This window comes from Mustela erminea, chromosome X (assembly GCF_009829155.1).
Source record: "Mustela erminea isolate mMusErm1 chromosome X, mMusErm1.Pri, whole genome shotgun sequence".
Taxonomy (NCBI): domain Eukaryota; kingdom Metazoa; phylum Chordata; class Mammalia; order Carnivora; family Mustelidae; genus Mustela; species Mustela erminea.
In genome coordinates, this window is record NC_045635.1 from 38,119,005 (window position 1) to 38,369,963 (window position 250,959).

Consider the following 250,959-nt stretch of genomic DNA (forward strand, 5'->3'; position numbering starts at 1 on the left):
ACAGTGGAAGCTCTAATAGGTTTTTTAAAGAGAACACAAAAGAGCCAAGATACCTCCTAAAGTTTACATATCCAAAGAAGGAACCACTCAGCCAGGATACAGGCTTCCCCAATGCTACATTTTCTGTCCCAGTGTTATACACTCGACTGGTACCAGGAATCTGAGTTTTAAAGCATAGCTACAGAAAGGAACAAGAGGTGACAGATGACAGAGGATCCTGAAATGTTTGAGATTCAAATTTTCTTTAGCTTTCTCAATGTTGGAAATCTCTAAAGGACAAACCTACATTTGCTCATCTGGTTTTCAGCTGGGATCTCACCACTTACTTTCTGAGGGATCTTGTTGTCCCCCCTCTGAACACATTTCCTCACAGGTAAAGAGTTAATGGTTTCAGGTGGCATGTTCATCAAGTGGTTTAAGAATAAAATGAAATAATATGTAAATATATACATAGATGTATAGATTAGACACAGATTAGATATTTTAGAAGAGCCAGTTTAATTAGTTATTTAATTTATTCTGCAAATATTTATTAAGCACTTGTTACATACCAATATAGTGCTAGGGAAACTAAAATGAAGAAAATTTGTCTCCCACAAACGAGAAGAAGTTTCAGGGTACCTTGGTGGCTCACTCAGTTAAGTGTCTGCCTTTGGTTCAGGTCATGATCCCAGGGTCTGGGACTGAGCCCCGAATCAGGCTCCCTGCTCAACAGGTAGCCTGCTTCTCCCTCTCCCTCTGCCCGTCACTCCCCCTGCTTGTGTGCATGTTCTGTCTGTCTCTCTGTCAAATAAAAAAATTCTTAAAAAAGAGAGAGAGAAGTTGTTTCAAGTCTAGCAAAAGAAATAGATGTGTGAGCAAAGAAACAAAAATGCAGTGCTCTATGGGTCCAAAGGACAGGCTGAATAGCTGTAAGGAATGTCCAGGCAGATATTTCAGAAAATCTGAACTTTGAAATGGCCTTGAATTTTGTTGTCACCATGCTGAGGGGAGGAAAGAATTCAAGGCTGAGACAGCACAACATGTCAAATTACGTTGGCATGAGGAGAACATGAGTGATGACAAAATGAAGGGAATTATTGTAGCAATGTAGAAGGCAGGACTGATGGGTACCCTAGGCTGGGTTCCCTGAAAGGAAATCCTAGGAGGAGAATTGGTACTCGAGAAATTTATTAAGTACGTTTTCCAGGAAAAGGCAGCAATGCAGAGGTGGAACAAAGGCAGAGAAAGCAAATCAGGCAAGCAGCAGCTTGAGTTCAGCCAAGGTGTCACACAGGATGGCTTCAGTCTGGCTCTGCAGGGGAGTTCTAGAAAATGAGTCATCCCTCGGAACTGTGTGATACAAAGGAAGAGACACAGACTTCCACACTTCTGTACATACCAATCCATTAACTCAAGATAACACCAGGGTGTGTAAAATCTCCGATTTGTCTAGCTATTTCTGCAGGACAAGCAGCTTCACGAGCCTGAGAGAGCAGAGTTAAGGGAGCAAGCTTTTAGACACACACACACACACAAAAAAAAAAAAACACCAAAGGTGGAAGAGTGCCAAGAAATGGTACAAGGCCCCAAAGAAGATAAAGGCTGATGCTGTGGGTCTCTGCTATCACTGGAGTTGATAAAAAAAATAATCCAAGATATGGGTGGCTCAGTCAGTTAAATATCCGCCTTCTGCTAAAGTCATGGGTCATGGAATCAAGCCCCACATCAGGCTCCCTGCTTAGCGCAGAGTCTGCTTCTCCCTCATCCTCTTTCCCAGCTAGTGCGTTCTTTCTCTCTCTCTCTCAAATAAATGAATAAAATCTTAAAAAAAAATCCAAATTAGATTACAGATAAACCTATAAACCAAGCCACTTCAAAATGTTTTTCATCCGGTGCCTGCCTAAGTGGTTTTTTATAATAACAAGAGTACTTCATCAGACACTTTCACTTGACACTGTTTTTGAATTGAGATGATACCTAAAATAGGCAATCATTACTCTAATACCAAGCCAGACAAAGACATTATAGAAAAGGGAAAATGTATACCAGTATCTCTCATGAATGATGAATGTAAAAATAGTCACCAAAAAGAAAAACCAAATCAGGGCCTCTGGCTGGCTCGGTCAGAGGACCATGTGACTCTTGCTCTCAAAGTCATGGGCTCAAGTCCCACAACTGGTGTAGAGATTACTTAAAAAAATAAAAACTGAAAAAAAACAATAATACCAAACCAAACTCAGCAACATACAAAATGGATACATCACAACCAATTGTGGTTCATATAGGAATGAAAAGCTGTTTTAGTATTTGAAACTCAATCAGTGTAATTCACCACATTAACAGGCTAAATAAGAAAAGACATCCGATTATATAAATACACGTAGAAAATGCATTCAGTAAAATACAACATCAATTCACGATAGTACTCTAGCAAACAAGGGGGAAAAAGGGAACGTCCTTAATCTAATACTGAATCTACAACAAAACAAAGCAACCAAACAAAAAAACTACCCCCAACTTCGTACTTTATATTGAAAGACTAATGCAATCCCCTTAAAATCAGAAGCAAGGCAAGCACGTTCTCTCTCACTACCCATATTCAACAAAATACTGGAAGTCCTAGCTGATGCAAAAAGACAGAAAAGGAAAACAAAAGGCATATAGATTGAAAAGGAGAAACTAAAATTACCTTTATTTCAGACAGCATAATTGACAATACAGTAAATCCTAAAGAATCTACAGGACAAACCCTCCTATAACTCAGTGAATTTAACAAAGTCGCAGGATACAGGTTCCATATATCCACAAATAAAATGTTGGAATTACCCCTTTTAGGAAGATGGTGCCAAAAGGTAAGAAGGAAGCCCCCACCCCGCCCAAAGCCCAAGCCAAAGCAAAGGCTTTGAAGGGCAAGAAAGAGGTGCCGAAAGGCGTCCACAGTCACAAAAAAAAAAAAAAAGAAGATCCGCACATCACCTACGTTCTGATGACCCAAGACTCTGCATCTCCAAAGGTATCCCAAATACCCTCGAAAGAGCAACCCCAGGAGAAACGAGCTTGATAACCATGCCATCAACATGTCATCAAGCTCCCCCTGACTACTGAGTCAGCCATGAAGAAAATAGAAGACAACAACACACTTGTGCTCATTGTCTATGTCAAGACCAACAAGCACCAGATCAAACAGGCTGTGAAGAAGCCCTATGACATTGATGTGGCCAAGGTCAACTCCTTCATCAGGCCTGATGAAGAGAAGAAAGCGTATGTTTGACTGGCCCCTGACTATGATGCTTTGGATGTTGCCAACAAAATTGGGATCATCTAAACTGAGTCCAACTAGCTAAATCTAAATACAGTTTTTTTCATCATTTTAAAAAATGTTGGAATTAAAATTATACACCATTTGTAATATTTTAAAATGAAATGCTTAAGGTCTGTAATAGATTTTCCAATGTGTCAATTTGCTTAGGCTACAGTTCCCAGAGTTTCCATCTATTTGTTGCTAGGAAACCATTTTAAAGGTTTAAAGTCCACAGTCAGTGTATTTTAGGTAAGGGAGATTATCTGGGATAATCTGGATGGCACTGATTTAATTGGTAGAAAAAGCATTATGAGCCAGGCTAAGGCTTTGGAGAGAGACAGAGGAAGAGGAAGAAGGAGAAGAAAGAAATTCTACTTATGAACAACAGTTTCCACACATGTATGTGGAATTTCATACTGCTGGTGATCTTCTCTTCCTGAGCAGCCCTCACAACCATAAGAACCATCTCACTATAATAAATCTCAGTAGATAGATAGATGGATCCCTCCTGCTAATCCTGTTTCATGGTTAAACACTGACTAATACAGGTATAAACCTAGCAAAATATATTCTACAGAATCTGTATGTTGAAAACTAAAAAAAAAAAAAACTGAGACAAATCAAGGAAAATCTAAATAAATGGAGAAATACACAGATCATGAATTGGAAGACCCAATATTGTAAAGATATCAATTCTCCCTAATTTGATCTATAAGTCCAACACAATCTTTATCAAAATACAGAAAGCATTTTTTAGACACCAAAAAGTTGATTCTAACATTTATATTAAAAGAAAAGGAGGGGCGCCTGGGTGGCTCAGTGGGTTAAGCCGCTGCCTTCGGCTCAGGTCATGATCTCAGGGTTCTGGGATCGAGTCCCACATTGGGCTCTCTGCTCAGCAGGGAGCCTGCTTCCTCCTCTCTCTCTCTGCCTGCCTCTCTGCCTACTTGTGATCTCTCTCTGTCAAATAAATAAATAAAATCTTAAAAAAAAAAAGAAAAGGAACTAGAATAGTCCCCCCAAAACTGAAAAATAACAAAGTGAGAGGATACCCATTACCAGATTTATTTTTTTTCCATTACCAGATTTTAAGACTTACTATAAAGCTACAGTAATCTTGAAAGTGTGGTACTGGCAAAAAAAGATAAACACAGAGATCAGTGGAACACCCCAGAAATAAGCCCACATAAATATAGGATTTGACCAAGATTCAAAAGCAATTCAGTCGGGCACCTGGGTGGCTCAGTGGGTTAAAGCCTCTGCCTTCGGCTGAGGTTGTGATCCCAGGGTCCTGGGATCCAGCCCTGCATGGGGCTCTCTGCTCAGCAGGGAGCCTGCTCCCTACCTGTTCTCTCTTCTCTGTCTGCCTCTCTGCCTACTTGTGATCTCTGTCAAATAAATAAATAAAATCTTAAAAAAAAAAACAATTCAATCAAGAAAGAATGGACTTTTCAACAAATGGTGCTGGAACAACTGGATGTCCATATCCAAAAATATAACCCACAAAACATACCTCACACTATATGCCAAATTTTCGTCAAAATGGACCACAGAACTAAATGTAAAACTATAAAATTTTTAGAAAAAAACAGAAAACCTGTGTGACCTTGGGTTTAGCAATAAATTCTTAGATACAAGATCAAAAGCCACTATGTATGAAAGAAAAAAAATAATAAATGAAACTTCAACTAATTAAAATTGTACTTTTTGAAAGACACCATCAAGAAAATAAGAAAATGAAGCAAGATACACAGACTGGGAGAAAAAACTTGGAAATCATCTATCTGATAAAGGACCTATCCCGGACACAAAAAGAATTCTTAAAATTTAACCATAAGAAAACAAACCACCTTGTTAAATGAGAACAAAGATTTGAAAAGATACTTCTCAAAGAAGATTTAAGTATGACAAGTAAACCTATTTGTCTTTTGTTATTACAGAAATAACCATTAAAATAATGCCATTATTTTACAACTATTAGAATGGCTGGAAAAACCTGACCATAAAAGTGCTGGCAAGGATGGAAAGCAACAAGCCCTCATATTCATTGCTGGTGGGAAATCAAATAGTACAATCACTTCAGAAGACAGATTATCACTTGCTTATAAAGTCATACACAGATCTGCAGTATGATCCTGCAACTGCACTCCTAGATATTGCCAAATGAATTCAAAATTTATGTTCAAACAAAACCCCACATATAACATATACAGAAGCTTTCATAATCTCTAAAACCTGCAAGCTACTTAAGACAATGGACACGCAAACTGCAGTACATCCATCCATACAATGGAACACCAGTCATTGATGAAAAGGAAGGAACTGACGCACACAACGACATGGATGTCATAAATACAATTTGCTAAGTGAAAGAAGCCAGACCCAAAAGAATACATACTGTATAATTACATTTATAGGACATTCTGGAGAAAGTAAAACTATATAAATGAAAAACAGATTGGGGCGCCTGGGTAGCTCAGTTGGTTAAGTGTCCCACCTCTTGGTTTTGGTTCAGGTCATGATCTCAGGGTCTTGAGATAGAGCCCTGCATTGGACTCCATGCTCACTGGGGAGTCTGATTGTTTCCCTCTCCCTCTGTTCTCCCCCACCCCACTCATGCTCTCTCTGTAAAATAAGTAATGCTTTAAAAAACGAAAAACAGAACAACAGTCACAAGAAAATGGGGAATATTTAACTACAAAGGAGGTGCACAGAATTTTCAGTGTGATGAAACCATTGTGTATGGTACTACTAGGCTGGTAGATATATGTGACTCTGTTCATGTTTCAAAACCCTAAGTAAATCACCAAGACTGAATTTTTAAGTATGCAAATTACAGAAATCAACCAGAATGCTAATGGAAGTCCAGATGGAATTCAGATTATGACAAATTATTCTACCTGCACCATACATTTATTATACCATCTCAGCGAAAAGCATAGGGAAAAGAAGACCTGAGTAACATTAGAAAACGGTGTTTCAACTGGAAAAACCCCAGGACTAAAGATAAAAAGACTGTATATATACAGTGTGATCTTCCAGGTAAATTTGTTTCTCAAAGGTATGGGTTAAGAAGAATGAGATTTTAATGTATATACTATGATTGAATTATAGAAGTCAATAAATTATAGACAATAGAGTCATATTACTCACGAAACAGAGAAAAAAGTTAAAAATAAGCTAAGGAAAGGGGCACCTGAGTGGCTCAGTTGTTAAGCATCCACTTTTGACTCAGGTCATGATCCCAGGGTCCTGGAATCGAGCCCCACATCAGGCTTCCTGCTCTGAGGGGAGCCTGCTTCTCCCTCTTCCACTCCCCCTGCTTGTGTTCCCTCTCTCACTGTCTCTCTCTGTCAAATACATAAACAAAGTATTAAAAAAAAAAAGCTAAGGAAAGACTAGAACAAATCCGTTGGTACTGTGGTAGAGTTCAAGACATGAATATGAATTCAGATATATCTATATATATATACACACACATACACACAAGTGGACAGAGAAATAATTTTATGTGTGTGTATACACTGGTTAATACACATACATATATTTGCTAGTTCATTCTCCTGAGAGAGCCTAGAAGTAGTGATAACCCCATAGCAATGAGGCACAGTCGGTAAGTGCCCAGATCTTGATTTTTTTAAATACTATTCCTTAATAAAAGAAACCAGGACTCCTTAGAGAAATATCCTGAGCCTGGGGCAGGAAATAGGCTGAGCCGAAAGCATTTTGTATTGATAGAAAGAAAGGAAGTTCTCAAAGGAACGTAAGAATGGGGTGTGTTTCCGGGCAACAAGACCCAAGCTGAAAGAGTTCCCAAAGGCCAAAGCTGGAACAGCTCAACCAATAAAATCAATAAAATAATACTGTATTCTAAGCCAATTATAAAATAAATATTGTGGAAATAAATGGAAATCAACCAACTAAGAACAATCAAAGGCAGCTGATTCAGAGCTTGCCTGTACCAAGGGAGGCCAAAGTCACTTGGACTTCTGTTTGTGCACTAGTGTTTGGGCTTATACTCAAAGGCAGGCAGAGAGGTGGGAAAGCTTTATATGGAAAAAGAGAAAGGCTTCAGGTGTATTCTGATTGGAGGTGGGCTAACAAGAAGTGGGTCATCTTTTGTGATTGGCTAGAAATTCATGTTTGGATTTCTCTGGTTGGTTCTAAGTTAGAAGTAGGGACACAAAATAGGGAAGCTCTCAGTTAGTAATCAAGTTCTGGCCATTTGGGGCTGATTGTTGAAGATGTTGTTATTCAGCTTCCTGAATTCTTGTGGGAAATAACAATCCGACTTCCTACAAGCCTGACTTACAGACAGCAGGCTGGCTTTCTGGGCTGGTTATTATACATAATGGGTTAGTCTCCCAGACTAACTGCTATAGGTTTTGGGTTGGAGTTTGTTTTTATTTTTTATTCATATATAAAGTCATTAAGCCTCTCAATATACATGAGTCCAAAATATAAAAATAAATGATTGAATAAGCATGAGGCTGACCCCCACAAAGTGGACATAATCCCTCCATCCTTGAGTATAGACTGGATTCAGTGACTTCCTTCTAACAAATATGTATTCAGAAATGGAACACAGTGACATCATGGTGGACAAACTTGGCAAGCACTACTCTGTCCACATGATTGAGGACTAAGCAGTAAGTTATGTTGATTCCCTGTACCGTTGATATGATGTTCACAGAAGGGTACTTTACTTCTGTGGTCTTCTTCTCCAAAACCCATAATCCCAATCTAATCGTAAGAAACACCCAAATTGATGGACATTCTACAAAATACTTGACTGATACTCTTCAAAACTATCAAGATCATTAAAGCAAAAAAACAAAACAAAACGTAAAAAATGACGAAGGACTTATCATAGATCAGAGCAGATTAAGTAGATACACTGACTAAATGTAACATAGTAACATAGATGAGATCCTGGAAAGGAAAAAAGACATTAGAACTTTTTTAAAAAGATTTTATTTATTTATTTGACAGAGAGATAAAGAGAAACAGAGAGCACAAGAGGGGGAAATGACAGAGGGAGAGGGAGGAGCAGGATCCCCGCTGAGCTGGGAACCCATATGCAGCTCAATTTCAGGCCCCTGGGATCATGACCTGAGCCAAAGGCAGACGGTTAACCCACTGAGCCACCCAGGCACCCAAACACATTAGATCTTTAAAAGGAGAAAGAAAGAGGAGAACCTGGGTGGCTCAGTCAGTTAAACACCGGACTCTTGATTTTAGCTCAGGTCATGATCTCAGGGTCACATGATTGAGCCCCACATCAGGTTCTGTGTTGGGCATGGAGCCCGCATGAGATTCTCTCTCTTCGTCTCCCTCTGCCCCACCCCACTTCCCCCACCCCACCACCTGCTCAGGGACACCTGCATGCTTTCTCTAACAAGAAAGAAGAGGAAGAGGAAAAAGCAGAAGAGGTAGAAAGAGAAGGAGAAGAAAGAAGAGGAAGACAAGAAAAAGACTAAGATAGTCTGAATAAAGTATAGAATTTAGTCATTATTTCTGTTAATGTTAAATTTTTAGTTTTGACAAATGTATCATGGTTACGTAAATGTTAACATTTGCAGAAACTAGGTGAAGGGCAAAAAGAAACTGTGCTATCTTTGCATTTTTTCTGTAAATCTGAAAGTACTTTAGAATAAAAAGTTTATTTAAGAAAAATAATATGTGTCTCTTTGGGTACATTTTCAGTTGACATTTAAACTTTTCCATCAAAAGTTTAAATATTTGCCAAAGATATAATTTTCAACATATCGTAAATATTGTGACGTTAAATTAAAACTAGCATATCACTCTTTTCCATGTATTCAGAGGACTGTAAATACCAAGCAATTTGAACCATGATCTTCAATTTAAAAAATACATGAACAAGCTCTTCCCCTGTCAGAAATATTAAATTACTCTTTATTCTCCTTGAACTCTTATTTCCAAATTACTTCTTCTTAATTTAATCCTACTGAGATACATTTTGATGCTTTTAAGTCTCATTGATTACCCTAACATCCCTCTCTGCAATAACGATGTGTATATAAATTAAAACTTTAATATTTAAAATTACCCATGACCTTAAGGCATAAGTGTTAATTATAATTAGACTTTGATGCAGAAGACATTTTTTATGAGTAGTATGTGTTGGGTCGGTGGCTCCAGGAATGCAGGAGGAACAATAAAATGACCACCAGGGCCCACCATCTTCCAGCCTCCTCCCTGCCCCTTTCCTTAACCCTGACTCTCCTGCCAAAAGGGTGTATGCCCAGGTCAAGTCTCCATAGGTAACCCAATACCTATGCAGGAAACAGAAGTATCAGGACCCCCCACCCCATACCCTCCAATCACCAAATACCCTACCATATATGGATGTGAGCCCATGCCCTACCTTGGCCCTATAAAAGACCCCTGCCAACTCCCTCCCAGTGCGACTTACCCCTCTCCCCTTTCCAAATTGAGGAACCTCCCCCAAGGGTACCCACCTCCTCCCTGGGCGACTTTCCTGGCTCCCTTTCTCCTGAGCCCTGAAACTTCACCAGAGAGTGTCTTTAATAAATCTTGCCTTGTGCTCACCTTGCCTGGTGTTGTGTTTACCTCACCTGAAAAACTTTACAGTATGTGTTTGATCAAAATAGACTATATTACATGCATCTGAAAATTATAAAACCTAAAAAAGCAGTTATTTATTGAAAAGATGTAACTCAATGAAAACTAGAGAAGTTGATTTTTGCTTTACGAGAACTTGACTCCAACATTTGGACTTACGTTAACCAGGAAGGTTAACACCCATGGAAAAGATTCATAACAGGATTCTAACTGAATGAGAAGTATGCCTCTCTTTTGTAATATAGAAGAAAGGAGATTGTGGAATAAAAGGAGAGTGTGGAAACTGAATGTGATCCAAATGCACAGAAAAAAGAGTAAATATGGACTTTGGGGGGGTGGTGCTTGGGTGGCTCAGTCAGCTGAGCACCTGATTCTTCATTTTGGCTCAGGTCATGATCTCAGGGACCTAGGATCAAGCCCAGAGATGGGCTCTGCACTCAGTAGAGAGTCTGCTTAAAGATTCTCTCCCTCTGCTCCTTCTGCCCCTGTGTCTTCTCTCCCTCTCTCTGTCTCTCTCATAAAAATAAATAAATATTTTTTAAAATATGGGGGGCGCCTGGGTGGCTCGGTGGGTTAAAGCCTCTGCCTTTGGCTCAGGTCATGATCCCAGGGTCCTGGGATCGAGCCCCGCATCGGGCTCTCTGCTCAGCAGGGAGCCTGCTTCCTCCTCTCTCTGACTCTCTGCCTACTTGTGATCTCTGTCTGTCAGATAAATTAAAAAAAAAATTTTCAAAAATAAAAAAATAAAAATAAAATAAAATATGGAAGTTTAGGATTTATTAAGTGATCCCCTTAAGACCCCTTAAAGCCTGTGTGCCCCTTGGAAAGACCACACCTCTCCCTCGGGGTACAAATTCCCCAGTTTGAAAGCAACTCTCATGAAAAAACTCAAAGGCATGAAGTTTATGCTATGGCTAGAGGAGAATAATTCGTGCTATTGAGCACAAAGGATTTTGTGCTTTAGAGACAGAAGCCAGGCCATTATTACCTGGATGCATGAAAAAAAAAGGAACTGGAGGATAGCTGAGTTGGTATCCTACGGAAATCTTACAAGAGTCCCTAAGGGTGAGCACAAGGCCTCTTCCAAGACACATTCTAACTACCAGACAATGAGACCCATTAAGTGGTCATCATCTCCCCAAAGAGCCATGTCCCCTGGAATTTCAGTTCTCTACACATCAGGTAATTGTCTTTCCAACAAGTTGAACCTATTCCAACTGAACAGAGCATATTCTAGAGCCACAGTCCCTGTGACTACAAGCAGGGCATGCTGAGTTCAAAGCCCCTTTTTTGTCTCTATGAATCAGGATGGACACATTTTTCCTTAGTACTTTCCACACACTAGTTGAGTCCCGATTTAAAGAAACCCTCTGCAGATCGAATTCTGCTTACATGAATGCAAGAACAAAACTGAGGTCCCTGCAGAGGGGGACCCTTTGCATCCCAGCACACAGTCTGGATCAGTATCCTATTGCTGCCATGAGAAAGCCCGTATTGTCACAGATTCTCCCATCTGTGAAATTTTCTCATTTAGCAGAAAGCTGATTACGTAACTGGGTATCTTTTGGAAGGACTATTTATGTAGTGGTCAAATTTAGATACCTAGAAAATAACTATTTAAAATAAACCGTTCCTGGGGCACCTGGGTGTCTTAGTTGGTTAAGCATCTGCCTTTGGTTCAGGTCCTGATCCTAGAAGCCGGAGATCCAGCTCAAAGATAGGTTCCCTGATCAGCAGGAAATCTGCTTGTCCCTCTGCCCTGCCCCCATCCCCACTCTTGTTTTAGTGCACTCATGTGCTCACTCCCTCAAATAAGTAAAACCATAAAAAATAAAATACACCATTCCTTTCAAAATGTTGTTCTGATTGTGGATAGGGAAGAACGCATTTTCTCTTGGTAATACCAAAAACGTGTTTCTGAATGTCTGACTGCCCTCCTTAAAGGAAAATAATGTGGCAGGGGTAAAAGGATTATCTTGATTAGTACTATACAATCCAAACCCTGGAAGGCCTTCTAAGTGCTGACAATGAATCACTCCTTGACCAAACTTGAGTCAGGCTCCTTCAAGTGCTCTTTCTACACTAGCCCTCATCTTTGGCCTGAAATCAGTATGCTAGAAGGGGATTATGTCTTATTACATCAAAATACGCCACTTCAGCATAAGGATTCTTTTTAGCTGAAGGTAACTTAAAAATACCAGATGCAGGAAAAGCTTTCCACCCTCCCTTTCTGCTTAAAGGCAAAGCATAAATTTCCCTCTGTGAAGCTGTCCCCCTCTCCCAACCCCATACCAGGAAGTGGAGAACCACTAGTCATCACCAAAGACAGGCTTATCAACTCAGAGGCTACATGAGATTGAGTCTGCCTAATGAACCTTGTGAAAATAACCCTTATCTTCCATTGGTTTGCCCAATTTATTTCCCTTCCTGCATACAACACACCTAGGAGCCCAAACCCCTTTTCCTTTGTTCTCCAAATTTTATTGCTCTTTGTTAAAATGGTATATAACCCCTGGGTCTAACCACTTATTTAGGTCTTCACTTCTTTTTTACAAAGGTCTTCATATGCATACATAATAAAACTTTTCTTGTGGTAATCTGTCTTTTCCAAGACCCCAGTAAGAAAACTGACAAGGCAGAGGAAAGGATTTCTTCTCCTCCCCTACAGCCTACTGTCCTTGATCTGACAAACCCAGTTCAGAAAGAACCCCACCCAACTGGATGACCAAAGATCCACCACCCCTTCTGATCCGTAATCAAGTTCCTCTTAGTAATTCTATTTTTTCTCTCTGTCAAATAAATAAATATTTTTTTAAAAAAAGAATTTGGGGAACTAACACCCTGAAAGATAAAACAGGGGGAGGAAGATTGTGCAAGGATGATGACTGAGACCTGACAAAGTGCTGGTCAACCCAGCAGAAAGCCCATTAGAAAAGCCTCATATTGGACAGAAATGACCAGGTCCTAGTAAGCCCAGTCATGTTCTGTCTTGGGCTGGGGGCTGTGCAGAAAATGTGAAACCTCTGCTCCAAGGCTGAGGTAGATTCTGAGTGTGCTGCAGGCAAACAGCAAGTTCATTTTTGAAGCAAGACTGGAGTCGCGCAGCTCTGTGACTGCCAAATAGAATGTGGAATGATCAGGAACATTTGCTAAGTGGAAAACTGCCCTGAAGCACAGGCTTCCTTCCATCTGGGTACTGGGTATGAGAATGGGCAAAAAGATCACCACAACTTTTTTAGCCCTTAAAGAAATTAACACACTGGTGCACCTGGATGGCTCAGTCAGTTAAATGTCTGAGTCCTGATTTCAGCTCAAGTCATGATCTCCGGGTTGTGAGATTGAGCCTTGAGTGGGGCTCCATGAGGGGTCTGCCTGAGATTCTCTCTCTCCCTCTGCCTCTCCCCCACTCATGTTCTCTCTCTCTCTCTCTCTTTAAATAAATAGATATATATATATTTTTTAAATCTTTAAAAAAAGGAATGAACACATAGAAAATTGCACAAAATAAAAATGTACAACTCAAGAATTTATCACAAAATGAATATCCATGTAACCACAATCAAGAAAAATCCCAAAAGCCTTCCATGTGGCCCTCACCCAAATACTAGCCACCTTTCCCCCACAAAGGTAAACACTATTCTGATTATATCATTCTGATTCCCTAGGTAGCACTTTGATTGCTCAAGGAAAAGGGCTAAACCAAGCTTCTGTCCAAACTCAGGAAAAATGAATTTAGGTGCTCATTAATACTGGTAATGATGTCTTCAAATATAGGGCTCCCTTTCAGCCTCAAGGTCTTACTAATGGATCACAAAGAAGCTGAAGAGTAGAGAGTAAAGATAAAGCATTAGATACCTAAGCAATTCTGAAATCCACCCAAAACTGAAATAACAGATGTAGACCCAGATGTTATGTAAACAAAGAGTCTGAGAGTAGATGATTGATTTCTGATTCACCATGAGGTTTTCAGAAACACTTTTGGCACAGAAGCGCCTGGGTGGCTCAGTTGGTTAAGCATCTACCTTCAGCTCAAGTCATGATCTCAGGGTCCTGGGATCAAGTCCTGCATTGGGCTCCCTGCTCCATGGGGAGTCTGCTTCTACCCCTGCCCTTACTCTGCCCCTCCGTGTTTGTGCACTCACTCTCACTTAAATAAATAAAATCTTTAAAAAAAAAAAAAAGACTTTTGGCACAGATTACGGTAAACTTATTACCTAGACGATCATCAAGGCCAGGTTGCACCAAGAGAATATAGGCGTACTTTCCCAAAGTGGCAGAGCTCTCCTCCCTCTATTCAGACAATTCTGAAAGTAGCTGGTTCTGAATTCAGAACCAGGACTCAACTCCTAAGTGCTCTATTAATCTTTCTTTTCAAAGGATTTTAAAACAATATAATCCTATAAAATTAAAAATTACACAGAGGTGAAAAAGTAAGTTCTTCCCTTAATTTGGATTCCCCAAAGGCAGATCTTGAATTAAGCATGTGGACTCAAGTTCTATTATTTGGAAGGTCAAGGAACATAGCGAGGGAGCCAAGAAATGATGCAGTGAGGTGAAGGAAAATAAAGAAGTGATGTGTTGATGAGCCCATTCTCACTAGGTACATCTGGGCCAATTCCCCTGTGAATCTCTAGTAGATGAGGTAATCAGAAATTGTCTCCCTACAGCCCATGAGTCAAAACTGGCCCCACTGTCTATTTTGATAAAGTTTTAATGGAATACTGACACACCCTATTTCGTTTACATCTTTTCCTATGAGTTAAATAATTATGACTAAGAGTGTCACCCTCTTATCCTAAAGTTTTTGCTATCTAGTCCCAAAGAAAAAGTGTGCCACTCAGTGGTGCGGAACAGGCCCCAGAGTTGTCCCGCTGAGGGAGAGGAAGCCTAAGTATTGATTTCCCACCACTCACTCTTCACTGGCTGAGGGTTGCCCTGGGGGTGCTAATGCCTCAGACCTTCCAGCTGATTCTGTGGGCAGACCAAGAACACTCCTGTATCCCAAGGAAACCATCCTGTGGAGAGCTGCATATGTGCCTGCAGGAAGAAACAGTAGACGTGGATGGGAACAACTGAGGGCCCAGGAGATAAGAGCTGGACAACAGCAGCATCTGTTACGATTCCCAGCACCCACAGCCATCAATTCCAATCCCCACCAGTAACCATGTTCACAGCATGGTGAGGATCTTTCCAGATGTTTTTCTAGGTACACAGAATATGTTATACACATTTGGGTGCTTTAATATATTTGGGGGTTGATGCCAGGACAGGCGTGAAAGAGTAGAGAGAGAAGGAAGGAGAAAACTCTAATACAGGTTTATGTTACCAAACTGGTCACGGCTGCAGAGGCCCTCTGAAGGCTTAGAATTGTCCCCTTGTTGCTGGCTGAATGTTAGGGTGTTTAACGTCCACTTACCATGAAGCTGCCTCCAAGAAGACAGAATCAACTTCACTGACTATGGGAGAAAGCTCAGAGGCCAAAGAGCTAGAGCAAGAAAGCCAGCATTTGAGGTACGATGTTCACAATACACAGGGAAACTGTCCAACAGAGCTGCTGGGGTAAGTCGTGGTCTTGTGAATAGGAAAGCAATATTGTTGACTACAAGCCTAAATCACACTCGCATCATTACTTGGGTGACTCTGATATACCTAGCTGGATAGAAAACAGTCAGCTGCAGGAGCAATGAGTCATAAGATACTCTGAAATAGCAACTTATCCTTTTATCTGCCTGTGAGGAGGAACGCCCTGCGATGATCTCAGCTGACCTGAATAGACAAGGAAGACTATTAACTTCTTGGTTCAGCCGTCTGTTAGCCATTAGGTTTTAAAAGCCATCACGCTTTCCTCAGCCAGGACTCAAAACATCATAACATTTATGGTCCTAACGTGAAAGGAAGTAATAGCTATATTATTCATCCTTTTGTCAAATAAGAAAATGTGCGTGTTTGTCATAAGTGGCTCTTAAGGAAGTATATATGTGATCGCCTTTTACAATGACAGAGATAAAAGGAGGTGTATTCGACTTGGGTGATTTTGCCTTCCTTGAAGATAAATTTCAGGAGGATTTTTCACCCATGTCATACTGCCTTCTTGGGCCTTAAACCTTTAGAGGGGCCTTGGGCTATGGCATACTCTTTGCCCAACACCATGACTTGGGCTTAGCAGTCATTCAACATCCACTGCTGAAACCAGAGGTCAATTCTTTCATTGGTATTTTATAGTGTCCAACTGCGACCTGACCAAGCACCATCCTGTACTTGGTGAGTTTTGTATCCCTGATGATTCCAGGCAACGAAGGAACACAAGGGGCTGAAAAAGAAATCCTGCCAGGCAAACTGGTTGCTGTTGCACAAAACAGCACTGCAAAAATGACAAAAACTTCATTCACTTTGCTTGATTTGTGATGTGTGGCACTCAAAAGGCAGAACGTGTTCATATTGATTTTGCCCATCTAACTGTCAGTACAGATTAGAGGCATGGCTACATACACGGAGTGGCAGACCATCAGACCCTCCATCCAGTTCACATGCCTGGAACCTCACACAACAGCCCAGGACAAGAACAGAAGGGCTAGGAAATCAGCAGAGGCTGGGTCTAGGAGGATCTTAAATGGGCCAGGGATCAGACAGGAACCCAGTGAGACCAGCAGCGTGGAGGTCTGGTGATGGAGAATCATGCTGCACATAAACAAGGCAGAACATCAAACTATTCTGCAGTTCGTCTTGTCTAGTGAGAGGAGCGATCCCCAGTGTGGAAATCGGGAAGAACTAGCCATTAACTACAGCCCTTTGCAGAGAGATGACTGTTAAGGTTCAATTTGGAGGGGAGAAAGGCCTTTCAGAAGGGAGTGGTGGACGTCAAGGGACTTCTTATAATTAGGGCAAACTTAAATAAAGCCTTTTCAATAGAAGATTTAAATGGGTATAGTCCTTGAAGGTGGAAAAACTTACTTTAAAGGAGTCCTAGCAATGAAGTCTAAGGCTGTGACAAAAGTGAAAATGATACAACACTTGAGCTCCATGGGAGATTTGAAAATGATTTTTAGCCCAGCCGCCTTTAGCTTCCACAGATTTGTAGAAGCAAACACGGGTTTTCGGATTGTTGGGGAGAAATCACAGAAAAGTGCTCCCCTTTTTTGTGGCAAGTAAGAGGAGGAATTGTACTACTCCACTAGTCAACCCCAACCACATGCTAAATGGAAGAGCCATCTCTAGATGGATTGATCCCCAAGTCCAGGTGGGTGTGGTGTTAGACGAAAGTTTTCTGACAGAAAAACATTTCTGGAGGATGGTGAAAGCTGAGAATTGCATCGCCGGAGCAGCCTTGAGGGAATGAACTTTTATTCCCCACCTCCACTACGAAAGCTTCGGGTTGTTTTTAGCATAGATAAGTTTAAACTACAATTAAGAGGCATTTGTAACACTCGTTTACACTGGAATCCCTTGGAATTGACAAGTTGTCTCCCTGACGTCATCAAGGTTGCCATGGGAACAAAGAAACCGGTAGCTTAGAGCATCTAACTCTCTTCACATAATCATCATAAAGACAGAAAAAGATGTAAAAATCTGAGAGTAGAGAAGTCACTAGGATGGGGTGGGGGTGGCGTAAGTTCAGACAACTCAGGAAGATGAGGGTTTCTGCAGGGAAGAGACTCAGGGGAAAAAGAGAGTAATAACACTGCAAGCAAGAAATCAATACTTGGCACACAAAAGTATTAAAAGATCATATTATTACACCTGACCTCTTTGATACAAACCAAAAGAATATCTGTTAGCTCTCAATCTGATCATTAAAAACAAGAAAAGAAGTGATGTCGAATAAAGGCAGAAACAAAGAAACAATTAGGAGGGGAATTGTCTAGTGGTCTCAATTAGCAGCAAGGTGACCTAAGAGAGGTTCAGAAAAGAAATACATAATGACTCTTTTTAAAATAAGCCAAGCATACTATTTTAAATGAACCATTGGAAATAAGAAAAAAAAATGGACAGTGTAAGTGAAAATTGAACTGCATGATGGAGTTCCAGGACAAATTACCATTTGTTTATTTTCCAGTCTCTTTTACAGGAAGGTCAGAGAATTCAATACTGTATCAAAATGCAATTTTTATGCCTGTGAGCCTACTTTCACTGCTTATAGAATAATCTGCTTGGAAAAGACAGATCAGCCTGGCTATGGACTTCAGAACAGTCAATCAATCAATTTTTGTCTCACAAAAGTCCCTAGGCTTCCCGAGGATTCTCTGACCACTCTCGGTGCCTTTGCCTGAGTGTGTGTGGGTGTGTGTGTGTGTGTGTATCATACTAGTTAAGGAAAAGCCGATTCCCTAAAAGAATTAAAACTGACCAAAAGATGTTTTCTTTGCCATTAATTCTGGTGATCGTATGTTAGAATTTACAGCTCTGTGTTGGGGTGTAAGGGAGAAAAGGGAAAAGTAGGGGAGAAGGAAGGCAGATGCTATTTTCTTCTCATTTAAGAATACGGTTAGTGGGAAGATTGACATTTTAATAGTTAGTTTCAACTGGTTGCTTTTTTGGATTAAACAAGTGCCTTTAACTGCCACCTGAGTTTTAAATGAGAGAGGGTGTGGGTTCTAGTTTATTTTCAACCCTGCTTATTTATTTCTAGGTAATAGAAAGATGAATTGTAGCTAGCTGTTAAAATGTGTAGGAAAATCAAATCAATACAACTCATTATCACAGTGAAGAAAGGAAGAGTATACACGTAGAGTGAGAAGCTTGTAACGGAAATATTTTTCAATTCAAGGGTATATGAAAGTGTCAATCAAAAACTGCTCCATGGAAAGCATAACTAAGAAAGGATTCAGAAAACGTGTTTGTCGCTAGGGAGGGTCTCTGCCTCTATGAGTCTTCTACTGCCAAAATAATTCCCTGTAATATAGCCACCTTCAAACTCAGTGGATTAAAACTACAATCTTTTTTTTTTTTTTCACTTACACATCTGTCATGGAGTTCTGTGCCTGGCTGGGTAGCTCTGCTTTCATCTGCGACGCCAGCCTGGATTATTTCCTTGCTCGAGGGGCACACGTGTGATCTACATGTGCTCTTGCTATAGAACCCAGCTGAAGAAACAGAAGACAGCCAGGACAATGACATAGGTCCCAGGAGACAAGCTCATTTATAGGCGTGAGGTTCATGCTTCTGCTTTCATCAAGATTCTATCACATCATTTGCTGACGCAAGTCACATGGCCGAGCTAACCTCTGAGGGGCAACAAAATACACTTTTCCACTCTGAGGCCAAAGCAAATCCCACAGACCATGTTTCAGGAAAATAGATTTCCCCCGTAAGTACAAACGGAAACAAGTAAATATTTTTTTAACAATAAACCGCTACAGTTCTAACTAGCTGTATGATTTGTGGCATATCATGCAATCTCTCGTCTAAAAATTCTTCAATAGAAAAAGTGAAAAAGATAGAGAGGTAATATGATATCATGGGAAAACATGAACTTTAGAGTTGTATAGACACTGTTAAATCTCAGGTTTGTCAAGGACTAGCTATGGCTCTTGAGTGAATCACTAAATCTGATTCTCAGAGTCTTCCTTGTATTTCCCTCCAGGGGAAATAGGTCTGTTTTTTATTGTAGCAAACAATCCCAAAACTCAAGTGCCTTAATAGCAAAAAATTTATTTCTCATTTTTTACTTGACCTAGTACAGTTTGGACAGTTTTCCTCTAAGTCAGGAGTTAACAAATCCTGTTGTGTTTTTTTTTTTAAGATTTTTTTTATTTATTTGAGAGAAAGAATGAGCACAAGCAGGGGATAGGGGCAGAGGGAGAGGGACAAGCAGGCTCGCCACTGAGAAGGGAGCCCTATGAGGGGCTCTATCCCAGGACCCTGATATCAAGACCTGAGCTGAAGGCAGACGTTTAATGGACTGAGCCACCGAGGCACCCCACAGGGTTACCAAATTCTAATCCATAGGCCAAATCTGGCCAGCCTCTGTTTTTATAAATAAAGTTTTACTGGAACACTTCCATACCTATTCACTGATGTATTATTTCCTATGGCTACAGTAACAGAGTTGAGTTTTTACAACAGACACACTATGGCCCATAGCAAAACACTTTTTAAAAATAATATTTATTATCAGACTCCTTATCGAAAACATTTGCAGGGGTACCTAGCTCACCCAGTTAAATATATGACTCTTTATTTCAGCTCAGGTCATCTCAGGGTTGTGAGATCAAGCAAGCCCTGTGGCTCTACGCTGGGCATGGAACCTTCGTAAAATTCTCTTTCCCTCTCCTTCTGCCTCTGCTCCTCCCCCACTCAGTGTTCACATTGCCTCTCTCTCTCTCTCTCTCTATCTCATATATATATATATATAATTTTTTTTTAAAGAGTCAGATGCTTAACTGACTGAGCCACCCAGGCACCCCTGGAATGTAGTTTTTAAAAAAAAGTTTTGACTTCAAACTGGGTAAATGAATCAAGTACACAAAAAATAAATTTATACAAAAAAGTAAGTGAAGATTAAAACTGAGCATGGGTATCAACAGATAAACCTAATTTCATATAAAATTGGCAATAATCACAAGGAAAGGAGTTGTTTCAAGTGATTTTTTTAGAGATATCTGTAAATCCCTACATGTTTACAAAGCACATACAGACAGATCTGTTTGTTAAATACTTAAGACAAATAGAACAGCAAAAACATTTTAAACTTTGATCAGTCGTTAAAATAGTGGGAAAATTGCTATTGCAATTTTGCTATTGTATATTGTAGAATAAGCAAGGAGATAGTTAATCTTTTTAGAGACCAAAATTGTAAGTGTTAGAGAAAAGAAAAACACATCAAAATCAAATAAGAATAAACCCTGCAGAATTAAATTTGAATTGGAAATATATTTTAAACAATTTAGTTCATATTAATATATGCTAGCTCTATCCCTCAAAGGTATTAGAAGCAATGACATCCCAGTGGTATTATAAGATAGCTAGCACTCAGATCTTTATGTAGAAGAACCATTTCCCACTAGAAGAAATCTACATGGGGGGCATCTGGGTGGCTCAGTCAATTAATGGACTGCTTCCTGCTCAGGACATGAGCTCAGGGTCCTGAGATTGGCCCCCACATCAGCCTGTTTCTCCCTCTCCTGTGCCTATTCTCTCTCTCTGTCAAATAAATAAGTAAAGTCTTAAAAAAAGAAGAAGAAGAAGAAGAAATAGAGGCACTTGCGTGGCTTAGTCGGTTAAGTATCTGCCTTCGGCTCAAGTCATGATTCTGGGATCCTGGGATCAAGCCCCGCATCAGGCTCCTACTTCAGCAGGGAGACTGTTTATCCTTCTGCCTGCCATTCCCCCTACTTGAGCACACTCTTTTTCTGTCAAATAAATAAATAAAATCTTCCAAAAAAGAAGAAGGAATCTACATGGAGAATTAGCTGGAGCCATGTCTGTCATAAGGAAAATAAAAGGGACCCTGAATGATTTGACACTAGAAATCAAGGAAAGGCTAGAATAATGGGGACATGGCAAAAGGCACAGGAGGCAGCAGGGAAGGGCCCATACTGGCCAAACTGGGGACAATGGGAGCACAAAAAGAACAGGGACTCCTATCTGATTATAAAACACAGAAAAACTGTAAATACATGAACCCACAGTGGTACAGTAATTTTTTAGACTGCTCTTTTTGAAGGACCTACAGTTGATTCCTAGTTAATAACGGAAACTCTTTGTTGTCAATGAAATCCAACTAATAAAATGACAGGATAGAAAAAAATCACCATTCTGCAACATCTGGCAAAATATTTGATTCCCCAAATATCACAGCACAGTGACAATAGCTCTAGTTGGCAAGAGGAGATGTGAGCATTTTGGGTGAGCTTAGAGAACCCCAGCGTCTCGAGGAAGAAGTTGAGGGTCATGTGCTATTAAAAAAGGCGCCGGCAAAAGAAGGCAGGTGGTCAGGGCTCCAGTTGAGGAGTTGGTATTCTAGGGACTGAATTCTGAGAAGGTAACAGAGTACTCTAAGTCAGGAATGAATAGCAGTGGCCTGGGCCTTACAAGCCCAGTTAGTGAGCAAAGCTACAGCTCAGCTGAGCATGTGTTATGTCCAATTACACCTCACTCAGGAAATTCCACTGTCACAAACTGGGAGGGCCTGCTATTGGGGACTTTAGTGCCCATGAGGACTCATAATGAATCAGGATTCCCGTGAGCAGGACATTCTAGGAGGATCAGGTCAGGCTCCCTGTTACAGTCCCAAAATGCCCTGGGTACTCACCACATACTAACGTGTGTCCCTTCTTTTGTGAATAAAAAAAAAAAAAAAGATGATGCAGCATTTTGGTATCAAAATTTAACCCAGGGCCCAGCAGGATTAGCATCCCTTAGGAGCTTATTAAAAATACCCACCCCAGGCTCCTCCCCAGACCTACAGCATCAGTCTCTTCATGTCAACAATATCCCCAGGTGATTCTTAGGCACAAAACATGACTCTTTGGCATACAGATTATTTTTAGCCTGCTTATTTTCAAGAAAGAGAAGGCTCAGGGAGGCCCTTTGCTCTAAAAGAATTTAGATGGAGGACCTGCTCCAGGAAGAGAACAATGACCATAGATAACGACAGTATCATATGAACTAGGTGTGGTAGACAGGGAGAAGTCTAGCAAAATCTGTTCGTTAGAATTCCTCTATGTCCCATTGCTTACGGCGGCCAAGCAAATGGCAGTTTACCAAATACTCTTTTTCATCTTCCTATGAAATGTCCTCCTTCACACTGAAGCCCCAGAGCCCCATCCCCTCCCTTCTCCTTAGCTCAGGATGACATATAAGCCTCAACTGACTGACTGCCTGTGGGCCTCATATTCTTATGGAGTCCCTGTACACACATGACTACATTTTTCTCCTGCTAATCTGTCTCATGTCAATTTAATTCTTACAGCAGCAAAAAGAACCCTGAAGGGTAGAGGGAAATTCTCCTCCCCATTAAAAATGAAGGGCGAGAAGCCTTGATATGGCTTGCACTTGAGAGTCAAGAGGATGTCACAGAGCCCCAGGGGATGATTCCTGGCACTTCTCATAACCAGTGTCAAGTGTACCCCTTACCCTCCTTCCATTCCTTCCCCAAATCTGTATCACTGGCTTGCCGACAATGCCTCCCACTTGTGAGGATGTGAGAGGAGTCAGAATGGAGTTTGCCAGGGGACGGGAAAAGGACAATGTGTCAAGGGAAGCGCAGGTGCCTTGATGACAGACAAGGAAAGGGGCTGGCATATATGGCAGGAAAAGGGACAAATCATTTTCATTAAAGTTTCCATTTTCACCCTGGCTTCTCATTCACCAAAGCCCCAATCTAAAGGATTGGCTCTGACACCCGCCTTGCAAGACTTGAGGAGATCCGCTAGGATGACCTTCAGTAGGCTCTATAAACCCTCTGTGCACCTCAGGTTCTTCAACTGTGAAATGGAGTAATACTAGTACCTACCTCAAAGAGCTCTGGGGAAGATGCAGTGAGTCAAGTTGCTGCCCAACATCACAGGTCTATTTAGTAACAGCCTGCTGTGGTTTGAAGCCAGCCCACCAGCTCCCAAATCCGACAATGGTTCTAAACCACCATGCTGCATAGCCACTCTGAAAAATGAGAAGAGAAGTTAGAGAAGAATTGGGAAGCACTACCTCTCTTCAGTCACAGCACTAAAGGACAGTCACTTCCACATCTTCTCTTCTTGCGAAAACTCTTAAGTCATGGAAGAGCCCACGGGTTACTTGGACTGTCGAGAAAAGCTTGACCTGTATTTCTCACTTCACCCCATCACTGTGGCTACCCTCTCAGCACAGCGGCGACTTGGGTCTGCTAACTCAGTTCATCAGAGTACCTGAGCCTAAGGTACAAAAGAGCTTTCTTAGTAGCCACATCAGGTGACTTAGATGTTTTATCAAAGGTTAGCCATCAAGTGGATCCAGAGGGTATAAGGCTAAGAGAAGTAAGTCAGACAGACACAGACAAATACCAAACGATCTCATTCGATCTCATTCGTATGTGGAATCCAAAAAAAAAAAAAAAAAAAAGGCAAATGAATAAACAAAAGACAGAAACAGACGTTATAAACACAGTGGTTGCCAGAGGGGAGGAGGGTGGGGGATAGGCAAAACAGGGTGAAGGGGAGTGGGAGGTACAGGCTTCTGGTTAAAGAATAAAGAAACCACAGGAATAAAAGGCACAGAATAAGGAATACAGCCAATGGTATTGTAATAGTGTTGCCTGGTGACAGATGGCAGCCCCACTTATAGTGAGTATAGCATAACGTATACACTTAGAGTCACTTATGTTTTACACCTGAAACTAACATAACACTGGGTCAACTAAACACCAACAAAAATGAGTAATTAAAAAAAAAAAAAAGGTTAACCATCATTTCGTTCACTGACACCGCAAGGAAAGTCTCTGGGCTTATTTTTCTGAACTTAAAGTCAACCACCCTCTTTTAACTTTGACATTTATGCCTATTGCTGAAAACCATCATCAAAGCAACACAAAGCAAGGGGAAGAAAAAAAATCAATCCATTGTATGTGAAGTAAGGGCAATTCTGACACAAAAACAGGAAGAATAGCCGTGCAGTGTGGTAAACAAACCGATAAGCTTCAAAACAGGCCTAAGTGATGGAGCTGTGTGACCCGGTAAAGAAATTTCATCACTCTGAGCCTCAGTCTTTCCGTCTTTGAAGTGGGAATCATGCCATCCACTTCACAGAGATATTGTGAGTGCTCCAAGAGACAGGCCATGGAAAGCACCTGCCCAGAGGCCTACACACAGGAACCCCTTGATCAATGATAGCTTGAATCTTTTCAACCATGGAAACCAATAATATCAGTCACTAAAGGAGTATCCATGTATAAGGAATCCGTGAAGTTCTGTACGCCCAGCACCATGGTATAGAGACCGCCCATACACCCAGTGCTTTTATTTAGTGAAAAATACACTTACTAATAGTGATATTAAGGCACACCTGCATGGCTCTGTCAGTTAGTGTGTGCCTTTGGCTCAGGTCATGATTGCAGGGTCCCGGAATCAAGCCCCACATCGGGCTCCCTGCTTGGTGGGGATTCAGCTTCTCCCTCTGCCTGCCGCTCCCCCTGCTTGTGGGGTGTCTCTCTCTCTCTCTCTGTCAAATAAATAAATAAAATCTTTCAAAAATAAAAAAATAAAAGTAATATTTAGAAATGCACATTGCTTGTGCTAGCTGCTCCTTATTTATAGAACAAGTGAAAGTGAACATGAAGTCTCCACCTGAAGAGCTTCTAGTCAGGTAAGACAGAACAGTTATAAACCTCAGAGAAAAATTAACCTATGTGCATAACCAAACACAAAAGAAAGCCCTTCACAAATAGGCTTGAGGTCAAGGATGGAAAGGTTAACATCAGCCTGAACTGCGAGCTTTACATTATAGACAGCCACGCTGCCATTCTTTTGTAATTTCAGATAATCCTGATGATTGAAACTGAGAATAAGGTCTAGAGTGTGGTAAAGACCACGAAAATGCTATATATATGTTATATATATATATATGAGCAAGAGCCCGCACAAGCGTAGTGGGGCAAAGGAGCAGAGGATGAGGAAGAGAGAGAGAATCTCAAGTAGGCTCCATGCCCAGCACGGAACCCAAAGTGGAGCTTAAACTCATGACCCTGAGATAAGGACCTGGGCTGAAATCATGGGTCAGGTGTTTAACTGACTGAGCTACCAGGCATCCCTGGAAGTGCTGCTTTATTATTTAGTACTAGAACAACCATGAAAGCAGTCACTTTGTTATCTCCATCTTACAGATGAAGATACGGAGGCACAGAGAGGTGCCATAATTTACCCAGGGCCACACAGCTACTCAGAAGTAAAGCTGGGATTCAACACAATACAGTACTCTCCAGAGTCCAGGTCTTGGGCTAAGGCCACACCATATTAGAAGTTGAATCCATTTCCCATCACATGGATAAGACTAACTGCTTGGGTACATAAATGAAGACAAAGGCAAAACTAAGAAAGATAAAGGTTAAAGGTTTGGGGATTTTTTCCCCCTGTAAAATATAAAGCAATATAACCAACATGGGAATGGTGCTAGGAAGACAGTGGTTCAAAATTCACTTCATTGAATATGTATTTTATTGCTGTCAGGGTTGCAGTCTCAGTTTTCATGTGGCAAATGATAACTCAAAGCTTGGACGGATATGCTATTCTGTCCTGCCCCTCAGGCCTGGAATAGAAGCTTGCAGGCTCGTCAAGCCTGCCGCAAAGTGTAGCTAATCAGTTACAGCAGCCAGAAATAGTATATATTCATGAGTACAGCAGTGGCCTTTAACCCACGGAGCAGGACCATTCCAGAGGATGGAAAACCAAACCTTGCAGTAAAACCTCAACTTTCACCCTGATTTCCTGTCCTGGGCAGGCCCAGAGAAGTCATTTTCGGCTTAGCCTTGCTGATAGTCATCTGCGTCACAAAACTATTACCCACCGGGCGCCTTCCTACTTAACTCAATGTGTTCTGAGCCTGATAACCGAGACTGCTGGGGAGCCGGCTCAGGACTGGAGTTAATACAGAGACTCAATTGCATTTCACCCCAGAGGGGGCTGCTTACAGGTCAGTGCCGAGATAATCAGCCAAGCAGCTTATGCTCCAGACATCCGCCGGTTGTATTATAAACTGGGAAAATTCAAAAACATCTATTGACAAATAAAAGTGACAAGTGAAATGCTGGGAGAACCGCCTCCTTATTTTCTTAATCGAGATTGGATACGGCAAGTGACATTTCCCCAGGCGCGGTTTTGTTTTTCCTTCCCATCCCTCCTCCCAAATATTTTATGTTAAATCTTGGTCTTGGAGACTGAGAAACAATGGGAATTCAGTAACAGCTTTCCCAGCCGAGATAGCCATGGCTTGATATATGACAAAATACCAGTGACAGAATGGCCTCACTGATTCAGAGGAAGTCATGGCTGTATACATTTTTGAGGTTTAAAATTTCTTTATCTCTCGCTAAGCCAAGATGCATTTTTGTAGAGGTATTAAATAAAAAGTTTTGTTCCAGGTACTGTGGTTTACACAGAATGTATCTCTATCAAATATACGCCAAACAGGTTATAAATTAAGGATTCCATTCAATAAGGCACGATCTTAACGTCACCAGGTTTGACCATCACCTACATACGTCATGCCCTGACCTTCAGTGCACTTTGGACCACAGACTATGCACAAAAGGGCTACTCCTATTCCACGGGTTGGATCTCTCAAAGACCAAGAAGTGAGATCTCAAAGTGTCCTTTGTCCAGTGGAAGGAGAATCAAAAAGATGAAATGCTTTTCATTCTAACAGAGGGCCTTCAGCATCAGAAAAAAGAGTTTAGATATAGTATGGCATTAAAGATTTTTTAAGAAAAGAGGTGGCTTGATTTCCTAGGGAAGTGTTTCTAAAAATTTAATCTGGAAAACATGCAGCATTGGTAAGAGGTAAATATTGGAAGCAGGAAGACAAGTTAAAAAAAAAAAGTATGGATATGGAATGAATAAGCCATGGGGACAAAAGGTCCTACACTGGGAATATTGTCAATGACACTATAATAGCGCTGTACGGTGACAGATGGTAGCCACACTTGCCATAAGCACAGCATAATGAACAGACTTGTCAAATCACATGCTGTACACCTCAAACAAGTGTAACATCGTGTCAACTATACTTCGATAAAATAATTAAATTAAAAATCTACTATGAAATTTAGGCAGGGAATAGTTGTTCAAAGTAGAATAATAGAGACTCTATTACCACCCCAACCTGAAACAATTAAGAGAGCAAACAAAATACTCTAAGGGTTTTCAGACATCGGATATCAGGCATAGGACAATGATTCCTATACAAGGGTAAACAGATAAGGGAAGCCCCATGATTGCCTCAGCTTACTGTCAAGACAAAGTTTCCAGGCCACCACACAGACAGAGGGAACTCAGGCAGAATCCAACAGTGTCCCTGAGTTAAGAAGATGGTATGGGGGAGGGGGCTGTCCAGGGAGGTCATGGTGGCTTAAGTTTACAGGGCAGGGTAACAGAGGTGACACCATAGAGAAGGAGCTCCATAGAGCTGTTGAAGTCCGAACACCTAGTACTTTAGAATGTAGCCTTATTTGAACACAGGGTCACTACAGATAGAATTAGTTAAGATGAGGTCACACTGGGGGTGCCTAGGTGGCTCAGTGGGTTAAGCGTCTGCCTCCAGCTCAGGTCATGACCCCAGGGTCCTGGGATCAAGCCCCGCACTGGGCTCCCCACTCAGCGGGGAGTCTGCTTACTGCTTTCGCTCATGCTCACACTCTCTCTCTCTCAAATAAATAAATAAAATCTTGGGAAAAAAAAGACGACGTCATGCTGGAGTAGGGTACGCCCCTAATCCAGTATGACTGGTGTCCTTGTAGAAAGGGGAAATTTGGACACAGACACACACAGAAAGAATGCCACGTGAACATTAAGGCCAAGATACTTCTACCAACAAGGAATGTCATAGATTACCATTAAACCATCTGGAGCTGGGTGAGAGGCAGAGAAGAAGTTATTCCTCACAGCACTCAAAAGGAACCAACCCTACTGACACCTTGATCTCAGACATCCAGTCTCCAGAACTGTGAGACAGTACATTTTTAAGCCCTCAGTCTGTGGTACCTTAGGATGGCAGCCCTAGCTAACTAACACAATGGACATAAAATAATATGTCTTATTGTTAAATCTTGTATTAGTCAGGTTTCTCTAGAGAAAAAGATTTTTTTAATAAGGAATTGGTTGACACATTTATGGAGACTGAGAAGTCCCAAGATCGGCAATCGGCAAGCTAGAGACCCAAGAAGAGTCAAGGCTGCAGCTCAAGTCCAAACGCAGAAAATACAGCAGCTCAAGTCATCAGGCGGGAGGGGGTCCCTCTTACTCAGCCTTTACATTCTGTTCAGGTCTTTGATTGCATGAGGTCGACCCTCACTGAAGAGGACAATCTGCTTTCCTCAGTGGTCTATGAATTCTAAGGTTAATCTCATGTAAAAAACACCCCAACAAACATACCCAGAGTAATGTTTGGCCAAATGGCTGGGCACTCTGTGGCCTACTCAAGTTGACAAATAAAATTAATCACCAAGGGTGTGCATCATAGCATCAACAAAACTGTGCACTTCTGGTATGTTTAGTGTGGTTTTTGTTTTTTGCATTTGTTTTTGTTTCTTTTGGAAATTGCTTGCTCCTATCCTTGGCCCCATTTTCACCTAAACGCTCTGTGTGCATATAAATAAACAAACAAACAAACTCGGTGTTTGCTTAATTAAAAGGCCATAGAACAATTAAGAAGCATGCTGAGAGCAGATACAAGCATCCATAATTCAAAACTATTTTTATTTTCAAATGTTCCCTTGCAGTTATTTTTCATTCTGAAAGCTTATTCTTGCATGATAGGAGACATAATATATAATTTTGTATTATGGTGTCTTGATTTATTTGACATCAAATCTTAAAATACCATTCGATATCCTATCCTAAACTCCAAGTGGGGAGGAGGAGGCAGTTTAAAAAGGAAGTATTTGTTGAAATAGAACCAGAGGTGAAAAGGGGTGCTATATTTCGTTCCCCTCCTTACTCCTTTCCCCCTCCTTACTTCTCATGTACCGGCTTTTGTCTCTCTTACAATTTTGCTATACACTCTAGAAATGGCTCTGCACTGCCTTCCATGATTAAAGAACTTTGTGTCAACTCTGACCATCTGGGGCAGGTTCTCCTCTCAGATCTAACCTGGCAAGGCCTGCTCACTACAAATTGGTGATATAAACTAATTTAAATGGAATGAGGCCCAGAGCAGAAGGTTCTGGAAACAGTGGTTTTTGTTTGTTTTTGTTTTTTCAAGTCACATCCAATCAGGTCTGAAAATCACATACGTAGCAAAGGACCTTTCAGATATGCTGAGCCAAGCATGTCTGAAAGGCTGTGTTTCTCCAAGGGGTTCAGGTTACTTCCCTTGTACCCTAAGCAGTTATTTCTTGAAAGACACAGCTGGAGACCAGCTTGAGGCAATTTTTCTCCAGCAAAGCAGCCTAGGGCATTGGAGACACACAAACACACACACACACACACACACACACACACACACACAGCAGCCTAGGGCATTGGAAACTCTCTCTCTCTCTCTCTCTCTCTCTCTCATTTAGAATTAGGAGGCCCAGAAAGATGGGGAAAGAGAGTGACTTCAATTTACACCTGGAATGAGTACTGGGACAAAGATTCTAATCTGTTTCCTCATGTGTTAAAAGGAGTTATTGGCTCGAATACCCTTTCAATTTAAGGTTAACCTCTATTCTACAACCCTAAATCTTTTGGTTGATAGACTGAGTTCAAATCGTGGCTTTGCCTCTTATTAGCTATATAATTTTGTTCAAGTATTTATCTGTAGTTTTTACAGATAAAGAACCACCTCACTGATCAGTTATATGGAAAATATGAAGTTCAATGCTTAGCATAGAGCCACCAATTAATAGCAGTAACAGATCATAAAAATTAATTCCCTTTTCACTAATACACAGAAACCTTTTCCATTTTAAAGAATGATTAAAATGTTTAAAATCTAGGATTCTAAAGAACAGTAATTGAGGGATGCCTGGGTGGCTTAGTAGGTTAAGCCACTGCCTTTGGCTCAGGTCATGATCCCAGGGTCCTGGGATCGAGCCCCACATCAGACTCCCTGCTTGGCGGGAAGCATGCTTCTCCCTCTCCCACAAACCCTGCTTGTGCTTCCTCTCGCTGTGTCTCTCTCTGTCAAATAAATAAATAAAATCCTTTAAAAAAAGAAAAAGAACAGTAATTGAATTTGCTAACCTTATCCATGAAAAATCTGAACATGAGACCTGATCAAATCACCCAGCTAGTTAGTTGTAGAACCAAAACTAGAAGCTTGGAGCACTGGCCCTCAGCTCTGCCTGCTATATCCCTCTCCAGGCCCACTTCCAGTCTGCCTTATTCCCAGATTAGAAACTCTCAGCAGTCTGGGTATCCTGGTATCAATGCCTCTACTTTCCCTCCACCTTCTAAAGGTTCCTCCAAGGGGAGGATAAAGCCCCCTTGGGTCTTACTCCTGATCATGCCAATTCCTAGAAAGGTAAGGCTTGCCCAACCTGAATTCAACTCTGTTACTTATCTAGGCCATTCAGTCAACTAAGTGGAGCAGCTCCCTGCTCTAGTTCTTTCTTTTCCCACCACCTGTGCCCTTGGATAATCCATGGGTCTGGTCACAGGATTGCTCTTCCTCACTTTGATTTCAAATAACTTATTTTCCCAAAGGGAGTAGCCAGTGCCCTATGGAGGAAAAAAGAACACCTCTCTCTCTGCTTGATAATGTATTTCCCCTCCTCCCTATTGGTGAAACCTAATCAGAGGACTTTTCCAACAACTTGCTTCTCCATTTAGTTCCCAACATGGAATATCCCAACTTGGGATATTCTGGGTATATGAGAAGGGAGAGAACAATTATTAAGGTTCAGAAGAGGTCACAGATCCTCCTCTCCAGAAATCATAAAAGAGAAACTGAGGCCAAGAGGGGTTCAGTGATAGCTTCTTTGATTCAAGAGCTACGTGGTGGAGTTTATTGGATCAGACATGAGGAGAATTGGTAAACAAACCTTAGAAGTTTGGGGTTTCAGAACCATCTGCAATATTTTTCTTTTTTTTTTCCTTTTCTGGATGTAAGGGAGGAGATGGGAGGAGACAGAACAGGCTAGCAGTGGAAAAGGAAAGATATGGTGGCAACCATGGAAGAGATGAACAGAGATTGTTTTACCCTATCTTCATCAGAGTTTTCAATATACTGTGGGAAGGGGAAACAAAGGCAGCACATACCAAAGAGGAAGGGTCTGGATCACAGGTTGTAAAAGGGACCACAAGCTGTAAATGCTGAGCTTTCCAGGGAAACTAGAATACGTGTGCCTGAATAAGTGTCAGCTTGTAGGGAGACCCGGGTGGCTCAGTCAGTTGAGGGTCTGACTCTTGGCTTTGGCTCATGTCATGATCTCAGCATCCTGGGATTGAGCCCCATGAGGCTGCCTTATTTATGACCACTGAAATTCATGTCAATGAACAGAGTAAGAATTGAGAGCACAACCTATACCAGACTCCAAAAAAAGTCATATATACGTATACACATACATATATACACACATATATATTTACCAATGCCTTTTCCTTCCTGGTTATTGTTAATCTGTGTGTTTTCACTCTTACAGGTCAATTTTATTAGAGGCACAATTTATTTAAGAAGTCATTCTGGGGCATGGACTTAAGTATTTTGTATGACATATTCATGCAGAGAAACACCAGAAAACAGTTCATATTTCATTAAACTAGTCACATGGGAGACTTTCAAGAGGAAACATTCAAAAATGTTCTAACCAGATATGGGACTAGGGACATGGCAGGACTGAAGCCCCGGTTCAAAGCCATGGATGGCTCAAGACACAAAATTTATTTCATTCCTTTTTTACCTAGCTATTCTTCTGACATTACATTACAGAACTTTGCTTTGTTGAATACTGTCTATGTAAAGGTTGAAAAAGAAAACTTCTATGCTAAGTACATTTAATCAAGATCATAACAGAAGTATATAAGAGTAGGTAAAGATAATAGATTGAACAATTTCACTTCAATAACTTAAAGGCATAAAACCATAAGGATTTGGTAAACAGGAGGACACACAAAAAGTTAACAACATTTTAGAAACTGGAAAGCTGATGGGCAAGCAAGAGTAAAGGATTTTAGGAGAAATGAACACTTGATCTTAAGCCAGCAGCAAGGAAACAACTCGAAGTACATCAATTCACACAAGAAAATCCTCAAAGGCAGCAGTAGGTACCTCTAGAAGGGAGGAAAGCCAGGAAAAAGAAAGATTTAAAATAACAAAGATGAGCTAAAATCTATTTAGGCAGCAGTTAGGTCCCCAGATCCTTTCCTCCACTCCTTGAAACTTCTTCCGCTCACCCCAGAACATTATCGAAGATTTATTCTCTAGAAGGAGAAAAGTAGAGTCTTTGTGTCTGGTATCCTCCAGCTCAGTCAAGATACAAACAGACTGAGTATATCAATACTGGATGGTGAAGTCTCCCCAGACCTCTGCCCTACTCTGCACCCAAAAATACTGGTCATTATGCCTTTACCCTCTACTGAAAAAGACCTTGCTCAGGAATACAACCAGTGAAAGAGGTAAACCTAATCAAAGTCCCCCCCTCCCAAAAATGGCCCAGCCAGATAACCCTACAGGGATATTCACAGATGACAACTCCCACTGGTGTGACAAGCTTCCTATCAGCTTTTTAGTGTCCCTCTTATAAATGGAAATGGACAGCCAAGGATCACCAGATATGCAGGAAAAAAGCAATGAGAGGAAACAGATCATCTGTCTGATATTTCTTCTCCGTGAACAATTCTCTATCAACACCTCACTGAGCTGAGAAAATACAGCAATCATGAAAAAAAAAAAAGAACAGGACAAAGAGAAACAGAGATTTAAGCAGACTCTTGAAAAATCAAAAATGTTAGTACATGTATATGTTACATGACAAGTAGACCCACAAATGCATATACTCAATCATCTCAAATACATACCAGGTTTTCCTCTATCTTGTCCTTGTGAACAAGGACACACACATTCATGGCTGAAAGGTTCTTTTAAACACTTCAGGAACTAAGCCTGTGTACACAAAATCCGAAGACATACCCCATGTACACAAAATTAGAGTCCAATAGAACAGTTTTCTTATACCCATTACAATAATTTACACCATTTACTGAATGGCTACTATGTAGTAATAATTAAGCTGGGTGACTTTTCTACATTTTCTCATTAATCCTCATTACTCATTAATCCTCAATAAGTATGAGTATTAATCCTCAATACTGCCCTTCAGTACTACTAGAGAGGTGAAGGAACTGGCTAGCACTCAGATGGTAAATGAGGGAGATGTGGGATATGCCCAAATCTCCCCAAGCCCAAACCCGTTCAAGTACAACATGGGTAGTATGAAATCCACTCAATGGCTGGCCTCATTACCAATAGATTTAAGGTCTTTGCATGGGGACAGCCTAGCTGGTCTATCCTTGCAATGTTCTGTTATTCATTCTCCTCCTCCATGTTGAATCATCCATGCACAAACCATTCTTCTGAACATTCCAGACTATGACAATACACTGCTTGGCTAAGATAATGCTATCATTTTATACCCAGAGACACATACAAACACACATAAATTTTACATGTCTCTTCCTTAGTTTATTACTGCTTTTCTCCCCCAGGAATATTTCTTCCCCAACTGTGTCTGGGCACTAGGGCTGACGAACTCTGGCAGGATTTTAAGAGCACAGAGCTGTCACCTTTCCTGCCGAGCTGGTAAGTACTTACCATTCTGGTAAGTAACTGTTTGGTTTTATGGCCAAAAGTCAGTCTCAGAACCTGCCCTCCTTTCAGCCAAGTAGCAGACACAGAACATCCAGATTACAAAATCTGTTCTGCCAAATTAAAGGCTACTGTAAATTGGTGGTTTATTCAAATGAAGCTTTAAGAAGGGGATAGGGTTCTCGGTGGCACAAGTCTTGTTTATATGGGATACAGCAGGGAACTATCACATTCTAACCTCCTGTAGGCTATCAGCCTGCTGGCCTTCCCGCCTCTTGACCACCTCCAGAGTGCCAAAGGACCCTGCTTAATGAAGGGGTGGCAACATATGACACACAGATTTACAGGGCCCCGAACTAAATTTTCTCAGTGCACCAAGTTAATGAGGCTTTGAGAATTGAGTCACATTGAACCATCACCCAGATATCGTCTGAGGTCAGACATTACTAGCCAGAGTATCTGGGTACTTGCTGACTTTGGTTACAGAGGGTGGTTTGTTTCTCATTCTGAGATTTACTATGGTTTTGGACCTTCGCTCATATAGCCCCTAACTTCAGATCTCTCGTATTTTTCTAGGATTAAGGTAAAAGGGTGGTGTGAGGAATGCACTACCAAACAAATATATTGTCTGATTTTAACCCATTTTTTTTTTTTTGCACAGAATTTTGGAGAATTTCTCCAAGACCGGTTCATGGATCACTTACAACAGGAATACCCAGGAAGCATGGATCTTAAGCTCTGCTTACATGGCACTTGACCTAAGACAAAGGTCTTCATACAAGTAGTTTATCTTGGGAGTGAAGACGGGGAGCAGGAGTAAGGACAAAACAACACAAGAATGCAACCAACAAGTTGGCCACTGCCTCTGGAGACTAGTAGCTGATTTTGGCAAGATCCTTAAAGACCATAGTGCAAAGGGTTTCAGACCTATTCACATAAGGATGAGAGAAGGAAGCTTTTATTCACTGGATTTCATCTCCCATTGGTCAAGTGTGGCCCATGGGGTATTAATTACCCCCATATTTCTGAGTCATTCACATGTCACTACTGAGTGAGCTGCAGCAGGCATTCCATGAGATCGTACTGGAGAAACCTGAGCAAAAAGGAAGACTTACTGTCTGCGAGGGAGGGGAGAGGTATATCCAGATGCCCTCGTATGAAATGGACCAAAATATGCTTAGAACTGGTTGGCATCAGGTCACTGGAGTCCAAGATGGAGCCAGAATTAGTAACAGCAGAACAAGGAGTTGCCAATACAGTATGTAAAAATGCCACTTCTGAGGGGCACCTGGGTGGCACAGTCCAATGAGCATCCAACTCTTAGTTTCAGGTCGGGTCATGATCCCGGTATCATGGGATCAGCCCCACACTGGGCTCAGCGATCGGTGTGGAGTTCGCTTGGCGCACTCTCCCTGTATCTTTTCCCCTCCTGCTCATGCTTGCTTGCTCGCTCTCTCTCTTGCTCTCTCTCTCCCTCTCTCTAAAATAAATAAATAAATCTTTTTTTTTTTTTAATGTTACTTCCTAGTAACCCATCCACTATTACGGATCTGCCTCGCTCAAAATTCAAATGTTGAAGTTCTAACTCCCAGTACACCTCAGAATGTGACCTTACTTGGAACTAGGATTATCTCAGAACTGTTTAGTTACATAATTCTTCAGTTAGAGGACAGTAGGCCCCAAATCCAATTTGATTGGTATACTTAGAAAAAGGAGAAACTTGAAGAATGCCTGGTGGCTCAGTCAGTTAAGCATGTGCCTTGGGCTCAGGTCATGATCTCGGGGTCCCGGGATCAGCAGGGAGCCTGCTTCTCCCTCTCCCTCTCCCTCTCCCTCTCTCTCTGCAGTTTCCCCTGCTTGTGCTCTCTTTCTCTTTGTGTGTGTATCAAGTAAGTAAACAAACAAATAAATCTTTAAAAAAAAAAGGCAGGGGTGGAACTTGGACACAGACACTCACCAATGGAGAACACCATGCATAGACTGTAGTTATCCTGCCACAAACCAAGAAAGTACCAGAGGGGGCGCCTGGGTGGCTCAGTGGGTTAAGCCGCTGCCTTCGGCTCAGGTCATGATCTCAGGGTCCTGGGATCGAGTCCCGCATCAGGCTCTCTGCTTGGCAGGGAGCCTGCTTCCTTCTCTCTCTCTCTCTGCCTGCCTCTCCATCTACTTGTGATTTCTCTCTGTCAAATAAATAAATAAAATCTTTAAAAAAAAAAAAAAGTACCAGAGGTTAGGAGAGAGGTCTGGAACAGATCCTTTGCCAATGCCCTCTGAGGGAGCATGGCCCTAGTGACACATCGACCTCTGATTTCTAGCCCCTAGAACAATGAGACAATGAATTTCTGTTGTTTAAGCCACGCAGTTTGTGATACTTTGTTAAGACATTCTTAGAAAATGAATAAATCCGGGGCACCTGGGTGGCTCAGTGGGTTAAAGCCTCTGACTTCGGCTCAGGTCATGATCCCAGGGTCCTGGGATCAAGCCCCCACATCGGGCTATCTGCTTAGCAGGGAGCCTGCTTCCCCTTCTCTCTGCCTGCCTCTCTGCCTACTTGTAATCTCTGTCTGTGAAATAAATAAATAAATAAAATCTTTGAAAAAAAATAAATCCATGCTGCATTGGACCACTGTCTGAAGAGGTATCATTTACATGTCTGCCTTTCTAACAATGTCAACAGGAAGTTCTATGCACACTGCAAATGTATGAAACCTAATCTAGACTGAAATATCAGAGTCCCTGTGCCCATGCACCCCAAGGAAAGTCAGTCCAAAGGGCATGCTTTCACCCACACGCTCCTCTAGGACAACACACTGCATGCCAAAGCATATCAAATGTAGGGAATTCTCTTTTCAAATGTCAACTCAATGAGCAAGTTTAAGCCAGGGCTGGTACTCAAAACCATAATAGAGAGAAATGATGAAGGAACAGAGTACAACTCTAAGCCCCCACACACACCCAAAACCAAAGAACAGAGTGGATTAGTGAAGGCACAGAGTGCCCCTATCCTTCCTGTCTCTAGCAAAACATGTGTGCATACATGCAGATAGAGAGCTACATACATGTATGTATATAGAATCAGTTATAGCTTGTGAAATAAGTAATAAAACAATGCTTGGAAAAGACAGCACATTAATCTGTTATTTCACAATAGAACAGAAGTGTTCCGTATATGTAAATGTTAAGAAAATGCAGAGCAGGGTGCCTGGGTGGCTTATTCAGCCTTCAGCCCAGGCTCCTGGGATCAAAGAGATTCTGCTTCTCCCTCCTCCTCTACCCCTCCCCCCTGCTCATGCTCTCTCTTGCTCTCTCACGTGCTCTCTCTCTCTCTCTCAAATAAATAAATGAAATCTTTAAAAAAAAAAGAAAGAAAGAAAAGAAAATGCAGAGCAAATGGAAGAGATGAAGTGGAAACCCAAAATGGGAGGGGGGCACTGAAACCATCAACAAGTGCCTATTCTACCCTTGTAAATAAGTAATACCACTTGAGGGCAGGAAGCAGTTCTATCCCCCTCAGTAAGAGTCGCCACTCATTAAGTGTTCACTGAGTGCAGGACAATCTGAGATGCAGTTTTGGCCCTTGTAGGATATAGATTCCTGTTCCAGATTAAAAGTCTCCCCACCAATTTTCAACCACTCTGCAGACTGGCTGGTCTGTGCTCCCACCTCTTGGGCACAGTGCTTCAAACGGAGATAAGATAGGACTCTGAACTCTGGGTTTGGTCTGTTCCTCTTGCTAGCTACTTCTTCCAATAGACTTCAGTCCATCATATGCCCCAACTACTCCAGTCCCAATAACCTACGGGAGTGACCGAAATGGGCGCCATTGCAGGGGGACCTTTTTTTGACCACTGATGTAAAAAGGTACTCAATATTCTAATGAAATTTTAGAGAATGAACAAATGGTTGAATGGATAGGGCATGAAGATCATCTGTCACATGAACAACCATTTTTAGGGTGAAGGTAATGTATACTGGAAGAAGATGACCACCTTTTCACAGAGTACTTTCATATAAATTATAGGAGGGGGGCCTGGGTAGGGCTCAGTCAGTTAAACATCTGACTCTGGATTTTGGCTCAGGTCATGTCAGGTTGTGGGATGGAGGCCCACAACAGGCTCCACGCTCAGTGGGGAGTCTGCTTGAGATGCACTCTCTCTCCCTCAATCTCTCCCACTCAAATAATAAATAAATAATTGAATAAATCTTTTTAAAAAATTATAGGAAACTATAGATACAAAGGTACATGTAAATCGAAAATATGGGTAAGTAGAAAGTAAGAGCCTTAAAATGAAGCCCACTTGAAATAGACTAGAGAAGAGATTTTTTTCCTCCCTGATAGACAAGAGGTATGGGGAGAGAGACAGAGATATTGAGAGAAAGTGAAGAGAAAGAAGAGAGGTATAATACAGAACTCAAAGAGTAATTGCCTGACAGATTTATAATTGAGAGGGATTTCTTATAAGCAATCGCTTTTAAATTTCTGACTTGATAGACCTTCTCTTGCAACTCAACAACACCTAACAGAAATGGCCGCCAATAAGATATAGGCTCAATACTCATAGGAATTTTTGTCCATTTTATTCATGCCATCTAGAGCCTCATGCTAAACAGCGCGCTCAGTAGAGGCATACCTAAATCTACAAAGTTGGAGGTATGGCTTAAGCAAATAGATGACTTTGCAATCTCCTTGAGCTACACCCTACATTGAAGGGTTTCTAACTAATACGGAAGGTGCATCAGGATATCTTCTTTTCTTTTTTAAAGATTTTATTTATTTGACAGAGAGAGAGCAGGAGAGAAAGGGAGATCACAAGTAGTCAGAGGCAGGCAGAGATGGGGGGAAGCAGGCTGCCCGCTGAGCAGAGATTTCCAAAGTGGGGCTCGATCCCGGGACCCTGAGATCATGACCGGAGCTGAAGGCAGAGGCTCAATCCACTGAGCCATCCAGGCGCCCCCCAGGATATCTTCTATCCGTCCCTCCAAATCTCTTCTCCATCCTGCTCTCCACTTTGAGAGCCTGATCTGTATGAACTCTATCAATGTCTTCCTTGTCCTTCACTGTCCAATGGGTTTGGCTCATGAAGACCCTTGCCAAAAGATCGGAGAGAAAATTAAATGAGGCCAGGGTATGTATTTCCGTATGTCCCTCCCTGCCAATTTGCCTCCAGATAAATGGCTTTCTCACTCAAAAGCAACCATCTCTAAAAAACGCTCACTTTTGGGGTCCCAGTAAGTATTTTCTCATCTCCCTTAAGGCCAAGCAATAATAACATCCTTACAGGTATCAGCACTAAAGTCTTTGGTTCCTGAAGTACCTTTTATGGTTTCCCTATATCATGCCCACATCTTTATAAATAGTGCCCTTATTAAGTTCTCCTTAAATCATCCAGTTCAAAAGCATCATCTGTTTCCTGTCAGGGACCTGACTAATTCAAATTAGCTCTTTTCAAAAATAGTCCCCTCCAATGTGCATCTTGACCTCAAAAACTTAAAGAGTTCACTGAAAATGGATTTTCACTAGAAATCATCTAAGGAACAAAGGAGACAAATATTCATATGAGAAGAGAATTACATTTTATCTACAGAATTCTGTAGGTGTTTCTAATGGCTACAGCAAAGACAACCCAGTGACCTATTTTTGCAGACACATCCTTTTGCATGCATGATCAATCTGCCTGTAACACACTAGTCTGAAAAAGACCACAGAATTACAGACCTGGAAAGATGTAAAAATCTTTAATAACCCGTTTGGTCTCTGCCTGGAGCTATTGGTGAAATTTTTTTTTTCCTGGGTTTGTACTGAATGTATGGTGCCAGGGAAAGAAGTGGAACACCCCGAGAAATAATTCCCCTAGAACTGCTTTGTTTTCTATAGACTGAAATTAGTCTGATTATTTCATAATCTTACTTAGATGTATTTTAAGTGAAGAGAACCTTAATCTCGGGTTATATATCCCAAGGAACTCAGATTCTTTGACAAAACATTAAGAGGATTTGCAAGCACATGAGCAATACCATTTCCTGAAAAATCTAACAGAGCATTGGATTTGCCCTCTGCACATAGCAGAGGCCACACGATCTAGGCCAAAGTTAGGTTGACCAGGACTTGATCTATTATCTAGATCCTGAAGCAAGGATAACATTGATCTTGTTCATCAGTATGGTCAGTGCCACAGAGAAGACAATACATATTTGTTGGAAGAATTAATGATGAGTCACCAAAAGATCACAGTAAGGGGACATGGAAGAGAGAAAACATGAAAAGCATGGGGCTTCCTTTCCTTAGTTCTATGCAGACCAGAATAGATCTTTGGCTATACCCAAGGGACTGGATTGCTGGATTCAAGCTTCACTTTGCATGTAATTATCTAATACTAGCGTGTCCAGCGCTAAATCATAAAAGAAACCAAAAGCAGGGCCTCTGCCTTCACAGAGAGTACAGGATTGTTGTAGCTCTTCATCTTGCTTTTCACTTTTGTTTTCTTTGATGACCCCAAGGTACTTTGAAGAACTATGTGAAAAGCGTTAACAGCCAGGGTTTCCAGAGGTTCTATTTGTACCTCAAGCTACCCATTCTTCCAAAATGGGACCCAGAAGAGTTGTCAAACTTATCTAACGCCTTCCTTGGTTCTCATGGTAGCTTCTTTACTTTTGGGGCTCCATTTAAATAGTGAATGTATGGGGGCTTTTGGGTGGCTCAGTCAGTAAGACATCCGACTCTTGATTTCAGCCCAGGTCATGATCTCAGGGTCATGATATCAAGCCCCACGTCAGAGTCTGCTTCTCTCTCTCTCATTCTGCCCCCACGCGCCTCTCTTTCTCTCTCTCTCTCTCTAATAAATAAATAAATAAATCTTTTAAAATAAGTAAAAATAAAAAGGGAATGTATGGGGTGCCTGGCTCGCTCAATCAGTGGAGTGTGTAACTCCTGATCTCAGGGTTTTAAGTTCAAGCCCCACACTGGGTGTAAAGACTACTTGAAAATAAAATCTTAAAAAAAAATAGTGACTGTGTGATGAACACACCTAAAATACGGAGCAAATAGGAGGCACTAGGAAATGTGAATGTTCTCCCAGCAGGGAAGGGGAGATGAATTTGTGTCAATAGCAACAAGGGGAGATGAAGCCTAGCACAGCAGCACTGTGATTGGGTACCAGAGGGGCTTTGCTTCTGCTAAGGGTCTTGGGAGAATTCTCAGCCAAAGTGCATTTCAAAAATAATTTCAGAACCTTTCTGAAAGGCTGGAGCAGTGGCAGACTACTAGGAACAGTTGAAAGTTGGCTTTCACCTTGGAATTGAGACAAAATTTCATATTCTGTTTCTATCTCAACCTCTGAAAGGCTGAACAAACACCCACATCAACGTCACTTCTGGCATCCCTGAATAACACCCATAATATTAAAAAGGCATGTTGTTTGTTCAGGTTTATCATTAACACCTCAGTATTTGTTTATAAATAAATAAATAATCTATAACCTGAAAGGAAAGTCTAGTTTATGAGATTTCTAATATTGAAATTCTATCAGTCCACTGAAGTAAAAATATGTGATTATTATTAGAGTAAAATGTAATATAATTTTTAAAAGATGTAATCACTGCATTACACCTAATATTTCAGCATCCATAAACTGAGCAACCCCCAAAATGGGATATTTCATACAATCATTAGTTTTTGCCCATTTGCTGTTTTTTTCATTAAAGTCTCGAAAACACAGGAGGAATCATGGGTACCTGAAGAGGGTACCATGTGTGGATCTGGGGGAAGGACAGATTTCCACAAGTAAGTGCTAAAGAAGTGCCATCACCTGGTCCAAGCCCACTTAGATCAAACTTTCCAACTTGAGGTGGCACCTGACTGGCTTACGCAGTAGAGCAGGTGACTCTTAATCTAGGGATTGTGAGTTCAAGCTCCACGTCGAGTGTACAGCTTACTTAAGAAAAATAAAAATAAGACCATGTTTATAAACATACCTGGTATGGGCACCTGGGTGGCTCAGTAGGTTAAGCATCTGCCTTTGGCTCAGATCATGATCCCAGAATCCTGGGACTGAGTTCCACATCGGGCTCCCTGCTCAGTGGGGAGTCTGCTTCTCCCTCTGCTGCTCTCTCTTTCTGTCAAATAAATCAATAAAATCTTTAAATAAATAAATAAATAAGTAAACCTGGTGCTAAATAAAGATTCATTACAAAAAAGATTTCCAACTTGAGGAAGAAGAGGCCAAGAGTGCATGGGGTGACAGTCTTGCAGGGTTTTGGGGGGATTTGGGGAGGTTGTTTGTTTTTTTTGGTGACCTAAGTTAGTCTCTCTCTCCTTGGGAATGGTCTGATCTGGAATTTTAATGTTCTTTCCCAGGGATCGAGGAGTATCACAACCTCCTCCTTTCACAGGTGACAGATGCTGGCAAATTATGTGACATTTATTGTCACTCAGCTAAACTAAGTCTATCAGTATTGAAGAAATAAAAATGAGATTGAATCAAGAAAACTAAACTCTGATATGCAAATCTCTTTAATTATATGTTTGGGGTGCCTGGGTGGCTCATTCACTTGAGTGTCCAACTCTAGATCTCAGCTCAGGTCTTTGATCTCAAGGTTGGGAGTTCAAGTCCCACATTGGGCTTCCAGTCAGTAGAGCATGCATTTCTTGATCTTAGGGTCATGAGTTTGAGCCCACGTTGGGGGTAGAGCTTATTTTACATATGTATATTAAATAAATGCACATTACATATGCATATTAAATAAATGCACATGTTTATATATTAAATACATATTTTATATATTATAAATTTATATATATTCAAATATATATTAATATATATAAATACATATGTTAAATAAAGAAAGATAAAAATGTGTCCTGCTGGTACATTTAGGTTGGCACACTAAACAGGCATGATATTAATTAGCGAGCCAATCCTTCCTACTAACACCTCACAACCTTCAGGAGTAATCAGAATGCCACACCCTTTGAAAATAAACCCACATCCTCAATTTAAGATAGTGATTCTCTAACTGTTCAACTCAGAGCCCTCTCAGAACCACAACATGGGGAAAATGGGACTCTGGGAAATGGACTTCCTCTGCTTCAACCAGAATATCCCTTTATCCTCACTTCCATTTATTTCATATATTGAGGAAGAGATGAAATTACATTATATGTGTGTATATATACATATAATTACATATGTTTACATATGTAATTTGAATAATTTACATGTAATTACATTATATGTATATATACATACACACAGGCGTATGTGTGTGTATATGTGTACACACACAGAGATAAACACAGATGGACACAAAATTTTTTCTTACTCTAAGATAAGTAAGTACAGGTAGGTTGTATCTACATCACATGCCTCCTGACATGAGAAGAATGTAGTTTTTACTTCCTTAGCACTCCTGACAGAAATGCATAACCTGCTCTACTCGTGAGAAAACAAGTACCAAACCCAAGCTGAGGGACATTCAGGGATGTGCTGGCTCATGCATACAGCGCATATGAGAGCTGACCGTGCACAGTTCTTTCCAGTGGCACATTCAGCAACATCATGTCGGTAGCTTGACGTCAGCCACAATAGGAGTATTGACACCATGGAAATCGGCAAATGCTACACAGCATGACTTTTCCAGACAGACATCTGTTAAACTTTTACCTAATCACTGCTGGATATTCTGAAGAATAATTGCCCTGTACTTTGAAAATGCCAGTGTCATGAAAGACAAGTAATGCTGAGAAATGTTCCAAAAGAAATATAACGCTAAGAGCATTGAGAACCATGGATGGGTTCCTGGGCAGAAAAGAAATTTTATTCTCCAAGTTATTACTGAAATAATTTGTAAAACTGGAATATGAATTGGAGATTAGGTAAAACTTAAATGTATTTCCTAAGAATAAGAACTTTTTTGCATAACGATGGTGTAATTATCAAAATCGGGAAATATAATACAATATTGTTAATGGGGAAAGGAGTACAATGTATTCAGCATGCTCTCAAATGGTTCAGGAATAATTACACTTAGAAACAGAGTCAGAGAGGGGTGCCTGGGTGGCCAAGTTGGTTAAGGGTCTGCCTTCAGCTCAGGTCATGATCCCAGAGTCCTGGGATGGAGCCCTGCACGGGGCTCCCTGCTCAGTGGGAAGCCTGCGTCTCCCTCTGCCTCCACCCTCCCCCTCTCCGGCTAGTACTCCGTCTCTCTCTCTCAAACAAATAAATTCAGAAAAAGAAAGAAGGAAGGAAAGAAAGAAAGAAAGAAAGAAAGAAAGAAAGGAGGTGGGGGAGGGAGGAAGGAAGGAAGAGAAAATGATAAAAAACAAAGTGGTAAGAGGTTTCCAGCTGGGGCATGAGGATAAAGGTATACAGAAATCTTGGTACTCTCCCTAGAACGAATCATAAATTTGTTCAACATATTGTTTTCACTTTTTATTTTGAGAAAAGTTCAAACTTGGTGGAGGGGAACCCATTCAACCTTGCCAATCCTCTAAGAAATACATGGTAAACAGTAAAGTCACACTTTATACCATGAAAATAATAGAACCACTTAAAATGTTGACACCCAAGGCTGGCAAGTGAGGTGTAAATGTTTAGTGCATTTTAAACTGCTGTAAACATTTTGGAAAGCAATCTAGCAATATCTCAAAAGCTGTCTAAACATTCACAACCCTCTGAACAGTAGCAGTCGTCCTCAAATTTGAGACTGCTCTGTAGTGCAAGAATTACAAACCAGCAAACTGTCCTACAGAAATACAATTGAGTATGGGTGCCTGGGTGGCTCAGGCAGTTCAGCATATGACTCTTGATTTCAGCTCAGCTCAATATCTCAGGGTCATGGGATCAAGCCCTGTCTGTATCCAGCTCCACACTCAGCAGCGAGTCTTGCTTGTCCCTCTCCCTCTTGCTCCTTTCCCTGCTTGTGCTCACTCTCTAGGCACAGCAGCAGGCAGAGAGAGAAGGGGAAGCAGGCTCTCTGCTCAATCCCAGGACCCTGAGATCATGACCTGAGTTGAAGGCAGAAGTTTAACCCACTAAGCCACCCAGGTGCCCCAACAAATAAAATCTTAAAAAAAAAGAATACAACTGAGTAAAACTTGCCACAGAAATCCGTAACACTTATATTTATTAAGACTATGTAATAATATGTAAAAATTATCTTTATGTGAAAAAATCAGAATATAAAATAATCTATATCTACAAAATTTTTTAAAAGGTACATGAGAACAAATATTGGAAGGGACCCGGAACAATGAAAGCTGTTGCCCCATGAGTGTGGCACAATTGAGGGAAAGATATTTTCTACTTGAAATATCTTTTAACTCATGATTTATAGTTAAATGGTTATAACTTTTTTTTGAAGATTTTATTTATTTATTTCTTTGACAGACAGAGATCACAAGTAGGCAGAGAGGCAGGCAGAGAGAGGAAGCAGGCTCCCCGCTGAGCAGAGAGCCCCATGCGGGGCTCGATCCCAGGACCCTGGGATCATGACCCAAGCTGAATGCAGAGGCTTTAATCCACTGAGCCACCCAGGCACCCCAATATTATAACTTTTAACTTCTTCTTTACGGTTATCAATACTGCCACAATTGTACAAGTTAAGTTCAGGCTGGGATTTGAATTCAGGGCACTGACTCCATCACACCATCTTCCCATGGCCTGAAGGTGCATTGCAAAACAGCAAATGCGGATCTTTCGGGACCATTGATGGGCTTTTCCTCTCTTTTCCCCACCTTTCCTCTAACTGTCCATCATCTCAGGTGCGTGCCCCACGCTCTCAAAGAGCTAAGGAAGGAATATATCACATGTGGGTACTCCCCAGGAAACATGAGTTGTCACGTTTCCACTCGTGAGAGGATTCACATTTTCCAAATAATCAGAAAGTGTTAACAGAATACAGCCAAACATGCAGGCTCATGCCAGATGCTGTAGGCTTCAAAACACAATTATAAGAAAAACAATGCACAACAAAGTCATTTCTAAGAGAAAATTTCAAAGGTACCTGGCAGGGCGGCAGAGAGAGAGGGTGGGAGGGACTTTCCTACGAGAGCCCCTGGAATAATGTCCCAGGGGCAGCTGGCTTCAACCCGCACTCCTGTTCTGAGGAACTGTGTCTCACACAGACTCCACACATGTGCTATTTTTCTTCCTCCATTCCCCTGCCAGCTCGGGCACCAGCAAATGTGATACCATTCTTCACTCTGAGTTTTTCTTTCTACCAGTCACTTGTTCGTAAATTTCCCTCACTGCATCATTGAAATCTGTCTCAACGTTCCTGATAAATTCCCCACGCCCTTACCTCCCATCATCCATAATATTATCTCCTTCTTTTCGAGGAATCTGCTTGACATTCAGCTGCAAAGTCACCAACTAGTGTTTTCTTACTGTTCATCTTCTTACACGTGCGGGGGGAGAAAAATTCGGCTCTCCAACTAATTGGATCATCTCCATGCATTTTTAAGAAAGGGTGCAAAATGGTCAAGCTTGCTTTCATGAAGTCTTCCAGGCATCTCTTCAGCGGTTTTTCTGAACTCCATTTCGCTGCTCGTTCTCTCTCTCTCATTAGCTCTCATTTCTTCCCAGACAAAGCTAAGGAGTGAGGGTCGGGGAGAGAGAATGTGGGACAGGCTGTTTTGACAAGTGCAATTGCAAAGGAGACGTTCGTTGTAGCCATAATCTAGCTGTTTTGGAAGCTTTCCCTCTGAAATAGTTCCCATAACATAGAGAACACTTAATGCAATCATACAGCTTACAGTAAATGTCTAACAAGTGTGGGCATAAATGCTGCTCTTTTTATTGTCTGGCTAAGCATAATATGAGCTTGCACAGAAGACAAATACAGAGACTGACCACTGGAGTGAAGAAATACCCTTTCTACCATGGGACTGGCCAGTGCGGAAGCTGTCCAAGTCTCTTCCAGCCAGCCAAGAGTAGCTGACCATACAATGGAGCATCACATCACCATCTGTGCTGTCTCCTTCATCCTAACACCTTCCTTCCTTCCACTGCTCACTTCTAATGCAGGTTGTGATTTGGGTATAATCCACATCCCACCTGAAAACCAAAGGACATCCCCAGTTACTGAGACTATGGATGGTAGATCAGCCCTCTGCTTTCAGATCCCATCTGGGGATTGCTTCAGCTAAAAAAAGACCCCTATCCAAGATCCTCCCGCTACCCATCCAGCTCAATACAGGAGTATACGATGTACTTGTACACTCACAGCACACCTTGGGACAATTCTGAAGGAACACCCCAGCTTCAGAGCTCCATGTGACGTTGACTGGAAAGTCAGTCAAGATTGCATTGCAACCCAACTTCTCCCTCTGCCCAAGCCTGCTTTGAACCTCTCCCTGCATACAATAAATACCCTGGGTGCTCATCTGCCTTTTATCTTGATTCCCAGGGAATTCAACCTGCAACGCTACAGAAGGTGATTCAAGAAGAGAGATTTCATACGGAATTAAGCTATTGAAGTGCTGGATGGTGTGAGGAGTAAAGAGGAGAAGTGGAGTTTATTCCCCAGAGGTCAGGAAGAAGCTTCTCCTGCCCAGGTAGATTCCAAGCACTATGTTGACTAGTGCAGGGAAGAGATCACATACGCAGCAATCAATGAAAACAGTCAACACCCCATCAACTGTGTGATTCTCTACAACACTTCTCCAAGACTCACATGGCCTCTGCCTAAGGCAGTCAAATTAAGATAAGGATGTGACTGGAATCATCCTTCCCACCATCTTTAAAAATTTTCATGGTGACACCAGTATTTGCAGTTGCCTTGGGAAAGTAAATACTGCTTTGGGTTTATTCTCCTGGTGTGGATGCTGGGGGGAGTCACAGGGGTTTTCACTGTGCCTACTACAATGGTAGTCAACTCTATGAATACAGGAGTCAAAGTAGGGATTCTGCCAGATCCTGAGTATGTCTTTCCCAGCCATTATTCTAGAACTTGGTAAATAACCATAGTCTCAGCCTAAAACTCCATTCGTCATCTAACTTCCGGCTAAGTAAGCTTAGTTTACTTACTTACTTAGCTTAATAAACTACAGCAACATCTGACAATTCCAGGATTAGGTGAGCCTCTAACTGGCAATCCCTAATGAGGCTCTCTTTCCTGTTCCCCAGTCCATGAACACTCTGATAAATGGATCCCCATCCCCCTGGAAGAAGGTTTTGAGGCAAATTTGTAGCACATGCTTAGGACAATGTCACAAGGATCCTCTTTCCAGGGGACCCAATACCTGTTTATTCAAGGGGCTGTTTCTGTAACCTGACTCGGGTCCAAGGAGGCAATGATTCTCATTATGATAACACAAGTCAGATCTCTTTACTCGACCTAGATATCGCACCCCCAAAATTTTACAGCTCCTACACTACTTCAGTAAGCATTGTGGGTACCCTAGGGTACCCCTCAAAAACTCACCCCCTCTTTTTAAGACCAAAGCACTCATTCCCCCTCGTTGTTGAGGGTTGACAGCCAACAGTTCTCAACTGAGTCCCTCTTTGAAGCCTTGCCTGGGCCTGAAGAAAGAACATCCTTGCCAAAGATCATGTTCCCTTTGAAGAGCAGCCCATATCAAATAACTGATCACTGCAGATGCATAAAGGCCCGGCAACATTGCTCCAGATCAGAATCACGTCCACAGAATGAGCTTCAGAGCTTACTGCAGGATTAGCCGTAGCCTCTGTTGTGACCATGTCACAATTCAGCCTTTCCCTCTGCCTAATCCTGCTTCCCACTCTCCCATGGGTGTTAATCCCCAACAGCAGTCTGAAATTTCACAATGCACATCTTGCCTTAGAATTTGGTCCTGGGGAAGCTGAACTGTGACAATGAACTGGTAACTTTTTTCATTGAGGGATGCAGAAATCAATGAGCCATCCTCAGAGCTCCCTACACAACAAAACGGCCTAATTGCCACTCTGGTTCTGCTGCCCTTAACAGTAATTGGACCCATTCTGTCTCTAGCAGTTACATGTCTCCCCTTGACCTTTACCATTCTGAGATTCCATCCTTCCCAGTGAAATGAGGAAGCCCAGTTTGACTTGACCCTCTCCCACCATCATTGCGAACCTCAAGAAGGCGACTCCAACAGAGTATTCAAGTACCCATCGCCATGTACTTCTCAGTGCCTTGAGAAGGGAGTAGGTCATTATCATATTATTGGCAAATATGGTGCAAAGAGAAGTAGGGAAATGGGCCCACCCAATAAAATCACTCCAAAGTTCTAATTTTTCTGATTTCTTGAGTTCCTTCAGGCTACTTCTGGCATTTCAACCTTAGAGGCAACTCTTATGTTAGGTCTCGGTCAACCATCCCAGCCACTTCAGGTATCAAATCTGTCTGGACTGTCTAGACTGTAGAGTTTCTGTATGAAGCAAAAACTATCTATTAATAGGTAGATGTAGCCAATGTTACCTTTCACCATCTCTGGTCTAGAAATTTGAGAATTCATTCTCGTATAGACTTCCCAGACTGTCGCAGATACAAGTTAGCAGGAAGCTTGCTGTTTTACCAATGTTTAAGCTGTATCCTCCCCACTCTGTCTCTGAACTTGTCCCTTACTAAGCATACTATGGCAGGACTCCAGTTATGGGTCTGATTGAATGGAAGGTGGTGGCCATGGGTTTTGATGGAACTTGGTGACCTCTGGTAAGGTAACTTCCCCCAACGAGGTTAATACAAGGTCTTCACACAAGAGAAGAGCCACAACCACCTTGAGACAAGTGCCTGGGTATTTCTGCCCAGGTCCATATTCACAGCTTAGTGGTTCTCCTTCTGAATGCAAAATTGGGTCTCACATTTCTTCTCTCCCCACTGCCCAGGGGAATACTCACATATACAGACACAGTACATTTTTACTTTTGTGGAATTTCACCTTAATCTTGCCATTAGGTACCATCCTTTTTTCATCTCTCATTGCCATCAAGACTCACTCAAGGTAAAAATCACGAGAGAGATAACCCTGGATTCTACAGCACGTGGGTTCGTCCTGCCATGAAGCAGTTCAAGTTTGAGTGCCCAGAGACCAGGGACAGATGCCAGGTTTCCCACACTGACCTTGGGCTGCTTTATTCATCCATGTAATTAGGGTTTAATTATTGGCATACATATCTCAATTTCCTAAGTCCTGGTATGTGCACAACTGTGTTACAAAAACAAAAAAAAAGCAAGAATTCTTCTAGGACTTACAGAGCTGATATATGAGGGGTGAGTAAGAACATTACATCTTTTGTAAATGGTAATACAGCTGCAAATCCAAGCTCTAAATCCTAGTAACTTGCCTGAGGTCACACATTCAAAAGAGCTGAATTCTATTCTCAGATTTGCCTCCACCTAACTCCCACTGTGGTCTCTTGCCTGGACAGAGGAGGTACGTCATGCTTACATTCAAAACAAAGGTAGAGGAAAACAAATCCCAAAACACAATAATAATAATAATCAAGGTAGAAATCCCCATATAGTTTCTGTTTAAAAAGGAAGATTCAGGGGCACCTGACTGGCTCAGTCAGTGGAGCATGCAACTCCTGATCTCAGGTTTGAGTTCGAACCCCACGGTGGGTATAGAGATTACTTAAAAATAAAATGTTTAGGGGTGCCTTGGGTGGCTCAGTTGTTTAAGTGGCCAGCTCCGGAACTGGGTTCAAGTAGAAATCTCGGGGTCCTGGGACCGAGCCCCACATCAGGCTTCATGCTTAGTGGGGAGTCTGCTTAAGGTTTCTCTCTCCCCTTCTCCCTCTGCCCCTTCCTCGCTCATGCTCTCACTTACTCTATCTCTCTCTTTCTCTCAAATGAGTAAACAAATCTATAAAATAAAATTTAAAAAAATAAAATAAAAAGCATAAAAAGAATCATCACTTGGGAGAAGCATGAAGTAGAAAGTTAGAGATGACTATTCATTCTCCAAGAGGCACTTAATCAAATCACACAGGTCAGCATCCCAAGACCTGATCATTTCATCCACCAGGACCTGGCTCCTCATCTGAATGTAAAACCCAATCGCTCTGGAACCTGAGCATATTTACACACAAAGCATCATGCTTTGGGAATTCAGCATACATTTGCCATGAATACCATCTATTCTTCTACTCAATCAACTTCATTAGATTCCACCAATATGATTTAGAAAGAGGAAGATCTTCAATAAAGCATACATTTCATTATTGCAACTTGTCCATGCCATTGCTTAAAGTTGGGAATTCTTTCTTAGTTTGTAATAGGAAAAAAAAATCCCTTAGCCCAATGCAAAACAAAAACATGTAAAAGAAGACAGAGTTCTTGCCTCCGCTAACTCATCTGCAATTCTAATGTTCACTCATATTTTAGGCATTGATGTATGATGAAGTTGCTTACTTTCCGGAGTCAAATGTGGCATGATTATTTTTTTCCCTCCTCTCTTCTTCAGCCTCTCAGGGGCACTTAAAATCAGTCTAGCTCACCATCAACTTAACTAACATTTTCTTTGCAATGATTGCAAAATTTTCTCAAAATTAAAATTTAATCTAACAGCAAGTCACTTCTCACTGTTTTTTTTTCTGGTTTTAATAGTGTTAAGACACTAACAAGTGCAATGAATACAATGGTTTAATTTCTGTCTCATTTGTCTTAAGTATAACAAAAGAGATAAGTTAAGGATAAGTAAAGTCTTGGAAAATCCCAACTCCCAACTTGGATAAGTGGAATTTAGTTATTACGGATAATAGGTTTAAAGACTGCTTCCCTAGAGGGTGCCTGGGTGGCTCAGTGGGTTAAGCTGCTGCCTTCAGCTCAGGTCATGATCTCAGGGTCCTGGGATCGAGTCCCGCATCGGGCTCTCTGCTCAGCAGGGAGCCTGCTTCCTCCTCTCTCTCTCTGCCTGCCTCTCTGCCTACTTGTGATCTCCCTCTGTCAAATAAATAAATAAAATCTTAAAAAAAAAAAAAAGACTGCTTTCCTAGAAAATGTATAATTGAAGAAGCTTAGAATATCAGACACTCAAAATCTATCAAGGAAATATATGCATTACTAAATTTTTATTGGTGCCTTAGAGATCCCTAGTGATATAGCAAATACTATCTGTGTATTGTGTATGTATTGAAAGCATCTTGCCAAGTAATTTTGAAGTGATGGAGCTAATGTTCTTTCTTCTGAAGAATGTTACACAAGGACTCTCTAACACTTCTTTTCGAAAATTAGTGCCCAGAAGCCCCGTGCCCAAGAGGTAGGAGAAAGACAACCCAAGTCATGCCTTCTTGTCTAACTGGTAAGGAAAAGAAAAACAAAACACAACAAAAATGTATAGCACAGGGGTGGCTCTTTACTGCAACCTCCAAAGAGTATGCCAGACCTATACACAAAATGAGCCATACATGAGATGAACTAAATAATGTACTTAGGAACCTAAAAATTTATAGTCACTTTGTATTGTTTAAATGGAAACACCTTGTTCACCTAGTTAAGTAAATGAACACAAATAGATTTATTCTAGCCAAGTCACTCCAATCCAAGTTATATGCTGAAAGTCCAACAGTGCTTATATCATCAGAAAACACTTTTAGGGGCACCTGGGTGGCTCAGTCAGTTTAGCATCGGCCTTTGGTTCAAATCATGAGTCCCGGGTCCTGAGATTGAGCCCCACATGGAGCCCCACACATGGGCTCCCTGCTCAGCTAGGAGTCTGCTTCTCCTTCTTTCTCTGCCCCTCCCCCACTGGTACACTCACTTGCTCGCCCTCTCTCTCAAATAAACAAAATCTTTAAAAAAGGAAAGTATTTTTAATGACATAGCAGTCGACAACTTAATTAGGTCCTCCTTCAAGTATCTTGAAAAGGAGGAGCTTGAAAGCATGTGATATTTTTTTTTAAAGTGATCTCTACATCCGATGTGGGGCTTGAACCTACAACCCTGAGATCGACAGTCATATACTCTACCAACTGAGCCAGCCAGGTGCACTTAATTTGCACAAGGATTTATTATACAGTCACTTCAGTCATTCACCTTCTCATTTTCTGGGAAGCATGTACAAAAGGCTTTCCTAGGGGTGCCTGGCTGGCTCTGTGAGAAGAGCATGCATCTCTTGGTCTTGGAGTCATGAGTATAAGCCCCATGCTGGATACAGAGATCACTTAATAAATCGTTAAAAAAAATTTTTTAAGCCTTTACTAAATTCCATAGATAACAATTCATTACTCCTGTTTTATTTTTACTTAGAGGCACCTTGTCTAATATCATATACATAGAAAGGACTGGGAAAATTGCAATATTATTAAGTTTTTATATACTGCTTTTATCTTATCATGTAAATTACTGTTTTCACCAAAACCCTGGAGTGAAAACAGACACCAAGACACTGGAAAATGAAATGTCTCATTTTGTATCTTGTTACTGAGCATATAAAATACAGAAGAAATGAGCTTTGTAAAAGATTGATGTTTCCCATCTTAATTCCTTTTTTATTTGTTTCTTTTTGTTGGTTTCCCATAATTCTGTAAACATTTTTGTGAATATTCATATTCTTAGAGAGACATTTCAGACTTCTGACCTCCAGAGCCCTAAGATAATAAATCTGTGTTGCTTTAAACCCTTAAGTTTATGTTAATTTGATACACCCAGTAAGAGGAAACTCTACAAAAGGTCTCAGCCAATTCCATGAGGAGCCCTGAATCTGGGATGGTCTTTCAGAGTTGTGCCAAGTTGGGCTGATGAGCTGGGCCCTTTGTACCCCCAAAGAGACCATCCACTGGATGTATTAAACTCCCCACCAAAAGTGACCTTGAGAAAGGCACTTTAAGTAAACTCTTTGCAAATGCAGGGCTTGAACTCACCTCCTGAAGATCAAGAGTCTCACGCTCTACTGACTGAACCAGCCAGGCGCCCCAGCCAGGTGGTATTTTCAACCAAGAGCAATTCCCAGAGAGGGCTGACAGCACTCCCAGAAGTGGAAGGAATAAACGCTTAAGTCCTGGAAGGCCTAGAAGATAGCTCTGGACAGTATACCATGGAACCCACTGTCCTCCAAAAATATATGTATTGTCCCCATCCTCACCTCCAGCTCTTACAGTACTGATATGTAGTCCCAGGAGGGAAAGTAAATTTGGTTAGACGTGCTATTACCAAGCGAATTATTTTATCCTGTTCTCACTCCAGCATTCTTGAGCTTATTGGCTTTACTGGGAGGGGCGAACCTCCATTCCCCTGGGTCTCTGAAGTTAAGAAAAGCTTCAGAGTGCAGATTTTCCCCGAAACTACTCAAGGAGCCAGATCAATACAATTATTCTGAAACATGCTAAAAGTAAGAGAGAGACTGTTTAGCTGAGGACTCTAGAGGAAAAATTAGGAATTCGTTTTCAGAAACACATTTCTAAAGATTGAGTTCTCCAAAGACCTTATCAAAGGATGCAATACTAATCGCACACATGTTGTCAATGTCACTGGTTGGAATATTAGAAGAAACTGTTCATTTAATATTTTAAGGGGGAGTAAAGAGTGGGTTTGTTTTTAACACAGCGAGAGTTACTTTGTCAGCCAGTCTGCATTTTATAACTATTACCTGTTACTGCTTGAACCTTAGAACATAAAAATACCACTATAGCCAAATCCTGCCTAGGGTGTGAAATATTCCCATTTCCATATGTTCCAACCTTCATTACACTTTGAGTTAATTCAGGAGTCTCCTCCACTTGTCCTACTAGTCACCATTCCAATCCATTCTGCATACTGTCGCCAGATTAATCCTTCTGAACTACATCTTCCATTATGCCATGCTTTTATTCAAACCCTTGGACCATCTCCTCAATGTCAGACTAGTTTCAAAGTCTTCTCCCTAGCAATCGAGGCCCTCCATACAAGGTCTCCAGAATACATTTCCAACTTTTTCACTGGGCCCTCTATGCTGGGATCATGCCAAATCATAATGCTTCTTAAACATTTCACTGGTCAGCTTTTCATTTCACTGGTCTGCTTTTCTTACTCCTCTTCCTTCAACCAGAAACAATTTACCCATTCTTGGTAGTATATCTAAGCCATCCATGAAAGTAAATGTCACCAACAGCCACATAAAGCCTTTGTTGATTCAATGAACTAGATGTGATCTCTCCCACTTGAGTGTTCTCAAGAAGGGTCCTGGTCAGACATTATTTTGATTGCAGGTAAGAGAAACCTGTTCAAGTGGTTGAAAGAAAAGGATGGCTCATCTGAAAGGTAAGGGGGTATCATAAAATCCAAAGTCCCAAATGGCAGTCCCAGCTCATGAGATTCAAGAGAAAAACGAACTCAGAAAAGCAAAACTGAGTGCTATGAAAAAGATGAAAGCAGCTCTCAGAAATTGAAAACGTGATTTATGGCAATACGAATATATGGGCTGAGTAGCAGAATGGACAGAGTTGAAGAAATGAAGAAAATACCCAAGAGAATCACAGTGTTCCATCTTCCAGGCCAACAATTAATTCGGCAAAAAGATGTGGAGAGAGTAAAGGCAGAAAATGAAAGGTGGGGGGGTTACAGATTGAAATTTTAAAGGTTGATAGGAAAACATTAATTCATAACCAAAAAAAACACCACATTTCAACTTAATAGCAAACACTAGCATGGACAGAAGATGAACAGCTTCCAAAGTGCTAGTGGTAGGTTGGGACAAAACCCAGTTGTGGGGACGGTGCTGGTTAAGAATAAAGGAATCTTGTTTGCTCATTTGCCATTATTGCCAAAACAACAGATGGCAAGGGATCTTAATTTTAATTTGCACTTTCGTATTGCTGGTAAGGTTACTTATCTTTTCATATGTTAATTGGGTTATTCATATTTCTTCTATAAATTGCCCATACATATATACTTTGTCCATATGTCTATTGGGTGCTTTGTCTTTTTTCTTGATTTATAGTACTCTTTGTATGTTATGAATATTAAAACTTGGTCTGATATACTGGGAGGAAATGAAGTATATATTTCTTGTCTTTAAGCTTTATTTTATTTTTTTGCCATAACACATTTTTCATTATTTAAAAGAAACATGCTAGAGGAAAACATAGGTGAAGGCTATCATGATATTATGGTTGGAAAGTCTTTCTGTTTTTCTTCCTCTGTGATTTCTTTCCTTAAAGAAAAAAATAAATAGGAAAATATGAACAGATCTAAACACATAGGAATATTAAAGTTCTAGGTGGAAAACAAGTAAGAGGAGATGAAAAATAGTCATATGATGCTTACTACCTGCCAGCCATAAGCTTCAATTCTTCATCTAGATTAAGTTGTTCATTCAAGCATGACTACTTGTGATCAGATTATTATCGTTGTCTTCTTCATCTGACAATGAGAAAACAGGCACAGAGAGGTTAAGTGCTTGCCCAAGGCAGTAAGAGCAGGTGAATGGTAAAGGTTAAGATTTGAACCGAGGCAGTCTGGTTCCTGGGCCTATGCTCTGGACTGGGGCACCTGGGTTGCTCAGTTAGTTAAGCATCTGCCTTCGGCTCAGGTCATGATCCCAGGTTACTGGGATCGAGTCCCGCATCTGGCTCCCTGCTTAGCAAGGAGCCTGCTTCTCCTTCTGCCTCTCCTCCCTGCTCATGTGCTAGATCTCTCTCTCTCAGAAATAAATAAAATCGTTAAAAAAAAAAAAAAAGGCTCTGGGCTCTAAGTCTACATCTCACAGAAACTGCAGAAAAAGAACTTTCCAGAGCATGTGGGCATATTTTCCTTTGCCATTTGAGTACTGAGCCTGCTTTCTTACCTCTGATGATATTATCCTGGGGGTGCTGAACTTGGCTCAAGAACCAAGAGAGGCCAGTATCTGTGAAAACTGCAGTAATCCAAAATGCACAGATTCCAGGTGCCTGTTCTTGCAGAGTAGCTATGTCAGGCATAGTACAAACGGTGTATAGCATAGCAACAAATGAGCTGTTTTGTCATTTCCATACCCTAATCAGGCACTCAGCTGCCTCTGATAATCTTCGAGCAAGTCCAAAGCAAGACATGCTACTTCTGTTCCTTTTCTGTGCAGTACCTCACTTCTGTTAAGTTCTGAATCCTCAATATATACATTGGGCATTATAAAGGGAGAGAGAGAGAGAGAGAAAGAGAAAGAGAGAGAGAGAGAGTGTATGTGTGTGTGTGTGTGTGTGTGTAAATCCAACAGACCAGAATTTATGTTAAAAAAAAAAAACAGTAACAATAACAAAGAGTCCTGCTGTGAATCATAAACCTGCATTTAACAGAATAAATAATAAATGTAATATCCTGTGTCAGTCATGGTCCCAGCAGGAAACAGATGGCACACTCAAATTAGGAAAATTTAAAGAGGGATTGTTATAGGTAATATCCCCCGGGAGGCAGACTGAGACAGGAGATTCTCAAACGGGAAGATTATCGTGAACGGCTCTGACAGACACACTCGGGGAAGAAAGAAAAGCAGAACTCGGAGGAGAGAAAAGGTGAGCCATCCAAGCCAGTGTCTCAGGAGAGTGTCATGGAAGCCCTGGAGCCAGAAGGGTCCTTCAGAGTTGTCACAAGTCGGGCTGCCCTGTGCAACAATTCCCAGACAGGAGAGTCTGGACCCCCAAGGGGAATCTAGTGGAGGCAGTCCTTCCCCTCCTTAAGAGGGATCTCGGCAACACAGCAGAGCCGCCACTATGGGGTCTCTTAAAGAAAACTACTTCCCCAAGCGCATGCAGAGTATCTGGAAATTATCCGACAACTTCATTCACACCAAGAGATATAAAACGTCAGACCTCGCCACTAAGAGACTGAATGGAAAACGGACACTGGCTGGACAGTACACAAACACTGAATGCTCACCCACAATGCACAGCGACCAGGACAAGAAACCAACACATGATGTGCAGTGACTGGCCCAGAAAGCCAGCCTACGGGCTAGAAGTCAGACTTGGAAGTGTCAGATTGCTGTCTCCAGCGATAATCCAAGATGCCTAACAGTAGCTCCTGTAATAACTGGCCCAAGAAGACCCAGACTTGACTAAATCACTGGCAGTTTCCCTAGTTGTTGGCCCCGTTTCCAAGTTAGGACCAATGGGAGAGAGCCGAACACGTACCCCTCACCAATCTGCTTTGTCCTGAGGTATTCAGACCCAAACCTGGAGCTTCAGAAAGCCAGCCAAGAACGTTCTTGTCTTTACAGAGAACATATTCAGCATCGTAACTACACCAACTTGCTTTTAAGACACATTTTGGTGGATGGCAGGAGCGGGGGTAAAAAAGAACAGATCCGAGGCTCAGGACACAAATAATTAAAGGAAGAGCTTCCAAGATACAGAAGTAGAAAACAGACTTCAATGGTGGCACACCAGTTGACAAGCTACGCTCCTAGTGATTTCAAATATTTCAAGGAGCACATGCCCTGGGGTGAAGTACTTTGCCAATGTTCCAGATCTGATGAGGGGATTCCTTTGAGAGGAATGAGATTCTGGGGGAAAGAAGTTCATTTCTAAGTACAAAGGGGACACTTCCTATATTCTCTTTTTCCCACCCTGAGTCCCATGCCCATGGAAAGCAAACTGAGCAGTAGCTTCTGCCGGAAACGAGGGGCTTCTCAGATCTCTTTGTCGTTCTAGTACATCCCCACTTAAGAACAGAATTTTCAAGCCACGTGCTCGCTTACTTGCCCAAAGAAATGACTCAAGCTGGACATTTTCCAAATTATAACAGGCCAGTGGGAAGGGGGAGGAAAGAGGAGAAGGGACAGACTGTGCCATCAAATAATTTGGTAGCAGTTAACTGTATCACATCAAACCGGGCCTGGGTGAGACAAACTCATTAACCCTCATTAACACCTCAGCAGCAGGCCTTAGTTTACCCGATTAGCCGGATTTAGAGCTGAGCCCCTAGAGAAGGAACTAGATTCGGCACAGGAAGGGAGTTCTAGGAGGCTTGGGTTACCGTGAGAGTACTGACAAATGGCACATGGAATACGCATTCGGGGGTGGGTAGAGAAAACATTGACTGGAGAGTCAAGTAGAGGAGTAGGAGGAAAACCAGCTTGCTCTACATCTGACTGTGACCCTTAACTTGCATATAGCTCAAGAGCCAGCACTGAGAGTAGGAGGAGTGGCCATGAGAGATGACTTAGTCAGCCATCATTCCTAACATTCTGCCCAGCCCAACACAAGCCCTCCTGAAACCACTGGCCAGGCCCTCCAGCCCCCAGCCCACTCTAAACCCTATGGGTAAAGGAAAGGTCTTCGGTCTTCAGTAAGCCCAGGCCTCGATTCCCGTGGCTATTGGATCGCCCATGTTAGTTTCTGTGGGGAGCTGCTTCGGGAAGGCACCCCCATGCCCCGACAGTCCCCCAAGAGCATGCATGTGCTTCCTGAACCATGTAGTTTATTTAAGACCTGCTCCCCTTCACACCAAGAGGGAAAAGTAGCATTTACAAAAGGCTCACTAGAGTTAATCCTCAGCAACAACCCTCAGAATTTCTTACCCTTTACACAGAAAGGATCAGCCTATGCCACACCAAAACAAGCCACTTGGCATAAAGATTGTTTTGAACTAAAAGCAATTAAATAGCAGACTTAAGAACCCTCTGCCCTCCCCCTTTCTGCCTAAAAGCAGGGCATAAGCTTTTTACGAAGGTACCCCCCACCTGTCTCCCAAGCCAGCAAGAGGAGGACTTAAAGATGGCGCCAATTTCAGTCTGCATAACAAATCTTACTAAATAACCCTTATCTGTTTTTAGTAGCCACCAACTACTTACAGTTCTATGAGCTGCAGCTCCTAGAAGCCCACACCTCTTCCTTTGTCCAGTCCTTCTTCACAATATATTGTCCTTTGATAAAATGGCATATAAACGCTCAAGCCTCACCATTTCTAAGCTGGGTGTTTTTTTTAATTAATTTTTTTAGAAGATTTTATTTACTTGACAGAGAGAGAAAGAGATCACAAGTAGGCAGGCGGAGGGGAAGCAGGCTCCCTGCTGAGCAGAGAGCCCAATGCGGGGCTCGATCCCAGGACCCCCAAGACCAGGACCCGAGTTGAAGGCAGAGGCTTAACCCACTGAGCCGCCCAGGTGCCCCTCTAGGCTGGGGATTTTACTTCTTTCCTGTAAAGCATAGTAAGTCTTTTCTCCTCTTAATCTGTCTTTTGTCAGTTTAATTCACAGGCCCCCAAACTCAACTTAAAAGGGAGAAAAAAAGACTTTTCCTCCCCTAGACACACTAACCCCACTTTAAGGATGGGAAATTGAGTCACAGAGAGACTGAGGACAAAACAGCTAGTAGCTAGTGCCAGGGTGTGGAAGCAGGCAGTCTGATTGCAGTCCCCACACTCTTCATTTTAATCCCGCTCTTGCTTCAATACTCCACTGCAACTCCCATTTGAAAAAAAAAAAAAAGAAAGAAAGAAAGAAAAAAGAAAAGAAAAAAACAGAACTCTCCCATGCAGCCCAGTTTCACACAGGGATCACCATGTATTCAAAATACACACTGAGGGGCACCAGGTGGCGGCGGGGCGGGGGGGGGGGGGATACTCAGTCAGTTAAGTGTCTACCTTCAGCTCAGGTCATGATCCTGGAGTCTGGATGGAGCCCTGCTTAGGGCTCCCTGCTCAGTGGGGAGTGTGCTTCTCCCTCTCCCTCTACCCCCGCCTTGTTCTCTTTCTCTCTCTCTCTAAAATAAATAAATACGAATTTTTAAAAAATACACACTGAGTCTTTAAATACTAGAATCATACTCAGTGAGGCAAAGAGTTGCAATGGGCAGGAGGTGGAAACATGCAATCTGCTATCCCCTTAGGAAGTCTCAATCTGGAGCACACGCCCATCAAGTGAAAGATGGGCCAGAGTCTCTTGAGGTATTTAAATCCCTCCTCCATGCATCTCCCTTTGCTGCACACATACAGGAGAATTCATATATGTTGAATGTGCACCAAAGGCTAGGCCACTGTGTATAAACAAGGCACGGTGTAAAGATTTCCAAAAAGACTCAAAAATATAATGACTAAGAGAATCGATGGATAAGGACTTGCCCATGTTTTCCTTCTACTCAGGCCGTGATTAGTTCTGCAGGCAGCACTGAAACCTCATGCAATCAGAAAAGTGCTGGGCAGTGCTTCTAGCAAGCTCAGGGGGAGAAATCACAGCCAGGAGGATGAGAGAAGGAGGGCAAACCTCTGGAAGGAGTCCTCCTGGCAAGACCACTGTGGGAAGGAAAGGCACTGGGTGTTCTGATTGCTCTCCAGTTTCTTTCTTCCCAGTAGTATTGCTAAAATAGCACCGCATGGGGGCGCCCGTGTGGCTCCGTCCTTTGAGCCTCTGCCTTTGGCTCAGGTCTTGATCCTGGAGTCCCAGGATCCAGTCCAGCATGAGGCTCCCTGCTCAGTGGGGAGTCTGCTTCTCCCTTTGCCCTTCACCTCTCTCTCTCTCTCTCTCTCAAATAAATAAATAAAATCTTTTTAAAATAAATAAATAAAATAAAATAAAATATCACCACTTGGCCTCAGAACCCCAGACCGGGTAAAGCGCTTGAATGGGCTGTGGCAACATCACACCCAGGCAGCTCTTGGAGACTCTGGGCATTTGCCCGTCAAGGAAGCTGCAGCCCATACTTTCACCATATCAGTAAGACTTTCCAGGCGGTGGGTGTGAGGCTGATGTCCGTCCACACCCCTGACTTGGACAGAGCCGCCGGGCCCCACATCGCAGGATTCCAGCCAGAGACAGAAATGACAGATGCTCCAAGCGCCACCTCATGACATCATCCCTTCAAAAGAAAAGAGATATGCACCCTGCTACCTTCACCGTGTCAGGTTTGGCCCATGTTAATTGCAACTCTATGCTCCAGTTGCAAGGACTGAATTTCAGGTTATCCCTTAATAACGATTCATTAACTTAAAACAGACACTTGGGGCACTCATTTTTAGGGTGGCTCCAACATGGGGAGCCTGAAGTTGGTGGGGCTCAGCATCAGGAAAATCCACAATGACAGACGTGGGAGGCACTCATCGACCTCATTAGCACAGACTTTTCTAACATCTGCACATTCCAGCAGCGGCAGTTGGGGGTGGGAGAGACAAAGGGAGAAGAGCGGAGAGAGAGGGACTAACCAGAGAGGATATGAGGAAGAGAAGAGGGAGGAAAGGAGGAGGGAAAAAGAGGGAGAAAGGAAGGGGTAAGAGGAGAGGGAAGTTGCGAGGGGGAAGGAAGAGGAGGTAGAGAAAGGAAAAGAAGAAAGAAGAGGGGCGCCTGGGTGGCTCAGTCGGTTAAGCATCTGCCTTCAGCTAAGGTCACGATCTGGGGGTCTTGGGATGGAGTCCTGTGTCAGGCTCCCTGTTGAGCAGGGAGTCTGCTGGTCCTTCACCCACTCCCCCAGCCCCTGCTCATGTCTCTCTCTCTCTCTCTCTCTCTCTAATAAATAAATAAATAAAATCTTTTTAAAAAGAAAAGAGAAAAAAAGAAGTAGTGCAATTCTAGGGGAAGAAAAACAATAACATAAAGGGGTTTGGGGGGAGTTTTGTTGCTGTTGTTTTGCATTTTAGTGTACTGCTTCTTTTTTTTTTTTTTTTAAGATTTTATTTATTTATTTATTTGACAGACAGCGATCACAAGTAGGCAGAGAGGCAGGCAGAGAGAGAAGGAAGGGAAGCAGGTTCCCTGATGAGCAGAGAGCCCAACGTGGGGCTCAATTCCAGGACACTGAGATCATGACCTGAGCCGAAGGCAGAGGCTTTAACCCACTGAGCCACCCAGGCGCCCCTAATGTATTGCTTCTTAATGCAGAGAGGATCTTGGTTGTCTCCATTGTGGCTAGCTGGGCTCCACAGTGACAGAGCATCTTTTTTTTAGATAAAAACTAAGTATAATGACTTAAGCATGCCTAGGAAGAGAAGAAACACATACAGGAAAAGGAAGGTCAAAGAAGAGAAGATGAGGAGGCTTTAATGTATTATTATTGCTATAAGGCAAGGGAACCCTAGGGAGAACAGGTTCCAAAGTATTTGTTGGCCTGATTTTAGTGACATTTCTAAACCTGCCTAGGAGCACTCTGTAATTGTCAGCAGGTAGATTTTATTTAATAGAGAGAGCAGGGAAAAGACATCAGTCATCAAATGCCGTTTACCATTTTGTCTCCCACGTTGCACTGAACCAAAGGTAGAAAACAGTGTGAAAGAACAAACACAAATAAAGCTGGGAAGGCTTTGGAGGTTTCTCCTGGCGCGACAGCGCATGTCTGACAGAGACAGGGGCCACGGGAGCAGTGGCTGAGCACTGCGCAAAAGATAGCTTCGGATTCTGCAGTTAATTGTCCTGCAGCATCTTTTGCCAGGTATCACTCTGTTTCGCATTTTTTTCTTCGTAAAATGGTATATATTTTCTTTTTGCTAAACATATTTTGGTGAGGAGTCACAACACTGAGGCAGATAATCAAGTTGAGAGGCTGGGTATTAAAACGGAGGCCCTGGGACCAGTAGCACCAGCATCATCTGGGAGCTGGTTAGAAATGCAGAATTAGGACCCAGCCCCAAGGCCCACTGAAACCGAATCTGCATAGTAATGAAATCTCAGGGGCATTCCCAGGCAGATGCAAGTTTGAGTAGCTGCTGGCCAAGAGAAATAAAAGTGATATGCTAACATCTCAAGTATTTATTTGTCTGTAGTCTTTGCCTCTGCTTCTGTGCCTAGCTGAGCATGCTTTCGTACCTGACACATGCAACCTCCTTCCCCTTCCTGCACAGCCCAGGCAGACAGTCCTTAATTGATTAATCAATAGTGGACACCTGGAACACTGTCCTGAATTGTGAAATGAAATCTAACTCGACATTAAGAGGAGAGGGGGGGAAAAAAAAAAAAGGTGATCAGAGTTGGCTCTGGTGTGTGTGAACATGTGCATGCACGTGGGTGTGTCTCTATCCGTGGTTCTCAAGCTTTAGCCAGGGTCAACATCATCCCGAGAACTTGCTAAAGCAAACTGCTGAGTTTCTGAGTCAGTAGGTCTGGCACGGAGCCTGAGACTTGGCATGTCTACTCCATTCTAAATGCTAATGCTGCTAGTCCAGGGCTCACACGTGGGGAGCCACTTGTCCCTATTCCCCCCCACCCCTCCCTCTTTCCTTCCTATAAAGACTCTGTTCTCTATCCCTTCCCTTCAGAGCCTTGTTCTCTGCAAACAGAGGTGTAGTAGCTTAATGTGATAGCAGATATCAGTTGCTTACCTTGTTATACTTAAGAGATCAGGAGTTTGGGGTGCCTGGGTGGCTCAGTGAGTTAAGCCTCTGCCTTCGGCTCAGGTCATGCTCTCAGGGTCCTGGGATAGAGCCCCACACTGGGCTCTCTGCTCAGCAGGGAACCTACTTCTCCCTCTCTCTCTCTGCCTGCCTCTCTGCCTACTTGTGATCTCTATGTCAATAAAATCTTAAAAAAAGATATCAAGAGTTTTATAAATATTCTCAAGGGGACACTTAAGAATACGGTCTTGTGTGTGTGGGGGGGGTGCCTGAATGGCTCAGTGGGTTAAAGCCTCTGCCTTCGGCTCAGGTCATGATCCCGGGGTCCTGCGATCGAGCCCTGCATTGGGCTCTCTGCTCGGCAGGGAGCCTGCTTCCTCCTCTCTCTGTGCCTGCCTCTCTGTCTACTTGTGAACTCTGTCTGTCAAATAAATAAATAAAATCTTTTAAAAAAAAAAAAAGAATATGGTCTTGAGCAAACAATCTAAAGAGGATAGTTTATGAGAACCATGTGTTAGAGACCGAGGATGGGTGTTTGGGGACAGACAGAGCTACACCGCATCCCCTATGTAATCACCTTGATAGCTTACTCCCTACCAACAGAACCATGGGCCAGCTCCTGGGAATCTTGCCAGCAAGATTCAGCCAGGGATGCCCTTTTCTTTACCCTAAAAGAGAAGGGAAGAAATCCTATAAAGAAGAAGGAAACACTGTCTTGCAGCATCTTTGGGAGAGAAGTAGAGTCTTTCCCTTATTTTAACACGTGAAGGCTTCTTTATTTCGGGGAACATGGTCTTCAGATCCAAACACACAATTACAGGACATTGTGAATACTGTATTACAGGTAAGAATTGGAATCAGATGCAATAAAAAGAGAAGAAGGGAGGCTCATCTAGCCTCCCTTAAAGGTTAGGGATAGGGTCTCACAGAATAGAGGATGGCTAACCTAATTACCAAATAAAGATCACGACTTACCCTAGGCAGGAGAATAATGTAATAGATGCACTCATTTCAATGGGACAGAATAGAGAACCCAAAAATGGACCCTCAACTCCATGGTCAGCTAATCTTCAACAAAGCAGGAAAGAATGTCCATTGGAAAAAAAAATAGTCTCTTCAATAAATGGTGCCGGGAAAATTAGACAGCCACATGCAGAAGAATGAAACTGGACCATTTCCTTACACCATACACAAAAATAGACTCGAAATGGATGAAAGACCTAAATTTGAGACAGGAATCCATCAAAATCCTAGAGGAGAACACAGGCAGCAACCTCTCTGACCTCGGCCGTGGCAACTTCTTGCTAGACATGTCTCCAAAGGCAAGGGAAACAAAGGCAAAAATAAACTATTGAAACTTCAACAAGATAAAAAAAAACTTCTGCACAGCAAAGGAAAGCATTGACAAAACTAAAAAATAACCAATAGAAAGAAGATATTTGCAAATGACATATTAGATAAAGGGCTAGTATCCAAAATCTATATATATATATAAAAAAAAAAAAACTTACCAAACTCAATACCCAAAGAACAAATAATCCAATCAAGAAATGAGGAGAGGACATGAAGAGACATTTCTCCAAAGACATACAAATGACCAACAGACACATGAAAAAATGCTCCACGTCACTCAGCATCAGGAAAACACAAATCAAGACCACAGTGAAATATACCACCTCACACTAGTCAGAATGGCTGAAATTAATCACCGAGGAAACAGCAGATATTGGTGGGGATGTAGAGAAAGGGGAACCCTCCTACACTGTTGGTGGGAATGCAAGCTGGTTCAGCCACTCTGAAAAACAGTATGGAGGTTCCTCAAAAAGTTAAAAATAGAGCTACCGTATGACCCAGCAATTACACTACTAGGGATTTATCCCAATGATACAACTGCAATGATCTGAAGGGGCACATGTGCCCCAATGTTTACAACAGCAGCGTCCACAACAGCCAAACTATGGAGAGCCCAGATGTCCATCAACAGATGAATGGATGAAGAAGATGTGGTATACATATACACAATGGAATACTATGCAACCATCAAAACAATGAACTCTTGCCATTTGCAACAACGTGAATGAAACTAGAGGGTATTATGCTAAGGGAAATAAGTCAATCAGAGAAAGAATTATATGATCTCATTCACATGGGGAATTTAAGAAACAAAACAGAGGATCATAGAAGAAGGGAGAGAAAAATAAAACAAGATGAAAATCAGAGAGGGAAACAAACCATAAGAGACTCAAAATCATAAGAAACAAACTGAGGATTGCTGGAAGAGAGGGAGGCGGGAGGGAAGGGGTGGCTGGGTGATGGACATTGGGGAGGGCATGTGATGTAATGAGTATTGAGTATTATATAAGACTGATGAGGGACACCTTGGTGGCTCTCCCAGTTAAGTCTAAGTCTGCCTTAGACTCAGGTTATGATCTCAGGATCCTGAGATTGAGCCCTGCATTGGGCTCCCTGCTCAGTGGGGAGCCTGTGTCTCCCTCTCCCTCTATCACTCCCTCTGCTTGTGCTCTCTCGTGTTTTTCTCTGTCAAAAAAAAAAAAATCTCTGAAAAGAAAAAAAGACTGATAAATCACCGAACTCCACCTCTAAAACTAATAATACACTATATGTTAATTAGTGGAATTTAAATTTAAAAAAATAAACAAACAAAAAAATAGTTCTGGCCTCCCATCAGTTTCTTTACACTTCTTAGGAGGCCCAGATGGAATGAAGACCCTCTCCCTCATAGCAATGGTCTCAATTATGTAACCTTTTATTACACTTTCCACCTTCCTCATCTCTTGCTCTCTCGCATCTCACTTCTCCACTTCTCCACGCTTGCCTCATGAAATCAACTCCCAAATAAACCACATGCACTGAAGTCTTCATCTCAGTTTTGTCTCCCCCAGGTGGGGCCTAAGATAGTCCTATAGTATGTTTCACACTTTCATCTAAAATTACTCTCCAGGGGGCACCTGGGTGGCTCAGTCGGTTAAGGGGGTTAATAAGCACCTGCCATCGGCTCAGGTCATGACCCCAGAGGCCTGGAATCGAGCCCACATCAGGCTCCCTGCACAGTGGGGGCTGTTGGGTGGCTGCCTGCTGTTGGGGTGCCTGGGTGGCTCAGTGGGTTAAAGCCTCTGCCTTCAGCTCAGGTCCTGATCCCAGGGATCGAGCCCTGCGTCAGGCTCTCTGCTCAGCAGGGAGCCTGCTTCCCCCCTCTCTCTGCCTGCCTCTCTGCCTACTTGTGATCTCTGTCTGTCAAATAAATAAATAAAATCTTTTAAAAAAAGAAAAGAAACAAATGAACAAAGAAAAAAAAAAAGAAACAAATCACAAGAAACAGACGCCACTAGAGAGAACAAGCTAAGGGTTACCAGAGAGGAGATGGGGGGATGGGTGACATAGGTGATGGGATTAAGAGGATTAAGAGTACACTTATCTTGATGAGCACTGAGTAATGTATGGAAGTGTTGAATCACTATACTCTACACCTGAAACTAATAGAACACTGAATGTTAATTATACATGAATTAAAATTTACAAAAATGAAGTTTTATTGGAGCGTACACACACACAAATACTTAGTTTGTTAGTTTCTAGTCCATCTCCGTCTTAGTTCATTTCCCTTACCTGTGACCACTGGGATCATCTTCCAAATAAAGTACTTCTACTCAAATCCTTGTCTCAGGGTCTGTTTCTCTGCCAACCCAATCGAAGACACCACCAGATAACTGAACCTCATCCTTTCTATTAAAACAGGATAAAATTATGGGAGAAAACAATGTTTCTCAACGAGGGGTGCCTGGCTGCCTCGGTCAGAATAGCATGCGACGCTTGATCTCAGGGTTATGAGTTCAAGCCCCATATGGGGAACAGAGATTACTTAAACAAAACACATTACATTAAAACAAAGAAATTAAGGAAAAGGTTCTTTTTTTAAGACAAAAGGATCATTCTTGGGGCATCTGGGCTGCTCAGTTTGTTAAGCGTTCAACTCTTTTTTTTTTTTTTTTCATTTTATTTTATTTTTTTATTTTATTTTTTTATTTCCAGCATAACAGTATTCATTATTTTTGCACCACACCCCGTGCTCCATGCAATCCGTGCCCTCTATAATACCCACCACCTGGTACCCCAACCTCCCACCCCCCGTCCCTTCAAAACCCTGAGATTGTTTTCCAGAGTCCATAGTCTCTCATGGTTCACCTCCCCTTCCAATTTCCCCCAACTCCCTTCTCCACTCTAAGTCCCCATGTCCTCCATGCTATTTGTTATGCTCCACAAATAAGTGAAACCATATGATAATTGACTCTCTCTGCTTGACTTATTTCACTCAGCATAATCTCTTCCAGTCCCGTCCATGTTGCTACAAAAGTTGGGTATTCATCCTTTCTGATGGAGGCATAATACTCTATCCCCAGGGGTACAGGTCTGTGAATCACCAGGTTTACACACTTCACAGCACTCACCAAAGCACATACCCTCCCCAATGTCCATAATCCCACCCCCTTCTCCCAAACCCCCTCCCCCCAGCAACCCTCAGTTTGTTTTGTGAGATTAAAAGTCACTTATGGTTTGTCTCCCTCCCAATCCCATCTTGTTTCATTTATTCTTCTCCTACCCACTTAAGCCCCCATGTTGCATCACCACTTCCTCATATCAGGGAGATCATATGATAGTTGTCTTTCTCTGCTTGACTTATTTCGCTAAGCATGATACGTTCTAGTTCCATCCATGTTGTCGCAAATGGCAAAATCAAGAAATGGGCAGAGGACATGAACAGACATTTCTGCAAAGAAGACATCCAGATGGCCAACAGACACATGAAAAAGTGCTCCATATCACTCGGCATCAGGGAAATACAAATCAAAACCACAATGAGATATCACCTCACACCAGTCAGAATGGCTAAAATCAACAAGTCAGGAAATGACAGATGCTGACGAGGATGCGGAGAAAGGGGAACCCTCCTACACTGTTGGTGGGAATGCAAGCTGGTGCAAGCACTCTGGAAAACAGCATGGAGGTTCCTCAAAATGTTGAAAATAGAACTGCCCTATGACCCAGCAATTGCACTATTGGGTATTTACCCTAAGGATACAAACGTAGTGATCCAAAGGGGCACATGCACCCGAATGTTTATAGCAGCAATGTCCACAATAGCCAAACTATGGAAAGCGTTCAACTCTTGATTTCAGCTCAGGTCATGATCTGGGGGTCTTGAGATCAAGCCCGCATTAGGTCCTCATTCAGCTTGAGATTCTCCCTCTCCCTCAGTCCCTCCCCCACTCATTTTTTTTCTCTCTCTCTAATAAATAAAATATTTTTAAAAATAAATCTTTTTTTAAAAAGACAAAAGAAGGGGTGCCTGGGTGGCTCAGTGGGTTAACCCACTGAGGGTTAACTCAGGGTTAAATTTAACCCTCTGCCTTCGGCTCAAGTCATGATCCCAGGGTTCTGGGATCGAGCCCCGCATCGGACTCTTTGCTCCACAGGGAGCCTGCTTCCTCCCCTCTCTCTCTGCCTGCCTCTCTGCCTACTTGTGATCTTTGCCTGTCAAATAAATAAATAAAATATTTTTAAAAAAGACAAAAGAACCATTCTTAACCCCACAGTCCAACTGTACCCCCACCACCATAAATTCTACAGCTCACTACTAAAGGTTGGAAGGGAAAAAGAAAGAGTTGGCAACACAGAGGCAAAGTCTGCTTCATCTCCAAACCGGTATACTGGCTATCTCTAGTTCAGGGGTACTGACCTTGAAGGAAGTGGGTTTAGGTAAACCACATTTTAATCAACTGCTCGACCCCCCCCCCCGACTCTATCTGATTTGGGTGGAGATTGCCCTTATCAAGATCTTTTTTCTTTTTTAAAAAAGATTTTATTTATTTATTTATTTGACAGAGAGAGCACAAGCAAGGGGGAATAGGAGAGGGAGAACCAGGCTCCCGCTGAGCAGAGAGCCCCATGTAGGGCTTGATCCTGGGACCTTGGGATCATGACCTGAGCCAGTGGCAGGTGCTTACCCAACTGAGCCACCCAGATGCCCCAAGATCTTTTTTTTCTTTTTAAAAAATAATCTCGGGGTGCCTGGGTGGCTCAGTTGGTTGGATGACTGCCTTCAGCTCAGGTCATGATCCTGGAGTCCCAAGATCGAGTCCCACATCGGGCTCCCAGCTCCATGGGGAGTCTGCTTCTCCCTCTGACCTTCTCCTCACTCACACTCTCTTTCACTGTCTCTCTCTCAAATAAATAAATAAAATCTTTTAAAAAAATAAAATAAAAAGTAATCTCTATGCTCAACATGGGCCTCGAACTCACAACCCTGAGATCAAGAATCTCACGCTCCACTGATTGAGCCTGCCAGGCACCCCAGCAAGACCTTCTGAATTAGAACAGACAGAAAATTCACTACCAGTAGCATGATTCACATAAATATGCCTTCCCAGCTTCACCACCAGAGAAACAGGAGACCTGATTTGTTGCCTTGGGGAAAATGAGAGCCTGAGAGAACCAAGCTCAAAAAAAGAAGCCAAGGAGGAAGGTAAAGAGTAGGGTCCTGTGGCATTTCCACCCCTGGTTCGATGGATTTCCGAATCCATCATTATCTCTGGCCTTCTTACAGATCACTTACATAAGCCAGTCAATTCCTCTTTTGCCTTATCTCATTTTTGGGTGCGAGTGAAAGAAACCCAACATGCGAATACTGATTAAAATATCTTATTTTAATAATTCTGAAATAATCAGGCATTTCTCTTCTTGAACCTCCCAGCTCCCAAACTGGTCTTAATCAGGCTAATTGAGCTTAATTTAAAGGTCAGCTTTCTCCTAACAGAGAAATATGCACTAAAAAATTGTGTTGGGTGCTTTACAAGGCGAATTTTTTCAACTGGAATTTAACCCTGACAATCATCAATCCACATAAACAGTCCCATTTCATATATCAGGAAACCAAGGCTCAGAGAGGTTAAGAAAAGACTTGCCAAAGGTTACCCACCTCTGCCCGAGGTAGAGTCACAGAGGATCCCAAAGCACCAGTCTTTCCCCAAGTGTCATTTATCTCAATCCCTGACCATTAGGACACTGAGGTCCTACTTACCACCTGTCGTTATCTTTGCATTGATGGAACCCCAAAATGAATCCATGGTCCACTTACAAAAAGATGATACCACATGGAGATGTACCAGTCTGCTTTGCCTTCAAGAAGATACTCATCATGGAGCTGTGGGAACTGCAGTTGGCGGATGGCTCCCCTCCTTTGAGCCAAGGCTATGCTTCCCGGGAAGCTCCAGCTTCTGACTGAGCACAGGAGGGGCCCTAGAACCCAACCATTTCGGTCCAATGGGACAGTGGGACTCCTCTAACAAGTCGCCTTCGTTCTGCGTCTCCCCTCGTAGTTGTCCAAGACCTGCTCATACAGACATCCAGGTCGAAGCAATCCTACCCCGTCCTGCGTCTCGGGGCCCCTTCCTTGGGAATCGGCTCGGCATCACTGTCTCAAGGCTCTGCCTGGGCAATCCTGCTTCCTCTGGCTTATTTCCCACGGACACATGTCCCCTCAACAAAACGACTTCCATTTTTAACTCCGCCGCAGCCTCCGCTTCTTGCAAGACCCACTGGAATGCTAACCAGTGAGTGAACGAGCCAGAGAAGTAGGATGCAAGGGAAAATCATCCTTTCCAAGACCCCTTTTCCTCCAGATAAGTCAGCTGTGCCCCAGCAATGGAATGCTAGTCCGTAAAGCAGATTGTGCTGACTATGCCACATGGCTTCTCTTAGCTGGAGGGAGCGCCTCCTCGAGACCTGTCAGGCTCTAATATTTATGGGACCATTTCTGTCTCAGTGATCCAGTCCCTCTTTATGGAGATGATTGCTTCACAGCCCTGCCATAGGTATTTACCATCAGGGCTATTACAGCCCACTGAGTCATCCTGGAGAGAAATCCAACTTGATAATTAACATCCTGAGCAAGGTAATTGTGGAACACTTAAGCACGGGGCCATAACTTCTGGTTCAGAGTCAGTAAGGACAACCTGTAGGGCATATCATACTTAATGAGTCAGTAGCTGCCGAAGATGATTATAAAAACCCAAAGCATATTATTTTTATCACCATGTGCAGGAGCTGCAGATTATGTCCTTTTGACCTATTTTGTGTTCTCCTTCCCTGCCAAATAACAACCATCCAGGAATGGAGGAAACAAATGATTCTTCTCATAATTAAGGAATGTTAGATGCCCACAGTATGTTTCTCTAAACAGGAAAACTTGCAGGGTAGGAGCTTTTCTCCTTTATCCTCATGAGTTAATTTTCTGTTAAAAAATTATTTAACTATGAAAAGGATTCTCTTGACTTCAGGTTGGGGGTGACGTATGGACCTCCACATGTTCTGGTCCATGGATGTAACTAACATCCATTGGTAAGTGAAGGGACAGAGAGGTTGGGTTTGACCTTGGAAACAAAAGCTGGAGGAGAATCCTTCAGGTAACAGTGGGAGGGGTTGGCACGTTCAAGGACAGAGCAACTATCTAACCAACATTTCTAGCTTTCATAAGGGCTCTGCTAGTTTCAGGCAGTGATGTTATTTAAAGGTAGCTATATGCTAACCCTAAGGATATTGGTTCATCCCTGCTCATTTCTCCTATTTTCCTTTCCTTTGCATTTTCTGTGCTACAGTACATATACCTTGCTCACTCTGGACACAAAACTGACAGCTTTTACCACAGCAGAATGGTATCCCTTTGGGTCCTCTGATAAGCAGACACCAGAGTATAAGATGTGTGTTGCAAAGAAATGTGAACGATAAATGGGGACAAGGCAGGATTCAGCACAGAAAGACTTCAGACCCCCCAGACTCTAGGGAAAGAAAAGGAGGAAGGGAGACTTCCACAGGCAGAGCCTCAGGATGCAGTGGTGTGATGAGTCTAACCTACACAAGGGAGAGAAATGAAGTAAAGATTGTCTGCATTGGGCAGAAAGAGCCAGGCCCTAATATATCCCCCCACAGAGCTCTGTCCTTGTCTAGGGGCTATTCCAGAAGAACATGGCCTTGGCTTAAAGGCTGCAATGGATCCCAAAGGCCCTTCAGCTGAAGACCAGCAGCTAGTCACAATCTTGGCCTCACAGGTGACTGGCAAGTTCCGTATTGAAGACCAATCCAAGCAACCCTCCATCATGGTTGTTACTAGAACCCACTCTGTAGGGAGTATGAAACAAACAGCAAAGATTCATGTCTTGATCACATCTTTTTTTTTCTTTAAAGGTTTCTTTATTTATTTGAGAGAGAGAGAGTTCAGGGGAGAAGGGGCAGAGGGAGAGGGAGAAAGAAACCCAAGTAGACTTTGTGCTCATCGCAGAGCCTGAGGCAGGGTTCCATCTCCCAACCCTGCGATCACGACCTGAGCCAAAACCAAGAGTCAGATGTCTAACCAACTGTGCCACTCAGGCAACCCAAACACATGTTCTTTATGGGTTGGTTGTGGTTTTATTCTACCTGTCCTCAAGTTCAGGACCCAAGCCAAGAGAACAGCCATTCTTGGGAGCACTGCCAGAACCTGGGGTAGAAGGATAGCTCTGGAGGGCTTCACACTAGTAAGAGCTCATAATTCCTTGGCCAAAATGGGTCACACTTTGATCCTAAAACCTTCCTACAAGTGGTGGGACCAGGATGGTGGCTCCTATGCCCTCATCTCCAATGCTGAAGGGGAATATGGTTATGGGTTTGTGAAAAAGCCAACTGAGGCATCTGCCCTAAAATCTCCTCCTGCTCACAAAATCTGACCCAGCGAAGTACCTGTGGGGGAATGGGCTAAAGTAACAAAGCCCTTGTAGATTAAGACTGTAACATGGAGAGTCCAGAGAAGTCTGAGACAGTCTATAACTGTGGGTAACTTCGGAAGTACTACCACAAGATCAAACACCTCCAATCACCAAAGGTCACGAGATAGAGGCAGACTGGAAATGCATGGCAAGACAAATGGTATCCCTTGGAGTTCCGAGCAGGTTCTTTGCTTTTCTCTTCTTCAAGGCACAGCCATCAGGAGAGACCCTTAGGGCTAAGTAAACCATTATTCTTGGCTTATTACAAAAACAGGAATCCAGAGAGAAAGGCCGAGCTCTCTGTTCATATAACTGCAGGAAGACAAAAGAAACCCAGGGCGTTGTATCTGGGGACATTATCTTTCCCTGCATCTAATGGGATTCGGAAACATTAATATAAAAAGCTATGTTTTCACATCCTGATAAGAACACCCAAGGGCAAATTTCTCTTAATTTGCTTTTAAATGGCCTGTCCTGATTCCTGGGGATCCTATGTGAAGATGAAATTGTGTAAGTCACAGTCATCAGTGATATTTCTCTGAATTTGTTTCCCACCCCTGCTCCAGCAGGATCTTCGGGTGTAGGTAGAGGAAAGAAGGGAGGCACTCTATTTCTGGGCATCTCCAGGGACATCTCGCCTGAGCTCACAAGTCTATTTCTCTTTGCCATCCCGTGGCATCAGCCATTTCTCTCTCCTGCTGCTATACTCCCTTGGAGCTGAGCTGTCACAGTGCTCGGGCCCACGAGGGGCACCACCCTTCAATTTATAAAAACCTGACATCCTGGGTGAGGGCCCTGCCGTCATGATGGAACTTAGTAGTTTATATAGAGCTTCTGCCCCAGCACAAGTGGGAGATATTTTCCTCAGAGGTGAAGACAATTACTCTCCCCTTACCTTTTCATTTTCAATGATACCATTATTTCCTGAGTCTCAGACATCTGAGTGTGGCCATTCTACCCACTTTTGCCCGCAGCCTCTCACCCTGAGATTCAGGCACTGGTCTGTAGGATCTATTTCAGAGGCCTACCACAGGAGTAGTAGGCCGCGAGTATACTCTGAATTGCCCCCAACCATTCAAGCCAGCCGTGCTGGTCCTCAGAAGGATTAGTTTGTTCTGAGGAGCTATTTCTTTTTTTTTTTTTTAAAGGTTTTATTTATTTATTTCATATATATAGAGAGAGAGACAGCAAGAGAGTAACACAAGCTGTGGGAGTGGGAGAGGGAGAAGCATGCTTCCCGCCGAGCAGGGAGCCCAAGCAGGGCCCATTCCCAGGACCCTGGGATCATGACCTGAGCCGAAGGCCGACACTGAGCCACCCAGGCATCCCCTGAGGAGTTATTTCTCCAGAGACTTCTAGGTCCCCCACGAAAGATGAAACTTGGTGACCCTGAGCCCTACTGAGTGATGGCATGAAGCTCACGGAGAGATCGTTCCTACACATGCAGAGATCACATAGTCCTATATTTAGTGAAATGCAGTGGCGGAACAACAGGGTGGTGAAAATGGAGTGAAAAGTGTTCCAATACTTGACAGCCAGGGTCAGATGTCAATACTTCTCCTAACCATCCAGACCACACCCTTTCATACCTGTTGTCTGCATGGCACTAACCTGCTGTGAGGAGGCAGAGAGACAGGGTGATACCTTCCTCTCAGACAAGGGGGAGATTGTACATATAAGAACCAAGATGGGAAGGTGGCCAATATGCTGAAGGAACAGCAGGTTGGTCAGGTTAAAAGACATAAGCCAAGTGTGGAAGAATGTGCCTTAGAAATGTGGCTTGTGGGGCGCTTGGGTGGCTCAGTGGCTTGAAGCCTCTGCCTTCGGCTCAGGTCATGATCCCAGGGTTCTGGGATCGAGCCCTGCATCAGGCTCTTTGCTCAGCAGAGAGCCTGCTTCCCCCTCTCTCTCTGCCTGCCTCTCTGCCTACCTGTGATCTCTGTCTGTCAAATAAATAAATAAATAAAATCTTTAAAAAAAAAAAAAAGAAAAGAAATGTGGCTTGTGGGGCGCCTGGGTGCCTCAGTGGGTTAAAGCCTCTACCTTCGGCTCAGGTCATGATCCCAGGGTCCTGGGATTGAGCCATGCATCGGGCTCTCTGCTCAGCGGGGAGCCTGCTTCCCCCTCTTTCTCTGCCTGCCTCTCTGCCTACTTATGATCTCTGTGAAATATATAAATAAAATCTTAAAAAAAAAAAAAAAAAGAAATGTGGCTTGTGGCCAAAGTGTGGCTATCAGACTTCAATTTGATAATTTCTAAATTATGTACAGGATTCCTAACCCAATAGTCTTGTTTGTAGCTAGTGTCCTGGAACCATATCTAGTACCTAGAGTAACTATTAGATGCCAAGTGTTTTTCAATGCCAATTTTGATGAACGCTAGTTTCTATGATTTTCTAGCATAACTGTGACAGAAGGATGACCCACCATACACTGTGATCTCGAAGAGCTTTGTCTCTCATGCCTTTTTATGTTAGACCAAATTACAAAACAATGTGAGCCATGCTACCAAAGAGGCAAGCAGGGCATTCTTCGGGCACAGAGCTGAACCTCGTTATCACTACTCCGCCCGGTGGAGTCCAGTAAAGCAACACAGATGAAGTGATGTCAAGACTAAATACCAAAGAGTAGGTAGCTTTCACCAGGCACAATAAGAGGACATCCTCAGAAGAAAGTACACACTTGGGGCGCCTGGGTGGCTTAGAGGGTTAAGCCTCTGCCTTCAGCTCAGGTCATGATCTCGGGGCCCTGGGATTGAGCCCCACATTGGGTTCTCTGCTCAGTGGGGAGCCTGCTTCCCCCTCCCCCTCTGCCTGCCTCTCTGCCTACTTGTGTTCTCTCTCTCTCAATCTCTCTCTCTCTCTCTGTGTCAAATAAATAAATAAATAAATAAATAAATAAAAAGAAGAAGGAAAAAAAAAGAAAAAGAATAAAGAAAAAGAAAAAGGAAGTACACACACCAAAGCAGACCAGGCATGAGAGAGGAGGCACAACTGCTTGATTAGAAAAGTAACTAGTCTGACCTTAATGCCAGGGGTTTGTTTCCTCAGCTCTGCTTTGGAGGGACCTAGGCTAAGGTTTGTGAGTAGGTAATAAGGAAGTGAAAACCAGGGGCACCTAGCCGGTTTAGTCAGTAGTAGAGCCTGTGATTCTTGATCTTGAGGTCAAAAGTTCAAGCCCCATATTGGACACAGAGATTATTTTTTAAAAAAAATTTTTTTAAGTGTAAACCACACTGCTTAGGGCTTGGCCATGACATTCCTATCAGCACATAAACAATGCCCTAAGAATTATTAACAACATCCAGACAACTAGTGTGCAACAGTGTTTGGAACATGACAGGGACAGGGTCACTCTACAACCACATGCGCATACATGCACACCGGCCATAAATAAAGATTCCCTTTACCGACTACTATGAATGACACTTCTTAGCAACACAACCCTAGCCTCTCTTTGATCGTCCCAAGTCCTGAATAAAAATTACGAAAAATAACCAGGGTGCCTGGGTGGCTCAGTCGGTTAAGCCATTGCCTTCAGCTCAGGACATGGTCCTGGAGTCCCAGGATCAAGTCCCACATCAGGCTCCCTGCTCAGCAGCGAGTCTGCTTCTCTCTCTGCCCCTCTTCCCACTCATGCTCTCTTGCTTTCACTCACTCTTTCTCTCAAATAAATAAATAAAATCTTAAAAAAAAAAAAAAGAAAACTAATAACCAAATTGCCCCTGCTGCCTAGCGTCACCCACATCAGAATTGACCCCCACTTTGTTAAATCCTCCTCAGGATCAACCAATACAACCCCAAGCCCTGTAAGAAGCCCCTCTCTATTCCCCACTACTGAGATGCCCCTGGAAGATGTTCTTCCTTGCTCCAACAAGCAAACCAAATAGACCTATCTTGTATCATTATTATTATTATTATTATTATTATTATTATTATTACAGGTGTATTCCTAGTGGTAGTGGGTTCTAACAGCAGCTTATTTGGAGGTGCTGTCCAGGAAGCAGGAGTATGGGACACGAAGTGGGTACAGAAGGAGGGAAACTGAACATAAGGACATGTTGTCAAGTTGGCCACTACTAAGGGTACTGATGGCACCTGACTTCTGGACCTTCTTTCGAAATTTATGAAATGGTTCTGAGAATTATCTGTCGAGGAAGAAAAGGAAGCACTTGCTCATTATTTCCCGTTCTCCTTGGAACAAGGAACATCCTACTCATATTAATTCCCTTGTCGGATATGAATGGGAGTCAGGAAAGTCCCAGGGCAGAAAGCAAGGCAGATCCAGTGTAGGCCCACCCCTACAAAATGGCTAGTCACCACAATAATCATTAGAACAAGAGGAAGAGCCAAGAATGTTCAGAGAGCTGTCCAAGAGGTTTCTTTTCTTTTCTTTTTAAAGATTTTATTTATTTATTTATTTATTTATTTATTTATTTATTTGAGAAAGAAAGAGAGAGAGTGCGTGCACAAGCAGGCTGAGGGGCAGAGGGAAAAGCAGACTCCCTGCCAAGCAGGGAAACCGACTCGGGACTCCATCTCAGGACATGGGAATTGTGACCTGAGCTGAAGGCAAACACTTAACCGACTGAGCCACCCAGGTGCCCCAAGCAGTTTCTTTTCTGCCAAACCTCAGTTCTACTGTGAGAAGCAGTGTTGCCAAACTGTCAATGATACAGCTGAAGGGTTGTAAATACACCACCCCAAAATAAGTCTCTTCGGTATAAGGATTATTTTGAGAAATAGCAGACACAGGAAAAACCATAAAAACAGATTAAAAAGTTACCACTTCCTAAGAAACGTTTACCTTTATAAGGGCAATCTCCATTTGCATGGATGTCTCCCTTTCTGTACAAGAGGAGGATGAGGCTAACTCTCTAGAAACTCTTTTCAATGGAGAAGGCAAACTTCTATCTTCCTGACAACCCTCCTTTGTTTACTGTGCTTTTTCTGGTAACTTCCCATAACTGGCGTCCCCGTCCCCCCAACAGACACACGTTTCTTTTCTCTCCTCTTTAGGTGAAGATGGTACTTAAGTCTGAATTCTATGCTGCCTCTTAGAGCTACTCATTTTCCCCTGGCTAATTCCCATGTGTACATATCAAGAAATTTTTTGTTTCCCTCTTGATAATTTCTTTTTATCACAGTGGTCTCAGCCAAGAACTCAGAAAGGTAGGGGAAAATTGACATTTTCTTCCCTTCACAGCAACACAAAGTTTCTAAAGGACACCCCATCATTAATGAAAATTAGCAAATGAGTTTATAAACTGAGCACCAAGCTTGAGTGAGAGAACAGAAATGAAAACCTGGGAGTCTCTGGGGGCAGGGGGACAGAGTTGCCAAAAACATAGAACATTAGCAAACAAGGGTCTTCTTCCTGGACACCATAAAATTCAGATAAAGTTTGCAAAGTGTCAGGGTGAGAGAAAATTTGGGTTATTCTTAGAAAGTGATTTAGAAAGGAGGTAGTTTTTTTTTTCTTCCAAAAAAAGAAAAAAAACCTTGTTACTAGAAGATGCAGCTGACCTCAGAAACAAGCAGATGTGTTTCCACCACCGGGAGACAGTTTTAGAAAGGATTCCCCCTTGTTAGCTCAAGTTTATTCTTATTCCTAAGAACAAACTGCCTGGGAGATTTGGACATGGGTTGATTGCAGAATTGCATATGTTGAGAACCAGAGTAGCATAATAGTGGGGAATACAAACTTTGGAACTGGTCTGCCTGTTTGGAAAGACCATGCTTGTGACATTTAACTAGCTGTGTGCTAGTGAGCAATTTATTTAACCCCTCTAACCCAGTTATCCCTATCTGATGGATGAAGTAAGAAGGCCAACCCCACACAGCTGCAGGAAGAATTACCTGACAGCATCTGAAGAGTGCTTAGCACAGTTCCTGGCACATCATCATTCAAAAGATGTTTGCTCTTAACATTTCAAGATCGGCACAGGAGAGAGCAGAGAGCTACCAATGACACTGACATTAAGACTCAGAGCTTAACTTGCTCTGAATTCTGTTCTGAAAAATAAGAGCCTCTGCTTATTCTAATCTCGGCAAGTTGTTTACATAAATGTCCAGAAATCTGTAATTGTATTTACCTTCAGTGATTAAGACCCACCATCTTGAATCCTATGGAAAACAAGTTCCCAGCAAAGCAGGACTTGAGGATTATGGTACAGTACTGGCATCTGGTGGTGGCTGGCTCTAAAACAGGAGACGGAAAGGCTCTCAACTGAAAGCTTTGGGAATGGCATCCATCAACACGCACTGTAAGCTTTCAGCAGTCGCCTGTTTGAGAACCTCTTCAAGTTCTAAAATATAAACCAGTCCTAAGCTTTCTATAGAAAGGAAATCCCAAATGACCAACAAATGTGTAAAAAGATGATTATGGTCTCTAAAATCAAGGACATGAAAACAATGCGCTACCAAACAGATTGTCTGACATTAAGAAGTCTGGTACCAACTGGTGGCAAGAATGTGGAAAAAAGGAAACTCTCCAAATCACTGCTTAAATTTGAAGTAGTATTTTGCCATTCTGATTGGAATTTTGCAGTATCTAGTAAAAATGAAGGTGTATATGGCTCAGAAAATTCAAATTCAATGGCTGTATTCTGCACCAAAGGGTCTCAAGGAGAGGTGTCATAGAAGGATGTTCTTAGCAGCATTACCTGCAACAGCAAAAAAAAAGTTGAAAAATAAAAGGACGCATCCTCAACGTTCAGCAACTTGAGGATGGTAATTTGTCATATGCACACACATAACTAGCATAACTCGGAAAAACAATGAATGAGAGCTACGTGTATCAACATGGATTTATCTTCAAAGCAATGGCGTAAAAGAAGCAAACTTTAGAATGACACTTACTGGTATACTGTTTATGAATATAAAAGCACAATGCTACATATTGTTTTTTGGAAAACTAACCATATAATGAAAGTATTAAAATATACAATGGAAGGGGCGCCTGGGTGGCTCAGTCATTTAAGCGTCTGCCTTTCGCTCTGGTCATGATCTCAGGGTCCTGGGATCCAGCCCTGCATCAGGCTCTCTGCTCAGCAGTAGTCTTTTTCTCCCTCTCCCTCTGTTCTCTGTCTCTCTCTGTCTCTCTCTCTCTCTCTCTCAAATAAATAAATATTTTAAAAATATATACAATGGAAGAAAACCCAGCTTTAACACAGTAGTTGCCTTTGGGGGGGGAGGAAACAGAAAGGGATTAGGAGGAAGAATTTAACTCTACCTGTAATGTTCCATTTCTCAAAATTGCCTATTTTCTCTGGCATTTTTACATAAATCACTTTTTACTACATTCTTCTTTATTTTATGCATATTTATATCTCTACAATGAAATATTACTCATCCACAAAAAGGAAGGAAATTCGGACACATGCTACAACATGGATGAACCTTGAGAACATTATGTTGGGTGGCAGAACAAAGTCAGTCACAAAAAGACAAATACTGTATGATTTTACTTATATGAGGTCCCTAGAGTAGTTCAATTCATAGAAGCAGAAAGTTGCATGATGGTTGCCAGAGCCTGGGGCTAGGAGGAAATGGAGAAATGGACACAGAGTTTCTGTCTGGGAAAATGAGAAAGTTCTGGAGATGGATGGTGTTGATAGTTGCCCAACAATCCAAATGTACTTAATGCCATTGAGTTGTATGTACATTTTATTTTTTTATTTTATTTTTTGAGGAGAGGGGAAGGGCAGAGGGAAAGGAAGAGAGAGAATTTTTTTTAAAGATTTTATATATTTATTTGAGAGAATGAGAGGGAACACCACAGCAGGATGAGGGACAGAGGGAGAAGCAGACTTGCTGCTGAGCAGGGAGCTCTATACAGGACTGAATCCTGGGCCTCCAGGATCATGGACTGAGCCAAAGGCAGCCGTTTAACAGACTGAGCCACCCAAGTGCTCTGGGAGCGAGAAAATTAACCAAGTTCCACATTCAGTTTGGAGCCCAACTCAAGGCTCCATCTCAAAACCTGACATCATGACCTGAGCTGAAATGAAAGATTCGGATGCTCAGCTGACTGAGCCAGCCAGGTGTCCCTGTATGTACACTTAAAAAAACGATTAGGGGGGCGCCTGGGTGGCTCAGTCGTTAAGTGTCTGCCTTCGGCTCAGGTCATGATTCCAGGGTCCTGGGATCGAGCCCCGCATCAGGCTCCCTGCTCAGCAGAAGGCCTGCTTCTCCCTCTGCCTGCTGCTCCCCCTACTTGTGTGTGTGCTCTCTCTCTCTCTTAAAAAAAAAAAAAAACGATTAGGATGGTAAGTTTTATGTTAAGTATATTTTACTGTAATAAAAAAAAATTTTAAGATTTTATTTATTTGACAGAGATCACAAGTAGGCAGAGAAGCAGGCAGAGAGAAAGGAGGAAGCAGGCTCCCCGCTGAGCAAAGATTCCCAACTCGGGGCTCGATCCCAGGACCCTGAGCTCATGACCCGAGCCGAAGGCAGAGGCTTTAACCCACTGAGCCACCCAGGCGCCCCTATAATAAAAAATTGTTTAAACTCGTAAGCCAGTTCCTGTCCTTTGGGTCACCACTCACATGTGGCAAAGTATGCTCTATCCAGGCTCACGGTCATAATACAGATGTCAGTCAGGGCTGGGCTGAGAGCTGTAGTGTCGCTCTCGACCCGCAAGAACGACCCGTAGGCGAGGTGAGTGGCAAACTTCTTTATTCACAATCTTCAGCCGGGGACCCCCCCCAGTCTAAGACCCCCAAGTATATCTCCACCAAGTGCGAACTATATCCAATCAGAGTATACCACGACTAACAAAACTACCAATCAGAAGGACTATCTATGTGCACGCATTGTGCTCGTGAGCACGTACGTGACTCCATAGGTTTTCTTTGTTCTACAGATCATGCGCCTTTCCCTTGACTCCTGGTATCTATCAAACGTCACCCGCGAATGCACTCACAGTCCTTGGGTTAATCTCTCACTCCTCCCACTCTTCAGGCCTCGCTTAGTACGTGACTCCCTGCTCCTGCTGCATGGCTCTCCACACTGTAGCTAACATTTCAGCCTTTCATTAAAGCCACAGTAGTAATAGGATAAAACTCAAGATTTGGGGTTACCATAATTCGAGACCAGAACAATTTTATTTTACTGCTCCTTGAAATCCTAGCTTCTCCTGCCTTCTTACCAACAACAGATTAGGGCCCACCAGGGCATGCTGGTTTTTAAACAAGGTCTAATCTTCATCCCCCCCTCCCCCAACCCCACCCTCAGCAACGTAGGTGTTACTATAATTTCCAGATGAGTCTTGGCCATGGCGAGAGGACAACCAGAAGATGGCAGCAAAAGCTTATCTAGTGGGAAAGTCCTTCTGCCACATGCCCAAGAGAACAGGGAGAAGTCAGAAGCCTGCTTTGTTAGGTCCCCAGCTCAGTTCTGGACTGACCTTAATGCTCTGTCACTATGTAGTAGTAACACCATGCCTGCGACCAAGAGAGTCATGCCAAGCACAAGGGTATCAAAATCCAACCATTCAAGGAGGGGCACTTGCCAAGCGAGGGTAAGGAAGAAATCAGGAAAGATCAAGGAGAACCCGATCAGTTAAACTCATCAAACTTCTAGGTCCTGGGCTTGGGGAATTCAAACCTAGGTAATGGTATCTCTTACCTTGAGATATCCAGTCTAGTGGGAGGTATAAACCACAAGTACTTACATGAGGAAAAACAAAAGGCCCAAGGTATTCAGAATGTCCCTGGGTGCCAGGTGTTTTCCAAACCCACTTCCCACCCTTTTCCATACCCCACTCTGCCCCAATAAGTTGAGGTCTAGAAAATGGAAACCAGAATACACAGGAGTCTGTGAATGCAGCAAGGAGATGGCTGCCGCTGGGCTTTTATTCCCATGACTCTCTCCTGCAAAGTTGCCTTGGGCTTGCCCTGTTGCAGAAGGTCACAGTTCCTCTACAGGACCGCTGTATGGGATTCCCTCCCATTCTAGTTTCAACAACAGCTTCGTCCCCTCAGCTCTTCCGATCTGGTGGAAGGGACAGCAGATTCTGATTGGCTTCCTGCACCATCTGTTGAAGTCCTCTTCCCTCCACCTGTATTTGAATTAAACTTTTTCTAAATAAGCCCTCTTAAGTAATCCTCATTTGTGTGCCATCCATTTCTGGTTGAGACCCTGCAGGCAGAGACAGGCAGGCCACAGACCCTGTGGCCCCTGGCTGGATCACATTCCTCCTCCAAGACTGAGCTCATGTAAAGAGGAGAAATAGCAGAAAGGCTTTCCAGGGAGTTACTACCAGCCTTCTGCAAAATTGCTCTCTGAGGTGGCTGGGAGTATGCTGCTCACAACTCCCTTCAAGAGGGCCTGTGGTGGGGAACAGCTGATGGACAGTTTCCAGATGGATCCACCACGCAATTCACAGCAGGTCATGCTTTTCTGGGGCTGTTCCCACCCAGCACAGCCACCAGAGAAGAGCTGCACCATTTACGCCCAAAGCAAGACTCCTAACGGACAACTTATGCTCTGTAATTCTCCAATAGCCCAACCAAATCTTTCTCAGAGTTTGCCATAGTCTGAAGCTCTTCTGTCCAATCCTTCCTTCATACTCCCCTTTACAGGCATCAGACCTGCATTGTGGTCTAAAGTCTCTCCTTCTCCTCTACTCCTGGCTCTTTCCAGCTTCATCCCTCATATGCATTTCTCCCGATAAATCTCTGCTTAGTTTCTGCCTCTTTGTAAACCTCGATCAGCTTATTATCCAAAGACATTCTATCCAAGGAAGTAATAATACCGAAACCAAGACCAGCAGAACTCATGAGACATCGCCAAATTTTAAGAAAGATGTAAAACATTGTGGCTTCCCATTAATATGATGGTGAATGAGCCCCTAATTACCAGAGTGTATTCCTATTCAATACTGGATAGGAAAAATCAGAACTTGCATATAACATATTATTTTTTTAAAAATATCACCTCCATAAGGTACTTGGGTGGCTCAGTTGGTTAAGCATCTCTTGATCTCAGCTCAGGTCTTGATCTTGGGGTACTGAGTTGGAGCCCTACCTTGGGCTCCACACCAGGCATGGTGCCTATTTAAAAAAAAAAATACACCATCTCCATTACCAGGAAAAGATGGATTTTCCTGGCACATCATCAACATTGTAACAAATGCTCTGCTGCTACCCAAGCAAGTTATTTGCAAGTTCAAAGTATAGCAAATAATTTTTATGACCCTGGTCATCTGCCTGGGGATAAAACAAGCTTAAATGTGTTAGTACTCAAAGTGACATTTTGTCCCAGCACTATATTTGCTTTTCAAACCAGCAAGGGAAATTCTGTTTTTCAAATCTGAATCTTTAAAGAAACCAATGGAAATTTCTCAGATTTTCCAAGAGTAGCACTTACCCCCACAGGAATCAGAACAGGTAGTAAATGAAGTTTCTCATCCATGTGACAATTATGCCTTCTTTAAATTAGTAAGTTTCTACCAGGGGCTCCTGGGTGGCTCAATTGGTTAAGCCACTGCCTTCATGACTCAGGTCATGATCCCAGAGTCCTGGGATTGAGTCCCGTATCAGGCTTCCTCTGCTCTGCGGGGAGCTGCTTCTCCCTCTCCTTCTGCTTGCCACTCCCCCTGCTTGTGCTCATTCTCTCTCTCTCTGTCAAATAAATAAATAAAATATTTTTTTTTTAAAAAAAGAAGAAGTTTCCATCATACAAGAGAAGAGGGCTCCATTACTAGAATAAATTTACTTCCAGGCTTAGAGTATAAGCACATAGGACTGGAAACACCAAAGGTCAGGCTACACTTCTAAGGCACATAGTCCTATCTGTGGGGCCCCCACACATGCCTGCTCTTTTGCCTGTTGCCAATCTGTCCAGTCATTGTACCATAATCTTTATGAATCACTTCTCTGATTTAAAGGACTTGTATGAAACAAGATGGGATTGGGAGGGAGACAAACCATAAGTGACTCTTAATCTCACAAAACAAACTGAGGGTTGCTGGGGGGAGGGGGTTTGGGCGAAGGGGGTGGGATTATGGACATTGGGGAGGGTATGTGCTTTGGTAAGTGCTGTGAAGTGTGTAAACCTGGTGATTCACAGACCTGTACCCCTGGGGATAAAAATATATGTTTATAAAAAATAAAAAATTAATTTAAAAAAATAAATAAATAAATAAAGGACTTGTATGGTTGAGTGCTGTGGATTGTACCAGACTGATGGATTCACAGACCTGTACCCCTAAAGCATATAATACATAATATGTTAATAAAAATTTAAAAAAATAAAATAAGGATTTGGGGGAGTCTGGGTGGCTCAGCTGGTTAAGTGTCTGACTTCAGCTCATGTCATAACTGGGGGTCCCGGGATTGAGCCCCGCGTCAGGCTCTGCGCTCAGTGCAGAAGTCTGCTTCTCCCACTCCCTCTACTCCTTCCTCTGCTCATGCTCTCTCCCTCTCTCTCTCTCTAATAAATAAATAAAATCTAAAAAAAAAAATAAGGACTTGAAAAGACAGCCCTTAATTCCAGACAAAGTTTTAAAAGCATTTAATCAAGCACACTCTCTTAAAAACAAAGATGCTTCATATCTTTTCCCCTTAGGATTAGGAAAAGTTAAATAAAAAATAGAAAGGAAACAAAACCCTAGGAGAAAGGCCACAGAACAGCAAACAACCATGTGAAAGGCCTAGTCTGGGCAGACTGGAGATGTAGGGGAACTGCAGCTTAGACCCCATCAGTCAGTGAGATGAATGAGAGCTGAAAGGCTTTTTCCAGGGCCAAGCCTACATAAGCAAGAAGTTTTGCTGCCCAAGGCAGAGAAGCATATGTCAGGAAGATTTATACTTTAGAATAGTCTACTTTAGTAAATGAGTTGCAGTCAAACCCCGTTGTTAGACTTGAGGATCCTAAATTAAGCAAAAAGTCTTATTACCAACAGACTGAAAACACGGCCATTACTCTAATTGGGCATTGTTAACAATGAAAAACAAGGATGATTTACTGGCAAAACTGTGCCCACTGAAGAAGAGGAACATACTGTCAGCTGTACTTTCTTTCCTAACCTCCCCCCATACCCCCTTCTATGTCTGGGCTTGTAGGAGAACTGTCCGAAAGAGCGTAAGAACCAAGGGAAAGTGAACGGCCACATTCTAGCAATTCTACTTCTAAGGATACCACCAAAAGGAACAGAAAAGTCTACCAATGTTGAGAAAAATTAGGCACAAATGTAGCAGAATTGATGCGTGTTGCTTTCAAATACCACACTGAAGTGTGTTCTAAGAGAGCCATTCAACGGTTATTTCATTATCTAGGAAAAGAGAGGGAAAACTGAATGGAAAGTCATCAGAGAGGGAGACAAACCATGGGGGACTCTTAACTCTAGGAAACAAACTGAGGGTTGCTGGAGGGGAGGCGGGTGGGGAGATGGAGTAATTGGATGAGGGGCATCAAGGAGGGCACTTGGTGTGATGAGCACTGGGTGTTATACTCAACTGATGAATTATTGAACACTACATCTGAAACTAATGATGTACTCTATGCTGGCTAACTGAATTAAAAAAATTATCTAGGAAAACATACCATTCAATTCCATTTACTACTATTGTGGGTCAGGACCATGTAGTTACACATTAACATACAGAATTTCATCCTATAGAGATGGAAGTGATTTTCTTTTCAAGTAGAAAAATAACTCCCCAGGCATTTTGTTGCTATTCAACAGTTTGGTATCAAATTTAGCAATCTTATTCCAACATTCTTTCAGGACCCACATATATTAAAATCTCTTGAATTGTCCTTTGAATCCGCTTTATCACCACCTGCCAGATCCTTCAGTAATGAGTTAAATATTGGACGTGAAATTACTACATTGTATGTAAGTGCTGTATTTTAACATTCTTAAAATAAATATATTTCTACCAAGATTAGGCAATCAGGTCTAATTCTGGACAAGATGGAAGAGGTATGATAACCTTATTCTCCACAATAAATACAGCTAAAAATCTTGGAACCACAAATATTAAAAGGTGCTGAATGACAATGAGAAGACAACCATCTAAGGATCTCAAGGGCTGAGGGGATGACAAGGACAGGAATTCCTGGGTTTTGTTATTGCCTCCAATATTCACTGGATTGGGTTCCAAAGTCCCCAATCCAGACACGGAAATTAGCAATACAAAAATGTCCCAGGAAAAGTTTGCTGTCTCTGGCCAAAAGAGCAGTGGCAGGTAGTCTCACAAGACAGAAATGTTTTATATATTTTTTAATTCAATTAGCCAACATATAGTACATGATTAGTTATCAGATGTAGAGCTCAATAATTCAACAGCAGCATGTAACACCCAGGGACTGACTGTCTGATTGATTGATTTGAGAGAGACAGGGTGGGGGCAGAGGGAGAGGCAGAGAGAGTCTTAAGCAGACTTTGCACTGAGTGTAGGGCCCAATGTGGGGGCTCAGTCCCATGACCCTGAGATCACTACCTGAGCTGAAACCACCAGTCGGATCCCCCAGCTGAATGCACCACAGACAGAAACATTTTGACAAAAGTCACCCAACCACAATCAAACACTCCTGAAAAAAAAAAAACAATCTCTCCTGTCCCCACATGAGCAGAGATGCAATTGAGTGTGGATGACCTTCCACCTCCACTTACTGGTGGTGAGGTAGTGATCTGAACTCTAAAAAAGGGTGAAAGCAGCTAAAGAAATAACATGTTGCCACCAGTGCAATGATGATTTGAACAGCAGAGGATCTCCCTTTGTCAATCATGGAAGCCAGAAGACACAGAAAAACTCTTTGAAGTAATGAAAGAAAAAAAATTTTCTCAAACCCCAAATTCTATATACAGTGAGAAAGTTCTTCGGGAATTAAGGTATCTTCTTACAGGAAAGAAAACTAAAAATACGTGTCATTGGAGATCTATTCTAAAAGAATGGCTGAAGAAAGTTCTTCAAGAAGAAAGGCAATGGTATAATTATGAAACTTAGAAAACCAGGAAGAATGAATGACAGAAAGGGTAAAACATGGGTAAATATAAAGGACTACCCTCCTCCTGTTGAGTTTGTTAAATTACGTCTGATGGCTGAAAGCAAATGATGTATTATCTGATATAGTTTTCAATGTATTTAAAATAATGATATTATAAAGGAGGAAACAAAGAATAAAGTCGGAGGTAAGTTATCTCCATTTCACTTGAGGTAGTAAAAATGTCAATGTCAGTACATAGTGATCTGAGCCTTGATTCCTTCATAGTCCAACACTCAAACAAGAAACATTCCAAGGGCTAGACATACAGCATTGAATAAAGAGCTCCTTCTCTGCCCTTACTCAGTTCACTTTTCAACTGCTGAATTACTTTGTGTTTGAATGCCGTTCTCCATTCATGGTGTTGAGAGAAACTTCTATTTGGCCTTCGCTTCCGATTCCTTGCACAGAGCTCCTCAAGCCCTTGCAGTTTCCTGATAGGAGTGTCATTTGTTACTCACAAGGCCTGCCTTCAACTAGAACTGAGTTTATGCTACTTGGGTTATTACTAGTGTTCCCAAGTAACTTTGGCATGGGGTGGGGCTGGCCGTCAAGGGAACCAACCCCGCGATTTGAGGTTTGAAACTTATGGCCCCACCCCCTGATTTCCAATGAAGTCTCATAGAGGTTGTGTTCAATCACCTACTGCCAAAGATTTAATAAGTCATAGCTACAAAATGAAACCTCCATGAAAACCCCAAAACAATGTCATTCAGAGAGCTTCTAGGTTGCTGAATAGCCTGAAATGCTGGCAGGAATGGCACGCCAGAGAAGACAAGGAAGCTCTGTGCCCCTTTTCCCATCCTTTGTCCTGTGTATCAATTCTATTTGGCTGTCCCATAATTGTATCCTTTATAATAATCTGGTAATGGTATAGTAAGTAAAACATTTTCCTGAGTTTAGTTAACTAATTTGAGCAAATTATCAAACCTGACTGAAGGATGGGGGAATGCCTGAATTTGTAGCTAGCTAGGCAGAAATGTGGACAGTCTGTGTATTCCACCTACAGCTACTGTCTGAGGTGGGGGCAGTCTTGTGGAACTGAGCCCTTACTCTTTGGAGTCTGCCCTAACTCCAAGAGTTAGTATCAGAATTGATGGGGCACCTGGATGGCTCAGTTGGTTAAGCATCCGACTCTTAGTTTCAGCTCAGGTCACTATCTCAGGGTCTCGAAATCGAGACCTGCATCAGGCTCCATGGTGAGTGGGAAGTCTGCTTGAGATTCTTTCTCTCCTTCTCCCTCTTCCCCTCCCTCCATTCTCTCTCTCTCTCTCAAATAAATAAATCTTCTAATTTTTTTAAGGATTTTATTTATTCATTTGACACAGAGAGAGAGAGACAGCACAAGCAGGGGATGGGCAGAGGGAGAGGGAGAAACAGGCTCCCCACTGAGCAGGGAGGCTGACATGGGACTTGACCTCAGGACCCTGGGATCACAACCTAAGCTGCAACCAAATGCTTAACCAACTGAGCCACACAGGCACCCTAAATAAATCTTTTTTAAAAAGAGTTACTATGAGAATTGAACTCAGCTGCTGGACACCCAACTAGTGTTGAAGAACTCAAGGACTGAAGTTGAGAAAGATACCCCATATTTGGTATCTGGGAGAAAAAAATTCTTACATTTTCCAATACACTCTTTATTAGTCTGAGCAGATATCTATAAAACGACACGTACATGAATACAAAGTTGTTCGTAACAGATTTATAACAGTTAAGAACTGGGAACAACCTAAATCTCCATCAGTAGGTAAACAGATCAACAAATTGTGATAGATTTATAAACCAAAATACTACTCAGCAATAAAAAAGAATAAACTAATTATCACAACATATGAATCAACACATTATGACAATATATACTTCAAAATAATTATTCGGGGTAGCAGAAGCCAGACTCCCTCCCCAAAAAGTGCATAGTCTATGACTCCACTGATACAAAATTGTTGAAAAAGCAAACTCTAACCCAGTATGACTTCGTTTTAATTTGATTACATCTTTAAAGACCTGATTTCCAAATAAATTCACAGTCACAGGTACCCAGGGTTAGGAGTTCAATGTATCTTTCTGGGGGATAGAATTCAACCCACAACACCATCTGCATAAGCAGAAAAGCATTTTAAGAAAATGTTTAACATGATCCCATTAATTAAAGGAAAACTAAGCACAGATACTTGATGCGAAATTGTTAGGATTTCTTTTCCATAGCAATCATGTCTATGTAATCATGACCTGAACAGAATCAACACATTGCAAAATGCAATTATATATTCAATCTTGTTATCAGGAGCAGTGCCGCTGCAGGCAAAGGAAATACAAACAATTGTCCAATTTCAGTCCTGTATTTATGGTTCTAGTGATGCTATACCCCCATCTACTCGCAATGCCTGAGTGCCAAGAAAACAAAAGACTGTTCATGAATTCCTTTGATTCAGAGGGCGTTGAACTGGAGGCATTTACTGTCTCACTCATTCCTTCACAGACTCACTCACACTTTCTCATCTGCAAACACCAAGCAGCAGAGTGCACAGTTAGTCTAAAGAGGAAAACGGAAGCCACTTCAAGTATTTACAGTGGATGGAATTTGACAGTGAACTGTCCACCCAAATGACAGAGGAAATGAGAAATGAAAAGAGTGGAGAAGGAACCTAGAGATGACCAAAACCAGAAACCAACTACAACCCTTAGCCTAGAACATCAAGAGGAAGGAAGAAAACTGTCAGAGGTCAAGGTGAGCTGGCAGAAGCTGAAACTAGGTCAAGGTCAGCTGGCAGAGGCTGACACTACAGCCAGAGTTATGTCTCAGGAAGAGATGGAACCACTGCCAAAGGCGCCCCTGAACAGAGAAGGAGAGGGGAAAATACATTCATTTCTTGCTTCTCCCCACCTGCCCATGTCTGACCTCTCACCAGTGTCTTCCACTGGCCAAACCCAACCAGGGGCCAGTGTTCACAGAGGCCAAAAGAGTGAAGTCTGCAAGGCTAGGACAAGAAATCTATGGGAGGGGCACCTGGCTGGCTCAGTCAGTACAGCTCGTGACTCTTGATCTTGGGGTCATGAGTTCAAACCTCACACTGGGTGTGAAGCCTACTTAAAGGAAGTCTATGGGCAATAATGCCAAGTCTTATGAGTCTTTCTCCTAGACATTTGTTGCAATGTCAAAGGTAAGTGATTTGTATTTGCTGAACAATGAAAAAAAGTACACCTAGCTAATGAATTCATTAGTCGTTCAGTAACTAGAAAGAGCAGTTTAATATGCTATCACGTAAAAATCCTTTATGAATTGTTTCAAGTACTCAGGACTTTGTTTTATTTTGTTTTGGGTGGAACTTGGGGGAAACGGACTAGGATTGGGGATGGAATGATAACACATTTTTCCCATTTAAAGTAATCAACTCTTCATTCCCAAATTTTGCTATGAGCATGTTTTCAGGAACAAACCGGACTCAGCCATGGGAGATGCACTGGACATGAAGCCTTAGTCCGGTACCAAGATTTTCCACATGGGGGCTAGAGAGCCCTCTCTCCAACTCTCAATTTGTATTTAATTCTTCCTAGACTTTAAACTACCAAGAGCCTATACATTTTTTCCTTGGGTATATGGTAAGCCTTGCTTTAGAGGACCAGTTATTTGTAAAGCATTACCGTGCATCCAGTACATCCACAACACCATCAGGCTAATGAGGTCACCATCCTCTTATGAGTTAGACTATTTCTACCCTGGGACCTAGAACTATTTGAATTTAAAAAAATAGGGGCGCCTGGGTGGCTCAGTGGGTTAAAGCCTCTGCCTTCAGCTCAGGTCATGATCCCAGTGTCCTGGGATCAAGCCCCTCATCAGGCTTTCTGTTCAGCAGGGAGCCTGCTTCTCTTCCTCTCACTCTCTGCCTACTTGTGATCTCTGTCTGGCAAATAAATAAATAAAATCCTTAAAAAAAAAAAGTAAAAAAAAATATGTTAAAATGATTTTGCCATGACCTTATGAATTCTTGCACTCACACCAAATTTCACTTGGCATTGGAAGGGTGCTAAAACATACTATTAATTTTTAGTATCCTTAACTCAAAATGATAAGCACTAAGAAAAATAACAACTAGTATTCTGGTAGGAGTAATGTCCTTTACAATGTTGTATCTGTAGGAACAAAGTTGATATAAAGGACAAGAATATATGGGGCACCTGGGGGGAGGGGCTCAGTCATTTAAACATCTTCCTTGGGCTCAGGTGATGATCCCAGGGTCCTGGGATCGAACCCCATCCTGGGCTTCCTCCTCAGCAGGGGAGTCTGCTTTTCCCTCTGCACCTCCCCTGCTCATGCTCACTCACTCTCTCTCTCAAATAACAAACAAAATCTTTTAAAAAAATAAAGAACAAGGATATAAAATGTGTATTCGTGGAACAAAGCGTAATCAGTTCATCATTCTTCATTAGGAGAATGCTGGCTTAGCTAGTGTCAGACTCACCCATGATCCAGACGTGGCATTCCAATTACAGCACTGACACAGGACCCCGTGATCTAGCAGAAGCAAAATGAGGGCTTGGTGTTGGTGGTCTACTTATCTCTATCAGCATGATTAATACCAAAGGCAGCAGAGGGGTTTGGCCTTCAATAATCTCAAAGAGGTCACAGAAACAGACATAGCAATCCCTAGATCAAAGCATAATCTGAGAACACCTGAAAGTAACACGTGGCTCCTTGGGAAAAAGCTGCTGGTTCACAAAGGGAACACCAAGAGAGCTGCAGAAAAGGAAGCAGGAATAGTCAGGGGACAGTCTTCCCCCAGGAAAATGTTAATACCATCTTCTAGGGCTCATTCAGTGGACTCTTCCTAGGCAGGCTGAGGTAGCCAATTTAATATGAACTACATGACTGTTTTAAGCATCCTGCCTATGTGGCCACCACTCCCACATCTTGCGAGCCCATACTCAAATTTCTCCAGCTGAGTCAAAAGCCATATTCACATCAAGGGGATGGGACAACACAGCCATAGTCATAGCCTGGATTCCAGAGGGCATCTGGAAAATGAGGTCAAAAGCCTTGGGAGATATTTTAAAGATGTTATTTATTTATTTTTTGAGAGATAGATTAAGTGTGCACCAGTGGTGGGAGGGGCAGAAGGAGAGGAAGAAGCAGACTCACCGCTGAGGAAGGAGCCTGACACAGGGCTTGATCCCAGGACCCTAGGATCACGACCTGAGCCAAGTCAGATGCTTAACTGACTGAGCCACCCAGGCACCCCCTCAGAAGATCCTTTAAGCAGTTGAGGATCCTTTAAGCAGTTGAGGATCCTTTAAGCAGTTGAGAAGGAATATATTCCTTCAGAAGATACACACAGGGGTACCTGGGTGGCTCAGTCAGTTGGGCATCTGCCTTCAGCTCAGGTCGTGATCCCAGGTCCTGGGACCAAGCCCCATGTCAGGCTCTCTGCTCATTTTGGGGAGGGTCTACTTCTCCCTCTGCCTCTCCCCTCCCCACCACTTCTGCTTTCTCACACACACTCTCTCTCAAATAAATAAATAAAATCTTTTTTAAAAGAGAGAAATACACACAAAAGGCCCAACTTTGGCTTTCTGCTAATATACATCTCCACATTCCCAGAGATCTCAAGTAGTTCTACCACACAAGGAGAGAGATGACTAAGATGGTCCCCTGCTTCTCAAGAGTTATTATGTCTAGTAGCTGAGACAGACTATTATATTGGATTTCGATGCTGGCATATAAAGTGTTTACCAAGGCAAAACAAATGTTCGGTGGTGCTCCATGAAGCAGAGGGTACTCAGAAAGGCATCCAGGTCTCCGCCTACCCTTTTTTTTACAAAGCCAAATGCCTGTACAGGCTGCCAGGTATTATCCAGTATATACTTAGATATTGAGAAACTCCTCCTGAGCAACTCATACTCCAAAAGAGCTCAGGCTGTCACAGGAACCAGAACTTAAAGTCAGCCCAGCCAGAAATGTCAGCAGTCCACTTTCACAGGACATCTTGGGAGCAGGAGGCAGGCATTCTTAAGACCCCAGGGTACTCTATTTGGGGCACAATTACTTGCTTTCAGCTGTTCCCTGCCTCTCAGGGAAGACAAAGTTCCACCCAAAGGGTGGACAAGTCCAAGGCTGCAGCCAAGTGAGCACAGGGTACCCATCAAATCCCGAAAAATCTCGTGAAAAAGAATTGTACCAATGTTCCTCTCCTGACTTTGGCCCTAGACTAGAGTTACATGAAGATGCTACCATTAGGTACAGGAGGCTTTGTTCTATTTTTGTAATTTCTCATGAACCTATAATGACCTCAAAACAACTTTTTATTGTTGTTGTTTTAATGCATTAAAGGGGTCCCAGAGATCTTTCCCAAGGTCACAGAGCCTTTGAAAACATGTAATTAAATCTCAGGCCTGACACAGTAACTTATCTGATTAACTAGCCTTATAAAATACACCGCCAGAGTGGGGGTCACCCCCACCCATGTGCCCCAGGCCCAAATAAGCAATCAAGCTTTCAGCAGGTATTCTGAATTTCAGGACCCAAAGTCTTATAATATCCATGGAATTTTAATTTGGGAAAGCATTCCGCTTTATTTTTCTTAACCTCTAACTCAAATTCAGTACTCTTTTCTGCTATATACTCAAACCACTGCACTGTTCGCAGAATCCATGAATTTGTCACAATAGAAATGAGATATTTTCATTCCCTATCACCCTGTTGCAGATCTCAAATCTGTGTTTATCACCACCTCAAAATTACGATAGTAATTAGACTAGCCACCAGATGTCACATGATCACTGTCTTTGTGCCTGCAGATATTAGCACAAGGCAGCTGGGCAGTTGCCTGATACCAGGTCGAGCAGATTATCAGCTACTAAAGGATGAAGTAGAAAGCCATTTCATGGATGACCAGACTGCCATGTTGCTTTCCAGTACTCCCTATCTACAATTATTTTTCAATCCATATCTGGAAGGTGGGAAGCCATTCTTCTTCAGTTTTTGCAAAACTAGCACACTCAAATGAAAACACAACTGCCCACAAGTCAGCAGGACCTTTCTAACAGACAGTACACTGACTATAAGGATAGACTAGGCAAGCTCAAACAAATCTGACTGTTGAGGTAAATTTAATACATTTGAACAGATTATGCACTGATACAGGTCATACACGGTGTAAATGTGATGAATAACACGTTTTTCTTATTATACTCTTTTTCTGCACACAATTGTGTGTGTCTGCGTGAGTTGTGTGTGTGTGTGTGTGTGTATGTGAGCTCTATGCCCAACATGGGGCTTGAACTCATGACCCTGACATCAAGAGTCTAGTGTTCTGTCAACTGAGTTGGCCAAACATCCCTTCTTGCACACAGTTAAGAAGTAAAGATATGCACTAGGGTATTATGAGTTATTTTAGGGAGGGCATTCATATATCATTCTGTGAAAATACCCCATTATTAAAAAAGAACAATTTTTGCATGAAAACCAATCACATGAAAGCAGTTTTTCCAGGAAGACACAGAAGGCTACATTACTGGAATGCTAGAAGTTCTTAACCAAGATATAGCTGCAATTCAATTCTATTTCTTTGACAAAACAAAACTGTTAATACTTGGAAGCCCTGCAAAACCCTTTCAAAAAATGTTTTCTTGGTGGTAAACTTAAACCATGGGTCCATAATCTTTTCCTAAATCTGAAAATAAATCAAAGAATTTGGCCTAGCCAAAGATAATCTATTGATTTTCTTTTAAACAATGGCTTTGAGATTTAAGCCATGAATTTAAAAATTAACTTAAGTATACAATTCACTTATACAATTCATTGTATACAAGTATACAATTCAGTTGTGACTATTAGCATAGTCACAAGTTTGTGTGACCATCACTAATTTCCAAACATTTCATTATCCTCCAAAAGAAATCCCATACCCATTAGCAATCACTTCCCATTCCCCTCACCCCCCAGGAACCCTAGTAACCACTAATCTACTTTGTTTATCTGGATCTGTCTCTACAAGTGGAAATACACAAGATATGGCCTTTTGTGATTGGCTTCTTTCCCTTAGCATTAATGTTTTCAAGGTTAATCCTTTTTATTGGTGAATAATATTCCACAGTACAGATATGCTACGTTTGGGTTATCCATTCATTAGTTGACAGACATTTGGGTTGCTTCCACTTTTTTGCTACTATGACAAAATTCTACCGTGAGCATTTAAGTACAGGTTTTTTGTGAGGACAGACACTTAAATTTTCTCAGATACACATCTAGGAGTGGAATTGCTGGGTCACATGGTACTTCTATACTGAACACTTCAAGGAACGGACTGTTTTCCACAGCAGTGATGCCATTTTACATTCCTAGCAACAATGTTTGAGGGTCCAATTCTCCACATCCTTCTTAATAATTGTTGTGGTCTTTCTTTTTTCTCTTTTTTCAGCCACCCTAGTGGGTGTGAAATGGTATTTCATTGTGGTTTTGATTTCCATTTCTCAAATGGTTAGTGTGCTTATTAGCCATTTGTGTATATTCTTGGGAGAAATGTCTATTCAAATCCTTTGCCCATTTCCTAATTGGGTTATTTCTCTATTGTTGAGTTGTAAAAGAGCCTATTGATCTTAGTGTGAATGCTTTAAGACAATTGGAATTTAACTCAAAAAACCTTGGGGAATAAGTGTTTTTACCCTGCAATATGAATTAGAGATGCTCTAATTCCTTTGGAAACAATTTGTAGAATTGACATTTTTCAACCCTGCACTCCATTAAAACAAGAAAATTAGAACTCATTGGTTGTCCAATAGGACATGCATATTGTCTTATCCAAAGACCACCTTAATTTAATGTTGTGATTCAAGGGGCACTTGGGTGGCTCAGTTGGTTAATCCTCTGCCTTCGGCTCAGGTCATGATCCCAGAGTCCTGGGATCAAGCCCCGAATTGGGCTCTCTGCTCAGCGGGGAGCCTGCTTCCCCCTCTCTCTCTGCCTGCCTCTCTGCCTACTTGAGACCTCTCTCTGTGTGTCAAATAAATAAATATAATCTTTTTTAAAAAAAGAAATTAAAATGTTGTGATTCAAGCTAAGCAGCCTTCACACTGTTGTCTTTCAACTTGAATTTGCCTTTGCTTAAAACATACTGTCTTGGGACTTTTGGCTGGCTCAGTTGGAGGAGCGTAAGACTCCTGATCTCCGGGGTCATGAGTTCAAGCCCCATGTTGGGTGTAGAGATTATTTAGATGAATAAAACTTTAAAAATAAATAAATAAACTCTACTGCCTTATTTAATGCATTCACGTACATATTTTTTATCAGAAGCTTTTTTAAAAATCAGTCCCTGTGATATTCTTTTCTTTGAAATCCCATGTGTTTTATTTAGACCTTTACACACATGATTCTGAACTGCCCACAGAACTCAAGACTGCCAAAATGGTCCACGGGACAAGGACCCAAAGTTTCTATTGCCAGCTGCACAGAGGAACAGACCTTCAGAAGGGCAGGATGGGGCATTACAGTATTTTTTTAAATGTTATACCTAAATATAGCTAGTGACAGCAAGCTTCTGGCTTATTCCTCGATCTCATGTTGCATACTGGAATGGCCAAATATTGCCAATTTGATTGGGGGCAAAGGAAAAGCTGAAGTGCTTCTACATGAAAAGTCTTTCACCTTTAAAGATGCAACCAGAGCTTTCCTTTGTAAAGAGTGGGTGGAAAAGAATAGAGAGCAGAGAGAGTTTTGCTTTAAGGAACTGGAACACAGGATTGTAGAAATTTGGTGAGTCCAAATTGTGTTTGGTCAGCTGGCAGGGTGGAGACCCAGCAAAGAGCAGCAGCTCCTGCCCAAAGGCAACCTGCTGACAGAAATCCTTCTGGCTCTGAGGAGAAAGATACTCCCAAGAATCTCAACAATATAACAATTTTTAAAAAATACTTCAGATTTTGTCTCACATCATCATGGGAAGAAGAAAGGAGTTTCTGTCACCCACCAGCCTTGAATTAAAAACTGCCTAATTCACCTGTGGCAACCACCTAGCCTAGGTGCACCTTACCTGGATTCTGTTTGATATATTCAGCTATACATTCCCTCAACCACCTCTCACCAAAAGGACTAGGAGGACGGACACCCAACAGAGGAAAAATTCAGAGACTGTGCCCTCTCCATCAGAACTATTGGATATGGACATAAACAGTATGTCAGAAAAGGAATTCAGGGTAACCATTATTCAGGCAATGTCTAGGTTGGAGAAAACCATTAGTGACAACATAGAATCTCTAAGGGTGGAAGTGAGAGCGGACCTGGCAGGAGTTAAAAATGCTATCAATGAGATCCGATCTAATCTAAATACACTAACAACTAGGGTAACCAAGGCAGAAGATAGAATTAGTGATCTAGAGAACAAACTGATAGAGAAAAAGGATCAGGAGGAGACATGGACCAAGCAACTTAGAAGCCATGAAAACAGAATTAGGGAAATAAATTATGCAATGAAAAGTTCCAACATCAGAATTATTGGGATCCCTGAGGGAGGCGAAAAAAGAGAGAAGACTAGAAGATATAGTTAACAAATTGTGGATGAAAATTTTCCCAATCTGGGGAATCGAACAAGTGTTCATATCCTAGAGGCAGAAAGAACACCCACCAAAATCAAAGAATCTAGAAAGACCTCACAACACTTGATTGTGAAAGTCATGAATCATAATTTTAGACAAGGGCTTCTGAGGTCAGCTAGGGGGAAGAGATTCCTTACGTGAAGAAGAAGGTTCATCAGAATAACGTCAGACCTGTCCATAGAAACCTGGCAAGCCAGAAAGGCTGGCAAGACATATTCAGGGCACTAAATGAGAATAACATGCAGCCAAGAATGCTTTATCCAGAAAGGCTGACATTCAAAATGATTGGAGAAATAAAGAGCTTCCAAGACCAGCAAGGTTTAAAAGAGTATGTGACCACCAAGCCGGCACTGCAAGAAATATTAAGGGGGGGTTCTATAAAAGAAGAAAAAACCCAAGAGTGACATAGAACAGAAATTTACAGAGACAATCTATAGAAACAAAGAATTCACAGGCAACATGATGTCAATAAAAACGTATCCTTCAATAATCACTCTCAACGTGAATGGCCTAAATGTTCCCATAAAATGGTACAGGGTTGCAGATTGGATAAAATGACAGGACCCGTCCACATGCTGCCTGCAAGAGACACATTTAGAACTTAAAGATACATCTGGATTGAAAGTGAAGGGATGAAGAGCTATCTTTCATGCCAATGGGCCCCAAAAGGAAGCTGGGGTAGTGATTCTCATATCAGATAAATTAGATTTTAAACTAAAGATAGTAGTCAGAGATTAAAAAAAAGGCCACTACATCATTCTCAAAGTGCCTATCCAGGAAGAAGATCTAACAATTGTAAATATTTATGCCCCCAATATGGGAGCACCCAACTACATAAGCAAACTGTTAATCAAAATAAAGAGTCATATTGATATGAATACATTAATAGTAGGGGATCTTAACACACCACTCTCAGTAATAGATCATCCAAGCAGAAAATCAATAAAGAAACAAGGGCTTTGAACGACACACTGGACCAGATGGACCTCATAGATATATACAGAACATTCCACCCTAAAACAACAAAATACTCATTCATGGGAACCAATGAGAATGAAGACACATTGGTCCAAAACCTATGGAATATGGCAAAAGCGGTCCTAAGGGGCAAATACATAGCCATCCAAGCCTCAGGCAGAAAAATTGAAAAATCCAGAATACACCAGCTCTCTTTACAACTTAAAGAACTGGAAAATCAACAACAAATTAAGCCAGCCCCACACACAAGAAGGGAAATAATCAAGATTAGAGCAGAGATCAATGAGATAGAAACTAGACACACAGTAGAACACATCAACAAAACCAGAAGCTTGTTCTTTGAAAGAGTCAGTAAGCTTGATAAACCACCGGCCAAACTAATCCAAAAGAAAAGAGAGAGGACCCAAATTAATAAAATTATGAATGAAAGGGGAGAGATCACGACTAATACCAAGGAAATAGAAACAATCGTCAGAAATTATTATCAACAGTTATACATATCAACAGTTATATATATCAACAGTTACATAACTTATTGTTAAGCAACCTAGAAGAAATGGATGCATTCCTAGAAACCTATAAACTTCCAAGACTGAATCAGGAAGAAATTGACAACTTGAATAGACCAATACGGATAAAGAGTTGAAGCAGTGATCAAAAACCTCTCAAAAAACAAGAGCCCAGGACCTGACAGATGCCCTGGGGAATTCTACCAAACATTCAAAGAAGAAATAACACCTATTCTCCTGACGCTGTTTCAAAAAACAGAAACAGAAGGAAAACTCCCAGACTCTTTCTATAAAGCTAGCATAACCCTGATCCCCAAATGACAAAGACCCCACCAAAAAGGAGAATTTCAGACCAGTACCCCTAATGAACATGGATGCCAAGGTTCTCAACAAGATCCTAGCTAAGAGGACCCAACAGTACATTAAAAAGATTATCCACCAGGACCAGGTGGGATTTATCCATGAGATGCAAGGGTGATTCAACACTCACAAATCAATCAGTGTGACAGAACAAATCAATAAGAGAAGAGAGAAGAACCACATGGTCCTCTCAATTGATGCAGAAAAAGCATCTGACAAGATACAGCACCCATTCCTGATTAAAACTCTTCAAAGTATAGGGATAGAGGGAACACTCCTCAACTTCATCAAATCTATCTATGAAAAACCCACAGGAAATATCATTCTGAATGGGGAAAAGTTGACAGCCTTCCCTTTAAGATCAGGAACATGACAAGGATGCCCACTCTTGCCACTGTTGTTCAACATAGTACCAGACGTCATAACAACAACAATCAGACAACAAAAAGAAATAAAAGGCATCAAATTGGCAAAGAAGTCAAACTCTCTCTCTTTCCAGACGGCATGATACTTCATGTGGAAAACCCAAAGACTCCACCCCCAAACTACTAGAACTCATACAGCAATTCAATAATGTGGCAGGATACAAAATCAATGTACAGGGCACCTGGGTGGCTCAGTGGGTTAAAACCTCTGCCTTTAGCTCAGGTCATGATCTCGGGGTCCTGGGATCCAGCCCCACATGGGGCTCTCTGCTCAGCAAGGAGCCTACTTCCCTTTCCCTCTCTCTGCCTGCCTCTCTGCCTACCTGTGATCTCTATCAAATAAATTAATAAATAAATCTTGGGGGAAAAAAATCAATGTACAGAATCAGTTGCTTTCTTATACACTAATTGAAAATACAAAGGGGGAAATTAGAGAACCGATTCCATTTACTATAGCACCAAGAACCACAAGATACCTTGGAATAGACCTAACCAAAAGGGAAAGGATCTGTACTAGAGGAACTACAGAACACTTACAGAAGAAACTGAAGATGACACAAAAAGATGGAAAAGCATTCCATGCTCATGAATCGGAAGAATAAACATTGTTAAAATGTCTATACTGCCTAGAGCAGTCTATACTTTCAATGCCATCCTGATCAAAATTCCACCAGCATTTTTCAAAGTACTGGAACAAAGAATCCTAAAACTTGTATGGGACCAGGAAAGACCCTGGATTGCTAAGGAAATGTTGAAAAAGTAAAACAAAACTGGGGGCATCATGTTGCCGGATTTCAAGCTTTATAATAAAGCTGTGATCACCCAGACAGCATGGTAGTGGCATAAGAACAGACACATAGACCAGTGAAACACAGTAGAGAGCCCAGATATGGACCCACAACTCTATGGTCAAATAATCTTCGACAAAGCAGGAAAAAATACACAGTGGAAAAAAGACAGTTTCTTCAATAAATGGTGCTGGGAAAATTGGGCAGCTATGTATAGAAGAATGAAGCTTGACCATTCTCTTACACCATACACAAAGATAAACTTGAAATGGATAAAAGACCTCAACATGAGGCAAGAATCTATCAAAATCCTAGAGGAGAACACAGGCAGTAACCTCTTTGACACTGGCCACCGCAACTTCTTTCAAGACATGTCTCCAGGGGCGCCTGGGTGGCTCAGTGGGTTAAGGCCTCTGCCTTCAGCTCAGGTCATGATCTCAGGGTCCTGGGATCGAGCCCCACATCGGGCTCTGGGCTCAGCGGGGAGCCTGCTTCCTCCTCTCTCTCTGCCTGCTTGTCTGTCTACTTGTGATCTCTGTCTGACAGATAAATAAATAAAATCTTAAAAAAATAAAAAGACATGTCTCCAAAGGCAAAGGAAACAAAAGCTAAAATGAAATTTTGGGACTTAATCAAGATAAAAAGATTCTGCACAGCAAAGGAAACAGTCAAGAAAACAAAGAGGCAACCCACGAAATGGGAGGAGATATTCGCAAATGACACTACAGACAAACGGCTGATATCCAAGATCTATAAAGAAATTCTCAAACTCAACACTCAAAAAAACAGATAATCATGTCAAAAAATGGTCAAAGACATGAGCGGACACTTCTCCAAAGAAGACATACAAATGGCTAGCAGAGACATGAAAAATGTTCATCATCATTAGCCATCAGGAAGAGTCAAAGCAAAACCACAGTGAGATACCACCTCATACCAGTTAGCATGGCCAAAATCAACAGTACAGGAAATAACAAGTGTTGTACAGGATGTGGAGAAAGGGGAACCCGCTTACACTCTTGGTGGGGATGCAAATTGGTGCAGCCACTTTGGAAAACAGTGTGGAGATTCCTTAAAAAACTAAAAATAGACCTACCCTATGACCCTGCAATGGCACTGCTGGGTATTTACCCCAAAGATACAGATGCAGTAAAAAGAAGGGCCATTTGTACCCCAATGTTCATAGCAGCAATGGTCACAGTAGCCAAACTGTGGAAAGAGCCAAGATGCCCTTCAACAAATGAATGGGTAAAGAAGATGTGGTCCATATATACTATGGAATATTATGCCTCCATCAGAAAGGGTGAATACCCAACATGGACGGGACTGGAAGAGATTATGCTGCGTGAAATAAGTCAAGCAAAGACAGTCAATTATCATATGGTTTCACTTACTTGTGGAGCGTAAGGAATAACACAGAGGACATGGGGAGATGGAGAGGAGAAGGAAGTTGGGGGAAATTGGAAGGGGGAGATGAACCACGAGAGACTATGGACTCTGAGAAACAAACTGAGGGGTTTGGATGGGAGGGGGTGGGATGTTGGGTGAGTTTGGTGAGGTGGTGCGTATTAAGGAGGGCACGTTAATGCATGGATCACTGGGTGTGGTACATAAACAGTGAATAAAAAAAAACTTCACAGGGGCGCCTGGGTGGCTCAGTGGGTTGAGCCGCTGCCTTCAGCTCGGGTCGTGATCTCAGGGTCCTGGGATCAAGTCCCGCATCGGGCTCTCTGCTCAGCAGGGAGCCTGCTGCCTCCTCTCTCTCTGCCTCTCTGCCTACTTGTGATCTCTCTCTCTGTCAAATAAATAGATAAATAAAATCTTTAAAAAAAAAACTTCACATATCAGTAATGAAGTAATTATAGAAAGTTATCTAAAAGTAATAAAGAAGTGCTATTTTCTATAAAAAAAAATAAAAAATAAGGATGCAACTAAATAATGTATTTCCAAGATAGCTTGTTTGTAACGATTCTGAGCAAGTTTGTAGAGCAGATTCTTCTATCAGCCCAAAATGGCAATGTCTACAGAGCTACATGTGATTTTTCAGAAAAATCTCTCGCCTTTTTTAGCACTACCACTCTGGGTAGCAGACTTGATGCTAGTTTGCACATCTTCACTGCTGTCTTATGGATGTAAGGAAGAAGAGTTTTTCCTACTAAGTCAGGTAGCAGAAATAGAAGCTGGAGTCCCTGGGATTGAGGGCATCTAACTGAATGCTTCTGCTCCAGTAAAAAAAAAAAAAAAAAAAAAAAGCAAGCAAACAAAAAAAACCTTATAGAGCAAAGCACAATAATCCTGGGGTCACCTGCTCTGTGCCTAGGGAAGCTGGGAGTCATGGGCTGATTCCTTAGGGAAGCCCCAGAATCTAGACCCTCTCATAATACATACAGATATTTCAATACACTAAAAAGAAGCCTCCATGATTTAACTGACAAGGGCCCAATCCTGTGGTCTCAGAGACAAGGAGAATGAGTCAAGAAAGAATTAAAGTTTACACACTAGGAAAACTAGATAATCCAAAAACAAAAGATGGGGAGGGGAGGCCTTCCTACTGCAGGGGATGGGAGGTGGGCAGAAATACTTATTTTGGTATGCCTAGGTGGCTAAGTTGGTTATGTATCTGCTTCTGGCTGAGGTCATGATCCCAAGGTCCTGGGATGAGCCCTGCATTGGGGAGTCCTGCTCAGCGGGGAGTCCACTTCTCCCTCTCCCTCTGCCCTTTCTCTCACTCATGCTTCCTATCTCTCAAACAAATAAAATCTTTAAAAAATAGTTATTTCTCCCATTTTAGTCCCTGCTGAATATACAAAGATAAATGGCCTCAGCGAGTTTGTAGTATATAATTTTGCACATGTAAGCATGTCGGAATCAACACATCCAAAGAAACTCCAGGATCCCACTGCAATACCCCCCAAAACACACGCAGCCTTACCCATCTCAGCCAATGTCACCATCCACCCAGTTGCTGGGGCCAAAAATTTGCATTACCCTGATTCATCAGTCATCCCACAGTCAATGCATCAGTAGTCATGAAGTTCAAGCTTCAGAGTTTTCAAATTTAGATCCACTTCTCACTGCCATCCATCACATCCACCCGGGTTACCACCATCTGACAGACTAGTGCCGAATCCTCCCCACTGATCCCATTCCATTCTCACCCCTGCACAAGTCAGGGTGACTTTTCTACCACGTAGATCAAATAGCATGCCTCACCTAAACCCTCCCAATGACTTGACAGTATACTTAAAAAGAAATTCCCATCTCTCTACTATGGCCCACAAGACTCTATGTAATCCAGGGCTTTTGCCTTATTTCCTTCCACTTTCCTCCTTATACAAAATTCTTAGGGCATCTGGGTGGCTCAGTCAATTATGCATCCAGCTCTTGGTTTCAGCTCAGGTCATGATCTTGGTGTCGTGAGATCAAGAATCTGCTTGAGATTCCCTCTCTTCCTCTCCCTCCTGTTCTCTCTGTCTCTCTCTCTGTCTCTCTCAGATAAATAAATAAAACCCTTTAAAAAAATTCTTCAGGGGCGCCTGGGTGGCTCAGTCAGTTAAGCATCTGCCTTCGGCTCTGATCATGATCCCGGAGTCCTGGGATCCAGCCCCACACATGCGGTCCCTGCTCAGTGGGGAGTCTGCTTCTCCCTCTCCCTTAGTCCCTCCCTGCCCCATTCATGCCCTCTCTCTCACTCTACTCTCTGTCAAATAAATAAATAAAATATTTTTTAAAAAAGATCAAAGTGTTGCTCATGCTTTCATTGCTCTTGATCTTTCACATCTGAACGTCGCAAGTCTTCATTAAATTATACTTCCAGGATACCCCTAGCCCTGCCATCCTTCAGGAAGGGCTTTTACCTATTACTAAAACTGGAAAGAACTACCCGGCTAGAACAATAAATGTATGCCCACCCAAAGCAAGGAAAAAGTGAAAGGCTATGGAGGGAATTAGGGTAATTTACCTGGGCCATAGCCTCCTCAGGATCTTGCTTTAGGTAGCATCAATAGCTAGAGGCCTGCGCTCACCTCTTCCTTCTGACACACCTGGAATAAAGAGATCCCCGGTGATTATACCTGAAAAGGCTCTGCAAAATTCTGTACCTAGGGGCGCCTAGGTGGCTCAGTCAGTTGGCTTCTCCCTCTGCCCCTCCCCCATTTGTGCTCACCTGCTCTGTCAAATAAAATTAAATTAAAAATTTTTAAAAACAAAAAAAAAAGTCTGTAGCTGTGTCTCCTCCCCCATCACCCCTAGGCTCCTAAGGTACATTATTATTTGAGGAATAGCCATGCCATTTTGTTTCCCACAAACATGAATGTTGTGCCCATGTCCCTTTAGGGGGTAATTGCTCAGCCCCAAAACAGTTTCACACCAATTGTAGCTTCTATTCCCCTGGCATCTACCACTGAATGCTCACTGGAGAGATGGTACCCAGGGAACAGGACCCCTCCCCAGTATCCTAGGACCTGGAAGTTCCCAGCGGCCCCCAATCGTTTAGTCTCACAAGGACAGGCTCTGTTGCTCAGGACTTCCTGGTTTTCCAGACTAGTCACCCCTGTGAAAAGAGTGCATTATCCATCATCACGTTTGACAACTTGACTTTGGAACCAGCCATTGGCCTTTAAGACTTTTACATCCCAGTCTGTCACAGCACGAGGCGTGGCTGCTCTCCGGGTCCAGCCCTCCCTCAGCTTCCCAGAACATCTGACCCTCTTGTGGAGCCACTCAAGCCTACCAGCCACCCTCAGATCCACAGACAACCAGGCTTCCCACACCTTCAGGGTTAAAGTACCCCCATATGCCTCTTCTATTCCTAGGGTCCCCCCTCTGGTTTTAGGCCCCCAGGGCTATCACAACATGGCTACCGCGAAAGTCAGCTATCACAACATGGCTACTGCGGAAGTCAGCCCTTGCTCCCCATGGTCCTGACAGCTGAATGTTACCTGTAAGTGCCTGAAAGAGTAGCCTTCCCCAGGCCCAGAGCAACTCAAAGGGAAACTGCAGCCGCACAGCGCCCTCACGTGTTACGGAGCGGTCGTGCAGCTGGGCGGACCTTGGCCTAAGAGCAAAGCAGGACTCAAAACCAAACAGGAAACCCAGCAAAATTCTGGGATCCAATGAAGCTTCGGCACACAGAATGAAAACAATTCACACTTTCGCGGACTTTTAAAACTGAGAAGGGAAGAAACATGGGCAAGGGAACACAGTAAGACAAAAGCAAAGCCAAGGTCCCTGAAAACCCTGAATACCTTAAAGGATAGGACTTCACTCGGTTGACTAGAGACTCGATTTCTCTCCACAGCTGGTTGCTTACTTAAGCAGTTGGGCGTTTTCAGAGTTAGAAACAGTCACTTGTGGGTAAAAAGCGACGTCCGAATCAGAGTATTTTCGGGAATTAATAAAGAAAAAGAAAATGAGTTAAGTTTTCTCATTTGTTTCCTGGGCTGCCAGAAAAGAAATAGAAAACCAAAGGGATTGCAAGCCATGAACTTTAGCTTTTTAACATTCACGGGAATGGGGCAGAAGTCGTTTGTGGCCAAGGGAAGACTGGTCAAAAATCAGGCCAGGCTGTTTTTCAACAGCACTGTGTGTCACAAATGAAGCTGTCCTTCGAAAGATTAACTCATTTGATTACTAACAATTCTCATCAGATTCTAGCAAACACTGAACAGTTTGGCGAAGAATGCCATTTTCTAAGAGAAACCTGCGTCTAGAATCCAACATAAAAGTATTTGGTTCTTCCTTATTCTCGACTGGAAGACAAAGCTGGAGGTGAACACTCAATGGGGCCAGGGGTTAGGAGCACATCAGGGGAAGAACGGCTTTCAAATGAGCAATAGGAGCTACATTTTGGCCACAGGCAACTTACAAAACAACCCACAACAGCCAATATCTGACACAATCCGCCCTCTTTCAGGAAGCGTCTCGCACTGGTGCTTGTTGAGTGAAAAGTTTCTTTTTTCCAAGAAAACTAACCAACTCCTTGGCCATTATTGTAGGGGCCAATGTCAGGCCATACCCAAATGTGCCAAATTGACATTATATTTAACATACTGTTTTATTTTTTTAAGATTTTATTTATTTGATATTGAGAGTGAGTGAGACAGAGAGCACAAGCAGGGAGCAGAGGCAGAGGGAGAAACAGGATCTTCATTGAGCAGGGAACTGAATGCAGGGCTTAATCACAGGACCCCGGGATTAAGACACAAGCCAAAGGCGGCCGCTTAACGGACTAAGCCATGAGGTGCCCTGACATACTGTTTTAAATAAAAGTTGCTTAAGAAGCAGCCAATGCAGAAAGAACACTCTGACCCTGCCCACCTTTGTCTTCAGAAAGCAAAAATAAAACTCCCATATGAAAGGTACCCTCCCTATATCAAGAGATAGAGAGACATCCGTCTCACCAGAGACAGGAAATTCAGAGCGGAGAAGTCTAGATAAACAACTCTTGTTACTTTTTAGTAATTTACTACTCCAGCCCAAATTCCGTTTAGAATTCCTTACTAATTGAAGTTCCTGTTAACCTTCAAAATAAAACTGCCAGTTATTTTACCAACAAGAGAGTTTATTCGGGAATAGCAGAGAACTGCAATCTGAGACAAACTACAGTAAAACATAGGTAAGTCCGTGGAATAAAGGAAAGGAACACTCTATTACAGAGGAAAAGGAGACGTTTTGAAGGCTGTCATAAATAAAAAGTCCACTGAAGTAAACTGAAGAGTTGAAGTTTGCTTTTCATTGGCTGGGCCATGACTCTTGTTGCCTGGGCCTTGGGGAGCCTTTCATCTTCCTCCATATCCCATAAAGTAGTAACCACGTGCTAGGTTTTGCTCTTCCCATTGGGTCTAAAATTCACAATGAGGCACAGTATATCAGAGCGCCCCCTGCTGGCCTCCCAAATCCATTCTTTTTTTTTTTTTTAAGATTTTATTTATTTATTTGACAGCGAGAGATCACAAGTAGGCAGAGAGGCAAGCAGAGAGAGAGGAAGGGAAGCAGGCTCCCTGCTGAGCAGAGAGCCCGATGTGGGGCTCGATCCCAGGACCCTGAGATCATGACCTGAGCAGAAGGCAGCGGCTTAACCCACTGAGCCACCCAGGCGCCCCTCCCAAATCCATTCTAAGTGAGATTTCCTTTTATTGATTTTGCATACTCCCTAAATTTTCTTTGTCCTGTCGGTTCCTCCCAGATTTATCATCTCTGCCTAAAAAGCGCAAAAAGTGCCTGTCTTGGTCATTTCTTTAAGTCTCAATTTCGTTATTGGGCCTCCATGCACATGAAATAAAACTTCGTTGTTGTTTTCTTTTTCCTCCTGTTAAACTGTCTGCTGTCCATTTAATTCTTAAACCAGTGTAAAGACCTTGAAGGGTAGAAGGAAAACTTCTGTCTTCCCCCACCTTAGATCAATCAGCTTCAAAGCACTGGGGCATACCTGTAGTCTGAGGGTCAGGTTTGTTGAACCATTACAATAAGTGAGAACAAACAACGGAGGAATTATGGGCCATCTCCCATGAATGGAAAAGGTAGTAATTACAAAGTTTGGGGGAGTGGAAGTGGAGTGTAGGTAAATGATGGTCTGAAAAAAGAAAAAAGAGAACAAAGTTTCCCAGTGAGTAGAAAAGAAGTAGTCACTCAAACAACTTGACTCTATTTTATCAAATGCCTTTCAGTACATGTTATAATCAGATGGAGTTTTTTCCCCTTTAATTTGTAGCTTTAGGGGCACCTGGGTGGCTCAGTGGGTTAAGCCGCTGCCTTCGGCTCAGGTCATGATCTCAGGGTCCTGTGATCGAGTCCCGCATCGGGCTCTCTGCTCAGCGGGGAGCCTGCTTCCTTCTCTCTCTCTCTCTGCCTGCCTCTCAGTGAACTTGTAATTTCTCTCTGTCAAATAAATAAATAAAATCTTTAAAAAAAATTGTAGCTTTAATGGATTAGGTTAGTATGTTTCCTGATCTTCAGCTTCACTGGTCCCTTCATGGTAGGGTGCTTTCCTTGGATCCATTGCTGCAGTCTATTTGCAATTAAATGATACTTTTCTACAGCTTCCTTTCTCCCTCCTTCCTCTCTTCCTCTCTCCCTTCTTTCCTTCCTTCTTTTTGTATTGTATTATCATTGTCAGGCTTTTACATTAATGTTAGCATCAGAAAATAAGAAATGTCCATCTTTTGCTTTAAAAAAAAAAAAGGGTTCTTATATTTTGCATCTGCAATGACCTGGTGAAAAAATACTGTTTCCTGATCATTTGCAGCTGGCTTTATCTGTATGTTATCCCAAGTTGCTGGATGACAGGTCAGATTTTTTACCTCCTTGATCTAGGCAATTTTTTACTATATCACATCCAAGCCAGGCCTTTCCGGTGTCCCCCCATAATTTGCCTGGCAACTGTTTCATGAAAATTAAGTCTTCCTCTAACTCTGATGAGGTCAAAAAAGTTCTAAGAGTACTAACAGCAGGAAAAGCAGAGGTCATCAGTACTTTGCAAATGAAGAAACCCAAGACCAAATGCTTTCTCTTGAGTCTTAACCATATTACAAGGACAAACTCCTACATGGGGAAAAAAAGAAGTTACACTAGGAGAGAGTTATCAAGGTAACTGAGCAAGAGCCTAGTAAAGGCAGGGTCAATCAGACTAGAATGGAACTCAATTTTATAGTTTTTCTACAGCAGCAAAACTTTCACTAGAAGCAGATGAAATAATAGAGTTAACCCCTGCTGGCAACTGGAGAAGGTCTTTTATTATTGCCTGACAATTTGATTAAACAAAGAAAGCCCCAAGTTATTAGATTAGTTTGGGCCAACTGAATTCAGAGCCAAAGGCAAATTACATTTGAAAGTCACTGACATTTGCACATTATTGGAAATCTGAGGCCATTTCTGCTGTCAGAGATGAGCAAGCACACAAACACTTGTGACACATGGGGAGGGCGGGGAGCAGTACTGCTGTATCTTCTCCTTATTCCAAGTCAAGACCAAGAACTTGCTTGGAAAAATAAATCATTCTGGAGTCTCATCCCAGCTTGGTCATGCACTAACTCTATGTTCTTGGGCAACTACACCTCCAACGCTCCAGTTGTTGGAGTTATGAAGTAGGGATGCCACTTCAAGATGCCTCACGATGAGGAGCACCTGGGTGGCTCACTCGGTTGAATGTCCGACTCTTGGTTTCAGCTCAGGTCATGTTCTCAGGGTCCTAGGATTGAGCCTTACTGGGTTCCATACTCAATGGGGAGTCTGCTGAAGATTCTCTCTTCTTTCCATCTCCCTCTGCCCCTCCCACTGCTCACGTGTATGCGAGCCCGTTTGCACATGTGCGCACAGGTTCTCTCCCTTTCTCCCTCTCTCTCTCTCATTCTAAAATAAATAAATAACTTTTGATTTAAAAGATGCCTAAAGATGAAATGACAGCAAAAGTGGAAACACTCTGTGAGCTGTACAACACCACACAATGTAAAGTTAAGTTATTATTGGCAATGGGTCAAGACCCTGATCCATCTGAGGCAAGTCTTGATGCCAAGAAGAAAGCCAGAAAGCACCAATTTCAAGATAAATCCTACGTTCCAGGGATAATCCACATATAATATAACTCACTTTTAGAAGTTGTTAGAGCAGGGGCGCCTCAGTGGCACAGTGGGTTGAGCATCCAACTCTTAAGTTTCAGCTCAAGTGGTGATCTCAAAGTCAGAGGATCCAGCTCCTCATCAGGATCCACACTTACTGTAGAGTCAGCTTAAGACTCTGTCTCCCCTTTGGTGAGTGCTGTGAAGTGTGTAAACCTGGTGATTCACAGACCTGTACCCCTGGGGATAAAAATATATGTTTATAAAAAATAAAAAATTTAAAAAAAAAAAGACTCTGTCTCCCGCTCTCCCCCCCAATATATATATATATTATATATTTATATTTATATTTATATTTATTTATTTTTAAACCAAAAGAAGTTGTTAGAGCAGTTTCTGAGCAATCCAGACACTCTCGGTCCAGCACTGAAAGTTAATTGTACTCAGGAAAGAAAGGACATGTGAGGAAACCAAAGTGTATCTTGAATCCCTGATCTATGGTTGTCCCATACAGTGAGCATCTCTACAAAACAAGTTTCCTCAGATCCAATTTTAATGTCTGGTTTCTCACTGGCCTGTATAGTTAAGTATCAGGCTTGAGCTTTCTAGTTTAAAAGCTGAATGGCAGGGGTGCCTGGCTGGCTCAGTCTCAAGAGCACATGACTCTCGATCTCAGGGTCGTGAGTTTGAGCCCCACATTGGGCATAGAGATGACCTAAAGATAAATAAACTTAAAAAAAAAAAAAGAACTAAGGGCACCTGGGTGGCTCAGTCGGTTAAGCGACTGCCTTCGGCTCAGGTCATGATCCCAGAGTCCCAGGATCGAGTCCTGCATCAGGCCCCCAGCTCCATGGGGAGCCTGCTTCTCCCTCTGACCTTCTCCCCTCTCATGCTCTCTCTCTTTAAAAAAAAAAGAAAGAAAGAAAGAAAGAAAAGAAAAGAAATAAAACCGGGACATCTGGGTGGCTCAGTCATTAAGAATCTGCCTTCTGGGCACCTGGGTGGCTCAGTGGGTTAAAGCCTCTGCCTTCGGCTCAGGTCATGATCCCAGGGTCCTGGATCAATCCCCGCGTTGGGCACTCTGCTTGGCGGAAAGCCTTCTTCTCCTCTTCCCACTCCCCTTGTTTGTGTTCCCTCTCTCCCTTTGTCTTTCTCTGTCAAATGAATAAATAAAATAGTTTTAAAAAATAAAAAATAAATAAAACTGAATAGCAAACAAAATATATTTTAAAGATTTTATTTACTTATTTTACAGACAGAGATCACAAGTAGGCAGAGAGGCAGGCAGAGAGAGGAGGAAGCAGGCTCCCTGCCGAGCAGAGAGCCTGATGCGGGGCTCAATCCCAGGACCCTGGGATCAAGACCTGAGCCAAAGGCAGAGGCTTTAACCCACTGAGCCACCCAGGTGCCCCCCAGACAAAAGATTTTGATGTAGAAGTTTAATTACATTTAAGAATAAAGAAAAAAAAAAAACAAGAGAGAAAAAAATCAAAAGTGCCTGGATTCACTGTTGTGTCTGTTAAATCATTCTACTAGTACTTAACTCCCAGCAATTTTATACACTTCCCACACACTGACTACACTTGGAAATGCTCACATTTCATCTTCATCTAGGATCAAGCAAAACTGACCCTCTGCTCTAAGTCGCGGTTAACCACTTTCTTACTCAACTGGACCACTAGTTCCCAAAGACCAGAGGTTGACAGAGAAGAAAAGAATAAACAGAAGACAGGGAAAGAAAAAGCCAGCTTACCTAAACAAAACACCAACACAATGAAGTACCTACCTTGAGGACATTCAGAAAACTGTAATGATGCATGGCTATACTCTTTATACAGACTGGCTTCCAGAGATGCAGGTTAATACTGGCACCTACTACACGTTTTTATCTCATTAAACAGATGTTCCCTTTAATTTTTTGTTTTAAGTAGGCTCCACATCCTGAGCAGTGCCCGAAGTGGAGCTCGGACTCATGACCGTGAGATCAAGACCTGAGCCAAATCAAGAGTTCAACGTTCAACAGACTGGGCCACCCAGGAGCCCGTCCTTTTTGATTTCTGGCTCAGAGCTACTCCTTAGAAAATCCTAGCCATCAAAAGAAAAAAAATCCTAGCCATCAATAGCCTACTGTGGGAAAAGCTGATGAAATCCTACTCAAGTCCATAGTTTAGTTAGTAGGATTATACAAATGTTGACTTCTTATTTTTGACATATGTACATAGTTATGTAAGATGTTCACATTGGAGGTAGCAAGGTAAAAAGTACACAGGAACTCTGTATTATCTTCCCAACTTTTTTCTAAATTTGTTTTTTAAAAAAATACAGCAACCAAACTGTTGCCCAGCACTGTGTTCTGCAAGGCAAGAGTTGGCCTCCCACAGCTGGGTATGCCTTCCCTGGTCAGCTGCACTGCCTCCATGGTCAATTCTTGACTATGAAGCAGCATCCAATCCAGACTACACCTCTGGAAAATGGCTTCCTTGATGAGGAGGAATACTTCTAGGTGCACGGCTCTGTCCACGATTGGAGGAAACAAAGAGCTCTAAGAGACTTGTCTCTGCCTGTCTCACCCCCACCCACTCCAGCATGAACTGGATTCTAGAGTCCATCTAGAGAGCCTCAGGAGGAATGAGAAGATTGCTGGAGAAACCTTTGCTACTGGACAGACTGTTAGCCCCTTCTCTCCTCTTACAAATGCTCCATTCAAGAAAGCCCATCTGCCACTCCACTGCCCATTTGGGACAAATGCCAACAGGGTGACTCACAGGCAGAGTTACCCTCTGACACTCGTTGGCAGTCTCTCTTGATGGCTAGATTTCCTGCTTAAGCAGATCTCACGGTGCTTGGCAATATCCTTAACACCCTTGAATTAGAAGCACTCCTACTAAGAATTCATAATGATAATCCAATGACAAGATCCCTATTAAAGACCTTAGCAGTAATTTTACTAAGTGGAGGTATTTTGTGCTAGATGACTTTTAGCTAATTACTTCCTTAAGATGGTAGATTACTTATCCCTCTTTGTCTTAAGGTTCCTGCCTCAAGTTTGGGATATTAGTATTATATTAGTATTAAAGCTAACATTCTCTACTATACAACATCAATACATTCTGTAGCTTTTATTAATATGTAAAGTAATTTTTATTTTTTAAATTTATTTATTTGAGAGAAGGGGGGACAGACTCCATGCTGAGCATGAAGCCCCATGACGGGCTCAATTCCATGGCCCTGAGATCATGACCTGAGTCAAAATCAGACTCAGACACTTAACCGACTGAGACACCAGGGCTCAGGCCCCTACAGGAGTTTTAAAACCTCTTGGTTAGGTCTTGCTTGTTGGCAAGCTCTGTTACTAAGCTGTCCACGTAACTCAGTGAAAGCTTTTTAGTGGAAAGGTAAATATCTCAGATTAAGTCAATCAACTGTTCCCAATAGCTTAAAAACTTCTTTATCCATCTGATATATATAGAAGGAAAACCATATAAAGACACAATGAATAGGGGGAGAAACAGGGTAAGCTAATGGTTTTTATCATTCACCAGAAGATGCAAGGGGTGCTGGGATAATCATGAAGGAAGAGATAAGCTACCTGCCCTCATGGAGCTTACAGACTTGTAGGGGAGAAACGGCAAAATCTGTTCAACATGGACATCAAAATAATGATGTGGTCATAGATGCTGCACATTAGAGTAAGGCAGAAGGCAGGAGAAATCTACCTTGGAATGGGCTGTCAGGAGAGGGTTCTCTGGGAAGATGGCATTTGAGCTGAGACCTACAGGAAAGAAAGCAGCAGCTCGGCCAAGATGGAAGGCAGAAATCTGCCACAGCTCATGGAAACCCCTGGGGAGGGAACACTGGGCACATGGAGCAAGTGAAAACAACTGGGGCGACACCACACCAAGCAGGGGCAAGTGGCCCACGACTGGCAGAGAGGTAGGATTAGGGACAAGGGATGTGGGGCCCTGCAGGTCATGGGATGCATGCTGCTTTCTGTTCCAGGTACAAACAAAAACCAAGGAAGAGCTTCAAGCTAGGGGGGTGGTGACATGATCTGTTTCAAGAAGGTTCCTTTTGGGCCACTTGGGTGGCTCAGTTGGTTAAGCATGTACCTTCACCTCAGGTCACGATACTGGGGTCCTGGGATAGAGCCCGGAGTCAGGAATCCCTACTCAGCAGGGAATCTGCTTCTCCCTCTCTTCTTCTGCCCCTGCACCCCCCACCCCCATCCCTGCTCATGTGCTCCCTCTCTCTCTCCCTCTCTCAAAGAAATAAAGAAAATCTTTTCTAAAAAATGGTATTCAGGGGGCACCTGGGTGGCTCAGTGGGTTAAAGCCTCTGCCTTTGGCTCAGGTCATGATCCCAGGATCCCGCATCGGGCTCTCTGCTCAGCAGGGAGCCTGTTTCCTCCTCTCTCTCTGCCTGCCTCTCTGCCTACTTGTGATCTCTGCCTGTCAAACAAACAAATAAATAAATAATCTTTTAAAAAAAAAATCACAGTGTTCTTTTTAGTAATGAAGACCAAAACTTAAGGATATTACGTCTTGCGCCTGATTCATGCTTCTAGTAACACAGCAGAACCAGAATGTCAGCCCACATCTGTCTAGTTCCAAAGCCGGTCTGTGCTCTCTCCTTTGTTCCACGCAGCCCACAAGGAACCTACAAACCACTGAGGGTATTCAAATCTTAGCACAAATGTAGATATTTATGCCACCAAGGTTTAGAAATATTATAAAATGGCCCTCTCCCCCTCTTTGGCAGCAGGCTGGCTCAGTTAAGCATCTGCCTTCAGCTCACGTCATGATCTCAGGGTCCTGGCACCGAGCCCCACACCAGGCTCCCTGCTCAGCAGGGAGTCTGCTCTGCTTCTCCCTCTCTCCCCGCTTATGCATGCTCTCTCTCTGTCAGATAAATAAATAAAATCTTTTTTAAAAATCAAGGCATACGGTCATCCCTCAAAATTTGCAGCCAATCTTGATAGAAAGGTAAGACTAGGGAAGTCATTGAAAGTCGGTCTCTCTTCCTCCCCAACCCCTTGTAAAAAAAAAAAAAAAAAAAAACAAGACTCTGGCATTACCACAAGACAGATAAGCCATGGTAACAAGAAGCACATATGTTCAATTGTGTGGGACTACAAATCAGTTTTGCTGGCAAGTATTGAATCTTTGAGGTTCCCTGAAGCACGACATAAACCCGATACTAAATTAGGTAAACATATTTTTTCCATGGGAAAGGAGGGGTAGATTTGGGTCTTGCTATTTTAAATATGATTTTAGCTAAGTACAAATTTCAGGAGCAGTGATAAGGTGTTAAAATCCATAGGAAGTTTTTTGCCTCTGGTGAAGCAGGGAGTCCCTAGGGGATATCATTTATCATTCAAACACAGAAAGGGCAAAGCAAATTATTCCCAGCTTTTTTAATATCATGAAGGTGGCACAACCTTATTAAAATTACACATTTTAAATGCAGAGTTTCTAGCAATTCCACAAAACCTGGAGATGTTGAATCTTTATTCTCTCTGAAGTGCTCGTCTCCTTGCTCTCTGTGTCTCACAAGATCAAGTCAGACTTTTGGAAGGACCCAAGGACTCCTTTCTCATGAATATTCATATATAAGCATGCCTCACCCCACTCCCCATCATAGCGGATCGTTGCATTAGTTAACCTAGCACTGAATAAAAACTAATCCCAAAACCTGATGGCCTCAAACAACAAATATGTAAAAGTTTCTGTGTCAAAAATTTGAGAGGGACCTAGTGGGTGGTTCTGATTCAGGGTCTGCCCTGAAGTCACAGTCAAGGTGATGGCCAGGGCTAAAGTCAGCCTATGCTGAAAGAGAAGTAAAGCCTGTGGCTAGAGGATCCAACTCCAAGCTCACTCGTGTGGTTGTTTGCCAAGGGCCTTAGCTCACACCACATGGGTCATACCATAGGGCTAGTTGTGTCCTCACAACATGGCAGCTGCTTTCCCCAAAGGGCAATGATCCACGACAGAGAGAAGAAAAGAGGAAACCACAGTCCGATTATGACGCAGTCTTGGAAGTTAGATAGCATCACTCCTGCCATGTTATTCATTAGAAGTAAGTCTCTAAGTCCAGCCGACACTCAACGAGGAAGAAATTCAACTCCACATCTTAAAAGGAGGAGCACTAGAGAATTTGTGGACCTATTTTGAAAACACCCATTACCACCCGCAACAAAAACAAGTGCCTTTCTCTGTGCAGCAGAGGAAGTCTCTATTAAATATTACTAGTGTCTTGTGATTGCCAGTGAACAGTAGTGAGTTGCTTAGTAAGAAAATAAAATAATGGTGACCTACTCTATCATGTGGGACACCATTTTGATGCAATTGTGGCCATCATTACGATCAGGCAAGCTATCCCACAAACCCAGAGGTTACAGAACAAGAGTCACAAACCAAATTATGACAAAAATAACAAATACATAGTTTATTTAATCAGTTTAAGATACAGTGAGGAACAAGAGGGAAGAGATAGGATAGTTCAATAGACTTAGAATAAGATACAAGCAGGGTGGAAGGACCACCCATCTAAATCCTTAGAATGTTCTCCTCTTTCTCTTCTCTCCATCTCCCTCTCTCCAACCCCCCACCCACATCAGCCTTCCCTCACTAATGGTGTAGTTATAAATCACAAACTGAAGATTCCTGACACCAATGGTATACACTTGTTGGAAAGCTGCAGGGACAAAGAAGTGAGGACACAGAGCTTGTCAATAAGCCTACTCAACACCAATGAGATTCATCTGTTTTTCTTGGGAAGAACACATGTGAGGCCATAACTGTACCCTACAGGATGTTTGTTACCAATGGGTGGCCAATTTGAGGTGGCAGAACTGTCAACCAGAGGCAGCATGATTGTGACTGGGTCTTCATCTTGCCATCACCACGCTCTGTGCATAAGAACAGTCTTGCCTGTTTGATTATATATTCCATTTATCTCATCTTTTGACACATCTTTTTTGAAGATTTTATTTGTCAGAGAGAGAGAGAGAGAGAGAGAGCACAAGCAGGGTCAGCAGCAGGCAGAAGGAAAAGCAGGCTCCCCACTGAGCAGGGAGCCCAATATAGGGCTCGATCCCAGGACACCGGGATCATGACCTGAGCCGAAGGCAGACGCTTAACGGACTGAATCACCCAGGCTTCCCATAACCCATCTTTGAGATGAGTAACTTACTACCCAAATTTAAAACCCCTTACAATTCAGCATCTGTGTGGGCCAATAAAGAATTCTGCCTGTTATCTTATGAGCCGCAAGCTTACAATTTATGCTTACCATTTGTTATGACTTTCATCTATCCTAATTACTTTTTCTATAGCAGAACTGAACCACTGAATTAGACTACAAATATGAATGACAGCAGTTGTTTCATTCTCCAGTATTACCCCAAGCTCCACATTTTCCACCGTTCCTAAAAGCAGACAGCCCATTCTTAACTGGGGGACTCTGTTTTCTCCCAATATGGATTCAGACTGTATGATCTCTAAAAGAAGTGAATGCGAGCACTTACGAGAGGTGCTTAGGTCACTGAGCAATGGAGCTGCTTGGCTGACAGCTCTCCTGGACAACAGTAGGTCTTGCTATTCATATTCACATCCCGTACCCCCCGCTATTGCCTGTTGACCAACCAATGAAAAACACCAAGGTCTACCCAGAATAATGCAGGATACTTAGTGGATGAATTCAGGAACCAGACAGGATCCAGAGAGCCTCTTACAGGGCGAGTTCTCTGGAAACAGATGCCATGACAGAGTTTGCAGTGCAAGATGCTTACTAGCAATTCATATGTTTGAAAGGAAGGGGGAGCAGAAGAAGAAGCTGAAGTACAGAACAGGCCTGATACAGCCCCATTCAATCCAAAGGGAATCTTTGAGGACAGAATTGCCCGCCAGGGAGCGAGTGACTGTCTGGCTCCATCAGTAGAGCATATGACTCCTGGTTTCGGGTTTTAAGTTCAAGACCCATGTTGGGTAGAGTGATTACCTAAAAATAAAATCTTAAAACATACTGCACACCAGAGTTGTCTCCCATCCAGCCAAAATTGCAGGGCCTTTAGACCAACCACTGCCTCCCTCAGCCATCATGTGTGGGCTGCCCCAGAAGGGCCTGAGCTCCACAAGGGGGCTCTTCAAAGATGAGGTCAACCCTGGAAGTGCTCAGAGAGCTGGAATCTGCCTGATGACTGCCCTACTCACCACTGGGTAGCAAATCTTTCCTTGGAGAAGGATCCAGGCGGCACATCTCTGTGTTGAACACAGAGGTAGAACTTTCCCTCTGAAATGGGATGTGGTTTTCCTGACAAGGAGAGAGGATTCAGACAGAGGTTTGAAGCAGAGGCCAAACCTAAGGATAGAAAAGCCAACTGGCAGGGAGGGGAAGCTGGCAAAGTGTGGCCTTTTCCAGGGGAAGACCAAGGTCTCCATACATCTCTCAGGAAATGACAAGTCAAAAGAAGCGAGAACTTTAATTTCTATCTCTGCTCTCTGTTCCTCTTTTCTAAAAATGCTTTATCCCCAGAGAATATCCCCCATTATCTCTGAGAGAGAAAAACAATGGGGATTTCAGGCCCTGGAAATCTTCCCACAGTTAAGCCAGATGCCACACGATGCACTAAGTCTCTTAAAAAAATGTTTTGGAGAGAACATATGCCAAAAATAATACCAAGACTTCTTCTGGTATATTTATAAATAAGCAAATGATACCTCTTAAGAAAGGGAGGGATCCCAGTGAAATCCTGGTTTACTTAACAAACTTCCCATATTGTGGACTAAAGTCGCTTTTTCTGAAATGTTCGCGTACGAACCAGAGTAAAAGTCTAAATTACGTTCTCAATTTTCAGTTCAGTTACAGGTTCCTATCCATAGTGGGTAGATTAGTCAGGACACAGAAGGGAGTAATCCCTAAACTCTCAGGAGCTTAACAAAACAAAAGATTATTTCCCAATCAAATAAGATAGTAACACTCAAAGGGAGACTGTGCTACATGAGTAAGCCCCTCAAGTAATAAGACCTCCACCATCTTGAAGCACTACCATTCGGAAAACATGTCTTCCATTCAGTTCCACATGAGACTCATGATCTGGAATCCAGTTACATACATGAAACCTAAATGCAATGGAATTTGGGGATTGGAATCTTCTTGTGTATCCGGATACTAGAAGGTGAAAGAGGATTTGGTGAGCACATAGTGTGGCCTCTGACACAATGAGAATAGCTGGCTGTCAGGTTCTGCACAAGAACCTGGTGAACCCCCAAACCCACTGGTCAGGTGTTCTTACTTTTGTCTGGGTTGAATATTCTCAGACATGGAACTGCATACTAACAACACTGTGAGTTAACTGCTTCTGGAAAGAGGACATTAAATTTTATTTTTCAGACAAATTGGCACATAGCTTATCTATAGACCTTGAAATTGTTGAGGTATAAAATGGAGAGCCACCCAGGGACATCTGGGTGGCTCAGTTGGTTAAGGGTCTGCCTTCGGCTCAGGTCATGATCCCAGGGTCCTGTGATCGAACCCCACATTGAACACCTTCTCCATGGGGAGCCTGCTTCTCCCTCTCCTTCTGCCTGCCACTCCCCCTGCTCGTGATCGATCGATCTCTCTCTCTCTCTGACAAATAAATAAAATATTTTTAAGAAATGCTAAGCATAACTAAAAAACTCCATTAATATGTTCAGGCACTAATAATATTTTAGAAGGAGTCTTGACCATTTCAAGAAAACCAGAAGTAGTTTCTGTGAACTATCTTTTAAAACTATAAGTAAACAGAATGTTTCCAAGACATTCATGCCATCTGAACACATGGATAAATACGGCATCTGAGTATCTTTTATTCACTTTATCTCTTTCTCAGTTCAGTAAAACCATGATGAGAAATTGAATCACTGTACTACACACCTGAAATGAATGTAACATTGTATGTCAATTTTGCTCAATGTAACATTTTACAATGTAACGTGTCAATTTGACTCAAAATTTATTTTTGATAAAGTTTTTTTAAAGATTTTATTTATTTATTTTGTCTGAGAGAGAGTGCGTGCACATGCACATGTGCAAGCATGAGGGGGGAAGGGGCAGAGCGAGAGAATCTCAAGCAGGCTCTGCGATAAGCATGGAGCCCTACTCACTCAGGGCTCGAGCCCACAACCTGTGAAATCATGATCTGAGCCGAAACCAAGAGTTGGATGCTCAGCCCCCAAATAAAAAAAATTTTAACATAAAATATGAATAAATAAAACCATGATAGACAGGTACCAGCAAGTTTTCTCACTGAAACAAGTAGATGATTTACTTTCACTCTGCAAATATTCTAGGTACTCAAGCCTAAATATCTGCAACTTGCTACAGTAAGAGACTTTGCTTAGTGGAGGCCTTAGCAACCAGTTATATTCAGCCAAGATTAATTTTCTGCCGCCAACACAACTGAAAATTCTCTTTAACAACGTATACAAGTTTTCCCTTTTTGCTTTAAAAAAAATCCTGACATTTGCTCCCTTAGTGGGACACTCTTTGGGTTGCTACCCAAATCTGTGTATCTCGAATTCTAATTCTTTAATCCCAAATGAAAGTTCTCGCTAAATTATCGCCTCCTGACAACTCAGATTGACAAGTTCATGCATCATGAACCTTACTTCATATAGAAGGATATCGGTAATTAAATAAATGGCTTTAACAAAATCATGTACATGCCATTATTGGAGGAGAATTAAAGGAGTATGTGGCAGGAATACCTAAACTAGAGAAGGCAATCAAGAAAGGCTTCTTGTAGGAAGTGATTTTTCAGCCAGATAGAGGATGCTGCAGATCATTAAGATAATAGAGGGGGTGCCTGGGTGGCTCAGTGGGTTAAGCATCTGCCTTCAGCTCAGGTCATGATCCCAGGGTCCTCAGATTGAGCAAGGCATTGGGCTCCCCAATCAGTGGGAAGCCTGCTTCTCCCTCTCCCACTCCCCCTGCTGTGTTCCATCTCTCGATGTCGCTCTGTCTGTCAAATCAATGAATAAATTCTTTAAAAAGAGAGATAATAGAGGAAATGGAGCAGTTATGGTCAGGAAAAGGAACAAATTTACTCAAGACCTGCTGCGTGAACTTCTAGTGCCTACATTCAAGTGATGACATTTTGGTGGCAGTCGGAAAACTCTTGTCTGGAGCTCACATGACAGATCTGACTTGGGAGTCCTCACCCTGTGTTTGGTCAAGGAAGCCAGAGGACAAAATGAGTTCACCCACTCAGAGAACACATAATAAGAAGAGAAGCTGCCGAGAGCAACGTCATGAAAGACTAAAAAAAAAAACACCCTGAAACAAGTAGAAGAAAAGGAGTCAGAGTGCTGCCAGAAAAGCAGGTAGAAACCCAAGAGCATGGTGCCTCCTTCTAGAAGCAAAATGAAAGAGCGCTTCACGGAAACAGGGAACAAGGAGCGCTGTCAAAAGCCAAAGAAAATGACAACTAAGAAATGTGCACTCGATTAGCAATAAGCGGCTGATTGATAAACGGAAAAATCAAGATTGAGCCGAGTACAGAGCCAAAATACAGATTGGTAAGAAGTGGGAGCTGAACTTGGAAAAACATCAAGTACAAGCAACTTGCTCTAGAAGTCTGGCTGTGAAAGGGGTCGAGAGAGCTAGAGAATGAGATAACAAGGAAATGAGAAGGAATTGAAGAAGCCAAGAGGTGAAACAGGATAGGACAAAAAGAGACAAGCCTAGGTGAGGACAGCCGCCAGGGAAACGCGCTCTTCACAGGGAAGAAAGTGCTGCAGAAAATGAACAGTTAATTACAAACTTATGTACCTTTTTTACATCTTGTAAAAACTTGGAAGTTTATAGACTGGCATACAGGCAGGAATCAGGAGTTTTAACATCAAGGAACGCAGGGAGTAGGAGCATTGATGGCTATCTCAAGGACAAGATGGGTTTTCCTTTAGGCCACTCATTCACAAAGCAGGTGCACAACCTATGCATCGCCGGCCATAAAACGGGCTTTGGGTTTAGACAAAGTTTATGTACAGTCATGCTGACTTAGAAGGTAATCTAAAATGGCTTCCCTTCGATCTCAGGCTTTTGGGAGTTTTTTCTTGCATCACTCTTTAACGGGAGAAACTTAAGCACATTTACATTTTGATGGAAAGAGCATAAAAAAGAAAAGGTTAAAAATAATGGTGGGGGGGATGCAGGGATGGAGAGGAAGAGAATAAAAATAGCCAGAAATGATAAGAATTAAAAAAGAAACAAGCCCAAGGTGGAGTGATCAAAAAATGATAATAAAGGAGTCATCTGACAGCAAACCAAATTTTATTTCAGCTTCAACCTCTCTCAGGAATGTCACCTCGTGACAGTGGATCTGAAATTCCCTGATCAGCACTAGGGAGGCATAATCTGCAGGTTAAAAACCCTGTTGTTTTCTTCCCCACGCCACCCCCACCCCCAAAAGCAGCCCCCCGAGGCCTGAAATGATCCTTTTTATTTTACCAGTGACTTCCTTTCTCTGCCCTCCTGCCTATAAACACCTTCCATTTTGTACAACTCCTCAGAGCATCTCTCCGCTTGCTAGATGAGACGCTGCCCGTTTCCTGAACCGTTGAATAAAGCCCATTAGATCTCAGATTTACTCGGTTCAATTTTGTTGTTTCACAATACTAAAAGAGAGCACAGGTTCTACTAGAACTGGAAGGAATGAAGGGCACCTGGCTGGCTCCAGTGGTGGAGTATGCAACTCCCGATCTTTGGGTTTTGAATTCTAGCCCCACCCTGGGTGCAGAGATTACTTACAAATAAACAAACTTTTTAAAAAAATGTACCGCCTGATCGTAAATGATATTCATTTATTGAACAAACATTCAGCTAGTACTAGAGTAGATACTACGAGGATACTTCAATGAAAAACATAATGCCTTAATTTTATGAATGGGGGTGGAGGGGAGAGCACCCTCTCCCCTCAGTAAATGGCAGCTCCACCGTTCCACCATTGATCTAGTTGCTCTGAGGAGAAACCCAGAAGTCAGCCTGAACTCCGGCCTTCCCCTCAGCTGTTCTCTGCCACCTTCCTCCCCCGTGCATGCACGTGCAGAAGTACGCAGGTACGCAAGTACGCACTGTGCACATAAAGTGCATGCGCACGTTCGCAAGTGCGCAGGTAAGCACACGCACAGGTAAGCACGCGTGCATGTAAACACATGCACACATATGCACACGCACACAACAACCAACTCACTGGGAAGCACTGTCAATTCTAATTTCAAAACAGGTCTGGAATGTGACTGCTATTTCCATCTCCATTACCTCAACCTTGGTCCACACCACCAGTACTTTTCATTTGCACTACATAGGCATTATTCTGTTAAAGAATTTTTAAAAAATCAACTGAGTAAAGGTTAAAGGATTATTTGGCTTTGCTCAGTTGTTCAATTGGGCGGCATCCAGTCTAGATAGTAGAAAGGCGTTCTAAAGAACTATACAGGCAAGAGATTTTATTAGCAGAAGGGAGTAGGAACAAGGAAGGCAAAAGTCGGATTGGTTTTTGCAAGACTATTTGCCTTACAGGGGATGGTAGGGATTTATCAAGCCGATCACCTAACTTGGGTTACTCAGGCAATTCCTGATTGGCTACTTTAAGATTCCAACTTGGGGACAGCCAGAACTCTTAAGGCTCAGTTTGGTGACGGGGCTTAGCAATGAGCAACTCCATTCCTGCTGTGTAGTCTTTTAACACCCCCTAACTTGTCTTCTCGTCATATCCATTCCTAGCTCTTTCCACCCACTTTCCACACAGAGGCTAAATTATAGATCACATCATTATATGTCCCTATGTACAATCTCCCAACTGGGTCCAACTGCTCAGAAAATAAAATCCAAAATCCTCGCCATGCCCTGTAAGACCATGACTATTCTCCTTCTCACCTTTCCAAATTCATCTTGTTCAAAACACCTTCTCCACATGAGCCCTATCTCAGTTCCTAGAATATGCTACATTCTATTATCAACTCCCAGCCTTTGAGCTTCCTGTTTCTCTGCACAGGGCATGTTTCCCCTAGCTTTTTGCATGGCTTTCTCTTACTCAACTTCAGTCTCACTCTTGAGAAACACATGTCTGGACAATTCCACGAAAAGTGTCTCACTTTCCTCCCTAGGGAAGACTGGCTGGCTCAGTTGGTAGAGCATGAGACTCTTGATCTTGGGGCTGGGAGTTTGTGCCCCATGTGGAGTGTAGAGATTACTCAAATAAGTTAGTTTTTAAAAAATAAAAATGGGGCGCCTGAGTGGCTCAGTCGTTGGGTGTCTGCCTTCCGCTCAGGTCATGGTCCCAGGGTCCTGGGATCGAGCCCCACTATGGGTTCCCTGCTCTGCTGGAAGCCTGCTTCTCCCTCTCCCACTCCCCCTGCTTGTGTTCCCTCTCTCGCTGTGTTTCTCTGTCAAATAAATAAATAAATAAATATTTAAATAAATAAATAAAAATGATGAGGCGCCTGGGTGGCTCAGCTGCTTAAACAGCTGCCTTCTGCTCAGGTCATATTTCTCAGGGTCCTGGGATCAGGCCCCCCACTGGGCTCCCTGCTCAGTATAGACTCTATTTGTCCCTCTCCCTCTGCTCCTTGCCAACTTGGGAACGTTTGCGCTCTCTTTTTCAGTCCGAAATAAATAAATATATAAATAAAATCTTCAAAAAAATAAAAATAAAAGTGAAAAATAAATTTTTAAAAATTGTCTCACTTTACTCCCTATCTCAGCACTTTAATGATTCCCATCACAACACTATGACAATCTGTCGTACTTTTATGTGTTTCCTTTTGTTGTCTGTCATCCCCACCTTAATTCTATGAGGACAAGGACTATGTATGTCTTGTCCTCAGTTCTTAGAATAGTGCCTGGCATACAGCAGGTATATAAAATGTAGCTTGAAAAACTAACTGATGAAGAATAACAGGCCAATAAAGCAGAATCAAAGTGTACAACGACATGAAAGTTCTGAGAGCCTAAGAAGAGATGATACATTCTCTTCATTAAATAAACATAATTACAAAGAGAGAACACTTAAAGCAAAACTAACCTGTGCTCCTAGAAGTCAGGAGGATGGCTTCTCTTGGGAGGGGCACATGAAGTGATTACAAGGGAGCATGAGTCAGGCTTCTGGGGTGCTGGTAATGTTCTGTTTCTTTATTTGGCTGCTAACTACCTGGTTGTGTTCAGTTTGTGTGATTTTCTGGATATTCAGTGTATTTCAGTAGAAAGTTAAAATTGAGAAAAAACACAGTGTAGGGGCGCCTGGGTGGCTCAGTGGCTTAAAAGCTCTGCCTTTGGCTCAGGTCATGATCTCAGGGTCCTGGGATCGAGCCCCTCATCGAGCTCTCTGCTCAGCAGGGAGCCTGCTTCCCTCTCTCTCTCTCTGCCTGCTTGCGATCTCTGTCAAATAAATAAATAAAATCTTTGAAAAAAACGACACAGTGTATATGGAGGACATGATATCAAAGTACAATGGCTGCTATTCATAATGGTGGCCCAAATCATCAAAAAGATTATGTTTAGGGGCAGCTGAGTGGCTCAGTTGAGTAAATGCCTGCCTTCAGCTCATGGGATCGAGTCCCACATCAGGCTCCCTGCTCAGCGGGTAGCCTGCTTCTCCCTCTCCCTCTGCCTGCTGCTGCCTACTTGTGCTTTCTATTTCTCCGTCAAGTAAATAAATAAAATCTTTTTAAAAAGGATTATGTTTCTTGGGAACTACTTTCAAAAAACTTCAATGTATTATGTATAGTGTAGTTTCTAAAAAATTTATAATGTATAGCATATATAATGTATAATGTAGTTTTTTTAGAAGATTTTATTTATTTGTCAGAGAGCTAGAGAGAGACCAAGCATTTGCACAAGCAGGGGGAGCAGGAGGCAGAGGGAGAAGCAGGCTCCGCACTGAGCAGGGAGCCCAATGGGGGGGCTCGATCCCAGGACCCTGACAGCATGACCTGAGCCAAAAGCAGATGCTTAACTGACTGAGCGACCCAGGCGTCCCTATAATGTAGTTTTCTGAAAGATTTCCACCCAAAATCGGTAACATTATGCCACCTATTAGATGGCTCTATTACCCGAAAAACTGACTCAAGTGGAATGCCTTGTGCTTCAGTGATGCCATTAGAAAAAACACAAGAACCAAGATAGGATACTGCTCCCAGTTTTATAGAAGAGAACACTGAGGTTCAGGGAAGTTACCAGATTTCCTTACAGCTGCACATGGAGAAAATGCGATCAAGTTCCTCTGACTCCAGGAGCAGTGCGGTATGCTTCTTGACCACTTCTTGGTGTTAGTACATGGAAATCTGGAAGAGAAAAGGCAGTGGGGTTGGGTTAGGCCCTCTGAGGGAGAAAGGTCTGTTAAGATGCTCTGTAGGTGGTCCCCATATTCAGCACTTGCCTTAACATGTCCCATGACTCCCCCTTACTTCCTCTGAGTGGCACTTGGCATTCTTTGGAAGAATGAATACTATTCTTCAACAGGTTTCACTAAGCCTTACCACAGATACAGCTAGGCTCTCAAAAGAACCATCTTTTATTTCTAGGGGCCTCTGGTACATCTATCTGTTCCTTGGTTGTAGATAGTAAAAAATACAAACAGAAAGGACCCTGCAAAATGACTATCGTCTGTTGGGGCCTAGAAATCTCACCTCAAAGCCGATAGAAACATTTGAGCTAACGCTTGAGTAGCAACTCCTTCAACATCCAAGTTCTAGACTGATTGATTTAGGATCTAATCAAGGACTATTAGGTCCAGCATGAGTGAGATGTGGGATGTCAGAAGAAAAAGAAGATGTGAGGCCCACTTTGGTATACAGCAGTCCTGGGACCAGGATCCTATCAGATCTGGAGGGCTTGGTGCAGACCTCTTCCTGGGGCAATAAGAGGACTATGTGTAATTCACACAAAGCCCATACACCCATGGAACCCCCATGTGGGTCTCAGAAATGGCAATCGTAAGTCCCAGGAAGAACCTGAACTCCATCCGAAGCTCTAAGGTAAAGCACTAGATAGGACCAAGAATGCGAAGAAGACCTGAGACCAGATTAGGTTTAACAAAGCCACACTCAACCTCTCAGGCCTGGGGAAGATCAGATATGGCAGAGAAATAGTTCCTCACCCCCAAAGAATTCTAAGTCTTGCCAGGGTTTTCAATCCTGTTATGATCCATTATCCCAGATTCCACTTTGAGGACTGAGACACTCATTGTCCCAACTGCTGGGAATGTTTGCGGCTCGTATCTCTCTGCTGAGGCCTGTCCAGGTGTCTCCAAAAGCCAGAAAGAATCAACTACCTCATGGTCATGCTCTCTTTCTTGGAGTAGACCTCATCCACTGATGGATCAAGGTTAGAGTGGAAAGACTGGTCCTCTTATCTCAGGGTCAATAGCAACTCCGAAGGGTCATGCCAGCTTCAGAGCTCCCCGGGAGATGAGCTGAGCTCTTTGCTCTGTCTCCAGCACAGTTCGGCACCACCAGGCCTTGCTCCTTCACGTTCCCAGATGTGGATCCTGGGAATGGTCCCGAATACACTTCTATACACTAAGCTTTACACTAAGCTCTGGCTCAGGGTCAACTTTCTGGGACTAGGGACTCTGACCTCAAACAATTCCTTATAAAATATAGAAAATATTCTAAGTTGGGGAAACAGAAAGGCCATGGGTATAAATAGCTAAAATATGAATGCAACAGAAAGTATCTTCCTTAGAACGTTGTTTTAGGAGTGGTAATACGTGAAACTTTGAAAAGAGGTGGTAGGACACTGCAATTTACAAAATAATTTAGTTTCAACTTAGTTTCAGTTTTAGGGAGGTTTCAGCCTACAGCTATTTTAGAACTAGAGTCCCAGGCAGATGTGCTGAGTGTTCATTTGTGGTAAATTTTTCATGGCTAGACCAAGGGTTGATATTTTTAATGTCTAAGAAGCTCATATATATACATCAATAAATAAAAGCATGGACTCTTCAAAAGTTATAAATGTTTAATGCCATGAGTAGATAAATCAAAAGAAAGCAAATATTAAGAACAAATCACCTCCAGTAATATAAAATGCAGTTAAAAGAGAACAATGTTTTCTCTATCAAATTAGCATACATGAAAAAAATTGTAAAACGCCTAACCCTGGTGAGTTTTTAATGCAACGCATTCTTACCATTGGTGTGGTACAAATTGGCACCTTTTTTTGGGAAGTACTGTAACATTTCATATTAAAACCAAAAGATTAATATTTTTTACATTAAGGTAATTCCATTTCTTGGAATCGCTCCTAAAGAAACAATTCCAAATACTAAAAAAGCTTTGGTCTACACATTTTTTTCATTACAGGATTAATTCAAGTTGCAAAGACATGAAAACAAATAAATGTGAAACGTGTAAAGCAAGTCAATATATGCATCCGATGGGCTGCTGTGCCATCGCAAAGTGATTACAAAGAATTCATAAAACATGAAAATGTTCCTCTAAGTTCATGCTGAGCAAAAGAACAAAAATACATACATTCTGTATTTCCTCTCTGCTGCTAAGTACAAAAGATCTCTTCCACCTAATATCACTTTTAAACAATTATATCCTGCATTTAAAATATTTTTTTCTCACAGGGGTACCTGGCTGACTCAGTTGGCAGAGCATTTAACTCTTGATCTTAGGGTTGTGGGTATAGAGAGGACAGAAAAACAAACAAACAAAAATCTTTTCTTTTTTATCAAGATTTTATTTATTTATTTGTCAGAGAGAGATCACAAGCGGGGGAGCAGCAGGCAGAGCAGGCAGAGGGAGAACCAGGCTCCCCACCAAGCAGGGAGCCCAATGCAGGACTCCATCCCAGGACCTGGGATCACGACCTGAGCTGAAGACAGATGCTTAATCAACTGAGCCACCCAGGTGTCCAAAAACAAAAAAAATCTTTAAAAAATATTTTTTCTGGAGCACCTGGGTGGCTTAGTTGGATAAGCAGCCAACTCTTGATTTTGGCTCAGGTCAAGATCTCCAGGTCGGGAGATTCAGCCCTGCATCAGGCTCCACACTCGGCAGGGAGTCTGCTTGTCCCTCTTCCTCTGCTCCTCTCCCAACTCACTCTCTCTCTCTCAAATAAAAAACTAAAAAAACCTTTTTTCTTGGGCGCCTGGGTGGTTCAGTTGGTTAAGCGACTGCCTTCAGCTCAGGTGATGATCCCAGAGTCCCAGGATTGAGTCCTGCATCGGGCTCCCAGCTCCACGGGATGGTCTGCTTCTCCCTCTGACCTTCTCCCCTCTCATGCTCTCTCCCTCTGTCTTTCTCTCAAATAAATAAAAATAAATCTTTAAAGAATTTTTTTTTTCTCACAACAATTTAAAATACTGAAAAGATCTTATCTGTATCAGTTTTCCATAATTTTAAGATGTTCCATATCATGTTGGGTAAGATCCATTCACATAAACGTTCTCCAGACTGAAGGGTTCATTGAAACTGACTGGAATACAATACAGGGTAAGACATCATCCCACTGTGCAATGGCTTCCAAGACTTTTAGGTCTTTTAAACATCCCAAGGTGCTGGATCATTGCCCTAGCTCTATTTGCTCCAGCAAATGCAGTAAAACCACTTTATTTACTGACCTACCAAAAGGATTTTGCCTCAAGGTTACTCAACCCAGAAAGCCATCAACAATGAAGCCCAAAGACCTAAGAATGTTCATCATGCACCAGTTAGACTCCACGTTATCTGTGCAGTCTATAACCTGATGTGAAGGTGCTAGCTTTTTGTTTTGTACAAACGTTCCAAAGTAAAATCCATAGTGAAGTACGAGAGACACAAAAATGACTCTACTATATTTCTCTACATTTTCTGAACAATAATCCTTGAGCAAAGAAATGCTCATGAAATGGCTTGTTCTTTGACTTATTTCCTTAGCCCTGCTGCCCGAAATGAATTTGACACATAGAAAAGTGTATTTCTTTACTGGAGCAGGACTCGTGGTCACTTATATGTCACTAAGAAATGTGTTCATTGAATACTTTGAATGTTTGTTTATTTTTACATTTCAAACCAAAAAAATGTGGTGATAAATTTATCGTCTTCTTGTCATACAAGTTTTCAAAAATTATTCCTAATACGTGTTAAAATGCCTTAGATCTTTAAATATAAAATCAATAGTTTTATTTTCCTCTTTTTTTAAAGTAATCTCTAGCCCCAACATGGGGTTCGAACCCACATCCCCATGATTAAGAGTTGCATCTCTATTAACTGAGCCAGCCAAGTGCCCTGATGGTTTCATTTTCCATAATTGAACTTTATTGTCCCATTTCTTTTCAATGGGATAGGATTTTCCTTAAGAGGGAAACAGGAATTTAGATTTTAAGAACAGGTAACATTTGTTACAACAATACTTAGTTGTCCCAACCACACATGGAAATAGACTCCTACACCAAAAAAAAAAAAAAAAAAAAAAAAAGAAAAGAAAAAGGAAAGGGAAAAAAAGCTTTCTCTTTATTATAGCAATCACATCACATCCATTTTGCCACGGTGACACTTTTTTTTTAAAGATTTTATTTATTTATTTGTCAAAGAGATAAAGACAGAACACAAGCAGGTAGAGTGGCAGGCAGAGTTAGAGAGAGAGAGAAGCAGGCTCTCCTCTGAGCAAGGAGCCCAATACAGGACTCGATCTGAGGACCCTGGGATCATGACCTGAGCTGAAGGCAGCGGTTTAACCGACTGAGCTACCCAGGCATCCCCAAGGTGACATTCTAAATATTCAACAGAATATCGCAAAAATTTGGAGGCATTGGAAATTCTCTACATTGCTGCTAGGATGTAAAATAGCACAACCCCTTGGAAAACAGTTTGGCAGTTTCTTAGAGGGAAACATAACAACTGTGTGACCAGGCGTTGCATTTGCAGGCATTATCTAAGAGAAATGAAGCAGAAGTCCATACAAAGACTTGTACGTGAATGTTCGCAGCAGCTCCATCTGTCATAACCAAAACTAGAATCAACCCAATGTTCAAGAGGCGAATGGATAAACAAAATGTGGTACCTCTATAATTGCCCAGTATCCATAAACACCCAACATCCACAGTAAAGCAGAATGAGGGGCGCCTGGGTGGCTCAGTTGGTTAAGCAACTGCCTTTGGCTCTGGTCGTGACCCCAGGGTCCTGGGATAGAGCCCCGCATGGGGCTCACTGCTCACCGGGGAGTCTGCTTCTCCTTCTCCCTCTGCCCCTCCCCACTGCTTGTGCTCTCCCTCCCTTTCTCTCTCAAAATAAATAAAGAAAATATTTTTAAAAAATAATTAAACAGCATAAGTTGAGATACATAAGACAACATGTATGAATTTCAAAATAATATCCTGAGGAAAGAAGCCAGATTTTTTAAAAAAAGAATACATTCTGTCTGAGTCAGCATATACAACGTTCTAGAATATTGCAAACCAATCTAGAGTAACAGAAAGCATTATCAGTGGCTGCCTGGGAGTTAGGTGTAGAGAGGGGATGATGAAGCCCCCCAAGGAAACTTTTGGAGCTGGTGGATATGTTCCTTTTCTTAATCATGGTGATGGTTTCAGTGTGCACACGTATGCTAAAATATATCAACTCATACTCCTCATGTGTTCGGTTTGTTGTGTGTCAATTATACTTCAAGAAAGCCCTTAAAATTAATCAACATAAATAAGACAGAAGAAATCATATTCAATAGAACATGATTATAAAAAATAAGAGGTTGGGGCACCCGGCTGGCTCCGTCAGAGGAGCATGTGACTCTTGATCTTGGGGTTGTAAGTTTAAGCCCCACATTGTGGGTAGAGATTACTGAAAAATAAAAATCTTGAGAAAAATAAAAAATAAGTAGGTGGGTGGGGGATGCCTGAAAAAGATGACGGGAATTAAGGGGTACACTTGTGATGAGCACTGGGTGTTACATGAAAAGTGTTGAATCACTATACTGTACACCTGAAACTAACATTACACTGTATGTTAACTAAGTGGAGTTCAAATAAAAACTTTAAAAAAAAAAATAGGGTCCCCAGGCACCTGGGTGGCTCAGTGAGTTAAAGCTTCTGCCTTTGGCTCAGGTCATGATCCCAGGGTCCTGGGATCAAGCCCAGAATCGGGCTCTCTGCTCAGCAGGGAGCCTGCTTCCTCCTCCCTCTCTGCCCGCCTCTGCCAACTTGTTATCTCTCTCTCTGTCAAATAAATTTTAAAAATCTTAAAAAAAAAAAAAAAAAAACAGGGGCCCCTGGTGGCTCAGTCAGTTGAACGTCTGCTTTTGGCTCAGGTCAGGATCCCAGAGTTCTGGGATCAAGGCCCCCCGCTGGGCTCCTTGCTCAGCAGGGAGCCTGCTTTCCCCTCTCCCTCCTTTGCTCCCACTGCCTGTGCTATCTCTGTGTCTGTCTCTCTCTCTGTATCAAATAAATAAAAAATATAATCTTAAAATAAAGAAAAACCTTAAAAAAAAAAAGATGTGGTGATCGAGCTTCTCAAAAAGGGGGCTATAAAAAGGGATTTTTACACCCTGATTGTTCAAGAACTGCATGGGAGGCACACAATGACTTGCAGCAGAGCTAGAAAATTCCTCTGTAAGGGACAGTCACTAAGTGACTTTCTATTCACTAGGTCATCAGCTACATTAATAACCCTGGGAGAGACAGAGTCTACTGAAATGTCAACAAGAGCACAGTATTCAAGGGACACAATAATCAAAGGTTTGGGAAGAGCAAGTAGAACACTGAGCAAATATAATCCTGCTTCAAACATAATCTAAAGTTCATCCGTCTAAGAGAGAGGGATATAAAATAATTAAAAGGCTCCTAGAATATATAGCGGGCAGTCACCTGCCAAATTATAGCCTATTAACTGGGCAAGGAAAGATGGCCAGGGAGTACATGTGAGGACATGTAACATCCTGTGGAAACTCTTCTTTTAATAAAACTGTGCCCACGGACAATTTCCCAAAGCATCATTTAATATTTAAAACTTAAACCCAATTGAAATATTTTAACATTTCACTTTGGTACAAGCCAAGGAGGGAGAGGGAGAAACAGAGAGGGAAAGAGAGACAGCAAAGAAATGTCAGGGGCCTGGGGGTGTGCTGTCTCTGATTTAATACACCAGCCACAGAAGCAGATATCCTAAACTAGTTAGGAATATTGGATCTGCCTCCCTCCTCAAAGCAAAGAATTAATCGTATTCAATGTATTTTTCCACTGAGGCTGCTCTGAAACTGCTCGTTCACATCTTCTCTGGATCCTCTTGGCAAATGGCTTGGAGATGACATGATAAAAATGAGCTATGGGGGCGCCTGGGTGCTTCAGCTGGATAAGCGTTTGCCTTCAGCACTGGTCATGATCCCGGGGTCCTGGGATCAAGCCCGGCATCGGGCTCCCTGCTCAGTGGGGAGTCTGCTTCTCTGTTGTCCCTCCCTCTCCCTCCACTGGTGCTCTGTCTCTCACTTTCTCTCTCTCAAATAAATAAATAAAATCTTAAAAATAAAAGAAAATGAGCTTTGGGTCTTGTTTTAAATGACTCTCACATACACATGAAGAACAGGCTTACATCTAAAAGTTCTGACGCGGACAGTGTGGGAAGTAACACGAGTGTGAAACAGGCAATGCGAGAGGATGAAGAGTACAAAAAAAGATGAGAGAAGACCTTCCTTTGGGGTAAGGGAAGTAAAGGAACCTGGATTGCTAGAATGGCAGACCATTAAATCAACTGGGACACCGTATTTACTGAATGATACAACTTCATAAGGAGATGATGTTTAATTTAGCCTAGATGAAGAGAGACCATCAAGGCAGAAATTCATACAGAGAATGAAGCCCAGTCTGCAGCACAAATAAAGGGGTGACATCATGGAACATTGTGTTGCTCTTGTGGATGCACAGACTGTGGGCAGGCAGTGAGCAGTGGGGCAGGCAGAGAGGGCCAAGCCAGGAAACTGACATTGGCTACACAATTAAACTAGACTACAGCTCTGTTACTCAGATTTTACCAAATAGCTATGCTATTTAACACTGAAGTGTTAGCATGTTTCTTTTTTTAAAGACTGATTGGTTGATTTAAGGAAGAGGAGAGTTGGGGGAGAAGCGGGCAGAGAGAAAGAGAAAGAGCAAGAGAGTTCCCACTGAGCACAGAGCCCAACTCGAGGCTCAATCCCACAATTCTGAGATCACGACCTGTGCTGAAATCAAGAGTTGGACACTCAATTGACTGAGCCACCCCTACTCAGGCACCCCTGAAGTGTCAGCATTTCAAGAGTGATATGTATACAAGTCAAATACGATTGCTAACAGCTTCTGTAGAGCATGGCTGAGAAATAATACAGTGATACTGGTGAGTATGTACCAACATATAATGTAACTACATTTCCTGTTATAAGACACAACACCCGTCACATAGAAGTTGGCAATCCAGGTGGGAAGCTGGACAATGCAAACAGAGATGAATACACAATCTAAGTTGTTAATGGAAGTTCCAGGCGGAAGCAGTACAGTTGGGTTGGAAGAACTGGAACTTGCTTACAAGGCTAACTCCGTGTAATGCAAAAATAAGAGGGCAGGAAAATTTTAGCCTGAGTGTTAGGACTAGTTATGCCATTTTTGCTGGGACAGCAGATATTTATAAGCAAACCATGACTATTAAACTTGGCAGTTTCATTCTTTGCTCCTCAATTGCAGGCAAGGGAGGTTTCCAAAATGACATAGGAGAAGGAAAGATTTTTTTTTTCCTCTACCCATCTTGGGTTCTGAACAAGTGAAACACAACCAGAAGTACGTTAACATATGCAACATGCATACACCTGGGAGAACTCAGAGACACGTAACTCAAAAAAGTTGTTAGAACTTGGGCTTATACAGCAGCTTAACAAAACAGCAGTGCATTCATAGACACATGAAAAGAAGAGGGAAAAGGGTTGTAGGCTTTCAAGCACAGCAAACTGTGAAAGGGTCAGTAGATGGTGAAAATTTATGGAAGGTAAGGTTATCTGCGCAGGTCCATTATGGTGCTGACTCTCCATCTTCATGGCCAGTAATCCTGCCTAAGGGAGGGAATTAATGGCAATCCTCATTTCTCAGAAGTTTCTGCTTTTACTCAGATAAGAAAAGCTCCAGAGAGGCTTCATTTTGTATCTGTGGATTCTCATTTGCCTCCAGCTCAAAATAATATATAATCAATATGGCATATTTTGATATGGCATATTCTGCTACCCCTCAGTGCGAACAGGAAAAGTAATGGAGAATGGACTCCTCTATCTCCAGGGGACAGTGCTCCTAGGAACACTTTCCAAGGAAGTTACTCTCTTCTGGACTCAACAGAAGCCAAATTATCTCTTCAGATCATTCAAAACCTAATGACTGCAGGCGCCTGGGTGGCTTGGTCGGTTCAATGTCCAACTCTTGGTTTGGGCTCAGATTCGGATCCAGCCACACACAGCTCCCATCCCTGGGCTCTGTGCTCAGCAGGGAGACTGCTTGAGACTCTCCTCCTTCCTCTGCCCCTCCTCTCTAAAATAAATAAATCTTCAAAAAGTAACCACCGAGGTGGTTACTGAGATCTAAAAAATCAATAGACTAGAAAACTTGCAATGATTTACAAGTCAGAGCTGGTAACTAAGGCAGATCTGTGCCACGGATCCTTCTACAGTCTGGATAATAATGTGTCTAAATTAATAAAGGAAAAGATCTAAGATTACAGAGAAAACCAATTCCATTGAAACACAAGTTACTAAAGTATTAAAATTTCATAATAAAATAATATGTGTGATTCTTTTTTTCTGAGATTCTTTATTAGTATATGAAGTAGCAAGATCTAGCAGTGAGCTTTAGGACTAATTTCGAATTATTGTGATGAGTGTAAAGAACTTTCAAGATACCTTCTAGAAGTGTATGATGTTAACAATGTCTGCCTATGATGCTTATTGGTGACAAAGTCACAGGTAGTGCTACTACTGCTACTGTGGTTTGTTACCTACATACGTAATTGAAAGAAATGCTAATCTTAGCTAGAAGTTAGTAAAAATGCAAACGTAAGTTCTTTCCTTTTTCAAGATCACTGATCCTCCTGAATTCTATAAGTTGACCCTAAGTTAAGAACCCCTAGTCTAAAAACCTGTGGTCTTACTGTACGTACACACACACACACACACACACTGGGTCTTGCTAGTGAGTCCTGAGAAAGTCCCCATCATACAGCAAACTCCATGCTCAGAGACAATAGCCAGTCTTTCTAGACCCTTCCCTTCCTCAAATCATGGAGAAGTGTCGAAAGACCGTGCAATGCCTGGCACCCTTGTCACCTGCACAGTGTCCATTTATGTCTTTTTATCTGTAACGCTCTCTGCTTGCTTGCCCCATTTCCGATGCTCTCAGCTTATTCTCATCTTTTTAAAAAAAACTTTATTGCAGGGACACCTGACTGGCTTAGTTGGTACAGCATGCAACTCTTTCTCTCTCTTTTTTAAGTAATCTCTGCCCCCAATTCAGGGCTTGAATTCCCCACACAGAGATCAAGAGTTGGATTCTACCAACTGAGCCAGACAGGCACCCCAAGGATGGGACCCTTGATCTTGGGGTAGTGAGTCCAAGCCCCACATTGGGCATAAAGATTACTTAAAAAATTTTTTTTGCAGGGATACATGGGTGGCTCAGTGGGTTAAGCCTCTGCCTTCAGCTCAGGTCATGATCTCAGAGTCCTGGGATCAAGCCCTGCATCAGGTTCTCTGCTCAGCAGAGAGCCTGCTTCCCTCCCTCTCTGCCTGCCTCTCTGCCTCTCTGTGTCAAATAAATAAATAAAATCTTTTAAAAAAATTTTTTTTTGCAATAATCATGATTTTGGGGACACCTGGGTGGCTGAATCGCTGGGCGTCTGCCTTTGACCTGGGTTGTGATCCTAGGGGGTCCTGGGATCGAGCCCCGGGTTCCCTGGGCTTCTCCCTCTCCCACTCCCCCTGCTTGTGTTCCCTCTCTGTCTGTCAAATAAATAAATAGAATCTTTAAAAAAATCTCATGATTTCAGATTTTAGTCCCCTGGGGGAAATATTTAATTAACCTTAATATATCACAGAGATAAACCGGAAGGATTTGGGCCAACACAGGTGCTCTACACTTGTAGCAAGAGCTGTTAACTACAAGTTTTTTATGTGAACAGGAAGCAATTGGAAATAATGAGGCTGAGTCATGCTCACACCTACCAATCGAAACTGTTCTAAAGAACTTTCACCCTAACACAAAGGATCATGATGACTGATAACAGAGGTCAGGTCACCTCTTTTTACACATTCTCTTTCCAGCTCAGCAGTTTAGAATAGTTTATTTATTGTGCATATACACTGCAATTGCCCACGTTTTGAAATTTTTTTTTAATGAAAATGTACCCCAATGCAGGTCTTGAACTCACAATCCTGAGATCAAGACCTGAGCTGAGATCAAGAGTTGGATGCTTAACTGAACGAGCCACCCAGGCACCGCATCATTTTTTGAAATATTTTTAAGGGACTCATTTAAAAGTAGAACACAGAGGGAAGCCTGGCTGGCTCAGTCGGCAGAGCGTGTGGTTCTTGAACTCCAGAGTATAAGTTTGAGCCCCACCTTGGGTGTACAGAGTCTTTAAAAATAAAATCTAAAAAAAAAAAAAATTAAGATTCAGAAATAAAAACAGACACAGAAAGTAAACAGAGCTACAAAGTCTTTCTTATCAGTTGGTCTTGCTCTAAGCAGTTGAGCATTAATCAGGGTCCTGATAAGAGCCACAGGACAAGCTCAGTTGGGATTTTCGAATGAACTTTTTCAAAGGAGAGTTATTTACAAAGGCGTGGGCTGGGTAAAGGGAACCTACAGGAGATGCCAAGGCACTCAGGGGACTAGCAGGATGGAAAGCCATTACTTGGCCTGACAGGGCATAGGGAAGAAATGGTGTTAAGGGATCCCGGCTGGAGAGGAGGGGAAGGATAGGTGGTTCAGTTGGTCAAACGTCTGCCTTTGGCTTAGGTCATGATCCCAGGGTCCAGGGATCAAGCCCCGCTTTGGGCTCCCTCCTCGGCCAGGAGTCTGCTTCTCCTCTCTCTGCTCCACCCCCTCATTCTATTTCTCTCTGTCTCAAATAAATAAATTAAAAATCTTAAAAAAAAAAAAGGCATCCAGGCTGAGAGCTGGAAAATGGCAGCACACAAGAAGAGGCAATCATGACCATAACCTCATCTAAGTGGGGAATGGGGAGAGATGGTGATGGTGATGCAATGAACACCCTGACCTTGTCCTCCAACCCTTCAGTCTTTTGCTAATAACCCCTACCTCTCTGGCCCAACCCAACCAGAAGCTAAAAGGCCCGGGTGTTCAGACCGTGCACTCCACGGGGGTCAGAGCAGGGCAGAGAAAAATGGAAAAATCAGTGCGGAAGAGGGAGAAACACTGAGGAGCCAGCACACGCCCTCAGCCCTTTTCAAGTGTTTATACAAAAACAATTTGAGGAAATTGAAGGCAGTTATCTGGTTTATAATTCAAGTCCCTCTTAAGATCATGCTCTTAAGGAAGGTCTTGTTTGCCTGGTGTTCCAGTTCCACATTGATCAAATTGTGTAGATAATTGCTTGTTTACCCTGCCATTTTACTTTGCCTCCCTGGTCCCAGTCAGTGGGAATGCCTGGAGCTGCATTTCTTAAGTGAGGCAGATTTGAGCTTAATTGTTTATCTGCTTAAAAGAGCCCTGCCTGGGTGATTGGGTTTTGTTGTAGGGGTTTTTGTGAGTGTTTTGTTTTGTTTTGTTTTGTTTTGTGTTGGTTTGGTTCGGGTTTTTTATCATTCCCGTTCAAACTCTGTCTCAAAATATTGAAAGTTAAAAGGATGATTTAAAGAAGAGCCTGGACTTTAAGTTGCCTACAGCCACATGATTCAGACGGTTCTTCCAATTCTTGTCTATTTAGGCGAAAGAAAGAGTAAACACGTTTACAAATGTCAGATGTGGTCCCTGGAGGGGCAATGATGCAGACAGCCAGAGCCAGTGTTAAAAAAATTATCCAAAGGGCTTGATTCAATATTACTGCTGACCAGAAGTCTGGCAAAGAACTGATGTTGATGTGCTTGGAAAGCCTTACCTTTCCCCAATGTCCTGTCATTGCACATAAGAACCTTCAAAGGAGCTAGGCACTCCTGCCCTCTGAGTATGGGAACTTCAAGGTCAACCACTGAGCCACTAGGAAGATGGAGTTCCCATCACATCATTCTACCAATCCCATGCGTCACTCAGAACTGGAGTCACCTGTCATCCACATACGTTTTATTATTTCTTCTTGTATCTGGGAGACTCTTTGGGGACTTTAATTCGGTCCACAGATAGCATGTCCCAGGGATACCATCACCGGTGTCCACACGGTCATCAGTGTGGTTCTCTCCCACGACAGGGTTGTATTTCAAAATATTATTCTGGCGGTATTCTGTCTTTTCCTGCTCCCACTCTACTCTCACTGGTGCCCTGAGGGCTGCTTCCATTCTTCCAGTCTACACGGAAGGTGAAGTTAGGGTACATAAAGAATGACCAAAGAAAGTTTTAACTTGTGTGTCAAAAAATGATTCTTGGGCAATGTGGATGTCAGCTTTTCCTCTCCCAGAGATTAGATAAGACAAAGCCTAGGCAAAGTAGAAAGAGATGCACAAGAGACATTCAAATGGAAAAGGAAGGACAGAAGAGTGGGAGGAATGGATTTTCTGTCACAATAACCAGGGAGCTGAGGATAAGGGGATCAGCTTTCCTCTAGTTCCCCCGCCTCATCATAATCTGTGGACAACCCAGTTTTCCCACAATACCAGAAATCTGTTAAGCCCCCCTCTCCCTCCACTCTTGAACAAAAAGTGGAGATAGGAGGCACGAAAGGAGAACGTCAGCCCCTGGGGTAAGGTAGAACAGAACAGAAACAGCTGGCAGTTACCTTCCTTGAGCAAGGCAACAATACTCACGTATTTTCTGTTCCACATTCACTTAAAGAACTATACAGAAGGATTAAGTTCAACTGCTTATGGCTGAAAACCCCAAATAATAATGGTTTAAACAAAAAGAACATACCTCTCATGCAGAAGAGTCTAGAAATGTGTATATACTCCTTCCCTCTTATTACTCTACCAGCCTCCTTCTATCTCACCATCTCAGATGGCACGCAATTTCTTTTTTTTTTTTTAAAGATTTTATTTATTTATTTTACAGAGAGAAATCACAAGTAGATGGAGAGGCAGGCAGAGAGAGAGAGAGGGAAGCAGGCTCCCTGCTGAGCAGAGAGCCCGATGCGGGACTCGATCCCAGGACCCTGAGATCATGACCTGAGCCGAAGGCAGCGGCTTAACCCACTGAGCCACCCAGGCACCCACGTGATTTCTAGCCTTCATGTCTACATTCCAGGTAGCAGCAGGAAGGAAGAAGAGTGGACAATCCCTCCCTTTAAGGAAACTTCCCAGAAGTTTCACATGACATTGCCAATTGCATCTATGAGCCAGAATTTAGTCATATTTAGTACAACAGAGCCTTGGAAATTACAGTCTTTATTCCGAGCAGCAAAAACTATGGGTTTTAGTTCTTTTTTTTTTCTGGGCTTAGTTATGGGTTCTATTCTAACGAGAAAAGGGAAAAACAGGTTTGGGGGGGCTGGTGTGACTGTCTCTTCCACACAGATAATCACAATGATTTTCTTTCATCGTGTTAAAAACAAGACAACAGACCAAAATGGGAGTGACAAACTAAGCCCCATCAGCATCAAACTTAAAGTATAGTTCCAGCTCTCCCAGAAATGGAATCATAAGCCAGTCAGGAACTACCTGATCAACACTAGGGAAGGAGTCAGCCAGATATATCCCCTGCCATCCCCTAAAGGAAAGTAATCCCGCAACAATCAATCAGCTTTTCTGCCTAGTACAACTTCCTTCTTCCTGCTTCCTTCTTCCTATACCAGTCTTTCATGTCCCAAAGCACCTCAGAGGACCCCTCTACTTTATAGAGAATCATGAGTCATTTAATAAAGCCAATTAGTATTTTCAAATTTACTCAGTTGAATTCGGTGTTTTGAACACACATGAAGGTCAGCTGGGGCATTTCCCTGATACTCAGGTTTAGTCTTTAAGGTGTGAGCCTCAATTTTGATGACAACAACTTTAGAAGGTAAGAGAATAGTAGTGAAGAAGATTGTTCGCTTGTTGCCCATTTTTGACTGGGATCCCAGAGGACGTACAACATTTTAGGATAATAACTCAAATTATAATGATGACAGTCTACCAGGACATATCAGATTTTTAGGAGTTTCATATAATTTCTAGAACATTTATATACCTAAACAAACACAACAGAAGGCTTAGTGTTATTTCTATTTTGACAAAGCTTCCCATATAATTGAACGTATCAAATAAGCCTAATTACCAAATCCATTGAAATGTTGCTGGGACTGTCTGGAAAAATGCCAAAGTTTCTTCCAGGTAAAAAAGACTTCATTCAGGGCTTAAATTAACAAGTCAGGAAATGACAAGATGCTGGCAAGAATGCGAAGCAAGGAGAACCCTCCTACACAAGCTGGTGGAACCACTCTGGAAAACAGCATGGAGGTTCCTCAAAAAGTTGAAAATAGAGCTACCCTACAACCCAGCAATTGCACTACTGTGTATTTACGCTAAAGATACAAATGTGGTGATCCAAAGGGGCACGTGCACCCAAATGTTTATAGCAGCAATGTCCACAATAGCCAAACTATGGAAAGAACTTAGATGTCCATCAACAGATGAATGGATAAAGATGTGGTATATATCTACAATGGACTACTATGCAGCCATCAAAAGAAACGAAATCTTGCCATTTGTGACGACATGGATGGAACTAGAGGGTATTATGCTTAGCAAAATAAGTCAACTATCATATATGTAGGAAAAGAATAAATGAAACAAGATGGGTTCGGGAGGGAGACAAACCATAAGAGACTGTTAATCTCACAAAACAAACTGAGGGTTGCCAGGGGGAGGGGGGCAGGGAGAGGGTGGTGGGGTTATGGACATTGGGGAGGGTATGTGCTATGGTGAGTGCTGTGAAGTGTGTAAACCTGGTGATTCACAGACCTGTACCCCTGGAGCAAATAGTACATTGTATGTTAATAAAAAAAAAAAGACTTCATTTAGAATTTGCCTTAGGAAGGTAGCACCTATTTGGTTCAGTTAGCAAAGCATATGACGTTCTTAGGGTCTTCAGTTCAAACCCCACCTTGGGCATGGAGCTTTTTTTTTTTTGTGGGGGAGCTTGCTTTAAAAAAGGGGGGGGTTTACCTGGTGAGCATTTTTGAAAAATATCCAAAAAAATCTGTTAAAGCAGTTGTCAGAATGGGATCACAGATTATTATAAAACTTATTAATTACCATTAACAAAACTTCACTCTCTTAATATTAACACTCAATTTTCCTACTTATTCAAAGACCTGATAAGGAGAGCAAACATAGGAAATTACAGTGATAAAATGCAGAATCTTTGTTTTCTGGGTAGAGTACTTTAAAAGTAAAAGAACTTCACAATCTATTATCAAAAGGACTTTAAAAGCCATACATATATATACATATATATATATATAAATTCTCCATCCTTTTAAGAGAGAAAACCAAATTCTAAATTTGCAACAGCCCACTTCTGTACCAGGGCTCAGGGGGTGGGTACAAGAGCAGCAGGAGTCCCAAACTGACCAGGTTCAGCCATTCCCTGTTGACAAAACCTAAAGGTGGAAAAACCAGTGGAGGTGAAACAATCATTGAGGCCCCCACTGGGCAGACAATGGACTAGTGATTCAAAGACAGTCTTCAAAATGCTGAAACTTCTCAGTTTATAGAAGGGAAAAGTGGAACAAAGGTCAGGGCTAGGTGCAGGTGGGCAGGAAAGGTCAACTCATCATTGACATGGGTGGGGTCTTGCTGGCTCAAGACAGTTCTTATTGCTAATGGGAGGGGTGCAGGGTACTTTCGATTCCCATCAGAGGGTACTTTGCCTGAAGGGTCTTTGGCCTGAGTTAAGAATTAAGCTGGAAAGAACTTAATTATAAAGTTTGAGGTCAAAATGGAGGTAGCTGAGGTCTTCTTACACTTCTGATATTAAAATATATTCAAATGGAGCGCCTGGGTGGCTCAGTGGTTAAGTCGCTGCCTTCGGCTTGGGTCACGATCTCAGGGTCCTGGGATCGAGCCCCGCATCGGGCTCTCTGCTCAGCAGGGAGCCTGCTTCCTCCTCTCTCTCTGCCTGTCTCTCTACCTGCTTGTGATCTCTCTCTGTCAAATAAATAAATAAAAAATCTTTAAAATATATTCAAATAAATAAATAAATAAAGGCATATTCATTTCAACTTTAGTCCTGAGCACACATAAAATACCTTTCCAATGATTCCTTTTTCAGAAACTTTCAACTTTTTTTCCTCAAAAAATGCTTCTCCATTCCCTGTATCTTCTTTTTATGGAAAACACATCTTACTTTCTTTGCATATGAAGATTCTCCCCTTACTATTTCTAGTAGCCTCAATTACATATATGAATGAGAATTCTTAACACTTAGAAACCTTATTTTTAGTGAAAACTAAGAAGTAAACAATTATGAATGGTATTAGCAGTCTGTGGCTTGACAGACTTATAAATACGTTTTATAATTTCTAGAAGCATATGCTTTCTTATAATAAATGTTTCAGCATGACACAAAGCATGTTTACTAACACAAAAATCTTCAGCTTTTCTGGAATAAGCTATAAGTGCATAAACCTATGTTCAGTAATTAATATTTCCATATTTTATACCTTACTTGGAAATGATCTAAATATTCAGTAAATTTCCATCATTTAATTTAACTTAACAAAACTCTGAAATTTCAAGCTACCAAAGAGATTAGGAAGCTATTTTTAAGGACATATACCATGAAATATAATTACTCCTCAAGATTTTGTCTATAAACTGTTATTCCTCTTACATAAAAATCATTTGCTTCTAACCTGCCACTCTTGATTTGGAGTTGTGAGTTTGAGCCCCACATTAGGCATAGAGATTACTTAAAATTTAAAAAAAAAATAAATACATACAAAATAAAATGATCTTATTTATTTGGAATGTTCCTCATAATGACCATTTGTAATTCCAAGTCATTTTTAGTAAAATTTTGTCAGTTTGTTACATCTCCGAAACTTATGGGACTATGCTTTTTTTTATAATTAGTCTCTACACCCAGCATGGAGTCCAACACAAGGGCTTGAACCCATGAGCCTAAAATCAAGGCCTAGCCCAGATCAAGGGCCGGAAACTCAACCAACTGAGCCACCCTAGCATCCCTTGGGACTACACTTTTTTTTTTAAGATTTTATTTATTTATTTGACCAAGAGAGACACAGTGAGAGAGGGAACACAAGCAGGAGGTAGTGGGAGAGACAGAAGCAGGCTTCTTGCCGAACAGGGAACCTGATGAGGGACTGGATCCCAAGATGCTGGGATCTTGGATCCAAGCCCAAGGCAGATGCTTAACAACTGAGCCACCCAAGCATCCCTGGGACTATATATTTTATATATAACATAGGCAGGTAGGCTGGAAGGTTGTTGCATAGTCACTCACCTCTCTGGATATAAAGGACCCCATTTCCCACAGCTAGGTCTTTTGGGTTTATGAGAGCCACACTACTAATCTGAGGAGTAAGGAAAGGGCTGAATGAGCCTGCAAGAAATCAAAGAATGAGGACGACAGCTACCACCAACAGTTCCTATCATGGAATCTGGGAATCTGGGAACTGATGTGAGAAAACAACTCTTTAAAGGCCTGAGGTAGGGATGCCTGGGTGGGTCAGTCGGTTAAGAGTCTGCTTTTGGCTCAGGTTATGATCCTGGAGTCCTGGAAGGGACCTCCCATCGGGCTCCTTGCTCAGCAGGGAGCCTGCTTCTCCCTCTCCCCTTCCTTATTCTGTCAAATAAATCTTAAAAAAAAAAAAAAGGCCTGAGACAGAGGGGAAATTTTAGATTTCCGTCTAAGTCAGCATGACTGTACATAAACTTCGTCTAAACCAGAAGCATGTCTTCTGACCCGTGACGCATAGGTTGTGCCCCTGCCTGCTTTGTGAATGAGTGGCCTGAAGGAAAACCCATCTTGTCCTTGCGATAGCAATCAATGCTCCTACTCTCTGCGTTCTTTAATGTTAAAACTCCTGATTCCTGCCCACATGCCAATCTATAATCTCCCGAGCTTCTACAAGATGTAAAAAAGCATATCAGCCTGTAACTGTTGGCTCTCCGCAGAACCTCCTTCCCTGCGAAAAGTGTGTTTCCCAGGCAGCTGGACTCGACCAACACTCCAATCAAACTCCCTTGATTGTTAAGAAGTTCCAAAAGGTTTGTGATTTTGTGCCAAGGGGACAAACCAAAGAGCTGGGGTTTCTTTCTAGCTTCCAAGATACCCAGGTAGCGATAACTTTTATCTACACAAAGCAATACAAACACAGGCACCTGAATGTATCAGCAGTAACTAATCGGAGTCATGGCCTCCGGGTGACCAGAAGACGCTCTGCGCGCCACCAGCAACGCCATGCAGTATTGCACTAAGGAAGAGACTGAACCAGCAGACTCCAAGGAACAGGGACTGCAGACCAATTCCAAACCAATGGGGAAGCGCAGACTGAAACATCAGCTGTTCCTAGCCTGTAATCCCAAGACGGAGCTAATGCATAAGGTTTTTCCAAGCCAGGGAATTGAGGTCTGAAAGGCCAAAGGCTTGGCTTCACGTAGATGCACCCATATCAGCCAACTAGGGTGGAACCCTGCCAGATCAAGCTGACCTGCCCTGTCAAGGAAACCCAGTTATTTTGGGAGCTTGAATGAAAAAAAAAAAAAAAGAGCTAAGATCCACCGAGAGGAACACAGCCCTTGGAAACAGCCAGAAACACGGTGAACTCAGGAGTTCTCGGGCCCCCACGTCTGTTTCTCAATCGTCGCCAAAGGCCAGTCGTGGTTGACTTCTTCTAATCCCTTCGCTGACACCAAATTCATTAGAAATCAACATTCAACCAAGTGAGCTTAAAGATGTCATTGGCTTTCCGAAGTGTCTCGCGAGAAGGACAGCACTCCATCTAGCAAGGAGAGGAATGATACAAAATGGAAGCCTCTTATAGGAGAGAGGGAGGATAGGGCAAAAAAGTTATTCACAAAAGAGAACAAATGGTTGTTTCAGGCCAGGACATCTTTGTTGGGGGAAGGGACCGCAGGTTTTTTACAAATACAGATCACCTTACAGGAGCCAAAGAATTTCAGAAGAACTGTTCCAAGGTCACATTCCTAGGAGAGTTGAAATTGTAATTAAGTCTTGCTTTGCCTACCTGGGGAGCAAATGACCTCCATTTTCTGCTGCTTCTTTTTTTTTTCAGATAAGTGAATCAAGAACATTCAAGCAAAAATTCATACAGAGGGAGAATTTAGGTCAAGAAGCAGCACAGTATAAAAAATTATGAAACACTGTGTGGCTCTTGCCCATGCATGGAGAGTGTGTGTGTGTGTGTGTGTGTGTGTGTGTGTGTGTTGGGGAGGTAGAGTGTAAATGGGTAGCCAAACCAGGAAATTGACAATGGCAACGCAATTATCTAGATTACAACTCTTACTTGGATTTGACCGAATGACAGTATTTTATAAATCAAAGTGTTGGCATGTCAACAGTGATATGTATACACATGAAGTATAATTGCTGGTGGTTTATATGGACTATTATTCAGAAATAACTTCAGGGGTGCCTGGGTGGCTCAGTCATTGTTAGCATCTGCCTTGGGCTGGGGTCATAATCCCAGTTTCCTGGGATCCAGCACCCCACGGGGCTCCCTGCTCAGTGGGAAGTCTGCTTCTCCCTCTTCCACTCCCCCTGCTTGTGTTCCCTCTCTCAGTCAAATAAATAAATAAATAAAATCTTTAAGAGAAAGAACGAACGAATGAACGAACGAACTTCAGTGATGCTAGTGGTAAGTTACTGCTGGAGAAAGCTAGGTGGGTACAAAGGACCTTTCTCTACCGTTCTTGCAACTTTCCATGAGCCCATAATTATTTCAAAATAAAAGCTTAAATTTTGGGATTAATGTTTCAATGATTATATTTGCTTTACATAATTGAGATCACATGCCGCTTAACTTTTTATCATACTTATTCAATCTTATATCATCATATTTTTCTCCTGCCATGATAAAAGTCCTTGTAAAGATAATTCTTTAAAGATTTTATTTATTTATTTGACAGAGTGAGACACAGCGAGAGAGGGAACACAAGTAGGGGGAGTGGGAGATGGAGAAGCAGGCTTCCCCCCAAGCAGGGATCCCAATGCTGGCTCCATCCCAGGACCCTGAGATCTGACCTGAGCCAAAGGCAGAGGCTTTAACCCACTGAGCAACCCAGGTGCCCCACCAAATTGATTTTCTACTAAGTTTGTACCAATCCACTTTCCCAAGAGTTAGGTGTGAAAGAAACTTTTGTCACCAGCTAGACCCCAAGACCTGACCTTTACTGCTCACCTGCTTGTCCCCACAGACCTTCGTCCCACATTTCTCCTTAAGCCCTTCTTTCCAACTTATCTCTTAACTCAGGGAAAATCCCCGAGGGGCATAACATCCCTGATGGAAATTGATACTATCTGTCAAATGATAACAGCTACCTTTTTGAAGCTCTCCTGGCCAGGCAACCCTGACCAGTAGGAGATAAACCCTCAGCTCACCCCTGCACAGAGAGACCCATGGAGTGACTGACAGTTACCTTTAACTCATCAGAGTAGTAAGTCTCCCCTGGGGAGAAGCACAAGCCACATTTACATCACAGACAATGTATGGATAGGCAATTTTTTTAAAGGTGTATGTGGGACCTTATACCAGCCTCTACAGACCATGACAAAACTCCCCTTTCTAAATATTAGTCCTAACCCTAAATAAAAGGAACCCATCCACCCTTGCTCGGGGAGTCTCCACTTCGGAAGTTATTCCCCATGATGTCCTTTTTTGCCGCAAATTATGTTTCCTTTGTGCAACAACTCTCCCTGGTATAGTTTCTATCTGGGATTTACCAAGGAGAAAACTCATGTTAATTTGGTTACACTTGTGCCACACTCCCATTGCCACTTCTGAAAGAACACATCAGAAAACACTTCAGACAGCGGATTCCTGAGACTTTGCTAACCTTCAGTTCTAAAAGATACCACTGGGTCACGTCGCAAAATTTTGGTTTTTCCAACCAAGGCTGTTTACGGTGGATGAATGGCAAACAACCAGAGACTGGAGAGGATTGCAAGTTAAAATGTATTTCTTAGGGGTGCCTGGGTGACTCAGTGGGTTGGGGCCTGTGCCTTCGGCTCGGGTCATGATCCCGGGGTCCTGGGATCCAGCCCTGCATCGGGCTCTCTGCTCAGCAGGAAGCCTGCTTCCCCACCCCCACCCTGCCCGCCACCTGCCTCTCTGCCTACTTGTGATCTCTGTCTGTCAAATAAGTAGATAAAATCTTTTTTTAAAATGTATTTCTTAAAAGAGCCATAAGGGGCACCTGCTGGCTCAGTCAGTAGAGCATGAGACTCTTGATCTTGGGGTTGGAAATTTAAGCCCCACACTGGGTGTAGAGATTACTTAGAAATAAAATCTTGAAAGTCATTTGATCCTTAAAATGATTTTATTAAAGGGGAGCCTGGGTGGCTCAGTCATTAAGCATCTGCCTTCGGCTCATGTCATGATCCCAGAGTCCTGGGATCAAGCCCCACATCTGGCTCCTCGCTCAGTGGGGAGCCTGCTTCTCCCTCTCTCACTCCTCCTGCTTGTGTTCCCTCTCTCACTGTGTATTTCTCCCTGTCAAATAAATAAATAAATTCTTTATTAAAAAATGATTTTATTTTAAAAATAAAAATAAATAAAAGAGCCATAAATTCTGTATACCTGAAACTGATGTAACATTGTGCCTTCACTATACTTCAATTAAAAAAAAGGGAGGGGTGCCTGGGTGGCTCAGTCGCTAAGCATCTGCCTTTGGATCAGGTCATGATCCCAGGGTCCTGGGATCAAGACCCGAGTCAGGTTCCCTGCTCACAGGGGAGCCTGCTTCTCCCTCACCCACTCCCCCTGCTTGTATTCCATCTCTCACTGTGTCTTTGTCAAATAAATAAAATTTTTTTTAAAAAAGAGCCAAAAATTCTGACAAATCATAAATGACAGAGATGATTTTTTTGTTGTGATAAACAAGGTAACTGATGCATTGCTTTCATGGGAGGCTAGCTATGCTGAATACCTTCCAGTTCCAATTACCCATCTAGATCTACTTTCCTCTCTTCTGCACCTCTTCCTGCCGCAGAAGTCTGTCTTCTGTGTTCTGTAACAGGCTCCATATGCTCCGGCTTCTTGTTGAGTTCGTCCAATGGGGAGATAAAAGGGGAAAGGGTAAGTGTAGGGTACTGATCCCATCACTCCTTCCCTGTGAGCTCTTCAGGGGCTACTTGTGTCCCTCAACCAGTGCTCACTGCTCCTTTCCAGGGAGTCCTCTCTGTATGACTTTATTTTTCCAGATTTTCTAGCCCTTCCCAGTAGTGATAACAGCCCCACTATTTTTTCCTCAGGGGTTACCTCACTGTTCTTTGCAGCCTCCCTGTACTCTGCTCACACTTTGGTAAATATTCTGGATCCTAACCCTTATTCAAATTATCCTAATTTGCCGTGTGCCTTCTTTTTCCTGGTGGGGCCCTCCTCGAAAGAGTGACTAGCTGTGGTGGTCTGAGAGAATAGGCGTACCCTATGACTTTCAGAGAGGTTGTGGGTCCTATGACTGTAGGTGCTGTGCATTTGTGGGTAGGGACAAGGACTGGCTGAGCGCCAGAGGGCAGGGGCAAGTCTCCGAGGCTGAACTGACATCAGTCAATCTTGTGTTCAGTGTTTGAGACAGGAAACAACCTCTCCAGAAATGACACAAAGATGCTGAGAGTTGGCAGGCAATCAGCCCCCAAATGGTTCTTATGTCTCATGGAAGCACTCTAGATGACAGGGGGAGGGACAGTGGGGAAATCAAAAAAGAATGTCCCGTGGACCCCAGTGACCTGAAAAGAGTGGCCGGTATGCATGCCCTTCCTGCTGAGATGAGCAAAACCAAGGAAGGGTCTATTGGGAACACCTAGAAATAGTGCTGTGCCTAGCAAAAGGGAAACTCAGAATACGAATCCTGTCTTTATTTATAATTTGGATATTTTGTTCTGGGTTAACTTCAGCATTCATTTTGATTTTTTTAAAAAAAACTGCATGAAAATATTATTTTTCTTGATTACTCAGTATTTGGTGCCCCCTAAACTTTGCACCCGAGGAAAGTGCCTCATTCTCCTCACCTTAGTTTGCCAGGCCAGCTGCAAGGACTTTGCTTTGACTCCTCACAGCCTGTACTTGGCTCTACTTTACAAATACTTCCAGAATTTGATTACATCTTGCCCCCTCTGCATCTACCACCCAGGTTCAAGTCACTGTCACCTCATACATGGTATTCTTACTATTCATGTATCACACATTACAGCCCCAAAAGGAGGAGAATAAAATGACACCCCCTTAATTCTGCTCACGATTTTGTAGGACAGGACTTCAGGGAAGGACTTAGCCAGGTAATTCCTGCCTAGAGTATCTTATGCTGTTGTAGCCCAGTGTCAGCTGGGGCTATAGTCTTCTTAAGGCACGACTGGGCTGGCTGTCCAAGATGGCTCACTCATGGGCCTAAAAGCTGATGATGGCTGCCGGCTGTGAGCTCACCTTGGGCTGTTGAGTGAGACCCATAACACATGGCCTCTCTGGCATGGGGCTCTCTCAGGTGGGGGCCAATTCCCACTGTGGCAAGCATCCCAAGAGAACAAAATGGAAACTTCATGATATTTTATGACCTAGCCTCAGAAGTCACACATCATCACTTCCACCAAATTCTATTGCTAGAAGTGGTCTTAAGATCACCCAGATGGAGGAAGAAGGGCCCTAACTGTCTATCCGTCACAAAGTAGCTAGAATTATCTTTCTAAAATGGAAGTCAGATTATTTTACTCTTCTGCTCAAAATTTTGAACAGTTTCCCGTCACGCAGAAAAAAATCATCCAAAGTCTTTAGCATAGGGGCACTTGACTGGCGCAGTCAGTTGTCTAATCTCAGGGTTGTAAATTCGAGCCCCACGATGGGTGTAGATTACTTAAAAATAAAATGTTTTTTTGAAAAACTCCTTACCATAGTCTACAAAGTCCAGTAAGCTCTGACCACCCCTGCACCACACTCCTCTCCCCCTACTGCCTGCATTTCTCACTCCACTCCGACATTGCCGGGACCCCCTGCTCTTCCTCAAACAAGTCAAGCGTATTTCTAGATTTAGGAATTTGTACTTGCTGTTTTTCTGCCTGGCATGCTCTTCCCCAGTGATCTTCTGGGCTCTGACCCTCAATTTGTTGTCATGGCTACTCAAATGTCACCAGATGGAAGAAGCCTTCCCTGTCCACCTTATACAAAATAGTAAACCCTATCCTATTCTCTTTCCCCTTGTTGTGTTTGATTTTTCTCCAGAGCCCTTTTATAACCTGACATCCAATATAGCTACTTATTTATTTATTTGTTGTTTCCTCTTCTTTTTCTTTTCTGTCTAACCCCATTAGAATCTAAGTTCTAGAGGCACCTGGGGAGCTTAATCGGAGTCAGTTAATCGGCTACCTTCAGCTCAGGTCATGATCCCAGTGTCCTGGGATTGAGTCCCTGCTCCACGGGGAGTCTGCTTTTCCCTCTCCTTCTCCCTCTGCCCCTTCTCCTGCTCATGCTTGCTCTGTCTCTCTCTCAGGTAAATAAGTAAAATCTTAAAAAAAAAAAAGAATCTAAGCTCTATGAGGGCAGAGAAATGATCTATTCTGTCCCCTGATGTATCCGTACCATCAAGGTCAGTGCCTAGCACATAAGGAGTGCTTGATATATATATATTTTTAAAGATTTTATTTATTTATTTGACACACAGAGATCACAAGTAGGCAGAGAGGCAGGCGGGGTGGGAGGGAACAGACTCCCCATCGAAGCAGAGAACCCGATGCAGAACTCGATCCCAGGACCCCGGAATCATGACCTGAGCTGAAAGCAGAGGCTTTAACCCACTGAGTGACCCAGGCACCCCTGATAAATATTTTTCTAATATTTATTTTGGAGAGAAATAAAGAGAGTATGAGCTGGGGAGTGGCAGAGAGAGAGAAAGAATTCCAAGCAGACTCCTTGCTGCATGTGAAGCCCGACATGGGGCTTGATCCCAGGACCCCTAGATCATGACCTAAGCCGAAATCAAGAGTCAGACACTTAACCAAATGAGCCACCCAGGTGCCCCAATAAATATTTCTTTTTTTTTTTAAAGATTTTATTTATTTATTTGACAGAGAGAAATCACAAGTAGATGGAGAGGCAGGCAGAGAGAGGAAGGGAAGCAGGCTCCCTGCTGAGCAGAGAGCCTGATGCGGGACTTGATCGATCCCAGGACCCTGAGATCATGACCTGAGCCGAAGGCAGCGGCTCAACCCACTGAGCCACCCAGGCGCCTCCCCCCCAATAAATATTTCTTAATGAATCAGTGAAGGAACATAGCCATGATTACTCCTGAATGAAATATACATTGTTATTTTTTTTAAAGATTTTATTTATTTATTTGACAGACAGAGATCACAAGTAGGCAGAGAGGCAGGCAGAGAGAGAGAGGAGGAAGCAGGCTCCCTGCTGAGCAGAGAGCCTGATGCGGGACTCGATCCCAGGACCCTGAGATCATGACCTGAGCTGAAGGCAGCAGCTTAACCGTTATTTTTAATGGTTATAATCTTCCGTTTTTTGGGTAATCCAAAATGTATTTACCAAATCCCCTTTATTTGGGTTCCTCTCAATGTATCACTTGTATGAACAATGAACCTGCTTATCGGTAAATCTCTTATAATTATTTCCTTAGGCTAATTCCCTCAAGTAGAATTACTAAACAAAAGAGTATCCATATTTATAAGGCTTTTAATACATATTATCCTAAAATAGGCTACTGAGATTCACAATTCTATCAGCAATATACGGAGGTACTTTTTTCCACAGTCCCAGCTCATGGCACTATTTCCTCACTTGCCTACTTTAGGCACTGTCTACTGACATCCCTGTATTTTAGGTGAGGATCTAATTCAGTTACACCACTCCCACATTCTCTCTTCACTCCCATTTTTGCTTGTTGGCTCATTATTTTACTTTCTCCTTTATATGTTTCAATAATATACTTAAACCCTTATTTCAGTTTCTACCAATTTTCTATGGTATCTTTTGACACTTGATAAGTATTGTGACACTTCTACATTTTTCCTCCCCATCATCTGTCAGCTATTCCTTTATTTTTTATTGTCAAGATTGATAACATTTACATTATTTTCTGCAACCATAACTAAGTATTCTAAAAGTAGAAGAATCAATAGTATTTTTTTATCAAATAACATAGTTAATTGTAGAGCTGAGTTATATGGCATAATTATATAGTGTTTTTTTCTCTCTGGTTCCATGGTCATAATCCTCATGCCAAGCAAAGGAGAATTTGCCTAGTGTCAAAATCAAATGGATTTGCTTCTCTTAAATGTAATAAATTGCTCAGCAATGCCGTCTTTTTTGTTTGTTTCTCTGTCTTTGTTTAATTGAGAGGATAATAATAGGCTTTCATGGGTGATGGGCATTAAGGAGAAGGGCATGTACTGTGATGAGCACTGGATGTTATATGCAACTGATAAATTATAGAAAACTATACCTGAAACTAATGATGTACTTTAAACAGGCTGATTGAAGTTAAAAAAAAATAAAAGCAATGATAATCAACTAACAAACAAAACAAAAACAAATAATGGGCTTTTATTACTCTACTCCTGTGTATTCCAATTCATTCACTCTGTATCTCCTTTGGAATCCACTATAGTCTTCTTAGAGCCCACTGAATTTTAATTTGGCCTATTTACTTTCTAGACTGCCAACCTGTGGCCACTGACATTTTACTGGATTTCCAGTTAGTTCCTTGCCATGGGACAAACCTCTTTCTTACTTTTCAGGCCATATTTTTCTGGAGTGAATACTAAAAAAGGTACTTTTAGAAAGAGAGGTAAACTCTCTTCTTTGCTTATTTGATGAATTTCTTTTGCCTTCCTAATGATTGACTTCCCTTGGTAAAGAACTTGGGGTTCAAAATAATTTTTCTTCCAAACTGTTTTCTTCCCAACACTTTATATGGAAAATATTTCAAACCTGCAGAAAATTTAAAGGAATATTTTTATCAACATAGTGTCTAGGTAGCTCAGTCAGTTAAGCATCTGACTCAATTTAGGGTCAGGTCATGATCTCCAAGTCCTACGATCCAGCCTGGTGACTCAGCATGGAGCCTGCTTAAGAGTCTGACTCTCCCTCACGCTCTGCCCTCCTCTCTGCGCATGTGTGTGCATGCCCCCGCATGCTTTCTCTCTCTCTCTCTAATTAAAAAAAAAAAAGAATACTTTCATCAACACTGATACACCCTACACTAGATCCACCAATTGTGCATATTAACACATTTTCAGTGTTTGTTTTTTTCTAAATTATTTGAAAATAAGTTGGAACACTCAGGGCACCTGGTGGCTCAGTCGTTGAGCATCTGCCTTTGACTCAGGTCATGATCCCAGTGTCCTAGGATGGACCCCGCCTTGGGCTCCCAGCTCAGCGGGAAGCCTGCTTCTCCCTCTCCCACTCCCCTTGATTGCGTTCCCTCTCTTGCTGTGTTTCTCTCTGTCAAGTATATAAAATCTTTAAAACAAAATAAGTTGAGGGGCGCCTGGGTGGCTCAGTGGGTTAAAGCCTCTGCCTTCAGCTCAGGTCATGATCCCAGGGTCCTGGGATTGAGCCCCAAATGGGGCTCTCTGCTCAGCGGGGAGCCTGCTTCCTCCTCTCTCTCTCTTCCTGCCTCTCTGCCTACTTGCGATCTCTGTCAAATAAATAAAATCATAAAAAAAAAATAAGTTGAAACACGCATGATATTCACCTCAAAGAATTTCTGCCTGCATCTCCGAAGAGCAAGAAAGTTCTCCTAAAAAACTGCAGTACTATGATCACATCCAGGATAATGAACACTAGTGAATAACATCACCAGATATATAGCCCATATTAGAATCTTCTCAATTGTCACTATGTCTATAGATTTTTTTAAATTTTCCAATCCAGAATCCAGTCAGGTTTCTCAGTGTTTGGTCTTTATGTCTTTTTATTCTCTTCAAGAGTGCTCTTGTCTTTTGGTTTCTTTTCAACACTGTTTCATTTTGTTTTTTAAAGAATCCAGGCCAGTTGTTCTGTAAAATATCCTTTGTCTGGATTTGTGTGGTTATTTCCTTATGATTGGATTCAAGTTAGACATTTTTGGTAAGAATATAGCACATGTGAGATTGTGTACTTACTACATCACATCAAAGGACATTTATATTAGATTCTTTTTGGGGGGTGTGAGCTCTACATCCAATGTGGGGCTCAAACTCATAATCCTAGGATCAAGAGTCACATGTTCTACTGACTCAGCCAGCCAGGCGCTCCTATATTAAATTATTGATAATTGGTGATCTTAAGTTTGATCATTTGGTTAAGGGGATAACTACCAGATCTCTTAACAGAAAAAAAAATTTTTTTTCCTTTATAATTAGTACAATAATGTATGGAGTCCTACTTGGAGACTGTGCAAATAAACTGTTTCCTAATGATCTTTCACTCAAGTTCTTTAGCATTTGCTGAGATCCTTGCTTAAACCAATTATTACAAGACTTGAAATGGTGTTATTAAAAAGAAATCCTCTGTTTACAACCTGATAGTTTCTATAAAGAATAATTTTCCTTTTAAAGACTCTTTTCTCCTAATATTTTATTAATTTATATTTTCCTAACACGATGAACTGATGCATTTTTTTTTTTTTTTTTTAAAGATTTTATTTATTTATTTGACAGAGAGAGATCACAAGCAGGCAGAGAGGCAGGCAGAGAGAGAGGAAGGGAAGCAGGCCCCCTGTTGAGCAGAGAGCCTGATGTGGGACTCGATCCCAGGACCCTGAGATCATGACCTGAGCTGAAGGTAGTGGCTTAACCCACTGAGCCACCCAGGCGCCCGAACTGATGCATTTTTTGTTAATCTTTTATTAACAATCATCATAATCCTTTGGATGTTCTAACTGTTCCAGTTTGATGAGGCAACATGATTTACGGCCAATCTAAGTGCCTCCTGATCAGTCAAGAGCATGTGGACTGGTAGAAACTATAAATGAACTATAAATACTTGATGCGAATGCCATAAGCTGGGGATCCCTGGGTGTGGTGACTGTTGCAGTTGGGTGTGTCCCATATGAGGGACCCTGGATATTATGCCTGTGAATCAGTTATTGGCGCCTGTGGGCATGAGGCTGCCACCCCAGGAGAGGTTCCATACCTGCCTGATGGGAAATTTTTCCCCTTGTCCCTGAGCAACCACTTGTGGGATAAGAGAAGAGCTGACTGATGCTGTTTGGACGGTTCTATGACCTGTCTGCTACTACAGGGTATCCCGTGATGGAACATTCTACCCTGCCGGCAAGCTGTATCTCTCTGAGCAGACTGAAGCCAGAGGGGGCCCATCGTAGTTTTGTGAGTGTGAAGGTTTCATTGAGCCCATGAAAATCCATAAGAGGAATTGTGCTCTTTTAGAACAGAATACTCAAAAAACTTATTCCCATCCCTGCCCCCACCATTACATGGTCACACATTTCTTCACTTACGATTTATCTTACTTAAGTTTCTCTTTGCAAATAAAGGTACATATTTTTTTCTTACACAAAGACAGAAACACACACACACACACGCACACACATACATATAAAGGTATATATCCTGAAAGTCACTCATATCAGTTCATAAAGAACATCCTCATTCTTTTTTAAAGATTTTATTTATTTATTTGAGAGAGAGAAACATAGTGAGAGAGAGAGAGAGAGAGAGTGCACAAGCAGTGGGGAGAGGGAGAAGCAGACTCCCCGCTGAGCAGGGAGCCCGATATAGGGCTCGATCCCACAGCCCTGGGACCATGACCCAAGCCAAAGGCAGATGCTTAATCAACTGAACCATTCAGGAGCCCTGTCATTTTTTTTTAACAGCTGCATAATGTTTCACTCTGGAGACGTAATCAAAGTTAATGCAAGCAGTTTCCCATCCATGGGCATGTAAATTGCTTCAATTATTTTGCTATTAAAAATAAGTTCACAGTAAATAACTTCAGGCATATGCTAGTCCTGTTTGTTGAGGTATATGGTTAGGACAAATTCCTAGAAGTAGGAGTGCACGGTCCAAGGGTGAATGTATATGTGATTTCCTGAGATGTCACCAAATTCCTCTCCACAGGGGTCATAGCATTTTGTGTTTGAGTTAGCAGTGAACGAGGCTGTGCTACATGTCTGCAAAGAAGAGCATTTCAAACTTGGTTGATGTCCTCAGAAACTGCACAAAACTAAGTCGTTGTGAAACAAAATTTGGAAGTTGTAAGGAGAAGATACGACGAGATATATGTGGCATCAATGAAAAATAATCTGGATGAAATAAAGTTTTAAAGGTCAAGAAAAATCCTAAACTGAAATGGCATTGTCAATATCTGCAGTAGAGGCAGAGAAAAATAGAATTGGAACTGGGGAGGGGCCCCTGGCTGGCTCAGTCAGTAGAGCACAGAACTCTTGATCCTGGGGTTGTAAGTTCAAACTCCACATGGGGAGGGGAGCCTAGTTAAAAAAAATGTTTCAAATCAAAACCACATTGAGATACCACCTTATACTAGTTAGGATGGCAAATATTGACAAGGCAAGAAACAACAAGTGTTGGAGAGGATGTGGAGAAAGGGGAACCCTCTTACACTGTTGGTGGGAATGCAACTTGGTGCAGCTAGCTTTGGAAAACACTGTGGAGATTCCTCAAGATATTAAAAATAGAACTACCTTTTGACCCTGCAATTGCACTACCGGGTATTTACCCCAAAAATACAGATGTTGTGAAAAGAAGTATTTCAATGTATGTTTTTTTCTAAATTATTTGACAATAAGTTGAAACACTCAGGGCACCTGGGTGGCTCAGTCGTTAAGCATCTGCCTTCGGCTCGGGTCATGATCCCAGGGTCCTGGAATTGAACCCCGCATTGGACTCTGGTGCACCCCAATGTTCAGCCCAATGTTCATAGCAGCAATGTCCACAAGAGCCAAACTGTGGAAAGAGCAGAGATGCCCTTCAATGGATGAATAGATACAGAAGATGTGGTCCATATATACAATGGAATATAACACAGCCATCAGAAAGAAGAATACCCAGCTCTTGCATCATCATGGATGGGACCGGAGGAGATAATGCTGAGTGAAATAAGTCAAGCAGAAAGAGTCAATTATCATATGGTTTCACTTACTTGTGGAGTATAAGGAATAGCATGGAGGACATTGGGAGAAGGAAGGGGAAAAGGAAGTGGGGGGGGGGAATCGGAAGGGGAGATGAAGCATGAGAGACTGTGGACTCCCAAGAAACAAAGGGTCTTAGAGGGGAGGGGAGTGAGGGGATGGGTGGGCCGGGTGATGAGTATTAAGGAGGGCATGTATTGCATGGCTCACTGGGTGTTTTACATAAACAATGAATATTGGAACACTATACCAAAAACTAATGATGTACTGGATGCTGACTAACATAATAAAAAAAAAATTTTAATCAGGAAATGCAAATTTAAAAAAATAAAATGCATGTAGAAAAAATAAAAACAAAATAAAATGTAGGTAGAAACTAAAAAAAATAAAATGACACACTTAGAAAAGAATTAGAACTGCAAAAAATTAAATCACTAATACGAAGGATAAATATGATTAGCTGTCTCAGAATTCAGAGGAAAAGAACAGAGACATGACAATGATAAAGGACATAGAAAGATGCTCCAATAACATAATTATAAGTGCTTCTCTGGAAAAAACCACTTAGAACAAATGCAGTAATCCAAATTAGAGTAGAAGAAAATGTCCTAGCATGGAGATTAATTAAAACTGTAAATTAAAAATCCACAGATTGAAAGGAGTTATGATACCACATGCATACACCCATACACACACAGATCCACGTTATCCTCACAAAGTTTTTTCACTTCAGGGATAAATAAAACCATGTCCTATAAATATTCTGGAAATAAAGACATCTTTTAAAAAAGATGTTAGGAGGCCCGGCTGGCTCAGTTGGTAGAGCATAGGCCTCTTGAGCTAGGGATTGTGAGTTCAAGCCCTACCTTGGGCATAGCATTTACGTAAAACAATACTAAAAGTAATGGGGTGCCTGGGTGGCTCAGTGGGCTAAGGCTCTGCCTTTGGCTTGGGTCCTGATCTCAGGGTCCTGGGATGGAGCCCCACATAGAGCTTTCTGCTCAGCAGGGAGCCTGCTTCCCCCCACACACACACACCCCACCGCCTGCCTCTCTGCCTACTTGTGATCTCTTTCTCTGTCAAATAAATAAATAAAATTTTTAAAAAATAATAATAATAAAAATAAAAATAAGATGTTAAATCTAGGAAATCTAAATTTCCTAGATTAATGTTTTGGAATAATCACCATCTCAATTAAATTAGCCAAGAGAGTTTGAATTGATGAAATGATTCTAAAATTCATTTAAACATACAGGAATACATTAACAGAAAGAATATATAGGAACATCATAAATAATTTATAAAGAAGAGTATTGGGAAGGGACTAATCCCTCTGTCTGGTAAAATGTACTATAAAGCAGCTAAAAGTAAATCACTGTGGCATTGGTAGCAATGTGGAGAGAATATGCATGTAAATATAACAGAAGAGATGGTCCAAAGCCAGATCTTAGTGTTTATGTTATATTATGTAAGCAAATCCATGGAAAATGGAAGGATTTTTCTTCTCTTCTTCATTTTTTAAAGATTTAATGTATTCATTTTCAAAGAGCAAGAGAAACAAAGAAAGAGAGAGAGTGAAAGAGCACATGCCGGGGGAGGAGCAAAGGGAGAAGGAGAAGCAGACTCCCTACGGAGCAGGGAACCAGATGTGAGACTCGATCCCAGGACCTGGGATCATGACGGGAGCCAAAGGCAGACGTTCAACCAACTGAGCCACCCAGGTGCCCTGGAAGGATTTTTTCAATAGACACTTTTGTTATGAGCGGTTAACTGTTTAGGCGTGTGGAGGGTGTCTATTTATTTATTTGGCGCTGAAACCTGAGATGGAGTATCTATTTAGATCCTCACTCTATAACATAACAAAATACATCCCAGTAGATTAGGATTTAATAAATTCTAAAATAACCAACCATCAAAACACAAAAGAAAACAGAATTCATCCTTCAAATCTGTAAGTTTAAAAGGAATGGGAGAAATTACCAAAAGGTAGATACAAGCACCTATACTTTAAATTTCTTCTTATCTACAATGCCATAAACAATACTAAAATATAAATTGGAATAAACTATCTGCAGTGAAATTACCAAGGAGGGGGTAATACCTTACTGTACAAATCACTTACAGAAATCAACTACATAAAGGCATGAACTGATCATTCACAACAGAAGAAACTGAAATGGCTAATAAATATCTGAAAAAAGTATTTGATCAGTAATCAAAGAAACGCTGTTGCAGATAGCAATGCCATGCTGATTTTTCACCTTTCAAGTTAAGAAAGTTTAAAAAGGGGGCACCTGGGTGGCTCAGTGGGTTAAAGCCTCTGCCTTCAGCTCAGGTCATGATCCCAGGGTCCTGGGATCGAGCCCCACCTCGGGCTCTCTGCTCAGCGGGGAGCCTGCTTCCTCCTCTCTCTCTGCCTGCCTCTCTGCCTACTTCTGATCTCTGTCTGTCAAATAAATAAATAAAATCTTCAAAAAAAAAAAAAGAAAGAAGGAAAGAAAGTTTAAAAGTTAGCTTCCTTAATGGCTTAATGTGAGAGTGCAGGCAGTAAGAACTTGGACAGTCTTCTTCTTTTTTTGAAGGAGCAATGAGAGCTTTGTTCAGATCCTAGGGCCCTAGATAGTCATTCTTAGACATTGTTGATGAAGTATACATTTGTATGATATCTTGGGCAAGTAATTTGGTAACTTCAATCAAAGAGTTTTAGAAAATCTCCTACTCTCTTACCCCGTAATTTTAGTTTTAGGACTCCATCTCAAGGAAATTCTAAAAAAATGTTTGATACTTTCTGCACAAAAATATTCATCTCCAAGCTATGCATTATATTTAAAAATTAAAAAGTATTACTTGCTTCATGTTAGAGGATAACATGACATGAATATAATGCAGTTTTAAAAAATTAAAATGTATGTATTGAGTAATTGCCTAAGTATTTTGTGTTTGCTCATTGTCCCCTCACTACAAGGATACTGGTTAGATTCCTTGGCCCTTCCAGGTGCACCCACCACTCTTCTCCAGTTTCTTCTGATTGGTAAGAGCTGCATCAACAGAATCTCTTGCCTTCTATCTTCTGGTTGGTGTAGGGCAATGGAAAGGACCAGGGGAAGTCCGGCGAGGAAGTTTTGGATATTATTTGTCCTGGTTCCCTCTCTGTGAGTTTCCTGTGGGCTGTAAACCTCCCTGAACTAAAGACCACAGCTTGTGTAGGAAGCCCCTACCAAACACCACTGTCACCAGGTTCTGATAACTGTTCTCTCCCTTTACCGCTTCACAATGATGCCTTCTTGCTCTAACCAGCCTGGGGATACCGACTGATTCCCTGTGGTTTCTCTTCATCTTACTTATCTCTTTTAAAATATTTCCTTTATGGGGCACCTGGGTGGCTCAGTTGTTTAGCATTTGCCTTCAGCTCAGGTCATGACCCCAGGACCCCATAGAGCCCCACATGGAGCCTTGCATGGAGCCCCACATCGGGCTCCCTGATTGGCAGGAAGCTTGCTTCTCCCTCTTCCCTGGCTTGTGTTCCCTCTCTCGTTATCTCTCTCTCTGTCAAATAAGTAAATAAGAACTTAAAAAAATATATATATATATTTATGTCAGTTTCTTCAAATGATCTAATTAGAGTTTTCTGTTTCCTACCGGATCCCTGACAGATACAATGACTTATGAGACTTTATATCTGAGGAGATAAACGCAGAGAAGTTAAGTAATATGCCCAAGGTCACAAAAGGGAGGAAATAATAATTGTAGGATATGTCAAAATTGTTCCTTTATCTATTTTAAAATAACTTTTGTTTTTATTACAAAAGATATACAAAATATACAGTACAAACAAATAAAATGAAGAGAAGAAAATACCTATATTTCGACTCACCCAACCCATCCATTATTTATTTAATAAGATTCCCATATTTTTGTCTCTAGGCAAACTCCTGCTTCTCATCCCAGGCTCTATGTTCAATTGTCTACTCTATAACCTTCATCTGGATGTTTCAAAGTCACTTGAAACTGAAATGTCCAAAATAGGCTCATGATCTTCCAAATTCTAGTCACAACCAAGTCCTGTCAATTTTACATGTAAATGTCTCTAATATGTCCACAGCTCTCCAGCTGCCACCACCCACCTTAGTCCAAGACACTATCACCTCTTTCTTTGAAGAATTCCAAGCTTGGGTCTCCCTGTATCTATCTACTCTTGTCTCCTTCATCCCATTATTCACACAGCAGGCAGACAGACTTTTTCAAAATGCAATCTAGTCAAAACACCCTCTGCTTAAAACCTTGCAATGGCTTCCACTGCTTTAGAATACAGACCAAGGGGCGTCCTTTGGCCCAGCTAACCTCAGCAGTTTTGTCTCCTGTGCTCCTTTCCTCCCCTTGCTTAGCTCTACTGTCTGGCTTTTAGCTTCACCAAGGAACCATGTTTCTTTCTACCACAGGCCCTTTGCCCACATTGCTCCCTCATTTTGGCTCTTTTTTTTTTTTTTAAGATTTTATCTGTTTATTTGACACAGAGAGAGGGAGACAGCAAGAGAGGAACACAAGCAGGGGGAGTGGAAGAGGGAGAAAAGGGCTTCCTGCTGAGCAGGGAGCCTGACACAGGGCTCCATCCAAGGGCCCTGGGATCAAGACCTGAGCCCAAGGCAGGCACTTAACAACTGAGCCACCCAGGTGCCCCTGGGACTTTTTTTTTTTTAAGATTTTATTTATTTATTTGAGAGATAGAGCATGAACACCAGCTGGGGGTGGGGGCAGGGGCAAAGGGAGAGAGGGAGAAGCAGACTCCCTGCTCAGCACGGGGCCCTATAAGGCACGATCCCAGGACCCTGAGATAATGACCCCGAAGGCAGACGCTCAACCATCTGAGCCACCTAGGCCCTTTTTGGGATGTTTTTACATACCTCTCCAAAGTTAACCTCCAGAGTGATCAAGACACCCTAACACTTTCTTATCACTAGCAGCCTTTCCAACATTACATTTATCAGAGCTTATGTGAACACATCAAGCATGTGGCTGCCATCTCCTTTACCAGCTCCTCTAGCAGACGGTAGGCTGTCTTGTGTCACTTGCACATCTCCATCCAGTACTTTGCCCTGTGCCTAGCACATAGTACGAAATCAGTATTTGTTTTTTGTTTGTTTGTTTGTTTTTTGTGTTTTTTTTTAAGATTTTATTCATTTATTTGACAGACAAGAGATCACAAGCAGGCAGAAAGGCAGGCAGAGAGAGAGGAAGGGAAGCAGGCTCCCCACTGAGCAGGGAGCCCGACGCGGGGCTCAATCCCAGGACCCCGGGACCACGACCCGAGCCAAAGGCAGAGGTTTAACCCACGGAGCCACCCAAGCGCCACTGAAATCAGTATTTGAATGAAAAGTAATAAACGCAACAGTGATAAGGACAAAGCTGGACGAATCGTATTAGAAAGATCTGAATTCTTTATATCCATTATTTCCTCTTTTTTTGCTTCAGAGTCTAAAAAGATAAAAATTTTGATACTTATTTAGTCATGTGTCAACTACTTTTCTAGAAAGTAAAAGCTATTAAAACTGGGTAAATAGGGGCACCTGGGTGATTCAGTCAGTTAAGCGTCTACCTTCAGCTCCAGTCATGATCTCAAGGGCCTGGGATCCAGTCCAGCATCAGGCTCCCTGCTCAGCGGGGAGTCTGCTTCTTCCTCTCCCTCTGCACCCCCCTACATGCTTTCTCTCTCTCTCTCTCAAATAAATGCATTTTAAAAAAAAACTTAAAAAAAAACTGGATAAAAAGACTATATCTATATTCCCTTACAGTTTCTTCAACAAGATTGATATACAACTGGAGAAGCAGGGGAAATATTTATGGGTGGGCATGGATTCTAGTTAATTTCCTGGAGTTTTCGTCACTTACTCTAGATGTTATATTTGTTTTGAGGGTTCTAATGATGACAAAATCAGCTCTAGGCGGATAAAGTGGAAATTTAAAGAAGGGATAAAACTAGCATGAGGCTGGTTGTACAGTAAAATATGTTCACTAAGTATCTTTTTGGTAGGATGGGGAAACATGTGTTTTGTTTGCTTGTGCTCCTTAACCAGCCCTTGATCTTCACTTTTAAAGTGCAGGTCCCACTTAATCTGAGATAGCTGAGGGATTTTTTGGTTTCTTTTCTTTTTTTTTTTTTTTTCAAAGACTTCATTTACTTATTTAAGAGAGAGCGCGAGCTTAAGGGACGAGGAAGCAGGGTAAGAGGGAGAAGCTGGCTCCCTACAGAGCAGGGAGCCTGATGGGGGCTCCAGCCCAAGATTCTGGGGTCATGACCTGAACCAAAGGCAAAAGCTTAACGGACTGAGCCACCCACGCGCCCCTGATACTAGAGTTCTTAATTTTCTTGCCTACTTGCTTGGTTTGGGGTCAAGCACCTCAGCTTGGACAACCCCACAGAGAATCAATAACCGCCCGTTGGCCCCAACGGCTTCCCACCTCACCCCGCCCCCTCCCTAGGGAGGGGCCCGCGGCTGCGCAGACCTCACCCAGCCCCTTGTGACGTCACAAAGGAGCCCACCCAAGTGCCGTGCAGCGCCGGGACCCCATAGTCATGGTCCCTGCCCTTTAATTACCCGCTTCCCTTAGCCCACCTGGCTCAGTCTTCTTTTAGTCAGGGTGTGAGAATAAAGGCGCTAGGCTCAAACCCCCACGGGGCCGCCACTGCGCCCTTGGGGGCGTCGCCCGCCCTTTGGGGCCGGCGAGAGAGACGGAGCCGCGCTGAGCTAGCCCTAGGCTCCCCCGCCGCCCAGTGGGCCAGTCTGCTGGGGCGGCCTCGGGAGCGCGCGGGTACCGGACCCAGGAGCTGGCGAGGCACGCGCCCGTGGGGGAGGGGCGGGGAGCAGAACGTCGTCACCCGCCCCGCGCACTCCGGAACCATGAGCTCACACAGCTCCGCCGCCTCCAGAGTCAGTGGCAGCGGGAGGGGCTGCGAGGCGGAGCCCGCGCCTGGAGCCGGGGGCACAGCTTCCCGTATCCCGGACCCCGACTCCAACTTGGGCGCGGTCACATCCTCCGCCTCCGGGTCGAGCAGCGGTTCTGAGTGGCGGACCTTCTCCAGTCCTTTTTCCAGCTTCCTGTCGAACGCTTCCATACCGGACCCCGGATACGAGAAGAGCTCCGGCGCGCCAGCCCAACTCGGCTCCACTCCCGGCCCCAGGACCAACACAGACTCTAGGATTGGCCTGGGGGGCTTCGGCGCCCGCGGCCTGAACCACCAGATCCCCATGTCTGCCACCCGCCAGAGCACCGCCGATGGGGCCGCGCCAGCTTCCACCCCCGACGCAGGCCACCCCCGGGGACCGGTACAAAGACCTGCCTCGCCCTCAGTTCCCCCTCTAGCGTCGATATCTGAGTCCACCCCGCCCGCAGTGTTCGTCTATTCCCGAGAATCAGTACCAGGACGTCCTACATCCACGACCTCTACCCAAGAATCAGGGCAAGGGTTTGTCTTGCCCTTCTCGCCTGGCTTCCTCAGGTTACCAATTCCAGAACCTCTTACACCCAATAACACTCCCGAGGTGTCAGCACTCGGGCTTGCCCCGCCCTCAGTGATCGGCTCCTCTTGGAGTTCGGTGCAGGGGCCTCCCGTACCCAATAACTCCCCGCTAGTGTCACAGCAAGGATCCTATCAGTTCTCAGGACCCGGCTCTTCTCGACTGTCAGTAGACGCATCTGTTATGCTCTCGGAGTCTTCCCGAGTGTCGGTGCAAGGGTCGCCCCCCCCCTCAGTGCTCAGTACCCCGCGGAGTTCACTGCCGGGATCTGCCCCGCTCTTGGACTCCTCTCGAGTGTCGCTGCAAGGGTCCGCCCCGCCCTCCAAGCTCAGCTCCCTCCCGGCTCCGCAGCAAGGATCCGCCCAGCTCTCCGAGTCCACCCCGCCCTCAGTGCCCGGCTCCCCCCGGGATTCGGTACGAGGACCTCTTACGCCCAGGAACGCCTCCCGAGGGTCGGCACAAGGGTCCACCCAGCCCTCCGTGCCCGGCTCCCCCCGGGATTCGGTACGAGGACCTCTTACGCCCAGGAACACCTCCCGAGGGTCGGCACAAGGGTCCACCCAGCCCTCCGTGCCCGACTCCCCGCGGGGTTCAGTACAAGGACCCCTTACGCCCAGGAACACCTCCCGAGGGTCGGCACAAGGGTCCACCCAGCCCTCCGTGCCCGGCTCCCCCCGGGTTTCGGTACAAGGACCTCTTACACCCAGAAACAACCCCGGAGGGTCGGCACAAGGGTCCACCCAGCCCTCCGTGCCCGGCTCCCCCTGGGATTCGGTACGAGGACTTCTTACGCCCAGAAACGCCTCCCGAGGGTCGGCACAAGGGTCCACCCTGCCCTCAGTGCCAGGTGCCCCCCGAACATCCGCGGAAGGATCGGCTCCGCCCCCGGGCTCCCCTGACCGAGCAGTGCGAGGGGCTGCTCCGCCCTCAGTGCCGGGCTCTGCCCGAGTGTCGGTGGAAGAATCGGCTCCGCCCCCGGACTCCCCCAGAGAGTCGGTAGAAGGGCCCGCCCCGCCCTTGGCCCGCTCCACTCCTATACCTACGCCCCGGGAGAGTCTCAGCCAGAGCATGGAGAGTGAGGAGAAGTCGAGTATCGCGGGCCACATGTTCGACGTAGTCGTGATAGGAGGCGGCATCTCAGGTCAGTATGGACCGTAGTGGCAACCTGAGGGCCCCTGGCCGGCCCGGGGTGGGGGGCTTCCAGTAGCGCAGCAGCATATGGGGTGGCGGGGGGGTCTCTCTTGCTTGCTGGAGTGCAACAATGCAACAGTGCCCGGGCCCAGATCCTGCGAGGCGAGAGTGGGGGTTGGGCCAGATTTGCCGGTAGTGTGAACTGGGGGAGGCAGAACAATAATTTTACTGCTACTATTAAATACTAGCATTTAATTAGCACTCGCTGTGCAGTTATATTCGGTACTTGACTAGCATTTCCTCAATCCTCAGCAGTCCTGTGAGAGGGGTACTCGCCCCCATTTTACAAAACCAAGTAACTGAGGTCTGGAGACTTTCAATTACTTTCCAGCAGTTGAACCACTTAGCCAGAAAAGGGCTGAATGATTTTTTTTTTCCATTTAAGACCTTCACTTCTAATCCCTGAGGTGGCTGCTTTGCCTCACTTGTTTCACGTCCTTTGCCCTAAACAGAACATCAGTGTTGGGATTTTTGTAGTATTGAAGTAGTAAGAGTGTTATTCTGGTTCTGCCCTTCTCCAAGATCTTTTCCTTAGAAAATTTGGTAAGTGAAGAAGGAAGAATCGTTTAGTAAAACGTGTTCGTTGTTTTTTTGTTTTGTTTTAGAGGAGAGAGGGTGGGCTCTTAGTTTTAACCTACTCCGGCTGTTTTTTTAGAACTTGCAGGAAGGTGTAGGGCATGTGTTGCCCAAAGGGAATCCCTTTGTGAAGCAGAAGCCTGTAGCTGGTCATTCCCTGTTGTGTCCTTTCATAACAGCTCCCAGTGACCGAATCCTGTCCTGTGTGGAGCTGGTGAGCCTGGGTTCCCCTGATCCTGTCCTAGGTTTGCAGCTGACCAAGTGCATAAGGCTTGCCTGTATCTTCCTGGAAACCTCATCATGACTGATATATTCAGTTGTCACTTCGGCTGTCATAATTGCTAAAATTGGAAATTCAGGCATTGTGCTTCAGTTCAGCCCTAGCTAGAGTCCCACATGAATCTGCCCAGATTCCCACTAATTTCTGAAATATACCTGCAGGATCTGATTTAGAAAGAGCCAGAAAGAAGGTGGAAGGGAATTAAGTAGAATGGCCCACAGTAGCCATTTGTGTGCATCATCTGAGGAGGGGGAGACTCTGAGCATGCTTAATCAATTTTGAGTGGAGATAGCTTGACTTGGTCTCTTGAGGATCAACAGTCTGAATCTCCAGAGGAGAGGTTGGCCCAAGCTGTTGCTTTGACACTCTAGCCAGTGCCCGCAAAAACATGCATGTATGTTGGAACATCAGAGGCAAGCAGAGCATGGTGGAGAGTAAGAAAAAGAAGTACATTTCTCTTGTTTCCATTCATCCATTGAACAAACACTTGCCAAGTGCGTGCAGTGAAGAGAACTGGTGTTTCCCAAAAACCTAGTCCTCCCATGCATGCCTCCTAGAAGCAATGTGATTGTTGATCACTGGGAAATAAATGTTCTGATTGTGTGGTCTATGAAGTGATTAGTTCTTTCTCTTCCCCCATCTCCATTATCCACACTTCACAATTTGGGGTTCTTTCTGGAATTTTATCTTTGTTTTTCTTGTTTTATGCTCCCGTATTCCTTAAGGAGCGTTTTTGTCTTGTCTTCCCTCTGCGCAATTACCTGTTGTGTCTCCCTTTCCAAATCTTATTCCTAATAATTGGTCATGAGCCAAGGTGGATTTATCGTGGAGCCGGTGACCGTCCGCTTTATGGCCTTTAAACTGCAGGTGCCTTCTGCTCCTCATTCTGAATAAATAGCTTCAGACTGTGTCTTGTATTGGTAACCTTGAATTCTTTTTTCTTTGAGAGGGCACCCAAATCATGTAAGCTTCAGGCCCCTCAAAACCTGGATCTGTCTCTGATCATTATTCATTATTCATTTGTTTCATGTAGGGAAAAGCAGAGGGACTTTATTGCACAGTATTTCACACACCTATTCTAGCAACCAGCTTCCAGTCCCTTAGTGACAGTGGAAAACCAGGGAGCTTCCTCTAGTATCATCTCTCATCACTCAATTGGAGTGGCTTTAACACCAAAACTGACCAGAAACATTGGATTCTGGCTGTGGTGCTTTCCCAGGATGGTTCACAGCTAAAATTAAAAGTAGATGCAAGTCTGGCTCAGGCTGAACCCTGCACACAGACTGGATATTTCATAAGCAGGTGAGAAGCGTTATTGCTTAAGGGGTTCTTGAGAACCCCATCTCAGAAACACATCGTTTTTGCCTGTGCTTAGAAGAGTCCCGTGAGCGACTTAATCCCTGTATCAGTTTTAAATGCTTTGGGATAATTCTTAAAACTTCCATCACAACTTGAACACCTTAATATGCTACCCACACACTTATAATATATGGCCAATTCTCAGCATCTTCAGTGTCATTACTTTTATATAACAATGTAGCTCCCAGAAGAGTACAAATTCCAAATGACATTCCTCAAAATCAATCCATAGTAACAGAATTATCTTTCATTTTTGATAACTATCTTGGCTCTATAAAGAATGGCAGCATCTTTTTTCAATATCAGTTTTAAAGATTATTTATTTATTTGACAAAGAGCACAAGTTGGGGGGAGCAGAAGAAGGAGAAGAAGGGGTTGCGGCGCTCGATCCCAAGACCCTGGGATCGTGACCTGAGCTGAAGCCAGATGCTTAATTGACTGAGACACCCAGGCACCCAAGAGTGGAAGCATCTTAATATAGCTCTCTCATCATTAACAAAACAAAACAAAAACAAAAAGAAAAAACAAACAAACCTTAAAACAGGGATGCCTGGGTAGCCCAGTGGGTTAAGCATCCGACTCTTGGTGGCACAGGTCATGATCTTATGGGTGCTGAGATCAGGTTCTGTGTCTTTAAACTGCAGGTGCCTGCTTGAAGTTTCCTTCTGTGGGAAGTCTGCTTGAAGTTTCCTTCTGTCTTCCCCTCTTCCAATCATGCATGTGCATGCATGCTCTCTCCAAAATAAATAAATCTTCAAAAAAAATAAAACAGCACGTCTTATAGCCACAAGCCCCCTTTTATTGTCCACTCATCAATTACATAATTGTATATACTGTGTCAGTAGTGGAAAAGGGAGACCCCCCTGCTCATTTGTAAGTAATATAATGGCATATGGTATATGCTTTGGCCCTTATTTGTCATCCATCATCTATCATCAAGTCCTTCTTGAAACTCCTTTCATTCTGTGACACTTGGATCCTGAATTTTTTATTCCACACTGATTGCCCCTTTACTGTTCCTTTCATTGCGCCCATATTTTTGTGAACTTCCAGTTTTGAAATGGCTTGAGGTTCAGCTGTTGATCACTGTTGTGTTCTTATGCACTTTCCCCTTTCTTACTCATTCTAGGACTTGAGATTTCCCTTATCTATAGAAAGCTCTTAAGTCTCTAGTTTGGATCCATTTCTTTCTCTGAGATCCTATTATCTGCTCCTGGGTATTTCACCCTTTAATGTCCTGTTCTTGCTTCATATTCAGCATGTCCAAAAGCCTCCTTGACCTCCAACCCAGCTTTTCTTCCTCACTGTCTTGGCTCTGTTCTTGGCACCATAACCCTTTACACCCAGCCAACAGATCCTTCTAATTCCTTGTTTGGGCTTTTCCTCTTCTCCATTCCCAGTGACTCCACCATCCCCAGGATAGACTCTGGACCCCTTTGGCTCATCAGGTTATGAGCATCTTTCCAATGGCTACCCTTTACTTTGGGCTCTCCCTTCATGTCCATCCTGCAGTGTTCTCCCAGAGTTGATATTTTTTTTTTTTCAATTTGGGCATAGTTGACACATAATGTTACATTCGTTTCAGATATACAACATAGAGATTGGTTAAGTCTATATGTTATTCTAGGCTCACCAGAAGTGTAGTTACCATGTGTACCATTACACCGTAGTACGGTACTATTGATTATATTCCCTTTCATATATGCTGTACCTTTCATCCCCATGACTTACTCATTCCATAACCAGACTTGAATTTTTTTTAAGGTTTTATTTATTTATTTGACAGACACAGATTACAAGTAGGCAGAGAAGCAGGCAGAGAGAGAGGGAGAAGCAGGCTCCCTGCTGAGCAGAGAGCCCGATACGGGGCTTGATCCCAGGACCCTGGGATCATGACCTGAGCCGAAGGCAGCGGCTTAACCCACTGAGCCACCCAGGCGTCCCCAGACTTGAATTTTTAAACACTTCTTTCATCATCTTGCTCTTCTGCTCAAGACTTTCCTTCAGTGGTCTATTACCAGCCCCTCAAGCTTCCCTCCATACGCTCAGTTGTCAACCCCACTTAGTTAGACAGCTAACATCCCCCACTGTCCCCAACATGGAGGCACACTGTTGTCTTGTCAACGGTGCTACACCATGTTTATTTTGTCCCTTCACCGCTTCCTTGTTTTTGTCTTTCTTAACATGGGAGTGTTTCTCTCTGACCGTTTACATTTTATTCATTCTTCAACATCTGATTAATGACCCTTTAAAAAAAAAAGATTTTATTTATTCATTTGAGAGAGAGAGTAAGCTTACACACACAAGCTGGGATGGGGGGGTGGGGGGAGAAGGAAAACAGAGGGAGAAGCAGACTTCCTGCTGAGCAGGAAGCCCAACACAGGGCTCAATCCCAGGACCCTGAGACCATAACCTGAGCCAAAGGCAGACACCTAACCATCTGAGCCACCCAGGTGGCCCTAAAGACCCTTTCCTTAATCACTCTGGCTGCCCTTGATTTTTCCCTGTTAGTGTTTGTCATCTGTGTCTAACAACGCACACTTATTTTCTGTGTCTATTTCTTGATGTTATTTTAACTATAGCAATTCAGTCATTGACCGTTGATGCTAGTTCTTACGCAGGAGCTGACACAGATACAACAAATGACAGAAACCCAGTGGCATACGATTTTAAAATCTGCCCCGAACCTAGAATTACTGAATTGGCTGTCTGTAGGGGGAGAAAAAGAAAAGGGGGGAAAAAGCCCACCTCCAGGGGTCAATGTGTACTTCAGAGTCTTTGGGCCCAAGGGGTTTTTGCCAGGCAGTCCAGTCCATTCACCTAAGATTTCAATCGTCTCTGCGGCATGTCCTTGGTGATGATCTGGCTGTAGCTTTGAACACATCTAGGGAAGGGGAAAGCTCTGCTCCTCAGAGCAACTTATTATGAGCAGAGATGGCTCCGCTGCCTGGACTCATTGAAGCCCTTTGGGAGCCTCTACCTTATGTCAGGCAGTGGCTAGATCTCGGGGGAAAAGGTCTGATGATGAGTAAGTGCCCCATCCTCGTGCAAGAAGGAATCAAGTAAGAGAATAATCGACATTAGAACAGTGGAAGAAACATTATTGTCATGAGTATGAACAAGTGCTGGAACCTTGAAAGATAAGTTTTTAAGTGAAAACACTTAGTGGAAGAGTTTTTCCACAGTTTTGGAAATTTTGAAGTGTCACATGGAAAGAGATTATTTCCAACTAGTGTTTAAGTAGAGGACCTCCCCCATATTTTTATCCATGAGCCGAATTCTGCTTAAAGAATTGAACACACTAGCCACCCAGAAGTCGGGACTGTATAAAATCAGCGGGGATTGAATCCTTTTCATCCTCTGAGACAGAAAAGCTGTTTTGCAAGAAGGTTGACTAATCCTCTGAATTCCGACAACGGAGTCCACAACATACCGCAATTTCCCTTTTTGCTGAAATGCATCACCCTGAAGAATCCTTTTTGCTGAGAGCATTTTTGGCATTTTAACTCAGAACTTGGCAACAGACGGTTGTGGTTTGGTAGTGATTACAAAAAACATTTACAAATGCTGCTTTTTTGCGGCACCATAGTTATTCAGATACTCTGAGGTTCAGTGCAGATGGGGCACTAATATTCTGCCTTTTAGGACACGTCTTTGCCTCTGTTTAGTGTTTTTTTCTTAAATTAGCATCCTTTCACTTTAGGAACTTTTTTGATGTTGAACAAAGAATGCTAGAATATTTGGGTTCTGATTTTTTTGAAATCTTCATGGTTGAATGAGATGTGGGGTTTAGCTAACATTTAATGGGCCGTTTCCACATGTAGCCAATACTAATTGGCTTGACCCGACACACAATCCTCAGCTAATGTGAAAAATGCATTTAACAATAGATCTAAGTACAGTGTAATTAGCGTAATTACGTCACAGAGACCCATGATTGAGAATTTGAAAGGTGGGAGTTTGTTATTGGAGACTATGGGTCATACAGTCTTTGTGCAGGTGTGACATACACATATTAATCTATATATAACCAATCTTGCCAGTTTTTGGATTCAAGTGTACCCAGAAAGACTGAGGTTCTGTTGTAGTTTTTTTTTTTTAAGATTTTATTTATTTATTTGACAGAGATCACAAACAGGCAGAGAGGCAGACAGAGAGAGAGGGGGAAGCAGGCTCCTCGCCGAGCAGAGAGCCCGATGTTCGGCTACATCCCAGGACTCCAAGATCACAACCTGAGCTGAAGGCAGAGGCTTTAACGCACTGAGCCACCTGGACGCCCCCTGTTGTAGTTAAAAAAAAATTTTTTTTAAGATTTTTATTTATTTACACAAGCAGGAGGAAGGGCAGAGGGAGAAGCAGACTTCCCGCTGAGCAAGGATCCCAATGCAGGGCTTGATCCCAGGACCCTGGGACCCTGACCTGAGCCGAAGGCAGAGGCTTAACTGACTGAGTCACCCAGGCAGCCCCTGTTGTCATTTTATATCACATACAAGGGTTTTGCAAGAGCACAGACATCCAGGCAGCACTTGTTTGAAGACTGCTTGCGTGTATGAGATTGGGTAGATTTCATAATGACAGCTCCTTCTCATGTTAGGTTTGAGTAATCAGAATTCCACAAAATGAGCCAAAAGAAGTTTAGTTACATTTTTTACTATTGTAAGCTTTGAGACTAGTTGATGGTTAGAACTATTCTTTGCCTTTATGGTGAAAAATATTTTATAGTTTTGCCAGGAATTTGTATTTTCTTCTGGATGATCTGTTCCTTATTATGTTGGCATTATGAATTAGGGCAGCTTAAAATCTTTTTTTTTCCACATTTTAAAACAATTTATTAAGTCATCTCTATACCCAGTGTGGAGCTCAAACTCACGGTCCCGAGATCAAGAGTTGCACACTCTACTGACTATGCCAGCTAGGTGCCCCCAGGGCAGTGTAAAATCTTTAAGCTGTGGATTTTGTCATCTATACAATTAGAGGTTGGATTAAGTTGGACTATGTTATATGTAATGTATCTTCCAGCATCTCTTTTAGTAATTAGTAGTCGTCCTACTGTCTGTCTCTTCAGCTTTCTCTTTTGAATAACCTCCTCTACACATTCTTCCCTCCATGTTGTATTCTGGAAACAGTTTCCATGATCTCTCACACTGACATCCTACACTAACTTAATTAAATCCGAGTCTGGAGCTCTCTTACAAACAAGCTCATTCACACCTTCTCCATGACTTCTCTGAGCCTTAGTTTCAAAACCCTTTTGTAGTTGTTGCTAAGCCAAAGTAAACAAACCCCCACTTTATAGCAATAATTAATCAATTGATTCGGTAAAAGTGTCAATAAGAACGTAAACATCAGATGATAAGCTTTGAGAGTTGGATTTATCACATATTAACCATGTTCAAAGGTCACAGAATTACAGCCTGTAAGCCCTTACAGGGACCAACACAGAGGCTCCACGGGATCAAGTAAATTACCAAATGCCAAAAAATTCTTGACTTTGGACCCCTAAAACGTTGACCATCAGGGCAGTGCTGCTTCTTTACGCTGCCTCGCTGGGCTTGCCCCGTAGGCCCGTCCCTAGAACTGCAGTAAACTTTATTTTTGCTTTACTTTGACGCTTGATGCTCTAAAACACAGTGATAACTATTGTTGCACAGTAATTTATGTTTTAGAATATGTTACATGGCCTGTTACTGCTGCACGAACATTTTTACTTAAAAATATGGGACACCCTATTAAGGTCAAATGACTTTCATATGAAGAATTTATTTCCTTTTTGAAAGGTCCATACCTGGTGTGTTTAGGATCATGTAGAGCAGTTGTTTGACTAGTTTCCATCAGTGGTTCTTAACCTTTTGGATCCTGTCTCCCTTTGAATATCTGATGAAAGCTATTGAAACTTTCCACCATGGGGCGCCTGGGTGGCTTGGTAGGTTGAGCCTCTGCCTTCACCTCCGGTCATGGTCTCAGGGTCCTGGGATCGAGCCCCGAATCGGGCTCTCTGCTCAGTGAGGAGCTTGCTTCCCCCCGACCTCTCTCTGTCTGCCTCTGCCTGCTTGTGATCTCTGTCTGTCAAATAAATAAAATCTTTAAAAAAAGAAACTTTACACCAAAAAATATGAGTTTTTACTCATAGACTTTTTCCTCCTGCCCCAGGCCAACATCAGTTGTTATGGAAACGTCTTCAGCATCACTGTCCCTGTAGTGTAACTATTTGGGGCTGAGACTGAGAGTTCGCAGAAGTAGTGGAAAAATGAGAATTCAAAGGATTGACTAAGTCATTAGACAGTTACAAGTAATGACTTTGTAAATAGACAATGATTAAAAACAGTCAAGACATCTAGGCTGAAAAATAAGGCATATGTGTCTCCTATATTAAGTCCATGATAAGCAGTGAACCAGACATGTTTTGGAAAAATTGAATGTGGGGAGACAACACAGGTGAAGAAAATGGAAGGCTATGGTGGTTGATGTGATTTTTTTTTTTTGGAAAATAGTTTTCCAAGATTGGTATTTACAGATTTTAGGTATTGAAATTAAGCCACTAATATTAAATATATATTTGTTATTTAACATGCAGTTTTTTTTAAAGATTTTATTTATTTATTTGACAGAGATCACAAGTAGGTGGAGAGACAGGCAGAGAGGGGAGGGAACAGCCTCCCCACTGAGCAGAGAGCCTGATGCGGGGCTCAATCCCAGGACTCTGGGATCATGACCTGAGCCGAAGACAGAGGCTTTAACCCACTGAGCCACCCAGACATCCCTTTAACATGCATTCATGATAGCCTATGCTCCTTTGTCATTGGGAGCATTTGAAAAAATTCAGTAGAGGAGTGAAATTCTCCAGTTTATCTGAGAGTCCACTTGTCTCTCCACTGACCAGGTGATGCCCAGGAACTTTCTGTGCCATTCCAACTAGAAATCTGAAATGCTGTTGGCGTCTGAGGTTGGTTCAGGAGGTCAGTGGTGGGACAGACAAGGGAAGCAGGAAATGACAGACAAGGGTAGGATTTCTTAGAGGAAGTAAGACTTGACAGAAGTGTTGTGGGTTTTGAGTGAATTCTGAAATGCAACAAAAACAACTTTTTCTTTTTTTTTTTCTTGTCTTCTTTTTTCTTATCGGTAAGTCATTTACTTTGTTTTTAAAATTAGAAATTTTTTTTTAATTGAGGTATAGTTGACACATCAAGATGACGTTTAAGGTGACCGTTTCCAGGTTAAATGGGTTTTCTTTGAGCCGTGGCTTAAATTCCAGAATTTTTCTTTTTCTTTCTTTTTTTTTTTTAAGATTTTATTTATTTATTTGACAGAGAGAGAACACAAGTAGGCAGAGAGGCAGGCAGAGAGAGAGGGGGAAGCAGGCTCCCCGCCAAGTGGAGAGCCCGACGCGGGGCCCGATCCCAGGACCCTGAGATCATGAGCTGAGCCGAAGGCAGAGGCTTTAACCCAAGAAGACACGCAGGCGCCCCAAATTCCAGAATGTTTCTTGCACGCCTGTCCGTGTTTGCTCATTCATTCACTCATTCATCCATTCATTTGATAAATAATCTGTTGATCGTGTGCTCACTGTACACCGGGAGCAAAATTTCTGTTTTCCTGCTTTGGGAACATTGCTTCTAAACCTTTGGTAAGAGGTGATGTTTGACTATACTTTTTATTGTCCTCAGAGTGTAGAGTCCAAGAGTCCAAACGTGCAGTTATATAAGAATTCTGTTGGCCAGAGATCACGTTGCTGAATAATAGAAAGTTAACTTTAAAAGCTTAATATGTGATACACAATCTACACATTCCTAGGTGGTGATGAATGTGAATGTTGAAGAAAAATGTCACTTCTCTAAGAATTAAGAGGAAGAACTAGGAGAGCCAGCAGAGCATAAGCAGTAGCTGCCCTCAAGTTTTGCTTCAGAACTCTTAGCTTGTGCTCTAGGTATCATTCACCTGGGTCCCTGTCCAGGGGAGTTTATAACTATCAATATTTGGATACTCTTATAAGAGATGAAAACAGCTTTCCCAAAGTGTGTTTCGAGGAGTAGTGTTTTTAAAAAGGCAGAAGTTTGGAGCACCTGGATGGCTCAGTGGTTTAAAGCCTCTGCCTTCAGCTCAGGTCATGATCTCAGGGTCCTGGGATCAAGCCCCGAATCGGGCTCTCTGCTCAGTGGGGAGCCTGCTTCCTCCTCTCTCTCTGCCTGCCTCTCTGCCTACTTGTGAGCTCTGTCTGTCAAATTCATAAATAAAAATCTTCAAAAAAAAAGAAATCAATTTTAAAAAAAAATAAATAAAAAGGCAGAAGGTGGAGAAATACTGAGTTGAATGGGTCTCTTCACTGCAGGACTTATTAGGGCCCTTTATTATGCCACCATGTGCCACACATTTCCCAGAGGGAGAAATGAGGTATGTTGCAACATCCATGAACATTGATACTTCTCCCCTGAACATCTTGAGGACTAGTGTTCCCATAAAATATTTTTGAAACTATCACTTTAAACCACAGTGCATCTTAGTGTGCAGAATCTAGGGACAGCAGTGTGGAGGGCCCTTGGTGTATTTTTAAAAAATGTATTTATTTAAGGGAGAAGAGAACATGAGTGGGATGAGGGGGCAGATGGAGAGGGAGAAGCAGATTCCCCACTGAGCAGGGAGCCTGATGCGGGGCTCGATCTCAGGACCCCAAGATCGTGACCTGAGCCGAAGGCAGACACTTCACCAACTGAGTCACCCAGGCGCACCCACCCCCCACCCCTTGGTGTATTTTTAAAGTTTGAGTAAAAGAATGGGGTGGATCATGAATTAAGGGGTAATTGCATTCCCAAACTCGGATGAAATCCATTTGTCTAAAGTAAAGATGAATGCTGAACAATAATCAAATAAATTAGGACTGTCTAGACAACCAGTCTGTCGAATTCCGGGCAAATTGAAGTTAATTGTTAGTTTTCATCTATTTATCATTTGAGACAGCACTGTCTTTTTAGCTTATCAAAGGGATTAGAAGATTTGGCATTTTGAAAAGCAGAGGATTATTTCTCTGAAAGGAAGGACACATTGCAGTTGGACGCAGGGATGGATACATAGATTGGAATGGTTATATGTGTCAAGGACAGGTTTGTGTATACACTGATACTCTCTGTTCCGTTTTGCTAAAAAGTACAATACTGGATCAGAGACCAGAAAATGTACTAGTAGTATAGACTCCGCTGGCTGGCTTAGACACAAAGGTTAAAATGATGTGGCGCCTTGTCCTTGTCAGTCTCCTTAGCTGCTCGAGATAAATACAATCCAAGCATTAGAAACTTCCCTGTTGCCCTCATCCAGGTGAGCATGGTTTCATTTTCTCAGTATGAGATTATTCTAGTAATTGCAACAAGCATTTAAGCACCTGCAACATGGCAGGGTCTGTTCTAGGGATGCAAAGACGTATAACACATTTCTGTTCTCAAAAAAGTCATAACACGGGACGCCTGGGTGGCTCAGTTGGTTAAGCAGCTGCCTTCGGCTCAGGTCATGATCCCAGCGTCCTGGGATCGAGTCCCACATCGGGCTCCTTGCTCAGCGGGGAGCCTGCTTCTCCCTCTGACTCTGCCTGCCATTCTGTCTGCCTGTGCTCGCTCTCTCCCCCTCTTTCTCTCTGATAAATAAATAAAAAAAAATCTTTTTTTAAAAAAAAGTCATAACACACTAGTTATGAGTCAGATCTCTGGGCAAGAGATCATGGTGCCTTGAGTGAGGGCAAAAGGCCACCATGGCTTGGACCAGAGTGTCTGTGGTCGCAATGGGAAGCAGGCAGATTCGGAACATAGTCTGAGGCCACAACCAAGAGGACCTGCCCCTCGAATGGATGAAGTAAGTGACAAAAGGAGAAGAATCAGGAATAGCTTCAAGAGTTTTGACCCGAGCGTCTGAGTAAATGGTGGTGCCATTTACTGAGTTGCAGAGGGTTGGGAGAGAGGACTGAGTTCTGGGGAGATAGCAAGTGTCCTGCTTGAGACGTGTTGAGCTGGAGATGCCTTTGTGACCCACCTTGCTTGGGGACTTCATTCTAGTGCAGGTGCCATAAACGCTTTGTGTCTGGTGCCAGGTGGCACTTGTGGGGAAGAAGAAAAATAAAACAGGCTGACAGGGACAGAGTGTGACAGAAGAGGAAAACACCTGCCTGTATTGAAAGTGTGTTCCCCAGACACTTGTCACGAGGAATGGGCTCTGTTTCAAGGTTTGTTCTAGTGAAGGAGTGGAAAAGACACCAGATCATCTGTTGTGGAAGCAACACCAGAAATTGAACTGGAAAGGGTAGCACGAGTCAAATGGACGAATTGCTTCTTTTCTGTCAAATAAAGTAATAATGCAGGTCCTTGAGGAAGGACAGTGAAGGGAAGGGCCCTCAGCGAGCTAGAGGAGGTGGGGCTAAGTGTGAGGCCAGGTTCCACAGTAACCGATTTCTATCCCAGGAAGCAGAGGACCATTTCTTGGAAGGCTTCATTGCAGGTATGATTAATTCCATTGCCAGGTGCACCGCATGGGTGAGATCATTGCCTGTACCGTTTCTATGGGGAGGTTAGGCACAGCCGGACGTTGGGAGGCAGTGCAGAGTCTGCTGGAACGTCATTTCCAAGGGCAGTGGCTTTAAGAAGCTGGAGCTTGGTCTGAGGTTGCCATAGCAGCACCGCTGCTGCCTGCCTCCTCTGGGCCCTCCTGGCCCAATAACCAGCAGTAATTAATTAATTAATTAGATAAAAAAGAAAACTAAGGAAAGTATTTTGCTTCTATTTGCTGTAGAGTATCTCAGAACGAGCACAGTTTTTCAGTATTGTTGTATAAAACAAAACAAAACAGTTTCCTGAACTCTCAGACAACGTGTGTTTTTACTTTTTTTAAGATTTTATTTATTTATTTGACAGACAGAGATCACAAGTAGGCAGAGAGGCAGCCAGAGAGAGAAAGGAGGAAGCAGGCTCCCTGCTGAGCAGAGAGCCCCGATGCGATGTGGGGTTCCATCCCAGGACCCTGAGACCATGACCCAAGCCAGAGGCAGAGGCTTTAACCCACTGAGCCACCCAGGCGCCCTGGTGTGTGTTTTTAAAAGCAGCCTGGCTTTTTTTTTTTTTTAAACCTATCTAATACATCCTTTCACCTGTTTTATTTTGGTTTATGTGAAACCCAAATGATAGAAGAAATATTGGGAGAGGAACTGTATTGTTTTAAACTCCTCGTTCCTATTTAAGCTACTTAATGGCAGAATGATTCAAGATTTGCTTGTGCCCTGCTCCTCTGATTTTCCTGTTTTTCAGATTTTTTTTTTTGCATTTTAAAAGTGATCAGATCCTGATTTACACAGTAAGCCTTGATCAAACTCTGTGACATGACTTTTCCAGGCTCTTAACCCTCATAGAAAACCACAGGACGTTTGAGAGTCCTGGGCTCTTTCCCTCCTAAGGAGTTTGCTTTGCCATGATTTGGGAGAGGAACAGCTGTAGGTGCATGTGCAATGAATGGTAGATTCTACCAGTGCCCACTTAGACCTCTCCCCTCCAAATGGAGGTTCTCTGTGGGAGAACCAGAGACTTTAGACACAAGGACACTTGTATCTCATACACCTGCTGATTTAATACACACTCTCCCCTCCCTGACTCTATCCCTCTCCACACAGATGTGAGGCCGAGAGTTTATACCTCTAACAGTGTGTGGGGGAGCCGGCTTCTACCAGCTGGGGAGGCCTCTTTCCAATTCCACATTCGGTGATACCGTGTGGGTAGCTTGAAATAAGTAGTTTGAAATCAGACATCATGGGAATGTCTATACACCACAGAAACCCCAGTGGTACAAATCAGGTGTCCTCTCCCTCCCCACAGCCCAGAGATGGTTGTTAACCATTTAGCAGCATACCACTATAACAAACCCTTTCCTTATTTTGGCAGGGGAGGGGTGATGGTGCCTACCAGGAGGGTTGGGTGGGGGGCAGGTCTCTTCTATCACTCAGGCTTCCATGTGGCAATGAAATGATGGAAAATGAATGAAATGAGGAGCTATGGCATTCAGTGCTCTTAGCTTTGGCTGATCTATTTTTCTTTGGAAAAAGATGAACATTAAATCTATATGAGATTTATTCTGTTCATAACAAATATGAAAATTAAAGAATTTGAGTATAAAATCTTTTTATGGAAGGAATTAGTCATGGAGAGGAAAGGTCCAGCATAAGGAATATAGTCTATGGTATTGTAATAGCGTTGTATGGTGACAGATGGTAGCTACACTTGTGGGGAGCCCTATATTTCAATTAAAAAATAATAAAATCCATTTTGCAATAGCTACATTGTATTTGGTGACTTGCCTTCAGACTTAAAAGCCTTTTCTAAAAATTTTACCCCATTTACAAAAAAAAAAAAAAGCTAAGTAAATATTTTGAAAGTTAAAGGCAGAAGCCTTTAAGCTAATCTGTGGAGTTGACAATTGAGATATGACATTTTTCTGTGAATGATTATTGAGTTTTGTGGTGATGGGGGAAGTGATACATAGTGATACACAGAGTAAGAACAAAATAGGAGTTAAGGAATATCCAAGACTTTGACCTTGAAGCAGTCGTCAGTTTCATTCAAATCAACAGCCACAGTTATAATAGTAGAAAAACTTCCTGGACTATAAGTATTTGCCTGTGCCTTATTTTCGACTTACTGAATGATCTATTCAAAATTAATTATTATTATTCAGAAACAAGTTTTTGGGCCCCTGGGTGGCTCAGTCGGTTAAGCACCTAACTCTTGATTTTGGCTCAGGTCATGGTCTCAGGGTTTTGAGAGATTATCTCTCCTTCTCCCTCTGCTCCAACTCCTCGTATGTGCACACATTCTTTCTCTCTCAAATAAATATATCTTTAAATAACTTTTTTTTAAAATGGCCCTAGCTTTTATTTCCATATTCAGTATTTTCTAATCTTTCAATTATTGTGGAAGTTCCTTATCTTGTTCACAATAAACACAAACTGAAACCTTGGAACCCCATTTATTCAGTGTTGTAGAAGAAATATTTTTTTTAGATAGTTTACATCTTCCCTCTTCAAATTCCTAGACATTTTTAAAGATTTTATTTATTTGAGAGAGAGAGAGAGAGAGCGAGCGCACATGAGACACTGAGCGTGGAGCCCTACACGGGTGCCATCTCACAACCCCAAGATCGTGATCCGAGCTGAAATCAAGAGTCGGATGCCCAACGAACTGAGCCACCCAGCCACCCCCAAGATCTTTTTTAAAAGCATTTTTTTTTCCTGAAATCCTTTTAAAATGTTTTAAATATTCTCTTTATTTCTTAACTAAGAGTTGAATCTTTCCTTGCTGAGATAGGCCCAATCATTTTCCTGGAATGCAGAAACAACCCTTGTGGTCAGCTTTTTAATTTTGTTTATATCCAAAAATGACTTTTTTCCTGGTGTGGTCATTGTCCCAACTCAGCTCGTCCCGCTCCCCCCAATCCCCTCCAGATTCCCCAGTGGTGCTTATTCTTTATTGGCACTGAACGCCACTTGCCAAACTCGTTTAGAGTTACACATTAAATTTGATTTTGCTCAGGCTCCAATTGAGAGTGTGAGAAGTAAAACCATTCACTTTTCTGGAGACTTTGTTGTGGTCATTTTGGGTGCTTGGCTTTCTCATCTGGAATATGGGGACAATGAAATCAACTCCCAGGGATGGTAACAGGCAAGGCACATGAACCTGATCTGTATATGTAGCCCCAAACCAGCTGCTAGGCTGCCTTAGGTGCCAGGAGCCGGACGCTGTGGGACCCACAGCTGCTGGAGGTCAGAGCCATCTCAGCTTCTTGGTAGGCAGCATGCAGAGGGCGACTTTCTCCTCCTTTAGAGGAGGAGCTACCAACCGATGAATTGTAGTAAACCCTTGGCTTTATTTTTCTAATTTGTTTATAGTTTGACTGATTAAGACGAACTGGGAAGAAAGGAACCTTTTTGTATCTGAGTTTCTCTGCTTTTAAATATAGAGTGGTACTTTGACATTAGAAGATCTGTGCATCAATAGACGTTTAATATCAACTTCATCCTTTTTTTAAATGACCCTCAGCAGAAGAAGCCTTTGGCTCTGTCCCCGAGAACACATTGCACCAAGGTTCGCAGACATTGGTTTGAATTTATTTAAATGTCACAGGATGGATGCTTTCTTTATGAGCAGATTCCAAAGATTTGTTGCATACCTAAATCTTTCATGAATGTCGGCAGTGTAATGTTACATTGTACTTGAAGGGGTCAAAACTACATACAAGTATTAGCAGATAGCAGTGCTCGATATTATGGTTTAGCCTCCCCACATTCTAGATCTTCTAAACCCAGATTATCCTTGATTCTGTATATGGACAAAATGCTGTGTCGGTCTGGGTCCTCTGAGAGCAGACGTCAAGACATGTATGAGATTGATTATGGGAAAAGCCTGCAACGGATAAAGAGGGGGAAGAGAACAGGAACGGGCAAGTCGTTAAAAAACAAACAAGAAAACAAAAACAAATACCAGGGTAGTCCTGTAGGATTTCCTACAATCTGGCTTTTCTTGATTGCATCGCAGTAGTACTATTTAAACATGTTCCTCTGCCCTAAAGTAGAAGATCTAGAAGCTTGATCACATTAGAATTTAGTATTTGCCCCTTGTCTCCCTCCCCTTCCTTCCTTCTTAATGACTTCATAGATGCTGGTGTGTTGTTCCATCAGGAGGCAGATAATATCTGGTTATCTCTCTTTTTTGTGTGATGTTAGCAGATGTTGATGCTTATTACACTAGGTCCATCAGTTGATTAGGCATTGCAGCATGCTGATGTTCTAATTTTATTTGTCTTCACTGATTAGCTAGCATGCTTTTAGGTGCAGAACCTCCCTTTGTTAGCTGTTTGGTTGCTTTGCAGTTCACTGCAAGTAGGAGAGGTAGGATGAATGCCAGATGCTTTTCTTTTCCTTTAGGCATTTCCAAACTGGTGAGGTGGTTCCTTATCCTTCTCCAAAGATCCGGGGAGAGTTTTTTTTTTTTAATTGGTTTAATATTATTAGGAATTTATGTATTTCAGCCACCGCAGTTATTTTGTATTTTTCCCCCTGCCCTATCTCCCCCCTGCAGTTGTTAATTTGATTTGATACTTAGATTGTTCCATCTTTGGCCAGTTGGAGTCCCTATAGGTAGGTTCCTAACCCTTTTGTCACAATAATGATGTTAATCTGCAACATTTACCTTTTCTGGTATTACTGTATTAGGTTTTAAATCCATCTTTTATGACGGTTTTTATTTAGATGTGAAAAACCCATTCTCAGCTTTGAGCCAACGAATAGTGTGATGCATGATTCCTACCTTAGGTAACTTTGAATCTGGTGGGAAAAACAAGCCCTAGCAAGCATATAATTCAGATAGAATTCATAAGATGTGATTATAAGGGTTTTGTTCTGTTAAGTAGGCTCTGCAGTCAATGTGGAGTCCAACGTGGGGCTTGAACCCACAACCTTGAAGTCAAGACCTGAGCTGAAGTCAAGGGTCAGACGCTTACCTGACTGAGCCACCCAGGCGCCCCTACAAGGGGTTTTTAAGTTGAGAAAAGCACAGATATATTGAGGGCTGTTGTAGCCAGGGGAAGTTTCCAAGAAAACAAACTCTTCTGTTTATGCAATCAGGTTTTCTGGAAGAAGGGCACAATAAGGGTTGATTTAGGGGTTTAGCACATTCTCTTAAATAGGATTTCATTATCACCAAAAATACATATATTTTAAAAACAATTACATTTTGTCAACCAACCTTATAAGAGATGATAAAATTATGATAATGTAATATAGGCAACATTATCGAATTGGTGGCTCAATCGATCACAGTATGGTCAGACTTTATTAGAAAGATAGCAAAATGAAGGGTTACATATGATGCCCTGCTTTCATTTTATGTATAGGTCTGCCTAACTCCTGGCTGTCTCACGTTTGGGTCTTAATATGTTCCTTGATTTCGTTTTTGTTTTTCTTTTTGTTTTTCCTTTTAGGATTGTCTGCTGCCAAACTCTTAGCTGAACATGACGTTAACGTTTTGGTTTTAGAAGCACGGGACAGAGTTGGAGGGAGAACATACACTGTGAGGGTAAGTGATTACACTTACATGTAATATCTCACTTACACTGCGGGGGGCACTGGAAGTCCCAGAGCTCAAGGTGATCTCAGGGGTTCATGTAGTGAAGCCATTTATCCTCCAGAGCCCTAAACTGCTCCAGCAAATATGGGTCCATGCTTTTCAACAAGCACTTGCTGAGAGTGACAGCCTCTGACCTTCAGTAGCTTGTAGTCTCGGGATGAAAACAAATGTGAACAAATAACTTCAGTGCACTTTCATAATTTCCACACTTGGAGACCTAAATCTCAGGTGGGGTTACAGTTTGGCTGGACTTGAAGTGACTATACGCCCACAACACGTGTACACGAGTGCACACACACACACAAAGTATAGGATCCTTGTTTGTTTATCCAAGAATACGCAGCTTAAAAGATGTGTGCCTCAGGAAGCAACAGCAAATATAGCATGTTTTTGTGCCACCTTGTCCTTGGTCCTTGTTCTCTAAAAGGACTGCGGCTGCCAGAGACACTCTTCGCTCGGGTAAGGCCCACTAGACATGACGAGGAAGCTCAGTTCTTTCCATACGTGGGCTAATGTCACCATTCTAGAAAAATGCCTGCTAACTATGGTTTACTATTATTCAAGGACACAGTGGCGGGTGGTCAAGCAGGGGGCCAACATGGGGTGGGGAAGAGAGGGCCAAACATGGAAGTTTAGGGAGCACACAGCTTTAACGGGGGCCATGGCCAAGGAGCCAGAGAGAAGCAGCAGAGTTGGAGCAATGCCGTGCAAATCCGTGGAGGAAAGAGGAAGGGAGGCTGCACCAAGCCAGACACCAAGGGCATTTGACATAGGATGAGGGCTGCAAAGAGGCCCTTGTGTTTGGCATTTAGGTCATGAATGAGAACCTTTTCTAGAGCACACAAATAAACTGTTTTACAGGCGGGAGACCGACAGGACAAAACCAGACAGTTGCAATGACTGGCAAGAGACAAAGGATTTATCTAATTAGAAGAGGTATCAGACTTACAGCAAAATGGCTTAGGCGGTGCTCATTACAACGGCTTGAGCAATACAAACATTCGGTTACTTTGTGTGAGAAGAAGTCTGGAGGCAGGGAGTCCGAGCTGCTGCAGGCGCTGGGCTTCATTGTCAGGGCTTTCCGCTCTTCGTGTCTTTCCTGCTCAGCCGTTCTTTGCATGTTGGCTTATTGCCTGATGGTAACCAGATGGCTGCTGTGACTCTAGGCATCGAGCCCTCGTTTAAGACAGGAAGGAGCATGAAGAGGCAGTCCCAGTTTTCCGTTTAAGTTTGTATTTAACCTCCAGTTAGTTACCAAGCCGTGTACTCTTCGTTTCCGGTGCACAATGCAGTGATTCGACCCTTCCATACGACACCCAGTGCTCATCCGGGCAAGTGCCCTCCTGCATTCCCAGCCCCTGCTCCACCCATCCCCCCACCCCCTCCCCTCTGGTGACCATCTGTTTGTTCTCTAGAGTTAAGAGTCTGGTTCTTGGTGAGGCATCCCCAGTTTTATCTGCAACCAAGCTTTTCCTTTACGAGAAGAACCTGGCGGGCATTCTCCAGTCCCCTTGGCCAGAGTTGGGGCACACAGCTACCCTTAGCCACTAGGGAGCCTGAGAAAGCAAGTGTTTAACATTTCCAGGCTGCATCGTACGTAGAAGCAGGTGTGGTGGGCAAGGCCATACGAATGGATATGGAAGGGCCAACCAACATCGGAACTAGCATATTGTACTAGCTCTTCCAGTCATACCACACCATGTTCCCCCTGTCATTTGCTTCCTACCTTTTTAGATGTACAAGGATGTACCATGAGTCCATTTTCACTCGGCTCAGCTCTGAGAGTGCTCCCCAGCCTTGCTACTCAAAGTGTGGTCCATGGCCCAGCAGCCTCAGAGTCAGTCCCCCAGGAACATGATAGAAATACAGAGTCTCAGGCCCTGTCCCAGACGCACTGAATCCAAATCTACATTTCGACAGGGTCCTTGGGGGCTGCTACGGATGTGTTGCCCTGTTTGCTTGCTGGCTTGAAATTAATGTAAATCCGGATTAATTGTATTGGGAGAATTTCTGAGTGCTTCCTCGGACGTAGTCCACTGGGAGCCTGGTGGTCTGGAAGCCAGGACCCTGGGATTCAGGCCCCTGCACTGCCTGACATACTATCTTAGCTTGGGTAAGTGCTGTTAGCGCTTTACATTTGTTTGCCCATCTGGGCAGTGAAGATACAATCGAAATGTACTCGAAGCTCCTTTGCAGCTTAAAGTTCTAGTTGAAGACGTGTGTTAGAGTGCAAAAGAAGGATTGCGTATCCTGCGTGTCTGACCTTGTTGGATACAATTCTGTCATTTTCTGAAAATTATTCCTTCACTTTGGTGATAGTTATTAAGTTGTTCCTTAGCCCCAACGTTTCTTATCTCTAAAACCTTTTGGTTATTAAATAGGAGCATCAGTCATGTTGCAGATTCTCAGTTAAGAATAGGTTTCTTGATATAAGGGAAATGAGAATTCCAACATGCCTCTCCCCAGCTGCTTTATTGCCCCAGGCTGATTTTTCACATGGCATCATTTATACATGTCAGCCCCATACAGGAACTCTTGTGTATTGACCATGATATTGTAACTCCTTAGGTATATGAGGAAGGTACTTGGAAATGCACTTTTCAGTGCTTACAGACTAGGACTTGACATTCATAAGATTACAGTTGAGTAAAAGGAGAAAAAAGAACTTTGCGAAAAAGGGACAGAAAGCTGAAAACTGTAAGAAACTGAATCGCATATTGTTAGAATTGCTTCTGAGAGCATAGTCAATTAGGATAATTTGGGGTGGAGATGCACTAAGAGTTACTCTGGATCTTTAAGCACTGAAATGTTACAGTGAGTTCAGAACTTCCCAATTTTTCAGGGCACCTGGCTGGCTCAGTTGACAGAGCATATCCATTGTATGTTGAATTGCAATCTTTCCTTTTCTCCTCTGCTGTTTTAGACCCCTTGTCCTACTGTAATTTTTTTGTTTTTCATTGTTCTTATCAACTTCTGAGATACTTAGTTATTATGTTTGGGGTTTATTCCCAATGGGTCTCTTCCCATTGAATGTAGGTTCCTTTAGAGCAGGGATCTTTGTTTTGTTTACTGATGTAACAGAAGCTCCTTGAAGAGTACCTGGCATCTTGTAGGAAAGCACAGTCTATTTGAATAAACAAATGAATCCCCAAAGCAAAATAGACTCAAATCCTTTCCATCCAGGCCTCAAATCATTTACAGAGGAAATGTTCCAAAGAAAATAAGTAACTCATAGTTAAAAATGAAAAAGCACACTAGGAAAAGAGGCACCAAAAAAGGACAAGCATAAAAAAAAAGATCCAGAAAGATTTTGTAACAGTCATATAATGCAAAGAGTAAAAAATTATAGTTAAGCATATTTTTGTTTTATTTTTAAATTTTTAAATTAATTTATTTTTTAATCTTTGGTTTTTCTGTTCAGCATGTTTTAAAGAAAAGAAGTGGTTTTCAAACTAGGATCAGGGTAAAGAAACTAAAAAATGATCTGGTAAATTTTTTAAAAATTCTAGAAATGAAAATATACTAATTAAAATGAAAAAATTTAGCAGGCAGATTTAACAGTACATTAGACACAGCTAAAGAAAGTGAATGAACTGCTAGATCTAGAAAAACTGCCTAGCATGAAATTCTGAAGCAAAGATTAGAAAATATGTTTTCAAGGGTGGCGAGCAGCTAAAACGTGAAAGATAGAGTTATGATGGTATAAAAAAATACTAGCTGATATTCCCAGCATTGTTGGAACACAAGACAAAACCTGTCAGGTCCAATGCATGATAAAGGAAAAGAAATTCTCACCCAGGGACAGAGAAGCTGCAGTATACCAAAGAAAAGAGATCTCATAAGCAATTATTTTTTAAAGAGCAAAAAAGGCAAATCATACATACTCTTAAAAAATCAACAATTAAATTTATGAGTGACCCTTGGACAACAAAAACAGATGCCAGATAATATCTTTTTTTTAAGATTTTATTTATTTATTTGACAGACAGAGATCACAAGTAGGCAGAGAGGGAGGCAGGGAAGCAGACTCCCTGCTGAGCGGAGAGCCTGATGCAGGGCTTGATCCCTGGACCCTGAGATCATGTCCTGAATACAGAGGCCTTAACCCACTGAGCCACCCAGGCACCCTTCCAGAAGATATCTTTAATGTTCTGAGACAGTGAGAAAGAGGAACTAAACTGAATTCATTACCTGCTTGAAAAAATCTTTTTGCCAGACTGACAAAAACAAAGGCTTTAGGACCCAAACTGGAAGAGATGATAAAGAAAAATGTATTTCAAGCAGAAGGAAAAAGATTACAAATAAAAGGTCTGAGATTCAAGAGGGGACAGTGAGCAAAGATATTGGTAAATATTTAAATATAATTCGGCAACATCAAAACAATAAAACAAAGTAGTGTCAGATTTGTTTCAAGACAAATCTGAACTAAAGTACTTTTGTAGCTTATAGATTGGAAAAAGGGTGATCACAGTTGAAGCATGAAGGTTTTCGTAGTTTTCAGTAGGAAGATAATCCACTGATAAACTTTAGACTATATTAAGTGTGCATGTTAATATTGCTAGGAAAAAGTCTGAAATAGGCCTAACTTCCAAACAAGTACAAGAAAAAAATTTAAAAAGAAAAAAGAAGAAACCCCTCATTCCAAAAGAAGGAAAGAAATCTGGGGAAAAACTATTTGAATAGGCATAATAAAATAAGAAGTAAGTTAAAGCACTTAAAAAGGAATAATATATGTAAATGCTAAGTTTGTCAAAGGAAAACAATCGTCAGACTACAAACTCTAACTGAAAGATAGAAAAAGAGATGGACAAATACTAATCTAAGCTGTTATAGCTATATTAATATCAGACGAAGTAAAGTTTGAACAAAAAAGTCATTGAAAAAAAAAGTCATTGAAATAAGTATCAGTACATAATGAAAAAAGACAGAAAATCAAACGGTTCTGAACTTTTATACAGTGAATAATGTGGCCTCAAAATATAAAGCAAAAATTAACAGGAATCAAAGATAAATGCCCAATGGAGTAGGGGATTTTTTACATAATTTCCAAACAGAAGAAGTCTGAGCACAATTAAGCTCATTCTGATGGACATGTATAAGTCATGCATATCATTTTATGGACTATATTTTTTTTCAAGCAAATATGAAAATCTTTGAAAATTGGTCATGTACTAGGTCATAACATGAGCCTCAATAATTGTCATAGAAACCACATTTTTTGACCACAGTGCACTTATGACAAAAAGATAACTTAAAAAAAAAAATCCCAGCTGTAGAAGTTAAAATCCAGCAAAGTTTTTAGAAACACAAGTCTAAAGAGAAATTATAATGGAAACATGAAAATACTTAAGACTGCACATTGAAATTTTTAAAATAAAGTTGTGTATGTAGTTAAGGCAATATTTAGAGGACGATTTATAGCCTAAATTCTTCTACTGGGAAAGAAAAAAAGGCTCAGTATGAATGAACAAAGCACATGAGGAGTTAGAAAATTAAGAATATAATCTAAAAGGGGGAAATAGCATAAATCCATGTTATAGAAAATAAATATTCAATGAAGAGGATCAATGAGACAAAGGTTGATTCTTTGAAGAAACTAAAAATAGAGAAGTGTCTGGTAAGATTTTTCAAGAAAAAAAAAAAGGACATCTCAAATAAACAATAAAAGGGATGAAAATGTAGATATAACCAGTGATTCAGTAAAGAATAAGTGAAAAAAGGATGTTATTAACTTTAAACCAATAGTTTTGAAACATACACAAAATGTATAAGGAAAAATATGTTTACCAAAATTAACTGATTTAAAAAGAAATAGAAAATATGGGTCGTGGTTTAGCCTCAAAGTAAATCGCATCTCATAGTTTAAGATTTTTCAACAATGGAAACAGCAAGCCTAGATAGCTCTAGAATTATATTCCACCCAATGTTTAAAGAATAAATAATTCTATGTATATACAAACACTTCCAAAGACTAGAAGAAAGTATGATCACTAATTTGTGAGTTTAGCAATACTCTAACACAAAGGGGAGACTAGGGTTGTACAAGAATCTCAATTTCACTCATGAACTTGGCTACAGAAATCCTAAACAAAATGTTAGCAAAGCATATCCTGTGATAGAAAGAGAATATCAGGTTGTGTTTTGCCAGGAAGACAAGTTGAATGATAATAGACAATCACTTTTCTGGAAATAACACTTAGGCGAATCACCCCAGCCCTCCTACTAAATGCAAAGAGATTGGACAAATTGCATTTTATACACAGGAAACTTCAAAGCACCAGAGAGCTAAGACTGTAGTGAAGAATCACTGCACTGTCATCGGAAGGTTTGGCCTCCTTTTCCCCTGGAAGGTGGGGAGGGGGAGTTTACTGACCACTGAAGAAGCAAGTGAGAGGCTGAGAAGGACTTGCAGAAATCATCCAAAGCTAGAGCAACTGAGGGTCAAGTCCAGAGCCCACCAGACTGTGTGCAAATGGAGGGAGGCATTGGTACAGCTCTCACGCTTTGGGTTGGCCTGTGTCCTTGGGATGAGCAGTAAGAAGACTGGAGTGTGTGTGCATTTCAGCCTGGCTTCAAATCGTATCAGGCCCAGGAAATGCAATAAAGTTATCTCATATTATAAGGGCCCCTAGGTGTTGGGCAGAAGCAGACAGAGATCCTCTCTGAGAAAGATATCCTCCTAGGATTCGAGTTAGTTTGTATTTTTTCAAATTCAATGAGTGGCACTCAGTAGAGAATAATCAGGCAAACAAGGAGGAAAGGCAACATGGATGAGAACAGATACAGACAACAAAATAGAAGCAGACCCAAGAGAAGTTATTACAAAAACACGGAGGAGATGTAAGTCACCAATATTCAGTCTATTGATTAAACTACCGGGAAATGTGTTCATTAAAAAGCTGGAGAAAATGTAGAACTGCACAAAAGAGGGGAAAGTAAATTTCGGTTTATGGAAGGAAGGTTTGTATATTTATAAAATAATTTGTTAGGTCTAATATGAATCTTTTTATAGCTTTGTGTACCTTTTCCTGTGATATATTCTTCCCAGCTAGTATTTTATTTTATTTTTTATTTTTTTAAAGATTTATTTATTTGACAAAGAGAAAGAGAGTGCATGAACGGGGTGCAGGGGAAAGGCAAAGGAAGACTCCCTGATGCGGGGCTCGATCCTAGAACCCTGGGATCATGACCTGAGCTGAAGGCAGACACTTAACTGACTGCACCACCCAGGTGCCCCCTGCTAATATTTTAAAATAAGATCAAGAGCCCATCAGTGTGGGCTGATTTAAAACTTCTGTTGGAAATCAGAGAATTAGGCCTACAGCAACAGCCCCAAAGAAAAACATACAGAAAAACCTAAATGCTTTGAAAAGGATCTAGATCGCCAGAATGTACTACAGCATTTTTTATTTGTGATGTGTCATTGTTGAATCGGCCTCCCCAGTAACTATACAAATGGGATTGCTTTGTGATGAGTGTCATACCGGGTTGTTCCTGGTCCTTGGGCAGAGGAGAAAGGGTTGCCATTTTCAGTTGCACTCTCTAAGAGCAAAGCAAGGCATATGTGAGTTGTAAATAATAATTGTTTTTGTCTTTAAATAAGACATCAAAGGTTTTTTTTTTCCCCCCGAGTTTTAACTGAAATCTTCTGGCCGCTTTTTCTTTCTACAGAATGAACATGTCAATTACGTAGATGTTGGTGGGGCTTATGTGGGACCAACCCAGAACAGAATCTTACGTTTATCCAAGGAGCTGGGTCTAGAAACTTACAAAGTGAACGTAAATGAACGTCTTGTACAATATGTCAAGGTAAGTCTGACATTTTACTCAACTGACCAGTAGGAGAGCACTGTATTTGGGAAAGTATTTGTTTTTGTTTTTAGTTGTTTTTTTCTCAAAGCCATTCTACCAGTAGGCTGTCAGCTCTACAGTAGTATTCTGTGTTTTCTTTTCTTTTTTTCTTTTAAAAAAATCCTTGTGGACTCTGGGAATCACTGCCGGCATCAGCTTGGCTCTCCTCCACATCACCCACTGTAGCCCTTGAATTGTCCACCCTCACCCCAGTCCAACTGGAGTAGGGGTAAGAGGCTCTCAGCTTTTTTTTCCTCTTTACCCTTTATGGAGAGTGGGGGATGGGGAGATGAGGGGAGCGGGAGTCATCTGTGGTGGGACCATGTGCGCGCGTGCACACACACACACACACACACAGTGCCCTGGGCAGCCCCCCAGGCACCTAGGAGGCAATTCTAAGGCCCCAAGGAACACAGTAGTCTGAGGCCATTTCTTAAGACTGAACAGGTTATTCATTCTCATTCTTACCTGACATTTCTTTGCACACTTAGATAATTTCCTCTGTGTCACACCTTGACTCTTGGGAAGTCTAGCTGGGTTGTGCAGTTTCGTACTGTTGAAATGAGATTATTTAAACTCTGCTGACATCCACACAGGAAACGGCAGCTGTTGCCAGTGTTATTCTTTCTTACTGAAGCCCAGCATGGAGCAGCTGGAGTCTGGAGATGTGCCCTGAGAGGTCACAAGTTCTCTGATCTGCCATGGCAGTTTACTCATTCTTTATTGTTTTATATATACATTTATGTGTTTATTGGAGAAAGTGAGAGAGCACAGCGGGGAGGGGGAAGAGGGAAGAGGGAGAGACTCCTTTTATTTTGTATTAAGTTAGCCACTGTATAGTACATAATTAGTGGTAGAGTCACTTCTCAACCGCTCCCCCCGCTCCCCAGGCAGTCAGGCTCCACACCTGCGGGGACTTCTGAAGCTTGGGGTCGAGGGAACTTGTGAGGGTATGCACACTGATGCACAATCAGGGAAATCTGGGGAAATTCCGATAGCTGCTTTGGGATGGTTCGGGATGCTAGGGGGAAGAGTCTGGCAAAATGGAGTTCAGAAATCTAGGGAGGAATGAAGAAAGTATAAAAGTATAAAAAAATGACGCAAAGTGTTGATGAACGCAGGTTTCCAGAGGCTTCATGATCACAAAGGGAAAACACCCCTTTGCTTCCCCACTTTCTCTTTTCTGCGTGGGATGGTGTTTCCCTGGACTAGGCAATAACAACACTGAGAATGGTAGCAACAAACAATTGCTGAGCACATTTGTGTGTGTTAGCCTACCTAACGTATTCGCACTCAACTACTAATTACACAAACAGTCACATCCATTCACTCACTCCCCAGTCCAACTGGGAGGCAAATGAGTCTGGTGATTGTCCTGGAACCTGAGCAGACTTGGGCTTCTAACTTCTTCCTGTTGAACATTCAGGAGCTGAGAGATTTTTATTTTCCCTGGAGGCTCACAGTAAATAACAAAGTGCTCTTTTTATGCACAAACTCCTTACATCCACTCTGTTAGGCAGGTACAATTGTCCCCATTTTACAGGGGAGAAAGCTGAGGTTCCGCAAAGGAAAGCAACTTGAAAAGGCTATGGAACTATTAATGGTCTGCCTATCCCCTGAGCTCCTACTGTTCATCAATTTTAGGACTGACTTAACAAATATGCACCTATTTAAGGGATGAAACTAAACACCATTCTTTTCATCGAAGACCTAATCTCATCTAAAGTGAAGATGAATTCTAGAAGTTCGATTAAACAGACCATCCCCTCACATACCTTAAACTGCCAAAGAACATGTGTTTTCCCCCAAGTTAGACAGCAATGTTAAGGTAAAACTATAGTGGGTCAGTTAGAGGTTAAGTTATTTTACCTGAATGAATGCCTTTCTGCTAGGGTTCTGGTAAATCGTATCATTTCTGCAATGAGAAATATTCAGTGGGGTTGATGTTTTTATAATGACCAGGAAGTTGTAAAGCGAGGAGGCCAGATTAGGGGAGTCTTATATTCCATGTAAGATTATTAATAAAACATACGGCAAAAAATAATTCCACTTATTTAAAAATATATCAAACCTCACTGTTCAGTCCACTTCTGGGGGGGGGGAAGAAATGGATCTTTTCCCATCACCATAGTGCATAGGGTTAATAATGCAAATTATCTTCATGGCACTCTCTGCATTGGCTCTTGTGACAACCCGAGCTTCTATAATCTCCCACAGTGCTTTCTTTTCAGTAAATACCACCAAAATGGTAGTGGGTGAATCATCAGAAGATTGACATTGTCTAGTTAAAACTAAGCCGTATTAGTTATGGTCCAGGTTGCATTAGCTGTTAAATTTTCCCAGCGTGCAGCCTTAAAGAATGGCTCAGTTATTTCTTCTGGCAGTAGATTGTAGTGCATCAAGTTTCGACGTGTTCTAGGATGATTTTTATTATTCATCAAAGAATTTTTCATAACCTTTGGTAGATCGCGTTGACAGTGCAAATTTTGACACAACAGTGTGGAGTTCCAAGCCTGCGCCTCTGAGCTGAACACTCTTTCCCTTCCCAGGGAGACTCCGTCTAATCGCAGAGAGTTCATGTCATTATTGGCAAATTTATTCATTAATTCAATAAACAGTTACTGTAGAGTCTTCTCTGTACAAGATACTGTTCTAGGCTGGAAATGGTAGACACATGATCAAAGTTCCTGCTTGCATGGAGCTTACCATTAGCTAACATTTCTGCCTGTATCCTTCATGGATCTTGTGAATAGAATACCTATTCTTTTCTCTTCAGTTTATTTATTTATTTATTTATTTTTAAAATAATCTCTACACCCGACCTGGGGCTTGAACTCACAACCCCAAGATCAATCATCCCATGCTGTACCCACTGAGCCGGCCAGGCTGCCTAGTGGATCGTGATTCTTATAGAATAGGTTTTTGAACAGATTTTATGAATGTGGTGAATTTGATACAGGTCTGTTTAGGTGATTGTATCTCATTTGTGAAATTAAATTAACCATGTTGTCTTTACCCTAAAAGGTGGATTTGAAGTGACATCAGCTAGGTGTGTCTAAAACACTCTCTTTATCACTTCTTTTCCTCTGGTTGGTGTAAGACAAGTAGATGGACTTGAGTGCTTCTTGGATTGATTGATCAGTTACTTGCATTAGTAAGTTAGGTGCACCATCATTATGATTATTTTATGAGTAAATTTCATGAAGTCGTGGAGACTTTTTGTTAAATTTTGCAGTGCTGAGTCTTAGAGAAGGAGGAAGAAATGCTTGATTTCTTTTTTCTTTTTTCTTCTTTTAATTAATTTATTAGAGAGAGAGTGTGTGTGTGTGCACAAGTAGGCAGAAGGAGAGGGAGAAGCAGGCTCCTGGCTGAGCAGGGAGCCTGATGTGGGGCTTGATCCCAGGACCCAGATATCATGACCTCAGCCAAAGGCAGACACTTTGACTGAGCCACTCAGGTGCTCCTGTTTTTTTTCTTTTCTTTTCTTTTCTCTTAATGGGTTCTTCCAGATATTCACAGTGCAGGTACGCTGTAGAGAGGGAGAACACTGCCTCGAAAGATGAAGCAAGGCATTTGGCAGGCGCCGCTCTGAAGGAGAAATTGACACATTTATGCATTCCCACTTTGTCCCTAAATAAAAATGGAAACTCTAAATATATACCACACATTTCTTTTTAGAGAATGGTGTGATAAAAATTTATTTAAAACAATGTAGGCTTTCCTGATAGTAACAGCTCACCAAGCAAGTTTTCTAGTATGGGTTCTGTTCTTCCCACAGCTGTTTACTTGAGGTTTCTATGCCAACGACTGAAATCAAAGGCTTTTCAAAATGTGTGTGCTCTGGAATACTAAGTAAAAATTATTTTGTTGTTGCAAAGAGGTGAACTCTCTTTTAACCAGGAGGTCCTGTTGAAAGCAGGGGATTTATTTTTTCTTAGTTTATCTAAATGCTTGCCAGAAATAACTGTATCTTTGACCCCTTGCTTTATAATAGAGTGTTTCTCTAGGATTAGGGACATATATTTTTAAACGGCTTTCAACACCTTTCCGTATCAACTCACAGAAGGTATATCTTTTATGTTCAAATAAAGTTATGCTTTCACTTTCAAGTCTGCTCAGTAGGAAAGGCAAGGAACCAAAGGCTCTTTAAGGGTATTGCTTGTTGTGTCTTTGTCTCCTTTCTTTTAATCACTTATATCCATCCCTCCTCACTCCATGCACAGGTGTTGCCTTCCATGTGTAATGTGTTGCCTCATGTGAGTTGCCTAGTGATCCTATGAGGTAATAAGAATCTCCTCCATCTTGCAGATGAGAAAACTGAGGCTCAGATAGATTAGGCAGCACAGTCGGGCTTTCCATGTCTTGAGCCCAGAGTTCTGTGGGTTATGTCACATCGTTCCTTATTCAACAGGCAGAAGGTCAACTTATAAATCTCTGTAAGAGACAGCTGTGAGGTATCACAAAAATCACCTTACCCCAAAGGGTTCTGAACTCCTGACATGCTACTCAGGCAGTAGGGGCTCCTGTGGACCTGGCCTCCTGTGGACACAGGCACTGGGAGCCATATGTGGTTCCATTTACCAGGGTGGCTGCTTCTCTTGCATCCTGAGCCATAAATCTGGAGCCTCTTGGGCCTTCAGTAAGCACCTGACTCCCAAGGAACCCCCAGAGAACCCCAGTTAGGCTCAGCAGGCTGAAGACTACAGATGGTTTCTATTATACTATTACACTGTTAGACTACTAAGTCTAGAGGTCTAGGACATGCTTTGGAATTGTTGGGTATATATTCATTTTGTTAAGTGATTTATGTGAACTCATTAGTCAAAGTATGATCTAGATAAGAGTACCTTATTTTATGCCATTGTATCCTCCCTGGCTTAAAGAGAGAAAAAAGATTAAAAAGAATAAAAAAGACTGGGTGGCCTAGTTGGTTGAGCATCTGACTCTTGATTTCGGCTCAAGGCATGATCTCATAGGTCATGGGACCGAGCCCCACCTTGGGCTCTATACTCAGTGGGGAGTCTGCTTGAAGATATTCTGTTTCCTTCTCCCTCTGTCCTCCGCCCTCTAAAAATAAATGAGGCTTTAAAGAAAAAGAAAGAGAGATTTAAAATAATTTGTATATTATTTTATTATTTATTATGTATATTATTTCAGGGTAATTATTTAGGGTAGAGATAAAAAATTGGGTAAGAAGAGGCACATGGTAAATGGGCAGGTGCTCATGATAAATTCTGTTTGATCACAGAAATGAAGTAACATAAGAAGGATGATTTGCTTTCTTCTCTAAATTATAGTTATACCTGGGTCTTTAAAAGCAGACAGACTAAATATGTTCATCTACCAAGTATTTAGTACAAAGATACATGGACGTCGCTTGTTAAAAATAGTTTTTAGTAACTTCCATTCTTTTCCACCCTCCATTTTAAAAAGACTTCATTTCTTTCTCTTTTTTTTCATTTATTTCTTATGTTGACAGGAAAGTGTAATGACAGAAATTACTCTTAAAGCCTTGTACTGTTTAGAAAACTAGGTCAGCATTAACCATTTTCTCTCAAAGCCTCCTTTCTTTTTCCTATAAACTTTCAGGGAGAAATCTCCCAGTTAGTTTGTAGAGCACAAAACTTCTACTTGGTTGAAGTGACAGCCCAATAAATAGAAAAGTCAAGTGAATTGTTAAATATTTTCCCTTCCTTTTTTTTTTCTTTTTTTTTTTAAAAAAAATTGTGGAAGCGCCTTGGTAGCTCATTTTGTTAAACGTCTGACTCTTAATTTTGGCTCAGGTCATGATCTTGGGGTCATGGGATTGAGCCCTGCCTCGTGCATCACGCGGAGCATAGAGCCTGCTAAAGATTCTCTCTCTCCTTTTCCCTCTGTGCCTCCCCACCCCACGTGGATGTGCGCTCGCGTGCTCTCCTTCTCTCTCAAAAAAAAATTGTGGTAAGATACACATAACAAAAGTTTATCTTCTTAACCATTAGGTGTACAATTTAGTGACATCAGGTGCATTCACATGATTGTGCACCCATCATCCATTCACAAAACTCTTTTCATCTTCTTGTTACTCAACTCTTTTCATACTTCTTGTTACCATTTTTAATAAGGCCAGTTCATTACGGCAATCCTTATCTCAGCATTCACTGAGAAGTGGTCTAGACTTGGCCTCTGTGACTCAGTGAACTGGCTTTCAGTGGCAGCGCAGAAAGGGGATTCAGTCAGACACGAAGGATTTCTCTAAGGCTGTGGAACTTTACAATCTTCTCCTTTAGTGGGGCCTTGGCATTGTGGTTAATGGCAAAAAGAACCTTGTCAGTGGAATGAAGCGTCACATAAGGACCTTTCTTAACAGAAATTGCTCTCGTCTCCATGATAACCCAACTGCTAGAGGTTTTGAGCTTTCAGGTTAAATGTTGCTAGTTTGAGGTCAAAAACTCCTTTTTTCCTCCCCCTACTTTCTTCATCCCTATTTTTGCTTCCTCCCTGCTTTCCCCTCTGCAGGCCCTACTTTACCCAAGAACATGCACCCACTATCGTAGCCCAGAGTTAATCATTGGTCCTGAAATTTCTAACTTTGGTAAAGTAGCCTTCTAACAGCTGAAACTGAAACACCATTGAATGTCCTTATAAATCCCATAGCTGATGCATTCTGGGCACTTCCTGAAGAAGGGAAGTTCCCGTGTCCCATGAGCACATGCTAACCCAACCAGAAGGTCTTTGCAGTCGTTGCCCTGTCCTGCCATTTAATGGGATCGATGCTGCCATAGGTAGCCCTCTATTGCAGGCCTGGACTCTAAGCTTTTTCACTTCTGTGTCAAGCCCATTTGAACAAATACCCTTTGAAAACCAGGTGGACCACAGAGTTTTAGTAAGTGAGTTTTAGTAAGCAGTTTTCCTTACTTTCAAGATGGGAGAAAGTTTTAAGAATGCAAGTGTTTGGTTCAAGGTCCTACAGAAGAGAGTGAGAGAGAAAGACAGACAGATGTGAAAGTGTAGTTGATAACTAACCTTAGCAAACACAGACCTTGAAACTGAAGAGACAAATAACGATCCTAACGTGGAGACCTTCTATTTGAACAGCCCAGTACTGTCTTCATAACACTTCATTTTGTTGTTTGCTTTGTGTTGGGGTCTCATGCAACCAGAAGAAGAAAATTCTAGGTGGAATGACAGAAAATGTGAATGTTAATTGTAGTTAAATGCAATGAACACTTTGATCCCGAAAACTGTGGAAATGTCCTTTCCATTTAAAGGACTTTTCTCCTGTCAGGTTTTTCAAACAGAGGGATCAATTCCTGAACTACGAGTCCATTTCCTTTCATTCTCAGAGTGTTTCTGTAATTTGTCAGACTCAAGTGATACACTGGGAACCTCAGGCTGAGATTTAATTTTGTGTGTTTGCCAAAGTATCCAGTGGCCTAGTTTCCACAGCCATCTCCAGCAGATAAATGTCTCTGAACAAAACCTCAGGCTTCAGAGCCAATGGGAAGAAATCACCACTGGCCCATATTTGCTGCCCAGCAGGGGTCATAAAAGATGCCTCCAAAGCTCAGATGTGGGCACCGTCGCTAATCTACATAATTATATGGGCCAAAGAAGTCCTGAGTATCTGTGGCTCTTCCCAGTTGGTAGACTTAAAAAAAAAAAATCCTTCTCTGATGGTCACATGTGGGGAAGATGGTGCTAAGGATCTGATGGCTCCCAGTTTCCTCTCCCTCCCACGTCTGCACCATCATGATCACGGGAGCCATCGCCGAAGTAACTCCACGCAGATCCAACTCCATCCACTGGGATACACAAGGTGAATGCACTCGGTTAACAGCCAGTCTGGCAAGAAGCTCCACTTTACCCTTGACCCTCTCTACCTGCTCTGACGTACTTTCTCTTTGTCCTGCCCGGTTCCCAGGGGCAGAGAGTCCCAGGCTCAAGACTCAGCACAGAGCTCTTGCAATTTCAGCTAGACGCACAAGTGATTTCATTTTATTTTTCTTAGTGACTCAGTGTTGTGGGATGACGTGCATTCTTGTTCAGGAGATGTCCACAGGAGACTGTATTCCCATGAGGAGCATTTGGAAAATAAATCCGCTGGTTATCAGGGCTCCTCTTTCTAGCCCCTCTTCTCCTGTGTCCCCTCGGACCCCTGAGAGCGCCAGCCAGAAGAGGAAGAAAGCATGTCTAAAGGAGTATTTTCTAATCAACATTAATCCCAGCAACGCTTTGCTAGAGAGGGAGTTTCTTGGTCGTATACATGTGGGAATGCTCCATATTCCGTCCCTATCATTGAGTGCCAAGATGTTTGTTAGCAAATTAGTGGTCCTGTGAGGATAAGCAGAAATTTTTTTTTAAAGATTTTATTTATTTGATAGAGAGAGATCACAAGTAGGCAGAGAGGCAAGCAGAGAGAGAGGAGGAAGCAGGCTCCCTGCCGAGCAGAGAGCCCGATGTGGGACTTGATCCCATGACCCTGAGATCATGACCTGAGCTGAAGGCAGAGGCTTAATCCACTGAGCCACCCAGAATTTCCCAGATTCATCACCATGGAACCCATTTTTACATAGCATCCAGAAAGATCAGAGTGAGAAAGGCTCACATAGGAAATGGTTTTAGAGATTTTCATCTTTTTCTCTTCCCTTCAATACCTTACACATAGGGAGTTCTAGTAAATCTGTTGGTAATATTGACTTCAGCTCTTTTAGAAAAGGATTGTTTGTGGAGTTGATCATTAAAACCAGTGCTAAATTGGCATTCAGTAGAAGATCTTGTCTGAGGTGGGAAAAGAGGGAGTTGTTTGTGTAGAAAGAGGCTGGACTATTTCTGGAGCCTCGTAGAGCTAGATGTGAGATCAGGTGGGCTAAACATGCAAGAATTGTATTCCACTTTTTAAAAGATTTTAATTATCCATTTGAGAGAGGGAAAGCAAGAGTAAAAGAGAGCACAAACAGGGGGAGGGGCAGGAGGAGAGGGAGAAGCCAGCCCCTGCTGAGCAGGGAGCCCGACTCGGGGCTTGATCCCAGGACCCTGAATTCGTGACTGAGCAAAAGGCAGACGCTTAACCGGCTGAGCCACCCAGGCGCCCCTGTATTTATTTATCCCTTCAATTCCTCCATTTAACGAGCATTTCTCGGAACCTTGGTATATACAAGGCAGGGTAGGAGATATAAACAAGTGTGAGACATCGCCCTTCTTGGGTGTGTTGAAAGTAGTCGGGAAAGTTCTTACATAAATCAGTTTAATGGTATAAAAAATAGTGAGGTGCCATGGGCAACAAAGTGCTTTAGTCTGCCAGAGGAAACAGAAGTCATTTCCACCTTCCGCTACTAGGTAGGATTTTTGGGACCATGTTTGTCTCAGAGCTGTATTTACTCATGCTGACAACCTCCAGACACAGAAAGCACATCCTAATAGACTCCCAATGAAGGATCCAGCTCAGGGGCACTGCGGGTCCCATCTTCCTGACATGGAGACTGAGGCCCGGGGTCGGGGCACAGGAGGGACTAAGCCAAGGGCGTGGAGTCATGAACTCTCCTGCCTCTGCCAAGGCATCAGCTGGGATTAATTATACGTGTACACACACATATACATACCCACATATATGTCAAAAATCTAATACATATGAATAATAATAATAATAATACATGTGAACCTCTGAATATCTTCAAAGATGTAGTGAGCTTGCTAAATTCATCAAATTTATTATCCTGTGATGCATCTCACTTATGATGATCACAGGATTTTAATTTGAAGCAATGAAAAGCAAGAGAAATCAGACATGAAATCCAGGCATAGGGATATGGAAGGTGTAAGGAATAAGAATAAAGCAAGTAAACAATTTTCCTAAAAAGACTATTTGTTTATATACTTATTTATTTATTTGAGAGAGAAAGAGATCGTGACAGAGCCTGATTTGACTTTGGCCATCACCCCTAATTAGGGAAATGCAAGTCAGAACTACAATGAGGTACCGCTTTGGCCCCGCCAGGCTAGCTAGAATCAGAAAGTCAGTAACAAGTGTTGGTGAAGAAGTGGAGCCATTGGAACCCTCATACGTCACTCGTGGGAAAGTAAAATGGTGCAGCTGCTTTGCAAGATAGTGCAGCTGCTTTGGAAGATAGCAAAATGGGGTAGGGGGAGGGTGGAGAGTGACTATTAATGACTAAGGATTCCTTCTTCTGGTGACAAAAATGTTCTAAAGTTAGATGCCATAATGAATGCCCAGCTCTGCGAATATACCAAAACCCCATTGAATTATATACTTTAAATGGGTGGATTATTGAGGATGTGAATTTTTTTAAAAGATTTTATTTATTTATTGGAGCAAGAGTGAGCACGAGCTTGGGGGGGGCAGGCAGAGGGGGAGGGAGAAGCAGGCTCCCCACTGAGCAGAGAGCCTGATGCAGGGCTTAGTCCCAGGACCCTGGGATCATGACCCAAGCCACCCAGGCACCCCTCAAGTATGTGAACTATGTCTTAATAAAGCTGTTCTGGAAAAGCAGCCACTCATCCTCATAGTGTAACATTTTCATCTTTTTTCCTAACTGCCTCTTTCTCCAGAGTTAATGGCATTCGTGAAAGAGGAAAAGGCTCTGTCAATTATCTTTACTTACCCAAGAGCCTCCAGAAGAGGTCATATTGTTGCTATCTTAATTGTTCTATTTTTGTTTTTTAGATTTTATTTATTTGTGAGAGAGTAAGAGTTAGAACAAGTGCTCACACAAACAGGGGAAGCGGCAGGCAGAGGGAAAAGCAGACTCCACCACTGAGCGGGAGCAGGATGCGAGGCTCGATCCCAGGACTGTGGGATCATGACCTGAGCCGAAGGCCAATGCTTAGCCGGCTGAGCCACCCAGGCATCCCTTAATTGCTTTGTTTGTAATTTCTGTATAGAACTGGAGTCCCTTGGTAAAGGCAGCATAGCTTCATTTGAAACCTTTCCTTCTTAATTCTGTGGCATCATTTGTACCTGAGCTTTTCAGTTGTCTTATTCCCCAAGACGGGACCACACAACTCATGGGCTGCCACACGGCCTCGTAGCCGTTCCAAGTCCTGAGAGAGGGAGACTGAGAATAAGATGAAGTATCAGGTTATGAGCAAACACCCGGGAATGTGCTGCCCGCCCTTGAAAGTTGTGTGAGAAGTTATACGTTATGGTTTGGAAGTTCTCTCTAACATTGAGGGAGCAGAGGCTCGAAAGATGTACACTGTAACACTGCGCAAATCGAAGGACAAACCCAGACATTGGCTGAGTTCTGCGGGGAAATGGGGGGCGGAAAAGACTGAGGATCAGACCGTCGGGAGGCAGTGGATGGAGGATGGGAGGGTTTTACAAAGAAGGATGGACACTAGTTGGAGACTTGAAACAAGCAGCGCAGTACCATGGGATAGATGTTTCCATATTAGGATGGCTTGTTTTTGGCCGAGTAGAATGATGTAGGTTTGAAGAGAGCTTGGCTAACCTGCATTTGGAAAGAGGAAGAAAACGATTTTTTTTTTAAACTATGAGTACAACACAGTACTGCCATCCTATTTAATGCCTTTTTAGATGATTTCTTTAGTTAAAGCATTATTAAATACTTTAGAAAAGAAACCATCCAAAGATGTCTTTTATAGGCTTGTCAAAACAGTGGGACAAGGAGAATGCCAAGGAATTCATTGGAGTTAGGCAGACTTGTTCTTCAACCAGTCTAGCACATAGCTGTTTATTTTCAAGATAATTAAAAAAACTGCTTGGAAGCCTTCCTCAGGGGCCTGTGATGTTTTTTAATAACAACCACTTCCTTTTGTTTAACTAAAACCTAAATGTACAAAGAGCTGAAACTCTCCAACACGCCAATCACTAAATGTTACTCGCTTGCTCTAAACTTGGTTTATTTTGTAAGACCAACAATAAGGAATGATGTGGGAGTCGTAAATTGCCATCTCCTAGCAATAGTCTCTTCTTATTAGGAACATCGGTACATTGAGGATGTGGTTTCTCAAAGGGATTTAAGTATTTGGGGCACAGTTCCAGGGACATTGTGTTCTGCTTGACCTCAACTAGGAGACACTGTGCTTTGGAGATTAAAGGCCACTTTGGAAGCGTTGGAAGGCTCCAGAGTATAGGTACAAAACGAACTTGACCTTTACTCAAGATTTTTTTTCCTTTTATTTTCCAAGAGCAGTAACCACTTAGAAATATTTAGAAGTATTTGGAAATACTGAGAAAGTACCGGTGCCTTTGGGAGAAAACGGTACAGTCACATTTACGAGCTTGAGAAGGTCCGGTTGTCAAGCTGTTCTTACTCCATCAAGAGACAGCTCCAGGCCCTACCACTGCACTGCTTTAGGGATTCCAAGGAGCAAAAAGTTGTCTTGAGTTGTCTAGTTTAGAAGCAGGCCGTGGAGGAAATAAGCCTTTCAGGGGTTTCAGAGAAAGGAAGAGGTAACGTGTAGGAGTCTATTCCCACATATATGTGTTTCTTTAGCAAACAGGTTTTCTTTTCTTTTTTTTTTAAGATTTATTTACTCATTTTAGAGAGAGAGAGCATGAGCAGGAGGGGCAGAGGGAGAGAGAATCTCAAGCAGACCCCATGCCAAGTGCAGAGCTCGATTTGATTTGATCTCACAATCCTGAGATCACAACTTGAGCTGAAACCAAGCGACAGACATTTAACCGACTGCACCACCCAGATGTCCCACTGTTAGGTTTTCTATGGAATAAGAGCAGAGAAGCCAGTCATGAAGAGTGAAACTAATTAGTCAAATCCCTTTTTCAACTTGGTGCCTCTGTCAGTAGGGTAGAAATTAATGTTGTAGTTGGCTGGCGGCCGGCCTTTTTGGTCTTCTTTTAGTGTTTCCGTGGCTCCCGTTTCTAAAAAGATTGCCAGACTGGACTCTCCTCTCTCCTTGGATTCTTTACTTCTCCTGCCACCTCTTTTTTTTTTTTTTTAAAGATTTTATTTATTTATTTGACAGAGATCACAAGCAGGCAGAGAGGCAGGCAGAGAGAGAGAGGAGGAAGCAGGCTCCCTGCGGAGCAGAGAGCCCGGAGCGGGGCTCAATCCCAGGATGCTGGGATCATGACCTGAGCCGAAGGCAGAGGCTTTAACCCACTGAGCCACCCAGGCGCCCCCCCCCTTTTCTTTTTTAATCAAGGCTCAGATCATGGGGCCTTTAGGCCGTGTGTGAAATGAGACTCTGGTTGGCATCATCCTGAGAAGAACTTTATTAGGAATGTGGGACACATTTTGTTGAATTATATTTATACTTATCTTAATGTCCCCAGATGATTGAGCATGTTTGTTTTTATAAAAAAATGTATTTCTTTTCAAAGCAAAGATCAGTTTTTTATGAGACTAATCCTTGAGTATAAATACATTTTACAGAGGAAAATGTAGATTTTCCCCAATTTCAACTAAGGAAAGAACTGTAATGACAACCGCTGTTCTGAAGGCTGCCCATGAGCTGTTAACCGTCAGCCTCCTCTCTGTAGCTAGCATAGCATTCTGGGTAAAATGTCTGCTTGTTTTTCTCCAGCCATGCTTCCTCATTTCCCAGGGTTGACGCTGTTTCCTCAACAGCCAGCTTATACCCCAGAGCTTCTTTGTCTCCACTTTTGTTCCTTAGAAACATAAAAGATGGTGTGGGAAATTTCTAAGTTTTCACATTTCCAAACACTCCCTCATCCAGTTGGGAGGGTTAATATGTCTCTAGAACATACTTATCGCCCCCCCCACATTCCGTCAACCCTATAGGAAGGCCAGAAAGCTTAATGTTTATGAGCAAAGGCTTTGGGAACAGGAAATTTCCATTCTACTGTTTTCCAGCTAATATCCCTGGGCTTTAGTTTCCTCATTTATAAGATGGAAATATTAATAGTGCTTGCCTCCACAGGGTTGGGGTGAGATAATGCATATGAAGAGCTTGGCCAGGGCCAGGCATGGAGAAAGATCTCAATAAATGTTAGTAATAATGGTGGCAATAGTGGTGGTGATGATAAAGGTTTGGAGTCTTGGAGAGTTGTGTTGCAGCATTACAAACATGGCATTTTTTCAGATAAGAAATCAGATCACATAATCTGCCAGGGTTATTTGAATTTGCTACCGTGGCAGGCAAAATTACTTGTCACTTAATGGCTGCCGTGTATTGTTACTCAGTTGAAGAGTGCGTGTGTGCATGCATGCGTGTGTAAGTGTGTGCACATGAATGCAAATACTCTTGGGTCTTGATGGTTAGGAGTTTTGCTTTAGTTCCCCTCCCCTCACCTTCTTAATTCAAAACAGTTCTTAATACTGTGCAATACGCACAGTAGGCTTTCTGCGAGTATTATGTGTTTCTTTGATTAAAAAATACAAATCTCAAGCAAAATTGAATTAGTAGAAATTATTTAAATCTTATGAATATTTTATTTTTAGAGGAAATGAATTAGGAGTGAAACCTTAGAAAATACCCAGACCTGGTATCTCTACCCCAGGGTTCACTCTCACCTCACCCTGATGTTTGCATAGCACAGGACTTGTCACACAATGGAAATGAAGTCAATGGTGGCACATAATTTGCTATCTTTATGTTTGAGGTCTCGGTACCAGCCAATAGAAAGCCCTTTCTGGCTAACAAGAGGGGGATCTAGTGAAAGGATATCAGAGAGCCCACAGAACCAACAAGAGGCTGGAGGGCCACATTTAGGAATAGGCAGAGTACAGGGGAGTTCTGGCAAGTTAGGGGCAGGAACCACAGCCATGGTCTTTAGAGCAGGAAGCATGTGTGCAGCATGCTGCCATGGGGAAGGAGAACCCAGAGTTAGCTTTCTTCTGTTGTTGGATGACTCGTTCCAGGGTCAGAGAGTGTGTGTGATTGGCCAAGCTTAGCTGACAGGCTCACACCCCCGCTGCACCAGTATCCAGAGCGGGTAGAGAAAGATCTAGCCCATCACCTACTGTAATGGGAGATGATATCCAGGATCATCCTCCTTACACATCTACCCACAGAGGAGAGACAGTTTCCCAAAAAGGAACCAGGATAATACTGGGAGAGGAACATGGATGCTGGGCAGCCAAAAAAATGTCAAATGCCCATTATTCTGTTTCCCGTATTTTGATTCTTTTTTTAAAAAAGATTTTATTTATTCATGTGACAGAGAGGGAAAGATCACAAGTAGGCAGAGCAGCAGGCTTCTCGCTGAGCAGAGAGCCCAAAGTGGGGCTCGATCCCAGAACCCTGAGATCATGACCCAAGTTGAAGGCAGACACCCAACCCATTGAGCCACCCAGGCTCCCCCCATATTTTGATTCTTGACTTCAGGCATAGCCAGTAGTTTAGCCAGTCTTTATTTAGCCCATGTGAACCCTAAAACTCAGTCCGCAATATTCTGCTTTGTTGTTCCAGTCTTCTGTGTGGTCCAAGGACAGTCTTCCATGTCATCATCCTGCTCTCATCTGAGTGGAAGCATCCCTGCAAAGAGATTAGCTAGCTAGGAGCTCAAGGGTTGAGAATATTGTGGCATCAGCATTAGATATTAGGATGAGCTACCTATATTTATGTTCTCTGTATAAGTACAAGTAAGTTCACAGCTATTAATTCCTGTAAATTAAAAGCAGGTAGCACAACACCTGAGGCATTTTGCTAATCTAATTGAAATTTGGGGCCTCTATAGATAAAATGTATTTACTTCCCATCAAAGGTGATGCTTTTGCAATAGGAGAGCATACTGTTAGTTTGAAATTGCCTCTTATGTTGGCTGGGTTTTGTTATTTAGAATGCTGTCCTAATTTAACGTATTATCCTTTGCTTTTATGTTGTAGGGGAGAACTTATCCATTTCGGGGGGCCTTTCCACCGGTATGGAATCCCATTGCCTATTTGGATTACAACAATTTGTGGAGGACAATGGATAACATGGGGAAGGAGGTAAAATGTGTGTTCAGCTTACACATGACCTTAATATCCTTCCAATAGTGCAGGGAACGTTGCTCTGGACATTCATACATGTCATTTACAATGCGCCCAACTGCTCTGCCAAGTTGGTAGTATTTCCACTTGCAAGGAAAATGAGTGCTGAGGGGCTATGGTAATTTCCCCAACACCACACTGCAAGGGAACCAGGATTCAAACCCACATCTCTCTGACTGTAATGCCTGTGTGTTTTCAACTCTGTGGCACTGAGAATTTGTGTGACGTGTGTTTGCCAGTTACCCTATTCATAGTTTTCTTATCCATGTGTGATTCCACTTTAGATAGTAAAGGAAAAAGGGATTTATCCCCCCCGAGTTTTTTTTACTTAGGCCTAGGCTCCATAAGATCACTCTCTCACACTTAAGATGGGTGTTGGCATTCAATAATAAGGATCATCATCATAATTACATATTCATTTTTATATATACATTTATATGTAATCCCCCCCTTTTTGCATCACCATCATCATTATTACGGCAACAACATTAAGGCGTAGGATGCAGAGACCTATCCATCCCAACCCCACCACTATCTGTGCCAATCACACATCCCAACACACACCCAGAGACTGGTTTTCAGAGGTTCTCCTGAAGGCCTGTTGGCAGGGCAGTGGGCAGTAACCATCACACCTGAATGTGGGCCCTCCTTCCTCTGCAGATTCCAGCGGATGCACCGTGGGAGGCCCCACATGCTGAGGAGTGGGACAAGATGACCATGAAAGATCTCATCGATAAAATCTGCTGGACAAAGTAATCTTTTTTTAAAATTATTTTTATTAACATATAATGTATTATTTGCCCCAGGGGTACAGTTCTATGAATCATCAGGCTTACACATTTCATTAGCATTCACCATAGCACATACCCTCCCCAATGTCCATAACCCAGCCACCCTATCACTACGCCTCTATACCCCCCAGCAACCCTCAGTTTGTTTTGTGAGATTAAGAGTCTCTTATGGTTTGGATAAAATAACCTTGACTATTTAAAGTTTACCTTTCATCTTTCCTTTGGATACTTTCTGTCCTATCTTGAACCATACTGTTTTCCTTTTCTTTTTTTTTTTTTTAAAGATTTTATTTTTAAAGTAATCTCTACACCCTACATGGGGCTTGAACCCACAATCCCAGGATCAAGAGTCACATGCTTCACCCACTGAGCCAGCCAGGGCCCCTGCAGTGTTTTTCTTAATAGGTTGTAGGAAAAAAGTTAAGAGGAAACCTAATGAGCTTTCGGTCAGTAGCATCTTTGAGGGAACTTTAGACACTGCTGAATGGGTTTGAACATAAAATGAATCTAACACAAAGAAAAGAGGAGGCAAATGAAGTAGAATTTTTTTAATGAAAGGGCTGTGTGATTTGCAATAAAACAAGTAATTGTGTATTCAAATTATACAGTAGTCAGCTGCAGAAGCAATTTAGAAAGATATTAAAGTTGTTCCCTACAGATATAGAAAAACATGGAACGGAAGGCAAGCTAGTCTTTATTAATAAAAAATCTAAGTTTTACAATGTTTTCAATGAAAACATGTGTAATGAGTTGAGATACTTACAGATTGTTTAGTCAGCGTTCAGGGGCTGCTATGTGAAGGCACTGTAGCTATCAGTGAGGAATTGTGGTGAATGTGTTAGGCATGGCCCCTAAACTCATGGAGTTATTATTTTTCTAGCAGGAAAGATTGACATTATGCACATAATTCCATAATGCTACTAGAGTGACAAACAGGTATCTTGATCTGAGGGTAAGGAAGAGATTTCTGGATGCAGCCATCTTTAAACATAAACCAAGGATTAAGTGCCTCCACTAAAAATCAGTGACAGAGGATGGGAGGAGATAGGAAAGGGTGGATGGTGTAGGGGACAAGGCATCTTTCAGGAATGCCACAAAGTGGTTGAGGGAGAGAGAGAGGAAAGATGGATGGTGTGGAAGTGAGTGTCTTCCAGAAATGAGGCACAGTATTTGGGGATAGAGGAAGGGAAGATGATGTGGGAATATGAAATCTATAAGGAATGTGCCACAGTGGATGGGGGGAGACCAGATGGATAGATAGTATCGAGATGACATGTTTCAGGAGTGAGCCATAGCGGAGGAGAGACAAAGGGTGGATGGTGTGGGGAAATGGTATCTTCAAAGAATAAGCCCCAGTGGAAAAGGAAGAAATGAAAGTTCGTTGGTGTATGCAGATGGTATTATCCATGAATGAGCCATAGTGTTATGCCAGTAGACAAAAAGGCTGGATGGTGTTTGTGTTGGCAGCGGGAGCGGGGCGGGGGGTGTGGCGGGGGTAGTGGTGGTGGTGGCAGTGGTGGTGGTGGGTATCTTCCAAGAATGACCCAATTGATGGGGGAAAGAATAAGAATGAAATATGTGAGGGGATGGTATCTTCTAGGTATGAAACACAATGGACTTGGGGAGACAAGAATGGATGTTTGGTGGGATGCTATCTTCCATGAGTGAGTTTAATCCATGGAAGGAGACAGGAAAGGTTGATGGTGTGGGGGAATAGTATCTTCCAGGAATGAGCCATTTGGTGGGGGAGTGGAATAGAGTGGGATGTGTGAAAGGATGGTATCTTCCAGGAATGAGCCACTTGGATTGGGGGATGGGAGATAGGAAAGCTGAATCGTGTGGGGTGATGGTATCTTCCAGGTAGGAGCCAAGTGGATAGAGACAAAGGAAGAAAGGATGGTGTCGGATGATGGTATCTCCTAAGAATGAACCATAGTGGATGGGGAAATAGGAAGGCTGGATGGTGTGAGACAATGGTAACTTCCAGGAAAAAGCCACATGGATGGGGGAGAAAGTTAGGATAGATGGTGTGGGGGAAGAAGAGAGGATGGTGTGGGAGGATGGGATTCTTCCAGGAATAGGCCATGGCAAATGGTCGGTGGGAGAAGAAGACAGGATGGATGGATGGATGGTGGGACAGCATCTTCCAGGAATAGCCATTGTCTATGGAGGTAAACAGGAAGAGTGGATGGTGTTGAGGGGGTGGTATCTTCCAGGAATGAACCATAGTGGATTGGGAGAGGTGGGGAAGAGAGGATAGTATGAAAAGATGGTATCATCAAGGAATGAGCTACAGTGACTATGGGGTGGGAGGAGTCAGAAAGGGTAAATGAAGTAGAAGCAAATTATCTTCCAGAAATGAGCCTCAGTAGATAGGAGAGACAGGAAGGATATATAGCGTGGGAGGAATGATATCTTCCAGAAATGAGCCAGTTGAATGGTGAGACTGAAAGGATGGTTGATGAAGTGGATAGTATCTTCCAGGGATGCAACAGTTGGTGGGGGTGGAATATAGGAAGGATAGAAATAGTTGAGGGTTGAGGGGATGGTATCTTCTAGGAATGAACCACTGTAGGAGGACAGAGGAAGGGTGGATGGCTGGAAGGGAGATTTATCTTCCAGGAAGGAACAGTAGTGATGGAGGAAGTGGGAGAGAGACACTGGGAGACTGGATGATGTGGTGACAACCTGGAAACAACACAGTGGATGTGGGAGACCTGAGGGAAGATGGAGGTTGGGGCATGGTATCTTCCAGGAATGAGCCACAGTGTATGGCGGAAGGCAAGATGGTTGATGGTGTCTGAGGGGATGATATTTTCCAGGGATGAGCCACAGGTTATAGGAGGAGACATGGAGGTTGGATTGGTATCTTCTAAGAATGAACCATATAGATGGGTGGAGACCGGAAAACTGGATAGTGAGGGTGGATGTTATCCATCAGGAATGAACCACATGAACAGGGGAAGTCAGCAAAGATGGATGTGGTGAGTCATAATCCAGGGAGGTAGATAGGAAGGGGGTACATATGTGTGTGGGCACGTGGCGGGGGCAGGGCTCTGATATCTTCCAGGAATGAGCCACAGTAAAAAATGGGGAAGATGGGAAAGCTGGATGGTATGGGAGAATGGTATCTACCAGGAATGAGCCTTGGTGGATGGAGAGGAGAGAGGAAGAGGAAATGGAATCACCCAGGAATGAGCTACAGTGACCGTGGGAAGGGGGTTGACAAGAAGGGTAGATCATGTGGGAGCATGGTATCTTCCAGAAATGAGCGTCAGTGGGTAGGAGAGACAAGAAGGGTGGATGGTGTTGAGGATGATATGTTTCAGAAATAAACAACAATGGACGGCAGGGAAGAGGATGAGTGGATAGTGTGGTGAGATGGTTTCTTCTAGGAATGAGCCACTGTGGATGGTGGGGGGAGGCAGGAAAGTTGGATGGTGTGAGAAGATGGTATGTTCCAGGAATGAGCCATAGTAGAATGGGAGGAGACTAGAGGTGTGGTTGGTATGTGGGGAAGGTTGCTTCCACAAATGAGCTACATAGGTGAGGATAGATGGGGGAGGGCAGACAGTGTAGGAGAATAGTATCTTCCAGGAATGAACAACAGTGCCTCAGGTATGTGGTGGTAGGGGAAGCTACAGGAAGGATACATGGTGTAGCGGTCATCTTTCCTGGCAATGAGCTATAGTGACAGTAGATAGGAGACAGGAAGAAGGATGGTGTTACGGCATGGTATCTTCCAGGAATGAGCCACCGAGAATGCTGTGAGATATGAAGGGTGGATGGTGTGGGGGATGCCTTTTTCCATGTAGAGAAAACAGGAAACAGCTCTTAAAGGCCCTGAGGTGGGGAGATTGACATGTTTTTGCCATGCTGTGACAGTATGCCTAGACACTAAGGATGCCACGAGAACGCAGTGTAATTAGAGGTCAGAGAGGGGGCTGGTGGTAGAAGATAGAGTGGCCACATTCAGGGTTTTTGCCTTTTGCCATGAATGCCATTGAAGGGTTTTCTGCGAGTGGGGTTTTTTCGTTTTGTTTGCACTGTCAAAAGGCTTCATTGGCTGCAATGTGGCAAAAGGGCCAGAAGGGGCTATAGTCATAAACCAGGTAGAGATGGCCAGGAGGAAGCCACCACCGTTGTGACCCAGGTGAGGGATGCGGGTGACTGAAGCGGGGTGGGAGCCGCTCAGGTGAAGAGAGGACGGTTGTTCGAATAAATGAGAACTGTATCCTTAACGATCCCTCACCAGCATCTTGACCCTTTTAGACGGTACCAGAATTAATATATTTGGAGCAGACCCATAACTCTCTCAAAACAAAGGAAAAGGTTATTGAGTTAAAATATGCATTCCTTCAGAAGTTGAGCCTCTGAGGTGTTTTGTTTTATTTTCCCAAAAACAGTGCAAATGCTTTTGAACCATACTGAATTGTGTTTTTTTAAATTAATTTTTTATTTTTTATAAACATATATTTTTATCCCCAGGGGTACAGGTCTGTGAATCACCAGGTTTACACACTTCACAGCACTCACCATAGCACATACCCTCCCCAATGTCCATAATCCCACCCCCTTCTCCCAAACCCCCTCCCCCCAGCAACCCTCAGTTTGTTTTGTGAGATTAAGAGTCACTTATGGTTTGTCTCCCTCCCAATCCCATCTTGTTTCATTTATTCTGATCCTACCCACTTAAGCGAAATAAGTCAAGCAGAGAAAGATAACTATCATATGATCTCCCTGAATTGTGTTTTGAAAAGCTGCTGTTCTCTTGGGGCGCCAGGGTAGCTCAGGCGGTTAAGCATCTGCCTTCGTCTCAGGTCATGATTCCAGGGTCCTCTCTCTCTCTCTCAAATAAATAAATAAAGTCTTTAAAAAAAAAAAAAAAGCTCCTGTCCCATGAAGCATGTATGTATTTACACCCGACTGTCACCTTTGTCATGCGACCAGGACTGCTAGGCAGTTTGCATCGCTCTTCGTGAACATCAATGTGACCTCTGAGCCCTATGAGGTGTCTGCGCTGTGGTTCTTGTGGTACGTGAAGCAGTGCGGAGGCACCACTCGGATATTCTCAGTCACCAACGGGGGCCAGGTATGGAGTGTCCGTTCTCAACCTGTAACTTCATTTGTGGTTCTGCCCTCACCAGTGTGAGGGCAGTGTGTGCCATCTTAATAGCCGCTCCCGTGTCTGGAAACGTGAGTGAATCTGAGACACGAATTTTTGAAAACATTTCAATGAATGTGCCCAAAACCAAAAGTTCTCCTTTCCTTTTCTTGTTCCTGGAGATGAATTCACAGCTTAAGAATGTTTCGTTTTGAACTAATTTGGTTTTGGGAATTCGGGTCCATCCTTTTGGGGGCCGGAGAGGTGGATAAAATTAGTTTAGCTCTGTGGGAGAAGCTGAGTTACTACGATCAACTGATTTTCAGAAACGTCTAGAACTGGTACTTAAAGTCATCTATGTTCCAGACAGGCTCCGTTCCGTAGTGCAATGTGTAGTATCTTTCTCCACCAAGTAAATAATTTCTCTCCTCAGAAGATCTTTGGAACACCCTAAGTTGTTCTTGTGGCCCTAAGAGATATTAGCCATTTGACCCTTAGCTTTAGCAAGTGTAGGACAGTTGCATCTTTGAGTTAGCTTTATACTTAGAAATTCCACATTACTTCTTTTGACTTGTATTTTACGCTCTAAGCTATTGTGATCAATATTTTGATGTTTATAGTCCTCATTGCCTGCCTTCTTCTATAGGAACGGAAATTTGTGGGTGGATCGGGTCAAGTGAGTGAACGGATAATGGAACGCCTCGGGAACAGAGTGAAGCTGAGGTGCCCTGTCACCTATGTGGACCAGTCAGGTGACAACATCATCATCGAGACGCTGAATCATGAAACTTACGAGGTAATTCAGCCTAGTCCCAAGGAACATATATTAAATAGGCCTTGTGTCTTCCGCAGCTTCTAACTAAATACCATCCAAGCAGTGGTGTAATTAATGCTAGTATGACCCCCAACTCTGTCTTCTAAATTACCATTTTTAGTTGACCTGCCTTGTTCTGTTGTGCTGCGTCACAGGGGCCTCATTTTATATGTGGTTACTGCTCGGTGTCATTCTAAATGATAAAATATGGTGTTTCTTCCCCTCTGTAAAGACTGAGACTCACACGTTTGAGGTGGTATTCTGTGTCTGTGTCTTTTAGTGTGGATACGTAATTAGTGCCATCCCGCCAACTTTGACTGCCAAGATCCACTTTAGACCTGAACTTCCATCGGAGAGAAACCAATTAATCCAACGTCTTCCGATGGGAGCCATCATTAAGTGCATGATGTATTACAAGGAGGCCTTTTGGAAGAAGAAGGGTAGGCTGCACCTGCTCATGTTTAAATTGTGTTAAGTGAAGGGACCACACTCTCTTTAGGGACCTTCTGGTAGACCCTGGCCAGAAAAAAGATGACAGAGATAAGTATTTTTAAATTGGTACAGAAAGGATCAGAAATCTCAATCTGTCCATCACTTTACAACCCCTGGTGCAACACAGAAGGACCCCAAGAGCCCTTGCTGTCAATGAAAGGGAAAGAAGAGATCCACCAAGTGGCAGGGGCACCATGACCCTGGTTCCTGGCATACGTCCTGCCCCTCTCTCTAAATGAGAGAGTGATGCAAAGGAGTACTGGGGGAAGAGCGCTGCTTTGAAGTCCCACCATCCTGGGCTTCGCTTGCTTACTAGCTGAGTGGCCTTGGCTGTGACACTTCACCACTCAGCATCAGTCTCCTTACCTCAAGTGGTGATAGTGAGACCTACTGTCAGGATGTGTGCAGCAACTAGCTGAGGCAGGGCCTGAGTGGATATGGCGGCTCTTGTTGGTAAACCTGGTCCTCAAAGGATTTCTTCCCCCGCTTCTTCCATGGGCTCCTCGGGGTGATTCCCTCTGACAAAAGCTTCTTTCCTTGTGTGCTGCAAGGCTCCGGGCCCTCAGTACCGTGTGAGCCATGCATTGGTCCTACATGACATTTATGTAGAGGTCATCAAGATAGGTCATTTTCCATGTGTCTGTTTGCAGACATCTTTGTGTAGTTAATGTATTTAATAAGGAAATATCTTCTAGGGTTGGGGCAAAGACTATTTGAGATTTGCCTTCCTCTTAGCAAAAGAGTTTTATACAGTGTATGTGTGTGTGTGTATCTGTGTGTGTATATACCTCTCTATATATCTATATATATAATTTTTTCCCTAAATCTTCGATGAGGTCCATGTCAATCTCCTCTTGATTTTTTTCCTTATTAAGATTACTGTGGTTGTATGATCATTGAGGATGAGGAAGCTCCAATTTCAATAACCCTGGACGACACCAAACCAGATGGATCGCTGCCCGCTATCATGGGGTATGTTAGAGCTGGGTGCTTCGCATTTCCTAAATTGTGTGGGCGTCTTGGTGTGGATGCTGGCAGAGCGTATGGACTTGAGCTCCAGCAATTGTAGATAACCCTATAGGAATATATCTTTTTCCGTACTTTAAACTGTTAATGTGTGGTATGTGGCACAGAACTCTGGGAAACTTTACAAAAACTGACGCTATTTCAACTTGTGCCTCTTTCTTTCTTTCCCCCGTGCAACTCTTGAGGACAGAGTGAAGGAAGCAGCTAGACAGGCGGTAAGGGTAGACAACCCTGCCCAGGGCCACAATGTCCACACTCATCTAGAATGAGAATTGACTATTTTATTCTGTAAAGCCTTTCAGAGTTAGGGTTTCTGGACCATTGGCTCTTCTCCATTCCAGACATCACTACACCACTAGTGTGAATACGTTGTTACCCAGGGTTATGAGACCGGTGACCAGTGAGGAGGTGCAGTTGGAGGTATAGCCAGGCCTCAAGTGGATGTCCCTTGTTGTGATCGGTCACACCCAGTTGTCCTTTGCTAGAGATGGTCCAGGGTTTGGTTCTGTGTCCAGAAGAGGAGAGCTCTCCCCTTGTCCTCCCAGCCCCCACTGCCCGCAGCTCCTCTGTTGCTGGGGGCCTAAAGGTCCAGACAACAAGCAGTGCTTTCACAAAGGAGTGGCTAAGGAGCGCCTCTGCCTTGGACCCTTTCTCAAAGCTCCACAAAGAAAAGAGCTGTTTATTCTCCCACGTGAGAGCAGAACAGCAGGGTTCTGTAAGAGCCAAGTGGCTTCCAGACAACGGCGGTTTTCCCCTTCCCCCTGGGGAGAGTCAAGCTCATGCACATTGCATCATCGAGGGGAAATTACAAAACCAGAGGCCGACCCATGACCCGGGACTTAGCAGGCGGCTCTACTGGACTGCCCATGAGTCGTCCTGTAAGCACGTCTCTGGCTGCGACCATCAGAACGAGCCCCAGCCTCCCTGGGAAGGGCGGTGCTCACAGCGCAATGAACTGAGGACCAGCTAGTCCTCTCCATCTCTAACCCCACTGGGCCAAAAAGGATACAGATTGTGGGGGCCATTTGCCATCACCTTCTGCGTGCCAGAGGAAAACAGAAGGTGGACATAGGGGTCTCAGGAGACCATCAAGACCAACCCAGCTGTGGCTGGAAGGGCACTGATGGTCTTCTTGCCCCGGGAGTTAGATGTTGTGGTTTCTGCCTTTCTGGGCTTTCTTCGGCTTTATTAGCCAGGATAGGCTTGGCACAAGTTTTCCAGATGAGAATGGGGTTATTTAGGTAGTTCCTAAAAAGTGATACTCTAATCTCCTCTATCTGGACCATTGCCTATGCCCTGCTCTTGCCTGCACACTGCCTGGTTTCCACCCTGCTCTTTGCTCTGGGCAAGGAAAGCCTTGAGGACAGGGGTGGTAATCATCCAGGCTGTGATTGTGATGACTGGCAACTACAGAGGACCGTGTACTTTAGAGTCACGAAATGTCCCCAACCCAAAGCAGCATGTTTCATTTCCTCAATAAAACCCCAGAGCAAGTTAAAGAATAGTTTTCTGTAGTTAGAGGTGGGTCAAAGGGGTTGTTGTTGCATTCTCGTTTTGAGATTTGGCAGGAATGGCCACCACGAACTGCCCTTTAGAGAAGGAGCTGTAAGAAGCACCCAAGATCGAAATCATTTAATGTTTCATCCGATATTGGTGATTTTCACTGAAGTCCTGTGTAAGACTCAAAATGACAGATTCTTGCATAAACTTAAAATTTAACCAGAATCATTACTAGTAAGCCGTAATGTAACAGTCTTAAATCAAGCAAAATTATGACTATATCCCATAGAGTTGATTAGTTCAAATTCCTTAGGTTATCCACAGATTCCTCCGAAATACTGTTCTCTGGGTTAACGCAAATTCATTGTGTAATCCTTGTTCTCCAGAATGATCTCAAGTGACAGACGGCTCTAAAGGAATTGCCAAACTGAGGAACCGTTTAATTTGGGTGTGAGGGAGAGGATGAAATATCTGTGTTCGGCTCTTGCATTCTCAGTCCTGATCTACTTGTCTTTTTGGCCTAGAACAAAGAAATATAAGTGTAAAACTTTCTCTAAATGGAGAAATAATTTCAGTGTCCTTTAGCTCATTGGGATTTGTGAATGCTTTCTAATAATAGTGTATGTAAGGACTTCTTGTCATGACTCAGTTCTTTAAAATATATATCCAATTAGTAATAATCAGTATTTACAGATTAATTATAACCAAGTTTTACTGAGTTGATAAATTTGCTAGGCCAGTTTCCTGGAAGCCAAGTTGGACATGGAGATTTGGGTGCAAGGGGTTCATTGGGGTGTGTGCCCTGGTCACTGCCTGTGAGGAAGAGAAGGAATCAGGATTGGGCAGAGCAAGAGGCTGGGCTCCAAGTGTTGTCCCAGCGGAGGTCTCCAAACCACAGGGAACTCTAGAACTGGGATCGCCCTTGATATAGGTATCATGACCTGAGGTGAAGGAGTGGACTTTGTTACCCACCGCACCCCAGAGCCGGTCATTCTGGGGAGAGGCAGGACCTGGAGCCAGGCAGCCCTCTTCTACAGAAGGCGGTGGCTGGGGAAGGGTCCAGCCCTGAGCTCGGAGTAATGAATGCTTGGTCCCGAAGAGGACTCTGGGGGGCCCATGATGGCATTCACTACAACTACATACTTCAGTTTGGTTTTCCAGCTTTTATCAAATTTTTGGCCGAAGGCAAAGTTCACTTACCAAGCTATCATTGAACGCAACATTAATTCAACTAACATTTGATTTCCAACTATATGCCAAGAGCCATGCTGAACTCTGGGGGTAAAACACTGAGTAGGAAGTGACCAGTTACTTAGGAGCCCGCAGCCTAGAGGGATTTGGGACACAGGCCGGTGGAAGGTAGCCTGACATTTGCTCTCATAGAGGGAAATAATGGGAGTGCGTGGGAGCGTTCATCAATGCTGAGTGGGTGGAGGCAGGAACATTTCAAAAAAGAGGAGGCAGCTCTTTCTGTCACCTAATTGTTCAAATGTAACCTCTCTCTGCAGTTTCATACTTGCCCGAAAAGCTGACCGACTCGCCAAGCTCCATAAGGAAATCAGGTAAGAAGTGACATCTGAAACGCATGTGAGAGCTTAGCTTCACCTTGTACCGGTCGCACTAACAACAGTATAATGGCATCTTGAAAAACGCCATGACTCACAAGTAGTCTTAAAATCCCAAAAAATCAACCTTTGGTCATCATTGCAACCTTTGTGTTACAAGTCCCCTTGACTCAGGGCTTGCCTGTATGCATAAATTAATTTAGGTTTATATACTTGTGTTTTGTACAGTGGTTGAGAGGTAGGGTTTCCCTGTAGGGTAGATGGAGAAAACTGATAGGAAACATTAGTAATGCAGAAAGCTTTAGAGGCTGAGTCCTGATCGCTTTGCGAGACCATTATCCCTTTTCCAAGGTTCTCTGACCTGTACTTTTTCCGAAGAGCAAAGCCATGCGTGTGGGTTTCAACCTGTTGCCGCTTGTGTACGTAGAAGTATCCTCTTTTGATTATCTAGGACACAGCTCTGACGTTCCCTTCTCCTGATAGCTTCCTAGTATAAAACAATCATTGTAGGACAGTGGCATTTGTTCTTCCTTTCTGCCTTTCTCTTTCTGCCTTGTTGCATTTGTTTTGTTTTGCCTTGGAATCCTTTCCTTTGTTCAGATAAAATCTTACCAGGAATTCTTAACCTGGAAACAGTCATTTGGCTGTTTCCAGAGCGGGGAAGTGTGCCCTGGAGGGTAGCCCTAAATCCTTTGTTAGCTTTTGAAGAGGACCAGGACACACACAGATGTACACTTCTCTCTGCACTTAATTAAACAATTAAGCAGCAGAGAGTTACTTTGATGACTTTGGTCAGGCTGCCGAAGTTTCAACATTTGCGCATGAATTTGTTTGTTTGAGCTACCTGGTTTGGGGGAGGAAACTGTTTGTCCATCTACTCACTCAAAAGAGGAAGAATTTGGGGGCCAGTGGCAGGGAATGGTTTGTCCAGGTGTCCACAGCTAGCTTGTGACAAGTCAGGAATAGTATCCAACGCAAACTTTTTTTTTTTTTCATTATGCCACACTAAGCTTGACATTTTCTTTTGGATTTCCTGCTTTCCCTCTTTATTAATAGTAAAATAAATACCAGCCTGGATGTAGACATTTGGTTATGATTCCACACGGTGGCTGAACTTTTCAAAAGTTTTTATAAGGCAAAACCCATAGAACTCCAAATGTGTCTTTGACTGGAGCAAGATTCCCAGAACGGGCTGCGTTGACATCTACCAGAGAATGTTTGGGAAATATGATTTGGTAGGTTAAGGGTGGGGCTTCAGTATTTTGTATTTCTTTTTAAAGATTTTTATTTATTTATTTGACAGAGAGAGATCACAAGTAGGCAGAGAGAGAGAGGAGGAGGCAGGCTCCCCGCTTGAGCAGAGAGCTTGATGCGGGGTCCGATCCCAGGACTCTGAGATCATGACCTGAGCCGAAGGCAGAGGCTTTAACCCGCTGAGCCATCCAGGCGCCCCAGTATTTTGTATTTTTTAACAAGCTTTTTATTTTTATTTATTTATTTTTTAAGATGTTATTTATTTGACACAGAGAGAGAGATCACAAGTAGGCAGAGAAGCAGGCAGAGAGAGGGGGAAGCAGGCTCCCCGCTAAGCAGAGAGCCTGATGCGGGGCTCGATCCCAGGACCCTGGGATCATGACCTGAGCCGAAGGCAGAGACTTTAACCCTCTGAGCCACCCAGGCGCCCCAACAAGCTTTTTAAATGATTATGATGAGCAGCCAGATTTAGAAACCAGTGAGTAAACACAAGTACAAGAGATTTCCACAGTGACCTCTTTTGACCATCATTTAAAATATGTTTTATTATTTTTAGAGCCCAACTAACATTTTTGATCACTTCATCACTAACATTTTTGATTTACCTAACTTTTCCAAATATTTTTACGTTTTAATGGGACGAAGGGATGGGGAAGATGACTTCCTAATGGATTTGTATGAACTCATCCTTGACTTACCTGATAACTATAAAGTACAGTAAATAATGACTTCCATTTCTATTGTAAGTGGCTTATTGTCCATGCATGAAAAATTAACTGCAAGGTAAGTTGACTGGATTTTAGATTTCATTCTGTTTTAATAAGGATTTTATCTCATGCCCGAAAATAAGCTCTAAGCATCATTAAACCTTTAGAATAATGATTATCCATATATTTGTTTTCTGATGGACTCTCAAATATTGGAATTCCCTTGTAACACCCACTTGAAGTAGGTAAGAATCTGTCCTCTCATCATAGAGTAGAAAAGAGGCTACTATCCCGAGGATGGATTTTTTTTTAAGATTTTATTTATTTATCTGACAGAGAGAGATCACAAGTAGGCAGAGAGGCAGGTAGAGAGAAAGGAAGGGAAGCAGGCTCCCTGCTGAGCAGAGAGCCCGATGTGGGACTCGATCCCAGGACCCTGAGATCATGACCTGAGCTGAAGGCAGCGGTGTAACCCACCGAGCCACCCAGGCGCCCCTGAGGATGGATTTTGATTCAGTACATTTTTATTGAGCCTCAGCCTCCTTATTTTTGACATAAGGGGCTTGGATTGGACAGAGAGAGACAGAGGCAGACAGTAGTCTGGAAACTTCTTCCAGTTCTGCCTTTCCTTTATGGTTATTCATCTGCAGTAGGAACTGCTCCTTTAAGGAAACCCAACTTTTCTTGTTTGTACTGAAACTTACAGAGCTACCTAAATGTTCTAGGACATTACCCCACCAGTAGCCTTTTGTCTCTGAAAACCTTCCATGGGAACACAGTGGTAATTAGCTAATTGCCACCAAGTTTATGATTTCACTTCCTGTTCCTGATTTTACACTGCAGCTCCATGAAATGAAAGTTGTGGGAATTCTATAAATGGCCTAAATGTGAGCATTTGGACAAATTTATAAGGTTAGATTTTTGTCTCACATCATTCAGAGAAATGGAGGACGTGTTTTAAAAATGTTTTCTAATGGAATCAGCAATTTAAAATCATTTCTAAAAACCTCTGTTTCTTTTATTACTTGTAAATACAACCTTCGCACCCCTCCTTTACCCCCTCTTCTCGTTTTTGGCCATTTGTCCCCTCACCTTTCAGAACTTGCCTTTCAGATTCGAGGTAAACCCTGCACCACATTTTTTAGCACATTTTCCCCCCAGTTGCTCATTAGCTCATAACAAATACTTCGGAACAGTTTCAGTGTTGAAACTATATAAGGATTAAAGTAGGTAAATACCAAAGCATATAACTGGCCCAGTGTGAACGTGTTCAAACAAATCCTGAAATTGAACCATTTATTTTGAAAAGGGGGTGATTTTAGTAAATTAGCACTTTTTAATTTCCCCAAGAGTGGTTGTGAGTTTAAAAATACCTGTTTCAAGGAGCGTTTAGATCAGTGAGTTACTGTTTTATTTTTTAAGCTCTACCACATGTCATGAGCTGTGATAGTCATTTACATAATGAATTATGAGGGTAGCCAAAGACTGACTGAGGTAACATCGTGTAGCACATTCCCTGGAAGTACTGTAGACCATTCTGTCACATGCCTGATGACTAGAGTAGAATGACTGGAGGCCTCTCATGGTGTGGCATATTTTATGTCATACTTAAAAGATTAAATGAGCTTCAGGTAAAACATAAGTAGAGGATAGTTAAAAGATACTGTCATGTGGACTATGGACTCCTAAAAGGGATTATTCTAGAATTCTATGTGTTCCAGAAAAGTGACTTAGCATCATTTCCTCTATACCGAGTGTACTTCATCGAATCTTATTTTCCCCATTTGAATCTTGAATAGATAGGATATTGGGTAGTAAAAGAGGCAAAACTGTAGAAGGAAAATTCTGTTGCATCTTCAAATCAGATGACCGTATTGAGGCATAGAGCATTGACCCGAGTGCAGAGATTCATGGAACTGTTCATGTTGTGTAGTTACCATTGATTTTAGATTTTCCTTAATACATCTGGTTCATGGGCGAGAGCCAATGATAATGAGTAAACTCACTGTGTTTATTCTCTACTCCTCGGTTATTATTTCCTTAACATTTTTTAAATTCTTCTTTACAGGAAGAAGAAGATCTGTGAGCTCTATGCCAAAGTATTAGGATCCCAAGAAGCTTTACAAGTAAGAAACCCTCAGCTTTAATCCTTGGAAGGTTCTGCTCTGTTTGCTCTACGTGGTAAAGCAAAGCAGAGTCTGGTTTCCTGACAGTCTTACGAAGAGAATCTTATGAAAGGATATGCTTACTGGAGGATTAACTTTAGTCACAGAAAGGCCAATGAAAGCTGCCATCAGGTGCATGCAGTTTCTGATGCAGCAGTTCCTTGGGCTGTTTTCGTGTTCCCTGGATAACTGGCAGCCAATTGCAATCAGGGCCTGGAGTCACAGGTATTTCCGGGGTGGGTGAGATCAGTTCCAGAACAGAGGTCCTGCCCTCCCATCAAAACCAACTGACTGCTCTGAAGCAAAATCCCAAATATATCCTTGTTTGTTGGTGAGCGCACTCTAGCGTATGCTCGACCGGATGGGCAGAATCTAGACTCTCTCACGTCAAAGCCACACTAATGGATTTCTCCATTTGTACAGTTCATTCACAGCTCACGTAGGAATTCCAGTGCTTTCAGTCCACCACCGAAAGGGATGATGGGAATGAAATTCTATCTGAAGCTGCTATTAGCTAGCTGGGGGCTCTTTCAGGGGATTACCTCTGAACTGTTCAAACAATAAACTCACAGACTCCCTTAGGGAAGAACTCAGAGAAGGTTCTCTCATGTCTCTTAGAAACCATTATTCATCTCAGATTGTCCCCATTTTACCAGGGTTCCCATCATTCACTTTCCCAGCTCAGAGAAATGGCTCCTAAAAAAGCCTTTCTCAGACACTATACTTACTTTTTTTTTTTTAAGATTTTGTTTATTTATTCTAGAGATAGTGAGAGAGGGGTTTGTGCAGATGGGTGGAGGAGAAGGGAGAGAAGGACAAGCAGACTCTGCACTGTGTATAGCACCTCATGCGGGGCTCCATCCGAGGACCCCAAGATCATGACCTGAGCCGAAATCAAGAGTCAGACCCCCAATTGACTGAGCCACCCAGGCACTCCTGCATTGTGTTTATCTTATGCCTCCTCCCTTCCACCTTTTTTTTTTCAGCTGTAGTAGATGGGGAAGTAAAGTATGTTAGTTTAGAGAATCCAGAGATTTGAGCAGGCCTTTCCAGAATCTCATTGTTGCTGGGGCTTCCCGTAGACTTAGACTAAAGATTTCAGAGTCTGCATGGCAGCGCCCTCTCTCCCAGATGCTGGAATATTCCATGCCTTCCCTCATCAAGAGGTCAAAAAAGTCAAAGTATACATCTTTTGTCACTTGATACCTCCTTGAAGGCCATTTACTTGGTATGGTCCTGTTTCCCCTTAAAAAGAAAAACAGGGCCATCTTTATTTTAACGTAAACTTTTGTTATAAAACACACAAGAGCCTTCATGGTTGACCGGTAGTGTTTCAGTTTTGTCTTTCCTTTGGAATTCTCTCCTTACTAAATGCAGCCGGTGCATTACGAAGAGAAGAACTGGTGCGAGGAACAGTACTCCGGGGGCTGCTACACTGCCTACTTCCCCCCCGGGATCATGACGCATTATGGCAGGTATGACCCAGACACCATCCTGATTATTCCAAGACATGCACCAACCTTTTTTTCTTTTAAAGATTTATTTGTCACCGAGAGAGAGCGCGCGTGTGTGCACAAGTAGGGGGAGCGCCAGACAGAGGGAGAAGGAGACTCCCTCCCGAGCAGGGAGCCCAATGTGGGACTCGATCCCAGGACCTCGGGATCATCACCCGAGCCGAAGGCAGATGCTTAACCTTCTGAGCCACCCAGGCGCCCGTCATGCACCACATAAATTCATAAGCAAAGTTTGGGGGAAATTATAGAAATAGTAGTCAGCATTCCAATTTCAAATGCCCCGTAGTTAGTGTGTAGATTTCTGGGTGTCCATAGGAGAATCAAGATGCTGGTACGTAGGAGCTTAGCCATCAGCACACAGAACAATAGCAGAGCGCCGGTGAGGATTTCAGATGTCAGTGCTCCCACTGTCAGTGCTCCATATGAGCACTCTGCAAGCTGCCATGTCCTCCCACTGGCTTTCTTGAGCCCGATGAGACATCGAGTATCACGCGACTACCCTAGGCTTCTGGGTGCCCATCTCTGCCTACAGACGTTGGCTGCAGACATCTCACTACAGCCACTCGTCTTCAGCAGAGCTGTCCCTTCCGTGGACAGCTACCCTGTGAGGAGGGGATCTCTGCATGGATTCGGGGAAGCCCAAAGACAGAGCTTCCTGCTGAATGTCTGCAATTCCTGATGGCCTTCCCAGCCCCCATGCCATTATCCAAGTGAGGGGCATGGGGAGAGGCGTTTGGGCATAAGCGTGTCACTGGGTAACGTCCGTGGCAGGCTACCTTCCATCAGGTTCCCAGAGGAGCTGAGCTAGAACGTTACCTCCAGCTCACGTGTGTCCACAGAGAAAGAGGGACTTGTTCACTAAGATTTTTCTTTGTTTTTAATATATTGAATCAAATAGTCTTTTTGTTAGTGATAACGGGATTGATGAACTAGAATAGTTCGGAAGGCAGAGTAGAAGCCCAGAAGTGGAAACTAGAATCAAGGACAGGTGAAACCAGAGATTTCTGAATTGGAAAAAGGCGAGAAGACCTTGCGGGTACAGGGTGTGTCACTCGGGAGAGTGGATGAGAATGGCTGCAGACGTGGTCGGTTTCAAAGCTGATGAGCTAAGAGGGGACACTTGCCCATTCAGCCCAGTCCTTCTGTGGTTTTCTTTGCCAAGACCTCTTTGGAAGGGAAGGCCCATTTCCCTGTCCTCAGCCAGTCTCCACATAAATTCACAAAAGCTAACTGTACAGACATGGTTATTTTAAGACAGACAGACTTCTAATCCCTTGGGTCTGTCCTTTGCTGGAAATCATTTCTTCTTCCTGTCTTCCCATTCACCACTGTGTTTCCTCCTGATACCCTGGGAGTGCCTGCTTGGCTCGAGTCTGCTGCTGGATCCCCTCTTGTGAAGACTGCACCCCTTTGGAAAAATGGTGTTGGGAGTAGAATGGACTACAAACAGGAAACCTACAGCCAAGAAATATGATTATAGATTTCATGTGTGTTCTTGTTTTCTGATCCTAGCTGGCTAGGAAAAGGCCAGTGTCACCGTTAGTGACTAATGATCTGACAGCCCAATTCTCTCTGGCTTGAAAGTTCATATCCCTGGGCATAGGCCTAGGGAACAGGGAGGGGCCTTTCACCTTTGGCTTAGCCACACAGGAGTTTTGGAAATGATCTGAGTTGCGCGGTCTTATCTAGGGTAAATAAGGGCAGCAGTGGGCTCAGTGACCTTCTGCGCCTTCCCAAGTAACTGTACGTGACCTCTCTGTTCTTTCAAAGGGTCATTCGCCAACCGGTTGGCAGGATTTACTTTGCTGGCACAGAGACAGCTACACACTGGAGCGGTTACATGGAAGGGGCAGTAGAAGCCGGTGAACGGGCGGCTAGAGAGGTAAGGCAGGGGAGACATCACTGTTGCCTGAGGCCGGTGGTGGTTTTGGCATCGGGCCTTTCTGGCTCTTGACACAGATAAATGAGCACATCCACTTCTCTGCCACTCCCTCCACTCCTGCGGGGGCTCCTTGATGGCACGTGGGGCCAAGTCCGTGGGGACTTTAGAAGCTCACTTTGTAACACCATGGTCACTTTCTTGTAGGTCTTGAATGCTTTGGGGAAGGTGGCCAAAAAAGACATAAGAGTCCAGGAACCTGAATCAAAGGTGAGTTTCGTGGCTTCCTCTCCATGGGCCAGTGATCGAATTTTATAAAGCTCTTGACTCTCATCTTCTAGCTCTTAAGGTCATTGTGGATGCCACTGTCAGGTGTATGTCTGCGTGCGGGCCTGGCGGATATGTTCTGCCTGCCCTTGTCCAGGCGAACGAGAGTTGCTCTGCTAACGCTGTCTGCTCATCCATCCAGGATGTTCCAGCTATGGAGATCACCCACACCTTCTGGGAGAGGAACCTCCCTTCCGTGGCAGGCCTACTGAAGATCATTGGCTTCTCCACATCAGTCACCGCCCTGTGGATTGTGGCGTACAAATTCAGGCTGCTGACACGATCTTGAGGTTTCGGCCTCACGCTTTCTGCTTACTATTTTCCCAGCATCATCAAAAGCAAAATGTTGGCAAAGGCCGTATCATTGGACCATCTTTAAATGCACTGGTTTTCACCCTTAAGTTTAGTCTCAGTTGGTGTCAACGTAAGAACCACCCAAAGAATCACCTCGTTAATTTCAGTAAGATCAAAGCTCCATCACATTCTTTGCCTTGTGTCATCTAACTTGTGTTGGCTGGTAGAATAAAACCTTGTGACCAGCTCCCTAATTTAAAGATATGTGATTGAAATGCTGATGAGAAACAATTTCTGTGTCCTGTTTTGCTCTTTTATAACTGAAATGCCGAATAATTGCAGAAATGAAGCGGTTCGCTTTCTCTTTGTAGAGGTTGAATAGGAGGCGACCCAGCCTGAGACCGTCCTTTTCACTTCTTGGGAAACGGGGAAGCGTGGGTCCAGAGCCAAGAGGTGGGGCTGAGCCTGGGGATGAGCAGCTCCCCCTTTGGAGGAGTCAGTGAAAGAGAAATGAAAACAATGGAGGTGTAGACCATTGAGGGACATCTTATGGGTCGTCCTGGCCACTTCTTCCTGTGAAGTCTCTAGACATCTAGTCTGATGTTTCAGGCGACTTGCTGTGACTTGTGGGGTAGCTCCCCAGGAAAATAGAGCAGACTAGTGGTGGGACTGTCCCCCAGAAGGCTTCCTGGTGAGCGCTGCAGGAGACTGAATATAGTAGGCATTTTCTCTTCCTCTTGGAAGATGGCTAGACAGCACGATAACCTCCTCTGCCGACTTAAAAAAAGTACTTTCATTTTTTCAGGTAGACCCTGGCTGTCTGAAGGCCCCTAGTGGTGTATTTTTTTTCTTTTTTCCTAAGACCACAGTAGAATTAAGCAGATCCTTTAACTTGAATGACGGAGTTACCTTTGAGTAAATATTAACATGCTGATCTCTTTCAAACAGGAACTGAAATACACATGATAAATTCTGATTGCTATTTGTTGAGACTATCAAATAGAGAAAGGAAACTGGGGCTTTATATTATAATCTCACTGACTTTAGTTATTAAGTTTATAACAGACATGAAATTGAGTGGTTTTAATATGAAGACTGAGTTCTCTATTTTAGGAGTAATGTGCACCCAGAGCAGTGCCCACCTCATTCTGGCCTTCACCATTTAAAAAACTCAGATTTCTTAAAGCCCCCTCCAGAGGTTTCAGCATCTAGGGGAAAAAGTCAACACCAGTGTGATCAAAGACAGTTGACAAGGCTCAGTGGACTTGGGTTCACAGGTGGATACAGAATTCACCTTACCCCATATCATTGATGAATGAGGCATTTCATTTTAGAAGAAGTTTCTAGATAGCTGAAGTTTACTCTATTGTGGACCAAAAATTTTACATACAAATGTTGCTGGGTATACTTCCACACATTATTCAATAAGATTCGTTCCAGTTTACCTTTTTTAATTAATCAGGTCAATCCTTATGTGTCTTGATCATTTTATACTTTTATAAGAGAGTGATAGATACCATTGTGTATGCACCTCTACTGAATGTCACATGATTGTTTTATAGCTGGTGAATGTACTGCTTCTTCTCTCATACTACTCTTCCTATTTTCAGGATTTTCATACCCTTATTATCTCCTAATACCTCTTAACCTAATCTCCTATCTTCTACTGAATGAGAATTAAAGATTTCCAGGGAAAATCAACCCAAGTTTATTACATAATTAACCTTATTAATTCACAAATCTCTGGACCCTGATAATGAGGGCTTAAGGTTTCCAGTTTTGCCTATCCTAAGAGCAAAGAGCAGGATTTTTCTGCCACTCTTTACTTTGTAAATTGAAAAGTGTTTTGGCCAACTAGGAGTTTGGGTAATATCTTGGATATGCTCCAGTCCATAAGGAGTTGGTGCCTATTATATCAAACTGCTCAGAGAAATCACAGCCCTGATCTATTTCAGTTGTTTCTGTTCACTTACTGATTAACTTTGTTCTGACACACCTTTTGGGAAATGCTGACTTCAACTTCTTAACTGGCAGCAGTTTTAACAGTAAGGAGGTTGTTAACATTATCTGTATTTAATGCTGAAGGACTCCTGAGTACGTAATTTACCCTCCTTTCACACTTTTTAGAAAACCAATAATTTACCTAAATGAGATCAGCCCCATTAAACTGTTGATTAAACTGTAGATCGAGCTTAAAAATGAATGCTATTCCAGGTGTGCTGAGATGCGAAATCAGAGCTGAGAACTCCCACCATTTTATTTGTCCACCACCAAGATCCTATAGGTCTTTCTTTCCACCCCAAGAAACTAGAGGCAGTTTAAGCAGCTGATAGAGCCTGGCATCTGCTTCAAAGTCCTGAAGGCTGCGTGGGCCTCACTCCACAGTAAGGTCGAGAATTAAACTTAAAAAGGTAACCTTTTTGTGACAACTGTTAAAGAAGGTCTTGAACCGCACTGAAGAGAAAATACCGAAGGATCGTGAACTGTTTAGTTTGATTGTGAACTTGGTGCCTAGTGTTCTGTCTGAAATGTGCCCCAGTGCTACATGTGGGAGTATGCATATGTGTGTGTTTTGCTGTTGAAGTAATGATTTTGCCCGTATGGTACTGTTTTGTTTGTTAATAAAGTGCACTACCATCCCTGACGCAGAACTGGCTCCTCTTTTTAGTCAGTAAGGGATGGGCTTACAAGGCTACCTCGTACTGACTCCCAATTTCTCACAGTTCCCTTTGACTTTCACATTCTATCAGAGTTTCCTGGGAGCTGATCAAATGCTAGAATATTGTGTTCCTGACTGGGTCACAATCAGTGTGGAGTCTAATGGCAGCTTTCTCACCCAAGGAGCTTCTGATGCCTTGAGCCAATCACTGTGGCTCTGTGTCAGTTTCCCCATCTGGAAGAGGGTGGGTTGCACCCAATGACATCTAAGATTTGTTTCAGGTCATCATCAAGGGATTTATACATTTGTTGCCAGCACTCTGGTAACATTTCGGCCTCTACTGGTATGGCAGAGGCAAAGTCACCCTCTGTCTTGGTTCATTCCTTTTCTTAGATTGGATTCCCTGGAAACAAACAAGATTGGAGAATAGGGGCAGAAGCTATTGGGGATGGCTCTCAGGAAATACAGCTCAGGGGGGTGAGCAAGGCAAGAGTGGGCAGGAGTTGACCTACTAAGCAGTTGCAGCTGAGGCCTCAGCAGATCCTAAGGGGGGAGCTAGGACGGCCCTTCAGAATTGGTCCCCTCTGAAACAAGGGATAGGGCCTCTATCCCTTCCTTAGCTGCCCTCTGAGAACTGGTGTTGCCTTGGGTTGGGTGAGGCAAGTCCAAGGACCATTCCTAGTGAGGAACTTCAGTGAACTGAGATCAGCCTGTATTCCCAGTAGCTGTGGGATCCAGGGAGAGGCACCCACAGTATCCACTTACTCCCCAGGAGAATACAGTTGCCCTTTGTCATGTATGAAACTTGAACTTGAGCTTTGGTTTTACAGATAGAATGGAGTTATCTCCATGAGCCTATCCTTGTTAGATAAGGGAACTGCTTTTAGAAGGTTGTACTTCTGTGCTAGTTAGGTGGAAGAAAAAACCAAAATTGGAAGAAACTCTAGAAAAGCTTCAATCTCTATCCCAATGAAGAAGTCCCTTCAACAGGTTGCTAACAGATCAAGGTAGGGGGATGTGAACTTATGAGCAGGAGTCCCAAATCGGATGTTCTCAGGAGTGACGCAGCTGCAAATGAACAGCAGTAGGTATGACGCCTTAGGGAACAGTGGGGATTGTGGCTGACCTGGTCAATACCTGCCTCTCTCGGAAGTATCAATATTCAAAGTGCTTTAAAAGATTGTTAACTGATGAAAACGTGTTGAGGCTTTGCTCACAATTGTCAAAATTTTTCTGAAGTCTCTGATAAGTAAGACAAGGCTCGGTTTTACTTCACTGAAATGACAGATTGTTTTAGGATGCCTTTGATTTTCTGCGAAATGGCACCAAGACCAGCAACTATTCTGTAAAACTATTCAGAACAGGGAAGAGAGGCTGGTTTTAGAAGAGCAAAAAGACAAGGGGGAAAAGCACTCCTCCCGACTCCCTCTTAGACCAGAAATCTCTCTCAAGAGCTAACCCTTCCCTCAGCCCACCCCGGGCAATGCTTATCTCCAGCCCTGTCAATGCTGTGATTGACAAGAACAGTGCCACACTTTATTGGAAAAATCACATCTTGGCAGTGAGATAGAACTCAGCTCTTCCGTCAGCGTTCCACCTGCGCTGACTACAGTATAATTTTAGTAAACAGGACATCAACATTGGATGGGTTTTTAAAACTATGAAGCTGCTGTCCGCTTTATACCAAGGTGGTGGGGAAAGTGTCAAGTATGTCTGTTAACCTGAAGGGGCCGGCTGAGACATCAGAGGAACAGACAGTCACTCAACACATGATTACTGGGCACCTACTATGTGTTGGGAGGCACCGCGCTGGGATTCAGCAGTGAACAAGACAGAGCCCACCTTGTAGAGCACAAAGTCTAGTGTAGAAGCCAAGGAACATGTTCACTGTGAATCTGGTCCGTGCTGTGACAGAAAAACATAGGATATATGACTGCAGGGGAAGTGTTCTGGGGGGACATGAGATTTAAGGGGAAGTTTCTAGGATCTGCCTGAAGCCTTTTTAAGTGTCACTGTGTGGCAACTGAGTGAGAACACTGCATCCGGCCGAGAAAGGAAGTACAAAATAACAAGATGGAGTCCTAGTCTATTTGCGCTGTCAACAGAACACCGTAAACTGGGTGGCTTGTCTACAGCAGAAATTTATTTCTCACAGTTCTGGAGGCTGGAAGTCAAAGATCAAGTCTCCATCAGATTTGGTGTCCAGTAAGAGCCCACTTTCTGGTACCCAGATGATGCCTTTTCACTGTGTCCCTTTATGGTAGGAGGGAGTCTCTGTGGCTTCCTTTGTAAGAACACTAATCCCATTCCTGAGGGCTCCACCCTCCTGACCCATGCACCTCCCAAAGGTCCCGCCTTCTAATGCCATCAGCATGAGGGCTAGAATTTCAACAAGAATTTTATGGGGAAAAGCATCCAGTCCCTGGCAGACAGCATGGCGAAAAGGGTAAAGAAAATCACAACCAGCAACCTCGATAAATGCTGAATGTCAAGTCCCATTTACCCCATGGACCACTGTTCACTACCGAGGCCTTCTCTGCGCCCCCCCCCGCCCGCATCTGTATTAACTAGAACTCTCTTCCAGCCCCCTGTGCGCAGGGGCCGCCTAAATTTGTTTTAAAAGAGTGCCATCTTCTGGCCAAATACTGCTGTTTCAATGGAAAGCCTAAAGTATTCAAGAGTTTCATTCTTGGGGACTAAGTGTCACCTCCAGACACACTTACGTGTCTGTGCTCTCTTACTTCCCAATTGCTACCTGGATCAGAAATATTTAGTATTTAATATCCACAGCCTTTCTTCTGCCCAAAAGCCCCAGAAAGATTGTTTTGTTATGTTGGTTGTTTGGCTTCTACTGTGTCTGTCTGGGTACTGGGTGAGGAAAATGTGTGGGAGCCAAGAAAGAGGTGGAAGGAATTACTTTTACCTCAGTTAGAGCAGGGACCTAATCCAGGAAAAGCAGGAGAGAGCGGCTTGGGGGAGGGGGTGGAAGAGAAAAAGTTCTAGAAAGTCAACTTGGAGCTCTGGAATGTAGCTGGAGAAAAAGGGTTTGCAAAAGCTACCTTGACCACCTAGGAACGCAGAAGGTGAGGAGGGTCTTTAAGAAGTCTGGCTAAGAGTCGTGTGGTGCAGTGAGTACTTTGGGGGGCTAAATTGTGTTTCTTTCAGATACTATATTGTACTGGGACCACCTTAGAAGTCCTCCAAACAGCCTATATTATTCAAGGCTATATAAATTCAGAGAACATATGGCTAATAGTGCCTGGCATCCTGAACTGTGCCTGAATGCTGTGGTTTCAGTTCATGGGATCTCAGACAAACTGAAGACAAGGACCTCAGCAACCATGCCCTGGAAAGTCCACATCGAGCTGGTAAACTGTGTATCCCAGGCTGGATATATGCTAAATAGGCCTCACGGGGAATTTGATTTATATTGAGAAAGAGAGGTCTGCTTATGCATCCTGTGCCCTTACCTGACTACCACGGACCATTGTGTCAGCATCAACCAGGGAACATGGGAGGTGTGGACGTGGGGCCCTTAGGTGGGCCCAAAGAGGCTATGTGAGATGGCCTTTATATTTTTCAGAGTAGGCCCTAGTGTGCCTCCTTAAGCCAAGTTCACTGGGAGGTGGTGGGGGTGGGGTCCATGGAGACAGGCTAAAGGCAGGATCAGCTTCTCTGACAAACCAACCACCTTCGTTATGACTGCCCTTTTAATCCTGCCGGCTGTATTAGTTTCCTATCCTTCCTATCCCAAATGAACACAAATTCAGTGGCTTAAAACAACACGAACTCAAGATCTTATAGCTCCAGAGGTCAAAAGTCTGAAATGAGTCTTACAGGGTTAAAATTAAAAGGTCAATAGAGCTGATTCCTTCTGGAAGCTTCAGGGGAGAATCTATTCCTTGCCTTTTGCAGCATCTAGAGGTTGCTGGCATGTTTGGCGGGTGCCAGATCACTCCGGTCTCTTGCTACCACAGACCCATCACCTCTTCCTCAACTTTCGTCCTCCCGACTCCCTCTTTCTTTTTTTATGATTTCACTTATTCATTTGACAGAAAGACAGAGAGAGAGAATGAGAGGGGAGGAGGTCAGAGGGAGAAGCAGACTCCCTACTGAGCAGGAAGCCAGATGCGGGACTCGATCCCGAGACTCTGGGATCATGACCGGAGCCAAAGGCAGTCGCTCAACCAGGCGCCCCCGACTCCCTCTTAAGGAGGATACTTGTGTTAATAATTGGGCACACTTCATCTGTACCCCAATGATCATAGCAGCTGTGGCCACAATCGCCAAACTGTGGAAAGAGTTAAGATGCCCTTCAACAGACAAAGGGATAAAGAAGATATGATCCATACATACAATGGAATAGTCTGCCTCCATCAGAAAGGATGAATACCCAACTTTTGTATCGACATGGACAGGACTGAAAGAGATTATGCTGAGAGAGTCAATTATTATATGGTTTCACTTACTTGTGGAGCATAAGAAATAACATGGAAAACATTGGGAGATGGAGACGAGAAGGGAGTTGGGGGAAATTGGAATGGGAGACGAACCATGAGAGACTCTGGACTCAGAAACAAATGGAGGGTTTTGGAGGGGAGGTGGGGAGGGGGTTGGGTGAACCTGGTGGTGGGTATTATGGAGGGTACGTATTCATGGAGCACTGGGAGTGGTGCATAAACAATGAATCTTGGAACACTGAAAAAAATTTTAATTTAATGAATAAACAAACAAATAAATAAACAAACAAATAAATAAATAATTGGGTCCTGTGTAGTCTCCCCATTTTACAATCCTTAACTTAATCATATCTGCAGGGTCCCTTTTGCCATGGAAGATAATATATTCCTCGCTCCGGGGGTAGGACACGAACGTCTTTGTTAGGGTCATTGTTCAGTCTACAGCATGGACCGTAATGCTCTTCAAAACCAAGAATTAAATGCCAGCATTGCTCAGTCCTCAGATTCCTGCTCTTTGGGGGGCCTGAATCTGGAGCAGCAAGTAGAATGTTGAATGATTTAAGAACAAATGAGCTCTCTCCTGCTTCCCCGAATGCCGTCCCCCACCCCCCTGCCCCACTCCACCACACATACATCTGAGGAGAGCCATTTCTTGGTTTTGTCCTTTAGGTACAAAAAGGCTGGAAAAACTGTGATCCTCAGAAGCAAAGGTATTTGTCTCAGATAAGCACAAAAGCAGGCCCCAGTGTTGCCCCTTCCATGAACGACAAAACAGAAATTCTTCTAAACCAAGTTCCTTCAGACTCTGAGTACATGACTGAGTACTGGACCCTTATAGAAACCTTGTTGGTCCTCCCTTCAGGTAGTAGGACCTCAGAGTAAAAGTATCCTACCAGGCACCTGTCAACCGGTCACCTCCCAAAAGACGAGGCAATGTGCTGCTCAAGCAAAGCTAAGTTTATTAGACTTGCTGCTGTGAGGAAGGCCATCATATCAGCAGTGTTCGCAGTGTCCTCAAAGCAAAGCGATTAGGGCAGGGTTTATAGGCTTCTAGGGTGTTCGACTTGGGCTGGGTGATTCTTAAGGCTGATCTTGCAAGGTAGAAGACTGGTTAGGAGGGACGACTGGGTGGCTCAGTTCATCAAGTGTCTGCCTTGGGCTCAGGTCATGATCCTGGGGTCTTGGGATCAAGCCCCACGTCGGACTCCCTGCTTATCTGGAAGCTGGCTTCTTCCTTTCCCCCAGGCTCATGTCCTCTCTCTGGCTCTCTCACTCTCCAATAAATTTATATTTTTAAAGAAGGCTTGTTGGGATTGGCAGTCTATGACATCATAGTTTAAAATGGTTAGGCACAGTGAGGTCCGTGTCTTTGAAACGAGTCTTGACAAGCAAGCTGTTAGTCTGGAGAGATAGGCTATTGCTGGCAGTTCAAAGTTTTGTATCCCAGGAACAAGTCTTTCCTGGGACAAGATGCCAAGTTGTTTTGACTGGTTCTTGTATGGTTCAGCTCGGGGCCAGGAAAGCATGTTGGTTTCAGTTCTTAGATGTAATGCAGCACTGAGCATACTCAGGATTGCGACACACACATGTTGATTTCTTGGCCTTGAGAACTGTCTTTAGAAACTGATTCTTCGGTAGCACCTGGGTGGCTCACTGGGTTAAAGCCTCTGCCTTCAGCTCAGGCCATGATCTCGGGGTCCTGGGATCAAGCCCCACATCCGGCTCTCTGCTCAGTGGGAAGCCTGCTTCCCCGTCTCTCTCTCTGCCGGCCTCTCTGCCTCCTTGTGATCTCTGTCTGTCAAATAAATAAATAAAATCTTTTTAAAAAAGGAACCGATTCCTTGTAAAGTCATCCTCCTTTGCTGACGAGCATGCGTGTTAAGAGCTGGGTCTCTGGGGTCAACTGGGTTTGAATCTTGGTACCTGAAAATGCTTTTTCTCACCTGCTCCATGGAGCTCTTCAGTGGTTTGAAGCATTCATTAGGATAATGTGAGTGAAGGCTGTTAGTAACGTTACATGGTAGTCTTAAGAAGAAAAAGAAGATTCAACATCACAGTTTGTAGTCTATGAGGACTCCAGCTTCAAAAATACACCTCGAATTACTTCTTTCCTCAACTATCATCTCTGGTTATTTCCTGCCCAAATGTCCAGGTGTCTCTTTTATCATACCACTTGAGTAGCCCGAGTAGTCTTTTCAAAAATGCAAGTCTGGTCCTGTCAGTTGGGACTCAAGTCCCTCCAATGGCTGCTGGTTGCACTTTGGGTAAGACCACATATGGCGGCACAGAAGGCTCTTTCTGCTCTCTTCCCTCCCTGCCTGCTTCCATGCCTCAAGGCACTTTTCTTTCCCTTAGAAACTTCCAGCCATCTAGCTTTGCTTATAAATCCTCAGATATATCCAGTCCTTTTCTGTCTCAGCTCCCTCTCTCTAGAAAGTTCTTTGATGCCGTCTTCACTTGGCTAAATCGTTTGGATCACTGATGATGTATCATTTCCTCAATGATGCCTTTCCTGACAATCCCTTTGTCACAAATCGTTCTTCAGCATAATCTCTCATCATTGTCTTTCCCTCCCTAAAGCTTTGAAATCACTCATGTGTTTAACTGATGTTTAGTCTCTCCCCCAGTGATAGGCCCCACCACAAATGGGGTGTATGTGTGCAAGGACCTGGGGGCCATCAACCCTCTGGGCAGAGGGACGGGGTCTTGGGTGGCCAGAGCCCCCAAGCTACTCACTTCCAGGCATGGAGTGACCTTAGCCATTTACCCAGTATGCCACACAGGTGCAATCATTCCTCCCACAACCCATAACCATATCATTTGTGAAAAGCACTGGCTTAAGCCAGTATTTTTGGCACACATCAAGATATAAGCAAGCAAGGATCAAGAATCATCATTAATATTCACATTTTTATCCTAAGCAACATCACTTGCAGGAGAAAAATTAAAACCCACTGTCATTTCCCTGGACCACAGTTTCATATGGTTCCTGGCATCATCATGGTAATGACATAGCTTCAAACGTATCCAGCCACAAACTCAAGTTTGCCGCTCTTTAATTATTTTACTTCCAATGCAACATGCCCTCAAAAGAAGGAATTTAAATGAGCCAATTAGTAACCGGAGGTCAGTCTGGAAGAAATAATTGACAGGAGCAGGCCTCAGATCTCACCAGGGCTCCTTGGATTTAAATTGGAATCTAAGAGCGAAGCATTTATTCATTATTTATTTCCCTCGATCATTTATGACATGCCCAGTCCTGAGGGGAAGCTGGGTATCCAGCTGAAATACAAAATTAACAAATTAAAATTAACAAGCACAGAAAGGAACAAATCCAATCTCACCCCCCGCTTGCTTCGAGGGCTGGGACTGACACTGGGCATACCCAGGAAGGACGCCCCTGGTTCCTCCAAGTTAAGCCAATCTTCTCCTCCGCCCTCCACCCCGGACCCCCACTCCCAGTGACACATGTGAAGCCACCCATGGTAGATATTTCTGGTTGGGTAAAGAAAGAATACAGCATTGAGACGATATGAGGGCTGTTTAGCATGAGGTAAGTGCTTTCAAGCACTCTGTAGACAACAGTGCTATGTGGATGAACGTCCAGGAAAACTGGCTCTGCATGGCTGCTTCCTCAGAGCAGAAAAGAGTCCACATGCGGTGTAACGTCGTCTCCTCGGGCAGAGACAACATGGTGGGGTGGCGAGGAAGAGCAAAGGGCAACAGCCTTGGCAGCCAGGGAACGCTCAGAAGGAAAGGTGGGCTTTCCACACCAGGGTCCTGCCATTCTCGGTCTGGGTTTCCAGGGTCTCTTGTGGGGTGGTGGGGGTGGCCGGCAGAAGACAGCAATAGGAAATCTGAATTTAGGACAGGGCACACTGTCAGGCTCGGGCAAAAGGGCCCCGCATACAAGGAACAGAGAGACTGGGCCTCTGGCAGAATTCCCAGGGGGCTGCTGACAGTTACAGACCACAGAGCCTCAGTCCTGTTCCCTAAGGCAGACCCATCTTTGTCAGAGGATGGGGTTTGGACCCAGCCTTAGGCCAGTGGTCTGCACTGGGTGCTTTAATTTCCCTGTTCTCACCCCATCTCCCTACCAGGCCCGGGTATAGCTGGAACCCAGGTGCTTCCAATCTCTTGCCCTTGCCTCCCAGCGCCCAGTGACCCTTCCCACCCTTCCTGGGGGCTGGACCTCTGAAGCCACCTGCCCTAGTCTCCAGGGACCTTGGCTGACTCACCTGCCAGCCCTGCCTGTGCCCCTGCTGCTCCACCTGGGCCCACCGACCCAGGTGACATCACCAAGCCAGGGCTACTGTGTGATTGCCCTGCAAGCTCCTCCCCTTGGCTTCCTGAAGAGGGATATTCTGGAGCTGAGCCCCTGAAGACAAAATGGAGAAACTCTCCAGGCTGACAGCAGGGAGGCTGCCCAAGACAGAGGAAATAGTGCTGTCTGCAGGGATAAGTCCCGAGGGAGGGTCGTCAGGCCACAGTCCTCTGGGTGGACAAAAGGCCAATAGAGCTTAGTGTTGCTTGCCTTGGTCACACATCTTTATTCTAGCTCAGCCATGTGCTTTTTCACTGAGTTCTTCCTTCCTTCCTTTCTTCTTTCTTTCTCTTTCTTTCTTTCTTTCTTTCTTTCTTTCTTTCTCTTTCTTTCTTTCTTTCTTTCTTTCTTTCTTTCTTTCTTTCTTTCTTTCTTTCTTTCATCTTTCTTCATTTATGAGACAGAGAGATAACCAGAGAGAGGGGCAGAGAGCAAGAGAGGGAGAGAGAGAATCCCAAGCAGACTCCGAGCCGAACACAGAGCCCAATGCGGGGCCTGATCCTATGACCCCAAGATCATCACCTGAGCCAGAGCCAAGAGTCCAATGCACAACCGACCATGCCACCTAGGCGCCCCTCACCGAGCTCTTTCAAACAGGGAACACACCTTTCTGATGTCAAGTCATGAAATCATCTTTTAGCAGCCCCCTCCTGATCCCTGGGAAGCATGGGGCACATTGGGGGCCCTCTTCCTTCTGTCAGCAGGATCTGCGAAAAAGAGGAGGTTGCCCGCCAGAAAGGACACCAGGAGGAGGAGGCCAGGGAGAGGCCTGAGGAAAAGCTGACAGAAACAGGAGCCTGGAAAGTGGAGGGGAAGGAGGAATCAGGGGTCTCCCAACATGCAGCACCCACCTTGTGTAGCTATGGTTCCGAAGCCACTCAGCAGAGTAGATTTTATTTCTAGGCTGGCCTTAGTTTGATGAAGCTTACCCATACGACGGTAAGATATGCCAGGAACCCGGGCAATGGGCTAGATGCGTATTGTGAGAGACCCCCTATCCAAGAGGCTTTCTCTTGTAATATTTCAGACAGCGTGACAAACTAAAACAGGGACACTTCAGGCCTTGGTCACCATGTCCTTGCTGGAGGCCCTCAGATTCCCCACCTGGACAGCAGTTTCCCTTCTCCGTGTCCGGCTGCTTGTCTTTCTTCTCCTCAATGATCTGCTCCACTGGTATCTTGTTTGGGGGAGGGGGCGTGAGTCTTGATTTTCTACTTTGCTTTATTAAGTAAATATTTACATTGACAGCTGGATGTTGCCCCAGATCCTTTGGGAAGGAACAGACAATAAGCGAAACATAAATAACAGGAGCAGATTGCCCAGCCAGGTGTCGGAATACCAGACGTCGAAACTGGAAATATCTTCAGGAGATGTCAAGAAATAACTACTCACCTTCTGACATTGGGTTATCATAATCACTGAAAAGCTATAATAATGTAGTGTATGGTGGGGGATCACAGTGAAGTCACAGTCGTCTCTGTACACTATTTGGGATGGTTCTCAGATAGGTTCCTTTTAGGGATCACTGCTGTTTGTAACTGAGCAAATATTATGTTTGGATGTCTCAAGGTTCATTCTCAGGCATTACTCAATCCCAGCACTCCCCGTAACACCTGACCAACCCCAACCTGTCCCCTAAACTCTAAAGATATGGCCAACATTCTACGTGATGTCCCCACTTGGATGTACATGGATACGTAATAGATGTTTCCATTTTATTACACTAGACTGAGCAACCAGGGTCATTGGCTTGGATGGCTGCCCTGGCCTCCTAAGCAGCCTCCTGCTCCCACACTTCCTGCAGAATAATCTGCTTTCCAAACTGCCAAGTTTGGATTCTGTTCTAAAAGTCACTTTCTCAGCAAGGCCTCAGCGGACCACCCCAATCTACTGGAGCCTCCCTCTGCCCACATGTTTCCCTTGCCTTTGCCTAAATTTCCTTGATGACATTTCTCTCCACCGACCTACCCATTAGCATTTAAGTTCCATGAGGAGAGGGACTGCCTCTGTTTTGCTCACAATTCTATTCCTAGCACTAAGAAAAAGTCACAGGCTGACTTCCCCAGGACGCTGACTCCAAGATGGAGATGTGGGCACTGGGAGGACTCTGGAGGGAGGATGCTCTTGGGATCAAAGCCTATGAGGGAGTGAGGGAATTGAATTGGGCAGGAGGGGAAGTTGAACTAGGCCCTCGTTGCTGTAGGGGTGTCAGCGGACCCCATGGCAGCTTTGAAGCTAGGAGAGTCTCTTATACCCCCACCCCCCGGGCCCAGCCTTTGGATGGGAGCTACTCTTAGCAAGGGACAGATCTTTGGGCCAGGGCGGTTTCTTCAGCCTACAGAAAGGGACACAGCCAGGAACTGTCAGCTTCCCAACTTTCAGGGAGAATGAGTGCCCACAGTCTCCCAAAGAGGGATCTCTGTGGCACACTACAGTACCCACTACAAAGCAATTCTTGGAAACATTTGCCAACTGTACCCCTACTAGGGTACAGTACCCCTATTAGGAGTTACCTACTAGGGGTTGCCCTGTACCCCTACTAGGAACCCTCCAGTGGGTTGTCTTCCCACTTAGAATGAAAGCCAAGGTCTTGCTATGGCCTAAGCCTCCTTCTGTGATCTTGCCTCTGTCAAACTCTCCAACCTTATTTCTTATCACTAAGTTCCTGTGATTGTTGCTCCTGCCTTTAAAGCCCCAATTCTCTTCCTCTGATGTTCCAATCACACTCTCACCTTCAGGCCTTGCACTTCCAGTTTCTCGTGCCTGGAACACTCCTCCCCCAAAGAGCATCATGCTTCCTTCCCTTACTCTACTTAGGATTCTGTTCTAAAAGTCACTTTCTCAGCGAGGCCTCAGTAGACCACCCAATCTACTAGAGCCTCCCTCTGCTTACATCACAATGTTTCCCTTGCCTTTGCTTACATTTCCTTGATCACACTCCTCTCCACCAACTTATCCTTTAACATTTAAGTTCCATGAGGAGAGGGGCTGCCTCTGTTTTGGTCATGATTCTATTCCCAGCACCAAGAAAAAGATCTGGGATAAATAGTATTCCATGTATGTTTGCTGAGTTGTAGTTGAATGGTGATCATTCTTTAAACCATATAATGCAATGGGCAGAAAAACATATGAAGAAGATATTGGGGTTAGACAGAGTGGTAAGAGAGCAAAAGAAGAGCTGTTTCAAAAAAAAAAAAAAAATCTAAGCTTTGGAAATACCAGTAACTCAGAAAGATCAGGTCCTTGGTATTCCAGATAACTCTTTTTAAAAAAAATTTAATTTTATTTTTTAAAAAGACTTTATTTTCCTATTTGAGAGAGAGAGAGAGAGAGAGAGAGAGAGAGAATGCTCACAGAGGGAGAGTGAGAGGGAAAAGCAGATGCCCCGTTGAGTGCAGATCTCAATGCGGGTCTCGATCCCAGGACCCCAAGATCATGACCTGAGCTGAAGGCAGAAGCTCAACTGACTGACTGAGCCACCCAGGCGCCCCTCCGAGGTGCATCTGAAGCTCATGTCCACCTCTTACTGATTCTGAGACCTTTGTCTCGTAGCATCTCTGAGACACAGATTCCTCATCTGTAACATGGAGATGATGGGGGTGATTTGGGGGTTAAAAGAGATGATGTACAATGTCTTGTTAAATAATACGTGTTTAACGAAAGGGAGCTATTATTATAATATAATTAATAATGAGCAAAATTATTATCCAAAGACAGTTTTATAAGGAGATCTTAAATTGTGTTAAGGCAGGTGGGTCTTTTAGGATGCTTTGGACTCTAAGTGCCAGAAAACATATTCAAACTTGTTGAACTTATTTCTCACATGGCAGCCATCCTGAGACAGGCTAGGCTGTAAGTAGGGTGCATCAGGGATACAGCTCCATACCTCTGAGACTTTTGTGGCCCTGACCTGATCTGTGCTAGGACTCGTCCTACGCTTGAAAGCTAGATGGCTGTAGCAACTACAAATATCTCATCCAGACACTTGCAGTGTCCCTGAGAACGATGGGATTGGACTTTTTTTTTTAATTTAATTTTTTTAAAGGTTTTATTTATTTACTTGACAGACTGAGATCACAAGTAGGCAGAGAGAGAGAGAGAGAGAGAGAGAAGGAAGCAGGCTCCCCACCGAGCACAGAGCCCGACGCGGGACTCGATCCCAGGATCCCGGGATCACGACCCAAGCCGAAGGCAGAGGCCCCAACCCACTGAGCCATCCAGGCGCCCCTGGACTTTTTATTTCATGGGTCTGTTTCTAAGAGTGAGGGACCCTGGGGCAACTGATGGTTTTGGTTGGTAAGGCATGGGACTCTTGATCTCGGGGTTGTAAATTCAAGTTCAAGCCCCATATTGGATGTGGAGTTTACTTAAAAATAAAATCTTAAAAAAAACTTACTCTCCTGGAGGCTCCAGCCTACCCCTAAGAACACTTCTTTTGTTCCATGAGCCAGAATCACGTAACATGGTGAGGCTTAAGTCAATCATTGACAAAGGAAACAGACGCCCTACCATTGGCTTAGACTAAACAGTACCCATATCTTGGGGCTGAGGGTGTGGCAGCAGAGCAGTAGGTGAATAGCTGAGCAAAACCAAGACTTCTTTAGGAAGAGAGTGGAAGGATGCATACGGAGTAAGTCTAATACCCAACATTCTGACCTAATCTGTGACTCAAAAGACATGGCCGTTGCCAATGGGAATAGCCTGTAAGTCTAGAACCCCTTCTGTGAGTGTGGTTCCTATACTGCTCTTTTCTACAGTGGGTTTTATCGCTTACCCTGTCCTTTGCTTCAGTGGTAACTTTGGCATTGGGCGCCTAAAATAAATGGGGCTCAAGGAGGCAGGGGGTTGGCAGGGAGGCTCTTCTGTTACCTAAGGACACCATTTATTTCCTGATTTTAACATGCCTAGAAGCTTTTAGAAAAATGAGATTTTGAAAACAGTCTTGTCGTTGGAGTACTTCTAAAACACAGAGAGGCTTAGTCCGAAGGGCCAGCATCACCAGTGAGCTTTGGACTCTAGAAGGAGTTCTGTTTATCTAAGCCTAGCCTTGACCAGGGGACTAGGGCCCGAGCACGTGGCACACTGGAGTTTAAGCAGATGAAGAGAAGAGCAGATAGAGGACAACACTAGGTCAGAGAAGAGGGATAGGTCATGGGGATGAGGGGCTTATGGCCCAAGCCACCTCTCACCCTCTTCCGAAACAGTGATTGGTCTTTTTCTCAGTGTCCCCCACCCCCCAATCCTCCACCATAACTCCAGGACTTTCTCCCTGCTTTTCTATAACCCAGGGAAGATTCTGGTATTGAAAAGCTCTTGACAGCAAGCTAGGGAAAAGAAAATATAATACAATGAAATGGCATAGAGGGAAGGCAATTGGATATGTCAATGTCAAGTACAAAAACTCAGTGCCACTCAGCCTTTTGCCTTGCAGGAAAGTAAATATTCAAGGAGAATCAACTGGACTAGAATGCTTAAGGAAGAAATGGTTGGGGATTAGAGAGGTAAAGAAAGGTGAAAGAAGAGGTCATAGGGATCATGGATGGGGGTCAGAGCCTGAAGTTCATTCTGCTGGACTGGTATATGATATATCAGTGACTCACTGCATGGTCTCAGCAGAAATGACAAGAGCAATCACATCAGAAAGGAGGAGCCGGGGGTTAGTGCAAGATCTGATTAGATTAGTTATTTCCAATACGGGAGCTTGGCTTCTAGTGTCCATAGACCGAAATGTCATTAAGGTCACTCTCCAGGAGAATTTCCAGCTCAAATGAGTCTTCTCAGCACTTAAAAAACAAACTGGCAAGAAACAAACAATAAGAGCAAGCTCACCACCACAGTACACCAGTTTGTCTACACAGTCCCCTACAGTCCAGAACATTCTAGACTATTTTGTTTGGTTTACAAGGTTTAAATCTATTGGGCTTTCTGTTTTGTTTTTTAAAAGATTTTATTTATTTTATTTATTTGAGAGAGATAGGGAGAGCATGAACGGGGGGGGGGGGCAGAAGGAGAAGGGCAGAGGGAGAAGCACGTGGCTTCTTCCTGCTCAGCAGGGAGCCAGATGCAGGACTCAATCCCAGGACCCGAGGATCATGGCCTGAGACAAAGGCAGATGTTTCACCGACTGAGTCACCCAGGTGTCCCAGTTTAGTCTATTGTTGAAATGAGGACTTATCCTTTTAGTTCCGGGCCTAGGCTAAGATGGAAATAAAGGGATCCTATCCTGACAGATTGTCCAGGAGACAAATGCCTAAAGGACCGAGGGCTAGGTAACTGAGGACAAGTAGCGTTGAAGTTTGGAAGAAAGCAGGTAGGAGGGAGGAATATTGGCAGAGTACACTCTGTTTCCATAGAAAATCAGCTCACTATGTCTTGGAATGTCCATCATTGTTGAGATGTGTCAGTAGGTCAAGTGACACAGCAGCCACTCTAAAGTCACGTGTCAGGATCAGGCACCATTACACCTCAGTCCTGTGGCTTAGGCTCCCCGCCACCTGTGTCCCTTATCTTCACCAGTGCCACAGAAAGTCTTTGGGCCAGTCAATGCCTGGGCCATTGAGCACTCACAGAGAGCTATCTTTGACTCAGGAATCAGCCGTGGTCCAGTCAGTCATCATCAGGGTAGTAGATCACACAAGCAGGTGACCTGGTTGCAAGGATCCACCTCTGAGCACTCTTATTGAAAAGAGACCACAGGCATGGTAAGCACTGTGTTTCATAGACACCTTTCTTGCATGAGACCTTACCAGTCATTGGATTTACCCCAGATGGGCAGTCTCGAAGGTCTCGAATTGGAATGTACTTGTATAACTAAAATACCCACAAGAATGTCACATAAACAGATCTATTCCCAAGATTCAGAAGCTCTTCCCAAAAAGCCACGCTTCTCTTTTAATTTGTATATTGCCCCCTATATATAGGGCACCCCTTTTTTAAAGATTTTATTTATTTGAGAGAGAAAGCAAGCACAAACAGGCAGAGGAGCAGAGGATGAGGGAGAAGCAGGCTCCCCGCTGAGCAAGAAGTTCGATGGGACCCCAGGATCATGACCTGAACTGAAGGCAGACGCTTAACCAACTGATCCATGCAGGAGCTTCTATAGGGCGCCTCTTGGACACCACCATGTCCCCTCAGCCTGTCTTTTTACTCCAGCCGTTGCTATAGCAACCAGCAACCAGCTGCGCAAATTACTGACAGCACCGTCAGCAGCCATTCTGATACACGGGCAGTCCTGGAAGTGGAAGCAAGTTAAGCGTTTTACGGAAAACTTTGGCCGATGGGAGATGAATACTCCCTTAACTCCCTCAACACCCTCTGGTGATCTAGTCTGAGGTGAATTTTGTGTGGCTCCTCAGAGGCTCCCCAGGAGGACCAAGCCCCAAAGGCCCACAGCAATGGCCAATTCGATACTGCAACCCCCGGGACTGGCATTCCCTCCTTCCCTGTTTTTGTTCTTCCTTGTCCCCCTTTGGCTCCCTGAGATCACTTCCTAGAGCGAATGATCTGCTTCAACGCCATTGCTTCAGGCTCGGCCTTTGGGGGAGCCTTTGGGACCCAGCTAAAGACAACCATGCTTTCCAATAGAAAGAGAGCCCTTCTTTTTTTTTTTTTTTTAAGACTTTATTTATTTATTTGAGAGAGAGAGAGTATGAGCGAGGAGAAGGTCAGAGGGAGAAGCAGACTCCCCGTGGAGCTGGGAGCCCGATGCGGGACTCGATCCCGGGACTCCAAGATCATGACCTGAGCCGAAGGCAGTCGTCCAACCGACTGAGCCACCCAGGCGTCCCGAAAGATAGCCCTTCTTGATTCAAGTAGTTCCTATGATCCAGGAAATAGGTCTCACTCTTTATCTTGATGGATTTAATGCTTGGCTTTCAGTGGGCGACACTGTTCCCTTCTATTCCAAGGGGTTTTTTTTGTTTTGTTTTGTTTTTTTTAAGATTTTATTTACTTGACAGAAAGAGAGAGAGATCACAAGTAGGCAGAGAGGCAGGCAGAGAGAGAGAGGGGGAAGCAGACTCCCCACTGAGCAGAGAGCCCGATGTGGGGCTCGATCCCGATCCTGAGATCATGACCTGAGCCAAAGGCAGAGGCATAACCCACTGAGCCACCCAGGTGCCCCTATTCCAAGTGTTTTATAAGCACTTTCTTTTCACCCTGATACACCTGGATAGCTGAAAGGGAATGAAGGCAGAAGAGCTGTCCTGTGAGAAGGGCTCAGTTTCAGACCTTGACAGAGAAGGTCTATGAAGACACTTGCCCTTTCTCTACCCAACCTGCTACATTAAACTCTCCATGTAAAGCTTAGGCATGTGGTTCTTTCCAAAGCACCCCAGTAATTCTGCTATGCACCCTCCGTTGAGAATCACTGCTTAGACTCCATTGACTCAAAAA

The 250,959-nt window shown here is 42.9% G+C and overlaps 1 protein-coding gene, 2 long non-coding RNA genes and 1 pseudogene across 3 annotated transcripts; 2 read left to right on the top strand and 2 right to left on the bottom strand.

The window, feature by feature from the left end:
• Positions 1-2,821: 2,821 nt before the first annotated feature.
• On the top strand, positions 2,822-3,307 carry LOC116583538 (annotated as a pseudogene).
• Positions 3,308-42,378: 39,071 nt separating this feature from the next.
• On the bottom strand, positions 42,379-167,551 carry LOC116582422. Its single transcript, XR_004282425.1, has 6 exons — positions 167,472-167,551; positions 128,674-128,780; positions 106,866-106,947; positions 93,724-93,776; positions 46,601-46,890; positions 42,379-42,415 (listed from the first exon to the last, which is right to left on the bottom strand). It is a non-coding gene; the product is annotated as an uncharacterized LOC116582422 (long non-coding RNA).
• On the top strand, positions 167,453-233,770 carry LOC116582421. Its single transcript, XM_032329772.1, has 15 exons — positions 167,453-169,515; positions 187,774-187,868; positions 195,591-195,728; positions 211,544-211,648; positions 212,351-212,442; positions 217,432-217,573; positions 218,232-218,381; positions 218,680-218,839; positions 219,767-219,863; positions 222,926-222,979; positions 227,012-227,069; positions 228,486-228,583; positions 230,393-230,504; positions 230,709-230,771; positions 230,971-233,770. The coding sequence occupies exons 1-15, from the start codon at positions 167,757-167,759 to the stop codon at positions 231,115-231,117; spliced, it is 3,270 nt and encodes a 1,089-aa protein (XP_032185663.1). The 5' UTR covers positions 167,453-167,756; the 3' UTR covers positions 231,118-233,770.
• Positions 182,714-198,659, bottom strand: LOC116582423. Its single transcript, XR_004282426.1, has 3 exons — positions 198,588-198,659; positions 190,372-190,375; positions 182,714-182,724 (listed from the first exon to the last, which is right to left on the bottom strand). It is a non-coding gene; the product is annotated as an uncharacterized LOC116582423 (long non-coding RNA).
• Positions 233,771-250,959: the final 17,189 nt, after the last annotated feature.

Bases quoted from the DNA above. Each gene is read 5' to 3' on its own strand.
- LOC116582421 (XM_032329772.1), top strand. From the start codon at position 167,757: ATGAGCTCACACAGCTCCGCCGCCTCCAGAGTCAGTGGCAGCGGGAGG. The intron at 218,840-219,766 runs GTAGGCTGCACC...TTCCTTATTAAG, and splicing joins GGCCTTTTGGAAGAAGAAGG to ATTACTGTGGTTGTATGATC. The intron at 228,584-230,392 runs GTATGACCCAGA...GTTCTTTCAAAG, and splicing joins ATCATGACGCATTATGGCAG to GGTCATTCGCCAACCGGTTG.